Genomic DNA, 288,358 nt, shown 5'->3' with positions numbered 1-288,358 from the left:
AGTCTGTCAGTGTCCCGTTATGGGGACCCTTCACGGAACAGATTCACAAGATCAGAGGTTGATTCAGTTGCCTTTTCCAGGAGGGTTAAGCAGACAGCATGGAGACCCCTCAGCAGGTTTTCCCAACTTATTATCTGCTGCCGGCAACTGCTAGCACCTGTAAAGGACTCACTCCAACAATTTAAGGAATAACACTCTTTATTAATACAAATTGTTACAGGTTAGTAAGATTTGTGGTCATTGGTGACAACATCTGACTGCAAAAATGAGTTTAAAGCAATCTACCAATATATCAAGCAAGCACAAGTTTATGGATGTTGAAAGGAATGAGGTTGCATACACACACAGAAGTCGATTTTGGGATTTCTCCACCGATCTTTTTCAGCATTCCCCTTTTATTCATATTCTCTCATAAATAGCACCTGGTGTTGTCTTTTAGGTTAACCGCAATTCCCAGGATCATCCTAAAACGGTGTTTTGATCCCACACATTCACCTTGCATCATGTGGTGACAGTGTTCAGCCATGAGAGAAAAAACACACGCTATCATGCAGACCTGACAATGGACAAGAATGCACTCAGGCAGCAATTAGGCAGGCAAAGACACAAGGCATCTTTATTTACAATAGGTTTAGATTTATATTCTTTTTCTCTGTCCATGTGCAAGCATATTATATTTCATTGGTCAGGTACTCCTGTTCACGCGCCTAAACTCATCTTTTGATAGGTGGTCGACACTTCTTCGAGTGTTGGCAAATCTCAAAAACAGCACCTGTTATTTACAGCAGTTTTTCTCCTTTTCTGCTTTCTCATCCTGGATTGTTTACATTCCTTACAACTTCACAGCTGCAACTGCTCAAATTCAAGGCCTACCATCCAGTCATTTCCCACAATTCCCCCTTTTTGTTTTTCGGTTACGAAAGTTGAATTTATCATCCCCTGCAGGGCCCTTGCAGAAAGGATAACAAACACGGTAGTAGCAATACAATTATTATAAGCACTAGGAGGCAATAAAGGTCTAGTTTTACTACTTGCTTGATCCAGGCACTAAGACCCCATCCATTCAACCACCCATCAATGCCAAAAAATCCTGTGTCCTGTGTTATCTTTTGAGTTGCCCCCTGCAAGTCTGCTATGCTTTTGTGTGTAGACTCAGAATGGTCTGATAGATTCATACAACACATTCCCTCAAAATCCCAACACCCGCGCCCATGTGCTAAAAGCAAAAAATCAACAGCAACTCTATTTTGAAGTGTAGCATGATGAATACTATCTACATCCATTGCCAATTGATACAAAACTTGAGAAGTTTTGTTTGCTTGTTTGGTGACCCAACAAGCCATTCTGTTTAGTGTTCCTAATACTTTAACTACTGCTACTCCAGGGGCAAGCGCTGAAGAAACTACGATCTCAGCGTGATTCCACAACCATATGTCGTCTTTACGTGCAGGTGTCAATACTAAACTATGCTCATATCGTGCATGTGCATGAAGGTGAGTGTGATTTAATAAAAGTTTCTGAGTTGGTGTCAGCAGTCCCAGGCGACCGGATGGTACAAGGTCCTCCTTTTATTTTTCTGGGAATCCCCAACCAGGCTCTATCTCCACATATGAGGAACAGACCACGAGGCAATTTTCTTGCAACTGCAACTCCTGAAGTGGTCTTTGTTTTATCATGTCCCAGGTGTTGACACCAAGCAGAACTATTTTGGTAAAGATTTATGCTAGGGGAAACATCTTACAGAATTGGGTTTTTTTCTTTTCCTGTGTGTCATGACCATCAATATAGTTAAAGTAAATACAACTTTCAGCTAGTAAACTCCCTAATATATCTATTTCCTGGGGTTCTAAGGTAATTGGAAGGCTATCATCCCAACTGTCCCAATGTTCTGTGCAATTCTTCATTGACTTGCAAACGACCATAGAGGTTCTCTGGGTTTTGGTTACATCTGCAACAATAAGGTTGGCCTCACTGCCATTTAGTGGAGTTCCCACTAAACAGGTATGAAAAGGCTGCTCGGGTTGTGCAAGCAAGGCACAAAAGGTGGTCTGATTTAAGGCCTTCATCAGGGTGACCCAAACATTTTTACTGTTCCACAGGGTCAGCTGCTGGAGGTTCAGATCGTCTCTGATTGGGTTCAGGTAGCTTTTGATAGTCACCACGGCCAGTAGCAGGACGCACACACCTGGCAGGAACCCACCAGGGTCCAGCATCTGTGGAAACACAAGCATACCCACGTCCCCAGGTGATAAACTCCCATGGACCCTCCCATTCTCGTGTCTGAAGGTTGCAGACTAGGACTCTGGTCTTAGGCCGGAATTCATCTCCTGCTACCTGCAACAATAAAAAATGCATTAAGATCACAGGATTTTCTGCATTGGAAGGTACCATGAGGTGGTTTAGGGTGTACACCACTTTCCATATCTGATTCTGTGGTGTTTCACCATGCATTCCCCCTTTTTGTTTTTCAAGCATTCGCTTTAACGTATGATGGGTACTTTCTACAATGGTTTGACCTATAGGGGAATGCGGGATAGCTGTGACATGAGAGATGCCCCATTGGTTAAGAAAGTTAGAAGTTTTGATCGCTGTATAACCTGGGCCATTATCAGTCTTGATAAGGTGGGGAACACCTAAAGCAGCAAAAACTTGACGCCAGTGTGCAATGACATCTCTGTTCTTTTCCCCGGCATGGACAGAGGCCCACAATGCAGTTGAGTGTGTATCGACTGACACGTGAACATATTTGAGGCGACCAAATTCAAGGATATGCGTCACGTCCGTCTGCCAAATTTGCAGACTTTGTAACCCACAGGGATTAACACCTGTTGAGGGCAATGGTATGTGAGGCTGACAGTCTCCACAAGATGCAACAATGTCCCTTGCTTCACCATTTTTAAGGCCAAACTGACTCAGTCAAGCACATACACCTTGATGAAAAAAGGCACAAAAAGATACTGCTTGCTGCCATTTGTCTGGTACCGGAGCAACCCACACAGGAGCTGCCAATGCATCAACCCGCACGTTACCCTCACAAATGAAACCAGGCAGACCAGTGTGGCTACGGACATGCAGAACATAATAGGGTTGTGTCCAGTGCTGTAGCTCATGCCATAGAAGCTTTAGGAAATGAAATAACCGTTGGTGATTTTCTTCTTTTGACACAGCACGATCTAGGCATTGCAGGACTCCTGCTACATAGGCAGAGTCAGTTACCAGATTCAAGGTAACACTAGAAAAGTGTTGGAATGCCATTGCTACAGCACGGAGTTCCACTAATTGAGGGGAACCATCTTCCTGGCCTATTAGTTCATGCCACTGACCTTGTTCTTGCCATGTAACCACCGCTTTCCCTATCTTTCCACACCCATCAGTAAATACTCTAAGTCCCTTAACTGGGACAGGGGATAACAAGGGCCTTTCCATCAGGTGTAATTCCAAATGAAACTGTAAAAATTTGTGAGAAGGCATGTGAAACAAGATCTCACCTGCAAAATGCAACAATGCTAATTGGAGATCAATGCTGTTTGCTAAAGACCAGTCCAGATAATCCTGGTACATGGGTAAAACAATATTCTGGGGATCTCTGCCAGTAAGCTGAAGACAACATTGCTGTCCCTTACAGTTTACCTTGGCAACTAGCTCAACAAGGGTGCTCATAGTTTTGCATGGTTGATGGGGTAAAAAAATCCATTCAATGAAATGCAAGAGGTCTCTCCATTGGGTGTCCCATTGTCCTAACAGACCAATAGGATGATAAACATTAATTTTAGCATATGATGGGTACGTTCTGCAATGGTTTGACCTGTAGGGGAATGCAGGATACCTGTGACATGAGAAATGCCCCATTGGGGCAGAATTTCACCACAGAATCGGATGTGGAAAGCAATGTACATGCTAAACCACCTCACGGTACCTCCCAATGCAGAAAATCCTGTGATCTTAACGCATTTTTTATTGTTGCAGGGAGCAGGAGATGAATTCCGGCCTAAGACCAGAGTCCTAGTCCGCAACCTTCAGACACGAGAATGGGAGGGTCCATGGGAGTTTATCACCTGGGGACGTGGGTATGCTTTTGTTTCCACATACAAATTAAGAGGATGGTCGTCTGCAAGGCGGTATGTTTTTCTGGTCTCTATTGCTCTTTCTACTAAGCACAGTGCAGTTTTTGCTTCTGTAGTTAATCTTCTAGGAGACAGTAAATCACTGTTGCCTTTTAGCAATTGAAACAAAGGGGTCAATTGAGCGTTGGTCAGACTAAGTAAGGGTCGTATCCAATTGACCGGCCCCACAAGTTTTTGTACATCATCCAGTGTTTTAACCTCTTGTGAAATTTGGACAGTTTGTGGTTGAATTGTCTGATCCACAATTTTGACTCCCAAATATTTCCATGGTGCTTGAGATTGCACCTTTTCTGGGGAAATTTGTAGTCCATACGCATCCATCGACTGTTCCACCACTAGCATAACCTGGTGTAATTGCATTTGATTTGGTGCAGCGATAAGAATGTCATCTACACAATGATAACAGTACACCTGCAGAAATTGCCGCCGGACCTTAGACAAAGCTTGAGCTACATACCACTGACAGATGGTGGGGATATTCTTCATCTCCTGAGGCAAAACAGTCCATTGATAATGCTGACAAGGTTCCTGATTGCTAATTGCCGGGACAGAGAAGGTAAACTTCTCAACATCCTCAAAATATAAGGGAATGGTGAAAAAGCAGTCTTTTAAATCAATAATTTGTATGTCCCAACCAATTGGAATCATGGTAGGGGAAGGCATGCCAGGTTGCAATGCTCCCATACTTTTCATAACTCGATTTATTTGCCTCAGATCATGAAGAAGCCTCCACTTTCCCAATTTTTTCTTGATTACAAATACAGGAGTATTCCATAGGCTATGAGAGGGTTCTATATGACCCTGCTGTAATTGTTCTTTTACCAGTTCATGGAGGGGAAGCAATTTTTCCTGTGCCAGGGGCCACTGGTTTACCCACACGGGAGTTGTAGTCAGCCATTGCAGTTTAAGGGTGGGTTGCTTAATGCCCTCACACACAGTGACCCCTAAGAAAAATCCTTTTGATTAATTCCAACAGACACTCCCCACATGCTCAAAACATCCCTTACCCACAGGTTCAGAGGTACCATGACAACAAAAGGCCTTGTTGTTGCTACTTGTCCATCAGGGTTCACAATTTGTACAGGAAACTTACTTTGAAAACTTTGAGTAGTTCTGCCTACTCCAACTATCACATCTCCCGCTGACACCGTAGGCCAGTCTCTCGGCCAGTCTTTATGTGCTATGATAGTAACATCAGCTCCAGTGTCAATCATTCCCTTGATTCGCAAGCTCTTTGAACCTCCCTGTGTTAGTGTGAGCACACAGGTCATAGTTGGCCAATCTAAACTGATGGATGCTGTCCAATAGATTTGTGGAGCACCTGTAGACCCAAAACCCCCTGTATTTCGCACCTGTGAGTCCACTACCGGGACCTTCGCAACAAAAGGTACCAGTTGTGCTATTCTGCTCCCTGTCGGTATAACGAGGGAGTCCACATCATGGCTTGAATTTGTCCCTTATAGTCCATATCAATGACTCACAGGAGAACAAAAAGACCCTGTATTGTGGCACTAGAGCATCCCATTAGTAAAGCACTTAAACCATGGAGTAATGAAATCAGGGTCCTTTGCCAGCAACTTTAACTGCAGTGAGAGAAGTCAGCAGGACTTGGAATGGTCCTCTCCACTTGGTTCGCAGTGGGTCACTGTCCCACCATTTAACATAGACCCAGTCTCCAGGCTGGAATTGATGAACAGAGGTGTCCAATCCTATGGGTCTGGATAACTCAATGAATGTCTGGAGTTTCTGTAAATTAGAACCTAGAGCAATTAAATACTTTTGTAGATCAACTTTCCCCCTCATGTGAATGTCCCCTGAAATATGTGGAGCTTGTTATGGTCTTCCATACAATATTTCATAAGGACTTATGTCATCTCTCCACCTTGGTTGTATATGAATCCTCAGCAGAGCTAGAGACAAAGCCTGAACCCATGACATAGATGTTTCCTGACAAATTTTACCAATTTGAATTTTAAGAGTACCATTCATACGTTCTACTTTGCCACTTGCCTGAGGTCTGTAGGGAGTATGCAGGTCCCAGACAATTCCCAGGACACGACAAACCTCTTTCACTACTGTTGCAATGAAATGTGTCCCTCCATCTGATGACATTCCTAGAGGAACCCCAAACCTTGGAATTATGTGGTTGAGCAAAGTTTTTACTACTTCCCTTGCTGTGTTAGCGCAACAGGGCTAAGACTCAGGTCATCCACTGAAGGTGTCAACCAGTACCAGTATGTACTTGTGTCCCTCCCTGGGTGGTAACTCAGCAAAATCTATTTGCCAGTAATCTCTGGGAAGATTCCCAGCCTTTGTTACCCCTGGCACCACTCTCTTGGTTGTATCAGGATTATTTTGCCTGCAGATTTCACATTTACTTACAATGGATTACACGACTTCAGTCATACCTGTTCCTATTACCACCTTCTTCAAATGTTTTAGAAGATTTTCTGTTCCCCAGTGGGTAGCCTCATGTTCCCGCAGAGCTATCTCCCTAAGGAGTTGGGGTGTGACCACAACCTGTCCTGTAGGTGTAACAGCCCACCCACTTTCTTTGATTTCAGCTTTAAGGGACCTAATTAACTGGTGGTCTTTCTCATCATATTTTGGGGTAAACCCTGTAAAATCGATTTCCTTCTGTGGTATTACTGCTAGGATACCTTTTTCTGCAGCCCCTTTTGCCGCCTGGTCGGCAAAATGATTTCCCAATTTGGGAGTTGTTTTCCCCTTTTGATGAGCTCTGCAACGCATGATGGTGATGCCTATGGATTTGTGGATTTTTAGCTTTTTGTAGATTTTAGAAGTAGCTGTATTATATCTCTCACCCTTTAGCATGGTAGTTTACACATTTACCCAACACTGTTCCCCATTCCATATCACTCCCTCAAAATTCCGTTGATTCCGTTAGCTTGTTTAGACTTCCCTCAAGGTAGGTTTTCATTCTGTTTAAGAACATCTGCACCCTGACCTGGACAACAAGATACCATGCAGGGTCAGCGACCTTCTGTGGTGGTTTGACCCCCACAAAAAATCCAAGTGTCCCCTACCTTCCCACAATTTTACCTCAACACCAAAGAGAAACTTTCAAGCAGGTTCACCTCTATAGGGGGAAGGGAAAATATATACATTTATTCTATACAAATAAATACTGTACAAACTAAAAGCAACTATATATATACAATATTACATACTTCTATCATCCTTCTAAGCCCTTCCCTTAATTCAGTCCAGGAGAAGCCTTCAGGTTGATAGGTAAGCAGTCTTTCTCTCATTGGAGTGTTCAGGGGAAAGGGTTTTCTCTGATCCACCCCCCACCAACCTCTAGCCCTTTACTGAAGTCTTCTTCCTCATGAAGTCCAAGAAGATAGTTCTAAGTCCGTGCTCCTTGGTTCCGTGTCAGTCTCTGCTGTGTGACTCTCTATCTCTGTTCCGTAGCTGCTGTAGTTCAGTTCAGCTTATCACGTGTACGTGTTCTGGGAATCCATTCTTCCTCAATCAGTTTTCGGCTACCTCCCATTTTAATCACTGCAGGGGCAACTCCCGAGTCCTTTGACCCATCTCCAATTTTGCCTGGGGCTTTTCCTTCCATGGTGCTGAGCTACATTCATTAACAGCCGGTCTCCTTTGGCTCAGCTTCAAAATACTAAACCTTGCCTCCACTCCCACTTACAGTGAGAGGGAAAAGCCCTCGCTCAGCGTTTTGCTACAAGCATTCGGTCCAGTTATGAACTGTCCCAAGCTCTGCAGTCTGGCTGGAAAGTGGGGGGGGGGAAGAGGGTCTGGTCTCCTCTCAAGGAGCTTGCCTCTCTCTCTCCCGCTTACCTCCAACTGCTGTGAGTCTCTTACCTCACAACAGACACTCATTCTTACATCCTGCCTTCAACCCTAGCTTGGCCAGGGTTGCGGGGGCACGGACCCCCCCCACCGCGTGGGGAGGGGCCTCTATGCACCCCTCGGCTACTCTCTCTCACACACTCACTCAGACACAGCAGCAGACTGACTCTGCCAACTCACTTCCTGTAGGGGGTGTGTCCCAGGGTCAGAGAAATCAAGGGACATGCGCAGGGACAGACAACCCTATTGGCTAGAAGGTCACATGGTTTTAGGGGATATAAGGAAGCACCGAATTTGAAATAGACCTCTTTGTTTTCCACCTCAGAAGAGCGTGCATCATTCTTTATCCTATAAAGACCCCCCCACGCTACATATGACGGCCGAACAGGGACCTAGAACCTACAATATGTAGATTAAAATATCCTGAATCAGGCGAATTATTCAGTAATTCCGGCTATTGTCTCAATTGTTTGAAGATGGGAATTTTCACCGAAAAAACTCAGACGTCTGTAAATCCGTTGTCTCAGTAGTGTATGAGAAATGGGAGTTAAAATAGTGAGCTCAAAAATATTTAGGGAAAAGTGCACAGAAGAAAGAAGAAAGAAGAAAAGAAGAAACCGAGAGATGGGAGTAGGCAGCTGGAGAGAGCGGAGCGGGTCCAACATCCACCAGAGCAGTGAGTGAGCTGAGAAAGCAGCAATACCACCTAACATCGTGGTCGAGGCTGCTCCCTGGAAGGCGACTCGAAAACCTCAAGCGGCGGAGCACGCCCAACCCTGCCTGGAGCCCTGCCGCTTGCCACGGTTCAACCGTGTGCACAAAAACGGTGCTGCTGCTGCCTGAAACACCCCCAGCCCCACCACGAGACCCCGTAAACCCTGCACCGACTTTCCGCCCAGCGGAAAGTGCTGCAGCTCTGCGCAGCCTGCCGCCCCCACCAGTGTCTGCCAGTCGCCCCGGACGCCCTGGGGACCCTAGGACCCTGTGTGCTGCCCCGTCGCCCTTCCCCCGGACATGCCGCAGTCTGCAAACGCCGAGAAACGTGCCCCTGGTCACCCCCCCTTCCCTTCCCGCTGCCGCGGGAGCTGCTGCAGGGACCCCACACCACGACTACCTCCTTCACTGGCCTCACGCCATGCTTATAAGCTGCGAGGGACCTGCTGAAGCCACGCCGCCACCCCGTTGGCACCTGGAGCCCCCACACTGCCCAGCATACCACAGGAATCCCGGAGTCGCCTTCTACCAGTCCCTGCCTGCCTCTAACAACAGCGCAATGCGTCCAAGCTGCAGAAAGACCCACCAGGAGTGGTGCAGACCACAAAGAAACCTCCACCGCTTCCCGCCGCCACCATCGCCATGGGAGTCACCCCCAGACCCCCCCTACAGCCGTCTGTAGCCATACCACAGCCACTGGAGCCGCCGTCGGAGCAGCCATTGGACACTGCAGGGACGCCGAAGGAGAAAAAAAGCCTCAGAGAAGCAAAGTCCGAGAAATTGAAACTGAAACTCAGCAGTTAGACAAAGAACTCCCCCCACATGCCTGCCGCCCTGGGACTAAGGTAAACATGGGGAGTTTTATCTCCATGGAAACCTCACGAGACATTGAAACATTAACTTTACTGCTAAAATCTTACCACATTCAAACTACAAAGGCAGAGTTGCCAGAATTAATAAGATTTGTTAGGTCTGTACACCCCACACTCCCACTAACAGAAGTGTTACATTTAAACACATGGAAAACACTAGGACACATTCTAAACCAAAGGACCGAGGCAGGCGATTGCAGAGCCTGCAACACAGTACCAGTTTACACAGTGATAATGTCTGCCCTCCACAAGGCACACAAGCGAACGAAAAAATTAACCCACACCCCACCCCTGGTTCACAGTTAGCAGCAGCACAATCCCAAGGCATAGTAACAAACTCACGAGATGTACTGGGGGGAGGGAAAGGAGCTGTTCGTGAATTAAGTTGCCTGTAGGGAGTCGAAAGCCACGGGAACATAGGTTGCTGGGAGGGAACAGAACCTGAAATGCGAGGTCCCAAGCCATGGGATCAGTGCATAGGGCTCTCTTACAGTGATGAGGGGGTAACCCAGACCCTCTGCCCCCCCCCACTGCGAATGAACAGCGACCACGTGTTTCAGAGTGGGCGCAGCCATCTTGACCCCCAAATGGAACGGAAACCGATCCATCTCTTCCGGCCCCAATGCCGCCCCTCCTCGCCCATAGACATGAGGGGAAAAAAAGCCCCTCCCCGCACCGCCTCCACCACTCAGCACCACCCCCCACACAGGAAACCGAGCTCACTGGAACCACAGGGAGGGAGGTAAAGGGGGATGAGGAGGAGGGACCAGGGATGGTTCCACCGGGAGGGAGTGAGGAGGCAAACAGGGGAAGGTCAGCTAACAAGTGGGAGCAATGTCGGGATGAAGCATTTTGAGTGAGAGGTTTGAAGGATATTCAGGCATGCTCAATCGATACTAGCCAACGTCAACCACCCAGCCACCTCAATTTCAGCCTCTGTCATATGAGGCTACAGAGAAATTGAGGCAGTCGGTAAGAGGTGCTGGCATGTCTTTAACCAATACTTTCAAGTATTTGGAGACATTGAGTTCCATCTATTTTTTCACCCCACGTGAAAGAATCTAATGAAATTAGTTCTTAATAACACCCAATATACAGTCTGGTTAGCTGACTTTCGGGAGAATTGTGCTAAGTATGCAACCAACACCCAAGCAGGCATAACAACAAACCAATTAACCGGGGATGGAAATTATAGTTCAATAGATGCACAATCTAAGTACCGTAGAGAGATATACGAGATAATAGCTAAACAGGCCCTGAAAACCATGAAAAACCTTCTCACTACAGACCAAGATAGCATCCTGTCCTCCACAAAAGTGTTACAAGGCTGTACTGAACCAAATTCACAATGCTTAGATCGGCTGCAATCTGCTTTAAACAAGCAAGTTGAGTACAATGAAGCCAGAGAGATGCTGTATAAGCAATTGGCTTTTGAAAAGGCAAACACAGGTTGTGAAAGAGCTTTACAAGCCCTTCCTGAAAGGGAGAGTTATAGCATTGCTGAACTGGTTTGACCCTACCAAAGAGTTAGTTCTGTGGAGCACCAGTCTGCCCCTTTTGCTACAACCCTAAGAGCCCAGCTAGGAGTAAAAGAAGAGGTCACACACAGAGTGAGTTGTGTTAGATGTGGTGACCCTGACCACTTTCAAAGGGATTGCCCTTGGAGACCCTTAGCAGCAACATCCCACAAATACCCAAACGGCAGGGAATGGACTGAGTTGTACCAAGGGTGCCGTGGGCGAGGCAGAGGCCACGCCATGTGCATTGCACTGCTTACTGCCATGTTGCTCGTCATCCTCCTTCTCTTTGCCAACCGCTTTCACGAGCAAGGGAGGAAGCAGCTTGAGGCAAGCCACAGTGTGCCAACAACCAGCCCCAAAAATACCCCTGTATTCTGCACCCCCAAGAAAGGTGAGAGGTAGAGAACACTGCAAATGTTAAAAGCAGTAAAAACATTCATAGAGCCTACGGGAGCATTGCAGCCAGGACTGCCCTCACCCGCTATGCTCCCAACAAATTGGCCACTAGTGGTAATTGATTTAAAGGACTGTTTCTTTACCGTCTTTCTATACCCTGAGGACGCGCCAAGGTTTGCCTTCTCCATCCCGGCTTTGAACAATGCACAGCCCATGCAAAGGTATCACTAGGTTGTCCTTCCTCAGAGGATGAAAAATAGTCCTACAATGTGTCAAACAGTAGTGGCAAACGCTATTCATCCCATCAGAAGGCATTTTCCCTCTGCTATCATCTATCATTACATGGATGATATTTTAATTACCATGGCCACAGAACATGAACTGCAAATTGTTGTTGCTGCTCTAACTGATGTTGTCCAAGATGCAGGGTTACAGGTTGCTCCAGAGAAAATCCAGTGATCACAGCCCTGTACTTACCTTGGATGGAAGATCACGCAGCAGTAAATTTCCCCACAACCACTGCAGCTCAGGGTAAAAAACACTTTAACTTTACACGAATTGCAAAAACTTCTGGGAACCATCAACTGGTTAAGGTCTATTTTAGACATAACCACAGAGGAGTTACACCCTCTATTTGAGCTGCTAAAGGGGGACTCCAGCCTAATGTCTAACATGTCTCTGACAGCAGAGGCAAAGCAGGCGTTAGACATTTGTGCCAAGGCAATAGAGAGCAGACAAGGCAGAAGGAGAAATCCTGAACTGCAAATCTGCCTGGCCCTTGTTCCCAGCAGGTACCAGCCATTTGCAGTTTTGTTTCAGTGGGATCAGACTGAGAAAGACCCACTCCTAATTCTGGAGTGGTTGTTTCTGCCCCACACACCACCTAAAACTGTGTGGACTACTGTTTGCCAAGTTTGTCATTAAAGGCAGAGGACGATTGCAAGAACTAGACAAAAGAGACCCTGCTGTCATCTACATCCCAGCTACAAAGGACAACTTCGACTGGATGCTAGCTGAGGACGCAGAATTCCAGGCTGCCCTGACAGGTTTTGACAGTGACATTTTGTTGAGAGTATCTTAGATGATGCAGGACATAACATACTGCTTCAGACCTGCTTGCACAATCCAGTCTGCGTGCCGGACGGCAGGGACCTGTGTTCTCCAGCAGCAGATGTGTGTCCTTGAGTAGCAGATATCAGAAAGCTGCATAGAGGTAAACAAGGGAAGAGGATGCTATCCAGGGTGTGAGAAACCTGAAGAGGGGAGGACCAGAAAAGGTCGAAGTGCTTGCCTTGGTGAGGAGAGGGAATAAAGTTATAGCTAGAGCGTGTGAACCCTGTAGGACCCTTAATAATGTGTGTATTTTTTGGAATAAAGCGGACCATTGACTGTACCTCCATGAGGATGTCTTTGACTCTGGAGCTCCTTTTTGCATCTTCTCGTTTTAACATTTCAGTCCATCTCCCTAAACACAGATTGTGGGCAGAAATTGGTAGTTTACCTTTAAAAGCCACAACCAGATGCAAATATGAACCAGTGAAAGGTCTCATGGTTTTCACAGATGCATCTGGAAAAACATGAAAAGCTGCAATGACTTGGATAAATCCTGACACAGGACAATGGGAACGAGAGGTACAGACCATGAACCAAGGTTCTGTACAGGTTCTGGAACTGGCTGCTGTTCGTATTGCCTTGGGGAAATTTTCTGATCAACCTATTAATATTGTAACTGACTCCTGTTATGCTGCAGGGCTGGTGTCTCGTCTCGAGAGCTCGTTTCTTCGAGATGTCTCCAACCCTCACCTGTTGTTTGAAATACGTTCTGTTTGGTTTCTTGTGAATCATAGAAGGTTTGATTTCTATATAATGCACACAAGGTCACACACTGACATACCAGGGCCGATAGGTGACGGAAACCAAGAAGCTGACAAAGCAGCTATGTTTAACACCATACCTGGAGTCTTAGAGCAAGTGAAATTGTCTCACTCATTTCTCCATCAGAACGCACGTTCTCTGAAGAGACAATTTCAGATAACACTCAATCAGGCTTGAGACATCATCATGTCATGCCCAGACTGTCAGAAAATCACACCCATGCCATCTCAGGAAGGCATTAACCCCAGAGGGTTAATGGCAAATGAGATCTGGTAAACAGATATCACACACATCTCCGAATTTGGCATGTTAAAATATGTACATGTATCCATAGATACACACTCACAATACATAACCACCACAGCACACACAGGGGAAAAAGCCAAGGATGTAATAAGACACTGACTCAGTTGTTTTGCTACCCTTGGTACCCCAAAACAGATCAAGACCGATAATGGACCAGCTTTCATCTCAGAAAAGGTAAGAAATTTCCTGTCAGAATGGGGAATTTCACATGTCACAGGTATCCCACACTCACCAACTGGACAGGCAATCATGGAAAGGGCACACTGCACACTGAAAGACATGTTGGTTAAACAAAAAAAGGGGGAATCAGTCTATAGCCTGCAAGAACGTCTGTGGAAAGCCACGTATGTTATCAATTTTTTAAATTGTGACAGTGCTGAAAGAAGTCGGTACGAAAAGCAGCACAAACTTCAGGCTCTTGCCTCTCCCAAACCACCAGTCATGGTAAGAAATTTAATTTCAGGTCAGTGGACGGGACCGTTAAGTCTCGTCACTTGGGGATGAGGTTACGCCTGTGTGGTTGCAGGAAAAGAGCTTAAGTGGATTCCTTCCAGGTGTGTTAGACCCTACCTAGGTACACAACCACAGCAGCAAGAACCAGAGTAATGCAGAAGTTATAAAAGAGTTATGTTTATGTTTCAGGTTTACATTAAGGGATGACCAGTGTGGCAAAAAGTAGTCTGTAAAAATCTGTGAATGTGTGTGTGATGAATGGAATGACGACCGTCAGTGAATGAGAGTGTGAATGAATAAGAAAGTTGTTTGACTGGACAAGTGTATTGAAATCAAAACATCTCACAAAATAACACTACCTCCGCCACATGGTCAGTTTAAGAGAATTTAGTTTTGCTAAGCTTACCCTGTTTCTTAAATAAAATTGAACTCCCCAGTTATTTAGACCCTCAGATTAATAAAGATTATAAATTTGCATGGTTGAGCTAGGACCCCTAGATTAATAAAGTTATTTCTCCAAGTTGCACTACCCTTTAGGAATATAAGAAAGTTTTATAAAGTTTACCATAGATGTATAAGAGGCCAAAGCAAGCGATGTGCTGGGTCATTGCAAGCTTTGGTAGTTTACAATGTACTGTTCTGATTGTTTGCATTGTTGTTGTTGCACTGTTTTCGTGACCTTCTTAAATAATAAAGAAGGGGGTAATGTAGGGGGCGTGTCCCAGGGGCAGAGAAATCAAGGGACGTGCACAGGGACAGACAGCCCCATTGGCTAGAAGGTCACATGGTTTTAGGGGATATAAGGAAGCACCGAATTTGAAATAGACCTCTTTGTTTTCCACCTCAGAAGAGTGCGCATCATTCTTTATCATATAAAGACCTCCCACGCTACAACTTCCAGCGGTTGTGATATCTAATTCCACAGGAGCGAAAAAAGAACAGCTGTTATTGGTCCTCCTGGCCGGAATCTCAACTGGAACTAACCATTTCTAACTCAGAACCCCACCCAGGGGGGGTTGTTTAACCCAGGACACCTTCAAACCCAGAACTTTGGAGGAGCTCCAAGGGCTGGACATGCTGTGATGAGGAGGAGGATGAGGAAGAGGGGGTCCCAGAGCCCCCTGCCTCAATTTCCAGAGGGACGTGCTGGGGGGAGGTGCTGGGCGGTGGATAAATCTGGGATTGGATGGGTTAACATCTTAAATTGTAGAACCCTGTGGACACAGGAGGTGCATCATATGTATTCCTGTGGGCCTCAGGTCTGAAATTAAAGGACCTACCCTCTTTATCTTATCTTATACACTAAGTTGGCTCGGAGTCCTGTTTTCTGCAGTCTCTTGAGGCAACAGTTTGGCACTTCCGAAAGGTGGAAAATTGAAATCCAGCACCCTGGAACACCTGGGACTCCAGATCAGGAAATTTCATCCTGCAGGAAATTTTTCTACTGCCAGCATATTTTTGAGAATTCCCTCAGTAATCTTTGAGAAGCCCCAACTCCTAATAATCAAGGGTGAGATAAAAAGAACAGTTCCTTTGGGTAATTTTGCTAGCAATTATAAAGTGGGGTTTTCCCTGGAAATTGGGAATACGGTGGGCTGGGAAGGGAAACTTAGATTTGGACCTATATTGTTGCAAGAGTCGGTGTTTTTCCAGGCTGTGGGAGAAAAGTATTTCGCCTGGATGGGCACTTTGACTTGCCCTGGACACTAAAGGGGGGCGGGTGGAGCCCCCGACACGGCTTCATTAAAGGCAGGGCAGGGTAAACCCAAAACTGTGTATTCTACACCCTCTATGTCATTTCTGATGGACTGTTAATAATGGATCATTTGCAGCAGCTGCCTAGGGCACACCTGACACCTCAGGTTACAAACTGGATGTTAAAGAAACCCTGCGAGGGGTGTTTCTTTGTCTTCACACTAATAACTGTCATAACAGATGTGATAACTCCCTTCCGGGGAGGCATTAGCACCTTCACAACCAGCCTGAGGGATCATGTAGGGATGTAGCGTGTTTTAGGGATGTTGGAAGGAGCATTCTGGGAGATGAAGTCCTGATTGTACTCTGGCACACATGGGCACAGGGGAACACTATGGTGATTGGTTAAGAGAATCATGTGTTGTTTTAAAGTGCATATAAAAGATGCTGTTTCGCTTCCAATAAACAGATTTGGTTGTTTGGACCCCCAATGAAGCGGGTTGTGTGGGTTTATTTATTTATTATATTAATAAAGCCACAGGGTCGTCTCTGCTAATGGACCATACTGGACTGGCATAATAGGCAGTTGCAACCACCTAGACCATCAAAGACTCCAAAATATCCCATGACTCACAGAGTTAAATCACCCATTATGAAACTCCCCGCCCTGGGGGAGGTACTGGACATTCCCACCTGAACCTGAGCATATATAATCTGTGGGTTTGGGGACTTCTGGTACCACTCATTGGATCCAGAGGAGGACCAGAACTTCAACAGGACTGCCACTGCCACTCTCAACAAGACTGCGATCATTACTTCAACAGGACTGCAACCATCACCCAAACCAACAGGTTTTCCTTTCCTCTTACTTTGTACCCAGGGGGTTACAGGGTGCTCAGCACAGGGGCTAACAAACACTGTTCCATTCTTGTCCCAGGGTGCTGGGTTATATATCTGTTTGTTGGGGGTGAAAACCAGTTTTTCTCTCTATCACTGCATTTATTGTAATTTTTTTTTAGTAGTAAATTGTAACTCTGACTTGTAATCTCTCGAGTTGGGTTCATTTTTCCAGCGAGTTTATTTCTAAACCAGCACAATATATAAAAGTACATGATGAATCTGGCAACCATAACAATTTTTGTTAGTTGTTTTATGGGGTTTAAGAAAAATCTCTGATTTTTATTACTCTGTGGTAGTTTAATACTGTTTCCTGCGATGCCTCAGAGCTTTATTTTTAACTTTTATAGATTTTAGAAGTAAATGTGTAGTGAATGTAGATTTTAATGTAGTTGTATTATATCCCTTACCCTGTAGCATAATATTGACACATACCCAACCCTATTATCCCATTTCATATCAATCCCTCTAAAATTCCGTTAGCGTGTTTAGTCGTCTTTTCAAGGTAGAATTGCAGAAAAACACCTTAAGGCCTGGACCAGAAGATATCAGACAGACACAGCGACCTTCAAGTCCAGAACTCTGGAGGAACTCCAAGGACTGTATGTGCTTTGAAGAATATGAAGATGAGGAAGAAGGGGTCCCAAACGCCCCCAGATGCAATTCCCGAAGGGACGTGTCAGAGGACAGAACAGGGCAGAACTGGGGGTGGACAGAACTGGGATTGGATGGACCTTATTATAAAATCATAGAACCACTGTCTGAGGGCACACGTGGTATGTATTCCCTGCACCTTAGGCCTGAGATTAAAGGACCTGCTCTCTTTGTCTTATCCACTAAATTGGTCTGGAGTCTTTTTTCTCTGTGGTCTTTTAGGTAACACCTGTTTAGAAAAAATATAAGCAACTAACTGCCAGATAAAATGAACTCGAATTAATTAAGTTACACCTGCACCAACAATACTCAGGCTGATACTGATTTTGAGCTGATATTTCAAGTGAAATATTATCCAGTTAGATTGCAAGCCTGGTTTGATTATGAAGGCATGTTTATTCACATTAAGGTTTCCTTATTTGTTCGGAAGTGCAGGCATAGTTTTGCTACTCATTTGGATTTATTTTGGGTTTATATTAAACAGATGGAGGAGAGCTTGACTTTTTATGAAAATAATGGAAAGGTAACATAAAATACTTGAAAATATAATGTAAAACTAAAACATCTTAGTAATGCTACCCTTTGGGTCACCATCTCCAGCTGGTTCCTCCTGTCACGCAGCGCAGAACCCACCACACCCTTTGCCGCAGACCGCCCAAAAGCAAGGCACCCACGTGGCTGGTGCCAGCACTGCATACCTGAGTTCTTACAGCTGCAACCGCCCACAGTTCTGACCTGCAGGTTTCCTGCCACCTGCTGACATCGTTGTCACTTCCACATGGCAGTTGCCTCACCACTGGGGCCATGTGACTGCACCAGAACTGCATTGTCAACTCGGCAACACGGGAAGTGAAAAGAGCAGTTTCTGGGTGACATTTTTTCTTTGTTATTTTGTGGGTATTGTCTTTGTTTTTGTTTTGCTTTGCTCTCTGTTTTTTAGTAAAAAATTTTATTGTTTCTACACCTTATTCGTATGTCTCATATTTTCAAATTTACAATAAGTCTGGGAGGGTGGGGTTTCTATTCCATCAGAGGTCCCACCTCCCTGGCAACATTGTCTTTAACCCAAGACAGAGAGGTGCTATGCTGGACCTTTTTCTCACCAACAAAGAGAGACTGGTGGGTAATGTGAAGCTCCAGAGGAGCCTGGGCTGCAGTGACAAGCTCATTACCCTGGACTTCAGGAGAGCTGACTGAGATCCTCTTCAGGGATCTGTTTGTTAGAGTAGCATGTGATAGAGTCCTGGAGGGAAGAGGGGCCTATGAAAGCTGGTTGATATTCAAGGATCACCTCCCCCAAACTCAGGAGCAATGCATTCCAACAAAGAGGAAATTGGGCAAAAATGCAAGGAGACGTGTGAATGAACAAGTAGCTCCTGGACAAACTCAAACACAAAAAAGGAAGCCTACACAGGGTGGAAGTAAGGACAGGAAGCCTGGGAGGAATACAGAGAGATTGTCCAATCAGCCAGGGATCAGGTGGGGAAAGCTAAAGCCCTGACAGAATTAAATATGGCCAGGGGCATCAAGGGCAACAAAAAAAGCTTCTATAGGTACATTGGTGATAAAAAGAAGGCTAGGGAAAATATTGGGCCCTCTCCAGAAGGAAACAGGAGACCTGGTTACCTGGGACATGGAGAAGACTGAAGTATTCAATGATTTTTTTATCTCGGTCTTCACTGGCAAGTGCTCCACCCACACCGTCCAAGTCATAGAATCCAAAGACAGGGACTGGGAGAATGAAAAGACACCCAACATAGAAGATGATCAGATTTGAGACCATTTAAAGAACCTGAGAGTGTGCAAGTCTGGGACCTGATGAGATGTATCCATGGGTCCTGAGTGAACTGGCGGAAGAATTGGGTAACCCAGTATTCCATAGTATTTGAGAAGTTGTGGCAGTTCAGTGAAGTTCCCACTGACTGGAAAGGGGGAAACATAACCCCATTTTTAAAAAGGGAAATAAGGAACACCCAGAGAACTACAGGTTGGTCAGTCTCACCTCAGTGCCTGTCAAGATCATGGAGCATAGTTTCTGGAAACTATGCTAAGCCACATGGAAAGTAAGGAGGTGACTGGGGACAGTAAACATGGCTTCACTAAGGGCAAATCATGACTCACAAATCTGGTGGCCTTCTATGATGGGGTTACAGCGTTGGTGGATGAGGGAAGGGCAACTGGTGTCATCTACCTGGACCTGTGCAAAACATTTGACACTGCCTCATATGACATCCTTGACTCTAAACTGGAGAGATGTGGATTTGATGGATGGAGTACTCAGTGGATAAGGAATCAGTTTGATAGTCACACTCAAAGAGTTGTGGTCAACAACTCGATGTCCAAGTGGAGACCAGTGATGAGTGGCATCCTCAGGGGTCAGTAGTGGGACTGGTGCTGTTTAACATCTTTGTCGGTGACATCTACAGTGGGATTGAATGCACACTCAGCAAGTTTGCCAATGACGCCAAGCTGTGTGGCATGGTCGACACGCTGGAGGGAAGGGATGCTATCCAGAGGGACCCGGACAGACTTGAGAGGTGGCCCTGTGCAAACCTCATGAAGTTCAACAAGGTTAAGTGCAAGATCCTGCACCTGGGTTAGGGCAAGGGCAATCCCAAGCCCAAATAAAGGTTGGGAGGAGAATGGATTGAGAGCAGACCTGGGGAGAAGGACTTGGAGGTTTTGGTTGATAACAAGCTCAATGTGACCCAGAAATGTGCATTTGCAGCAGAGAAAGCCAACCATGTTCTGGGCTGTATCAAAAGCAGTGTGACCAGCAAGTTGAGGGAGGTGATTCTCCCCCTCTACTCTGTCCTCATGAGACCCCCACCTTGAGTACTGCATCCAACTCTGGAACCCCCAACATAGGAAGGATGTGGACCTGCTGGAGTGAGTCCAAAGGAGGGCAATAAAGATGATTAGAGGGCCGGAGTACCTCTGCTATGAAGACAGGTTGAGAGAGTTGGGGTTGTTCAACCTGGAGAAGGCTCTGGAGACACCTTCCAGCAGCCTTCCAGTACCTAAAGGGGCTACAAGAGAACTTTGGACAAGGGCAGGGAGTGATAGGACAAGGGGGAATGGCTTCAAACTGGCAGAGGGTAGGTTTAGATTGAATATTAGGAAGAAATTCTTTACTTTGAGTATGGTTAAACACTGTAACAGGTTGTCCAGAGAAGTTGCGGATGCTCCATCCCTGGAAGTGTTCAAGGTCAGGTTGAATGGGGCTTTGAGCAACCTGGTCTAGTGAACTGTAATGGTTTTGAGTCTTAGGTCTTCCTTCCTGGTAACCACGGAAGTATTCCATTCTATCCCTTTATGTAAACAGAGGTATAAATATGAGGGGAGGAGGGATTGACGCTCTCTTGTCTTCCAGGGAGGTCTGGAGGCAACAGGTTCCCTGCGGCCAACTCTGCTCATGTGGGAGTGAGGCCTAGTCAGGTCTGTTGTTTCTCTTTCCGATCTGGGAAGCGGTCTGGTGGCATGGCGTGATTCTGTTTTCTCAAGGAAAGTGGTGAGATTTCATTTTGCTAGTTCTTTATTTTGCTAGTTCCCGGGTTTTCGATTGTGCATATCTGTTTTGGTTTTGTCCCTTTTTGTCCCTTTTCCCTTCCCCTTCCCCTTTTTGGAAGCTATCTGGGGTTCCCGTGTTTATATGTACATAGTATTTTAATTGTATATATCTGTGATATTTGTAAAATATATATATTTTTGCTATAGTTTTTTTTTCCTTTGGAGGGTTTTCACTGTGGTCTGTTGGGGTTTGGCAGGAGGCCAACTACAACGGAGCCCAGTCCAACCTGGCCTTGAATGTTAGTGTCTACCACCCTCATTGTAAAAAGTTTCTTATATCTAGTCTGAATCTACCCCGTTTCAGTTTAAAACCATTACACCTCATTCTATCGCTACAGGCTGTTACGACCTGTCCCAGAAAAAGGGAGGGGGGTAACCCAGGTTTTTACCAATAATTCCCTTGGGGTGGATTAGAATGAAACGACACTGAATAATCGGTGTCTGAAAACATATACTGGCAAGGTTTATTTTAACAATTCTGTATTAACAAGCATGCTAACAGTTTGGGTGTTGTCATGAAACAATGTAACATAAAGATAACTTTTGGGGGGGCAGAAATTGTTTAGGGGAGAGGAAAGCTAGGATGAGAGTAAGGGAAAAGAGAAGCTGAGAATACAAAAGAAATGGACATAGTCACCACCCACAGGATCCAGCGATGCTTGAGAGCGATGGTCATGATTCGCAGGCAGTGGGGGAGAAGAACTCCCAAATTCTCAAAGTCACCAGTCAGTTTATATACCCTCAGCATGCCTTTGCACCTCCCTGGTATGAGGAGTTGTTTGCCTTTTAGGACTTAGCACTGGAGGGAGGGATGGGCCCGATTGGCCACCTGAGGTATCTTCTTGCCTTTTAGGGCTTAGCCCCTCTGAGGCAACTTCTTGCCTTTTAGGGCTTGGCACTGAGGGGACGGGCCCAACCGTCCATCTGGGGCACCCCCCTGCGTCTCCAGGGCAAAAAGTCAAAGCCCACAAACTCCTGGAGTGCATAAATCATTATTTCAGTCTCTGACACAGGCCCAACTGAAAGGTCTGTCCCCATCTTTCTTATAAGACCCCTTGAAGCACTGAAGGACCACAATAATGTCTCCCTGGAACCTTCTCTTTTCCAGGCTGAACAATTCCAAGTCTCTCAGACTGTCTTCATAGCAGATGTGTTCTAGCCCTCTGATCATTTCTGTGACTCTTCTCTGGACCTGCTCCAACAGGTCCACATCTTTTCTATTCTGATTATCTTTACTACTTATCACTTGCAAATCAATTAACACTTTGAAAATGTTCAATAAAGGCATAGTTTTGTTCTATTATTGGTCAAAGCTTTGTAGGACTGTCTTAGTTTAACAAGGCAAAATGTTTGCTAAGGAGGGAGGAATAGAAAAAAACCCTCCTCCCTCCAAGTTATTATAACTTTTGAAATTAAGAGGTTTCAGGTGAAAAAGTGTGAAAAAGAAACTAACAACTTTTTACTAACAAATATATAACAAGCAACAGCACCATAACCAAAACTTTTAAACACTTAAGTATCTTTGACTTTCAGCTCAGTTCTAATCACAAACAGCAGGGGCTGCTGTTGGGCTCCGGGAGAAGCAAAGGCTGCAGTTACTCACTGTTGATTAGCAGGGGGCGCTGTTGGGCTCTGGGAGGTGCGGGGGTCAGCCAAGGGAGCAGTGGTGACTTCCAGACAAACCCCAAGTGGCAATGGCAGGTCTCGACTGCAGCAGACGGTCTGCAACCCCAGAGTGGGCACCACAGGGACTCTCTCGCCATTTCCCGGGGGGGGGGGGTGGTGGTTTGGAAGCTCCTTCGCAGATGGCACCAGCTTTCCGATGAGTCCAAGGCCAGTCCAGGCAGTGGACAGCACAGGACGTGAGGGGTCGGAGGCAAGCTGAGACCTTTTCAGGGCTGCTGTTAGCCCCAGTAAGGCGGCGGCTGAACACCAAAGCCGATGAGACCAGAAGCAAGTGGACCTGGCCAAGATGAACCCAGGGACTTTCCCCGCACCACTCTCTGAGCCAGGGAAAAAAAAAAAAGTCCAGTCAGGAAAAGAAAAAAAACTTTCCTCCCCTAAGCCTACTGAAGCAATTAGGTTGGTATTTGAGCAATCAGCTACTCCTTTTGTGTGTCTCAGTCACTGGCTATCCCTTCAGGGCAGGGAAAACTAGTGAACCAACCCCCTCCCGCTTCTAGCTGGTCAGTATCTTTCTTTCACAGTGATAAAGGGGAAAAATTCAAGCAGGAATTTTCAAAGAAAACCTATGACAAGGACTAACTGTGAAAGTATAAGCAATATAAAATTATATTTAAAATATCTATTACATGTTTGTTATGGTGTAAATTTTTTTAAATATATGCTTTATAAAAAATCCCAAGTATTTACAGTTTTTCTAAGATAAACTTGTGTCTTAGTTTAACAAGACAAAAGTGTTTGCTAAGGAGGGCGGGATAGGAGAAAAACCAAACTCTTCCCTCTGAGTTATTATAACTTCAAAATTAAGAGGTTTCAGTCAAAAAGGTGTGGAAAAGAAAATAACAGCTCTTTACTAAATATATATATATATATGTAACACAACAGAACAAGCAACAATTCCGTAACCAAAACTTCCACTGAAAACAATTATTTTTCTTTGCCTTACGGTGCAGTTATAACCACAAACAGAAGGGGACACTGGTGCGTCTTAGGACGCAGGGGGTTCCAGTGACTCATTCATGGTCACCAGGTGGCATGGTTGGGCCTCCAGAGAAGCAAAGGCTGCAGTTGCTCACTGGTGGTCAGCAGGTGGTGCTGCTGGGCCTCTGGGAGGTGCAGGGGGGCCAAGGGAGCAGTGCCAACCTCCAGACAAACTCCATGTAGCAAATGGTGGATCTCAGCAGTTGGTCTGAGACCCCACAAGAACTATCTTGCTGTGTCCCAGAGGGGGGGGGGTGGAAGATCCTCCGCAAATGGTGCCGGTTCCAGGCAGGTTGTCTCCAAAAATGTTCGCTCCAGGCAGTCCACACCAGGCCCAGCACCCTCCCCTCTGCTATGGAGGTGCCGGCTGGCAAGGGACAGAGGTGCCGGTCCATCCAGCGAAAACCAGGGAGACCCAAAAAACCCACGAGCCACTGGCAGCCTCTGTGACAACAGGGGTGGTGTGGGACCTGCCGCCCACTCCTGCTTCTCCCTCCCCCCACTTCTTCCTTCAGAAACACATGGCGGCATGGAGAAATTCAACAAGAAAATCTAAACCACAATATTATCCACCCCGAATTTTTTTGATACCACATGCTATATCAGATTTAAACTTTTCAACTATATACATACATGCATTATTCCAGTTATATACACATTTACAAATATATACCTACAGGTACAGTGTCATGGACAGGTTACCCAAAAATTAGGTCCCCTTGAGGTATACATCATGTTTCTGCATCTTTCTGCATCACCCACCAAGTGCAACCGGGTCCTTGGGCAAAAACAATCCCACAAATGGGTTTGCCTTTGCTTGAGGCAGGACTAATCCTAACTGTTTTCGCTAACATACCTCTCAGATGCACTAAGGGGTCTTCATCTACAGTGTGAAGGGACTCTGATTGGGCAGGGTTGGCTTGGTTGACAGGGTCTCTAGTATTGACTAACCACGTAGCCTTTGCTAAATGTTGATCCCAGTGCTTGAAAGTCCCCCCGCCCAATGCCTTCTAAGTAGTTTTCAACAGTCCATTACACATATAGAGGATATGTTATAGTCACTCAATGTCATGTTCTTTAGCCCAGGTGGTAACTAGGTTATTCTTGAAATGAGTCCCATTGTCTGACTCAATTCGTTCTGGGGTACCATGTTGCCACAGGACTTGCTTTTCAAGTCCCAGGATAGTGTTTCTGGCAGTGATGTGTGGCACAGGGTACATTTCTGACCATCTGGTGATTGCTTCTACCATGGTGACCACTTACCTTGGCGAGTTTGCAGCAGTGCGATATAGTCAATCTGCCAAGCATCTCCATATCTATACTTGGTCCATCTCCCACCATACCACAGGGGCTTTACTCTCTTAGCCTGCTTGATTGCAGCACGTCTCACAATCATGGTGATGCCTTAAAAGTCCAGATAGAACCCTCTAACACTCCTTTTTGAGTATTAGAAAGCAAAGCATTCTTTATTTACAGTATGCTGGGTGCATAGGAATCATTTCCAAAGTACACACACTGAGTTACAGAGGTGTTATAGTTTTATACTATAATATCTAACATTATATCATCCATCCCATCAGACCTCCCTCGTCCCGCCTTAGACATGTCGCACAAATTTGAGTTGGGGGTTGCAAAACAACCACCCCTTCGTGATGCCGAAATTCTGCCCCAAAAGGCACAGAGGGACTGCTCAGAGACAAGAGTTTGAGTCTTTAAACAGCGAGGTATTTTATTGTAAAGCAACGTTGGGGAGCTCCCAGCTCGCGCTGGACAAAAAGAGCTCCGAGGCAGGCAGTGAACAGATGGAATATTCATGCAATTCTAGTAAAAGATTACATCATTTTAAATGAATATTCATAGTATTGCAACATCTAGTTATAATATTCATAACAGGCGGAGTTAGGGTGGAGTCAGGGTCTTCATTTTGGGGAGTATCTTGGTGGTACATCCAGTTACTTCGGCCTCAGGGGTCTTGATTCTACTCCTCTTTCTCATGCAAACTTTTGAACTTTCCTTAATTTGACTGACTTCAATATGTATTTGGCAGGGGTTTCTGGACATCTGGCAGGGGTATTGGACTCCAGCCCTTCTTTTTCCCCTTATCTCTTCCTTTATGTCAATTTATGGGTGTGTTAGCATTTTCTATTTCTCTGCGTCCTTACTTTATGTTCTTTGTGTCAGTGTGTTCAGCATTCCTTGATGAGTTATTATCTCCATTGTTCTTGAAACTCAGTTCCCTATGCCTTTGCTCAGAGCATGCATTCTAAGTTAACTCTCTAGGTCTTGTTTTGCTACACTACATTAGCTTGTCAGGTCTTGCTCTGCTTCATTCATCCCTGACCTCCTCTTCATCGTCATCTCTGTCCTTCTTGGAAGGGCTTCAAGGCTTCTGAGTAGTTTTGACTTGGTTATATTAAGCAATGTGCCTGTTATGCCTTTTTTCTGAGTACATTTTCTACAGAAAAAATGTTCTTTACCTTGCTACAATCTTTTTCCATTGCAATTCTTGACAAGAAATATTAAACAACATTTTATGAATCTAATACAAAGGTACTTAGCTAAAAATACTATTCTAAAAGTGCTAAAAAAGCTATACTAAAATCTCTATAATACGTATTTTAAGGCGTCAGTGGATAACTTGGGAGATAGTATCCATGGTTAAATTCACCAGTCTCGTGCCCACTTATAAGTGGCATCCCTACCCTGATGACCTGAGGCATCATGGGCCCATCGAGCTACAAACACCTCTCCCTTGTGCTGCCAGTCTAGATCTACCTGCAACACCTTGACTTGTGCTGCTTGGTCTGCCTGTTGGTTGTTGCAATGTTCCTTGTTAGTTCGAGTTTTGGGCATGTGTGCATCTACATGGTGAACTCTCACAATCAGCTTCTCTACTCGGACGGCAATGTCTTGCCACATATCGGCAGCCCAGATGGGTTTTACTCTGCACTTCCAATTGGCCTTCTTCCATCAGTCTAACCATCCCCACAGAATGTTGGCTATCATCTATGAGTCAGTGTAGAGGTAAAGCCTTGGCCACTTCTGTTCAGCAATGTCCAGGGTCAATTCAACTGCTTTGAGCTCTGCAAATTGACTCGATCTACCTTGTCCTTCAGTCACTTCTGTGACTTGTCATGTGGGACTCCATACGGTTGCTTTCCATTTTTGGTTTGTTCCTACAGTCCAACAGGAACTGTCAGTAAAAGGAGCGTAGCATGTTTCTTGTAGCGGCGGGGTCCTTGTATAACAAGGAATAAGTACGCTCCTCGTGCGGTGGTGTGGACAAAAAGCATTTATTTCAAAATTCCCGGTCCTTATATCCCTACATACCACGTGACTTTCTTAACCAATCAGTTTACTAACTCTGGGGCATGCTCTCTTGGCTCTGTACCTGGGCACATCCTTTGTGTCTTTAGCCACACCTCTACACATCCCCTCTTTTAATTATATTAAGAAGTCACCAAAACAGTATGAACAGAAATGCAAACAACAATTTTAACAGTCAGGACATTATAAACTACCGAGCTTCGCAGTGATCCCACACATTGCTTTGCTCAGTTTCTTAACTCTAATGTAAACCTTTTTAAAACTTTCTTATATTCCTATAGGGTAGTGCAACTTGGATGGAAAACTTTATTAACTTAGGGGTCTTATCTTAACTGTGTATAAACTATAACTTTTCTTAATCTGAGGGTTTTTATAACTGGGGAATCTTAGCAAACTACAATTTCTTAAAAGCGACCTGTGGTTGAGGTAATGTTATTTGTGAGGTGTTTGTTTTTTATTATTTGACTAGTCAAACTATTTTCATTCATTCACACATCTCATTCATCGGTGGCCACCGCACACTTGAACACACACGAACACACACACACACGCACATTTCAGAGACTGCTTTGCACCACGTTGGTCATTTCCTAATGTAAACTTGAAACATAACATAACTCTTTTCAAACTTCTGCGTTGCTCTGGTTCCGGCTGCTGTGGTCACATATTTGAATAGGGTTTTACACACTCGGAAGAAACCTGCTGGAGTTCTTTTTTTCTATATCTGCATAGGCATAGCTTTCTCTCCATGTCATAAATTCTAGGAATCTCGTCCGTTGTCCTGAAATCAAATCTTACTATGATTAGTAGCTTAGGAGAAACAAACGCCTGAGGTGTGTGCTGCTTTTCCGACCTGCTTCTTTCAGCACTGTCACAACTCAAAAATTGATAACATACATAGTTTTTTACAGATGTTCTTGCAGGTTACACCGGTTCTCCCCCTTTTTGTTTAAACTTAGCATGTGTTTCAAAATGTGATTTTACTTTTGCTGCGTTATGGCTTAGTGTGAAATGCTTGTGACATGAGAATTTTCCTATTTGATAGGAAGTAGTTGGTTATTATTAATGTTAATCCATTTCAGTGTATTAAGGTTGCTAAGCAACTAACTTGTGTTTTACACTTTTGTGTTTTGTCTAGTGGATGTAGTGGCAGTTATGTTTTGTGGATGTATATCTATTTGCATGTACATTTCAATATGTCCAATTCAGATATGTATATATCTATTTGCTAAATCTCACTCGCCATTAACCAGCTAGGGTTAGCTTTCTGACACGGCATTAGATGATTTCCTGACAGTGGGGGTATACTTTGATGATATAGTTTTTATTTTGAATGGTCTCTTAGAGAACCTGTATTCTGATGCAATGAATGAGACAACTGCTTGCCTTAAAACTCTGGGTATAGTGTTAAACATTGCTGCTTTAGCAGTTTCTTAGTTACTGTCAGTTATTGTCAGTGGCATGTCAGGATGTGATTTTGTGTGCACTTGTATAGAAATCATACCTTTTGTAACTCACAGGAACCAAACAGAACGCATTTCAAACAACCGGTAAGGGTTAACAATATCTCAAGGAAATTAACTTTCAAGACAGGTTATCAACCTTATAGCAAAATAAACACAATCATAACATCAGAGTATTGTTCAACAATTTTCCAAGGTAATACGAATGACAATCAGTTCCAGAACTATACAGAAGCTTGGTTCATGGCTGTAGTTTTCTTACTGATCAGTGGCAGGATTTATTCAAGTCATTGCAGCATTTTGTGTTTTTCTAGATGCATGTGTGAAGGCCCTGGGGCCTTTCACTGGTTCAGTTTTGCATCTGGTGTGTCTTTTAAAGGTAAATTGCTGATTTCTGCCACAATCTGTGCTTAAGGAGATAAATCAAAATATTACCACTAAAACTTGCCAGGGCATCTTAAGATCCGGCGTCCTCAGCATCATCCTATCCAAATTGTCTTTCAAAGCTGGAATGTTGGTAAAGGCAGGATCTCCTCCGTCTAGTTTTCTCAGTCGTGCTCTGCCCTAAATGACAAGCTTGCAAATCTCTCATTAGCAACTTACACAGATTTAGTTGGTGGTATGACAGAAAAAGCTGTTCTAGAACCAACAGTGGGCTTCTCTCAGTTTGATCCCACTGAAACAAACTGCAATGCTTCATACCTGCTGGAAACAAAAACTAGGCAGATTTGCCTTTCAGAATCTCTGTTGTTCTGTTTGCTTTTTATCACCTTGGTATAATTCTCTAACACTTGGTTTGCCTCTGCAGCTAGCGATTTGTCAGACTTTAAATTGGAGTTCTCCCTTAGCAACACAAAGAGAGGGTATAGGTCCCCTATGGTTATGGTTAAAACAGGTTTTAAGCAATTGGTAGTTCTCTGAGGTTTCTGCAACTCGTGTAAATATAAATGTTTTTTACCTCAAGTTGTGTCACCTGTATAGAGTCTTTTTGCTGTGTTCTCCTATCTCGGGCAAGTCCAGAGTTGTGGTTGTCGGATTCTTCCTGAAACAACCTGAAGATCTATACCTTGGGCAGTTTTGGTTAAAGTAGCAGGAACAAATAGCAGTTCATTTCTTGTGGCCGTGGTTATTAATGTGTCTTCTGCATAATGATGTATTATGGTTGTTTGATACTTTATCAAAGTATTTTGCATCCCCTGAGGAAGGGCAGCCCAGCAGTGACTTTGTATAGACTGTGCACTGTTTAAAACCATGATGGAAAAGAAGGGTTTCTGAGCATCCTCAGGGTGAAGGAGTATGGTAAAGGAATGTTTTTTTGAATCAGTTACCACTCGTGACCAATTTGCTAGAAGCCTTATAGGTAGGGGCAGTCCGATCTGCAAGGCTTCTGCATGTTTTTTGACTGCGTGTTCTGCTGTTAACCCTGGCAGTGTTTTCCACCTGTCACCTTTCTTTGGGGTACAGGGTACACAGGTACTTTGGGGGCTGGTTATTGGCATTTTGTGGCTTGCCTTAATTTGTTTCCTTTCTTGCACATGAAAAGTAGTACCACAAAGGATTACAGCAAGCAGGGTTCCTACAAGCAATATGATGCTTGTAGCACATCTTTTGCCTTGCTTATGGCACCCTTGGTACAATTCAGTCATTTCTCTGTTGCTAGGGTGTTTATGGAATGTTGCTATTAGGGGCTTCCAAGGACAACTTTCCTGAAAGTGACCTATTTCTCCACAACTAAAACAACTGACTGTGTGTCTGACTTCCTTCTGTACTCTTATCTGGGCATCTAAAGCTGCAACTAAAGAGGCAGGTAGCTGCTTCTCAGAGCTAGCTCTTTGGTAGGGCTGTACCAGTTCAATAAAGTCACAGTTCTCCTTTGCAGGAGGGCTCTGTAAAGCTCTTTCACTGCTTGCATTTTCTCTTTCAAAAGCCAAATGCTCGTACAGCATCTCTCTGGCTTCATTGTATTCAATTTGCTTGTTTAAAGCAGACTGCAACTGGTCCAAGCATCTTAAATTTAACTCAGTATAACTTTGCAACCCTTTAATGGGGGACAGATAATTATCTTGATCTGCAGTGAAAATGCTTTCCATAGCTTTTAGGGTTCGCCTGGCTATCTCTCTATGGTACTTTGATTGTAATTCTAAATTGTCATTTGTTTCCCCTTTTAATTGGTGTGCCTTAATGCTCACCTGTGGGTGTTTAATATGAACAGAGCAATATTTCTGAAAATCAGTTAACCAAACTGTCTATTGGGTGTCACTGAGAACTAATTTTACCAGTTCTTCCCAGTCATATGTGGTGAAAGGATAGGTGTAACTCAATGCCTCCAAATATTCGAAAATTTTGGTTAAAGACAGACCAGAACCTCTTATCAATTGCCTCAGGTTCTCTGTGGCCCTATGCAGGGCTTGACTGAGGGGGTTGGCTTTGGCTAATATCATCTGGGCAGGCCTGATTAACATTCAGGCTTTCCATTCGAATTGCCTTGTCTAGACATTGTTCCCACATGTTGGCTAATTGCTCTTTATCTGCCCCTTTGTTCCCTCTCGTTGGAACCATGTTTTGTTCTTTCTCCCCCTCCTTCTCTCTCTCCCCCCATCCCTCCCATTTCTCCCCCTTTGTTGCCCCGGCAAAACCGGTTCCCTGTGGGGAGATGGTGGGTGGTACACGGGGCGAGTAGGGGGCGGGGTTGCCTCCCTCCTCGTGTTTGTGGGTGGGGCGGGGCTGCGCCTGGGCCGGAAGAGAAAGTTCAGGGCTTGGGCCGTGTGGTGGGGAACATGGCTGCGGCCACACGGGGCCACGTGGTCGCTGGTCATCCGCAGTGAAATGGGGTAGGCACGCTGAATTTCCCTCCCAATCGCTGTAACAGAATTGCTTGTTGCGGTTCCATGGGTCAGGAACTTGCATGGCAATTCTGTCCCGTCCCAGCGACTGTGTTCTCCCGGCTCCCGTCCCTCCCCTGGTATGTTTCTTGAGTTTCTGTTACTATGTTGTGTTGTGCTGCTATCAGCAGTGTGTGCAGGGGGGTTGGGGTGTGGGTTTTTTGTTCTTCCCTGTGTGCCTTGTGCAGGCGGAGTTTATCACCGAGTAAACTGCTTTTATGTTGCAAAAACTGGTAAAAGTTTGTGTCTGTGTTTCGTTTCAATGTATAATGAGGTTTCTATGGAAACAAGTGTCTGTGTTTACCTTATCTACTACCGGTTGGGAGCACACGTGTTCTGAGTCTTTTGTAGCAGTTTGGTTTTGTCCTGCAGTCTTTTCTCTGCGGTTTTTTCTCGGCGTCTCTGCGGGAGTCCGGGCTTGATTCGGCTGTGGCGCGGGGGGGGGGAGCGGTGCTGCTCCAACGGCGTGGGGTCCTTATATCCCTACATACCACGTGACTTTCTTAACCAATCAGTTTACTAACTCTGGGGCATGCTCTCTTGGCTCTGTACCTGGGCACATCCTTTGTGCCTTTAGCCACGCCTCTACAGTTTCTTCTTTTGGCAGCTGATTGTATATGGCAAATATGGACACTGAAAGAAAATGAGGCTGCACAGAGTTCGATTTTGGGACTTCTCTGCAGACCTTTCCAGCATTCCCCTTTTATTAGAGTTCCTTTGTAAACAGCACCTGGTGTTTGTCTTTTAGTTAACCAGAATTCACAGGATTGTCCTAAATCAGTGCCTTGATCCCACACATTCACACTCGTATCATGTTTGACTGTTTTCAGCCACAGGAGAAACATGCAGACCATGCAGACCATTAAGGCGTGTTCACTTTGAGAACACAGCACTCTCTTTATCAAAAACAACAGTCAAGGCCAAAATATTCCTTTTTGATCCTAATTAACTGAATGCAGGTGCTGCTGGTTTAACTTGTTCCCATAATTGTATGGTGGAGCTTCCTCAGCCCATACCACCTGCTCTTCTTCATCTGCTAGATCAAATATCCCACCTTCAGGCAAATTTGTGATTATTTCCAAGATCCCAGGGTGATTCAGGTTTCCAAATAGAGGTGCACTGTGGAATCAAGGCAATCCACTTACTCCATGTAGCGTCAGTGGCATGATGCGTGGAGGGAACCTTTCCTTTAAACATCCACCCCAGCACTGGTAGTTGAGGTGCCAGGAGAAGTTGTGTTTCTGTGCCAGTCACCTCTGAGGCAGCTTGAACTCCTTCATAGGCTGCTAGGATCTCCTTCTCTGTTGGGGTGTAGTTGACTTCAGACCCTCTGTAGCTCCAGAATCCAAGGGGTCAGCCTTGAGTCTCCCCAGGCACCTTCTGCCAGAGGCACCAGGAAGGACCATTATTCCCGGCTGCAGAGTAGAGTACATTCTTCACATCTGGTCCTGTCCTGACTGGGCCAAGGGCTACAGTATGAGCAATCTGCTTGATCTGGTCAAAGGCTTGTTGCTGTTTGGGGTCCCCATGGAAATTGTTCTTCTTGCAGGTTACCAGGTAGAGAGGGCTTATTGTTTGACTGTACTCTGGGATGTGCATGCTCCAGAAACCTATGGCACCCAGAAAAGCTTGTGTTTCTTTCTTGCTGGTTGGTGAAGACATTGCCATGATCTTGTCAATTACCTCTGTCGGGATCTGACAACGTCCATCTTACCACTTCACCCCCAGGAACTGGATCTCTCGGGCAGGTCCCTTGACCTTACTCTTTTTTATGGTGAAACTGGCTCTCAGGAGAATCTGGATGATTTTCTTTCCTTTCTCAAAAACTTCCTCTACTGTGTCCCCCCATAAGATGATGTCATCAATGTACTGCAGGTGTTCTGGAGCCTCACCCTTCTCTAGAGTGGCCTGGATCAGTCCGTGGCAGATGGTGGGACTGTGTTTCCACCCCCAGGGCAGTCGGTTCCAAGTGTACTGCACATCCAGGTGAAAGCAAACTGTGGCCTACACTCTACTGCTAAAGGAATGGAGAAAAACACATTAGCAATGTCAATAGTGGCATACCACTTTACTGCCTTGGACCAGTTCATACTGAAGCTCCAGCATGTCTGGCACAGTGGCACTCAGCAGTGGGGTAACTTCATTCAAGCCACAACAGTCCACAGTCAATCTCCATTCTCCATCAGGCTTACGCACAGGCCAAATGGGGCTGTTGAAGGGTGGGTGGGTCTTGCTGACCACTCCTTGGCTCTCCAGCTCATGGATCATCTTATGGATGGGGATTACAGAGTCTTGGTTCGTTCGGTATTGCTGACAATGCACTGTCAAGGTGGCAATTGGCATCTGTTGTTCCTCAACCTTCAGCAGTCCAACAGCAGAAGGATTCTCCAAGAGGCCAGGCAATGCATTCAACTGTTTAATCCTTTCTGTCTCCACAGTAGCTATTCCAAAGGTCCATCTTTGGGGTACCTGTTCCTGAGATAGTCAATGCTCAGGAAACATGGGGTGTCTGGACCAGTCAAGCTCACCTCAACTTCTAGCACTGTCAACTCCTGAGAACCTCCTGTCACCCCAGAAATGGAAGTAGTTTCCGGCCCCACATGTCCCAATGGCATTAAAGTGCATTGTGCTCCAGTGTCAAGCAAAGTCTTATATTCTTGTGGGTCTGACGTGCCAGGCCATCAGATCCACACAGTCCAGTAGACACAGTTGTCCCATGCCTCTACCTGGCTAGAGGTGATAGGAGAAATAGAAACTTTACTCACAGTATCCCAGAATGCCCAAATAAGGAACAATATAACCTTAAAGAAGTCTTCAAGAACTAGATAAGGGATGTAACTCAATGTGATGGTTTGAGATCTCCAAAATCTAATTCCCTAGCTCCATCCCCCCTCTCACATTTCAACTTAGTGTAAGATGTGTTTTGCAGACAATCACACAGACTCAGAATGGGGAAAAGGGAATATATTACAATGACTGTACACATAAATAAATACTACAATACATTATATACAATATTAATTATCTCTACCATGACATAAGTATTTACAATGTTTACAATGGATCAAATCTCTTCTCCCCTCCAAATAAAAGTCCAGGAGGGAAGAAGGAAGAGATCCTTTCTACTCTCAGAAGCAGTAATGTCTCTAAGGCAGCAGGCCTCTCTGTCTCTATGGAGTAGCTGTAAATGGATTGTTGTAGCTGGATCTCTTTTCAATACACACAAGGGGGTCTCCTTTCACCCCTCTTGGCTCTCCTTTGACTCCAAGCGAAGGCCTCACCTGTGGACTGCCAACAGGGACAAAACTAGCTTCACCACAGGCATATCACGAAATGCAGGGGCATCTTCGTGAAAGTCCCTTCCTCAGGGGATTCAAATTCCCCTTTGCAGAGCTCCTGTTCTCTGCCTCAGGCTGCCACCTTGGTAGCAGTGGGGGGGGGGAAGGCCAAGGTCACCCCCCTCTGCATTCCTTCTCCATCCCGGTCCAGCTTTCCAGGACGCTCTGAGCTTCTCAGCTCCTCTCTCTCCAGTGCTGCAGCACTCCAAGACTCCTCTCCTTAATAGGAGTCCATCTCCCTCCTTTCTCGGAGGTCTCAGAGGGGTATGGGGTTTTATTCCAGTTCTTACCCCAGTTTCCTCTCTCCCTGCTGCTCTCTCTCCAGACAACTTTGTATCTTCCTTGGTTGCACGCTGTTTTGCTGCTTCTACATTTCAGTTCTTATCTGTCCTGGCTCTCTGCCACCATTTCTCTGGTCAGTGCTGGCTACCGCTACTCCTGCCGCTGCCCACAGTGGAGAGAAAACTCCCAGCCTTCATAGTTACAGACACATAGTCCAGCTTAACACTGTTCCACATCTCCGTAGCCCCCAGCTGGGGCTGGGGGCGGCCAGAGGCCCCCCAGAGGGCTCCTGCCCTCTCCTCGTGGCTTTTACAACATGGCCACTTCTTCTACAACCAAACTACAACAACCCTTCTCTTCCATTTGGTTGTGATATGTTTATATTTTGCGGAAGCACTCATTGGTTAAAACTTCAAAACTTCAAGGTTTACCACCCCCTGGGGGTTACCACTTTCTTAGTTTCAGGGGGAAAACCTGGTTCAAACCACTACACTCAAACAAACAGGCTGTAAACTAAACTCTGTGTGCCCAGATAAAATAAAGAACAAATGTTACAGTTTTTGGTGGTGAAACACTATGACACTGTGCCTGCTCAAGAACTGAGGTCAAGACGATGAAGAAGACCCAGAAGGACCAAAGAAGGAGTTCCAAGTAAGCGATAATATCTAATGAATATGTAAACTGTATGTGTAATAAAAAGCCCTCTCCATCTGTCATTTGGCATGTTTGATTAGAGGAGCTATCCTCTGAACGTGCAGTGTCCTCAATAAAGAAGAATGCCCTTTTTAACATCTAAAAATTGGTATTAAGAAGTTTGTTTCTGCCACTTTTTGGCAGGGGTCCTCTAACACTGGTCTTGGGAATGGCAATCATAGTTTTTTCCCTGTGAAAACATATGGGAGGTACCTTCTAGTAGGTCAGATCCTTGCCCATGGGAAACTGGCACTGCACTCACTCTCACTGACTTCCCTTTTCCTTTCTCCTTCAGTTCTTGTACTTAAGCTGCTAGAGTACTGGTAGGTTTCCTGTGCCACTGTCTCATGTCTTCTCCATGATCAAGTAGGAAGTACCACAGGTCGGTTCGTGGGGAGTATTTTCTCTCCCTGGCTGGGGGGTTGTCATGGGTTAAAAAGGGGTTTCCCCTGGAGTTGGAAAGTGGATAACTCCAGAGGGTGGTGTTCTTGGTGTTGACCCAATCAACGCCCCTGCAAAATTAAACATATCACAACAGGTTGGAAAAGAAGAGGGATTATGTAGTTGGAGAAGAGGCAGCCATGGTTTGAGACCACGAGGAGAGACGGGCCAGGGAGCCCCGGCGGGGGGTTGCGGAAACTCGGAACAGTGTTAAACTGGACCGAGTACTGTGACCAAGAGCTGGGGGAAGTTTCTTCGCTGTGAGTGGACAACCAGAGACACTGAAACGGCAGTGGAGCAGCACTGAACAGAGAGCTGTGGCTGAAAGCCAAGAAGATAAGAGGGAAGCAGCAAAGATAACCAGCAGCAGCGAGATGGCACAGAACCAAGCTGAGAGACACAGAGTTGTCCAACAGAGAGAGACAGAGAACCAAGCTCAGTAGAGACTGTTTGGGGTGAGACTTGGCTTTATTTCCCCAAACCCTTGAGACCCCTTTTGGAAGGAGGGGGTAGACTTCCATTTGAAGGGAGTCCTGAAATGCAGAGATGTCCTGGAGCTGGACCAGGACGGCCAGAAGGAATGCGGGGAAAGTGGTCTTCCTTCCCCCCCCTTCCCCTTTTGCCACGCTGGCAGTTTGAGACGGAGAAAAAGGAGCTCTGGTAGGACGCTTGGGGCAAAAACTGAACTGAAAGCCCTAAACGTTCTGACTCAGGAGGAACTTTAATCCCCTGAGGAAGGGACTGTCATGGGTGCCTAGTACCCCGTGATATGATCGTGGTAAGGTGAGCCTTTTCCCTGCTTTTGCAATCCATGGGAGAGAGACCTTCGACTGGAGCCGAAGGGTCGAGGGGTGAGAGGAAACCCCTGCATTGTAATGAAGAGAGAGAGAGAGGTTTTCCAGCTACAATGGAGTGAACCTGCTGCTTGGAAGAGAGAAGATTGTGTTGCCTTGAAAGTGATTCTCTTCTTTTCTTTCTGAACTTTTATTTGGAGGGAAAGGAGGGATTTGATCTGTATATATATATATATTGTTTTACCATAGGAGAAATAGTTAGAATTGTTATATATAATGTATTATAGTATTTATTGTTAGTAATAAATTTTAATATAATTTCCCCACACTAGTAGATGTGTTATGTCTGGAAAAACCCTCTCACACTGAAGTAAATTGTGGGAGGGGGGTTTGGAAATTGGATTTTTGGGGGTTTCAAAACGCGACAGGGGTGTTAGGACCCGCCCCAGGAAAAGGGGGGGGGGTAACCCAGATTCTTATCAATAATTCCCTTGGGGTGGATTAGAGTGAAATGACACTGAATAATTGGTGTTTGAAAACATATATAGGTAGGGTTTATTTGAACAATTTTGTTTAAACAGGTATGTTAGCATTTTGGGTGTTATCATCTATATCATCTATAGCAATATGGCATAGAGATAACCTTTAGGGAAAATGCATAAGGGACAGAAAGGAAAGACAGGATAAGGGTAAGGGAGAGTAAGGAAAAATAAAGATGAGAGTGGAAAGATGTATATAGTCACTGCCCACGGGGTCCAGCGATGAAACTCAGTTGTTGCAGCTTCCATGTCTGTCAGTTGAAGTGGTGGTCTTGATCCATTAGGGGTGAAGGAGGGAAGCCCCCACACTCAAAGAAGTTATGAGTTATTATATCCATAGATAGTGTCCCTGCCCATGCCACAAGCCTCCAACATCTCCTGGGTCCGTGCAGAGTTCCTGTGTGGGAGCCTGGTAAAAAGGGTTTTTCCCGCCTTTCAGGATTGATGGGGGGGGGGGGATGGGCTTTGATGGCCCATCAGAGGTATAATGTAACAGTCCTGCAGAAGCCTGCTTTGCAATCCTAGAATGCATAAATCATTAACTGTTTCAGTCTCTGACAGGGGGTGTTTGCTTCTGACCTCGGAGGCTCTGGTTCTCCTTGGTGCCATGTGGAAACTGTTCTCTTTAATCTCCTCCTTGAGTTTTTTCTGTTCATCTTTTACCTCTGTAGTTAGTGCCTTAAGACTCTCAACCAATGTCTCTATAGTAGAGATATGGGCCTGTAGTGGGGCATGGACAATGTTATCATACATCTTGAGTTTACTCATTCTAGAGCTCACTGTCTCTTGGTTTTCCTTAAAATGCATTGATGCCAGGAAACTGGAGTATACGGATGGCCCCTGGCATCTAAGGTTCCACCACATCTGTGATGTGCATCTGACCTTGTCGGGGTCGCTATTGGATTGCCTGTCCCTTCCAAAAAGTACCTCCAACAGTGCCATTTCTCTCAGGCGTAGGATCCCTTCCTCCATAATCTCTCAGGTCGTTTTATGATGGTGCTTCTGCAGGTCATCCCTGTAAACAAACCTCTCTCTTACACTTGTTAGAAACCGTGCCCAGAGAGAAAGGGGTTTTGACTCCCTCACAAATGCCTGCTCGATACTCACATCCTGGACCAGAGATCCCAAAAACCTTGCTTTGGTGCCATCAAGTTGCACACCTTCACCCATAAGGTCCCAAACAAGGATCAACCAGGTCAAAATGGGCTTGCTCAAGCATTGAGTAATGTCTTTCCACAGACTGCAGAGATTGTCAAATGACAGGGATTCTAGTGATTATCTTTGGCTCTGGGTCTGTTGTCTGTGAGGGTGCCATCTCCCCATCGTCATTCACCAAATGAACTGATTTGATCTTATATTTCCTTTTTTGGATAGGGGCAACTTCTATTGGCTCCTGGTTTAGCTACATCCTGAGACAACATGGCATCAGGCATTTTTTCTCTTCCTTTTCCCCCTGGAGGTGCTGCACCATACCAAGCAGCTTTCAAGTAGGCAGTGGACAAAGCCCTGCATGCAACTACAAGATGTCCCTCCATAGATCTACCACGGCATCTCTCCCTCACAGATCTTATTACTTTCATGGGGTCCTGGAGTTGTTCAGGAGTGAACTTCCATGTCATTGGAGCAGAACAATTTTCTAAGAACTTATTTGTGTCTTCCCACAACCCATGCCACTCGAAGTTTTCCTGAAACAGAGCTAGGGTCTGAAGAGTTAACTCTGAATACAGATCCGAGAAGAATGCAAGGCTTAGCTAGAATGTACTGCTTAGTTAGAGATAAAAAACCAGAGTTTAAGGATTAGATGGTACCGTACACTAAAAGAATGCTCACACACCTACATAAATAGAGGCGAAATAGGGGTTGGAGCCCAAAAATCTTGCAAAATTCACCATAAAGTCAGCAAAAAACAAGAAAGTTGAAAAATTCAAACCGAGGTAGAAGAGTAAAATGCGACCCCGTGAGGCTGAAGAAACAGGAATGACCACCAAACATCACCCCAAAAAGATGACTCTGCCCCACACTCCGCCCAGACTCCACCTGTTATGAATATTAAAACTAGATGTTGCAATATTATGAATATTCATGGAAAGTGATGCAACCTCTTAGTAAAAACTGTATAAATAAGCCAACTGTTAACTGCATGCTTGAGAGCAGTTTGTCCAGCGTGAGCTGGCTGCTCTCCAACGTTGTCTGAATAAATACCTCCTGCTTAAAGACTAAAACTTTGTCTCTGAGCAGTCTCTGTGCCTTTTTGGGACAAAATTTTGGCATCATTCCACCCCTGGGGTGGGCTTCCAGACACATTCTAAAAGGATCCTGGCCCTAGCTTCATACATAAGATAGGTCATAATGATGCAAACTTGCAGACAAAGCACTAAGAGTAAGGCATCTCTGGCATCTAGAGGGAATTTAAACTTCCCAAAAGTTGTTGTAGTAGACCTGAATAGGAAATGGATGAAGGATTGGGAAAAAACACTCCCTTATGTTTCTCCCCAAGGATGAGTGACATTATCACTAAACCCCCAGAGGTAACAGCTTAGACTAGGGCAGGAAGACAACCTTGAAAACACATTCCAAATGAGACCTACAGGAATTGAATTTGCAATGTCATTAATCCAGTGTAAAAACTCGACAATAGCCACAGCTATCCTGGTTTTAGGACCCAGGTTAAAAAAACCACCTATGCACACCATATGTTTCTGCCTAAATATGTACCAAAAGAACATGAATAAATCAAATAGCATGATGCTTACAGGGTTCTATATGCAATACACAAATGGGTTACCTAAGAACTGTTATTCTTTTTCCACCTTTCCTTTTGAGTTTCATGTTGGGCACCAATTATTGTCTTGGTTTAAAGACAATGTCTGCCAAGGAAGGTAGGAACCTTCCTGGAATAGAAAGAAGACCCCTCCCTACAAATTATTATAAATTCCAAATTAAGAGGTTTTCAGGCAAAAATGTAGAAAAAGGAAGAACAGTTCTTTACTAAAAATATATAGAACAAAACAGAACAAACAACAACACAATAACAGAAACTTTCACCCAGCTAAATGCTACTTTCCCTTTCAGTGAAGTTATAACCACAGCTAGCAGGAGCCGCTGGCACACTTCGGGAGGCAAAGACTGCAGTGGGCTCGAAGTTGGCAGGGGGCACTGGCGGGCTCCGTCGGCGACACGTGAGGGTGGCAAACAATGGTGGGAGGTGGCAATCAATGGCGGGTGCTGCGGGCGACTCTGGATAAGGTGGCTACCAGGGCTGTGAGAGCCGGCGCTCGGCTAACGGCAGAGGCGGTCTGGGACGAGCTCAGAGCTTCCCCAGGTGGTGCCAGCTGCTGTCGGCATGAGGAGGGGAGGGAGATGCTCTCCCTTTCAGGCAGTTCCTGCGAACTCATGCGGTCGGCAGCCAATCTCAGTGCGGTCGGCAGCCAATCTCAGTGCGGGCAGTTGCCAAGGTCTGAGTGAGCGGTGGGGGGGGCGGCTGGGACCCTCCTGGGGCTGCTGCGAGCCTGAGCAAGGCAGCAACGTCGATGGGACGGGAGGCATGTGGAACTGGCAGAGAACCCAGGGAACCTCTCCACACCATTCTCCGAGTGAGGGAAGTGAGGGTCTTTTATATTATTTCAGGCTGTCGTGCGATTTCTGCTTTAAAGGGATGGGGTGTCCCCTCTGGACTGGCAGCCAGGCCGGGGGAAAAAAATAATACCTCCATTTAAGTCCGAACTCACTGCACTGCTCCCCACACCCTCCTACGGGGCTGGTACCTCAGCCATAGCTGTCATAGGTTTGAAAAGAGATGTTGGAATTTTCTCTCCCCCGCCCCCCGCAGTTTATTCCGGGGAGGGGGTGGGGGCGGAGCAGGACCTCACGTGTGGGGCAGTGCAGGATCGGGGAGAGGGGGAGGTCTCGCGGGAGAGCATGGTGGCCACAGGGATAGCTGAGGAGTGCTTTGTTCGGGGAGCTTCTGGGGTTTTGGTCTGGGACTGGACAGAGCAGGAGCCTGGTTTTTGGCTGCCTCATTCTCTTTTCCTGAGAGGAAGTTTTTCCCCACGGGACACCTCGCGGAGAATGACGGAGAGAGACTGACCCATCTCAGAGCGAGGTATTCTGCTTTCAAGACTGCCCGTGGGAAAAAAGTGAGTCCTTCTTTTCTGAACGTACGTGTTTGCGAGCAGCTATAGAACTGTTGGGACAGTCCTGCATTTCCCCCCCCACCCTTCCCCCCTTGAGTTGTCGCAGGTTTCTCCCCCCCACCTGGGGAACTGGGACTTCGTTTTGTTTGTTCTGAAAGTTTTTGATTGCACCATTTGTTGTTTATCCAGATTTTGTTGATAAAAAACTGTTTCTTTTTCCTTTTCCACACTTCCATCTGAAGTCTCCTAATTTTTAAGTTCTAGTCTTGTTAAACTAAGACAATAGCTAAATGGGGTATGGAGCTTCCCCTACTGGTTTAGGGCATAGGTAGAAGAAACAAAAGAATCTCACTTTTGCAGAGAAAGCTATTAGCTTTTCAATGGGATGACCATTAAGATCCAAGGCAGAAACAATTGATCCTTGATGTTTATGTCCTCTTAGCAGAAGGGCTTGCTCCCCCGTTCTCAAAACTGTGTGGGAAGAATTCACTAAGGGATTTAAACCTATAACAAGCGTAATGAATAAACATGGCAGAACCATCAGCAAGAATATGGTATCTTTAACATCTAGAGGGAATTTAAACTCTTCAAAAACTGTTGGGATGGACCTAAAGGAGAAATGGGTGAAGGTGGATGGATGAGAAGACAGAATGGGAGAGATATGTGGCCTGGAAAAGCATGAATGGAATCTGAATGGACTTTTTACTCACTGAATAATCCACCCAGCAGACTGACAGTTTTTCCCCAGTTTACTGTTGTGTGCTTATGAACTCTTGTACACCCCAGTTTACTGTCAAAACTTATAGATCCTGCTGTACCTCCATATTGTCCCCATTTCTCCCTCAAGCTTCCCCTTTGAAAGTTGTTTATCTCTTCTTCTCCCCTGTTTTCCCATGCCTCTGTTACTGATTAGCTGTAGCTATCACAGTGCAGAGAGAGCTACCATTAGCCAGCTCCCTCAGATACCTGGGAGTTCCACCCATCTTTTCCCTGTCCCCCTACCACATCTTTCCCTGAGCTGTCAATCTCTTGCACCTCCCTAGTTTGGAATCCACCCCTCAAACCGCGGTTTTTTAAACCCTTGTTTCCCTTGAATAAACTGGCATTGCAGCACGAGACCTCAACTTCGTCCGAACCCTAATTGCAGTGCTCAGTCCAATTTCCCCTATCCCAGCGGACCGTGGCAAGTGGCACCCAGAACGTGGGGCACAGTTGAGAGCTTTCATATTGAGAGAACTCCTGTGCCTGCACTTGGGCTCAGACGGTGCCAGGAGAGGCGTTCGTCCCCGTCGGTCCTCTCCAGCAGAACAGGCGGTTGCGGGTTTGTAGAAGCTGCGCGGGTCAACGCACCAGACAGGTGAGCTGCTGGGGGCATTCCCTGCACCCTACCCCATCACCCACACCCCGACTGGACATTGAAAGAGAGGATTTTCTATCCGAGACTGGAATGGGGACCTGCACCATGGGACTCACTCTCTCGACCTCTCAAAAATTTGTATACCGGCATTTGAAAGATTTTCTTATAGAGCATGGTCACCCTCTCGATAAAAAGTCAGCTAAAGCGCTTGCCAGATGGCTTGACCGCAAAAGCTATAAGCTTGCCGAGGACACTGATATCGAGAAGTGGCAAGCTGTGGGATACGACCTCTGGCGGGACAGTGACAAGGGGGACAGTTTAGCCAAAGAAGCTCTTATCGCGTGGCGGTTAATCCTCATGGTGCTATAGCACCAGGTGATGAACAAGGATATCAGCCTCCCAGAAACCGAAACTAAAAGGGCGGAGATGGACACTGGGCAGACAGATACACCATGTGACAGGGAAGGGAAGAAACCATCACGGCGATCTCAAAAGGATATCGAGGAGGAGGGACACGGGGATTCCATGGAGCAAAGGCAGAAAGGGGCAGCGCAGAAAAAACCCGCGCGGAACGGGAGAAGGCGGGCCCCCGTAGCTCTGCCCTTTAGACCGCCCCCGCCTCTGCCCGATCGCGTCAGAGAACCCTCCCCCGGCCTGCCCACGGATACGCCTACCTCCTCCAGTCCCGCCTCTTCCCCGAATCCGTCACCTGACCGAGGCGGCAGGGTAGCGAGAAGCAGGGGCACGGCGAAAGTCAGGGCCTCTTTTCGGAAAGATGGCCGCGCCCATAAGCCTCATAGCACCGGAGCCTGCAGCTATCCTGAACCTGGTTCAGGCACAGAGGCTTAACCCTGCCTGTCAGTACCTGCAACCGGACACTGTGTATGGCCAGTCTTCGCGAACGAAGATTTGGGAAGGGTCTTTACCCTTCGAGCCTGCGCAGTGGATTTTTTTTAGGTGAGACACAGTGTGCGCTGAGCTGAGCCCACCCTTTAATCCTGAGGTTCATCTGCCGGGGCCGAGCAAGCTCGGACGGTGGCAGTGAGGTCCTCAGGACGTAGGTTTGTATAGAGTGACCTTCTCTTAGATGGATGGCCTTACAGGGCTAACGAGCTCCATCTACCCGGGGGACTTTTTCTCTGACCGGGAATCGAACCCGGGCCGCGGCGGTGAAAGCGCCGCATCCTAACCACTAGACCACCAGAGGGCCCCCCAGACTCCCCTGAATGGCAGTCAAAACTCCCGGGCATCTGGAAGGCTTTCAGGGAAGAAGCTGCTTCAGCTAAGGATACCGAATTCCTGAAAGCATTTCCTATTTATGTAGAAGAAGGAAAGACCCCGGAGTGGAGACCAATATCGTACCCCATGCTCAAAGACATTAAAAAAGCGATCGTTGAATATGGGCTGGGAGCACCCTTTACCATTGGGCTGCTGGAATCCTTTTTTCTTGCTTATACATTAATTCCTTATGATATTCGCACAGTAATAGGAGGATTGTTCACCACAGTACAGTCCTCAGTATTTGAGGCTGAATGGAAAAAACTGATTACTATATATGTTAATCAAAAAATGGAAAGGAGAGGAATTCCTATCCAGCAGGCAATAGATATGCTTTATGGGGAAGGGAAATATTCTAGTAGGAAGGACCAAGCTAGAATTGACCCCAAATTTTTAGAAGCAATCAAAGAACTGGCATTAGAAGCTGTGAAGAGGGTAGCTAATGCCTATGCTCAGACACCCTCCTTCACTCTTATTAACCAAGGTCCAAAGGAACCTTTTGTGGAATTTATAACCCGGTTAAGAGAAGCAATCAACCGGCAAGTCCATCAAAAGGAGAGCCAAGAAATTTTGTTTAATAAATTGGTTATTGAAAAGGCTAATGAGGACTGCCAGAAAGCATTAAAAATGTTAAAAAATCCCTCCTTACTAGAAATGATAGAAGCCTGTAAGAACATAGGCTCTAATTCCCATAAGGCACGTCTATTGGCTACTGCTTTTACAGGACCTCAGCATTGTTTTGAGTGTGGGGAGAAAGGACATTTTAAAAAGCACTGTCCTAAATTAAACCCTGAACCAAATTTACCTAAAACCCTATGCTGACGGTGTGGGAAAGGCCGTCATTGGTCCTCTAGTTGTAGGTCCATAACCAACCTCAATGGTGAACCTTTGCCCCCCAGGAGATCCCCAGGGCCAAGGAAAAAAGTCACATTTCAATCCTTGCCTGATCTTCGTCCTTGCTCCTGTGAGCATCAGGGAAACGGGGAGCAGAGCGCCCAGGGGGGCGCGATGACACAAATCACCCCTGCTCTCCGCTCAATCCTACGTCCCACACCTCACCCTGCCACCCTGTAAGCCCAAAGCCTCTGGCAGATCCTATTCCCCTGAATCCAACAGACCCTATTCCTGTTCCGTGTGTTTCCCCTAATTTAGCAGACCCTGATCCAGTTCAAAATCAATGTGTTCCCCTTAACTGGACCATTCTCTCTGTTGTTCACCCCTCAACACACCTAAGCTCCTATGAGCAATTGGTCAGAGTCAGGCCATCTAGCCCAGTAGACCCTGACAAAACATACCTAATGATATCACATCTCTCAGCAGTGGCTAAGGGAATCATTGTTGTACCCACCCTCCTGACAGGACTTACAAATATCAACATTGCTATATGCCTAACTGTGCATCTCCCTCCCGTGCAGCTAGAGGAACGCTTCCCCGTGGCAAAGATGATCTCCACAGATGACCTGCTCTGCGTGAAATCCTCAGACGAGGAGCAGAGGGAGGAAGCACTGAGGGAAGTCCACTGGACTACCTCAGTGAAAACCTCCCGCCCACTTCTAACATGTCTGGTTTATTTTTCACAGCCTAAGCACCCCCAGAAAGTCAAAGTAGAGGGCTTACTTGATACGGGTGCTGATATATCTATATTTGCCTCCAAAGACTGGCCATATGGCTGGCCAACCCAGACTACTAATGTCAGAGACAGTGGGATAGGAGGATCACAGTACCCTGTCAGGAGCAAAGAGGTACTAACAGTCTATGGACCAGAGGGGAGACCAGCATCGCTCCAACCGTATGTACTTAACATCCCAATCACACTATGGGGAAGGGACGCAATGGAGCAGTGGGAACTCACTTTGGGAACCCTGTCTCCAGATGAAAATTTTTAGGAGGGGTCACTGAGCATTTGCAGCTCCCCAAACTGAGCTGGAAGACAGAAACGCCAGTTTGGGTGGATCAGTGGCCCCTGCCCAAACAAAAGCTGCAAATTTTGAATAAATTAGTTGATCAGGAATTGGAAAAAGGGCACTTGGAGTCTTCCACCAGTCCCTGGAACACCCCAGTGTTTGTAATTCAAAAATCCTCAGGCTCCTGGAGATTTCTCCAGGACCTGCGGAAAGTAAACGAGGTCCTGGAACCCATGTGAGCCCTCCAGCAGGGGATGCCATCTCCATCTATGCTCCCTGCTGAATGGTCCCTGGTAATTATCGATATTAAGGACTGCTTTTTTCACATATTCCTAAATCTGGCTGATTCGGTCAAATTTGCGTTCTCTGTCCCTGCCATCAATGCTTGTGAACCTCACCACAGGTTCCAGTGGCGAGTGCTTCCCCAGGGGATGAAAAATTCTCCAACTCTTTGCCAGATGTTTGTGGCTAAAGCGTTAGAACCAATCAGGAAAAAATTTCCGCAGTCAATCATCTTCCACTACATGGATGATGTGTTGATCTGCGCCAAAACACAATTGACTGTAGAAAAAACCCTAAATTCAACCATTTCGGCCCTAAATTCTAAAGGATTAGAGATCTCCCCTGAAAAAGTGCAGAGGGAAGCACCCTGGAAGTATCGTGGGCTCCAAATTACAGAGAAGGCTATTAAGCCTCAGTCAGTGTTAATTGACAAGCGAGTCCAAACTTTGAATGACCTCCAGAAGCTGCTAGGAGCCATTAATTGGATTAGACCTGTGCTGGGGATCACAACCAGTGATCTGCACCCATTATTTGAGCTGCTGAAGGGAGATGCTGGCCTGTCCTCTCCTAGATCATTAACAACAGAAGCTGAGAAATCCCTTGCCATTGTTGAGAGAAAAATATCAGAGAGACAGTCTTTTAGGAGGATGGAGGGACTGCCATCTTCCCTTGTAATAATTAATGAACAGAGACAACCACTGGCCCTGCTGGGTCAGTTTACTACTGATAATAGAGACTTCTGCTTATGGGAGTGGGTATTCCTCCCTCATCAATTCGGCAAAACAATTACAACCCTAGCAGAAATTATTGGCAAGCTGATATTTAAAGGTCGCACCAGGTGTTTAGAGCTCAGTGGGGAAGAGCCAGATTTCATCTACCTTCCACTGACCTCTGAGCACCTGGAAAAACTGATGCAGAGTTCTATTGATTTTCAAATTGCCATCGGAGGCTACCCGGGAGAAATCAAATTCCATCTCCCGGCATGCCCGTTTTTGCAAAGATTGATTCCAATTCCTCTGAAATTAAAAATTGTGCAATCAGATTTACCAAATAAAAATGCAAAAATCCTTTTCACTGATGGCTCAGGGAGAACCGGAAATGCAGTTATTGTTTGGCAGCAAAATGGCAATTGGCACCAGGATATACATAAAGTTCAAGGTTCCCCCCAAATCGTAGAACTCTCAGCAGTTGTTTGCGCCTTTCAAATTTTTAGTGAAGAACCAATTAATATCGTTTCAGATTCAGCCTATGTTGTAGGTGTGGTGAAAAGGATTGAAAATTCCTATCTAAAAAACGTGTCTAACGAAAATCTCTTTAAGTTGTTAACCAAATTGTTGTTTTTAATAGAAAACAGAAAATTCAGCTTCTACATTGTCCACACCAGATCACACACTGCTTTGCCCGGTCCTGTGGCAGAGGGAAACCAAATCGCCGAACATTTGGCAGGTATAGTGGTTACCCCTAACCTTTATCAACAAGCAAAAATTTCACACGAGTTTTTCCATCAGAATGCACGATCGTTACAAAAACAATTCGGACTAAAATTATCCCAAGCCAAAGAAATTTTGAAAGCGTGTCCTGATTGTCAAATGCTTGCACCGATGGTTCCAGAGGGGACCAATCCCAGGGGTTTGACAGTTCAAGAAATTTGGCAGTCAGATGTCACGCACGTGGTAGAATTCGGCAAACTAAAGTATGTACATGTGTCTATTGACACCTTTTCAAAGAGGATTGTAGTCACTGCACATTCTAATGAGAAGAGTCGAGATGTTAAAAGGCATTTTCTGTCTGCTACGGTCCGCTGGGATAGGGGAAATTGGACTGAGCACTGCAATTAGGGTTCGGACGCAGTTGAGGTCTCATGCTGCAATGCCAGTTTATTCAAGGGAAACAAGGGTTTAAAAAACCGCGGTTTGAGGGGTGGATTCCAAACTAGGGAGGTGCAAGAGATTGACAGCTCAGGGAAAGATGTGGTAGGGGGACAGGGGAAAGATGGGTGGAACTCCCGGGTATCTGAGGGAACTGGCTAATGGTAGCTCTCTCTGCACTGTGATAGCTACAGTTAATCAGTAACAGAGGCACGGGAAAACAGGGGAGAAGAAGAGATAAACAGCTTTCAAAGGGGAAGCTTGAGGGAGAAATAGGGACAATATGGAGGTACAGCAGGATCTATAAGTTTCGACAGTAAACTGGGGTGTACAAGAGTTCATAAGCACACAACAGCAAACTGGGGAAAAACTGCCAGTCTGCTGGGTGGATTATTTAGTGAGTAAAAAGTCCATTCAGATTCCATTAATGCTTTTCCAGGCCACATATCTCTCCCATTCTGTCTTTTCATCCATCGCATCTGTCCGCATTTGCAAGGATGGGTGTCCCCAAACAGGTGAAAATGGATAACGGACCCTCTTATGTATCTGCAGACACAAAAAAGTTTTTTGAAGAATGGGGGGTACACCATACCACCGGAATCCCTCACAACCCCACGGGACAAGGCATAGTAGAGCGTGCTCACCAAAACATTAAAAATTTGCTCAAAAAACAAAAGAGGGGGAGTATTGGCCTGCCCCCCCAAGAAAGATTAGAAAAAGTTATGTATGTTTTAAATTTTTTAAATATGATGGAGGAACAAGACACTCACATAAACAGAAGTCCAATAGACAGACATTTCAAATCAGATTTTACTCCATCACAGCAAAAAGTGAAAGTTATGTTTAAAGATCCAATTACAGAGATGTGGACGGGCCCTTTCCCCTTAATCACCTGGGGGAAGGGGTACGCATGTATTTCAGGCAACAACGGACCAAAGTGGGTCCCCGCCAGAAGAGTGAAGATACACCAGGACTGAGACGAAGGATGCACACTCTCCAGGTCTACGCTATCCTGATCTGTCTTCTCAGATTTGTCACCAACGTCACTGCGTCCCCTCTGAGGGATTGGATGAACCAGCCCTCCGAGAACCTCTGGGTAACCCTGGCCAAGGCCACAGGCACTGACACCTTGTGCCTGACCTTGTCCAGTGCTAGTAATCCATTCAAAACCTGCCTTATAGGGATTCCCGTGACTCCAGGCAAAGACTGGGACACATTTGTGGAACAAACCCGGAGTCTAGGATTCTTACAGCTAAATTCAGTCACCCTAGCACAAATGGTATCCAGGCAGGCGTTTACCACTATCCCTCCACAAGAAATAGATTTGCTTGGTTCGCTACCAACTGGCAATTGTGTTATATTCCATCGGCACACAGAGTCCCACCTATTTACCCCCCACAATGTCACCGCCAATAAATTAATTTACAAAGGGGCCACTTCGCCGTGGTGCAACAATTCAATTGCCACCACAGTGCCAACAGAGCACGTTCCTAGGAACATGAAGTTCCCCGAAGGGTTTTTCCTCCTGTGCGGAGATCGGACGTGGTAAGGTATTCCTGCCTACCCAGAAGGGGGTCCCTGTACCGTAGGGAAACTGGTTCTGTATAACCCAGTGAAGTTTCAATTAGCAGATCAATCAATTGTTCCCAAAAATAAAGTCAAAAGGTCCCTCCGTATAAAAAGAGGAAAGTCTCCCAACCCTAAAAAAAATGTGGCCCCAAAGAACCCAATCATTCCTCCCCTTAATGCAGCACCACGTGTGATAGGTACAATCATTACTCCGCCACCACCCGTACCCTTCCCAGCAGACTGCGATTCCAGCATTCACATTTGGTCCCACATGAAAAACTTTTGGGCTTTCTTCCCTATTCCCAGGGTAGGAACTGCCCATGCCCTTTCCTTGCTTTCCCACCTTGGTTGCTGGTTAACTAAAGAAGCGAATGCAACCACGAAAGCAATTGAGGGTCTGCTAGCAGACACTCAAAAGCTGAAAGAAATTAGTCTCCAAAATTGTGCAGCCATTGACTTCTTACTCCTGGCACACGGTCATGGGTGCCAGGATTTTGAAGGAATGTGCTGTATGAATTTTTCAGATCACTCACAATCAATTTATGAAAGCATACATCAATTAAAAAATCTTGTAAAAGATATCCACCAGTCCCGTGATGAAGGATTAGATGGACTTTTCAATTGGATAAAACTCCCCTCTTTACCCAATTGGTCCCGCAAAATCATAATCATGTTAGTGATTTCCCTATTTGCCCTTGTGTTCTTGTGTGCCTGTTTGCCGTGTTTTGTCATTTGTGTTCGCCAGATGGTCATCCGCAGTGTCTCCGTGAATGTCACCACGATTGAAAACAGAAAAGGGGGAGATGCGATGGATGAGAAGACAGAATGGGAGAGATATGTGGCCTGGAAAAGCATTAATGGAATCTGAATGGACTTTTTACTCACTGAATAATCCACCCAGCAGACTGGCAGTTTTTCCCCAGTTTACTGTTGTGTGCTTATGAACCCTTGTACACCCCACTTTACTGTCAAAACTTATAGATCCTGTTGTACCTCCATATTGTCCCCATTTCTCCCTCAAGCTTCCCCTTTGAAAGTTGTTTATCTCTTCTTCTCCCCTGCTTTCCTGTGCCTCTGTTACTGATTAGCTGTAGCTATCACAGTGCAGAGAGAGCTACCATTAGCCAGTTCCCTCAGATCCCCGGGAGTTCCACCCATCTTTCCCCTGTCCCCCTACCACATCTTTCCCTGAGCTGTCAATCTCTTGCATCTCCCTAGTTTGGAATCCACCCCTCAAACCGCGGTTTTTTAAACCCTTGTTTCCCTTGAATAAACTGGCATTGCAGTACGAGACCTCAACTTCGTCTGAACCCTAATTGCAGTGCTCAGTCCAATTTCCCCTATCCCAGCGGACCGTGGCATGAAGGGTTGGGAAAAACTCTCCCCTGCATTTCTCCCCCAAAATGGGTGCCATTATCACTAAACCCCAAAGGATAACAGCTTCGGTTATGACAGTAATACAGCCCTGAGAACACATTCTAAAGGAGACTTATAGGCATTGAATTTACCAGCCCACGGATCCAAGTTATGAACTGAAGAATAGCCACAGTTGCCTTGGTTATAGTGATTCAAAGAAATCCTTAAACAATATGTAAAGTATACTTTTATTACGGTCGGGGATATGCAGAAGGGTTTTCGTCCCCCCATGCATTCCGCCAAGAAAAGAAATACAACAGCTTTTTATACATTTGGAAGAAGCGAGCTTAAAATTATCTATCACACACACTCTTTACGAAGTCTGTCTTATCTAAATAGACATTTGGTTGCCTACCTCCTATTCTTACTACTATAGAGTAGTTACATAAATGTGATAAACTGAGAAAATGATTTGGGCTAATTAAGAGAAAACAGTGTAAGGTCAATATGACCTGGAGAGAGAAAAGAAAAACAAATCGTAAAACTTAACTGGGCCCCTATAAAGAGATAAAACAAGTTACCTCCCTTTTACCTTGTGTAGGATTTATAGTGAGAGAATTTTGTTTAGTTAGCTAGATAATGGTACCATTCTTAAAATTTACAACTTTGTATAGATCATCATGGCTAGGCTTCGCGAACGAAGATTTGGGAAGGCACTATCCACATTTCCTGCAGGCACACTGGTGGCTTATGAGGCCAATACGTGACAGACATATCCGGTTGCAAAAGGCACAGCAAAAAGACTCCTTAAATGGTGTATTTTGCAAGATACGGTTCTTTCTGCATTGCCTTTTTTCCTCGAGAGTGATCCTGCGTGAGTTCTCAAAGGAGACAGCTGCGTTATAGATGGTGTGTCTCCAGGTCTCCCGATTGGAGGCCAGAGTAGACCAGTTATGGTGATCAGTATGGCCAAGGCTGAGATGTTGTTTCAGGGAGTCCTTGAATCTTTTCTTCGGGGCTCCTCTCATGCGGCAGCCAGTGGCAAGTTCACCATAGAGCAGGATCTTAGGGAGGCGGTGGTCCTTCATCCTTGAGACGTGCCCTGCCCATCGCAGCTGCGTTCTCAGTAACATGGTCTCAATACTAGTGACAGCTGCTTGCTCTAGTACAGATGTATTGGTCACATAATCTGACCAGCGGATGTTAAGGATTGTACGGAGGTAGCGCTGATGGAAGCGTTCTAGGAGACGCAGGTGGTGGCGGTAGATGACCCATGATTCGGAGCCGTATAGGAGAGTAGACAACACTATGGCTTTGTAAACACTGATCTTGGTGCTTTTCTTTAAGTGTTTATTACGCCATACTCTTTTGTGGAGTTTTCCAAAAGCATTATATGCCTTAGCTAACCTGTTGTCTATCTCTCCGTCGATCTTACCATCTGAGGAGATGAGGTTACCAAGGTAATTAAACTGTTGGACTGATTTGAGCTCTGATTGGCCAATGGTGATGTGGGGATGATGGGGGACTTCCTGAGGTGCAGGTTGATGGAGGACCTCTGTCTTCTTTAAGCTGACTTCCAGCCCAAAGAGCTCAGCAGCATCTGCAAAGCAGGATGTTAAACGCTGCAGGGCTGCTTCTGTGTGGGCAACAAGGGCAGCGTCATCAGCATAAAGCAGCTCCCGGACAAGATGGTTTAAGGTCTTGGTGTGGGCCTTCAGTCGTCTTAGATCGAATAGACTTCCATCAGTACGGTATCGAATGTAGATACCGTCCTGATCATCAAGGTCTGCCGTGGCCCTTTGGAGCATCATGCTAAAGAAGACGGTGAATAGGGTAGGAGCGAGAACGCAACCTTGTTTCACACCATTCTTAATTAAAAAGGGCTCAGAAAGTGTGTTACCATATCTGACTTGTGTTGATCCTCATGGAGTGAGATGATCATTTTAAGGAACTTGGGGGGACAACCTAAACGTTCCAAAATCTGCCAGAGACCTTTTCTGCTCACAGTATCAAAAGCCTTGGTGAGGTCGACAAAGGTTACATAGAGACCTTTGTTCTGTTCCCTACACTTCTCTTGCAGTTGTCTGAGGACAAATACCATGTCTGTGGTGCTCCTGTTGGCTCTGAAACCACACTGACTTTCAGGTAGAATACCTTCTGCTATAGTGGGTATTAGTCTGTTCAAGAGTATTCTTGCCAGGATTTTGCCAGCAATGGAGAGCAGAGTAATACCACGATAGTTTGAGAGATCTGATTTAGTACCTTTCTTCTTATACAAAGTGATGATGACAGCATCACGAAGGTCTGATGGTAGTTCACCGAGCTCCCAACAGCGCACCACAAACTAGAAACTCCGTGACACTCAGAACAAATGGTGGATCGATCTAGCTGAAAAAACTCAATTATGCGCAGATACAGGTGATCACAAAGGTTTCTATGAGGCCTTGAAAACAGCATACATACCACGTCCAAAGCCCTCTACTCAGTGCTGATGGTCAAACCCTTCTAACAGATAAAACCTCCATTCTGAATCGATGGTCTGAACACTTTCAGACTCTTTTCAGTACCAACCGTGTAGTCCAAGATTCAGCAATTCAGTTCATCACACAACAACCAGTAAAGTATGAATTGGATACTGCCCCCACTTTAGGAGAAACCCTCAAGGCCATACAGCAGGTAAAAATCGGCAAGGCAGCTGGGGTTGATGGAATTCCACCTGAAGTCTGGAAACATGGGGGCCTTGCACTCCACACCAAATTTCACTTTGTATAGATAACAAGCAAACATCTGCTGAATGTCTGATTTAACAATATATTATGGATGCTTATAGATAACATTCTTGTTAAGAAATATCTGTTGAATGTATGACCTAACAATGTGTAATGTTTATACTCATGTACCTAACAATGTGTAATGTTTATACTTATGTATAACAAATATTCATGTAGTAGCTGGAAATAAATGTAGAACAACTGTCTTCTTTGGGTGTGACAGGCGTTGGGAGTTGTTGAACCCCTTCCCTGATCACCCAGCGCTGAATTTGCTTTTATCATATAATAAATTCTGATTGGAAATTGCCCGACTGAGTTTCTATTTCTCACATAAAGTTTTATCATTTTAAACAGCCTAGGTTCCCCCCACCCCTCTTCTGTCTCCCTTACAATGCTACGTGCTAAAAGTCTTCCCCCCCCCGCCCCCCCCCCCCCGCTTTCTTTTGTTTACATAAGCCAGCTTTATCTTAATTGTCCCCTGTTTGGGCAGCACCCATTTTCAAGCAGTTTGCAATTTGAAAAGTGTGGGAAATAAAGAATCGGTTTTATTACAAGCAAATGAATTAAACAAATCACTAATGTAGGAGTTTTTCTTTACTAATCTATAAGGCGTATCGCGGAGTTGTAAGACGCCGGATTCAGCCTGGAACCGGCGTCAGGGAAACATGCGGACGGGAATAGGGAACTGTAAAATGAATATTGGTAAGGAAACCCCTTATGCTACGTGGCTGGTCCTGGAAGCCGCCATGCTGCTGGACACTCCACCTCCCAGCACGACACAGCCAATCAGGGAGAGGGGAACGCCTCTTCTATGAGGTAAACAGGCTTGAATCTCAAGAATGTTTAAAAAGAGGGACTTTTGAATTGGAAGGCGTGTTCCTGGCAATCCTGCATGCCTAGGACACCCAACACGTGTTGTAATTAATTTTTCCTTTTCGTTTTATTCCTTTTGTTTTGCAAACTTTTGCCGTTTTTCTAAATTTAATAAATGAGATTTTTCTCACAATTTGGGGGCTCGTCCGGGATAACTGCCCGCCGACCACAGCTGGGGGTGCCAAGACTCCCTGGAAAGCGCGCTCCGCCCTGATTTTGGCGGTCCAGGAGGCTTTGTACCCTCGCCAGAGTCGGTCGCGGCAAAGACCCGAGATGAACGACTGCAGAAAAAAAGAAAGCGAAAGGAATCCCGGCCGGTATACAAATTAAAACTCTGGAGCCCTTAAAACTCTGTGCACAGAACCCGGTAAGGAACTAACAATCTTTAAATTGTACCGGGCGGGCTGGGTGAAATATGTGTGTGTGTGTATATGTGTGTGAATGTAAATGAAAGTGTCGGCGAGCGGGGTCGGCCCGGGGGGCCGGGAGCGAGTGGCGCTGAGCAGCGGCGCGGGGCCGGAGCGAAGCGGCGCGGCGGGGGGCCGCGCGGCGGGGGGCCAGGGTAGGAGCCAAGCGACACGGCGCGCGGCCACGCCGCGGGGACCGGGGGCCGCGCGGGGGAGAAGGCGTAACCGAGTCGGCCCCGTGGCTAGAGACGGGCTAACCTCGGGCGAGCCGGTCGGGGGCTGAGCGGCGTAGCGGCGGCGGTTGGCACGGCGCTCGCGGGAGCTTTAGAGTCCGATGGCGCGTGCATGGGAGAGGCGACGCCAGCCGGGAGTCCGGCGGTGTGTGCGAATGCGTGAAGTGCCGGCCAAGGGTCCGCCGGTACACTAAAGCGAAAAACGGCGCCGAACAGGGATCCGGCAGCAGCACCAGCCGGGGGGCCGGCGGCGATAGACGGAAACACACGATTCCTGGGGGGCGTTGGTTCCCGCAGCTTAGCTGATCAGGGGCCGCTGCCGAGCGGGCGGCGGCAGTGGGAGCCGCGCCGTGCCGTGCCGGCGGACCGTCTACATGGACCCGCGGAGGCCGGGAGCGAGCGGCGCTGGCTGCGTGCAGTAGAGCCAGGCGGCTGCTGCGAGCGCAGCGGGACTGGAACCGGCAGAGCGGCCGGGGCCGGACCACCGGGAGGGCTGCGGGGGGGGCCCGCAGGCGAGCGGCGCCGGGCGGCGAAGGTGCCCCGGGCAGCGGCGGAGCAGGGCAAAGCGGCGGCCATAGGAGCCGCGAAGCAGTGCCAAGACTGCATAGTACCGGGGCGGAGTGGCACTGAAAATGGCGGCGGCCACGTGGCGCAATGACCCGCGGAGCAGAAAGAGTCTCGGTCTGGGAGCACGGGTGGGGCCAGGTCGGCTCCGTAGCAGGAGGCGGGAGGGACATAGCCCTGCCGGAGCGGTGGGGCAATTCCTGACCGGAAAGGCAGCGGAACCACCGCCGAGCCGGCCCCGCTGGCGTTGGGGGTAGCGGCAGCGGTCGCGGTCGCTTCCGCCGACGCGGCGCGGGCTGCGGGCGGCCCGGAATGCCTGCGGCGCTGGCTGGCCCGAACTGCAAGCGGTGCGGGCTGCGAGCGGGGCAGCTCTGGCAGATCACAGCGGCTCCGCTGACCGCAGCGCACGGGGAGCCAGCGCCGCGGGGGGCGGCGCCAAGGGGCAGCGGAGCGCTTACTGTCTTGGCTTAGGGGGTGTCCACGTGCTCCGGAGGAGCAGAGCGGCGTCGCGCTCAGGCGGCGAGTGGCAGCAGGGCACCGCGTGTGTCCTGGTGCGGCAGGGACAGTGGAGTGATAGCTGTCTTTGTTTAAAGGGGTGCCCGCGTGTTCCGGAGGAGCGGAGCGACAGCGCGCTCGGGCCGGGAACAGTTGTAGCGACACCTTGCTGCTTGACAGAGGCATAGCAGCGGCAGGTCCCGGGAGCGGGGCGGCGGCGCGCTCCGGCGAGGAGCAGCTGCAGCGATCCTTTACTGCTTGGTAGGGGCTAAGCAGTGTGCCCCCGAGGGGCGGGACAAACCACGGCCAGCCTCTGGGCGGGGTTTTCTCGCAGAGGTTTTCCCACGGCCAGCCTCTCGGCGGGGTTTTCTCCCAGAGGTATTCCTACAGCTAGCCTCTGGGTGGGGTCTTCCCGCAGGGGTCTTCCCACAGCAGGGGGCAAAATTTTCCCGTGATTCAATTACTACTCCCAATGCGGGAGTCACAGAAAGATGTGAACTGTGTGAACGGTCCTTTGACGAGGGTTGAAGTAGGAGAACTTGGGAAGGTGATGAGGAAGCTGCTAGAAGATCCATTAAGTATGGAAAAGCAGTTTAAAAAGAGGTCTAGACAGCCTTAGTTGAGAGAGGGGGCTTTAAAGCAGCCTCGACTGAAAGAGATTTTCAGAGAAAACTCCAGCTTAGAAGAAAAGCTTTTGAGTGGTTTTAGTAAAAAGAAAAAGTTTCAGAGCTCTGAAGCAGACTGCACCTAAGAAAAAAGTATTCGGTGACTCCAGTTTCTAAGTAAAAAGGTTTTAAACAGCAACTTAGAGAGAAGGCTTGAAAGCGGAGGACATGAAGCTCATGTGCTGTCTGTTTGAGAGCCTGTGTGCTGTTTAAGACTCTGTGTGTTGATTTCAATTTGTCTAGTGACTTTCCGATGACCTGAAGTGAATTTGTCTGGTGAATTTCAGTGTATCGAGTGATTTTCGGTTTGTCTGCTAATTCGGAGTTTGCGTGCAGTGTGTGGTGTGGGGTGGTGGTGGTGGGAAGTTGGCAGCTGAGCTGGGGATCAAAGGGCAGCAGCAGCAGCAGCAGCTGCTGTGCCTGTGGTCAAAAAACGGCGGAAGCAATGGCTGCACCGGTGCGGGAAGCACCAGTATGCAAAGCAACGCTGGCACCTGGAGCGCACGACAGGTGTCTTGGCTCCAATGGTGAGCAGTGAAGGTGCAGGGGCAGCGGTGGCACAGGGACAGTGGCAGTTGGGGACCTCCTGGGTTCCGTTCCAGAAGCGAGAGAGAGCAAACCTGGACTGCTAACCTTTTTTATTTCCTCCAGTTCCCGCAGGATCCCCACGCCAGGGATCCCGCCCCAGTTCATATGGTACCTTCACCCCAAGGATCCCGTCTCGCCCCATGACGGCCCCCACCCCTCCTTCTCCTTACTCCTTCCTTCAACAATGCATGGTGGCATGGAGAAATTCAACAAGAAAATCTAAACCACAACTATCATGGCTAGACTTCGCAAACGAAGGTTTGGGAAGGGCTCTACCCACGTTTGTTGCAAGCGCGTTGGTGGCTGAAAAGGCCAATACGAGATAGGCATGTCCGGTTGCAAAAGGCACAACAGAAAGACTCCTTAGATGGTATATTCTGCATAGCACGATTCTTTCTGCGTTGCCTTTTCTCCTCAAGGGTGATCCTGCGTTCGTTCTCAAAAGCATCAGCAGCGTTATAGATGGTGTGTCTCCAGGTCTCCCGATTGGAGTCCAGAGTAGACCAGTTATGGTGGTCAATATGACCAAGGTTGAGATGTTGTTTCAGGGAGTCCTTGTATCTTCTCTTTGGGGGTCCTCTCATGCAGCAGCCGGTGGCAAGTTCACCATAAAGCAGGATCTTAGGGAGGTGGTGGTCCTTCATCCTTGAGACGTGCCCTGCCCCGCAGCTGTGTTCTCAGTAACATGACCTCAATACTTGTGACTGCTCCTTGTTCTAGAACAGATGTATTGGTCACATAATCTGACCAGTGGATGTTTAGGATTGAACGGAGACAGCGTTGATGGAAGCGTTCTAGGAGACGCAGGTGGTGGCGGTAGATGACCCATGATTCAGATCTGTATAAGAGAGTAGACAGCACAATGGCTCTGTAAACACTGATCTTTGTACTTTTCTTCAAGTGTTTATTTCGCCAAACTCTTTTATGAAGCTTTCCGAAAGCACTATATGCTTTTGCTAACCTCTTGCCTATCTCCCCGTCAGTCTTACCATCCGAGGAGATGAGGCTACCTAGGTAATTAAACTGCTGGACTGATTTGAGTTCTGATTCGCCAATGGTGATATGGGGATGATGGGGGACTTCCTGTGGTGCAGGTTGATGGAGAACTTTGTCTTCTTTAGACTGACTTCCAACCCAAAGAGCTCAGCAGCGTCTGCAAAGCAGGATGTTAAATGCTGCAGAGCTGCTTCTGTGTGGGCAACAAGGGCGGCGTCATCAACATAAAGCAGCTCCTGGACAAGATGGTTTAAGGTCTTAGTATGGGCCTTCAGTCACCTTAGGTTGAAAAGGCTTCCATCAGTACAGTATCGAATGTAGATACCGTCCTGATCCTCGAGGTCTGCTGTGGCCCTTTGGAGCATCATGCTAAAAAAGACTGTGAATAGGGTAGGAGCGAGAATGCAGCCTTGTTTCACGCCATTCTTTATTAGAAAGGGCTCAGGAAGTGTGTTGCCATATCTGACTTGGCTGTGCTGATCCTCGTGGAGTGATATGATAATTTTGAGGAACTTGGGGGGACAACCTAAACGTTCCAAAATCTGCCACAGACCTCTTCTGCTCACAGTATCAAAAGCCTTGGTGAGGTCGACAAAGGTTACATAGAGACCTTTGTTCTGTTCCCTACGCTTCTCTTGCAGTTGTCTGAGAACAAATACCATGTCTGTGGTACTCCTGATGGCTCTGAAACCACACTGACTTTCAGGTAGAATTCCTTCTGCTATAGCGGGTATTAGTCTGTTCAAGAGTATTCTTGCCAGGATTTTGCCTGCAATGGAGAGCAGAGTAATACTACAGTAATTCGAGGAATCTGATTTAATACCTTTCTTCTTATACAAAGTGATGATGACTGCATCACAAAGGTCTGATGGTAGTTCGCCTAGTTCCCAACAGGGCACCACAAACTCATGAAATTTAGCATGGACTGCATGGACCCCATGTTTCCAGACTTTGGGTGGAATTCCATCAACCCCAGCTGCCATGCCAATTTTCACCTGCTGTATGGGCTTGAGGGTTTCTCCTAAAGTGGGGGCAGTATCCAGTTTGTATTTCACCAGTTGTTGTGTGATGGACTGAATTGCTGAGTTTTGGACTACACGGTTGGTACTGAAAAGAGTCTGAAAGTATTCAGACCATTGATTCAGAATGGAGGTTTTATCTGTCAGAAACGTTTGACCATCAGCGCTGAGTAGAGGGCTTTGTACCTGGTATGTAGGCCCGTATGCTGTTTTCAGGGCCTCATAGAATCCTTTGCGATCACCCGTATCTGCACACAATTGAGTTTTTACAGTTAGATCGATCCACCACTTGCTCTGGATGTCACGGAGTTTCTGTTGGAGCTTGTCACATGCAAGATGAAAGGCAGTGCAAGGTGTGCTTGGTGGGCAGTTCTCTTCTTCCTCAACAAGTCCTGGATTTCTTGATTGTTTTCATCAAACCAGTCCTTGTTCTTCTTGAGGGAGAACCCTAAGGATTCTTCGGAGGATTGCAGGGTGCTGTTTTTAATATGGTGCCAAGTTGATTCAGGGGAGGAATGTGCAGAATCTGTGGAATGGTTTTCGAGCCTAGTTTGATGGTTAGCCTGGAATTTCGCTCTTACTGTGGCTGATTGGAGATTGTTAACTTGGAGTCTTCTTGGGATACTGCACCTTTTGGGTTTGCATGTGAGATTGAAGTTGAGTTTACAGCGCACAAGCTGATGGTCTGTTTGGCATTCTTCGCTGGGCATCACGCGGGTATGGAGGACATCGCAGACATCTCTCCATTGCACCAAGACATAATCAATGAGGTGTCAATGCTTAGATCTGGGGTGCATCCAGGTTGTCTTCAGACTATTTTTCTGCTGGATGATACTATTAATGTCGGTGAGCTGTTACTCTGCACAGAATTCTAGCAGAAGTCGACCATTATTGTTGCAACTTCCAACACCATGCTTGCCTAATATACGTTTCCATACTTCAAAATTCTTTCCTACTCTGGCGTTGAAATCACCAAGGATAATGATCTTATCATCTGCAGGCACCTTTTGGGTAAGGCGGTGCAGGTCAGCGTAAAATTTATCTTTTTCGGCAGGGTCAGCTTGGAGAGTTGGGGCATATATACTAAAGAGGACGACGTGTTGCTTGTTGTTTAGTGGAAGGCGTAGAGAGATAATGCGGTCAGAGTGACCTGTCGGCAGATTTTCGAGTTTGGGAAGAATAGAATTTTTGATCACGTAGTCAACTCCTGAGAGATGCTTTTCGGTTCTGGACTTACCTGACCAAAAGAGTGTGTAACCGGCACCATGTTCTCTGAGGCTTCCTTCCTCATGAAGGCGAACTTCACTGAGAGCAGCAGTGTCAATGTTGAGACGAGCCAGTTCATGGGCAATTAGGGCAGAACGTTGCTCAGGACGTCCGCTATCCGCAGAATCGAGCATGGTTCTGATATTCTAACATGCTAGAGTTAATTTAGGTACACCTTTGGAGGCAGGTGTATGCCTTTGTCTTTTGATCTTTGTGCAACTGCATTGGAAGAAGATGCCTGTTGGTCTGCGGTTAACCAACCGGGTGAAAGTAGAGATGAACTTTGTTTAGACCACCTTTTCTAGGCTCCTCTCCGAGTGGAGCAAGCAGTGCTGTCCTTGAAAAGGTTGCTTGGTCATTCAGGGTGCTGCCCCAAGAGACTGTCATCTCTGGTCAGTCTCAAATGACCAATATCCTGAACCGCCTGCATGCAGGGTTGGGTCTGCGGCTTCCAGTGCACCTTTCACCTGCCGTTTCGACCCTCACTCGTTACTACAGGACTTTTTGCATGTGGGTAAAACCTTCAAGCCTGCGCAATGGATTTTTAGGTGAGATGCAGTATGCGCGGAACTGAACCCACCCTTTAATCCTGAGGTTCATCTGCCAGGGCCGCGCAAGCTTGGACGGTGGCAGCGAGGTCCTCAGGACGTAGGTTTGATTAGAGTGATCTTCTCTTAGATGGATGGCCTTACTAGCAAGCTCCATCTGCCTGGGTTTGGGATTAGAGTTGTCCTTCTCCTAGGATGACTGCCAGAAGGCTAATGAGCTCATCCTGCCCACAGATGTATTGTATCTGACCCTGCTGTTTTGACCTGTCTGGCATGGGCGACCCTACCGAAGGCATGTACCATCGCCAGCATAGCTCGCAACCACATAGGGGCACACAGGTTACTTTCCTGTTAGAACGGTTTGGGCAAGTCTTTCATTTTCTACTTTACTATCACCTATTTATATACAATCATAAGGAGATACCCAGGAAAAACCCTTTGTCCTACCCACCCTTTCAGGACGTAACAGAGCAAAGCAAATATATCCAGAACATGCCAAACCTGGGCTGTAGCCACAGGTGAGCCAAAAACAAACAGAGAAACAAACCGACCAACTGTTCTGACCCCGGTACACATCCAAGGCTGGGGTGCCTTTCAAGACCCCAGCTTGGCTGGGACCCCCATCACTCTAAAGGAACCCCACTATCCACCCTGACCATGTCCTTCCTCCACTGTGTTACCACGTATCTTCAGGCGCACTGCTCACTTCTGACACTTCACATAGGAGTGCCCCGCTCTCCCTCCCACCAATCAGAGGACCCCCATGGCCCACTCGATACCCCTCCCCTCTCTTCCTGCACTCCCATTCCCCTGTACCCTCCCTCCCATCCCCTGTACCCTGCCTCCCCCTTCCCCCCCCCCAAACCTGGAACGGCAAACCTCTGTGTGCTCAGAAGCTGCTCTCTCCTCCTTCGCGGGCGTGCAGCAACTGCTGGCAAGGCTCCCCCACTCTCTCTCTCCCCTGTCCTGTCATGGCCACGCCTGGGGCCTGAACCGGGGGACTCCCAGCCAACCCAGGAACCCACCACACACACGCAGCTAACCCGGGACCCCACCACTCACACATGGCGCGGGGGGGGGACTCCCAGCTACCCGGGACCCCACCACTCACCCGCAACACCGGGGGGAGACTCCTGGGGGACTCCCAGCCAACCCAGGAACCCACCACACACAGGCAGCCAACCCAGGACCCCACCACTCACATGTGACACGGGGGGGGACTCCCAGCAACCTGGGACCCCACCACTTACCCGCGGTGCCGGGGGGGACTCCCGGGGGACTCCCAGACAGCCCAGGAACCCACCACACACACACAACCAGCCTGGGACCCCACCACTCACCCGCGGTGCCGGGGGGACACTCCCAGGTAAAACACAACACACATACTTTTTACATTGTTTTTTAATTTCTTTGCAAAAGTCTTTTATGGCTTCAAAATTGTAACTTGCACCCAATGCAAATATAGGCATAATCACCTAGATGAAAAGTCTTGAAACAGAACTGCTTTATTTAACTAAGAAATGAAAGTAATACTTGACTAAAACAAGCAGTATAGTCTTACATTTTCATTAATAAAATATTGTCACGTTAAACACAATTTGATTGCAAAGAAGATTACGATTAAGATTTTGTAGGAAATTAATAAGACAGTTTTATTACAAGCAGGGGTTTCCATGGTTGCCTCGTGTTGAGATACCTGGAGGTCATTTTATTTGGGGAGTTGGGGAGCCATTTTGTGGCTGAGGACTGGTGGGCTGCTTACTGTTCTGCTTACAGGATTGCTTAGTTACTTACTGTTACTTACAGTTGCGGTGTGAAGGTGGGTCGGAAAGTATGTAAAGCAGTAAGACCAGTCTGGGCTCACTGCCAAGGGACCATGCGACCGGGGTCAGGGAAACAACTTGATAGGTTGGTTAAAACAACCAATGGACTGCAAGAAGATGACTATATCACCTTTTAAGGAAGAAAAGAGTGAGGCTTGGCATGGGAGGAGCGAGGGAGTGGTTATGTAAATCAAAGGGTCTTAAAAGGGCTCTTCCCGCCCATTCGGGGTGTGCTCGGACCTGGTCACAAGTCCGGTGCACTCAGCGCGCTGTTTAAATAAAGTTCTTTGTTTCACTTTATTTGACCGTCTCCGAAATTTTAGAGATATTTCTCACAATTTCAGTAAAAAGACTGTACCATTTTATATGTTAGAAATTTACCATTCAGTAAGGTTTGCAAGTTAAGAGCCAAATATACTCTACCAATCAAATCTACAGTATAGTATGTGCTTAGTGCTAATAATGGAACTCTTATCTGCAAGTGTGTAGTATACATTAAAACTTATGTAACCTCTACACAGCTTAATTTATTGTAAAGTTTCAGCAGTCCAATTCATTATTGGGTTTGCATGTGTGGGAGTAGCAGGGACCCTGCAGAAGAAATGGCGAGGAGGCAAATTGATTTGGAAATTTCTCTTTGCTCGATAAACCTGCTGTGGCTAAAGAAACATGTTGAGACAATATGTGAGAACAACCACCTTTTGTCCTTCCCGTGGAGCTGCTTCTTTGTGAGACTAAACAGGGAACTTTCTTATCTGAGAGGATGCCAAAGAAGCATTCCTTCCCACAAGTGGGGGAAGGGAGATGGAGGGGGAAAAGGTAAATGACTCAGAAAGCAGCACCTCGAATGCCCAAGGGCCCCTTTGATATGCATGGCTGGGAGGCCCTGGGGTGTGTGTGTGTTTTTTGCCACCCAGCTGCTGCAAGTTCATGGAGCTGTAAGCGTCCCCGAATAAACTTCCATTCCTGCTTGAAAGTCCGTGGCTCAGCCTTCTGATTTTACCTGCATGAACATTGGAACTGACACATGAATTAGTTGAAGCAAGTTTTGTTGTTTTAATAGAGGATTTGAAATAGATACTGGTATTCATAATGGTCATATAAAATTCCCACTTGTAGGTTAATGAATTATTTTGCCCCAATACTTTTGATTTCAGCATTAAAAAACCCACTTGATAGTACAAATACATTAAAGATTTTCGAAATTAGTGGCTTCCTTTAAAAAACATTACTTATGTGTCACTTCTCTGTGCTAAGGCTGTGGTGAGCAGATTAAATGCTAAAAATGGTGGGTTTAGATAAAAATTTTAACTAATAGAAATGGCAGTACTTGTCATCCTGCTGCTATAAAATACCCTTCTAAAATGCTATTTCTCCCAAAGTACTATGTTTACATTCACATCACAGAACCCTCAAAGCACTTAAATTCCAAAGGCTTGCAGTCAAAGTGAAAGGAAATGCTGCTTGCTTTTATCATCTGTGATTTTTCAGGATTTTTGTCTTTGGTGACAATAAAGTTACTATCTCAAAGTTTCAAAGTCCTGCATGATCCATCTCTCTTTACTACAGCTGCATTTATTGCAATTATCCCAGGAGGAAGTAAACCAGTATTTTAAACCTCTTTTAAAACAATCTCCAGTTTTGCAAATCTACTTTCTAAATTCCAGTCAAAGGAATTTTTATAAAGTTGTATGTATTATACAAACACTGTGCTTTCTTGATGAAGAGCCAAAATTTGAAAAAGGAATTGAGTCATGCGAATAACAAAGTGTATAGGCACAGGTGTTTTTTTTAAAGGCACTAATGTTATGCAGTTCATATAAAAATAAATTAAATCTACAGCATTGATTTAATGTTTACAGTATAACGTACAATTTCATACTTTCAGTACAACTATTGATTATTACTTTGACTTCGTCTATAAATTTACTAATGATCATTTACAGAAGTGTTAATTTCAGTGCTATTATAAAGTAATAAAAAGTTTGCAAAATGACTTTTAAAAGTGCATATTCTGTTCTGATGGTTAAACCTCAAAGTAGGTCAACATTTAAAAAAAATTAATGCATGTTAAAATAGCATTTGAAAAGTAGAGAGGGCAGAGTGAACTTCTTGCACTCCTTTGATCCACTGACTTTCACATGTTAATCAGCAGTCTGCCATATACCATCCTGAAAAAGAAAGGCAGGGTTTTTGCAGTCAGTAGATAAAACAGATTTTTTCAGTATTTTCCTGCGAGCAGTTTGACTAACTATGGAAAACAAAAAAAGTAAAACAGTTTTCAACCACATTTTTTGAGGAAAAGTAATTATTTATGCATCACTTATTTAACAGTTTTATAATTTATAATTTAGCACTATATAATATATCATATTAATTTGTATATATAAACATGTTGGTATCTTACCAGTGGCAAATCTCTTCTTAAGGAGAGAAAGCCGATAGCCAGTGCTTACTAGCTCTACATCTATTCCTGAAAGGGTGCTTCCTTCACTAATGAATTGCACTGCAAGTGTTGCTGGTTTACTGGGTCCTTCTGAAAGTTCAAATTTTGCTCTGAGTGATCCAGAACCTATAAAAACAACAAAACTGAAAGACTGGTTGTTTCGCAAGACCAAGGCAATCTCCCAAAAATTTTAGTAGTAAGGAGTAGAACTCAAATTGTGATCTTTAAGACCTATTTCTAGTGGCAGTTCTATATAGATTTTCAAAGGACATGAGAGTACTTTTTCCAATACTCTGTTTAAGACAGTGACTAGTGAATAAATTAGAGGGAAGCAATACACATTTCTACAAGATTATACTCATAGAAGAATGTGTATATCCGACAGCCTGGTAGTCTCTTATTACATTAAATACCTGATTGTTTCCTATAACCATCAGTTATGCTTCCTGGTTTATCTTGTATGTAGTACTTTCCATTAGCAGATTTTAAAGTACATCAGAATATTTAAATGTTGTCACAATCTGCCTGGATGAATGCACATGAACAAAACCATCAGAAGAAATGCAGCTGAACAGTAATGTACCAAGAGGAAAGCAATTCTTATTTTGCAAATAAATACAAGGTTTGATTAAATACATTTCCAAAAAAACAGTTGCTTTTTCATAGACAATGGCGAAGTTTACTTCAGTGCCATTATAAAGTAGCAATAGTTCAAAATTACTTTAAGTACACCTTTGTAGTCAATGCAAGACAAAAACCCCCAACATTATTGTTGGTCTCCTTTTCTAGATCCTAAACAAGAATTATTTTGTCCTTACAAAATATACTGGGAAAAAAAATATTTAAACAGTGAATTAATGGAATAGTGAAAGTCAAGTATTGTTATTTATTTAAAACAACTAGTCACTTGGAACTTCTAAGTGAGGAGGAAAGCTAGTAACTGAAATTTTACTAGGGTAAAAGCAGGAGTTGATGAATGAAATTGTTTTATGCAATGGCTTGTTCTTGGCTTAAAGTCCATTTCATTTTTTCAGTAGGTCTGTCACAGTTTGGATAAATCGGAACTTCTTTCCACTGTCAGTATGGAAATTCATATATTCAAGTGCTTCAAAAAAACATTGCATCTGCAAAGGCTGCAAGGGCTGTGACATCAACTGGACCTCAGGGAAAGGCAACTGGACAGAGAACAACTATTGGTACCTTACAGAAAGCTATATAAATTACAGCTCTGAGCAGATGTACATAGATTTTTTTTCCTGGAGTTGTATATGGTCAAAATAAAGAAACCTAAAAATGTTGGTGGAGAATCATCTGTAGTTGAGTCTATCTCAGCACAGGACTCTTGGATTTTTTTTTTTTTTTTGTCCCAGTTCTTCCACTTACCTCTTTCTACTTTATCTCAATTGCCAGTGTATGGAAAATCAGAAAATAGATATTAAATGTATTTCCCTTTTGAGAACTGCTCATTTTCTTGCCCAGTCTAAACTCTGTTTTAGTGGCACTAGCTGCTTTCAAGGACCTTCACTATTTTGCTTTTTATAATCAGCCAATATTTTTATATCTCACTGTTAATGGAATGTCTCAGGAGGAATTTGATAAGAAAGTGAACTGATAAACAGGATATGGCAAGTGTAAACAGGCATGAGGACATAGAGGCTAAAATGATTACCTTTTTACTGTTATCATTTTTCTGTACAAGAAAACAAAACAAAAGACTTCAACTTGCCTCCATTCTCAGACTTCTCTGAAATGCTAGATATTTTCCAATAAACTTTCACCTGATCTGCATTCCTGTAAGAGAATGGAAGGTTAGTTATAAGCACCAACTTTTAGAATTTTTTTCAGAATATTATTTCCCAAGATTTACACTGGTACCTTACAGACCATGCACCTATAACCTACATCTCTCAGTGGAGGTTTATAAAAATATTTCATCATTTTAAGGTGAGCTTGTGGAAAACAATACAAAACAAAAAGGAAAAAAGAAGGGTGCACCTGCATTGCCCCTGAGCTTGCAGCAGACCTCAGACATACATACCACACTTTCATACAGTTAACACTGTTCTATGCCCAGGTTATGGCTGTACTTCACAACTCAAAACCATCTGTGGTCTCAAAAGGTAAGGGCAGGTGTCATAGATTCTAAAAATCCAAGGGGAAATTTTCCTTCCCCTGCCCCACTGTAAGAAGAGAGAGTTTGAACGGGGAGGGAGAAGGGGGCAATTAGCTTTACAAAAGACCTAGCTGGCAGAACTGCATTCCCGACTGATGGCCCATCTGAGACGGGAGTGAGGGGGAAGGAGTTTTGCTCTGTTGCGGCCCTCCTCACAAAGGGGAGAACAGTTTAGGTTTCTCTACAACGGAGACAGGGGAGTCTGTGTGCTTTGGAAAAGCTTTGAGGCTGTTTTTCTTGCTCTTGACCTGGTCATTTCTGACCACTCGCCTCGGTTTGCTTGCGTGCTTCCCCTGCCTCCAACCCAAACCTGCTGCGATTTCATCGGAGAGTTTTGTGCTCATTGGGAGAAAAGGAGGAGCCTTGAAACACCGTCAGTCGAGGACAACAGTGAGTTCCGTGGGGGTGAACTGTCTTTCTTTTCCCCTTCTTCCATTGGGGGAGGGTCCCCATTTTTTCAGCTTCTCCTGTGATCCGAGACCCCCCGCATGGTGACTACCAGAGCCCAATAGTGCCCCCTGCAGGCCACCACAGAGTACTGCAGGCTCTGCACCTCTAGTGATTCAACAGCGCCCCCTGCAGGCCACCACAGAGCACTGCAGGCACTGCACCTCTAGTGATCCAACAACACCCCCAGCCAATCATGATTAGAACTGCGCTAGAGGACAGAGAAGTATTCAGTCTATGTCTTTTTTTTCAAGGGGACTTTTGGGTACAGGGCTATTGTCTAGCTGTTTTTGTGTGCTGTTACTGTCTTTGCCAACATACATATATATTTTAATAAAGGCTTGTTATTTCTTCCTTTTTCCATACTTCCTCAATTGGACCCCCTTAATTTTGGATTTACAATTGCTGAGAGAGCGGAGTTTGGTCTATCTCATAACTCATCCTCCTTAGCAAACGTTCCAGTCTCTTCAAATGGAGACAGCAGGCCAAACATGCTGGAAACAGTTTGAAAGCTGGGTCTTTATACTTCATGATGATGGTATGAGGGGGAGCAATATTGTTTGCTATCCCCTATGTGAGACTTCTGGCTGTGTGAATTTTATTCCATTTCCATTCTAGTAAAACTAGTTGGCAGAAGTGGCTCAGGGCTTAAGTTAACTTCTGATGCTGTGAAGGGCCAGAAAAGCAAAGGGCACCAAGGACCATAGTCTCTAAACTGAAAGGGCATTTTAACTCTGAGCACTTCGCAGCTGTTCCATCAAAGTCAAGTGTCTTGGTTTGAAATTGCCCCCCCCCCGGGGAGCTGCGGGGCCTAGAGGTGATTGGGTCCCAGGGCAGTCTCCCCTGAAGGACCAATCACCACTCGTTTTGTTCGCTCCTGTGAAAAATCAGATATACACTACCACTGGAAGTTGTTGGCAGAGAGAGTCTGTCTGCTGGTGTGTCGGAGTGGTGTGTGTAATTGAGGATCGGAGATACGAGGGGTGGTTGGGGGGCCCTCGAACCAAGGGGGCCCCCGGGCCTCCTCAGCCTTAGTTCGACTAGGGCTGGGGCGGTTTCCTCACCAGTTCTCCCCTTCCACTGTAAAGGCAGCTGGAGTGGACTCAGAGGCCAACCAGGGGAGTTGCAAATATTTACTCCCCTAGCAGGCATGCTCGGTACTGGAGTCGAGTCAAGGGACGGGCAAGCATGCTCGGAGCATGGAGAAGCAGCTGCGACTCTTTGCAGAACTGGAAGAATTCCAAGCGAAATTGGAGATGGGCCAAAGGGCTTGGGAGTTGCCCCTACCCCTGCAGTGATTTAAACGGGGGGCAGCCGAAAAACTGATTGAGGAAAAATGGATTCCTGAAACACGTGCACGTGATGAGCTGAGCTGAACTACAACAGCTACGGAACAGTGAGAGAGAGAGAGAGTGAATCACACAGCAGAGATTGGCACAGAACCAAGAAAGCACCTACTCAAACTATTTTCTTGGACTTCGTAAGGAAGAAAGGACTCCAGTAAACAGCTGGAGGTTAGTGGGGGGAGTGAATCAGAGGAAACCTTTTATCCCTGAACACTCCCATGAGAGAAAGACTGCTTACCTATCAGCCTAAGGACTCCTACTGGACTGAATTAAGGGAGAGACTTAGAAGGATGATAGACGTGTGTAATATTGTATATATATAGTTGCTTTTAGTGTGTACAATATTTATTTATTTAGAATAAATGTACCCGGCAGCCCACGTGCCACGTGCAGCAGAGGGTACGAGGGCCCAGGCCCCCAGGTCCTGAGGACCTCGCTGCCACTGTCCAAGCTTGCTTCGCCCTGACAGATGAACCTCAGGATTAAAGGGTGGGTTCAGTTCCGCGCATACTACATCTCACCTAAAAAATCCATTGCGCAGGCTTGAAGACTTTACCCACATGCAAAAAGCCCTGTAGTGATGGACGAGTGTCGAAACGGCAGGTGAAAGGTGCACTGGAAGCCGCAGACCCAACCCTGCATGTAGGCGGTTCAGGATATTGGTCATTTGAGACTGACTGGAGATGACAGTCTCTTGGGGCAGCATCCTGAATGACCAAGCAGCCTTTTCAAGGACGGCACTGCTTGCTCCACTCGGAGAGGAGCCTAGAAAAGGTGGTCTAAACAAAGCTCATCTCCACCTTCACCCGTTTGGTTAACCTCAGGCCAATGGGCATCTTCTTCCAATGCAGTCGCACAAAGATCAAAAGACAAAGGCATGCACCTGCCTCCAAAGGTGTACCAGATCCAAGCATTGGCACCTCATCGATTATGTCTTGGTGCGACGGAGAGATGTCTGCGATGTCCTCCATACCCGCGTGATGCCCAGTGCAGAATGCCAAACAGACCATCGACTGCTGCGCTGTAAACTTAACCTCAATCTTAAATTCAAACCTAAAAGGGGCAGTATCCCAAGGAGGAGACTCCAAGTTAACAAAGGAGCTGACTTCATGATCAAAAACTCTATTCTTCCTGAACTCGAAAATCTACTGACCACATTATCTCTCTACGCCTTCCACTAAACAACAAGCAACACGTTGTCCTCTTTAGTATATATGCCCCAACTCTCCAAGTTGACCTTGATGAAAAAGATAAATTTTGCACTGACCTGCCCCGCCTTACCCAAAAGGTGCCTGCATATGATAAGATCATTATCCTTGGTGATTTCAATGCCAGAGTAGGAAAGAATTTTGAAGCATGGAAAGGAATATTAGGCAAGCATGGTGTTGGAAGCTGCAATGATAATGGTCAACTTCTGCTAGAATTCTGTGCAGAGCAACAGCTCACCATCGCTTTCAGCAGAAAAATAGTCTGAAGACAACCTGGATGCATCCCAGATCCAAGCATTGGCACCTCATCGATTATGTCTTGGTGCGACGGAGAGATGTCTGCGATGTCCTCCATACCCGCGTGATGCCCAGTGCAGAATGCCAAACAGACCATCGACTGCTGCGCTGTAAACTTAACCTCAATCTTAAATTCAAACCTAAAAGGGGCAGTATCCCAAGGAGGAGACTCCAAGTTAACAATCTCCAATCAGCCACAGTGAGAAACAAATTCCAGGCTAATCTTCAAACTAGGTTCGAAAATCATTCAGTAGATTCTACAGATACCTTCCCTTAAACACTTTGGCTCCATAACAAAAACAGCATCCTGCAGTCCTCTGAAGGAGGCTTCTCCCTCAAGAAGAACAAGGGCTAGTTCAATGAAAACAATCAAGAGATCAAGGAATTGTTGAGGAAGAAGAGAACGACCCACCAAGCACACCTTGCACTGCCATCCTGTCATGCAAGAAAAATAGCCTTTCGTCTTGCATGCAGCAAGCTCCAACAGAAACTCCGTGACATCCAGAACAAGTGGTGGATCGATCTAACTGTAAAAACTCAATTGTGTGCAGATACGGGTGATCACAGAGGATTCTATGAGGCCCTGAAAACATCATACGGGCCTACATAGCAAGTCCAAAGCCCTCTACTCAATGCTGATGATCAAGCGCTTCTAACAGATAAAACCTTCATTCTGAATCGATGGTCTGAACACTTTCAGACTCTTTTCAGTACCAACCGTGAAGTCCAAGACTCAGCAATTCAGTCCATCACACAACAACTGGTGAAATACAAACTGGATACTGCCCCCACTTTAGGAGAAACCCTCAAACCCATACAGCAGGTGAAAATTGGCATGGTAGCTGGGGTTGATGGAATTCCACCCAAAGTCTGGAAACATGGGGTCCATGCAGGCAAAATCCTGGCAAGAATACTCTTGAACAGACTAATACCCACTATAGCAGAAGAAATTCTACCTGAAAGTCAGTGTGGTTTCAGAGCCAACAGGAGTACCACAGACATGGTATTTGTTTTCAGACAGCTGCAAGAGAAGAGTAGGGAACAAAAGAAAGGTCTCTATGTAACCTTTGTTGACCTCACCAAGGCTTTTGATACTGAGAGCAGAAGAGGTCTGTGGAAGATTTTGGAACGTTTAGGTTGTCCCCCCAAGTTCCTTAAAATGATCATCTCACTCCATGAGGATCAACACGGCAAATTCAGATATGGCAATGCACTTTCTGAGCCCTTTCTAATAACTAATGGTGTGAAACAAGGCTGCGTTCTCACACCAACCCTATTCACAGTCTTTTTCAGCATGATACTCCAAAGGGCCATGGCAGACCTCGATGATCAGGACAGCATCTACATCCGATACCATACTGATGGAAACCTATTCAACCTAAGACGACTGAAGGCCCATACTAAGACCTTAAACCATCTTGTCCGGGAGCTGCTTTATGCTGATGACGCTGCCCTTGTTGCCCACACAGAAGCAGCTCTGCAGCATTTAAGACCCTGCTTTGCAGATGCTGCTGAGCTCTTTGGACTGGAAGTCAGCTTAAAGAAGACAGAAGTTCTCTATCAACCAGGACCTCAGGAAGTCTTCCTTCATCCCCATATCACCATTGGCGAATCAGAGCTCAGATCAGTCCAGCAGTTTAATTACCTTGGTAACCTCACCTCCTCGGATGGTAAGATTGACAGGGAGATAGGCAACAGGTTAGCAAAGACATATAGTGCTTTCGGAAAGCTTCATAAAAGACTTTGGCGAAATAAACACCTGAAGAAAAGTACAAAGATCAGTGTTTACAGAGCCATTGTGCTGTCTACTCTCTTATACAGATCTGAATCATGGGTCATCTACCGCCACCACCTGCGTCTCCTAGAACGCTTCCATCAACGCTGTCTCCGTTCAATCCTAAACATCCACTGGTCAGATTATGTGACCAATACATCTGTTCTAGAACAAGTAGCAGTCACAAGTATTGAGGTCATATTACTGAGAACACAGCTGCGTTGGGCAGGGCATGTCTCAAGGATGAAGGACCATCACCTCCCTAAGATTGTGCTTTATGGTGAACTTGTCACTGGCTACCGCAAGAGAGGACCCCCAAAGAGAAGATACAAGGACTCCCTGAAACACCTCAGCCTTGGCCATATTGATCATCATAACTGGTCTACTCTGGCCTCCAATCGCGAGACCTGGAGACACACCATCTATAACGCTGCTGATGCTTTTGAGAAAGCACACAGGATCACCCTTGAGGAGAAAAGGCAACGCCGAAAGAATCATGCCTTGCAGAATATACCATCTAAGGAGTCTTTCTGTTGTGCCTTTTGCAACCAGACATGCCTATGTCGTATTGGCCTTTTTAGTCACCAACGGACTTGCAACAAACGTGGGTAGAACCCTTCCCAAATCTTCGTTCGTGAAGCCTAGCCATGATAGAATAAATGTATATATCTTCCCTTCCCTTTTCCCCTACAGAGGTGTGTTTGCCTGAAAGTTTCTCTTCGGTGTTGAGGTAAAATTGTGGGAAAGGGTGGGGGAAGCCTGGAAATTGGATTTTGAATTTTTGTGGTGGTTCAAACCACCACATCAAGTCAACAACTTAAAGCTATGAGCAGCATGAAGTGCTGATAGGTTTGAAACTGTCTGGCATTGGTGTAGCAGGAATGAAATGCTCACACAAGTAGCATAGATGGTAGTGGTTACTTGCAGGAGATTGAATCAGAAAACATTTATTCTTAAAAAAACCCAACCCGCTAGACCAAGCATATAGCAGGAGACACCTACTAGAGCTACCTGGGACATGACTGTATTTTTTTGTCAGGTTTCAAGGCTCACAATTCTAGCCTTGTGTAGTTGCCTAGGTAAAAGAAAGAATACATGAGGCTCAAGTCCCTTACTCTGATGAATCTGAAATGAAACTGTCTGTAAGTTTTGAGTCTTTCTAGCTAACACTATGTGTTCTGGGTGGACATTCCTGCCCTCACTCAGGTTTCATTACTGAGGGGTTTGTGGAAGAAGCCTGAGCAGGGAGGGGAGAGATTGGCTTCATCAAAAATTCTAGTCAAGTTGTGAAGGCAAGATAATGAACCTGCCCTTGCTCAGAATAAGCTTAAGGAGATTTGGTTAAAAGTATTGTTCCCTTGAAATACCAAGTCAAGAAAGATTCAGTCTTGGAAGGATTTTTTCCACTTAAAATAATACTGTATTACCACTTTGTCCAATTAACACATTTAAATGTACTGTCTCCAGAAACATCAGAACCTTTCTGATAAATACACCAGGCTTATTTTATTTCTGAACCTCGTTTTATAAGGTAAACTGATCTATAAGTAATAAGGTTAACAAAGCCCGACTTCCCACAACTTAGTATTCTTTTCCCCTCTTAACCTTCATGCTAAAAAGACCTTCTTCTTCCTCTTGAAAATAAACAGTCCAGGAATTACATTACAGCTTGGCAAGTACCTACGTACTGCCAAACCATAGGCACAGTGATTGAATTCTGCTCACCTTTTGCTCCAAGGATATTGCACTCTGCCTAACCCTGCTACCCCATGCTTATTTTCACAAACGTGTAGAAACATAATTATCTGAGACACATCTTACTTTCAAGTGCTGCTGTAAATGGTCTGCAGGCTTAGAAGGTGGGGCCAGATAGCTGTGGATCAGATAACAATCAGCATGACACTTGAGAGACAGTGCTACCTGGCTTATGAAGAGCTCCTCAGCTACTGAAGTTTGTTTTAAAACTATTTCAATTATAAGCTAATTTTTGGCAAAAAGAAAGTAAACATTGGAAATTTCAGAAATGCTTATATTCGGAAAGGTTTGTATTATTATACAGTTGGAATGGGTGCATATAATCTCATTTTAGTCAATGTGAATTGGCTGTATATGATCTGCTTTGGACCAGAAAATGTCCTAAACATCTGGTACCATGCATTTTATCAAGAGGAAAAAATTTCACTGTTTCTTCCAGTGACATTTTTCAGGTTGACACTAATGAATACTCTGAAATGAATTTGAAATAATAAAAAGTAAAGTATTACTATTACCATTTTGCAGGTGGAAGTGATTGCATGTTTGTTACTCCTCCATCTACTGGTACAACAACCTGCACATTAGACAGCATACTAGGCACATTCATAGACTCTGGATTATACTTATAATCCACTCTCACATCAGTAGTGCTAGCACTACATTTCCAGTAAGTTGCAAGATTCAAGGGAGTGGACTGGATGCCATTTGAAGAGACCTGTAAAAGAAGAAACCATTGAAAGCATCTGTCATAGGTTTACTTGCTCTAAAAATCCAAGCAGAAATTTTCCTTTCCCCTGTCCCACTGTAAAAGAAGGTGTTGAATGAGGGAGGGGGAAGGGGTAATTGTCTATACAAAAGAACTAGCTGGCAGACCTGCATTCAAGGTTGATAGTTTTCTCTAAGGCTGAGGGGGGGGGGAGGAGTTTTTCTCCCCTCCTCTCTTTGGAAAGAGGCACTTCACTTTCTGCCTTAACGGAGGCAAGGTGTGTGTGTGTTGGAAAAGCTTTGAGGCCGTTTTGCTCTCGACCTGGTCATCTGGCTGCTCTCCAGCCTCAACTTGCCTGAGTGCTGCTCTGTCTCCAACCCGAATCTGCTCAGATTTCATCAGAGAGTTTGTGCTCATCGACGAGCAAGGGCGAGTCCTGACCACAGTCAACTGCAGTTTAGTGGGAAAGAAACCACCCTTCTTTCCCCTTTTCCCCTTCCCCTCCTCGGTGAGGGGGAGATCTCCATTTCGGCATCTCCGGTGAACTGGAACCCCCAGAGCTCAACAGTGCCCCCTGCTGGCCACCACAGAGCAACTGCAGGCTATGCACCTCCAGTGATCCAACAGTGCCCCCTGCCAACTGTGATTAGAATCGCACTAGAGGACAGAGAAGTATCAAACTGGTTCCTTTTTGAAGGGGACTTTTGGGTACAGGATTATTGTTTAGTTGTTTTTGTGTTCTTTTGCTGTTTTTGCCAATATACATATATCCTTTAATAAAGGGTTGTTATTTCTTCTTTTTTTCCATACTTCCTCTATTGGAGCCTCATAATTTCGGATTTGCAATTGCTGAGAGGGAGGAGTTTGGTCTACCTCATAACTCATCCTCCTTAGCAAAACACTTCAGTCTCCTTAAACTGTGACAGCATCTTAATAAAAATATTTCTATTTTGGGCAGAATTAGGGAAAGATGGTAATGAGTATAACTCTAAATACTGACAAATGACCAACAGAACAATTGACCTCTGAACCCTTAATCTCAGAATTCTGAAGACTGTTGTAGCCTAAAGTGATTCCTGGTTTGTTTGAGTTTTTTAATTAAATAATTAAAAAAGGATTTGAAGTCTCTCTGGGCCATGGGGCTCCTTCCTGTTCTGGTTTTCATAAGTCAAAACAGTTTTGTTTTAGTCTTCAACTAGACCTTATGAGGCTGACCATCACCCTCTGGACCTGGCTGTTCAGCCAGTTTTCAATCCCCCTTGCTGTCTGATAATCTAACCTATACTTCATCAGTTTCCCTATGAGGATGAGTGACAAAAGCCCTCCTGAAGTCTAGGTAGACAATATCCACTGCTCTCCCCTGATCTACCAGGCCAGTCATTTCATCATAGAAGTTTATCATATTGGTCAAGCATGACTTTCCCTTGGTGAATCCATGCTGACTACTCCTGATGACCTTCTTGACCTTCATGTGCCTGTAAATGGTTTCCAGGATGAGTTGTTCCTTTATATTGTGAGAGGTGAAAACATTATGCATTCTCATATATTACAGTTGATACATTACAGCATCAAAAAATATGCAATTACAAAATCAAAATAGACATAATTACAAACTCAAACAAACCCCCACCAAACCTCCTAAATTCAAGAAAAACTTAACTTTGTTAACAAACAGTTAAAGTGTTTGAAGCTTGCACACATGGATTGGACTGAAGTGTGAGTAAGCTGAAACAGGTCATGAATGAACATGAAGGCATAACATGAATTCACTCAGTCTTGGCAGTGACATACCCAGAACTGGTTTAGATGAGGGATGACAGTTCATCTGCATGCAAACAGGCAAATAACAATTCTTATAATTTCTGTATAGATATGAAATCTGCCAGAGTTCCTTAAAAAATTCCAAAGGGAAAAAAGTGTTTACCTGATACTTTAAAACATCCACATTATAATAGGATGCAGATGGATTGTGCTCAGATAATTTCTTGAGGTAGACAGTTATGGCTTGCATGTTCACCCAAAAATCCTTACTACTAGAGTCACTTTGTGACTGATCACTACAAAAAAAAAAGAAAGGTAGGAATCAAAAAACAACACTGAGTTTTATTATTTTGTATGTCTAAAAATTGACTAGATTTTCCCCTTCTTCACTATTCCAAGCAAGAATTTGTTCTAATGCTTTATAACACATAATTGTACCTTCCTAAATATTAAGACAAATTAACTGTTTGTTGTAGCTGGTAAAAATTCTCCTTCCAGGTTGTCAAGCAGTGAGTTTCCTCCACTGATCTGCATCCCAAGATGGAGTGAATGCCAAATTTGGATTTTACATTTAATAAAACACAATACAATCAGGTGCCATGAGAATGTGTAGGAGGTGGGAATGAAAGTGATACTTGAAGAGGAATGTTATACAATTCAGAATAAATCCTAGAATCATAATTAACTTTTGTTATGGCACAACTTTGCTAATGCATTGAATTAAGATTTGTGCTGTATGTGTTACCCCACTTTGACATATTTATAAAGAGTGCAAGCTTTCAAAATTTTTTCAGTTAAAAGTGATTTTCAAATTATTATTAAAAACTGTTTCTCAGATACTTATAGTTGCATTTAATCTTAGTAACAATTTATTATATAATTTCTATATGTAGGTAAGAGTGCACGACTACAGAAGCAAAATCCTGGTTGGGAGCTACTGGAGCATGAAAAGGTGTTTTGCAGCTCAAAAATATTTTCAGTCCTAGTGGCATCAAGTTTATTTTTTAATAAGGATGAAGTTTTTAAGAAAACTGATTCAGAAGCAAAATTCAAATAACTTCAGAATCAAAGAGCTCCACAGGTCGTCTGTGGGTACATAGAGGAACTGCATCAATCCCTAAGGAGGCATGCAGAATGTGCATGCAGAATGAAAGCTGAAAAGAAGCATCTGGAACACAGTAAATATAACTGCAATAGGTTGAATGTGCTAGAACAGTGATTTACATACCAGTAGTCTGTCCAATTTACTTAGAATTTGGTTGTTAATACAGTGTTGTCATTCATGCAATTTCCATTTTCAGTAAAATATATAAACACATAACAGAGGGCTTCCAAAATATAAACAAATGAAACCAGCAACAAAATCCTTCTGCTTTCTCCTTCAGAAATTCTGACATCTCCACAAATATCAGTCACATTAAAAAGTTCCATCTCTATAAATACTAAGCAAATGATAATCATTGTAGTGTATGGTGAAAAGTCAAATTATTACCATATGGATTTAACTTCATAAATATCCAGTACATGCATCCTTTCTAATTAGAGGTGAAGCGTTACAGTACTCAGACAAGAATGCTAAACATTTTGACTTTTTTCCAAAATATAATTTTTCAGTATAATTCACTGTTAGATACAACTCTTCTATAATTTCAGTTATAAACTAAAAAGAGAATGACAAATAAAATTAAATACTAAAGAATGGATGTATGTGGTTTGATTGTTTCAAAAATTTTTTCCAATACATGAAATAGAAACTGCCCAGCTGAAACAGGTGTCTGATTTTTTTTTGTTTTTTGGAAAAGATGTACAAATGGTGTGATTTCAACAGTTATTCTACTCAACCAGCAGCTTTTCTTCTTAAGAATTCTCCTAAGCATACTGCTATACACTTGAGAGATAAAGTTATGCAATGGATTTGATCTACCGTAGAAATTATACAGCTTAAAACATACACCAATAACTGACGAAACCATTGTTATTACTGTATAAAGAAATCCATATGACAATGTTTCCTATTTTTGACAATTTTTCTCTGTAGTTATATTAGTTATATTGTTCATATAGTTTGATTAGAATTTTTTTTTGTTTTGTTCTTGTTTTCAAATAGTTTATTAAACCATTTTATTTATAAAATTTTTGTAAAAAACACAGTTACATTTGCAAACTATTTTTTATGGTTGCTGTTATATTCAGCATAAGTTTCAAGTCCAGTAACACTGAAATTTTTAGTGGTAGCAGTGAAAAGAAACTGAGCTAAACAAGATTAATTCAGGAAATTAAGTTATGTATAAACAAATCAACAAGACTGTAGACAATTCTGATTTACATATACAACAATTCACATTTTAAAAATCATATAGTTTGCTATTATATTAAAGAAAAATACAAAACCTGTATACAAGTTGTGCATTTGGAAGAATCTGGTCTAGTTTGCTTGTGTTTTTTACCCTGAAGCAGAGCGCAGCTGGAGATGGGTTACTGGTGAAGACTTTAATAATCCCACTTGGGAACGATAATGTCATATCACCAGTAATCTTCACAATACATCTAGAAGAGAATGAAAACATCAGTTTTATTGCACCTCATTAACTGTAGTTTTAATACTAATTTTAAATCAAACGTACTTTTACAATCTGATGAGCTGATTTCAAAACAGAAAATCGACAGACTCGGCAATGTGCACATGTAGCCCAGAAAGTCAACTGTGTCCGGGACTGCATCAAGAGGTGTGACCAGCAGGTCAAGAGAGGGGATTCTGCCCCTCTACTCCACTCTTGTGAGATCCCACCTGAGTACTGCATCCAGCTCTGGGGTCCCCAATACAAGAAAGATGTAGACTTGTTGGAGTGAGTCCAGAGGAAGTCATGAAGATGCTCTGAGGGCTGGAGCACCTCTGCTATGGAAATAGGCTGGAAGAGTTGGGGTTGTTCAGACTGGAGAAAAGGTGGCTCCAGAGATACCTTCCAGTACCTAAAGGGGACTGGTCATAAGCTTAAGTAGAGTAGGTTTAGATTAGATATTAGGAAGAAATTCTTTACTGTGAGGGTGGTGAAGTACTGGAACTGGTTGTCCAGAGATGTGGACTCCCCATCCCTGGAGGTGTTCAAGGCCAGGCTGTATGGGGCTCTGAGTAACTTGGTCTGGTGGAAGGTGTTGGAACTAGATGATCGGTTTTTTCAAATATATATAATGACAAAAGACAATGTAGAAATAACATTGTCCCATTACAGGATGAGGATGGTCACCTCACAAACAGGGATGGTGACAAGGCAGAGGTGTTTAATGCTTTCTTTGCCTCTTTCGTCAACACAGATGAGGGACCAAGGGGGTCTCAGTGCCCTGAGCTGGAGGACCATGACTGTGAGAATGATCAACTCCCAGTCGACCCTGAACTTGTGAGGGATCTGTTGCTCCAGCTGGATCCCTATAAATCAATCCATGATGGGATTCATCCGAGAATTCTCAAAGAACTGGCTGATGTCATCACAGAGCCTCTCTCAATGATTTTTGAGTGGTCTTGGGAATCTGGAGAGGTCCAGACTGAATGGAAGCTGATGAACCTTGCCCCAATTTTCAAGAATGGTAAGAAGGAGGACCCCAGAAACTACAGGCCTGTCAGTCTGTGGTAGTTTGGTCTAGGCCTTCCTTGGTGACCAGTTTGTAACCAAGGAAGGGTCCAGATTTACCCAGTATTCCCTACGATTTTTACGTAAGCCAGACTATAAGAAGAAAGGAGGGAAGGCCTTCGCTGCCTTTCCTTCTGGCGGCTTGGAGGTGCAGGTTCCCTGCTGTTGAGTCTGTCGTGTTGGGGAGCGAGGCCTGGTAAGGCCATGTCGACCTTGGGAGACGGAGGTTGCCGGCAATCGTTCCAGCATGACTCTCCGTTGTCCCAAGGAGAGTAGTAAGATAGTTTTTTGCCAATTCTTTTAGTTACTAGATATTGGGCTACTAATCAGGATATATATATATATATATTTTATTTTGATTTTGTTCCTTTTCCCTTCCCCCTTCCCTTTCCCTTGTGAAATTGTATATATATTTCAATTGTATATAACTGTAACATAAGTGTAAATATATTTATATATATTACTTTAACTGTCTCTCTCTCGTTTCGGGTTTTCTTGGTTGTTTTTCTCCCTCTTCTCCCTGAGGTTTGGGGGGGGGACAGACTTCTTATGGTAAGGTTTGGAGACTTGGCAGGGAGCCAACTTCAAACCATATCACAGTCTCACTTCAGTGCCCAGTAAAATCATGGAGAATCTGGGAGGTATTGAAAAACACCTGAAAGACCTGGTCACAGCCAGCATGGTTTCAATGACACGAAAGTCCTGCTTGTCAAACCTGGTTTCCTTCTACAACAGGGTAACCCACCTAGTTGATCTAGGAAAGCCAGTAGATAAAATGTTTTCAGACTTCAGTAAAACTTTTGATACTATCTCTCACAGTTTCCTTCTGGACAAAATGTCCAGTACACAGTTGGATAACCATGTTATGTAGTGGGTGAGCAACTGGCTCAGGCAAAAGAGTTATAGTGAATGGGGTAACATCAGGCTGGCGACGGGTCAGTAGTGGGGTTCCACAGGGCTCCACCCTCGACCCAGTTCTCTTCAACATCTTCATTAACAACTTGGATGTAGGACTCAAAGGAATATTAAGTAAGTTTGGCAATGACACTAAATTGGGAGGAGCTGTCAACTCCCTCAAGGGCAGAGAGAACCTGCAGAGAGACCTCAACAAATTAGAGAGATGGGCAATCACCAACTGTATGAAGTTTAACAGGGGAAAGTGCCGGATTCTGCACCTGTGACAGGGCGACCCTGGATGTTCATACAGACTGGGGAATAAGATGCTGGAAAGCAGTGCCTCAGAAAGGCACCTGGGGGGTCCTGGTCTATGGGCAAGTTGAATATGAGTCAACACTGTGCCCTGGCAACCAGGAGGGCCAACCATGTCCTGGGGTGCATCAGGCAAAGCATCGCCAACCAGTCAAAAGAGGTGATTATCCCACTCTACTCTGCACTGGTGTGGCCTCACCTCAAGTACTGTGTGCAGTTTTGGTCACTGCAATATAAGAAAGACATAAAGTTATTAGAGAGCATCCAAAGGAGGGCCACAAGGATGGTGCAGGGTCTGGAGGGGAAGGCACTGAGGAGCGGCTGAGGTCACTTGGTTTGTTTAGCCTGGAGGAGACTGAGGGGAGACCTCATTGCAGTCTTCAACATCCTCATGAGGGGAAGCAGAGGGGCACATACCAATCTCTTCATTTTCGTGACCAGTGACAGGACTCAAGGAAATGGCATGAAGCTGAGTCAGGGGAGGTTTAGGTTGGATATCAGGAAAAGGTTCTTCACTCAGAGGGTGGTTGGGCACTGGAACAGGCTCCCCAGGGAAGTGGTCACAGCACCAAGCCTGTAAGAATTCAAGAAGCATTTGGACGCTTTCAGGCACATGGTGGAATTCTTGGGGTGTCCTGCACAGGGCCAGGATTTGGAGTCAGTGATCCTCATGGGTCCCTTCCCACTCAGTATATTCTATGATTCTATGATCTTTAACATTCCTTCCAACCCTAATAATTCTATGATTCTATGATCTTTAAAATTCCTTCCAACCCTAACAATTCTATGATTCTAAAATCAATTTCAAATGATGGCAATTTTGCACTATGACAACCTATTATCACTTTTAACTTGGAAATCAGAGGAAATAAGAAAAATGTTTAACTGGTTAAGCATACAGTAGTATGGGTGGTTATTTTTCAGACTTTGAAAACATGGCACAACTATGCTTTGCAAAGGCCTAAGTAGCATATCAAACAGTGTGACAGAGGGAATGAGGTACTCTTAAGCTGCCCAAATTTACATATAGCACCTACCTGACTATAATAGAAACCCTTCTCATTTTCAGTGTTCTCACTGAACACATTTTTGTAAAGCAGGGATATATGAACTGCTAGTTAGATGCAGGTCAATGGAGAGTGATAAGTCACTGCTGTCACTTATATCAGAGGAAAAAACCCCATGAATCCGTCTTCTAATGTATATGCATTTTCCTCCAAAATATTAAAAGTACAACCAGTGCATTTTTTTATTGGAACTTATTACATTCAAAACAATTTACTATTTAACTAACTTTGTGGGATCTGCTCCTTTAAAGTAGGCGTTAACAGACTCAGTAAGGGCTACTGCAACAGGCACGGTATCCTGGTTTCCAAGTCTCACAGGGTTGGGACCACGTGAAACACCTAGAATACATACAGTGTATAGGTTTAATTTTCAAAAAGCTTAGCAATAGATTTCATAATGGTTGACTACATCTGTTATTTTTACAAGGGGTTACTACCATCATGATCACAGCAGAGTCTGAAATATTACTTGAAAAGCATGTAGAAAAATATAAACATAGTATAGTACAATCGCACCATCATAACACTGCTTAGCAGCCTAGAAAAACAGAACTATAAATATGACATTTTGTAAATAGACAGACACAAGGAAATACATATGAGACAGAGGAACACTGCATTAAAATGGCTACTGATGAAACTGAAGTCAACAGATCCAAAGAAAAGTACATGTTAACTACAATACTTTAAAAAAAGTCCCTACTGTATACTTATAGTATGGAAAAATGTATGATAAAAATAGTCACAGAAATGCAAAGAATTCAGTTGGGTTACATATGAACATAAATGGAGATACATTAATATTACTCCACATAAGTGAACTGTTGAACATTCTTTTAACTATTTCAGCCAACAAAGATTACAATTCCCAAGTAGAAATTGTTGGAGAAGTATTTTGCAAAGTTTTTCATAGTAAACATTCTGGGAGTACCTTGGAGGTACCTGGAAATACATATCAGTTTACAAGAAAAATAATTACCAGACCTGTGTTCAACCTTCACAGATGTCTGTGCCTACACAACAAAGTTGCAATGCATAGCTATAAAAAATAACTCAGACCTCAGTTAAGACTTTTTGAAATGATTGAAGTATCAATTGCAAATTGACAAAACCAGTTGTCATGGGATTTTACTTTTCAGTAGTGTTTTATATGTGTACTGAATATAAAAGACAATACTTGAAGTTCTATCTTTTAGTGCAATAGTGTAGTGGAGAGCATCTTACTAATTTTTTTGTACCACTGGTAAAACAACCTGTATCACATGCCTACTGCAAGCTCTCAGAAGGACAGGATGTCACAGAGCTGTGCCAAGGCAGACTCATGGTATCTCAGGCTGCAGTCCAACTCACAGGTCCAGTTCTAGGACCTTCAGCAACACCAGCAAAAAAACAAAGTATTTCAAGCAAAAATGCATGTTATAGATGTTAAACAATTTAATAAATAAAAAAACCCATTGCAAATGAAAACAAGGCTAAAGAATAAAAGAAATTCAATTATGCATGTCTACAAGTTCATTTGGAACAAGATAATTATAGTTAACTCTCCATTATTCAGAACAAATGGAGTAAGGGAAACATTGGATTGTGCGAAAGCCAAAAGAGTACAGACAGTAATGCAGAGTATATCCTCATGTCCCAAAATCATTCAGCCATCTGCACTGCCCTTTCCAGCTCTCCAGAACTATTTAATTCATACAATCAGTGCAGGTGAAACTGGTCTTGTTTATTTTTCCTAGGCCAGGTTAATAACCATGTCAAACTCTGGTGTCAGCACACACCTCCTTACCTCCTCCTTCACCTCACAATTTCGCTCTGTCACTGTCTCCAGTAACACACATAGAGCTGAGGCTATTGATGCTGCTGCCACCAGTTTCTAGTTCCTTGACACCACTGCTGAGGCCTGAGGAGGTAAGCCTGGATGGACTCTGGCAACCAAAATATCAGTTATCTTTCTATGATGCTTCTCAGCATTTGAGAAACTGGTGGACACTGAACTGTGCCAGCATTTCAACAGCTAAGGTTAGGCAGACTTTACTAGCTTTGGTCCTGCACAGGGTAGAAACAGCTGCATTACTTTCAATGCAGAACTCCTGATAGAAGCAGTGCAGATGCTCTTCTGAGGTTCTGAGCCTGGGTGAGGAATCCTTGACATCAGTAACATTCATAACTGAGTGTTAATTCAAGAGTCTGATTTAACTCGGGAGTAAAGTGGTAATAGTGTTCAGGAACGCAATACTTCAAATCTACTACAGAAACAAGTTAAAATGTCTTAACCCACCCACAAATAATCCCCCTCTCCCATCCCACAAGTCTCCTTGTATTTTTTCTGAAATTAGTGGTAGCACAGGAAGACTCATTTGCTTTTCATCTTCATCTTTATTGTTTGGTTGGTTGTTTTGCTTTTACTAAACATCTCTGTTTAGCTTATATACTTCACTAACTTGAAGAAAAAGGTGCATTAGTTTCACATTTTTGGAAACTGCAATTACAGGATAACAAACAAAATAAAAATAACATAAAAATAACTCAATTTTGTGAACATTTATATTAGTTCCAATTTATCAGTATCCCAAAATACTTCTGTACATATACAATAATGTCTTCTGAACAAATATATAGCATTGTGCTTGATGAATAGACAGCACACCAAATACAAATTAATGGAATATTTTAATTTTGAAAAATATTTCACTTAAGAACATACCATAATTGGATCTATGGTCTAATCTAGTCAAATCCACTGTCCTGTCTCTCAGGTCATTTAGAAGCAGGTATTGCAAAGAATGCTTGAAGTATCTAGACTGAACTCACATATGGAACAACCAACTACAAGGAATGGTTCTCCTAACAAGTGGAACTCAGTGGCAGAATGTTACCATTTCTAAAATGAATTAAAATGGTTAACTTACCAACTGTAGGTGTGTTTGCTGTACTGAGGGAAACAGAAGAGGATATTGAGGAACTGCTCTCTGCATGTGCCAAGGGAGCTGCAGGTAGTGGACTTGAGTTAGAGGTCAATGGAGGGTTGAATGGCCTAGGCTGAACACAAGAGATCGCAAGAGTATTACAGAGACAGAAAGTGGTTTTAAAAAGATGAAAAAAGACTGTAAATAGTTCTTCATTTCATTCTCAAATCAATTTAATAGTGTTTCTAAACATCTTTCTTTTAATGTTTTATCTATTCTAGCTTTAATGTAAAACAGAGAACCCACATTTTCTATGGGAATCAATCCCATTATTTCAGAGTTTATCATTATTAATTTTTTTTGCCTGGTTCGGTAAGTCTAATGTATTTGATTATGTAACAGTCATGTATATGTGTGCAGCTAATGTGCACTTTCGGAGCTAAAGGAGCGATACTAACAAAATGGAAGTGAGTCCAGCAGAGGGCAACTAAAATAGTTGAGAACTGGAGGATATGAGAGAGAGGGAGAGGCTGAAGGACTTGGGTTTATTCATCCTGGAGAAGCCTAAGAAGAGATCTACTAGCAGTCTTTCACTAGCTACAAAGAAGATGAAGCCAGGTTCTATTCAGAGGTGCAAGAGCTATAAGAAAGGAAATTTCAGCTGAACATAGGGAAGAAATTCCTTCTTGTAACCTTGTGGTTAAGCCCTGGGACAGGTTGCCCAAAGATGTTGAAAGATCTCCTTCTTGGAAGATTTTCAAAACTCAGCATGTCTCTAAGCAACCTGATGCAATTTTGAAGTTAACCCTTCTCTGAGCAGGAGATTGGTCTAGAGGAGATCTTCATAAGTCCCTTCCACCCTAAATCTGTGGATAGTTTTATGACCCATTTAACTGTTAAGGTATTAATTTAAAATAACTAATGAACAATTTGGGATAATCCTATCTAAAAGGTATGGAACTCCTGAAGCATCTGTTTTGGTTGGGTAATTTTTTTTTTTTTGGTTCTATCACACTTGTCACTGAGTATATGACTTTTATATGGATTGTGGGAATTGTAAAAGGAGGCAACATATAATGAAGACAACTCGCAATCTTCCACTTACATCCAGATAATAGCCAATTTCTAAAACATGTAACTTTTCGCAGAATCATACTTTATAGAACAAACATACTTTATAGAATAATACCAGCTAAATTCTTCTCTTTAATTCTGATGATATCAAGAACAGATTTCTTGGTCTAAGAGAAATTACTACAATTTTATATTGGAATGAGAAAATAATCTCCAAATGAACCCTACTCTGACCTTATACCATTACAGAAAAGCAAAGGAGTTAAACAATGTTTCAGTTTTGTTAAAGCATAAGACCAGATTTTTTTTTCCATAATGAGAATACGGTGAAAGTATCTTGCTACTTTGAAAGACAATAAGAGGATCTTACTACAGTAAAATTTTTCCAAGTCAGTAAGTCAAATGAAACCCAAAGAATCATAATATTCATAGAAGACATTAAGCATGGCTTGACCTGATATGCTGTCTGGGTATTTGCATTCTTTGCCACATTCCTTATCAGTATGTGGACCTGCACTGCAAGCAGTGAGCAGAGATGGAAGCAGCAATGCAACCTATCACTGTCCGGATGGGCAGCTGCTGAAATCTGCCACCTCCCTTCTCCACCAACCAGCACCAAGGGCAGGGTGAAGTCATAGAGCTACTTGTATTAAAACATGACTGATAAAGATCTACCTAATAACACTCATTCCCCAAAGCTTTGGTGATATCCCTAAATCAACTGAGTTTTGTTAATTATTTCACTAGTATTTCATATTTTGAAAATTTTAATCCTACACATATGCTAACCTTTAATTTTCAAGATATTGATTTGTTCAATTAGAAACATTCAGTTGATGCAAAATTTATGTTTTGGACCTTTTTAGTTCAGTTAAGAATTATTTTGTTATAGTAACATGTTTATCATGAACAACTTCATGCCTATCCAGCAATAGTGAAAATCTGAGTATGTGATTCCCTGAACATTGTCTAGAAAGTAACTCCACTGTAACAATGTGTAGTGGTTTAACCCCAGTTGGCAACTAAGTATCACATAGCTGTTCCCTCACCCCCCCTGCCCCCAGTGGGGAGGAGAATCAGAAAGGAAAGGTAAGCCTCATGGGTTGAGATAAGATTTTATCAGGTTTGTGTGACAAGGCTTTGGTAGTGGTTTCTGGTGAGAAGCTGCTGAAAGCTTCCCCCATGTCTGACAGAGACAATGTCAGCCAGCTGCAAGACGGACCCACCTCCGACCAAGGTTGAACCAATCAGAGATGGTAGTAACGCCTCTGCGATAACATATTTAAGAAGGGAAAAAGTTATTGCACAGAAGAAAATTGCAACCAGAGAAGAGAGGAGTGAGAATACGTGAGAGAAACAACTCTGCAGACACCAAGGTCAGTGAAGAAAGAGGGGGAGGAGGTGCTCCAGGTACTGGAGCTGAGATTCCCCTGCAGCCTGTGGTGCAGTCCATGGTGGAGCAGAGATCCACCTGCAGCCCACAGAGGACCCCAGGCCAAAGCAGGTAGATGCCAGAAGGAAACTGTGACCCCATGGGAAACTTGCACTGGAGCAGGCTCCTGGCAGGACCTGTGGTCACATGGAGAGAAGGAACCCATGCTGAAGCAGCTTTGCTGGCAGGACTTGTGACACTGTGGAGGACCCATGCTGGAGCAGTCTGTTCCTGAACGACTGCATCCTGTGGAAAGGGACCCATGCTGGAGCAGGGGAAGGAGTCCTCCCCCTGAGGAGGAAGGAGAGGCAGAAACAATATGTAACCTAACAGTAACCCCCATTACCTGTCCCCTTGTGCTGCTGGGGGGGAGGAGTTTGAGATTCGGGAATAAAGTTAAACCTGGGGAGGAGGGAGGAGTGGGGAGGTGGTTTTAATATTTGTTTTACTTATTATCCTGCTCTGATTTGATTGGTAAAACATTCAATTACTTTCCCAAAGTCGAGTCTTTTTTGCCCGTGATGGTAATTGGTGAGTGATCTCTCCCTGTCCCTATCTCAACTCATGAACCTTTCATTATATTTTCTCTCCCCTGTCCAGTTAGGGACGGGAGTGATAGAGTGGCTTTGGTGGGCACCTGGCATCCAGCCAAAGTCAATCCACCGTAAAGAACAATTTAATAATTGAAACAAACAAGCAAAAAGATAAAACCAATATAATAATAATAATGGTAAGACAGGGGAGGAGACAGAGAGAGTAACAGAAACCAAGAGAAACAAGTGATGCACAATACAGTTGCTCACCACCCACTGACTGATGCCCAGACCATCGCCAAGCAGTGATCAGTCCCTACCAACCAACTCCCCCCAGTTTATATACTGGGCATGACATTCTATGGTGTGAAATATCCCTTTGGCCAGTTCAGGTCACCTATCCTGGCTATGCTCCCTCCCAGCTTCTTGTGCAGCTCCTCACTGGAAGAACATAAGACACTGAAAAGCCCTTGACTCAGTGTAAGCAGTGTTCAGCAAAAACCAAAACATCAGTGTGTGTAACAACCAGATAATATAGAAATGCAAAAAATAATGTTTTACCATTGTTTCTGCCTGTCAAAACTTCCTACCAAAAATTCTCTGTCAACTTTCTGCCAGAAGTTCTCACCAGAGTTTCCTGTTGGAGTTTTCCTGCCAAAAAATCCTGCTATTGTTTATAGAATAGGGCTACATGCCAGGAAACCACGTACAAACTCCTTTGAACACTATAAAAGTTGAGGAAAGATTTTGGAAAATCAGGGAGAGGAAAGGGAGAGAACTCTTTACCGTAGCCAAGAATCTCTCCCCAACTCCCCCTCACCTTTTCTCTGCCACCACATGCTGCCTGCCTGTTACCGGAGACTGAAACTCTGCCGGACTGGAGAGAACTGAGACCCACCATGCCACATGCGTGAGTTAAATCTTATCCTTCTACCCTTACCATATTTCTGACGGTTGAAAGGTGCTGCTGAATCGGGACCCTGCACGGCTTGGGACAGGGCTCAACGTGAGCAGTGAAGCCACACATCCTGGCTGCATTCCAGAGGACTAAAGCTGCTAAGACACCCCCCCACCCCCCCCTGCAGCTAAAGAGATAACATCGAAAAGCGACAGAGACAGAGAAAAAAAAAGGCAGAAACTGTTTCTCCCCCCCCACTCCAGCTCGGTGGAAAGGCAGTTTTGGTGGTATCTTTCCTATGCTTCTAGAAGTAATCTTAGCTTTCTCCAACCTTTTCTTATTTTTTCCTCCATCTCTGCATCTCTTAGCAATTAATAAAATCAGTTTTTGGTATCAACAGATAACTTGCATGACTTTTAATTTTACTCAGGGGAATATTCGAATCTGAAGTTCTTTCTGCAACATTTAAGCAGATTGTAACAGTGTATTATCAGCATTATTCTCCTACGGAATCCAAAACACAGCACCGTGCCAGCTACTGAGAAGAAAATTAACTCCGATCCCAGCTGAAACCAGGACACCATGTAAATTATATATCTGAAATTGAGTACAATGGAGAATTAAAAAACCCAACAATCAATACATACTATTTCATTAATTCCACTAAATTTCCCTGTAGACAATTTTGGTGATGAAGTAGGCCTTGGAGCGGGGACAATGGTGCCTACAGAAAGACGATTTGTGGGTCTTGCTGAAAGAAAGCAAATTTAAAATCAATATTAGAAAGATCACATAAATATGTACTCACTTGAACAGAATAACTGGAAATTCTATTAAAAGTTCCTATTTTACAAGCTCCATTTTGTAAAATTTACCATTAATCATAAATGTTTTTAAAATAGGGTCATGTGATACCCTGAAAAAGTGACTCTAAAAATGGCATCATGAGTTTTCTCATTCCTCTTGAATGATTTTAAACCAACTATTCTCAGAGGTTTGAGTGTAAAAAGATGGTTTTACCCAAGTTCCCTTTTGTGTATAGTCTATATGGATTCAGAATACAGGACAGTCTTTCATGTCTAACCACAAATGGATAATTCAGTGGGAAAGGCATATAGTGCTTTTGGAAAACTCCATAAAAGAGTTTGGCAAAATAAACACCTGAAGAAAAGTACAAAGATCAGTGTTTACAGAGTCATTGGGTCATCTACCACCACCACCTGCAACTCTTAGAACACTTCCATCAACGCTGTCTCTGTACAATCCTAAACATCCACTGGTCAGATTATGTGACTAATATGCCTGTTCTAGAACAGGCAGTAGTTACAAGTATTGAGGCCATGTTGCTGAGAACACAGCTGCATTGAGCAGGACACGTCTCAAGGATGAAGGACCACCGCCTCCCTAAGATTGTGCTTTATGGTGAACTTGTCACTGGTTGCCGTAAGAGAGGAACCCCGAAGAGAAGATACAAGGACTCCCTGAAGCAACATCTCAACCTTGGCCATATTGATCAACATAACTGGTCTACTCTGGCCTCCAATCGCAAGGCCTGGAGACACATCATCTATAACGCTGCTGATGCTTTTGAGAAAGCACACAGGATCACCCTCGAGGAGAAAAGACAACACAGAAAGAATCGTATCTTGTCGATACCACCTAAGGAGTCCTTCTGCTGTGCCTTTTGCAACTGGTCTTGTCTATCTCGTATTGGCCTTTTTAGCCACCAGCGCGCTTGTAGCAAATGTGGATAGACCCCTTCCCAAATCTTCATTTGCGAAGCCTAGCCATGATGATGAATTCAGTGGAAAGTCATATTTGGTTCTGGCTGACAATAGCATAACTGTTTACATCAAATTATACCCTCTGAAATCCCACTGACTTCAATAAGTATACACCAGCATAACACATAAATTACTCTGTTGCTTGCAGGAACACAGCAACTCCATATTATCTCTTAACCAAGATATGAGAAGTAAAAAGCAGTTAAAAAATACTGCCCTCGTATCCTTCTAAACCTAACAGACACAACTAACAGATAGTGGCAACGGTACAAAGATGCTACTTTTACATAGTTACTTTTCCAAATTGAACTGTACTTCAAAATAAATGTTAGATGCCAGCCAACGAGTATGACAGATTTAAAATTAACTTCAAAATAGACTGAAACCCTAATATATGACTATGTTGTTGGAGCACATCCTATCATCTCCCTCAGATTATTCTGGATGGTTCTTCTTTAATCAAATCAGTTAATTTTATTTAAAAATATAACTTTTAAGTATGGAATTTTCTCAGGAATTCAGTATAACTCTGCCATAATTCAAGTATTGGAGTTTCGACACTTACTTGGAAAGAAACAAATTAGGCTAATACTGACCACATCCACCTTAAGAGATGCAAACTCAAATGTTCCCAAGTAAATTCACTTCTGAAACATCAGTCATTCCTTTAAAATTCTTCTTATGCCCAGGAAGACAGTGTATGCTAAACATTAAGTAGTCTGCTTCAGTATCACAGGTATTTAGTGAGTTATGGTTCACTTGCCCAAATGCACTTTTCCTTTGCCCTATAAGCATGTAGCATTGCCACAATATCATCCACGCTTCAAAATGCTGGGTGTTAAAAAGGAATAGTTTCAAATCCAAATTATTTAACTTTATTTAATCTGAAAACATCTATACATTCCTATTTCTACAAAAGCAAAACTCTCAACAGTTGAGAAAAAAAATGCTTTTAATTAGTTTGAATTTTTTTTATTTCAAGCAGTATATTTATTTCATTGTCCTTACTTTAAATGAAGTTGGTGCTAACAAGCAGTTTAGTACATTCTAAGTAAGAATCATGGAATCGTTTAGGTTGAAAAAGACCTCCAAGATCATCAAGTCCAACACTAAACCATGTCCCCAAGTGCCACATCTACATGGTTTTTAAATCCCTCCAGGGATGATGACTCCACCACTACCTGGAGCAACCTGTTCCAATGCTTGACAACCCTTTCAGTGAAGAAATTTTTCCTAATATCCAACCTAAACATCCCCTGGTGCAACTTGAGGTCATTTCTTCTTGTCCTGTCACTTGTTACCTGGGAGAAGAGACAAACCCCCTCTATAGAGCCTTCCTACCCTCCAGCAGGTCAACGCTCCTGCCCAACTTGGTGTTGTCTGTGAACTTGCTAAGAGCACACTTGGTCCACTTGTCCAAATCATTGATAAGGATATTAAACAGAACTGGCCCCAATACCAAGCCCTGGGGAACCCCACTTGTGACTGGCCACCAGCTGGATGTAGCACCATTCACCACCAGCAAAGAATGCACCTGTCCAAGACATGGGCTGCAGCTTCTCCAGGAGAATTCTGTGGTAAACACTGTCAAAGGCTTTACTGAAGCCCAGATAGACAACATCCACAGCCTTTCCCTCATGCACTAAGCAGATCACCTTCCCTTAGAAGGAGATCAGGTTAGTCAAGCAGATCCTGCCTTTCCTAAACCCATACTGGTTGGGCCTGATCCCCTGGTTGTCCTGCATGTGCCACATGACGGCATATGATCTGCTCCATAACCTTCCCTGGCACCGAGGTCAGACTGATGGACCTGTAGTTTCCTGGATCCTCCTTCTGGACCCTCTTTAGATGGGCATCACATTTGCTAACTTCCAGTCAACTGGGACCTCCCCAGTTGACCAGAACTGCTCATAAATGTTTGAAAGTAGCTCAGTAAGCTCTTCTGCCAGCTCCCTCTACTCAGATCTCATCTGGTCCCATAGACTTATGTGGGTCTAAGTGGCATAGCAGTTCACTGACCGTATCCCCATGGATTATGGGGACTGTCTCTGTCTTCTAGTTCAGGGCTCTGGGTACCCTGAGAACAACTGGTCTTGTAATTAAATATATATATGTATATATAAAATTTATCCTTAAATATATTACAAATGTGGATCCAGTAGCCATCTTATCTGGATATCTAATTGAGAAGGAGACAATGTAATGAATTCTGTAAGTTAGATTTGTTATAAAACATAACTTTTAAGGAATATGAAGTGGAGGAATAATAAGTTGCACTTAAAACCCTAATGGTTACTTAGCAATGTTGGTTGCTACTAAGAGGACATGACTAAAGCCAAGAAGAATTAGCACTAGTTGAACAAAATTCTCCTATTGATATATGTATTCTTTCTCACTCATCTTCAATTTGTATGAGCAGGTACAGATGAAAACAGAAAGTCATGACTGTGAACAAAAAAGTAAGGTCTATAATAATTTTTGGAAAAGGAATACCCAGCTAAAAGAAACAATAACCACTTCCTTTCTCAGGTGCATGGGAGGAGAAGAGTCTCTGCATTAAGACAGTAGGGGTTGGAAAATAGACATGCAGTAGGCAGACTGAAGAGAACTATGAAACAGAGTATGTTACTGTTACTAAATAGTAGATTCCACCTTAAATCCCCTGAGATAATCAACATAAATAATTTAAGTGAATACTTTTAGTAAGCAGGTCTTAACATAGCACTAATATCTGGTTTTGTTTTGGTATCTCCTTCCTCTTTCTGAACTAGTTTCTCAACATCTCCTGCTCTCAGTCTCTTCAACACAGTTTTAAGATGCTCCAGCGGAGGTTTAGGTTAGAAATTAGGAAGAAGCTCTTTACAGAGAGAATGTATGGCCAGTCTTCGCGAACGAAGATTTGGGAAGGGTCTTTACCCTTCGAGCCTGCGCAGTGGATTTTTTAGGTGAGACACAGTGTGCGCTGAGCTGAGCCCACCCTTTAATCCTAAGGTTCATCTACCGGGGCCGAGCAAGCTTGGACAGTGGCAGTGAGGTCCTCAGGACGTAGGTTTGTTTAGAGTGACCTTCTCTTAGATGGATGGCCTTATAGGGCTGACGAGCTCCATCTGCCCGGGGGAGTGCCCTGACCGGGAATCGAACCCGGGCCGCGGCAGTGAAAGCGCCGCATCCTAACCACTAGACCACCAGGGGACAGAGAGAATGATTTGGCATTGGAATGGGCTGCCCAGGGAGGTGGTGGAGTCACCATCCCTGGAGGTATTTAAGAAGAGACTGGATGTGGCACTTAGTGCCATGGTCTAGTAGACAAGGTGGTGTTAGGTCAAAGGTTGAACTTGATGATCTCAGAGGTCTTTTCCAACCTAGTCGATTCTGTGATTCTGTGAACACACAGAGTCAATTACATGCTATTTTGCCTCCCTCTCCCTTACTGCCTTTTGAATGGAAAAATCAATATTGCCTGTTTCTGTAAACATCCCCCCCCTTCAAGACCAAGTTTCAGGAAAGCCTGTCAGTATCCCGCCCACACTAATATACTCCAAAATCCTGTGCCCAAAATTCACAAACACAGTTTCAACCCCTTCCCCTCCACCTCCCATACTCCTCAGCCCACCCTCTTCCTCCCAATACACCTACTCTCAGGTGGTGCCAGGAATTCCCCCTTAATTCCAGACTCAGTCCTGACATTTTTCTCCCACCCACACATCTAACAGATTCATGGTTTCCTACAGGAAACAAATTCCTCACAGCAAAACTCCACAGTGGCTTTGTGCTGATACCTTAACAGGCTTTCCTAGAAAGAAGAAACCTACCCCTGTTCACAGTGCCAGTTCAGCATCTCTCAGGTACTGTGACAACCTCCACTTAATTTACCAACTTTGTAAAAATAGGATTCTATTCTTCCTCCAGCATAGATGATCATTTTTTGTAATGAGAGAAAAAAAAGACAAAAGCAAGATAGAATTTTCCTAAGGTTTCTAGTGTTCCCTTTTCCCCCTTGCTCCTTAGCTTGAAAGCCTGACATACTGCATTCCAAGTTGTGTATTACTCATAGGATACTGCTTTACAAAATTCTTTCATTTCAATAGTCAAAGCACATCTCCTTGCAATGACTAAAAAAGCAACAACAGAACATCCTGAAGAATACGCAGAAAACATTTTCTACTATGAAATATTTTACCTGAGGAGGATGAGGATACCATGAGGCCTGAAGAGGAAGATTCAAGAGAACTGCTTAAGAGTGGATTCCATGCCAGAAGGTCACTGTTTCCCTTTCTATAGTAAGCAGTACAATTAGAATATTAATGAAAGATGTATATACTCATAAAAATACAATTACAACTTTGGTAAATCATCTTCTGTATTAGTTAGCCTTTGCATTTCAAAATTAATAGTACTTACAAATTGCAGGTCAAGGAACTGATTTACACGTAAGGAAACTATCTGAACTGATAATCAGTGCAAGTTTGTGTGTGGACATATTTCATAATGTCAGTAAATTATTTTCATTTTCAACAAGACATACATCTACAAATCAGTTTGTTTCAGTATATACATATATGAGCAGCGCCCAAATTTGAGACTTTTAATCCTAAACACTTGACAATGGAACACTGTAAATATGATGGAAACCAAATCCCTCTTATTGAAAACCTGACATTTTGATAAAAACTAATATTTTGTAATCCCATAATTATAAATATGAATGAAGCAAACACATTAGAAGGGGAAAACAAGTGAATAAAAATTTCCATTGTTACATAATTACTCATTAACTCTTACAATACAATAAACACCTGATTTAAAATAGCAGTCAACTGATATTTCCAATAAGTCTCAGAGTCTTAGATTAAAATAAGACCAAATTCCCCCAAAACTACACTTGATATAATTTTAAAAGTTGAACTTACTCATTAGCGGGAGTAGAAAGCTTTGATTTTGTTAACTCTTCACCTAAGGAAAAGACACAGTATTATCACCACTAAAATAAAAATCTTTTAGCTTCATTATAAAAAGATAGCAAATGTTAATAGTCACAGTTCAAAACTAATTATGAATTATTAAAATGGAAAAGAGAAAATGGATTATCTCCTATAATATAAATTCAGATGCTCCTGAAATACCTTCTAAAAGGAGAGGACTAAACAGAGCAACACATTTCAGGAGGAAGTGTTGATCACTTGAAATTTCTTCCTTAAATTACACTATTTGCATCAATATTATTCTTCAGGAAACCTGGATTGGTTTCCCACTGAGAAAAACACTAGAGACTAATGCTCTGTCCTCTATCTCCATGGCCATATTTTATGGTTTTGACTATAAAACAGAGAGAGTGCTCTACTGTTTTGTGGGTGATACTCAACTTGTGCAGGTGGAAGGGTTTTAACAACTTACACAAGAGTAATTTCTACAGATATCCCCCCTCCCCCCTCTTTGGTTCTTGGACTTGTTCCTCATCACTGTCACAGACAGACTCATCTGTTTCTTAGAACAGGGAACAGCTGAGTATACAGAAAAAGAAGAGGCCTTTGGGTGGCTTCTACTAGCTACTTCGAAATTTTGACCAAATAACTTATTTTGTCTGTTGAATTTATTGTTAGTAGTTCAAATGCAAATATCATAAACGTACCTAGAATTGACAAGAGAAATACTTTTTCTACTTAAAATAGAAATACTTAATAAGTTTATTTCTTCAACAATCATTAAAAAAATATTTTCATGTCATGTTAAAAAAATTAATGTAAATAGACTAAAAGCTAAATATTCACACTTACTGGATGCATTTTGGTTAGTTTGTGCCTGAAACAGAAAAGAATAAATTCTATTGTCAACTGTCAAATAAAATACTTAATAGTCCCAGAGTTCTTATTTCAGCTTTCCATATGTTATTTTGCTTTGAATGCCAGGCAGACCATTTTGGAGCTTGCAGGAGACCAGAACATGAGCCAGGACAGAGCAACTAGTGCATACCCACAACACCAGTTGGAAAAGGCAGGAATGAAGACTGTAGAGCTGACAAAGGCAACAGTACGACTAAACCCCTTGACAGGCTGGGTCAGTAAAATTAAACAGTTTTTATATCACATAGTATGCTTGAGAGGTAAGAATAGAAACATTCCTAAGTTTTTCCCAATAACTTTCTCACATATTACACTTGGTGTTAATCTAAAAATGTGAATAAAAAGCCATTCTGTACTTACAGAACTCTGTTTCTGCTTTCATAATGTGGGGGGAGGGGAAGAGAAAAATAATCATTATTATTTTAATATGCATAATATTTTCCTTAAAATCAGGGCCATCTATATTGTGATGTGAATAATGTACTAGCATACTTTAACACTAGTTATTTGCAATATCATCCCACAGTATAAAGGATCATTCTGTAGTTTGACAGAATACATACAATAAAGCTACACTGTAAAAGTTATATGTATCCACATTATATGATCTGTTTTTAAGGTTTGTATATTATTGAATACAAATTAGTAAACTATGTTAAAAGCTATGCTCAACTAACTTCATATGTATTCAAATGTCTTGTGGTAGCAATAGCAAAGACAAGGACTAAGCACTCCCAAGACTCAAAGCAAAGTTAAAATCTGAGAGGGGGGAATTGCTTAACATCAAATTGCAATAAAGTGTATCAAAGATGACATAGTGCACAAAAAAAAAAAAAATCCTTGAACTTGAATCTAGAATAAATTCTGAACAGTAAAATATATGTAACACTAAAGATTCCTTACCACTTTTCTTCTATACTCATTAAAAATACAAGGAACAAAAGTACTTACAGATATTGCTGGAGAAAGAGCAATGTTCCCTATAGATACTTTTAATTCATCCAAAGAAGGCATGGTATATTGAGAGTTATCATTTGTTTGGACAGGTTTTATTTCTACATGGAACCTCCTGGGTTCATCATCTTCAGAGTCAGAATCACTGGATGAATAGAAATGGTTCTTTTTGGTATGTTTTTCTTAGTTAAGGTAGAAGTACTTCAAATTCATCTGTCTGTGTTTCACAATTGCTCTCTACAAAATGGTCATATTAAGTAAACACCACAGATAAACAATGCTGCCTAAGCTCTTTGTACACTTATACAGACACTTCTATTATATCCACTGTTCAAAATTCACAACTCATAGTTAAAATTTAGTTTTTATAATCCATTCATCTTCATAATGGTATTCTGTTATCCAAGGCACAATATTATCTAACTGAATGGCTGTATATTTGAAAGTATTAGGATAAATGGTTATACAGTAGCAACACTTCTGTATGTTAAATTTATGATTTGCAAGATTCAATGAAGGATCATAATGCATGTATGAAAAATCCTTTTAAACCAAGTGAGGGGAAGTCCCAACCTTTCTAATTAGCAATGAAATGCTCATGGTACTTGCACCAAGCTTAACAGTAGAGGAAGCAGTATCCACCATTACTTGCTCTTCTTACAGAGGCACTGAAAATTTAGCAGCAAAGGATGCCAGTTACACAGAAGGTTGCACGGTAAACTAAACCCCACCAGTCACTTAAAGCACTGTCATCCTTGGATAAAAAGGAATCACAATGACAACAACCCTCAAAATAAGCAAAAGATACAGATGAATTTAGCCTTGGTCCTTTATATGCACAGCAACTGCACTCAACAAAAGCTCTGAAATGCCTATGCTAAAAGATGCAGCTGTTTTGACAAGAAACAAGTTGAAATTTTTCCTCTGCTGAAACAGAAGTATCTTGCCACCTAGGGGGAACACGCATATTCTATAACTTACTTCTGTTATTTTCACTTGGAAATATGCCAACCATTAGAACAAAATCCCTTCAAAATACTCCCTAACAAAGATTAAACCCCTGAATCCTAAAGACATTCCAAATCCAATTCAACTGAAAGAAACCCTGAGATGTGGTAAGGAAAAAGTCAAATGTCTTCATCTTACAGGCTACCTGTCCCACAAAATGGATCACAACTGGAAAAGTAATTTTTCATTTCACCAAAAGATTTCTTGCCCTGAAAGCTATCACCAAGTTTCAAGATTCATTTCCTACGAATCAGGTAGTTCTTATAAGGTGGCATGAACTGGCCACTGAGGTTTTAAGTCTATTAAACAGTTACTGACAAAGATCAGTTTAGACCTGAATGCCATGAACTGAAAGGTCAGTCAGCAATTTTTAGGATGAGTGTTTTTTCAACACTTAAGACTGGTCTTATTAAGATTGACTGCCATTGTGGTAAAATAATGTCCTTCAACAAATCATCTTAAGAGTTCCCCTCATAAGAATAAATATCCACACTTGGAGGCTGAGAGGAAAAGAGGAAGGAAACTGATGATTTTGTGAATCTGTTCAAGATTTTCAGAAGCTGAAGTACTACCTGGCTGACAGGAATTGCAAACCACTGAGCTTTTTCACTGGATCTATGGCCTTTTCCATTGCTTTGTGACAAAAAGGGTACTAGATACAAGGATGTTCAGGTGAATCACTTAAAAAGCATGAGTGTTACTCACTCCTGGTTCCATTCCATAAAAATATGCAAAACATGAAATAATGTACCCCCCCCCGAACTGGATAAAAGTCTTTTGCTTTTATACCAATGTCATGACCTGCCCTGCCGGGTAGGAGTAACTTTTGTTTTATTAATAAATCTCTTGGGGTGAATTAAAGTAAATCGATACTAGATGATCAGTGTTTACAGATATATACATATATATGGTTTATTTTAGAACAATTTGGTTGCAAAGGAAAACAGGTATGTAACTGTTTTGGTTGTTATTATCTATAGTTACATGGCAATATAAAAGCATAAATGTATTGCAAAGGAAAACAGGTATTTAGCCATTTTGGTTGTAATATAGCAATGTAAAAGCATAAAGATATCACCCAAGAAAATATGTAAGGGAAAAGAGAGAAAGAAAGAGAGAGAAAAGAATAAGAGTTAAAGGGAAAAGAGAGAAGGGAAGAGAGAGAAAAAGTGTTTATAATCACCACTGAAAGGTCTCCGATGAACTTGGTTACTGTTGTTGTCGCTGGTGTCCTGGTCCACCAGTGAGTGGTGGGGGAGAGAAGCCCACGAATCATAAAATTTGGTGGGTTTATATATGCCTCCCCGTGTGTGTGTGGTAGGGGCTGTTTTGATCACACACCCAGAGAGTCGCTGCTGGTCTTCTTTAGATAGGCATCACACACCTAGAGAAGCAACACATCCCAAAGAGTCGCTCTCTGGGCCTTCAAAGTTAACAATTTGTGGGCTATGGCCTCCGCCCCTCAGCCTTTATCTTCACTCTCCTGTCTTCTTTGCACAGCTCGTTATAGTAGCAATGTTTTAAAGCAATTAAAAAAGTCCAGTTCCTCACAACCAATTATGTAAATAAGAGATAACATGAACTATTTTTATCAGTACAGGAACCTTCACTGGGGGCAACAGAGGCATATTTGTCAAAAGTGATGAGAACAGAGAAGCTATGATGACCGGCCCACTTTAAGGTACTCTCAACTGGTTAAAAGTTTTCACAATTTAAAGTAATTGCAAAGTGTAAGTTTAACTTTTATTTTACCTGTAAACCCCTGAAAAATTGGTGCATACATTTCCAAAAATTATCTACCTTACTAACATATTAGACTTGCTCAGATCTTCAACAGTTCTTCCTGGTTCTTAAGTAGAACTTCCCTCTGTTTCTGATGGAAGAAAAAAAAAGAGGAAAAGAATCTTTTCCTTCAAAGGGAGAGCAGAGAAAATAATGAAATCCATTTTAAAAAAAAAGACTCATAACAAAAATCTGTTCAAAACTATCATTAAAAATAGAATAAAAGCTATAAGCACCACTTAGAAACAGCATGATGCTTCATTAATTAACAGAAATTCTATTTCTAGACTGATGTGGCTTCAAATGCTTTTAATAGTGTTATTAAAAAGTGGGAAGGGCACAGACATAGAACAGAAAGCCATTCAGTATGCTTAAAAGAGTTTACAAACTATACTTTATAGAATCATAGAATCAGCTGGGTTGGATCAAGTCCAACCCTTGATCCACTACCTCCGTGGTTACTTGACCATGGCACTAAGTGCCACATCCAGTCTCATCTTAAAAACCTCCGGGACGGTGAATCCACCACTTCCCTGGGCAACCCATTCCAATGCCTGATTACCCTCTCTGTAAAGAATTTCTTCCTAATATCTGACCTAAACCTCCCCTGGCACGGCTTAAGACCATGCCCTTTTGTCTTGCTGATAGTTGCCTGGGAGAAGAGACCAACCCCCACCGGGCTACAACCTCCTTTCAGGTAGTTGTAGAGAGCGATGAGGTCTCTCTTGAGCCTCGTCTTCTCCAGGCTAAACAACCCCAGCTCCCTCAGCCTCTCCTCATAGGACTTGTGCTCGAGTCCCTTCACCAGTCTTGTTGCTCTTCGCTGGACCTACTCCAGCACCTCAATATCCTTCCTGAACTGAGGGGCCCAGAACTGGACACAGTACTCCAAGTGTGGTTTCACCAGTGCTGAGTACGGGGGAAGAATCACTTCCCTGAACCTGTTTGCCACACTGTTCCTGATACAGGTCAGGATGCCATTGGCCTTCTTGGCCACCTGGGCACACTGCTGGCTCATGTTCAGCTTCCTGTCAATCCAAACTCCCAGGTCCTTTTCTGCCTGGCTGCTCTCCAGTCACTCTGTGCCCAGCCTGTAGTGCAGCATGGGGTTGTTGTGACCAAAGTGCAGGATCTGGCACTTGGCCTTGTTGAACCTCATCCCATTGGAATCAGCCCAACTCTCCAGTCTGTCGAGGTCCCTCTGCAGAGCCCTCCTGCCTTCCAGCTGATCGATACTCCTCCCCAACTTAGTGTCATCTATAAATTTGCTGATGGTGGACTCAATCCCCTCATCTAAATCATTGATAAAGATATTAAACAGAACTTGGCCCAACACTGATCCCTGGGGGACACCACTAGTGACTGGTCACCAACTGGATGCAACACCGTTCCCCATCGCTCTCTGGGCCCTGCCCTCCAGCCAGTTCCTAACCCAGCACAGAGTGCACCTGTCCAAGCCGTGGGTTGCCAGTTTTTCCAGGAGTATGCTGTGGGAGATGGTGTCAAAGGCTTTGCTGAAGTCCAGATAGACCACATCCACAGCCTTCCCTTCATCCACCAGGTGAGTCACCTGATCACAAAAGGAGATCAGGTTGGTCAGACAGGAACTGCCCTTCCTAAACCCGTACTGGCTGGGTTTGATCCCCTGTCCATCCTGTAGGTGTTGTGTGATTGCACTTAGGATGATCTGCTCCATAACCTTGCCGGGTACTGAGGTCAGGTTGATGGGCCTGTAGTTTCCCAGGTCCTCCTTCTGGTCCTTTTTGTGGATTGGTGTGACATTTGCCAACTTCCAATCATCTGGGACCTCCCCAGTGAGCCAGGACTGTTGGTAGATGATGGAGAGGCTTGGCGAGCTCTTCCACCAGCTCCCTCATCACCCTAGGATGGATCCCATCTGGTCCCATAGACCTGTGAGGATCCAAGTGGTTCAGCAGGTCACTAACTGTTTCCTCCTGGATTACAGGGGGGCTATTCAGCTTCTTATCTCTGTCTACAAGGTCCAGAAGCCAGTTGTCCTCAGGACAATCTGTCTTACTGTTGAAAACTGAGGTAAAGAAAGTGTTAAATACCTCAGCCTTTTCCTCATCTTTGATAACTATGTTCCCACCCATGTCCAATACAGTATGGCCAGTCTTCGCGAACAAAGATTGGGGAAAGGTCTTTACCCTTCGAGCCTGCGCAGTGGATTTTTTAGGTGAGACACAGTGTGCGCTGAACTGAGCCCACCCTTTAATCCTAAGGTTCATCTGCTGGGGCCGAGCAAGCTTGGACAGTGGCAGTGAGGTCCTCAGGACGTAGGTTTGTTTAGAGTGACCTTCTCTTAGATGGATGGCCTTATAGGGCTGACGAGCTCCATCTGCCCGGGGGACTTCTCTGACCGGGAATCGAACCCGGGCCGCGGCAGTGAAAGCGCCGCATCCTAACCACTAGACCACCAGGGGGCCCCCCACCATGTCCAATAAAGAATGGAGGTTTTCCCTCTCTGCAAGTTTGACATGGAGAAAAATCTGCAGGGTTACCTTGAAGTTTTTGTTCTGGGTTTTTTTTACTGTCAGACAAAAAAACATGCTCCTGAATCTCCTCAGACATCTGATCTAACCTTTAACATTTACACACATAAAATCTAAACTAGACAAAATTTTGTGCACTATGAACATAAGACTACAACATAAGCATGTCATTCATCTTCCTTGACTTAACTCTTTAATGGTTACTTCCCCTCCCCAAATAATTGTAATAACAAGAAATAACTTGGCACAATAATAGTAAAAAGGATATCCTGTGATGCTTCTGGTTTAATGCTGTATCCTTCATCATCTATATCAGGAATGTTCTAAAAAACACCCAACAAAAATGATGGTATTGAGAAATAACTTTAAATATATGCTGTTCTTTCATCAGTCTGAATTTTATATAATTGACAAATTAAAATTTGATTATAACACCTCATGAAAGTCACTGTTATGCATTAATAATTATCTCAAGTTATGCTCTGTAGTTCAGAAGTAGTGTGACATATCTCAGGAACACAATGCAACAAAACAATCTCCAAATTGCCTATGAAAACTGGCAAGTTTTAATGCATCTGCTTTTACTGGAATTCTGTCAAAAAGGTCAGAAATCAACAGAAGCATTTTAAATTTACAAATGAGCACTAAATAAGCCTACAATACTCTTAGCCTTAAATATTTTCCCAATTTCTACTTCTAATTCTTCTAGCTAAACCGCTAAGGTTCTGATGGTGAAGGAATATAATCTTTTCTAAATACTAGTCAGTACTTTAATACGTGAATAAAAGCATCCCAGGTTATACAGGTTGCAACTTCCTCTCTCTCCCTTGAAAAGACAGAAAACCTGTACTGTTGCTTTAGCAAAGAATGTGCACATTAATTTAAAGGTGTGGGTGAAACTTAAAATCAGATTCCAAAGTTATTGTTTACACATCTCCAGCACTGTCCTCGATTTTTAAAGTTAATAAGCATCTGGGAACTTCAAACTAGTTCAGTTTTTCAGTTCTTGCAGGCAATTAAATTTTAACTGAAGAGAATTATGTATAAAATTATTTTGAATTCTTAACTAAGTACTTAGTTTCATTAAAATGCTTTGGGACAGAAAGAAACAAGTCTCTAATATGATCATCTAAATTTAAAAAATGTGCAAAAAGTCACACTTTTGTATATCATACATAAAGGGATATACTTGGATACATAGATAATTTTCCCGTTCAAAACAGAAAAATAAAATCCCACTCATGACTTTGCATGCATAGTTAGTCTACATGAACAGTTGAGATGCTACAGTAAGTTTATTACAAAAAACCCCCAGATGTCTTCAAAATTTCTCTAGTTATAAATTTCTGTCCTGGTTAGAACAGCTGGGACCGATTCATCACTGAATGGGTATAGCCCAAACTGTGTATTCTATAGCCCTCCATGCCATTTCCCAGAAACTGTTGTCAGTAGAGGCCTGCGACGTGGGGGGGGAGGGGAATGTTCCTGAGCACCCTCATACCCTTTTATGGAATGAACACCCTCATACCCTTTTATGGAACTCCCTGCTCTGAGGGAAGGACTAAACACCCTTTTATGGAATTCCCCGCTCTGAGGGGAGGACTGAACATTCCTGCCTGAACTGGAGAGTATATAAACCTGGAGTTTCGGAACCTTTTTACCACTCGTGGGATCCAGAAGAGGACTGCAGTTCAATTACCACTTTTGGTTGGACTGCAGCAGCTCTCCCACCAGCAGGTTTTTCCCCTCTCCCTTTGCTTTGGACTCAAGGGGGGGCCCAGGTAGCACCGCTTTGTTTGTGCCCCGGGGTGCTGGGTTGTACATTCGGGTTTTGTGGGTTAGTGCTTGTTGCTTGTCTGTGTGGTCGTACTTATTGTATTATTTTATTAAATTGTTATTCTGACTTGTAATCTCTCTTTGAGTTGGCTTGGTTTCCTCTGCTGGTTAACTTTCAAACCAGCACAATTTTGGCGCCCACTCGTGGGGCAGAGACAGAGAAGTCAGAATCACAATTTCATTTTAAGCATTTGTCTATTTGGATATAGAAACTCCCTGATCACCATGTTGTTTGATGCATTCACGTGGATGTTGTATCTGAGCATGTTCATATTTCCACAAATGGGGAACTATTTGCCTGTTTTGATGCTCTTTTTAAAACCAGGGAGAGGGATCCAAATTGCTTTATTAGTTTACTATATTTATGTCATTATAACATCAGAAGCAATGAGTTTCATTGTAAATGTGTATTCAGTCCTGTTTGCCTGTCCTGGTTTGGGTTGCTACCTCTGGGGCCTCATTAAAAATCGCACCCAGTCCTTTGGGGAAACAGGGGGGAATGGTTGTTTCCAGCCTCTCACCTCCTTCTTCCCCTTCAGACCTGCTACAACAGTTTTTGAAAATATTGAGTTCTCTTTTGATGTTAAGGACAGCATAATGTTATTGTTAGTGTTGCTTTGTCTGCTCTGTACTGTCTACACCATGTTTAGGGTCAGAACAGGGCCTTCTAGGGAGGTTGTTTGGACGCCTGCCCTGGGAGCAGATAATGCTGAGTGGCACGGGAAGTGGGAGGACATCGACCAGTATTTGGAGAAGTTTTCTCCTCCAATGATCTGGAAATTCACCCCTGAACAACTGCAGGATCCTGTTAGCATGATAAGACTGGTGAAGGGAAAATGCTCTGGCAGCTCCAGAGATGGTCAGCTCACAGTAACCTGCTGGGCCCTGGCCACTGCCTACCGGACACTACTTGACATGGTACAGTGCTGTCAGGGGGAGGAGAGAAGGAGCAGATCCACAGGCACCACGTCCACCCAAACCACAACTGAGTCAGAGGGAGAAAGAAATGAATCAACCGGTACTGTGTCCACACAAACCATCGAGGAGCCAGAAGAACAACCCAAACCAATAGCAGTCGCCCCTGTCCAGAAAAGGAAATCAAAGACTAAATCAGTCCGTATAGCAAATGATGATGAAGAGGCAGGACCTTCACATCCACCGGAGGAGACAGAGCCAGAAATAATCACTCGGTCCCTATCCCTGGGTGAGCTACGTGAGCTCCGGAGAGAGTTCACACGACAGGCGAATGAGTCCATTCTGACCTGGTTGCTCCGAATCTGGGATGCCGCAGTTAACAATACAATTCTAGATGGGAGTGAAGCCAGACAGCTGGGATCCCTGTCATTGATCAGGGGATTGGAAGGAGGCAGGAAACTCTCAGCCTCTGGCAATGACTGTTGTCCAGTGTGAGGGAGAGATACCTTTGTAAGGAGGACCTCCATGTACAGCAAGGACAGTGGAACATGATGGAACAAGGTATCTGGTATTTAAGAGAATTAACTGTACTGGAGATAATCTTTTCAGAGGATGAAAGATTCCCTAAAAGTCCAGATGGTGTACAGTGCACATCCCAGATGTGGTTAAAGTTTGCACGACTCGGGCCAGAAATGTATTCCCGCTACTTAGTAACGCTGCAATGGAGGGAAGGAGAGGACAAGGTGGGCGCATTGGTCAGTAAACTCAGGATTTATGAAGACACTGTCACCGCCCCACTACGAGCCCACGTCTCATCTGTGGAAACCAAACTGGCCGAACATGTCCGAAACCTGGAAGAGAAGATTGAAGAGGGACACCAGAAGCTAAGAGAAGAAATTAAGGAAGGGATCTTCCATATCGCGCCAGGACAAACAAGAGTCTCTGCTATTAGGAGCCAGCGTCCCCCAGCTAAGGAGAGAGAGCACACTCCACGTGGCAATCTATGGTTTTACCTCCGTGAGCACGGAGAAGATATGAGGAAGTGGGATGGGAAACCCACCTCTTCCTTAGCAACCCGGGTACGTGAACTGAAAAGAGGAACAAGTGCCACAAGGAACTCTTCAAGGGTAAATGTTGCTCCAGTCTCTCGTGGGCAAGACTCCAGATGGTACAGGAATGATGATACGTCTGATCCTCTTGAAGGGACCTCCAGGTCATACTCACAAGAAGAGCACAACGAGTACCATGACCGGGACTAGGGGTGCCCTGCCTCTAGCCAGGTAGAGGAGAGGGACAATCGAGTCTATTGGACAGTGTGGATTCGGTGGCCTGGCACACCAGAGCCACAAAGATATAAGGCCTTAGTGGACACTGGCGCACAATGTACTTTAATGCCATCAAGATACGTAGGGGCAGAATCCATCTCTATTTCTGGGGTGACAGGGGGATCCCAACAGCTGACTGTACTGGAAGCTGAAGTGAGCCTGACTGGGAAGGAATGGCACAGACACCCCATCGTGACTGGCCCAGAGGCCCCGTGCATCCTTGGCATAGATTACCTGAGGAGTGGGTATTTCAAAGACCCAAAAGGACTTCGCTGGGCTTTTGGCATAGCTACTGTGGAGACAGAGGAAATTAGACAGTTGAACACCTTGCCTGGTCTCTCAGAGGACCCCTCTGCTGTGGGACTGCTGAAGGTTGAAGAACAATTGGTACCGATAGCCACAGCAACAGTGCACCGTCGGCAATACCGCACCGACCGAGACTCTGTGACCCCTATACATAAGATGATCCGTGACCTGGAGACCCAGGGGGTGGTCAACAAGACTCGTTCACCCTTTAATAGCCCTATATGACCAGTGGGTAAGTCCAGCGGAGAGTGGAGGTTGACAGTGGATTACTGTGGACTCAATGAAGTCACACCACCCCTGAGTGCTGCTGTGCCGGACATGCTGGAGCTCCAGTACGAGCTGGAGTCCAAGGTAGCCAAGTGGTATGCCACCACTGACATTGCCAATGCCTTTTTCTCCATTCCTTTGGCAGCGGAGTGCAGACCACAATTTGCTTTCACTTGGAGAGGTGTGCAGTACACTTGGAATCGACTACCTCAGGGGTGGAAACACAGTCCCAACATTTGCCATGGACTGATCCAGACTGCACTGGAAAAGGGCGAGGCTCCAGAACATCTACAGTGCATTGACGACATCATTGTATGGGGGAACACAGCGGGCGAAGTCTTCGAGAAAGGAGAGAAGATAATCCAGATTCTCCTAAGAGCTGGTTTTGCCATTAAACAGAGTAAGGTCAAGGGACCTGCTCAGGAAATTCAGTTCCTAGGAGTGAAGTGGTAAGATGGACGCCGCCTAATTCCAATGGAGGTGATTAACAAAATAGCAACCATGTCCCCACCAACCAACAAGAAGGAAACACAGGCTTTCCTAGGCGCTGTGGGCTTTTGGAGGATGCATATCCCCGAGTACAGCCAGATTGTAAGCCCTCTCTACCTTGTGACACTGAAGAAAAATGATTTTCAGTGGGGCCCTGAACAACAACAAGCCTTTGAACAAATTAAACAGGAGATTGCCCATGCGGTAGCCCTTGGACCAGTAAGGACAGGACTGGATGTGAAGAACATGCTCTACACTGCAACCGGGAAGAATGGCCCTTCCTGGAGCCTCTGGCAGAAGGTGCCTGGGGAGACCCGCGGACGACCGTTGGGATTCTGGAGTCGGGGATACAAAGGATCTGAAGCCAGCTATACACCAACTGAGAAAGAGATCCTGGTTGCTTATGAAGGAGTTCGAGCTGCCTCAGAAGTGATTGGCACCGAAGTGCAGCTCCTCCTGGCACCCCAACTACCAGTGCTGGGCTGGATGTTCAAGGGAAAAGTTCCTTCTACACATCATGCCACCGATGCCACATGGAGTAAGTGGATCGCTCTGATCACGCAGTGAACCCGGATAGGGAATCCTAAACGCCCTGGGATTCTGGAAATTATCACCAATTGACCCGAAGGTGAGAGTTTCGGACTATCCTCTGAAGAAGAAGAGGAGCAGGTGACACGGGTTGAGGAGGCCCCACCATATGACAAGCTACCAGCAGATGAAAGGCGATATGCGCTCTTCACGGATGGCTCCTGTCGCATGGTAGGGACAAACCGAAAATGGAAGGTAGCCGTGTGGAGTCCCACACGGCGAGTTGCAGAAGCGACTGAAGGACAAGGTGGGTCAAGTCAGTTTGCAGAGTTTAAAGCTGTTCAGTTGGTTTTGGATATAGCTGAACGAGAGAAGTGACCAAGACTCTATCTCTACACTGACTCATGGATGGTGGCCAATGCTCTATGGGGATGGCTGGAGCAATGGAAAAAGGCCAACTGGCAGTGCCAAGGGAAACCCAGTTGGGCGGTAGAGATGTGGCAGGACATCGCTGGCCGGGTAGAGAAGCTGAGTGTGAAGGTCGGTCATGTAGATGCTCATGTAGGCAAGAAACGGGCTACTGAGGAGCATCTTAACAATGAGCAGGCGGACCGAGCTGCCAGGATTAAAGTCTCTCAGGTAGATCTGGATTGGCAACACAAAGGAGAATTATTTCTGGCTCGATGGGTCCATGATGCCTCCGGTCACCAAGAGAGAGATGCAACATACAGATGGGCTCGTGACCGAGGGGTGGACTTAACCAAGGACATTGTCTCACAGGTCATCCATGACTGTGAGACATGTGCTGCCATCAAGCAGATCAAGAGGGTGAAACCTCTATGGTATGGTGGACGGTGGTCGAAGTACAGGTATGGGGAAGCCTGGCAAGTTGACTACATCATACTCCCCAAAACCCGTCAAGGCAAGCACTATGTACTGACCATGGTAGAAGGAAGTACTGGATGGTTGGAGACATACCCTGTGCCTCATGCCACTGCCCGGAATACCATCCTGGGCCTTGAAAAACACGTCCTGTGGCGACACGGCACCCCGGAGAGAATTGAGTCTGATAATGGGACCCATTTCAAGAATGACCTCGTAGACACCTGGGCCAAAGAGCACGGCATTGAGTGGGTGTATCATATCCCCTACCATGTACCAGCGACTGGAAAAGTTGAACGGTGCAACGGACTGCTGAAAACCACCCTGAAGGCACTGTGTGGGAAGATTTTCAAACACTGGGAGCTGCATTTAGCAAAGGCCACCTGTTTGGTCAACACCCGAGGTTCCATCAATCGAGCTGGCCCTGCTCAATCAGAACTTTTGCATACTGTAGATGGAGATAAAGTCCCTGTGGTGCATATGAGAGGAATGTTAGGGAAGACTGTTTGGATTAGTCCCACCTCAAGCAAAGGCAAACCCATCCAAGGGATTGTTTTTGCTCAAGGACCTGGTTCCACCTGGTGGGTAATGCAAAAAGATGGGGAGACATGTTGTGTACCACAAGGGGACCTAATTTTGAGTGAGAATGGTCTGTAATGTTTCATTGTATATATATATATATATATATATGTAAGCGTATATAGTTTTAAGGAGACATAGTTTTTAAGGGGGTTAATTTGGGCATGACATGGACGGCATAGAATAAGGGGTGGATAATGTCCTGGTTAGAACAGCTGGGACCGATTCATCACTGAATGGGTATAGCCCAAACTGTGTATTCTATAGCCCTCCATGCCATTTCCCAGAAACTGTTGTCAGTAGAGGCCTGCGAGGTGTGTGTGGGGGAATGTTCCTGAGCACCCTCATACCCTTTTATGGAACTCCCTGCTCTGAGGGAAGGACTAAACACCCTTTTATGGAATTCCCCGCTCTGAGGGGAGGACTGAACATTCCTGCCTGAACTGGAGAGTATATAAACCTGGAGTTTCGGAACCTTTTTACCACTCGTGGGATCCAGAAGAGGACTGCAGTTCATCGCTCTCAACCCGCAGCTCACCACCACCCTCGGCCGGATTACAATTACCACTTTTGGTTGGACTGCAGCAGCTCTCCCACCAGCAAGTTTTTCCCCTCTCCCTTTGCTTTGGACTCAAGGGGGGGCCCAGGTAGCACCGCTTTGTTTGTGCCCCGGGGTGTTGGGTTGTACATTTGGGCTTTGTGGGTTAGTGCTTGTTACTTGTCTGTGTGGTCGTACTTATTGTATTATTTTATTAAATTGTTATTCTGACTTGTAATCTCTCTTTGAGTTGGCTTTGTTTCCTCTGCTGGTTAACTTTCAAACCAGCACAATTTCTTATAAAAATGGCAAAGGGTAGAAGAGATACTTAATGCACCTTTGTAATGACAACAACAAATTGTGTCACATACAAGCAAAACAGTACTTTAAAATCTTATTTACAGGTTAAGTAGTAATTTCAAAATATTGTTTTCAGTATTTTGAACAGCTGGACAGTTCTGCTTTCTGAAACATTAAAATTTTATTTACTAATCTACATTTTGTATCAGTAGTAGAACACACAGCCCTTCAGGTGATATACATAATCACAAATCTCATGTTAATGAAGGCATTTACATTTACTTGACTAATTCTTACTCCCTTCTTCACACTCCTACAAAGACAGAACTATATGTTATGTGGTGGATCACAGTGCATCTTTTAAGTACCAGGCACACAATACAGACAAGACCTGTTTTGTCTACCATACTGAATAAAGGAAAACCCCACAACCTTTTGAACTTCAACACAGAGGAAGATGAGATGATCTTTGCAAATTTTGGGTTTCTGTAAGAAGTAGTTATTAATATGATTTGGGATGAAGGTCTAACCCCCTACCCAAACATGTTATTTGTAGTATTTGCAGTAAAAATAAGCTCAATGTGGATGTCATTTGAACTCTCTAGAAGTCACTGGAAAGGTGAACTTCCTCCAAAGAAGGTTTCACATTCTCAGACATTCTATCATATAATCATATGACAATAAACTCCACAGTTTTCCCTGTTTGTAGATTCAATACAACACATTATTGATTAAGGTATTATATAGTTTTAAATACCCATAAAATCTGTAGGGTTTATAACTCTGCATTTGCATTTACAAACTTTCGGGGGGGAATAATTTTTAAAAGAAATAAAACATAAAGACATAACAATGAAGTAAAACTACCTATACAAAAAGCATGAGGACTGAGCATTCTATTCCTAAAACTTATTTTTAGAGTTTCACTAAATATTTTGACTCAGTTTCCTTGCTCTGTCCCATCTAACATCCAAAAAGCAATGGAAGAAGCCAAATCACAGTCACGTTATATCAAGACTGAAAAATTAAACAGAATGAAATTCTTAAAGACAAGAAAAATGAAAAACATTTAAACTGGGATCTTCTAGAAGAGGATATAGTAGACTCCCATGATCACGTCTACATTATTTGTTTGCCCCTTGATTCTTACCCAGAGGCTCTCAACTGTGCCATTGCCAACTGTGAGCTCCATACATTCTAACCCTTCTATTACATACAGTGCCACCCCTCTGCCTCTTCTGCCCTGCCTATCCCTCCCAAAGAGCCTGTAATCGTCCAACAGGGCACTCCACTCGCAGGAGTCATCCCACCAGGTTTCACTTATGCCACTGATGTTAAATCTCTTGGACTGGGCCAAAGCTTGTTTGTTCCTCATGCTGCATGCATTAGTGTAGAAACATTTCATGTGTGGTACTTTGTAGCCAACACCTCATGAGGCAGATTGAGGGATCCCATAAGTGCTTGTTTCCTCAAGTTCTGGCACACCATCCCATTGCTCATCACTGTCAAGCCTGGTTTTACCCCTTTCCACCTTCCAATCTAGTTTAAAGCTCTGTCAATGAGCCCTACTAGCTCCTATGCTAGAACTCTTTTTCCCCTCTGAGATAGATGCATCCTGTCATGTATCAGTAGACCAGGTGTTGAATAGATCATCCCATGGTCAAAGAACCCAAAATTTTTTCAATGTCACCAACCTCAGTCATGCACTGACCTGATGGATCTTCCTGTTCCTATCAGTATTATTCCTTGTTACTGGAAGAATCGAGGCAATCACTACCTGTGCTCCTGATCCCTCTACCAATCGTCCCAGGGCCCTGAAGTCACTTTTGATTGCCCTTGGACTTCTTTGTTAATTCATCACTGTAGGGGTAGTTTGCTTTTTGGAAGAATTTGTAATGGGAAAGCTAGGAACTCTGTTTTCACTAGGAAGGTTTTCTGCCTAAATAGTATCTTCCTCAAAGGCAGTTTCAATGCTTTCTCCCCCATCCCGCATAGGAAGAAAAGTTCTCAGACTCTCTCTCTGATATGTGAGACGAGAGAGATAACCCTAACAGACATGTACAGAGGCCTTGGGAAGGCGGGGGAGAAACAGAGAGGATAAAAAGACCCTGAGAGGGTGGGAACTTGCCTTTTTCTCCCTGAGGCCCTGTGCATAAACCGCACTGTTAGGTAATTTGCAAGTTTCTCATGTTCTGGCCTTCTAAATAAACTTTTTGAATTCTTTCCACTGCCTTGGCATTTCTGTGGATACCTACGTATCTTACTTTACAATCGCTGCCAGTCTGAACAACCAATAGCAGATAGTAATCAGAGGGCCTTACTAGACTGGAGAGTTTTCCAGTAATGTCCCTTACTGAAGCCCCTGGGAGACAGCAGACTTCCCTGTGAGTTGGGTCCAGTCTGCATATCAGGCCCTCTGTTCCTCTTAGAAGGGAGTCTCCTATTACAACTACCCTTCCTATCCTGTTAATAGAGGAGGTCTTGATGTGGTGTAGAGGTGGCGTTTTAGGAGGCCCCACTATCCCAGAAGGACCTCTGCCCACCTCATCAGTTGTCTGACCTTCTAGTTCCAGAGCCTCATACATCTTGTAGAAGGTACCAGTCCTACTTGTCAAATTCTGAGAAGGAGGAGGAACCTTCCTCCTGGTACATGCAGTGACCTGCTTCCAACCTTCATCTTTAACAGACCCTTGACTAACTGTCCTTTGACTAATAACCCTGCAAGGTTCTGAGTCCATCTGCTTCTCCACTACAATGGAGGTTCGAGACTCCCAAGAGTCTTGAGACTGTAGGGTCTCTGAAAATAATTGGTCTTGTTCATTCACTCGAATACTATGTAGCCTGTTCACTTCTTCCTGTAGTTACTTCACCTGGTGACACAGGTCTTCAACCACAGCATATCTTCTGCAAAATAACTGTTTGTCTGCCCCAGTCTTACGGAGAGGCATCAGGCACTCCTGGCAACCTGTGCCTGGAGAGCTGCATCTACCATCAGCAGGTCTGGCTGGCTGTAGGCCTCTGACATGGTTGACTCCTACAGTTACATGAGATTAAGCTTTACAGTGTCAACACTATAACTGAGGAAGCTTAAACTAGCATGCTAATAAGACTGGGGATGAAAGGATCTCTTTGCTCTTCCTCACCAGCTACTGAGTCTGTTTGCTGCCTCTGTTGGCTGCTCTCAGATGGTCCGAGAGAAGCCCTTCCTGCTAGCCCTGCCTGCGCAAACTGACATGTCATGCCCCTGTTCGCTGTGCTCTGAGTCGTTCCTACTCCTTGGAGCCATTTAAACCTCCCTTGGTTGCTCCTGGCACAGCCCCTTGCTCGCCTGATTGGCTGCTGAGGACTTCTGTCTCAGGGCTGGCTGCTGCATGGGTTCCTTAACTCAGGAACCCCCCTGTACAGCTGGATCTCACCCTCTGGTTTTCCCTTCAGTCATGGCTGCTTGAGCCTCACCCCTACTATAGCTATAGGGAACTGCAATCTTTGTTACATAATATTCAAGACAACATGCATGTTTATTAAAAAGAAAATGCTCAATTAAGAAAATAAAAAAGCATTAACATATCAATTTCATTTGCAACTGTCACTTATTTGAACTTAATAAATAAAAATCTAAGACATATCAGAGATCAAACTGAGAGCAATGAAAAATAGACCATGAATAAAGTGCACTGAGATACTGCAATTAAAGCCATATTTAAAAATACATATTCCTATACACTATTGCCAACAATCACGCAGAATCCCATTATTATTAGAAGGGTTCTCCAAAGAGAGTTGTAAGCAGAGGAACATGATGATGCAAAACTGGGTCCTCTGAACCTTTTTCTTACTTGAAATTGATTAGTCAAGCAATTTAAACTATTAATTTGCAAAACAAAGAAGTAAATAATTGTAGCAAAAACACCTTGTTTAAAACTTAAGATTGTTAAGAAATATAAATGTATTACTGATGCATATTTGTATATACTGCTAAAGATTATTTTCTGAACAAAATTAACACTTCAACTATGTTATCAAAATATTAAATCCTCTGTCCTGTATATAAGTCAAGTTACATCAGATTGTAGTGCTTGACAATGTTAGCATATGCATTTGTGTTGGAAATAAGTCTACTTACAACTGAGTCTGTATCTGGACACATCCTATTAAAAAAAAACAAACAAACAGAAAACAATTATAAAATGCACAAATTATTTCAGTCATACAGCTCTTGTACTTCCTTTAATATTTTCAATTAATTTGAAACATTGCATTTGCCCCATTTACCTTTCAAACTCTTAAAATTTTTGTTAACATAGAATCATAGAATGGTTTGGGTTAGAAGGGACCTTAAAGACCATCTAGTTCCAACCCCTCTGCCATGGGCAGGGACACCTTCCACTAGATTGGGTTGCTCCAAGTCCCATCCAACCTGGCATTGAACATTTCCAGGAATGGAGCATCCACAGCTTCTCTGGGCAACCTTTGCCAGGGCCTCACCACCTCCACAGTAAAGAATTTCTTCCTAGTATCCAATCTAAACCTACCATCTTTCAGTTTAAATCCATTATCCCTTGTCCTGTCATTATCTGTCCATATAAAAAGTCCCTCTCCCTCCTTTTTATAAGCTCAACCTGAAGCCTTCTCTTCTCCAGGCTTAACAATACCAATTGTCTCAACCTTTCCTCAAAGGATAGGTGTTCCATCCCTCCCTCTGATAATCTTCACAGCCCTCCTCTGGACTTGCTCCTTCCTGTGCTGGGGACTCCAGAGCTGGATGCAGTACTCTAGTTGGGGTCTCACAAGAGTGGAGTAGAGGGGCAGAATCCCTTCCCTTGACCTACTGGCCACACTGCTTTTGATGAAGCCCAGGACATGGTTGGTTTCTGAGCTGCAAGCCCACATTGCCGGCTCATGTCCAACCTCTCATCCACCAGCACCCCCAAGTCCTTCTCAGCAGGGCTGCTATGGATCAATTCATCCCCCAGCCTGTATTGATACCTGGAATTGCCCTGACCCATGCACAGGACCTTGCTCTTGGCTTGTTAATTCTCATGAGGTTCCCACATTCAACTGAATGGCATTTAAATAAAAGAAGCTGAAAGTTTATGCTAAAAACATTGCAGAAGAAAAATTCTTAGTAAATACTGAATACCACAAATCACATCATAGTGAAAAAAAAATAATCAAGGGAAGTTGATAGTATCACACTTCATTCTGGATTAATATACTTTAAGACTCAGGTTTCTATGGATGATGTGCATAATAAATAAAAGTCACCAATCCTAATGAAATAGTCCACACCCAATTGCAAAACACTTTGGACAATAACCAGTTCTTAAAGCAATTAAGACTATTCTTAAAGGGATTCAGAGCTTCTCTCTTCTGGAATTTCATTCTTAGATTGAGTTTGTCAAGCCCATTTGCAGTCAAGCACCAGAAGATGCTGGAAAAAAAATAATAGAATATCCTCTTTGGAAACACTTAAAAAAAATTGTCAGCAGAAAGGCAGTGATTGCAAACACATTCTTCTCAAGTGTTATATTTTTCTGCTATAATTTGAATTTAAGCAATAATATTTTTAAAAATTAATGAAACAATCTCACTGATATATGCAAAAAGCAGAAGCAATTACATTTATAGTATGTCAAAATACTTGAGTAGAATACAGGTCATCTCTAATCTGCATCCTGACAAATAAAGTCATAAGTGACAGTGTAACTGAATGATAGTGTTTTTATACAGTCAAATTGAACATCTTAAATGTGTACTTATTAAAAAAAAAAAAGATAAAGAAAAAATCAAATTTGTGGCTAAGTCATCTTTCCTGAAAGGTTAAATGGATTAAATGTAAAAACTACAGTGTCTTTTGAAACATATATGAAAATTTGCTAACATGGAAGCATTAATATGGAATTCAGTACTGGCTGTTAAGAAATTGACAGCGAGATGAAGGATCTTGTCTCCTCTTGTATTGGGTGTGGCTGAGTTGGAGTTTATTTCCCCACAGTAGCCCTCACAGTGCTGTGCTTTGCATTGGCAGCTAGAAGGGTGTTGATAACACACTGATGTTTTGGCTACCGCTGAGCACAGCACCAACACTGTAACATTCCTTCCTTAGTTGAGGGCAAGATCCTGAGAGGGGACCCAAGTAGACCAGCTGACCCAAACTAACCAAAGGGATATTCCGTAAGATATGACGTCAGCTCAGATATAAAAAGCTGAGGCAAGGAGCAGGAAGGTAGGCATTCATTGTCTCCAATGGTTACCTGCCGAGAAACCGTCATGCATACCCAAACCCTGCTTCTCGGGAGTGGTCGACCATCGCTGCTCATGGGAAGTAGAGAATAAACCCTGCTGTCTTTCGTTTCTGCGCACGCAAGCTTCACTTTACTTTTTGGTTTAAATAAACTGCCTTATCCCAACCCACGAGTTGTTTTTTTCCACCTTACTCTTTCCCCTGTCCCGCTGGGAAGGAGAGTGATAGAGCAGGCACCTGATGTCCAACCAAGGTCAACCCACCACACCTCTGAAAGGCCCCACACAAAAGGGAACAAGTTTGACCAAGTTTCTAATTGATTTACATCTTATCTCCCTCTCCTGGTGTCCTGGTTTCAGCTACCCTTCCCCCCTATCTCAGGTTCGTGGGGGCCCTGAGTTAAAGTTGATTGGTCCCGGGACAGTCTTCCCTCAGGAACCAATCAGCGCTGGTTTTGTTTGCTCCTGTGAAAATTAGATATACACAGTTTGCCGGAAGTGAGTTGGCAGAGTTGGCAGTCAGTCTGCTCTTGTGTCTGAGTGCGTGTGTGAGAGGGCCTAGGGGTGGCAGGGCCCCCTTTCCCCCCTGGGAAGAGGGGCCCTGGGTCCCACAGCTCTGGCCAAGCTAGGGTTGAAGGCAGCATGTAGGAGTGAGTGCGTGTTGTGAGGGAAGAGACTCACAACAGCTGAGGTAAGAGGGAGAGAGGCAGGCCTTCAGCCAAGCCCTCTTTCCCCCTCCCCCCCCCCGACAGACTGTAGAGCTCGGGACAGCTCATAACTGGACCGAGCTGCCTGTAGCTAGCTAGGGGGCTTTCTTTCCCCCACTGTAGGTGGGGGGTGGATTTTAAGGTTCAGTCTTTTAAGTTGAGCCAAGGAGACGGGCTCAAATGAAAGCTCGGTGCCAGGAGAAGAAAAAACTCCAGGCGAAATTGGAGATGGGCCAAGAAGGCTCAAAGGTGCTCTGCATCGGCTTTTGGACATAGACTGCTGAAATTGAGAGCTGCAGCAGCTAGAGAAGAGTGAGAACCAACTAGCAGCAAGCGAGTTCCAGGTAAAGACTCAGAACAGCATCTTACCCTGGGAGGAAACCTCCACGAACCAAGGAGGAAGGACAGAGCTATCTTCTTGGACTTCGTGAGGAAGACAAGACTTCAGCAAAGAACTGGAGGTTGGGGGGGGGGGTGATCAGAGAAATCCTTCTCCCTGATACCCCAACGAGAGAAAGACTGTTTACCTATCAACCTGAGAGCTTCTCCTGAACTGATTGTGGGAGGGGCTCGGAGGGATGATAGAAGTGTGTTAATATTGTATATATATAGTTGTTTTTAGTTTGTACAGAATTTATTTGTATAGGAATAAATGTATATATTTTACCTTCCCCCATACAGAGGTGTGTCTGCCTGAAAATTTCTCTTCGGTGTTGAGGTAAATTGTGGGAAGGTGGGGGAAGCTTGGAGATTGGATTTTTGTGGGGGTAAAACCCCCACAGCTGGCTAAGCTGAATTCACAGTAATAGAAACAGCTATTTTAAAAGTTATTTTACAGAACAAAAAGACAACATATTAGATTTCTCTCAAAAGGTATAACAAACAGATGTTATGATATCTGCTTTTAAAAAGCATCTGTACTCAAACAAGACAGCCTGAAGTCCATAAAAGTTTAGAAATATGAAAGATGAGAGGCAAACTACAATCAAAACAATTCAATTCATAATGAAGATTTTCAAAATTAATGAGCTATTACATCTCAGAAAGTAATGGCAGGTCTAGTATCATTCAGATGACTGACAGCAGCTCACAGGATCTATTCTCAAGATACAAAGCAAATTTCAATAATCTGCAAATGCTAGTGAAGTGGAAAATTATATCAGGTTTTAGATGGAGGTGCTTTTACATCACTAGATACATGATCTTTCTTTTAAGATTAAAATACTAGGTCATGTTTCTATTATAAGGTGGCATATTTCAGCAAATGGGGACTCTGTAAGGGAATTTAAGGGTTGTAGTTAAAAACTAAAACAACCAAATTATGCAAAGCAGTGATTAGAAAAGGAAGTAAAATCCTTGACTGAACCTGTATAGCAATATATAATAGAATACATTGTGTATAGTATTTCCCTGTGTAAAACCATTACTAGATACAGTATCAATATATGTCAACACTTTAAAAACCTGTATTGATAAAGTGAAAAGCCTATAAAAAATGAGAATTTTTCTAGGTGTGGAAAGCCTGCCCTACACAAACTAAACAAGCTTACAGTCTAATTTAACAGGAGATTAAGAAAGGAACTGGAGAACCCCTGGGAGGTGAATCAGCTGACTAGGGAACCGAGCCCACTCATCCACGAGGGATTTAAACAGCTACTGGGAGCACCAGAAACCCGGAGTGGGCAAACAGGGATGTGGCACGACAGTTAGCGAGGCACAACAGTACAACAGCTAGTGAGGCAGTTTGCACAGGCAGGGCAAGCAGGAGGGGCACAGTCACCTCCCAGATCTCTCGGGTGAGCTGGTTGGGTTTTTTTTTCTCTTCTCCTACATCTCAACTAAAGCCAGCAATGGTTTCCAAAAAAGTGAAAACCGTTGCTGTTGCTGTTATCACAAGGAGTGTGTTAACACAGACAGAACCCCCCAGGAAGGACGCAGTTGTTCAGGTCACTGGCTGTGCAGAGTGTTTGAGCCTGGCTTTAGTACCAGAGGACAGTGTGAGTGGCATCTGTGTATGATGTGAGCAAGTGAATGATTTGCTGTGCCCAATGGCAGAACTCAAGGAAGACGTAGAGAGGCTAAGAAGCATTAGGGAAAGGGAAATTGACTGGTGGAGTCATACCCTTTCGACCCCAAAAGAAATCCAGCAGGAGATGGTGAAACCCTGCCCCTCCTGCCATCAGGCAGATGGAGCAAACCAAGTAGATGGGGAGGAATGGAAACGGGTCCCTGACCAGAGAGGTAAAAGAATCCCCTCCCGACCCCCATCACCTCCCTGGGTGCCCTTAAAGAACAGATATGAGGTCCTGGACCCAGAGAATCAGGTAGAGGACAGTCAAGAGGAAGATCTGTCTGGAGGGTCTCCTGGTTGCACCTCATCTACCAGACGGATTACAACCACAACTATAAAGAAAAAAAGAAGGGTAGTTGTAGTTGGTGACTCCCTTCTGTGGGGAACTGAGGGCCCTATATGTCGACCAGACCCATCCCACAGGGAGGTCTGCTGCCTTCCCAGGGCCTGGGCGAGGGATATTGGTAGGAGACTCCCTGAGCTAATTCGACCCTCAGATTATTATCCACTGTTGGTAGTCCAGACTAGCAGTGATGACACTAATGGAAGAAGTACCAGGGCGATTAAAAAGGATTTCAAGGCGCTGGGTCGATTAGTTAATGGGACAGGAGCACAGGTGGTGTTCACCTCAGTTCCTGCAGCAGCAGGGATGAATGAGGAGTACGAAAACCCATCTTATCAATAGGTGGCTAAAGGATTGGTGCCACTGGCGTAATTTTGGTTTTTTTGACCATGGGGCAAATTCCATGGTACCTAGTCTCTTCAAATCATATGGGTTTCATCTATCTAGCAAGGGCAAAAGGACTCTAGCCCATAAGTTGGAGGGGTTGATCAGGAGGGTTTTAAACTAGGTTTGAAGGGGGAAGGGATTGAAACCAGGTTCTCCAGAGAGGAGCCCAAAGCTGGAAAGCCCGAGTTAAGAGTGAAATCAGCAGCTCAGCTGGAGCGCATGTACACCAGTGCACGCAGTATGGGTAACAAACGAGGAACTGGAAGCCATCGTGCATCTAGAAAGCTATGATGTAGTCACCATCACGGAAACGTGACTCGCATGACTGGAGTGCTGCCATAGATGGCTACAAACTCTTCAGAAGGGATATGCAAGGTAGGAGAGGTGGAGGGCTGGTTCTATATGTTAGAGAGTCTCTTGACTCTGTAGAACTTGAAGTCAGTAACAATAAGGTTGAGTGCCTGTGGATCAAAATCGGGGGAAGGTCAACAAGGTTGACATCCCGGTGGTTGTCTGGGCCACAGTGACCATGAAATAATAGAGTTTTCAATACTCAGGGATGCAAGGAGGGCCATCAATAAAACCTCTACACTGGACTTCCACAGGGCAGATTTTGGTCTATTCAGAAGACGGGTTCAGAGGGTACCTTGGGAAACAGCCCTTGAAAACAAAGGGGTCCAGGAGGGATGGACATGCTTCAAGAAGGAAGACTTGAACACACAGGAGCAGGCTGTCCCAGTGTGCTGAAAGGCAAGCTGGCAGGGAAGACGACCCGTCTGGCTGAACAGGGAGATTTTGAAGGAAATTAGGGGGGAAAAGAGAGCTTACTGACCATGGAAAAAAGGGTTGACTACTAAGGAAGAGTTTAGGAATGTAATTAGGTCATGTAGAAAAAAAATTAGAGAGATGAAGGCACAATTTGAACTCAATCTTACCACTTCTGTTAAGGATAACAAAAAGTGTTTCTACAGATACATCAGTAGCAAAATGAGGGGCAAGGAAAACCTCCATTAATTATTGGACATGGGCGGGAATATAGTTATCAAAGATGAGGAAAAGACTGAGGTATTTAACACCTTCTTTACCTCAGTTTTCAACAGTAAGACAGATGGTCCTGAGGACAGCTGGCTTCTGGACCTTGTAGACAGAGATAAGAAGATGAATAGCCCCCCTGTAATCCAGGAGGAAACAGTTAGTGACCTGCTGAGCCACTTGGATCCTCACAGGTCTATGGGACCAGATGGGATCCATCCTAGGGTGAAGAGGGAATTGGTGGAAGAGCTCACCAAGCCGCTCTCCATCATCTACCAATGGTCCTGGCTCACTGGGGAGGTCCCAGATGATTGGAAGTTGGCAAATGTCACACCAATCCACAAAAAGGACCAGAAGGAGGACCTGGGAAACTACAGGCCCATCAACCTGACCTCAGTGCCCAGCAAGGTTATGGAGCAGATCATCCTAATTACACAACACCTACAGGATGGACAGGGGATCAGACCCAGTCAGCATGGGTTTAGGAAGGGCAGGTCCTGTCTGACCAACCTGATCTCCTTTTATGATCAGGTGACCCACCTGGTAGATGAGGGGAAGGCTGTGGATGTGGTCTATCTGGACTTCAGCAAAGCCTTTGACACTGTCTCCCATAGCATACTCCTGAAAAAGCTGGCAACCCATGGCTTAGACAGGTGCACTCTGTGCTGGGTTAGGAACTGGTTGGAGGGCAGGGCCCAGAGAGTGGTGGTGAACGGTGCTGCATCCAGTTGGTGGCCGGTCACTAGCGGTGTCCCCCAGGGATCAGTGTTGGGCCAAGTTCTATTTAATATTTTTATCGGTGATCTGGATGAGGGGATCGAGTGTACCATTAGCAAATTTGCAGATGACACTAAGTTGGGGAGGAGTATCGATCAGCTGGAAGGCAGGAGGACTCTGCAGAGGAACCAGGACAGACTGGAGAGTTGGACTGATTCCAATGGGATGAGGTTCAACAAGGCCAAGTGCCAGATCCTGCACTTTGGTCACAACCCCATGCAGCGCTACAGGCTGGGCACAGAGTGGCTGGAGAGTAACCAGGCAGAAAAGGACCTGGGAGTTTGGATTGACAGGAAGCTGAACATGAGCCAGCAGTGTGCCCAGGTGGCCAAGAAGGCCAATGACATCCTGACCTGTATCAGGAACAGTGTGGCAAACAGGTTCAGGGAAGTGATTCTTCCCCCGTACTCAGCACTGGTGAAACCACACTTGGAGTACTGTGTCCAGTTTTGGACCCCTCAGTTCAGGAAGGATATTGAGGTGCTGGAGCAGGTCCAGCGAAGAGCAGCAAGGCTGGTGAAGGGACTCAAGCACAAGTCCTATGAGGAGAGGCTGAGGGAGCTGGGGTTGTTTAGCCTGGAGAAGACGAGGCTCAGGGGAGACCTCATCACTCTCTAGAACTACCTGAAAGGAGGTTGTAGCCAGGTGGGGGTTGTTCTCTTCTCCCAGGCAACTATCAACAAGACAAGAGGGCATGGTCTTAAGCTGTGCCAGGGGAGGTTTAGGTCAGATATTAGGAAGAAATTCTTTACAGAGAGGGTAATCAGGCATTGGAATGGGCTGCCCAGGGAAGTGGTGGATTCTTCATCCCTGGAGGTTTTTAAGATGAGACTGGATGTGGCACTTAGTGCCATGGTCTAGTAACCACGGCGGTAATGGATCAAGGGTTGGACTTGATGATCTCAGAGGTCCCTTCCAACCCAGCTGATTCTGTGATTCTATGACTCGACGTTTATGTGCAGAGAAGTTTCTGATGATACGGAGTTCTATCATGTATAACCTCTAACCAGATCATCAGCTGAAAATGAGATCAGACAAAATTTAGACTAGTAACAAGATTTTTTTAAGAGGTCATAAATAACTATCATATATTTTACTCAAGCACATAATGGATCCTCTATTTTTTGAAAACCCTACATTAAAATGGGATGTTCTCGTTAAATTAGAAGTTATGGATTAATGCAAGAATCTCTGCAAAAGCCTATGGCATATGTTACATAGAAGGTCAGTATCATGCAGTCATACTTAATTCTTTCTGACCTCAGCATCTGTTCATTTTTTATTGTGTATAAATATAAAAACAAATAATATAATATAAATCAAGTTTCAGTCCAACTTGTTGAAAGCAAATCAAACAGTTTTCCTATTTCAGAGTGGCTGCACTGATTTATATTTTCTGATGACATCATGTCATGGAAAAAAAAAGTTTGTTTTTTTTTCTAGAAAGAGCCATCCATATTATCTTTCAACATTAAATAAAATTTCTTTGGGAAAAAACTGCATCCAGAATAGTATTCAGATCCAATGGACAAGCATACAAAGGTACAAAGTGTTTCACATAGTACAGAAACCAGTTTTCAACCCTCAGTGTCTTCTTCTGTTACAAATCAAAGAAAAACATGATCTCTGAATAATGATACATTGAATGATACACCTAGGAAGAGTCAATTTGGAGCTTTTAGGCCCTTACTGTCTCCAGAAAGCTACTATTAAGAGCCCTGAATCTTTACTGGGGTCAAATTACATTTCACCATCTGCCAAAGAATGGAAGGAGATGCCTGGTTTGCAAGCAGGCTAATAACATGACATCAGATTAGCTTGAGTAATAGTCCATGTGGTAGCAAAATACATTTTTTGTAGAACAAGAAAAACTGAAAGCTATAGAACTCAATCATACAACAGTACTCAATACTATCAAAATCACTACTTTGCATTTAAGTAAATGCAAGAAACAAACAGCAAATGTTCGAACATACTTTTTTTGCAGCTATTTGATACCGTGACAGGTTTTAATCACAAAAAAAGTGTATCAAATAATTTTTAAAAGAGAATGGATTACTTTTAAAAAGGGAATTAAACCTATTTAAAAATGCTAATATAATCAAATATTTATAACATTTTAATTGAAACATGCTAAACTAAATCATTGTAGGAAAAAATAATTCTTTGTAACAGAATAGTAGTCTCAGATTACTGCTCACTAAAATCACACTATATACAACATTTCTCAACATTTACTTCAGCATAATAAAGTACAGAAGAAATGGTGGAGGAAAGATTAAATCATAGAAAGAACAGAAATAGAGAGGAATGACATAAAAAAATAACACCCTAGAGCCTAATGGCATCATGACAGAGAGAAGAAAAAGTATTGCTTAGAAGCATATCACTACTAAAACCAAGTACCAAAAGAAAAATAGTTATAAGGCACTTAGTATGTGCAAATAATTAGCATCTGCAGTTCTTAGATAATTAATTTCAGCACTATATTAAAAACCAAGCCTGGTTTAAAAAAAAATTAACAAAAACTGTATACTGAGGTATACTGACAATATCTCTATATTGCTATTATTTCTGTTAAATTTAAAGCTTTTTTTCTGTTAAATCAAATACTTCTACTGAGAAAACACATTTAAAAATTATGAACAAAATACACTGATGGCCTGGCACATCAGATCCACAGAGGTATAGAGCTTTGGTAGATATGGGTGCACAGTGCACACTAATCCATCGAGGCACAGAAGTGCAGAACCCATCTGGATCTCTGGAGTGACAGGGGGATACCAGGAATTATCAGTGAGTTTAACAGGGGACAAGTGGGAAAAGCATCCCATTGTGACTGGCCCAGAGGCCCCTTGCATCCTTGACATTGATTACCTTAGGAGGGGATACTTCAAAGATCCCAAGGGGTATCGATGGGCTTTTGGTGTAGCTACTGTGGCTACAGAGATCAAACAATTATCTACCCTACCTGTCCTCTCAAAGGATCCTTCCATCATGGGATTGCTGTAAGTCAAAGACCAACAAGTACCCATTTGTAGGGTCGCGGTCTTTACATGATAAAGAATGCTATATGCTAAGGGTCTCCAAGAGCAATCCGTTTGAAAGTGGTCAGGGTCACCACACCTAACACAACTCACTCTATGTCTGGCCTCTTCTTGTACTCCTAACCGGGCGCTTAGGGTTGTAGCTGAAGAGGCAGACTGGTGCTCCACAGAACCAACTCTTTGGTAGGGTCGAACCAACTCAGCAATGCTGTAGCTCTCCCTTTCAGGAAGGGCCTGCAAAGCTTTTTTACAGTCTGTGTTCGCCTTTTCAAAAACCAGTTGCCTATACAGCATCTCTCTGGCTTTATTGTACTCAACTTGCTTGTTTAATGCAGATTGCAGCCGATCTAGGCATCGTGAATTCGGTTCAGTACAGCCTTGTAACACTTTTGTGGGGGACAGGTTGCTATCTTGGTCTGTAGTGGGGAGCTTTCTCATGGCTTTCAGTGCCTGTTTGGCTATTATTTTGTACACCTCCCAGGGATAGGTTGATTGGGCAACTACCATGCTGTAATATCCCTCCCCGGTTAATTGGTTTGTTGTTATGCTTGTTTGGGTGTTGGTTGTATACTTAGCACAATTCTCCTGATAGCCAGCTAACCAGACTGTATATTGGGTGTTATTAAGAACTAATTTCATTAGATTCTTCCAGTCATGTGGGGTGAAAAAATAGATGGAACTCAATGTCTCCAAATACTTGAAAGTATTGGTTAAGGACACGCCAGCATCTCTTACCGACTACCTCAATTTCTTTGTAACCTCATATGGCAGAGGCTGGAATTGAGGGGGCTGACGTTGGCTAAAATCAATTGAGCATGCCTGAATATCCTGCAAGCCTCCCACTCGAAATGCCTCATCCTGACATTGTTCTCACTTGCTAACTGACCTTCTCCCATTTGCCTCCTCCCTCCCTCCCAGTAGAACCATCTCTGGTCCCTCCTCCTCATCTCCCTTTACCTCCCACCCTGTGGCCCCAGGGAACCCGGTTCCCTGTGGAGGGGTGGTGGTGGGTGGTGGTGGCGGTGTGGGGGAGGGACCTTCCTTCCCCTCATGCCTATGGGCAGGGTAGGGCGGCGTTGGGGCCAGAAGAGACGGATCGGCAAGATGGCTGCGCCCACCCCGAAACACACGGTCGCTGGTCATCCGCAGCGTGGGGTGGCAGAGAGGTTGGGTTACCCCCCTCATCACTGCAACGGAGCCCCCTGCACTGATCCCATGGGCGGGGATCTCTCATATAAGGGTCTGTTCCCTCCCAGTGACCTGTGTTTCTGTGGTTTTCGGCTACTGACCCGTAACTTAATTCACTAAAAACTCCTTCCCCTCCCCCCAGTGGACCTCATGCATTTGTGTTCCTACGCCTAGAAGTCGGGCTGCTGCTAGCAGTGTGGGTGGGGGGTGGGTTAATTGTTTCGTTCGCTCGTGTGCCTTGTGGAGGGCAGACATTATCACTGTGTAAACTGGAACTATGTTATATGCTTTTCAATCGCCTGTCTCGGCTTCTAAGTGTGGCGCGGGCTTGGCAGACACGGGTGGTGTTAAGGCAGCGTTGGACTCCGTTTGGCGGGTAGTCTCGGCACGTCCGGCACGGGGTCCCTGCAGTGGCTCCCGCGGCGGCGGGAAGGGAAGGGGGGGCGACCGGCGGCACGTGTGTGGCTTGGCTGTTTCCCCGCACTTGCAAACTGTGGTACGTGCAGGGGGAGGGGCAGCGGGGCAGCACGCGGTGTCCTGGGGTCCCCAGGGCGTCCAGGGGGGCAACACGGGGCGACTTAGTTGCTTCTGCATGGGGTCTTCGTTGTTTTTTAGCTAGGGAGCTCATGGCGGCGGCTCATGAGATAAACATAACAGCTCCGAGTTCCCTCGGGGGGGGTTGGGGGCTGTAGTGTTAGTAACTCACTCAGCTTCACTGTTTCACTGCCTGTCGCTGCCTGCGTGATCCCCGGGACCTCTGTTCGCCGCCCGCCATTCCATTTCTCCTTCTTCTTTTCTTCTTTCTTCCTGTGCACTTTTCCCTAATATTTTTGAGCTCACTATATTAACTTTCCGTTTCTCATATGCGACTGAGACAACGGTTTTACAGATATCTAAGTTTTTTTCGGTTAAAATTCCCGTCTCCACACAATTGAGACGATAAACGGAATTACCGGGTTTTTTTTTTGCCTGATTCAGGATATGCTAAACTCACCTAATGTAGGTTCTCAGTCCAAGTTCGGTGCACCACGTGTAGGGTCGTGGTCTTTATATGATAAAGAATGCTATACGCTCTTCGTGAGGTGGAAATCAAAGAGAATTTATTTGAATCTCATGCCCCCTTTTATCTCCTAAAACCATATGACCTTCTAACCAATGGGGTTATTCATCTAGGCGCATGCTTGTCCCCGGTACATCCCCCGTACCTTAGACACGCCTCCTACACCCATTGCCACCAGAACATATAGTAACCATAATTACTAATACATAGAATGGTACCAATCCATCTAAGACAGAGAGTGTGTAGTTAATATGACAAAGGGTATATCTGGATGTATTGGATTTGCGTAGCAAGGTTTTGGTAGCGAGGGGGGTCCAGAGGTGGCTTCTGTGAGAAGACACAGGAAGCTTCCCTCGTGTCCAACAGAACCAATGCCAGCTGGCTCCAAGACAGACCCACTGCTGACCAAGGTCGAACCCATCAGCAACGGTGGTAGTGCCTCTGGGGTAACATTTTTAAGAACAGGGAAAAAACTGCAAAAGCAACTGTAGTTGGGAAAGAAGAGTGAGAATATGTGAGAGAAGAAACTCTGCATACACCAAGGTCAATGAAGGAGGGAGAGGAGGTGCTCCAGGTACCGAAGAAGAGATTCCCCTGCAGTCCATGGTGCAGCCCATGGTGCAGCCCATGGTGAAGCAGGTTGTCCCCCTGCAGCCCACGGAGGTCCACGGTGGAGCAAAGATCCACTCGCAGCCCATGGAGAAGCCCCACACTAGAGTAGGTGGATGTCTGAAGGAGGTTGTGACTCTATGGAGAGTCCACACTGGAGCAGGTTCCTGGCAGGACCTGTGGTCCCATGGAGAGGTCCATCCTGTGAAACAGGAGGTTAGGCCCAAAAGAGTTAACTAAGAAATTTGGGCCTGCTAACAAGTTACCAACATCCAAAACGATCTGTGCTCGTTCTGTTCCACTTAATGGACCAAAAGCTTAAGAGAATAGTACAAGAACATGTAATAGGCCTAGAGGCAATAAATTAGAAATACAACAGGATCAGGCAGACATTTGAATAGGAGAAACAGGCCTGGAGCCAGGGTTTTTTCCAGGTTTCAGTGAGCGGGTCAAGAACAATGGAAGAGAAGAAGAGTCAGGCTGAGGAAGATGAGTTGAAGCCCCCAGACCCACCAAAATTGAGGACCAAGAGAAGTACCGCCCCAAGCCCCGCCTGAGCTCCACCTATACTCCGCCTATTATTAATATGCATAGATAGATGTTGTAATCACTTGAATATGCATTTAATCACATCTGAAGATTGTATAAAAATGCTGATTTTGTGTGAAGCCTTTGAGTAAGTTTGTCCAGCGCGAGCTGGCTTGCTCCCAACATTGAATAAACAAATACCTTACTGCTTAAAGATAAAAAAGTCTCTGAGCAGTTTCTCGGACCGATTTTTCGGATTCACCTGGAGCAGGTTGTTCCTGAAGGACTGCACCCTATGGAAGGGACTTATGCTGCAGCAGTTCGTGAAGAACTGTAGCCTGTGGGAAGGGCTCACATAGAAGAATTTCATGGAGAACTGTCTCCCATGGGAGGGACCCCATGCCAGAGCAAGAGAAGAGTGTGAGAAGTCCTCCCCTGAGGAGGAAGTAGCGGCAGAAACAACATGTGATGAACTGCCATTAACCGTCACTCACCAAGGAGAACAGGATCGTCCTGCAGTAGTGTAGGGGATTGAAGTGAGCAGGGCATATTTCTAGAGACAGGGGAACCGCAAGAGAGCACCGATACCCACGTGGAGTCGGCAGCTTGCCCTAGAGCAGTTGATTCAGCATGGGTGGCGCCAGCGGTGACTGTTAAGTGACAGTCACAGCAGTGACAACCAGTGGCTGTTCCCACTCTCTCATAAAGTAGCACGTAGGAAGTGCAAGCAACCAGGAGCTCTGTGAACAGGGTGTGCGACAGCAGTTTGTGTGGCAGTTTGTGCAGGCAGAGCAAGCACGTAGGTCTCCTGTCCAACCATCTGGGAGCAGCTAGCAGAGGCAGTGAACAGACCCAGTAGTTGGTGAAGAAAGGCACAATGAGGTCTTTTCGTTCCCAATCTTACTAGCATATGGTCCCTCAGGTATGGTTTCGACATATCACAGGGCTCATTCCCCTGTAGCTGTAGGAGTCACTGCACCAACCATGTCAGAGGCTTCCACCCAGACAGACCTTCTGATGGTAGATGCAGCTCTCCAGGTCTCAGGTTGCTAGGAGTGCCTGATGCATCTCTGTGAGACTGGGACTGATCTTTTGCAGAAGGTGTGTTATTGTTGATGAGTTGTGTCACTGGGTGAAGGAACTACAGGAGGAAGTGAACAGTCTGTGCAGCATTTGAGAGACTGAGTGAGAAATTGATAGAGTATTCTCAGGGATGCTACAATCTCAGGAGTCTCAACCTCCCCTTGCAGTGGAGATGCAGGTGGGCTCAGAACCCTGTCAAGCAGTAATTTAAAGGTATGTTGAACATGAAGACTGGAAGTTGGTCACTGCCTGTACACGGATGAAAACTCCTCCTCTTCCTGAAAACTTGAAGATGACAAGTAGGACTGGCACCTTTTACAACAGGTATGAGGCCCTGGAACTAGGACAGTCAACTGATGAAGTGGATGAATGTCCTTCTGGGTAGAGGGGCCACTTGGGGCAAGACAACCTACCCCCTGCATCATGACTTCATTTGTTCAGAAAAAAAGAAGAGTAGTTATCATAGGTGACTCCCTTCTGAGGGGAGTGGAGGGCCCGATATGCAGGTCAGACCCAACTCACAGGGAAGTCTGTTGCAGAATGATTCAAATTTAGTAGTAGAATGGCTAAGGCTTAGTAGGAGAGTAGGCCTAGAGAGCAGCACTCCAAAGTAGTAGGTTAGCAGCCTTGTTCGTGAGAATGGAATGTACTGAAGAGGTAGGAACAATAATCAAAAGATTTAGCCAAGCATGTATATAACGATTTGTTACTTTAGATACAGTAAGGGTCTGCTGAACAGTTTCTATGGGGTTTCTATGGAGTAAGACAACTTAAACAGATTTATGATTAAAAGTAGATGATTACCAATTGTTATCAGTATGAAATATGAGTTTGTGTTTGTAACTAAGTGTAACTGCTTACAAGTAAGAACTGCACGTAGACATGTTTGTGTAAAGGTATAAAAACTGAACTGAAAATGAGGGTCTTCGGAATCCTGACTTGGGACGCTAGTCCTCAGGTTCCCGGGCCCCGAATAAAGCACCCATAAACCGGCACTCTGTTGGTTTGTGTTTTCGTTACGGGCAACAGTTTTCTGGCGACAACCAGATGGGATTCCGGGGGTAGCTGGGGCGGCTCACGAGCTGATCCACTCCATGCCGGCAACCAGGTGATTTCTGGGGAGACATCGACCCGTGCCCGACCCCGCGCCCGCCGGACAACCATCCAGGTAAGCCCGGAGGTGCTTTATTCTTTCAGGTTTGTTGGTTGGGAGCCTGCCCATAAGACGGGACCGTGAGTTTACCCGCTGGGTTGGGCAAAGGTTTTATTGGGAAGCCTAGGCGCTGGTCGTAAGACGGGGCGAAAGCCGCGCTGAACCAGCACTTGTCACTCGTAGTGAGACTTGACAAGTTTGTATAGGAAGGTATTGGTTTATACTGTTCGTATCGAACTGTTTACTATTTGTATTGTACTGTTTGCTGTTCGTATTGTACTGTTTATTGTGTGAATGTACAGTGTGTGTGACTATGATGCCTTTTAAAACCTTTAAGGCACTATCTTGTGCAGAAAATGATATTCCTAGTGATTCTCCGCTTGGTTGCTTGTTAAAACATTGAAAGGAAGGAAATTTCGGACAAGAGTTAAGCAAGAAACAATTGATTGATTATTGTAATCATGTATGGCCTCAATATGAAACAGAAGGAATGCAGTGGCCTAGGAATGGTACATTAACTTCGGAAATTATAACCCCTTGATGCAAAATTTACGAGAGAATGAGAGGTGGAATGAAATACCGTATTTAGATTTGTTTTATTATTTGGAACGTAAGACTGAATGGCAAAAGGAATGTGGTATGTTGGTGTTAAAAGAATTAGATGATAAATGTATAGGATGTCAAGAACCAGAGGAAGATGTGTTTTTGTTAGTCTCCCCCAGCATAACTCCAAGTGCGCCCCCGGGAGATAGTTTCTCTTCACGTGGGAGGGCACGATCACCCACCATGCCCCCGTTAGAATCGTCCTCGGATAAGGAAGTAACGAGAGGGCGAGAATGTGGTTTTGATAGAACTCCGCTAGCAGAACGGACTCGGAGGGGGCGAAAAGAAAGGGGAAGGAGTAGAGAAAAGAGACGGGGAGGGGGAAGGGAGACAGACGTTTCGCCCTCACCCCCTAGATTGATGACCCCTTTGTGGGAAGCAGTTGGAGCGAAGGGGGGAACAGTAAATGATTTCGTGCTGCAGGAAGACCCCGAGTGGGATCGGAATGTGTCTGGAGATTATAAAAGGTTAAGAATTTACCAGGAATTATTAGTAGAGGGAGAGTTGACAGAATTTAGAATAGATATTGGAGCTAGTTTTTCGGCAATGAATAAATTGATGGGGCCATTAAGTGATTCAACTGCATGGGTAGTAGGAGTTTCAGGACAAATAGAGGAGAAGACGTTTCTAAAACCCCTAGATATCAAATTTAGAGGAAAAGAGATACCGCAGGAAATAGAACAGGCTGTAGTGCCTTGGGTATGGGAAACAGGGGTCCCTGGAAAATCTAAAGCTGCTACTCCAGTTGGAATAGAATTAAAAGAAGGAGCACAACCTGTTAGAGTGCGACAATACCCAATTAGTTTAGAAGCTAGGAAAGGAATAGCCCCAATGATCTCACAGTTTCTAGTTTTAGGGATATTAAAAGAATGTGAGTCAGAGTTTAATACTCCCATTTTTCCAGTAAGAAAGCCTAAAGGTAAGTACAGATTAGTGCAAGACTTGAGAGCAGTAAATCTCATCATAAAAGATATCCACTCGGTTGTAGTTAACCCTTACAACTTGTTAACATCTGTTTCTGAGAGATTTCAGTGGTTTACAGTGATTGATCTAAAGGATGCCTTCTTCTGCATACCACTGGCACAAGAAAGTTGGAAGATTTTTGCCTTTGAATGGGAAAACCCAGAAACTGGACGGAAGCGACAGCTTACTTGGACTCAGTTACCGCAAGGATTTAAATATTCACCTACGATATTTGGTAATCAGTTAGCAAAAGAACTTGAAGAATGGAAGACTACTCAGGTAAAAGAATCTCCTTTTTCACATATAATACCACAAAATGTAGATAACATCTTTTTGGGGGCTACAGAACAAGGATTCTGTCTACCCATTGAGCTGTTAAACATGCTGGGGCAAGCAGGCTACCGGGTTTCAAAAGCAAAAGCTCAACTAGTAAAGCAGAAAGTTATTTATCTGGAGTGTGAAATTTTTCAAATAATCCAGCGTTTGGGTGCAAATCGTATACAAGCAATATGTGCTATCCCAGTACCCCGAAATAATCAAGAATTAAGATCTTTTCTAGGAATGGTCGGATGGTGCAGGCTGTGGATTCCCAACTTTGGGCTGACTGCCAGACCATTATATGAAGCAGTAAAAGAGCCCAAGCTGACCTGGGGGACGAAGCAGGAGAAAGCATTCCAGGAACTGAAAAGAGCCCTCCAGGAAGCACCTGCCCTGGGACTACCAGACCTAACCAAAGAATTCCAGCTTTATGTCTGTGAGAGACAACGAACGGCTTTAGGAGTACTCACTCAGCGGTTGGGATCCTGGAAGAGACCGGTGGGGTATTTCTCCAAACAACTGGACGCAGTAAGTGGGGGATGGCCGGGGTGCCTCAGAGCCGTGGCAGCGACGGTTATTTTAATTCAAGAAGCACGAAAATTGACTTTGGGGAAACACATGGTGGTGTATGTGCCCCACATGGTCATAGCAGTTTTGGAACAAAAAGGGGGGCATTGGTTCTCATCTAGCCGCATGTTACAGTATCAGACTTTGCTAAGAGAGCAAGGTGATATTGAACTGAAAATCACTAACCATCTCAACCCAGCAGAATTCCTTAGGTCTACAAAGGAAGAAGGTGTCCTGGAGCACGACTGTGTAGAGACCATTGAACAAGTCTACGCGAATAGAAGAGACTTGAAAGATGAGCCATTGACAGATCCTGACTGGGAATTGTATACCGACGGATCTAGCTTTGTGGAGAATGGCACCAGGTATGCTGGGTATGCAGTGGTCACTCTACAAGAAGTGATAGAAGCAAATGCACTACCCCCAGGTACGTCTGCACAAAAGGCCGAAATTTGGGCATTGGTGAGAGCTTTAATACTAAGTCAAGGAAGGAGAGTTAATATATGGACTGACTCCAAATATGCCTTTGGAGTAGTTCATGTTCACGGAGCACTCTGGAAAGAGAGAGGACTTCTTACTTCTCAAGGGACATCAATTAAACATCGAGAAGAAATTTTACAATTGCTAGAGGCAATACACAAGCCTTTGGCAGTGGCAATAATGCATGTCAGAGGACATCAAACTGATCCTGGACGAGAATTTCAAGGTAATCGACAGGCTGACCAAGCGGCTAAACAAGCCGCCAGAGAGGTATGGACTCAGATGGCTCTTTTACCCGTTCGGAATAATCCAGCAATAGCATATATGGAAGAAAAACCATATTATTCACAAGAAGATGAGAAATTAGCTCAAATAACAAAAGCAAGGAAAAATATTAAAGGGTGGTACATTACTCCCATAGGACAAGTAATCTTACCTGTCAGAATAATGAAAGCAGTACTCGAGATGGAACATAACAAGTGCCACTGGGGTGCAGAAGCAATGGTAAAATTTCTGAAAAATGAGGTTCTCTCAAACCAGATGTTAACATTAGCAAAAAGGGTAAATGCAATGTGTCCCATGTGTATTAAAAATAACCCAGTGGTCAGAAAACAGGTACAAATGGGAAAGTTACAGATAGGACAGTTACCAGGAGACTATTGGCAAATAGATTTTTCTGAGTTGCCTAAGGCCCAATCCTATAAGTATTTGTTAGTATATGTTTGTACCTTTTCAGGATAGCCAGAAGCCTTTCCATGCAGGACTAATCAAGCAAAGGAAGTAGTTAAGACTCTTCTGAGAGAAATTATTCCGAGATTTGGGGTACCTCTAGGGTTATCATCTGATCGAGGGCCACACTTTACCGCAGGGATAGTGCAAGAAATATCTGCTATATTAGGAATAACATGGAATCTCCATACACCATGGAGACCGCAATCTAGTGGACAAGTAGAGAGGATGAATCAGACATTGAAGGGTCAATTAAAGAAAATTTGTCAAGAAGCAAAAATCCCGTGACCCCAAGCGCTACCTCTTGCCTTGCTGAGAATCAGGATTAAACCCAGGGAGAGAATAGGAGTAAGTCCATACGAAATATTGTATGGCAAGCCCTATCATGCAGCTACCTATCAAGGGGATCCTCATGTGGTGGGGGATCAAGCAGTGTTTGACTATGTGTTATCTTTAAACAAAACTCTCACAGCCCTCAGAGGAGCACTGCAGTGGAATCGGCCTCTGCCGCTAGAGAATCCGGTTCATGACATTTCTCCAGGAGACCAAGTCTATGTGAAAAACTGGTCAGTGGAACCGTTAAAGGAAACATGGGACGGTCCTCGCCAGGTGATAATGACCACTTACACGGCGGTGAAGGTCGAGGGAATCGACAATTGGATCCATTACACCCAAATCAAGAAGGTTCCAGTCTCGTGGTCGGTAGAACCTCTCTCACCTACAAGGATGGTATTTCGAGCCAACCATTGAGGATCGTAGTATTCCTGGGGTTGATGAGTTTAGCAGAGACCACCGTGAGAATTGAGACCCCAGATCCTTATTTATTTGTACCAGAGTACACTGATGTGAATTTAACCTGTCTGTTTTCTGATGACCAGGGAGCTGAATTAAGAGATGTTAAAGTCAAATGGAGATGGAGAGATCAAGATCGAGCCATGACAGAAGGAGTGACGACAGTTTGGGATGCGACACAACAAAAAGGTTATACCGTCCTGCAGGTACCCAAAGTGTCTAAAGCTATGGAAGGAACATATATGTGTGTAGTTTGGATTTGGGAAAGTTTTGATTATGAACATATAGAAATACGGACAATAAACACGACCCAGAAAACGGTGACCAAAGTGCGAGTTATGCCCACTAGGAAACAATTTGACATGTGGGATGGTCCTCCCTTAAAAATCAATTGTGCCTTCCAATTTGATAATTGTCAGAAATCAGTTAAAGTGGTGGAAATTGAATATGACAAATCAATCTTGGGAATCACAAAATCAAGGAGTTAGCTGGTGGTCTAATAGTAAGGAAGGTAAAGGGTGGCTGAATATTTCTGATCCCAGAGTAGGAAAAACAGAGGGTACATTTCTTTGTGTGATCTCATGTGGAAAAGAAAAAGATTACGGGATAAGGACAGCAGTGGCTGTACCACATCAAGGAGTAAGAGTTAGACTAGAATACAGTGTTTACCCGGCCCAGGAAGGAAGCGATCTGACTTTAAGTTGCAAAATTTCAGAAGGACAGTATTCTGAATATGGGTGGTGGTTTAAGGGACAGAACTTGAAAGTCGGGAAGAGACATCAGATTGAAAAGAAGGCAGATGTAATAGTTTTGAAAATCAAAGAAATACGAAGAGGAGAAGATGAGGGCCAATATACTTGCTGGATAAATAGAGATGACTGGTGGGATACTGGAATTACTGTCGTCTACATAAAGACTGAAAGAACAACCCGGCAAGTAAGTAACCTGCAGATTCCAGATCGAGAAGTAGAACAAGAAAACCTAGTCGTAGGCCTAATTCGTGATTTTGGGAAAGTGCAGAATGTCACAAAAATCACTGCATGTCTCCCTATGCCTTATGCTGCAGGAGACCCAATCCCATGGGGAATAATTCCAGTGCCAGAAATTCCTAAAGTGTTTAAGAATACTACATGGAATTGCAGATTTGTAACCAAAACATGGAATGAAATGACAGATGCATGTTTATTAAAAGATAAAATGACCAAAAAACAATGTGAACAGATGCTCGGATTTCTCCGATGGGTAGTAGTTGGGACATGGGTAACAGGCGAAGACATTGGTCAATTAAAGGGATCTTGTTTAGTTACAGATTTGGTAACATACCCCTGTTCTAAAGTTCCAGTTCAAATAAAACGAGAAAAACAAGAAGAAGTATGTCAAAATATTACTAGCTCTACAACTATGGAGGAGTGGCAAACGATTTGGGGACCCAGCCTACTAGAGACTTATAGTTATATTGGAAAAGTACAGTGGTGTATTCACTGGAAAGGGAAAAAGAATCAAACTTATTCTGCAGGTAATAGAGGAAATCATAATTGGAGGACAGAAACACGTACAAAGGAGAATTGGAATTGTATTCGAATATACACATGCGATACCCCAGACGATGAAATAGGCTTGATACCAGTCAAAACACTCTTGCAGTTAGGATGTGAATGTCGAGGATATAATCATACTATTAAAGGATCTGTGAGAAACATTGATTGTCGTACCACCACCGTTAAGAGTCCAGGAAATTTAGTGTGGGTAATGGGGCATGGCCAGTGGACCACCCACATGCCAATAGATGGTCCTGTTGTGCCTGTCACACTAGGGATACCTACTCTCTGTCCATTCTGGAAACAGGATAAGTTAACATCAGTAGAAATACAACCACGGGGAAAAAGAGAAATTAGTAAGGACATTGATGACTTGAGGTTGGGAGATTGGCATGAACCATCAGCAGGAGTTAAATTTGGATGGGTATTAGAATCTTTGTTTGCACCAATCTCAACATACCGAAACAGAGAGATGTTGTTTAAATTAATGGGGCAAACTGAAAGGCTAGCAGCGGTCACTAAGAAAGGATTTAAAGATCTAAATTTACAATTACAAGCCACCACTAGGATGACAGTACAGAATCGAATGGCTTTAGATTTAATCCTATTAAAGGAACACGGAGTCTGTGGATACCTGCATGCAAAGGACGACCATTGTTGCGTGCACATCCCAAATGTCACTCAGGAAGTAGAGAAAGATATTAGTCAATTAGAACAAATTGACGAAAATGTTCATGAATTACAAAAGGAAGCAGAACACAATTGGATAGGAGAATTATTCAGCTCCCTAGGTCTTCATGTGTCAGGATGGATATCTTCTGTTATCCAGTACGGAATATTGATTGTAATAATTATTGTTATAGCCATGATTGTTTATAAGTGTCTTTTAGGAATGATTGTAAAAGAAGGTCAACATACGAGACGCATCATGAAAGCCATAACAAGAAAAGAAGTAATCTCACCGCAAGATGGATCACCTCCTGTTCATCAAGAAACTGCAGCTTGAAGATTGCTACATTTGAGCATCCTTGCAGGAAAAGCCTGAAGAATGCTCAAAAGGGGGGACATGTTGCAGAATGATTCAAATTTAGTAGTAGAATGGCTAAGGCTTAGTAGGAGAGTAGGCCTAGAGAGCAGCACTCCAAAGTAGTAGGTTAGCAGCCTTGTTCGTGAGAATAGAATGTACTGAAGAGGTAGGAACAATAATCAAAAGATTTAGCCAAGCATGTATATAACGATTTGTTACTTTAGATACAGTAAGGGTCTGCTGAACAGTTTCTATGGGGTTTCTATGGAGTAAGACAACTTAAACAGATTTATGATTAAAAGTAGATGATTACCAATTGTTATCAGTATGAAATATGAGTTTGTGTTTGTAACTAAGTGTAACTGCTTACAAGTAAGAACTGCACGTAGACATGTTTGTGTAAAGGTATAAAAACTGAACTGAAAATGAGGGTCTTCGGAATCCTGACTTGGGACGCTAGTCCTCAGGTTCCCGGGCCCCGAATAAAGCACCCATAAACCGGCACTCTGTTGGTTTGTGTTTTCGTTACGGGCAACAGTCTGCTACCTCCCAGGGGCTTGGGTAAGGGACGTTACTAGAGAAGTCTCTAGTGTAGTACGGCCCTCTGATTATTATCCACTATGGGTTCTTCATGTCAGCAATGATGAGATAAAGAAAAGTCCAATCAAAAGAGATTTCAGGGCCTTGGGACGAAGGATCAGGAGCATAGGCAGTTTTTCCTCAATCCTTCCAGTAGCAGGGAAGAATATCAAAAGGAAGAGGCCAACCTATCAGATCAACATGTGGCTCCAAGGTTGGTGTTATTTGAAAGATGTTGGGATTTTTGACCATGGGATAGTCTATAAAACACCAGGTCTACTGACACAGGAGCTAGCAGGGTTCATTGATGGAACTTTAAACTAGATTGAAAGGGGAAAAGGGACAAAACCAGGCTTGCCAGTGATCAGCAATGGGATGGCATGCCAAAATTTGAGGGACTGAGTGCCAGCGAGATCCTTCAATCTGCTCCATGAGGTGTTGGCTAAAATGAACCACACTTGAAATGTTTCTGTACCAATATGCACAGCATAATGAACAAGTAAGAGGAGCTCAAAACCTTGGCCCAGTCCCTGAGATATGGCATCATTGGCATAAGCGAAACCTGGTGGAATGAGTCCTGTGACTGGTATACCATGATGGACAGTTACAGGCTCTGCAGGAGGGATGGGCAGGCAAGGTGAGGGGGTGGTATTGTATGTAATGGAGAGACTGGAATGTATGGAGTTTGCAGTTGGCAATGGTACAGTTGAGAGCCTCTGGGTAAGGATTAAGGGACAAATAAATAATGCAGATGTCATTGTGGGAGTCTACTATAGATCTCCCAGCCAGGATAATGACTCTGAAGAAGTATTCTTCGAGGAACCAAGGGACACCTCTAAATCAACTCCCCTTGTCCTTATGGGAGACTTCAACTTGCCAGATGTTAACTGGGAATATCACACAGCTGGTACAAACAGGTCCAGAAGATTCCTAAAATACCTGGATGAAAACTTCATGGTAGAGATACTAAGGGAGTTGACTAGGAAAGGTGCCCTCCTTGATTTGTTGCTTGTTAACAGAGTGGATCTCATGAGTAAAGTGGTGATTGGTGGACGTCTTGGCCACAGTGACCACAGAGTGAGAGCCGACTTCATGCTGCTCAGGGAATTAGTAAGGTCCCCTAGGAAAATGCTTTTAAAGGTGATGGGATCCATCAATGTTGAGTACCACCTCCTAAGGGCACAGGAGCAGTGTGATGGTTTGAGACCCCTAAAAATCCAATTTTCTAGTCCAAACTCCCCTCCCACAACTCACCCCAGTGTGAGAGGGGTTTTCCAGACACAACACAAGACTCAATATGGGGGGAAGGGAATTATATTGCAATCACTACACAGATAAATATTATAATACATTACATACACAATCTTAACTATCTCTCCTATGATAAAGCAGTATTTACATTGGATCAAATCTCTTCTCCCTCCAATAAAAATCCAGAAGGGAAGAAGGAAAGATCCTTTCCACGTTTAGGGTAGCAGTCTCTCTCTTCTTCCATGCAGCAATCGTAGCTGAAGTTGTAGCTGGATCTCTTTCCATTACACACAAGGGGGGTCTCCTCTCACCCCTCTCGGCCCTTCGACTCCAAGTGAAGGTCTCTCTCCCGTGGACTGCGATTGCCGGGACAAAAGTTCGCTTCACCACGTCATATCATGGGGTGTAAGACCCCCATGAAGGTCCCTTCCTCAGGGGATTCAAACTCCCCTGAGTCAGAACATCTAGGGCAGCTTTCAGTTGAAAGTCTTTGCCTCAAGCATTCTATCAGAACTCCTTTGCTCTGTCTCAAACTGCCAACCTGGCAGAAGCGGGGGGGGCAAGGCCCTCCTCTGCATTCCATCCGGCTGTCCTGGTCCAGCTTCCAGGATGTCTGAGCTTCTTAGTTTCTCTCTCTCTCTGCTGCATGCTGCATTTTAGGACTCCCTGAGAGTTTGGAAGTCCACCCCTCCTCTCTAGGAGGTCTCAGAGGGGTTTTGGGGGGTTTTGATTCAGTTCTTACACCAAAACTGTCTCCGTAGAGCTTAGTCCTCTCTCTCTCTCCATTAGACATCTCTGTGTCTTCCTGCTTGGTTGCATGCCGCCTTTGCTGCTTCTTATCTCTATCTGGCTCTCTGCCATAGTTCTCCATTCACTGCTGTCTCTACCGCTGCTCCTGCTGCCCACTCACAGTGGAGAAAGACTCCCAGCCTTTCAGTCACAGACCTCGGTCCAGTTTAACACTGTTTCCGAGTTTCTGCAACCCCATCTGGGGGGTTGGGGGGCCGTGGCCCCCCAGCGGGGCTCCTGGTCCCCTCTCTCTCTCTCTCCTCGTGGTCTCAGAACATGGCCACTTCTTCAACAACTACCTCATCATCCTTCTTTTCCAGTCTGGTGTGATACGTTTAAATTTTGCAGGGGCACTGATTGGATCAACACTAAGTGACACCACCCCCTCGAGGGTTACCATTTTTTTAACTCCAGGGGGAAAATCACTTTTTTTTCCCCACCACAAGCAGCAATTCCAAAATGTCAGAAGTCAAGTAGGTGAGGCAGAAGGCCGGTTTGGCTGAGCAGGGATCTTCTGGAGCTAAGGCAAAAAAAAGAAAGTGTATGCCCAGTGGAAGCAAGGTCAGGTGATATGGAAGGAATGCTGGGATATGGGAAGCTGCTTGCCACTGTAGGGAGAAAATTTGTGCGGTCAAAGCTCAATTGGAGTTGAAGTTGACCAGTACTGTGGGGGACAATAAAAAGAGGGTTTTTAAAATACGGTAATAGCAAAAGGCAGTGCAGAAATAACATTGACCCATTACAGGATGAGGATGGTCACCTCACAAACAGGGACAAAGTAAAGAGGTTTAATGCTTTCTCTGCTTCTGTCTTCAACATGGATGATGGGTTTGGGGGGGTCCCGGTACCCTGAGCTGGAGGACCATGACTGCAAGAATGATCAACTCCCAGCTGACCCTGAACTTGTGTGGGATCTGCTGCTCCAGCTGGATCCCTATAAGTCTATGGAACCTGGTGGGATTCATCCCAGGCTACCCAAAGAGCTGGTTGATGTCATCATGAGACCTCTCTCAAAGATTTCTAAACTGTCTTGGGAATCTGGAAAGGTCCAAGTGGACTGGAAGCTGGCTAACATCCCTCTTTTCAAGAAGGGCAAGAAGGAGGACCCTGGAAATTACTGACCTGTCAGTCTCACTTCAGTGTCTGGTAAAATTATGGAGAAGATTGTTCTGGAAGCTACTGAAAAACACCTGAAAGATAACACCATCATCGGTCACAGCCAACATGGCTTCATGAAAGTCCTGCTTATCAAATCTGATTTCCTTCTATAACAAGGTAACCCACCTAGTTGATCAAGGCAAGCCAGTTGATGGTAATCTTTTTGGATTTCAGTAAGGCTTTTGATGCTGTCTCTTACAGGATCCTTCTGGACAAAATGTCCAGCACACAGATGGATAAACACATCATGTGGTGGGTGAGCAACTGGCTCACAGGTCAGGCACAAAGGGTTATAGTAAATGGGGTGTCATCAGGCCAGCTGGTCACTAGTGGAGTTCTTCAGGGCTCCATTTTAGGGCCTGTTCTCTTCCACATCCTCATAAATTACTTGCATGCAGGACTCAAAGGTACACTAAGTAAATTTGCTGATGATACTAAATTGGGAGGAGCTGATCACACCCTTGAAAGCAGAGAAGCTCCGCAGAAAGACCTTGAAAAATGAGAGGGCTGGGCAATCACCAACTATATGAAGTTCAACAAGGGAAAGTGCCAGATTCTGTACCTGGGATGGGGCAACCCTGGACATAAGGACAGACTGGGGAATGAGAGGCTAGAGACCAGTGCTGTGGAAAGGGACCTGGGGGTCCTGGTGGACAGTTGAATATGAGTCAGCAGTGTGCCCTGGCAGCCGGGGGGCCAACTGTGTCCTGGGGTGCATCAGGCAAAGCATTGCCAGCCGGTTGAGGGAGGTGATTGTCCTGCTCTACTCTGCACTGGTGATGCCTCACCTTGAATATTGTGTACAGTTTTGGTCACTGCAATACAAGAAAGATATAAAGCTATTAGAGAACATCCAAAGGAGGGCAATGAAGATGGTGATGGGCCTTGAGGGGAAGCCATATGAGGAGTGGCTGAGGTCACTTGGTCTGTTCAGCCTGGAGGAGAGGAGGCTGAGGGAAGACCTCATTGCAGTCTACAACTTCCTCAAGAGGAGAAGTGGAGGGGCAGGCACTGATATCTTCTCTGTGGTGACCAGTGACAGGACCTAAGGAAATGGCTTGAAGCTGTGTCAGGGGAGGTTTAGGTTGGATATTAGGAAAAGGTTCTTTACTTAGAGGGTGGTTGGGCACTGGAACAGGCTCCCCAGGTGTAACAGACAGATAACATAGAAATGCCAAAAAAATAATGTTTCGCCATTGTTTCTGCCTGTCAAAAAACTTCCTACCAAAAATTGTCTGACAGCTTTCTACCAGAAGTTCTCACCAGAGCTTCCTGCTGGAGTTTTCCTGCCAAAAGATCCTGTTATTGTTCATGGTTATCATATCTCTTCAAACATCTGAATAGGGTTATGTGCCAAGAAATCACATACAACCGCCTTTGAACACTATAAAAGTTGAGGAAAAATTTGAAAAAGGTAGGGAAAGAGGAGTGGGAAAGACAATTGGTTACTGCAGTTGAGAGTCTCTCCCCACCTCGCCCTCCCCTTTTCTCCTGCCACCATATGCTACCTGCCTGCCACCAGAGACTGGAACCCTGCCGGCCCGGAGAGGTCCGTATGCTGCCTGTTTGCCACCGAAGAACTGGAAGTCTGCCGGCCCAGAGAGGACTGAGGCCCACCATGCGACACGTCTGAGTTATATCTACCCTTACCATAGTTCTGAGGGCCAAAAGGAGTAATTGAACGGGACCCTGCCACGGCCTGAGATACAGCTCGGTGTGAGCAGCAAAACCCACATCCTGGCTGCATTCCGGAGAGCTAAAGCTGTTAAGACACCCCCCCACACACACACACACACCCCCACACACCCCATACATCCCACAGTTAAAGAGATAACATTGGAAAAAGCAGCAGAGACAGAGAAAAAAAAAGGCAGAAAACAGTTTCTCCCCCCACACACATACAGATCAGCTAGTAGTTTTTGGTGGTATCTTTTCTCTGCTTCTAGAAGTAATCTTAGCATTTTCCACCTTTTCTTATTTTTTCCTCTTTCTTTTTGCATCTCTTAGCAATTAATAAAATCAGTTTTGGTATCAACAGATAACTTGCATGAGTTTTAATTTTGCTCAAGGGAATATTCGAATCTGAAGTTCTTTCTGCAACTTTTAAGCAGACCAGGGAAGTGGTCACACCATCAAGCTTGCAAGAGTTCAAGAAGTGTTTGGACAACTCTCTCGGGCACATTATGTGATTCTTGGGGCTGTCCAGTGCAGGGCCGGGAGTTGGACTTCAATGATCCTTGTGGGTCCCTTCCAATTCAAGATATTCTATGATTCTATGATTCTATGATTCTATGAACTGACTGCAACCCCCATTCTCCATCCCCCTGTGCCGCTGTGGGGAGGAGGTAGAGTGAAGGGAGTGAAGTTGAGTCTAGGAAGAAAGGAGGGGTGAGGGGAAGGTGTTTAAAGATTTGGTTTATCCTCATTATCCTACTTTGATTAGATTAGTAATAAATTCAATAATTTCCCCAGTTGAGTCTGTTTTGTCCGTGATGGTAATCGGTGAGTGATCTCTCCCTGTCCTTATTTCAACATATGAGCCTTTCATTATATTTTCTCTCATCAGTCTAGGTGAGGATGGGAGTGTCAGAGTGGCTTTGGTGGACACCTGGCATCCAACCAGTGTCAACTTGTCATGGTGGGACATCAATCATGAGTTAGAATGATGGTCTTTCAGAAATCAATGTGCACATGATTTACTGAAAAACATTTCAACATTTTTTCTGTCTTTCTATACAGTACACAAAAGTTTTTCTAACAAATAAATGAAGCTTCAATTCTGCGAACACAGACATACAATACTTTTTCCACACACAGAGCTACTACTTTGTTAGGAGTACACATGAGAATCACATTATCTACAATGTTCAAATGTAGAACGAGGGAGATCTACTTACCTCTGCAGAGGAAAGAATTAAACCTGAGTAGATTACTATGAAAACATTTATATTATTTCCTTAAAATTTTTAGTTAGAAACATTTTAAATAGCTGCAATGTTTTAATATTCATGGCACTCCTCTAAACTTCTGTTATAAAACCATTTTTTTGTTACACATCAGTTAGTTTTTATATAAGACAAGGTTTCAAGCTGGGAATATACTTACATAGACTCAATATCTTTTTCTTTTTTCATTATTCCTGAAAAACCAAAAGGCTTCCTCTTTCGTGGTTTTATCCCTGTGAAACAAACACTTTTCATTTAAAGATCAAAGAAATGAGTATATATGTCAGACACTGCTGCATACCAATGCCAATACCTTTTAAATGCCGCCATGACAAGTGATACAAAAATCTAACAGTGGAGGTAGGTATGGAGCTAAACTAAATGAACAGAACAATAAACTAAGGGAACATTATTCCAATATGTTGTTCAGTAACATAATGTGCCACTTTGGGATGGGACAGAGTTATTTTCTTCACAGTAACTTGTATGGGGCTGTGTTTTGGATTTGTGCTGAGAGCAGGGTTGATAAGACAGGGATGTTTTCGTTATTGCTGAGCAGTGCTGGCGCAGAGTTAAGGCCTTTTCTGCTACTCACGCCACTCCACCAGTGAGTAGGTTCGGGGTGCACAAGAATATGGGAGGGGACACAGTGGGGACAGCTGACCCCAACTGATCAAAGAGATATTTCAGACCATATGACATCATGCTCAGTATATAAAGCTGAGGGAAGGAGGAGGTAGGGGGGACGTTAAGAGTGATGGTGTTTGTCTTCTCACTGTTATGCATGATGGGGTCCTGCTTTCCTGGAGATGGCTGAACACTTTCCTGCCCATGGGAAGTGGTAAATTAATTCCTTGTTTTGCTTTGTTTGTGCGCATGGCTTTTGTTTTCCCTATTAAACTATCTTGATCTCAACCCACAAGTTTTCTCACTTTTACCCTTCTGATTCTCTCCCCGATCCCACTGGAGGAGAGACAGCAAGCGGCTGTGTGGGGCTGAGTTGCCTACCAAAAACACATCGGTTTCATTAAAAAAAAAAAAAAGATATGGTTCACACAACACATTAATAACATAAACCTTTATAAAACTCATCTCTGTTTTACATCCAACTCTCCAAGCTGGGTATGCTAGACTGTCACTTATAGAAGATGGGTGCACTGCCAGATTTGAGGAAAGGGACTCCGCTCACAGAAACTCAACAGGAGCTATTGATCCAGCCAATCTTGAATAACCAATGCACTTAGGTCAGAAACTGAACTCAGTTACTGCAGTTCAGTACCCTGTTCTTATTTCCTTGCATGTTCCTGATATCTGCAAGCCCCTGTCTATCCTAAAAAGTAGCATCTTGGTCCTGTAAAAACTAACATCTCTTGGCTTCCCAGCTGATGCTGACTTCATGATTTCCCAGTGCTGTAGCCAGCTCTAATGCTGTCTCCGAGTCTAGAACCACACCTTCTCTTTGTCTTTTCTTCCCTGGTTTTAGCACTGGATATATATAGTTTCAGTAAAGAAAAAAAGTTTGCTTTCATACCCATTTAATGCACTACAATTAAAATACATTTAAATATTCCATCAGACTTACTACCATGTCTGATTCTTTCCCCATTTTTTGCTGAATCAAAGTAGACTGCCAAACTTGAAACAAAATGACCAAGTGCAAGCATCTGATCCAACTAGTCTACAGTTTTATTTTGATGTAAGATACTACCTACAGCAAGACTTTAGGCAAAATGGTGGAAATAATTTGGTTTCTATAATTTAACAACTGACAATTTGAGTACATCATTAAAAAACCCCTCAGTATTCCCATTTACAGAAATACATTACACAGCACATAAGGAATCTCTTTACTTTTAGAAATATTCAGGGTGAAATAAATCAAAACTTCTCACAAATCAGGTAGCTATAAACTCAGTCATATCTTATAGTTTAATAGAGACAGAAATAGTTTCAAAATTATTTTTAAATGCTAGCCTGGGATTTAGTTCCTTTCTGTGCTCCATCCAGACCAAAACAATGACAAATGGAATGTGAGAGTAGTTTCTTAACATCTATCACCTTTGCTTCAGTCAGAAGGCTTATCATAGAATCCCAGAATGGTTTGGGTTGGAAGGGACCTTAAAGATCATCTAGTTCCAACCCTCCTGCCATGGGCAGGGACACCTTCCACTAGACCAGGTTGCACCAAGCCCCATCCAACCTGGCCTTGAACACTTCCAGGGATGGGGCAGCCACAGCTTTCCTGGGCAACCTGTTTCAGTACCTGACCATTCTCACAGTAAAGAAATACTTCCTCATAGCTAATCTAAACCTACCCGCATAAAGTATTTTAGGTCTCATTTCCATAGAAGTTTGTTTCTCAAAAGAAAAACAACTTTTTGGTCTATTGGAATACAGAAATTAAAATGTGAATATTCTTCTCTCCTCAGGTTCAGGTCCTATCCACAGGATTCTTAGGTAAATAACTATGCTACAGCAACTCACCTTCAACTGCATTGGATGTGTTACATTCCTCAAATTCAATAGGGCCTTAAAGAAATAAAAATAAAGATAAACATTAGGTTGAATTTAATCTCAAATGAAGGTTAAACCCTAAGATATTTTAACAACTATTAATATTTTCTGAAAATACTAAACAATATAAATAAAAATTTAGGTGGTAGTTGAAAACCACAATTTCTCTGCCAATGGTCAGACTGCAAAACCATACATGTACAGTGAATCATTAAATATTTTCACTCTTTCATACTGAAAAAATTAAAATACTAGTGCACACTGTCTAAATGCAATTTAATTTCCTATGTTATTATAACCACATGAAAAATTTCTGATTTATTTCCTCTTCTCATTCAAAATTGCATCTATAATATAGTGTAAGGTTTTTAACTTGTCTTCTTTTAATGAACAAGAGTTATGTAAAAAAAATCAAAAAGAAAAAAGCATGACAGAAAGTATGTGGGAGACTGGTTACCCAGGACATGGAGAAGGTTGAGGTACTGAACGACTTTTTTGCCTTGGTCTTCACAAACAAGTGCTCCAGCCACACCGCCCGAGATACAGAAGGTGAAGGGCAGGGATTGGAAAAATGAAGAACTACTAGCTGTAGGAGAAGACCATGTCTGAGACCCACAGTTGGACTTGATGATCTTAAAAGTCTTTTCCAACCTTAACAATTCTGATTCTATGAAAAGCAACGTGGTCAGCAGATTGAGGGAAGTGATTCTTCCCCTCTACTCTACTCTGGTGAGACCCCAACTGGTTTACTGCATCCAGTTCTGGGGTCCCCAACACAAGAAAGATGTAGACCTGTTGGAGCAAGTCCAGAGGAGGTCCAGGATGATCAGAGAACTGGATTACCTCTCCTATGAAGATAGGTTGAGAGAGTTGGGCCTGTTCAACCTGAAGAAGAGAAGGTTCCAGGGAGACCTTAGAGCAGCCTTCCAGTACTTAAAGGAGACCTACAAGAAGGTTGGAGAGGAACTTTTTGCAAGGGCATGTAGTGATAGGACAAGGGGGAATGGCTTTAAACTGAAAGAGGATAAATTTAGATTGGATATTAGGAAGAAATTCTTTACTGTGAGGGTGGAGAGGCACTGGCTGGAACAGGTTGCCCAGAGAAGCTGAGGGAGCCCTGAGCAATCTGGTCTAGTGGAAGGTGTCCCTGCCCATGGCAGGAGGGTTGAAACGGGATGAGCTTTAAGGTTCCTTTCAACCCAAACCATTTTGTGATTATATCATTCTATAACTATAGCCCTAATTTTGAGATTCATGTTTTTTCTGTTTCCTCTTCATAGTCAATTATCTGGACAGCTAAAAATTATGTGCAGAATCTTAAACATAGCAATAAAGAAGATAAAAAGCTTTTAAAAAATCTTTAAGACTACACAGGACAAAAAAGCTGAGAACACTGGTTAAGTGCCCTATCTAAATAAATTTATTATTATGGTTTCCCATTATAGTTGTGTGACAGATGCACTCAACCCCTTAACTGAACTAGGAGTAGTTTGGTGTGAGGGAACACGATTCAGGATGGGAACAGTTCCTGGCATTCCCCTTTTGCCTGTGCCCTATTCTGATTTGCTCCCCCGTTTGTCTGTCTGATACGCCACCCTATGTTCTGCCCCTTTTGTTGCCTGGCGGGACGGATAAGAATCGGGCGCACGCCTGAATAAAGAACTTTGTTTGCACCCTTCCTCGTGTCCTGTCCCCCCTTCAGACCACGACAGTTTGGTACAGGCTCCAAAGGACAGAAAAGTCTGAGCTGTAGACAGGCCAAGAGTTTCTCTAGTTCCAATCCATTCTCTGAAAACCCACAAAGGGGCATCAATGCGCATCAATCCATACAAACTTGGAACACCAATCATGCAATGAACACATGAATAGCAGGTGGTTTTTCCAAGACTCATTTATCAAGGAACAAAGAAAATTGTGTGTACAAGGATACCTTTCCCATTGTATGCAATTTGACTACAAGCCAACCACTTTATTCCATAAATATGACAGGCTAAGTGAACCTTCTTTGAGCTCTCCCTGCTAAGCATCTGGTTGCATGGCAGTGATCTCCCCTTGAGCTGGGATGCCTCTCAAGGTTGCTCCTCAAGGTCAAGAGATCTCTTACCAAGTACAGATCTTTGATAAGTGACTGGTATTGCTTATAACATTATAATATAGAACACTAGGATTTTGTCTTGGTAATTTTGATTCTGCCTTGGTAGTTTTGAATCACTGTTATATCCTTTGTGCAGTACAGTAATAGAGTGAACCTTGCCATCAAACTTTGTCGCACTTTTATAACATCATATTTCAATAAAACTACTTTTGCCAATACTTTAGGTTGTGGTTCTTTAAGTGGTCTAAATTGCCCATTAATGACAAATTGGAGTAGTTAGGAGGATCCTAAATCAGGATTCGTGGCAAGTTGAGACAAGGTAAGTCCGTTGTCATTGCAAAGGGCAATTCTAACCCTCATTAGAACCATAGAATTGTTAAGGTTGGAAAAGACCTTGAAGATCATCAAGTCCTACTGTTAACCCAGCACTGCCAAGCCCATCACTAAACCATGTTCTCAAGTGCCACATCTACATGCTTTTTGAACATTTCCAGGGATGGTGAATCCACCACTGCCCTGGGCAGCCTGTTCCAATGCCTGACCACTCTTTCCATGAAGACATTTTTCCTAATATCCAATCTAAACCTCTCCTGGTGCAACTTGAGGCCATTTCCTCTTGTCCTGTTACTTGTTACCTGGGAGAAGAAACTGCCCCCCACCTGGCTACAACCTCCTTTCAGGTAGTTGTAGAGAGTGATAAGGTGCACCCTCAACCTCCTTTTCTCCACACTAAGCAACCCCAGTTCCCTCAGCCATTCCTCATCAGACTTGTGCTCCATACCCTTTACCAACTTTGTTGCCCTTCTCTGGACACACTCCAGCACCTCAATGTCTTTCTTGTCATGAGGGGCCCAAAACTGAACCCAGGATTTGAAGTTTGGCCTCACCAGTGCCGAGTACAGGGGAACAATCACCACCCTGGTCCTGCTGGCCACACTATTGCTGATACGAGCCAAGTTTAGCATCTTTGCACTGTGACACAGGGGTTATTACTTATCTTTCTGTAATGATTTTTATGGAATATACGCAAGTTTATATATGCATATGTTAAAGATAAGACAGAGGAAAAAACCCACAAAACTGTTCCCAATTCTATACTCTAAGGTAGCCAAACTTCCCTCCCCCACCATTGCACCTTATGCAACTACTTTAGGTGAGACACTGAAATCTCGAAAATTTAATTACAAGCAACTGGAAGTAAATAGATTGTAGAAACCTCAAATACAGAAACTTCTCAAAATACACATGCTAATAAGTACTCTAATTTATTTATCTTTATTATGAAATTACAATTATTCTAGAGCATCCACCATAAAATAAAAGGTGTACTTGCAAGCATTTTCCAGTTTTCACTTGAACTTTTTCAAAGTCAGTCTTAAAATAAGTAGCTGATATAAACAGATTTTAGACACAAACTTCAGATGTATTAAAGTAGTAGAACATAGCAAATCATTGGACGTGCCACAGTGAAATTAAAAAGTAATTTAGCTGTGAATTAACATTGTGAATTGCACAACTGGGAGTAACTGCATGAAATTAAGCACCTCATATGGTTCTATTTGCAATGTAACTCCTAACGTATATTTAACTCTTACAGTGTAAATCTGTGTTTAATTCAGTATAACCACTATATTTTTATAGAATTTCTCAAACTTCAAATGAAAAAAATTATGCTTTTGCCAAAAAAAAATAGAAAGACAACTGAGAATCTGATGATGTAACTTGATGCTCGCTAATGCTAAACAAATTTAATTATTTTAGACATTAGATAAAATCTACCAAATATTTTCTCTAAAAATTTGCAGAGATGTCATAATTTTTTTTTATAAAAAAGGTGTGCTCAAAGTAATTACTTGTATTTATTGTAATTAAGACCGAGTCTGCAAAATTTTCCCTGCCAGTAAAAAAACCTGGGAGTAGAATTCATCAAACATCATAATGTAATTGTTTAGTTTCCAAATGAAGCTCTTGAGGGCAGAATATCAAAAGGCCAATCTCAAAGCAGTCTTAAATGCCATTTAAGTTGCTTTACCCTTCCCAGCTATTAAGACTGATATCCAGACTTTTAAGACTCTCACACTAATTATTAAAATATATAAATATTCCAGGCTCAAGTAAAACCAATCCTTATTTCAGATCTCTATCTTCAATCTTCACTTCTATCAGAAGAAAGATTTTGTTAACAACACAGTTTCTGTATTTTGTCCATTACAGTTGCCTAACATTTGTCTTTGAGAGTGTTTTATTTACAACTTGGTAAGAGACAAATACTCATGCTTAGTACTGAAACACACACAGATATGATGATCAAATTAGTAATTTTAATTTGATTTAATAGAGGTCAGCTTTCCCCCCAAAACTTCACCTTACTCTTGCAACAATGTATTCTTTTCTCAATGAGAAGACTATAAAACACAATCTGAAAAACTCTCAGTTACTGAAGAACTGGCAGAGATAGCAATGAGATGGAAGCCATGCAAAAAAATTCAGTAAGCAGGTCCCACTTTTCTCTACAAAGCCAACTTGGAAATTTTAAATACACTTGTTACGACCTACCCTACCAGGCAGGAGTAACTTTTGATTTATTATTAAATCCCTTGGAGTAAATTAAAGTAAAACAATACTAGATGATCAGTGTTTGCAGATATATATATATATATGATTTATTTTAGAACAATTTGGTTGCAAAGGAAAACAGATATGTAGCCGTTTTGGTTGTTATTATCTACAGTAACATGGCAATATAAAGCATACAGGTATTGTAAAGGAAAACAGGTATTTAGCCATTTAGGTTGCAATATAGACACCTAAGAAAATGTGCAAAGGAAAAGAGAGAAAGAAAGAAAGTTTTATAGAGATTCAAAGGTCTCTGCCAAACTTGGTTGTTGTTGTGAGTGTCTTGGTCCATTGGGGAGTGGTGGAGGAGAGAAGCCCACACAAAATTCAGTGGGTTTATATACGCTGAGAAACCCTCCTGTGTGTGGGGGGGGGTTGCTTTTGCAGAGCCTGGAGGTACCGGTTTTTGCAAAGTCATTTAGGTTTGGGGAGGGGGGGCTGCCCCAGAGGCATCCCTGCTAAAAGTCAGACATTCTCTAGGGCAGTGATGGGTGAGTGCACAAAAGGCTGCTTTTGACACAGCCTGGCTCATAGGAGATAAGCATCACATAGCCAAAGTCTGGTCTCTAGATAAACATCACACACCTAAAAGAAGCATCACACCCAAGACTTCACCCCTAGGGCCTCACAAATCTAAAAGTTTGTGGGCTATGGCCTCCTCCCTTCAGCCTTTTCTTCAATCCCCAGGCAGGAGGCTTGCACAGTTCTCTCCAGTAGCAATGTTTTAAGGCAATTTAAAAAGTCCAGTTCCTCACAGCCACCTCGTGTCTTAAACACATTGATTTCTGTTGCTCACTACAAATCTTCTTTGAGAGTGGTGACTTTCACATAGTAGACAGAAGGAGAAAAGAAAGAGGAAAGGGAAGAGATAGCATGAGTGATCATACAAAGGACAATAACTACACCAATCATTAAAAATATAAAGCAATAAACAATGACATTCCTATTTTTGCTAACCATGCTCCCCATCCCCTGAGTCCCAGAGATACTAAAATGGATTGTAGCCAAGAGCTTGGGTCCATCCATTAAACCAGTCTTTCAGTTGCATTGCTTGTGGAAGAGTTCTCTGCTCTGGTCAGCGATTTCCTTCATCTTCTGTTGTTCTTCTATAGAGGTGGTGGCATTATAAATGGTGATACAGCATTCCCCTTCACTCAAATTTACCATTCCACATACACCGTGTTCTTTTAACAATATATCTAAAGCTAATTGGTTTTGTAATGCCATCTTTGATACCTGTTGTACCTGTGTATTTAATTCCCCAAAGGCACAGAGTCCAATTATTTTAGACGTACTGACCAAGTGATGTTTTCCAAGGTAAATTGGTGCCTCTTAAGGGTAACATATGGGATAAATATGTTTTCTAACATTAGAGACACTTTCATTCCCCATGTGTAGTAGTTAGGTACTTGAACTCCATGCACAGTCCATTCAGGTTGAGTTTGGGGTCCATTATTTTCTCTGTGCTTCTTATTATGTGGTGAGGAAAAATTAAAAACCATCCTAGGACACATGGTAGGAAATCCAATAGTACATCAGAGTCCAGCCATATCATACATGTTCAAGTGAGAGTACATTTTCCCATCTGAACGTGCTCATACAGAGCTGAATATTTGGTTTGTGAACACTGATACAGGTCACCCTCTTTTGGTCAGGGCCATGGGTGACAGAAATACTGCAGGACAGTGCTGTTTCTGAATTTTTATAAGACTCCTGCATCTTGGTTTCAATAGCCATAGTTGGGATAGTCCCAACAGGTATACATGTCCCAAATAAAAGTTCTCAGCTCTGAGAGGTACCAGGTTTCTATGGTTTACCTGCTCCTGTGGTGCAGTTTATTATATGAGAGCATTTAAGAGGGAAGTCTTTAATTCATTTTGGATAACATTTCTACGACTCCTCATTCTCCAGCACATTGTCTCTCCATTAGGTAGTTTCACCAGCCGGTCCTTACAATCTGATTTTTCCACTTCCCTCTATTACCTCTCCTGTGTGGGCCTTGGAGGCCTCTTGTAAGGGAGGTGGGGAGTCAAGGATTTCTTTCAGTGATCAGGCCCACTCATAATTTTTTTCGGTTAATTCAATGAGGGATTCCTGGGTTATTGGGGATTTGTATACACCATCCTGCATCCCAGGGTATATTGTATTTGTGCTCAAAAAAGTTACCCTTGGCTGGAGGATCCCACCATGGTACCAATGTACAGGAAATAGCAGTAGCATTTCATAATGTACTGTTGAATGATTAGTTCCATAAACCGTTCCAGGAAGGTGTTTAACAAGACAGAAATGTTTCATTAGGAGGGTGGGATATGGGAAAAAACAATCTCCTTCCTCTGAGTAATTATAACTTCAAAATCAAGAGGCTCCAGTTGAAAGGTGTGGAAAAGAAAAAAATAACAGCTCTTTATTAAAGAATATATTTACATATATAGGTAACACAACAAAAAAACCCAAGCAACAATCCCATAACCCAACTTCCACCAAAAACAATTAAGTCCTTTTTACCTTTCGGCGCAGTTATAACCACACCCAGCAAGGGGTGCTGTTGGGCCTCCACAGGAGCGGAGGTTGCAGTTGCTCACTGATGGTTGGCAGGTGGCGCTGTTGGGCTCTGGTGGCTGCCGCGTCCGCGGCGGGGGGAGGGGGGCAAGCGTGTGGGAGCGGCTAGGTCAGTCCAAAGCACCCCCCGGAGGGGTGGGGGCAGCTGGGTCGGTCCAAGGCACGTCCCAGGGGGCGCGGGAGGCAGCTGGGTCAGTCCAAAGCACCCCCCAGAGGGGGCACGGGCCACTGCTGGCACGGGAAAGGAAAAGGGGGGAAAGGGTGGTTTACTCCTGTGGACTCACGTCGTCAAAGGCGGGCTCTGGCCAGAACTCTCTTTTTTCGACGATGGGAGGGAGTAGGCTGCTGCCAACACGGGGAAAGAGGAGGGGGAAGGCCAAGTGCCGGCAGGGACTCTCCTCCTGACCTACTTCGCCAGACTAGTAATCCCAAAAAACCCAGCCGAACCCCTCCAGCCTCACCCTGCGCGCCTCCCAAAAAAATGCCAAAAAAGGCAAAACAACCCCCAAAACCCAAGCACCTCCCAGCCAAAAGCTGCCAGCTCCCCCTTCCCTCTCTCACTGCAGCTGCCACTTCGGCCAAAGCCACACAGCAAAAACCTACCTTCCTCCCTTGCCTAGGGGAGAGGAAAATAAGAGTTCTGCTTCTTGCAGAGACAAGTCATTAGCATTTCAGTGGGACAGTCATTAAGGTCTAAGCTGATAAGGTGTGATAAAGTGAGAAAATGATTCGGGCTAATTAAGAGAAAACAGTGTAAGGTCAATATGACCTGGAGAGAGAAAAGAAAAACAAATCGTAAAACTTAATTGGGCCCCTATAAAGAGATAAAACAAGTTACCTCCCTTTTACCTTGTGTAGGATTTATAGTGAGAGAATTTTGTTTAGTTAGCTAGATAATAGCACCTTTCTTAAAATTTATAACTTTGTATAGATAACAAGCAAACATCTGCTGAATGTCTGATTTAACAATATATTATGGATACTAGTTGAATGTATGACCTAATAATGTGTAATGTTTATACTCATGTACCTAACAATGTGTAATGTTTATACTTATGTATAATGAATATTCATGTAGTAGCTGGAAATAAATGTAGAACAACTGTCTTCTTTGGGTGTGACAGGCGTTGGGAGTTGTTGAACCCCTTCCCTGATCACCCAGCGCTGAATTTGCTTTTATCATATAATAAATTCTGATTGGAAATTGCCCGACTGGGCTTTTATTTCTCACATAAGGGATGATCAAAACATAAAGTGATGACGAAGATTGTAGCATTAATTGCTTGCTTAGAGCTAACTTTTAGATCGGATATTGTTAACCTTAGAATAGGACCTTGCTTGCTTATGTCAACTTACAGACAGGATATGGTTAACTTTAGAATAGGATTTTGGCAGAAACAAAGACCTTGGAGAATGATAAGAGGGGCTTTGAGAGAGACCTTGAAGCTTGATAAGAGGGGCTTCAAGAGGAAAAAACGAGCTGAAACCGGTTTTGTGGTGAACAGCCAGTGCCAGCTCAGCAGTTCTTTTCAAAGGTGAAAAGTGCAAAGTGAGGAAGACTTCTTACTTCATCTAAAAGACCCCTCGGTGAAGACCCCCAGGGGGCGTTCCGAGGCGGAGTTATAGGAGTGGTGTATGTTAATTATTTCCCCGAAGTAATTGTAATATCCCCTCCCAATTCTCAGGAATGTGCTGACAAAGCTAATGCATATGTAACACAACTAATGCATATGTAACACTGTATCGCATAAAGGAAACTAAACCGGGGCAATGGATGTGCATGATAGGCAGAATTTATATCCCCCATGCACCCGGCGCTGCAATAAAACATACCTGCTTCACTACTCTTTGTGAGTTGTGGGGTTTGTTCCGCATGTCAAAGCCAGGCAAACACTAAAACCTGAAACTCACTCCACCCCAGACAGGTGGTTGGTGTGGAAAAATTAACCAGAAGCTAATGAAAAAGAAAAAGAAACTATAACAGAAGGGTTGCGTGGGATCAAGTAAAAGGCTTTCTTGTATTCTATCCATGCCCCTTTTGTTTGTCCCTTCTTTTGATTTAGGAAGGGGGACTTCACATCTTTGAATTTTTCTTTTGTTTTGTTAAGATTGTTTAGTTCACTTGTTAATTTTTCTGAAAAATTTAGCCAAATCATCATAAATTTAAAGCCTTCTGAGGCAGAACTGGGAAGGTTGATACATATGCCTTGATTTGTATGATTCCAAATATGCATAAATCCTTGTACCAGCTCCCAGGTTAAATTTGGTTGAGTTTCTTGATTCTCAATTGGTTGAGACAAAATTATATATGCATAAATAACAAAAAAAACCTTTTCCCACATCATTTTTTTCAATAAAAAGGCAAACTTTAGCAAAAATCAAATTAATAATACATAAAATGCTTTGTCTTATATAATCCTGTTTATATTTGGTCTCTTAACAAATCACTTGCAATGAAAACACAAATAAATCACAGAATTAATAAATTGGAAGCACGAATAAGTAAACTGATAATCCGGACAATTACGGGGGTAGTTAAAAGTTTCATCTGATGGTAGGTTTTCTGTAAAGAGAATACCATGAAAGTTAAATAGATCATACAATGATCTATCCGAGAGCTTTCTCATTTAGGGTCTCCTGGCAGGTGCCCCGTTCCGCTTTAGTGGGGGGAAGGAGGGCGGGGTTAGCATTCTTAGAAAGGAAAGAAAAAACCCCACAAACCCCCGGAAAAAGGGGTTTCTCCCTCAAGTTAACCCTCAGTGATTCAAATGGTTTAACTACTTGAATTTTACATTTCTCAGGTGGAATTTCAGTTTTTATTTTATTAAATGTTTGGGGTTTTTTTCTATTTTTTCTTTTTAGGGGAGTCTCCTCTGATTAGCACAGCAGCGGTCCCAGCTCCTTGCTCGCACCCGGCCCGGAAAGGATCAGCTACCGGGGTCGGACACCGCCACTGCCCCTCCCCCCTCTACTCTGCTATGGGAGCGAGGGCTGAGCGTGGAGGGTCGGCTCTGCCCAGGCAGTTAAAAGCGAAGCATTGTTATTTAATTGCTTGTAATATACTGACCGGATAAAAGAGTCAGAAAGGAAGCGTAAAACCACCACGCCACTACCAAAAAACACGTATGTTAGTATTGTGGTTCTTAGGTTTAGTAAAAAGCCAGTATACACCACATCTTGTTTAAAACAATATATTTGCTCATTATTTCCCAATTCCTTCACTGAACAAAAAAGATCTGAGTCACAAGACCATATTTCTGAGAATGTTATGGTTTTACACCCTGCAATTCTTCCCGTAAGATTCTCTCTTTTATGCGCATTTCAAAGCTCTGTTTGAAGTTTTCTAACACTTTGCACAACGAGTCGTTTTTCTGCTTGCATTTTTTTTCCTTTAACTGCTTTTTGTGTGGCTTTAAGAACGTGCCTGAGACGCTACATACATATGACTGTTTTTCCTTTGCCAGTTTTTAATTTACGTTCATTTGATAGGATTGTAATTCGGTCCTGCCACTCCTTACAAGTAGTGCCAATTTTTCTGAGTTTATGCCGAACCGAGGGGAAAATGGATTGCATTATAGCTACTTACATTCATCAAGAGGGGACGATCCCTGTTCAGTTTTTTTTTCTTTTAACTGAACCACTCCATTATCCAAATTTTCTCGTGCCACCTCCACCCCAGGGGTAGGAGAGTGACTGAGAAATTTTCTAAGGACAACAAAATATTTTCTTAACTCAATACACAATATAGCACACAACCTTCTCATAGGAAGGCATGGAAAATTTTCCTATAGAAGGAACTACACAACCCACAGAGGGAATTACACAACTCAATAACACGACCTTCTTAGAAGGAAGGCATGGAAAGTTTTCCAAAAGCTCCTATAGAAGGAACTACACAACCCACTCAAGCCTTATTCTCCTTTTAACCCTTAAAGGTCCAGCTTGACTCTCTACCAGAGAACCTATTCCTCAGGTCTGGGTTACCTAACCAGGTCACACCAAGAGGAGAAAATTATCACCATTGAAAATGTTGGAGACCCTCAAAGCCCCTAATGAGCATGTAATGGGGGACACTAGTAGGCATGTTGGGAAGTCTGTAAACCCGGAGCATCTCAGTCAATTGAGAAATGGGGAGGGACCTGTGTTTCCGGCAGAGGGGATAAAAGAGGCTGTGACCTCTATCGAGTTGAGAGACCTCATTGGGGATTGTCCAATGAACTCTCCCTTTTATTCGAATAAAAGTTTTAGTTAGCTCCTCTGTCTCTTGGCTATTTTTGAGTGTCTTAGTACCAGGATTATTTTTTGGAATAGAAAGAAGGAGAAAGAGCACACAAGGAAATGTGTAAGGGAAAGGAGAGAAAGAAAGAGAGAAAAGAATAAAAGTTATAGTCACCACTCAAAGGTTTCCTTGAACTTGGTGTTTGTTGTAGTTGGTGTCTTGGTCCATCAGGGGGAGGTGAGGGAGAGAAGCCCATGAATCAAAATTTGGTGGGTTTATATACCCTGAGAAACCTTCCTGGTGCCACCTCCTGAGGGGAGGGGGGGGTTGCTTTTGCAGAGGCTGTAAGCCCTGGTTTTTGCAAAGTCATTTAGCCTTGGGGGGGGAGGAAGGGAAGGGGAGGCACTCCTGCTAAAAGCCAGTCATTCTCTAGGGCAGTGATGGGTGTGTGCACAAAAGGCTCCTTTTGACACAGCCTGGCTCATAGGAGATAAGCATCACATCCCAGGACAGTGCCACTGGTCTCCCTTAGATAAACATCACACACCTAAAAGAAGCATCACACACCCAAGACTTTGCCCCTAGGGCCTCACAAATCTAACATCTTGTGGGCTATGACCTCCTCCCTTCAGTCTTATCTTCAATCCCCTGGCAGGAGGTTTGCACAACTTGCTCCAGTAACAATGTTTTAAGGCAATTTAAAAAGTCCAGTTCCTCACAACACTTTCTTTTTAATGATACCTATTAGCTTATTTTATGCTTTACCAAAATGAGTAGAGTTAATAGACAAGTCCCTTCTCACCACACACCCTCTCTCCTTCCCTCGAATCTACTAGCTGCTTTACTGAAAGATAAATAACCATGACAACAGCTCTACATAAAGAAAAAAAGATGGGTCATTATCGAAGGACACTCCCTTCTGAAGGGAACAGAAGACACCATATGCAGATTGGACCGACTCCTTAGGGAAGTCTGCTGCCTCCCTGGGGCCTGGTTCAAGATGTGAAGAGAAAGCTTCCTATCCTGGTACAACCCTCAGATTATTATCCATTGTTGACTTTTAGGTAGGCAGTGATGAAGTCCTGCACCTTAGAGAGTGTTTTGCCTGTCTAGAGCTTGCCAGTGGTGATGAAAGGCTCCAGTGTTTATGGGTATGAATCAGAGGGAAGGTAAATAATGCAGATATCCTGGTGGGAGTTTGTTATAGACCACCCAACCAGGATGAGGAGGCAGATGAAATATTCTATAAGAAGCTGGGAGGTCTCACGATCACTGGCCCTTGTTCTCGGGGGGGGATTTCAACTTGCCAGATATCTGCTGGAAATACAACACAGAAGAAAGGAAACAGTCCAGAAGGTTCCAGGAGTGTGTGTAACATGATAACTTCCTGACACGGTGAGTGAGCCAACTAGGGAAGGTGCCCTGCTGGACCTGTTGTTTGTGAACACAGAAGGACTGGTGGGTGATGTTATGGTTGGAGGCAGTCTTGGGCACAGCAACCACAAAATGAAAGAGATTTCAATTCTTAGAGAAGGAGGGGTACCAGTAGAACTGCTCCTTTGGACTTCCAGAGGGCAGACTTTGGCCTGTTTAGGAGACTGGTTGAGACAGTCCCTTGAGCGGCAGACCTGAAGGGCAAAGGGGTCAAGGAAGGCTGGACACTTTTCAAGAAAGAAATCTTCAGTATTCAGGAACAGGCTGTCCACATGTGCTGAAAGATGAAACAGCAGGGAAGAAGGCCAACCTGGCTGAAAAATGACATTTTCAAAGAATCGGAGCATCACAGAATATGCTTAGTTGGAAGGGACCTACAAGAATCATCGAGTCCAACTCTTAGCCCTGCACAGGACCATCCCCAAGAATCGCACCATCTACCCAAATATTGTTCAAATGATTCTTGAACACCATCAGGCTTGGTGCTGTGACCACTTCTTTGGGGAGCCTGTTCCAGTGCCCAACCACCCTCTAAGTGAAGAACCATTTCCTAATATCCAACCCAAACCTCCCATGACACAGTTTTAGGCCATTCCCTCAGGTCCTGTCACTGGTCACCACAGGGAAGATATCAGTACCTGTACTGCCTCTTCCCCTCATGAGGAAGTTGTAGACTGCAATGAGGTCTTCCCTCAGTCTCCTCCAGGCTGAACAGACCAAGTGACCTCAGTCACTCCTCATACAGCTTCCCCTCAAGGCCCATCACCATCTTCACTGCCCTCCTTTGGATGCTCTCTAATAACTTTATATCTTTCTTATATTGCAGTGACCAAAACTGCACACAATATTCAAGGTAAGGTCACACCAGTGGTAGAGTAGAGCAGGGCAATCACCTCTTTTGACCAACTGGAGATGCTTTGCCTGATGCACCCCAGGACATGGTTGGACCCCCCTGGCTGCCAGGGCACTGCTGACTCATATTCAACTTGCTATCAACCAGGACCCCTGGGTCCCTTTCCTTGGCACTGCTCTCTAGCCTCTCATTCTGCAGTCTGTAAGTACATCCAGGGTCGCCCCATCCCAGGTGCAGAATCTGACACTTTCCCTTGTTGAACTTCATATGGTTGGTGATTGCCTAGTCCTCTAATTTGTTAAGGTCTTTCTGCAGGGCCTCCCTGCCTTTGAGGAAGTCAAAAGCTCCTCCGAGTTTTCTGTCATGTGCAAACTTGCATAGTATCCCTTCCAGTCCTTCATCCAAGTAATTTATGAAGATGTTGAAGAGAACAGAACCTAAGATGGAGCCCTGTGGAACCCCACTAGTGACAGATCACCAGTCTGATGTTACACCACTGTGCTTGACCCGTGAGCCAATTGTTCACCCACCACATGATGTGTTTATCCATCTGTGTGCTGGACATTTTGTCCAGAAGGATCCTGTAAGAGACAGTATCAAAAACCTTACTGAAATTCAAAAAGATTACCATCAACTAACTTGCCTTGATCAACTAGGTGGATTACCTTGTTATAGAAGGAAATCAGGTTTGATAAGCAGGATTTTCCTCTCATGAAGCCATGCTGGCTGTGACCAATGACTGCATTGTCATTCAGGTGTTTTTCAGTACTTCCAAGAATAATCTTCTCCATAACTTTACCAGGTTGATGTCTTTGAATTTTTAGGGTTTTTATCTTTTTGTAGATTTTAATGTAGCTGTATAGTCTGTCACACTTTAGAACAGTAGTTAACACTTACCGAACCCTATTTCCCTATTTCATATCGAATTTTCTGAATTCTTTAGGCTTGTTTAGACTCCTTTGTGTAGTAAACACCTTCTGTTTAAGAACATTTGCACCCCAGGCCTGAACAACAAGATACCATCATAGTCAAAGCAATCTTCAAGCCCGGAACCTTGGAGAAGCTCCAAAGACAGTACGTGCCGTGAAGAAGAGGAAGATGAGGAAGAAAGGGGTTTTAGAACCTCCAACTCAATTTCCAGGGAGGCATGCCTGGGAGGTAGATCTGGGGGTGAGTGGTTCTCGGATCAGACAATAAATTGTGGAACCCCTGGACATGGGGTGTGCGTGCCTTTGTACTCCCCATGCCAGAAGGCCTTCATTAAAGACCTGCTCTATTATCTCTACTGAATTTACCTGGTGAATCTTTTTTTGGCTCCTGATCTTTAGGCAACAGCTGATGCCCAAAAGGTGGAAAACTTGGGACCTGTGACCTCTTCGGATTGGGAAATTTCATCCTGTGAGAAATTCTTCTCCTGGCAAATATTGGAGAATTCCCCACACACCGATCCTGAGAGTGCCAGCTCCTAAGAACCTCTCATAGAGGTAAGCTAAAGAGTAGCTCTTTTTAGTTAATTTTGCTAACAACTGTAAAGTGTTTTTTTCCGGAAATTAGGAGTACTTGGTAGGACTGGGGTGTGACTTTCTTGAGGGATCCCTTGGTGTTGTGACAGTCGGTTGTTTTTCCTAATCTGTGGGTGAAAATGTGACCTGAGAGTGGCTAGGCAGGCCAGCATGGGGGTCTGTTTGGTGGAGAAAGTGGGAAGCTACTCGTGGTTCTGTGAGAAATATCTCTAATTAAAATTTTGGAGACAGCCAAATAAAGTGAAAAAAAGAACTTTATTAACAGTGCACTGGGTGCACCGGACTTGTGACCAGGTCCGAGCACACCCCGAATGGGAGGGAAGAGCCCTTTTAAGACCCTTTGATTTACATAACCACTCCCTCGCTCCTCCTATGCCAAGCCTCACTCTTTTCTTCCTTAAAAGGTGATATAGTCTTCTTCTTGCAGTCCATTGGTTGTTTTAACCAACCTATCAAGTTGTTTCCCTGCCCCCAGCTGCATGGTCCCTTGACAGTGAGCCCAGACTGGTCTTACTGCCTTACATACTTTCCGACCCGCCTTCACATCGCAACTGTAAGTAACAGTAACTTTAAGCAACCCTGTAAGCAGAACAGTAAGCAGAAATAGGTAACTGTAAGCAGAACAGTAAGCAGTCCACCAGTCCTCAACCACAAAATGGCTCCCCAACTCCCCAAATAAAATGGCCTCCAGGTATCTCGGCACCAGGCAACCATGGAAATCCCTGCTTGTAATAAAACCGTCTTATTCATTTCCTACAATTCCCCCCATTTTCTTTTTCTTCATGGTTTTATTAAAAGCTCAACATTAGATGTTCCCATTGTCCTTCCGAGATCGTTCCCATTTAGTTAGCATCTTTAGTGCTTCGGTCTTATTCTTTACTTGCTCAGAGATGGGCCGTAGGACCATGATCCTCTGCATCTCAGGGTTTCTAAGTGTAGCGTCTTTCGGATCCATTGGTATGGTGGTCAGGTGCATTCCTTGAACTACGCTAAGGATTAATCTTATAAAACATGGAATTAAACAGGGTAGAAATAACAACCCAACAAAGGTGCACAAAAGAAGGAAGTCTAGCCATTTCCACCACGTTTTCCCAAATAAATTAGTCCACTACCCCTCATTTAGTATCAATTTCCATTTTTGCATTGGTACATGGGCTATTTTTTGGGTATTGGTCGCTATATTTTTTATTGCTTCTCTATTATCGTCTATTTGCAAACAACATTCTGAAGTATTAAATTTACCACACACCCACCCCTCCTTCCTCTGCCAAGAGGTAGTCTAGCACCAACCGGTGCTGGTATATGGTTACTCTACTCTGGATTTGCTGACAGGCAAGCCCTGTGCAGTTTGATTAGTAATTATCTCAACTACCGCTTGTAATCGTATTATCCAGTTAAGCATGTAAATAGGAGTTCGATAACCCCAGCTCCCATCATATGCCCATGTGGTTGGGCCATATGTTTCTATAATTCTTTGAGGAGGTCATTTATCTTTCCCCCATCTCTGAGTTCCCCCAATTGTCCTCTTTTCCCATTTTAAATTTTCATTAAGTGGAACTCCCAATTCATTTCCCTTCTCTAAAGGCGACAAAAAAAAATTCAGGTCATATTAACTCCAGAGCACAGCATACTGTCCGTTTTCCTGGGAGGAGAGTGTATGCCCTCTTTCCACATATCCAGAAAAACCAGTCCAATGCCTTCCAAAATTTTTCAGAGATATTATCTATGTTTTTCCAGAACTTCGAAATTTCCCTTATCCCTGAGAAAGGGTTCGTTTTTGTTCCTTTGCATTTGTACAATTTCCAACTTTCTATCCATCTACTGTCAGAAGTGTTTTTGCCTGTCCAGTAAGTCCTGGGAGCTCGGGGAACATATTTACTTAAAATTCTTTTATAGGGGGTATCCCCAACTGATTGTGAAAAAGGAGTTCCTATTCTTTGCAAACAATCTATCTCAATTGTTGTAAAACTCAATACCCATCCTTCTTGCTGTTGGGGAAGTTATAATTCCATTTAAGTATTTCTCTTGCACCTAGGGCAGCACCTTTCCAAGACCACTCTTCGGTCATTATGGGTCCCCCACAAACCCAACAACGAGTAAGGTTGAACTCAACTACTATTTTCTCCACTAGATTAATAAATAAATTTTGTCCTACTGAAGGGAATTCCAAGTCTTTGATTAATTTTTGTTTTGGGTCAAGATATAAATTATTCAGCAATGATAGTGGTGTTTTATTTTATCGTACTTTCTGTTTTTCATTGGTAACAATTTCTTCCTTTACTAAATCCTGATCCCCTTCCTCAGACGAAATATCCCAACAAATCCATTCTTCATCCACTGGACAGTCTGACCCTAGTCTGGTTCTTATCGATCTCAAATTTTTTACCACCCAGTATTGCTTATAGCCCTCCATACAACTTTTTGGTCGTCTTTATCATAACATGCCTTGTTCACATATTTCTGTGCCCTAAAGGTCTGTATCACACCTTCTTTATAATAAATATTGTGATAACATTTTGGACAACTGGTCTCAACAGTAATAATCACCAGCTGTAACACTATTATAGTAAGCAGAGGTCCAGCATGGCATGTACCTCCACTCCCCATGCCTATTGGGTTGCAACCAACAGCAGGGTAAAAGATCTTCTTTGTGGCAGGTACAGAGGCCAACTCAGTCTTTCCCTCTATTATATTTTCTTCAGTGATATCAAGGATCCAGTTGGTGTACTAGAAACTGGTAAAAACTATTATATTCGTCCAACAGTAATACTTAGTTCACAATGCTTTGCATAAAGAGGTAATGTACCCACAGTTATTTCACTCTAATTCAACTGTGAGATGTAAGTCCACCTCTTGTGTTTGTATCCTGCCCTTGCAGCTCAACTTGCACCTACTTTAACAATTTTCTCACTGGTGTCACTTTCCATGAACCAGAGATCCCGCTTCGTTCCACAGCAAGAAGATGTCTTTCTGTAATGCTTTTTCTTCTCGAATTTTGCAAGAGATTTATTCCGAGTTATTTTTAACTTGGGGTACTCTCCTTGGCATTCCCATTTAGGGACAGCTGGGGAGGCATTACTGGTCTTTTGATTCTTGCACTATGAGTCCACCCTTTATTGTCCTTACTGCTGTCTCAGTAGTTAATATTAATTGGTAAGGTCCCTCCCACTCTGGTTTTAGTGATTTCTCCTTCTAAATCTTTATTAAAACCTAGTCCCCTGCAGAAATATTATGTGTTTTCATTTCCAATTTTACAATTTGAGACCACAGTCCTCGTTGTCTTAGATCTTCTAGTCTTTTTTTTATCACTGTAATATATTCTTTGAGGTGCTTATCACCCACTTCCAGAGTGGGGGTCTTACTGCTGTCTTTATAACATGTGGGATAAGGTAGCCCAAATAACATTTCATATGGAGATAAATTCAAATCTTTTCTGGGAGTTGTTCTGATTTGAAAAAGGGCTAGAGGTAAGCATTTGGTCCAGGGGAGTCCCATTTCCAATGTTAATTTAGTGATTGTTCACTTCGAGATCTGATTCATATGTTTCACCCTTCCTGAACTCTGTGGATGCCATGGAGTGTGATGCTGCCAATTTATTTGTAAGGCTTCGCATATCAGTCTTAAGAGCTTTGAGGTAAAATGTGGTTCTTTAGCTGTGTTTTGTGCAGTAGTTCTTAGGACTGGGAATGCCTCCACCCAGTGAGTTAGATGGTCTATGACTATGAGCAGATATTTCCATTTTGCACTAGAGGTAATTCTGTGAAATCTACTTAAATCTTTTGGTAAGGTCGACTGGCAAGTTCTTGTCCCTCCCAGGGGGATGGGTCCTTTGTGGTTTTTTTATTAACTTTTTGACAAACCAAACATTGATCTGTTGTTTGTTTTGTGATGGTGTATATATTCCCAAATAACCATAAGTCCTTAAGAATGTCTCTGCTAGAGCCTGGGCACTCCAATGAGTGCTGCTATGCAACTCTTTTAATAGTTCTCATGCAATTGCTTCAGACAATATTTGTCTCAAATTCCTCCCCTGAGATGTCATCATACCTCTTTCATACCCAGGAGTGGGGAGGGATCAGAAAACCAGTAGCCTTCCTATCAAAGTTCTTAGACCCAGTGATCAGGGGATGGCCAACCTGTGTGCAGGCGGTAGCAGCCACAGCAATACTGGTAGAAGAGACTAGGAAACTGACTTTTGGAGCAAAAGTCAGAGTGCACACCCCACATGCAGTGAGAACAATTTTAACCCAGAGATCAGGAAGATGGATGACAGAGTCCCAAATTTTAAAATATGAGACTATATTGATGGAAAGAGATGACCTTACCCTGACTATCAATTAGTGCGTAGATCCTTCCCAGTTTCTATATGGACAAAAAGAAGTAGGATCTCAGGTTGAACACAACTGCTTAGACACCATAAATTACCAAACGAAGGTCAGAGATTTAATGGATAGTCCAATAAAAGGAGGAATGCATCTATTCACTGACGGTTCCTCAAGAGTGGTGGAAGGGAAAAGGAGAAGTGGTTACGTGGTGGTAGATAAGGATAGGTTCACCGTAGTAGAATCAGGAGTCCTTCCAAGTGACTGGTCAGCTCAAGCATGTGAAATATAAGCTGTGATTAGTGCATTACGGATAGTGGGGGAAGGAATAGGGACCATCTATACTGACTCGAGGTATGTCTGGTGAGTAGTGCATGTCTTGGGAAAAATCTGGTATGAAAGAGGTATGAGGACATCTCAGGGGAGGAATTTGAGCCATTGCGAACTTCTGGAAACGTTACTGGAGGAAATTCAGTGACCTCAGGAGATTGCAGTTGTGCATGTTAGAGGACACCAGAAAGGGAAGGATGTAATCTGTCAGGGAAACAGACGAGCTGATCAGGCAGCTCGGGAAGCAGCCTTGATTCATGACATACCTGAGGTTAGTTTAATGGTTCTAATGCCAGTGCCAAAACAAATTTCACAACCGATATTCACTGAAAAGGAAGAACAGAGGTTAATTGAAAGAGGAACCCAAAAGAACGAGGAAGGAAAATGGCTTCTTCCGGATGGGAGACAAACGTTGTCCGAAGCAATTGCATAAGAACTATTAAAATAATTGCATAGCAGCACTCATTGGGGAGCCCAGGCTCTAGCAGAGACATTCTTAAGGACTTATGGTTATTTGGGAATGTATACCATCACAAAACAAACAACAGATCAATGTTTAATTTGTCAAAAGGTTAATAAGAAGGCGCAAAGGACCTGTCCCTCTGGGTGACGAGAACTTGCCAGCTGACCTTTTCAGAAAATCCAGGTAGATTTCACAGAATTATCTCTAGTGCAGAGATGGAAATATCTGTTTGTAATCGCAGATCATCTAACTCACAGGGTGGAAGCATTCCCAGTCTTAAGAGCTACTGCACAAAACACAGCTAAAGTATTATTGGAACAAATAATCCCTAAGTTTGGGATGCCTGAAACCATCGACTCTGATTGGGGCTGACATTTCATCTCAAAGCTCTTAAGACTGATATGGGAAACCTTACAAATAAATTGGCAGCATCACTCCATGGCATCCACAGAGTTCAGGAAGGGTGAAACATATGAATCAGATCTTGAAGTGAACAATCACTAAATTAACATTGGAAATGGGACTCCCCTGGACCAAATGCTTACCTCTAGCCCTTTTTCAAATCAGAACAACTCCCAGAAAAGATTTGAATTTATCTCCATATGAAATGTTATTTGGGCTACCTTATCCCACATGTTATAAAGACAGCAGTAAGACCCCCACTCTGGAAGTGGGTGATAAGCACCTCAAAGAATATATTACAGTGATAAAAAAAAGACTAGAAGATCTAAGACAACGAGGACTGTGGTCTCAAATTGTAAAATTGGAAATGAAAACACATAATATTTCTGCAGGGGACTAAGTTTTAATAAAGATTTAGAAGGAGAAATCACTAAAACCAGAGTGGGAGGGACCTTACCAATTAATATTAACTACTGAGACAGCAGTAAGGACAATAGAGAAAGGGTGGACTCATAGTGCAAGAATCAAAAGACCAGTAATGCCTCCCCAGCTGTCCCTAAATGGGAATGCCAAGGAGAGTACCCCAAGTTAAAAATAACTCGGAATAAATCTCTTGCAAAATTCGAGAAGAAAAAGCATTACAGAAAGACATCTTCTTGCTGTGGAACGAAGCGGGATCTCTGGTTCATGGAAAGTGACACCAGTGAGAAAATTGGTAAAATAGATACAAGCTGAATTGTAAGGGCAAGATATGAACACAGGAGACGGACTTACGTCTTACAGTAGTAAGTCTTACAGCGTAGAACAGTCATATACCAAAAACGGCTGGTGCTAGACTACCTCTTGGCAAAGGAAGGAGAGGTGTGTAGTAAATTTAATACTTCAGACTGTTGTTTACAAATAGATGATAATAGAGAAGCAATAAATAACAAATATAGTGATCAATATCCAAAAAATAACCCATGTACCAATACAAAAATGGAAATCAATACTAAATGAGGGGTAGTGGACTAATTTATTTGGGAAAACGTGGTGGAAATGTCTAGGATTCCTTCTTTTGTGCATCTTTGCTGGATTGTTATTTCTACTCTGTTTAATTCCATGTTTTATAAGATTAATCCTTAGCGTAGTGTTATAGATTAGGAAATCAGGGGAATTTTTCTTCCCCCTGCCCCACTCCAAGGGAAAAAAGGAGGGGGGGGGGAAGGGAGGTCATTAGCGTTACAAAAGATGTAGCCGCCTAGGTTAATGGCCCATTTGGAGAGACGGGAGAGGGAGGCGGGGGGTTGGTTCTGTTCGGAGGGGAGGACGTTTTTGGCTCCCTGGGTGCACACAGGCATTTTTGGCGAGGGGGACCGGAGGTCTAGTTTTCTTTTGGCTGTTCATCCTGGTCAGCTCGACTTCTCATCCTGCTGACTTCGACCTGCCTGACTGTCCCGCTCCCCGGAGCTGCTGTGCCTCCACGGAGAGTTTGCTTGCCCGCGGGAGAGGAGGGGGAGTTTTTCTGAGACACCACCACCTGAGACTGCGGTGAGTCCCCGTCACTTGAGACAGCGGTGAGTTCCCGTGGGAGTGTACTGCCTGCCTTCCTTTTCGTCCCCACGGAGGCGAGGACCCCCCCCATCTCCTCGGTTTCCCCACGCGGTCCGCTCTCTCCAGCCCCTCTTCCCGCGGGTGACTGCCGGAGCCCACAGCGCCCCCTGCCGACCACGACCAGGTACTGCAGGTCCTGCACCTTCCAGCGATCCCACAGCGCCCCCTGCCGACCACGACCAGGTACTGCAGGTCATGCACCTTCCAGTGGTCCAACAGCGCCCCCTGCAGGCCACAACAGGGCGTTGCAGACCCTGCACCTTCCAGCAATCCAACAACATCCCCTACAGGCCACAATTAGGACTGTGCTAAAGGACAGAGAAGTATTCATTTAGACTTGTTGTTGTTATTGTTGTTTCTTGTTACTGTTTTTTGCCAACATACATATATCTTTTAATAAAGGGTTGTTATTTCTTCTGTTTTTCCACATTTTCCTCGAGTAAAACCCCCTTAATTTGACATTACAATTGCAGAGAGAGAGGAGTTTGGTCTACCTCATAACTCATCCTCTTTAACAAACAGTCCAGTCTCACTCAGACTGCGACACGCAGTTCAAGGAATGCACCTGACCACCATACCAATGGATCCGAAAGACGCTACACTTAGAAACCCTGAGATGCAGAGGATCATGGTCCTACGGCCCATCTCTGAGCAAGTAAAGAATAAGACCGAAGCACTAAAGATGCTAACTAAATGGGAACGATCTCGGAAGGACAATGGGAACATCTAATGTTGAGCTTTTAATAAAACCATGAAGAAAAAGAAAATGGGGGGAATTGTAGGAAATGAATAAGACGGTTTTATTACAAGCAGGGATTTCCATGGTTGCCTGGTGCCGAGATACCTGGAGGCCATTTTATTTGGGGAGTTGGGGAGCCATTTTGTGGCTGAGGACTGGTGGACTGCTTACTGTTCTTCTTACAGTTACCTATTTCTGCTTACTGTTCTGCTTACAGGGTTGTTTAAAGTTACTTACTGTTACTTACAGTTGCGGTGTGAAGGCGGGCTGGAAAGTATGTAAGGCAGTAAGACCAGTCTGGGCTCACTGCCAAGGGACCATGTGGCCAGGGTCAGGGAAACAACTTGATAGGTTGGTTAAAACAACCAATGGACTGCAAGAAGAAGACTATATCACCTTTTAAGGAAGAAAAATGTGAGACTTGGCTTGCGAGGAGCGAGGGAGTGGTTATGTAAATCAAAGGGTCTTAAAAAGGCTCTTCCCTCCCATTCGGGGTGTGCTTGGACCTGATCAGGAGTCTGGTGCAACCAGTGCACTGTTAATGAAGTTCTTTGTTTCACTTTATTTGGCTGTCTCCAAAATTTTAATTAGCGATATTTCTCACATTTATGTATATATTCTTTAGTAAAGAACTGTTATTTTTCTTTTCCACACCTTTCGACTGGACCCTCTTAATTTCAATGTTGTAACTACTCAGGGGGAGGAGTTTTATTGTTTTTTCCCATATTCTGCCCTCCTAACAGAACATTTCCTGTCTCTTTAAACTTAGACACATCGTTACTGCACTTTTTGGGAAAAAAGCCCAGTAGTTACTGACTTGGGTTATGACCAGAATGGAAACTTACTGATGACTAAAGCCAATCAGGACAAGATGATGATCAGTTGAAGCTTAGACTTGATGATCTCAGAGGTCTTTTCCAGCCTAAATGAGTCTGTGACCTTATAAACAGCAGTCACGAGTGAGGCCCTTTGAGCTCTTCTGGACTGCAGTGGGTTGAATCAACACCTCCCTCTGAGTGGGGCACCTCTCAGAGCTCACAAACTCTCAAAGGACCATCACTGACGATGAGACCTAGGCTGATATCCCTCCCCCACCATCTCCATGCTCGTCCAGGTGCAACCTTTGCCTGTTGGGAAACGCAAAGGGATTTGACATGAGTATTTCAGTGAACCCGAGGGGAAATTCTCTTAGGTACATTTACACACATAGAAATAGGTGTACACATGGTTTTACCTGTGTGCATGTGAATTGATTATCTTTGCATCCATATCTTTTGCACCCCTACCCCCTTTTGCATTCTTGGCTTCCTTGTAAATCATTCTAAATTACTTCTAGTTTGATCTTCCTTTGTACGTGTAAGAACTGCCTCAAAATACTATCAAAGAAGGAAATTCCCATAAGTCACCACAACAGATAAGCACAGATGGCAAACAGGAAGGCGTTAATTCCAAGGCCTAAATGGAGGTGAAGGTTTGAAATTAGCACACAGGACAGAATTGCACTGTGCAGACTGTGGGAAAGCGCAGACAACAACAACCAGAAGATAGACCTGGTAAAGCAGATCTGGGTAACCTATCAAAAAAATTCCCACCTGCAGACTGTAAGCACATCAGACAAAACTCCCACGATGGCAAACTGTGAGAAATAAAGCAAGTCCTTAAAACCCATGCCAGCCCAAGTTGTGGGAATGGCATCTACCCCCATGAATACCCAGGACTTGGACTGTATAAAAGTGGTACCCCAGAAGCACAACTTCAGGACCCCCACCACCAGGCAGACCAGGCTGAAGATGGACCAGCGGAACACTGCAGGGATCCACATGGTGGTGACATATATTTACTTAATCCCTGTCTCTCTCTCACTCTCTTTCTCCCCCCCATTCCCTTCTCTCTCTACCTCATATTTACTGTTAAATAAAATCCGTACTATCGACTTTGGCATATGGTCTTGTTTGCACCTTAATTCAGGCAGAGGCATCTTTTAATAATCGGATCCTAACACTATGCTTTAATCTGTCCAGTAAGTAATAGAGTGAACCTTGCCAGCAAACTGTAAAGTTGCATTTTCACAAATTCAAATTAAACCCTGCTTTTGCCAATACCTTTGCTGGTGTTTCTTTAAGTGGTCAAACCACTCATTCACGACAATGGGTCTAGAGCACAAGTCTTATGAGGAGCATCTGAGTGAGATGAGGGTATTCAACCTGGAGAAAGAGAGGCTTCAGGGGGACCTTATCTCTGTCTACAACTGCCTGAAAGGAGGTTGTAGCAAGGTGGGGGTCAGTTTCTTCTCCCAAGTAACAAGAGATAGGACAAGAGGAAATGGTTTCAAGTTGCACCAGGGGAGGTTTAGTTGGATATTAGGAAAAAATTTTTCAATAAAAGAATTGTCAAGCATTGCAACAGGATGCTCAGGGCAGTAGTAGAGTCACCATCCCTGGAGGGATTTAAAAGATGTGTAGATGTGACACTTAAGGACATGGTTTAGTGGTGATCTTAGCAATATTAGATTAATGGTTGGACTCAATGATCTTAAACGTCTTTTTCAACCTAAATGATTCCATAATTCTATTATTCAGTTAAAATTCTAAAGTGTGTTTGATCCTAACTTATTTTTTCTACTTAATTCAAATTAAATGTCTTTCATCCTTTGTAATTCAAGAAGTTTAAGTTGCTAGTGGCAACATTTAAAAAAATAAGTTTAACATTTTCCTCGAATTCCCAAAAATGTTTACTGTTTTTTTTAAAAAATTGTATTTAACCTACCTCCACCAATACATGTTGCGCTATATATTTCTAGCAAAGGCAAACAAAGGAAAATGTGTGTTTTTGTCAGTAGAATGGCCAACCTGGTAAGACAAGCTTCAAACCAGGAAAGATGGAGGAAGGGGACAACTATAGTAACCACCCAAGGAGGAAAAGGAGGCTTAAGAGGGAATACCTCGAACAAGTACAAGCAACCTAAGACATAACCACTAGACAGGAATATGGGGCAACCCCTTGCACCCCCATTGGGATATTGACACACTCAAATACCTTTATAAAGTGCCTATACACCAATGCACACAGTATGGAGAAAAAACAGGAGGAACTAGAGATCTGTGTGCAATCACAGGGCTTTGATCTCATTGTGATTACAGTGGTGATTATATGGTGGGATAGCTCACAACTGGAATGTTGTCATGACTTGACAAGGGCTACACACTGTTTAGGAGAGACAGACCAGGAAGGCGCAGTGGTGGAATTGCCCTCTATGTGAGGCTACACTTGGAATGTATCGAGCTCTGTCTTGGGGTGGATGACTGTCATAGGTTTGAAAAGAGATGTTGGAATTTTCTTTTTCTTTCCTATGAAGCAGAACAAGACCTGAAAAGCAAATGTGATATAGCAAAACAAGAATTAGAGAGTTAATTTAGAATGCATGTTCTAAGCAAAAGCATAGAGAACTAAGTCTTAGGAACAGCAGAGATAATAACTCATTAAGGAATGCAGGACACATTGACACAAAGAACATAACGTAAGTACACAGGAAACAGAGAACTAAAAATGCTAACATATACACAAAATAGGCATATGGAGGGGAGACAGAGCAGTTTTGAGGAGTTCTTCAGTGCCTTTTGGAGCAAATTCAGCATCACCTAGGGTCACGTCCCTGTGTCCCTCCCCATCTGTTTCTTCCAGGATGGAGGGAGTAGGGGGAGGGGGTGGGGGCGGAGTGGAGCTGCAAGTGCAGGGCAGTGCAGGAGCGGAGAGAGGAGGAGATCTAGCAGAAAAGTACAGTGGTCGCAGGGACAACTGGAGGAGTCCTTGGTTTGGAGGCTTTTGGGGGTTTGGTCCGGGACTGGACACAGCAGGTTTTTGGCTACCTCGTTCTCTTTTCCTGAGAGGCAATTTTTTCCACATGGGACACCTTGCAGAGGACAACTGAGAGAGAGAGACCGATCCATCTCAGACTGAGGTATTCTGCTTTCAAGACTGCCTGTGGGAAAAGGACTTTTTTTTTCATTGCTGGTTGCAAAGGACATGTGGCTGTGAGCAGCTTTTGAACTGCTGTAACAGTCCTGCATTCCCCCCCCGGGTTGCTGTAGGTTTCTTCCCCCTCACCTGGGGATTTGGGATGTTGTTTTGTTTCTTCTGAAAGTTTTTGATTGCACCATTTCTTGTTTATTCAGATTTTGTTAATAAAAAACTGTTTCTTTTCCACACTTCCACCTGAAGTCTCTTAAGCTGTAATCTTGTTAAACTAAGACAATGATGAGCGAGTCAAGAGCTTATGGGTTAGGATAAAAGGGCAGACGAGTAAGGGTGACACCGTTGTCGGTGTTTGCTACAGGCCAACTGATCGGGAGGAGGAAGTGGATGAGGCCTTCTACAGACATCTTGAAGCAGCCTCACAGTCTCAGGTCCTGGTTCTTGTGGAGGACTTTAACTACCCTGACATCTGCTGGAGAAGCAACACAGCAAAGCTCAAACAGTCCAGGAGGTTCCTGAAAAGCATTGATTACAACTTCCTGTCTGTGGTGGGGGGAAACAGTTTTCCCCCTGAAGTTATAAAATGGTAAAACCCCAGGGGGTGGTGACCCTTGAGGTTTTACCCAATGAGCACTTTTGCAAAATATAAACATATCACAAGCAGACCGGAAGAGAAAGAAGTTGTTGTAGTTGTTGTTCAAGTAACCATGTTGTAGAGCCACGAGGAGAAAGGGCAGGAGCCCCCCTGGGGGGCTCTGATCCCCCCAGCCCCCGGCAGGAGTGTTACAGGGACTTGGAACAGTGTTAAACTGGGCCAGGTTCTGTAGCTGAGAGCTGAAGGAGTTTCTCTACTGTAAGAAGCAGCAGGAGCAGCGTACGGAGGGCAGAGAGCCAAGAGATAAGCAGCAGAGGCATTGCAGCAGAGCAAGAGAGACACAGAGTTGTCTGAGAGATGAGAACCAGTAGCAGAGAGAGAAACCTAAGCTCGACAGAGACAGAGACAGAGTTTGGGGTAAGAACTGAAACCAAAACCCCCAAACCCCTCTGAGACCTCCGAGATAGAGGAGGATGATGGACTCTTACTTGAAAGAGTCTTGGAGTGCTACAGCACTGCAGAAAGGAGTTGAAAAGCTCAGAAGGAATGCGGAGGGGGTGACCTTGGCCCCCCCCGCTGCTTGAGACAGAACACGGAGCTCTGCAAAGGGGAACTTGAATCCCCTGAAGATACAGACCGCCACGAAGACCCCTGAACTTCGTTGATATGACCGTGGTGAGGCGACCTTGTCTGGGTGAATGCAACCCATGGAAGAGAAGACCCTTGTTTGGAGACGAGTGACCGAGAAGGCTTGGATACCCCCTCATGTGTACTGGCAGAGATCCAACTACAGCTGCTGCATGGAAGAGAGAGACAGAGAACCTGCTGCCTTAGAGACATTGCTACTCTGAGAGTGGAAAGGTGTCGGGGTGGACAGCGGGTCTGTCAGTACCTTGCACATACTGATGAAGCAATCGATGTTGACCAGATCAAAGTATACCCCTAAGATGGACTGAAAGACAGGACTGAGAATGGAGGTCCTGATCCCGACAACATACTGATGCATCCTGAGGAAGCTGTCCGGTGGGAACAGAGAACACTGTCTCATGAGAACAGGAACATTATCTCATGAGAACAGAGACCTGTTTTGAACGAGAGTGGTCGGGAAAAACATCAGCATCAGAGAAAAATAAGAGCAGGTGCTCGGGACTGTTGTGGGAAAGAACTGGGCTGTTTTGAGAAAGAGTAAAGTTGTTGCGAGAAAGTAGAGTTTAGAAAATGCACCTATTAGATGTAAGAATTCTGGTGTGAAAGTTTGAACTGTCCTATCCGTGTGGATTACGTGTGTGCAAAAACTGTACTTAAGGGGTTGCGAAAGCAACCCCGGCGTTCCACTTTTTCCTGGAAATAAACTTTGTTGGAACCTTTTTTCGTGTCATACGACCGTTCCTACAGCGACATCTGGTGACGCCAACGTGATTGCAACGTTGAAGAAGGATTTATCTCCAACTGCGGAGCTGCCGTGACTTCTCTCCTAGAGGGGGAAAGAGTAGAAGATTTTCTCTCCTAGAGAGAGATTGGACCTGTGGGGTGAGGCACAGGGGGAACGGAGCCCGGTGTAGCTGGAGAGCTGGGTTAGTTCCTGCCAAATGGTCTGGACCTGAACTTTTTTGAACCCTCATTAGGTAAGTTAACGGGGGTACCACCGGGGACTATATTTTAACAATGGGACAGCATATAATGAAGGAGGAAAGTGTGACTCTGTCCACATGGAAATCCCTCCTTAATCGAAAGAATGTCAAGGTTACTGATTTTGTTTTGCGACGCGTGTTGTTGTGGTGCAGGAAGCAGGGCTTTGAGGTCACATCTAGTACCATGTTTAGTGTATCTGCATGACAAAAGGTCGGTGATAAGCTATGGGATGAAATATCTAAGGGATCGAAAGACGCAAATGATCTAGCAGTCACCTGGCATTTGGTGTTTGATACTCTGAAAGAGTGGCAGGTAGAACAGCAGACAGGAGAAAATGAAACTAAGTCAGCTACAGTACAGAATGCTCCAAATTCCAAGGAAGGGAGCTCAGTTGATACTATAAAAGTACAGTCAGAGTCCTTGAAAAGTTCAGAGGGAGACAGCTGGCAACAATCCAAACCATTTGCAGGCTTCGCAGTGCTCAGAAGGAGGCTTAATTAATAGTGAAACTGACACTAAGCCAAGTCGTAAATATCCTACACCTAACGAGCAACTAGTTGACAGCAAACATGAGTCTAAGCCAAGTCGTAAATATCCTACACCTAATGAGCAACTAAAAATGCCTCAGCATTGGACGTCCCCGACAGATATCGCCCCATCTCTCTATAGGACCCCTGCGCAGCAGCTAACAGAGTTTGAAGCTCAGGACAAATGCCTGGAACCCTCTGCTTCTCATAGTGCTCAGGATGATCCACTTCATACTGCATTGCCTAGTAGTGATGAGGATGAGGAGGCCGTAGTTAGTCATCCTGTCACTGATAACACGGAGAGAGCTGCCTGCCAGTCCTCTAGCACTGATTGGAAGAAAGGAGCTGCTTCTTGACCCCTTCGGAAAGCAACAGAGCCGTGGACTCTGCCCCCTGTAACCGTTACTGTGCTGCCTAGACATCCAGCCAAATTTTGGAATCAGGTAAAACAAAGGGCAGCAGAAATAGGGGACTGGAATCTGCTGGACAGGATTGGTTATCCCTCTGAGACGTGTGATGCAGTTGCATCTACAGGTCTTGAGGTTTTCCCAGTTTTCAAGGCAGTACCAGGCTCCGGAAGACAGGATGAACACACTCCATTTGCTTGGAATGTGGTGCAAGATTTGCAGATGTGTGCCTCTAAATACGGGATAAATTCTGCAGAGGTGATGAGACTGATAAGGGTGATAAATACAGATCTATTAGCACCCTATGATATTTCACATCTTGCACAAATTCTGTTTCAACCGATTCAGTATCAAGTATTTCTAGCAAATTGGAGAAAGCTCGCTGAGAGAGCAGCACTAGATAACATGCAACTGCCTCAAGGAGACCCGAGAAGAGGGGCTGGTGTTGATGCATTGATGGGAACTGGTCCAGTTTTTTCAAACCCTCAAGTTCAAACTCAGTGGCCCCCTGCATTGCTAGAGCAATGCCAGCGTATGGGAATGTCAGTACTCATACAAACAATGGAACTAGCAACTCCAAAGCCTAAGTACACCACAGTGAAACAGGGGGTTAAGGAACCGTTCCTGCAATTTGTAGAACGCATAACCACCTCACTGGAAAAACAGGTAGATGATGAAGATCTCAGACAAAGGCTCTACCTGGAGTTAGCTAAAGAATGCTAACGAGGATTGCCAAAGAATAATCGAGGCAATGCCTGGGAATCCATCTATCCCTGAAATGGTGGCAACATGCTCTAAGGTGGGATCAGTGGCTCATAAAATGACTGCATTAGCTGCTGTCCTTCGACCTAATCCCAAATGCCATGGGTGTGGAAAGCAAGGACATTTTAAGACTGAGTGCCCAGTCAAGCAAAAGGGGAACAAGCAGAAAAATAAGACAAGAGAGACAGAAGTTACTTGAACCGATGTGGAAAGGCAGGGTACTTTTCTAAAGTGTGTTGATCAAAATATCATACCAATGGACAGTTGCTGCAGGGAAACTGGAAAAAGAGCGCGATGAGGCGCGCGGGGACACAAGTACCTCATCCACCGAATCCGTACATGGAAACAGCCCCGATGGCTTACCCCTCTGTGACCGCCTCACCGGAAAAACCCGTGGATCAGCAGGCATGGATGTATCCACAGCCGACACAATAACTTTAACAACAAGAGATGTTGTCACTAGACGTTCATGGTCCAATAGGAAAAGGGTTTAGTGCACTGTTAATTGGACGATCTAGCAGTATCATAGCTGGGTTAGATGTTCATGTGGGTGTCATTGATGCTGACTACACAGGGCAGATTTCTGCAATGGTGTCTACTTCTTATCCTCCAGTGACTATACCAAAAGGGACTCGCATTGTTCAGCTTGTGCCTTTTGTGAGTTGCGTTCCTAGAACAGAGCAACGAGAGCGGCAGTCTGGAGGATTCGGATAGACGGAACGACCTCAAATCTTCTGATCCCAAACTGTTTCTGCACAACGACCGCAGATGACTTGCACCATCTCCAACGAGACCTGCAGGTCATCCTCAATAAAGGTTACGGGTTTATTGGACACCAGAGCGGATGTTACCATCATCTCTCAGCGTTCCTGGTCCCTGTCCTGGCCACTTGTAAACACGGGGATGGGGGTGGTTGGATTGGGAGGGACTACTCAAAGCCATGTGTCTCAGTCGCCTCTGGCAATCGTCAACTCCGAAGGGCAGAGAGCCACTGTAAAACCTTATGTCACTACAGCGTCTCTGACTCTTTGGGGGAGAGATTGCTTGGAGCAATGGGGGGTGAAAATTACAACAGATTTTTAACAGGGGTCACTACACTTGCTTTAACTTGACTGACATGTTCTCCAGTGTGGGTTCCTCAGTGGCCCCTGTCAATAGAAAAATTGCAGACCCTGCAACAGTTAGTGGCAGAACAGCTTGCTACTGACCACATTGAACCCTCCCACAGTCCATGGAATACCCCTGTCTTTGTAATAAAAAAGAAATCTGGTAAATGCTGTAATGGCAACAATGGGAGCCTTACAACCAGGCCTTCCGGCACCATCAATGATTCCTATGGATTGGAACATTGTAGTCATAGATCTAAAAGATTGTTTTTTCACTATTCCATTGACACCATCTGACAAAGAGAAATTTGCCTTTACTGTTCCATCAATCAATCATGCCGAACCATCCAAAAGATACCAGTGGAAGGTGTTGCCCCAGGGCATGAAAAATTTGCCCACAATTTGCCAGTGGTTTGTAGCCCAAACATTGTCACCTGTACATGAACATTTCCCAGAATGCTATTGTTTTCATTACATGGATGACATATTGCTTGCAGCCAGCAAGGAGGAGCAACTGAGTGAATTAGAAACATTGACTAGACAGTCTCTACAGCAGTTTGGATTGGTCATTTCACCTGAGAAGGTGCAGAGAATGGAGCCTTGGAAGTATTTGGGCCTCACAGTCACTGCTCGTAGAGTGATGCCACAACCCGTCAAACTTAAGGGGCTACGAAAGCAACCCCGGCGTTCCACTTTTTCCTGGAAATAAACTTTGCTGGAACCTTTTTTCGTGTCGCACGGTCGTTCCTACAGCGACAGAAAGGATCTTTCCAGCTTCCCTCCTGGACTTTTATTTCGAGGGGAGAAGAGATTTGATCCATTGTAAATACTTTTATGTCATGGTAGAGATAATTAAGATTGTATATAATGTATTGTAGTATTTATTTTGTACAGTCATTGTAATATATATTCCCTTTCCCCCATTTTGAGTCTCGTGTGGTGTCTGGAAAAACCATCTCACACTGGGTTGAGATGTGGGAGGGGGTTTGGACTAGGGAATTGGATTTTGAGGCTCTCAAACCATGACACTGTCACAGGTAGTGGAGAATGGTGTGCTGCTTGACCTCATACTAACAAAACAGGGAAGACCTTGTTGGAGATGTGAAGGTTGGGAGCAGCCTTGGCTGCAGTGACCATGAGAATGTGGAGTTCAGTATCAGGTGAGGAGAAAGCAGGGCAGCAAGTAAGATTGTAACCATGGACTTCAGGAGATCTAACTTTAACCTCCTTAGGGATCTTCCTGGAAGAATCCCATGGGAACAGTCCCTTCAGGGAAGAGGGTACCAAGAGAGGTGGTCAATATTCAAGGATCTTCCTCCAGGGTCAAGAATGGTGCATCCCGATGAGCAAGAAATTGGGCAAAGGGGGCAAGAGAGCTGTGCGGATAAACAAGGAACTCCTGTCATTACTCAAGTGCAAGCAGGAAATAAATGAAGGTGGGGCCCTGGTAACAGAGGACACAGAGAAGGCAGAGATACTGAACACCGTCTTCGCATTGGTCTTCACTGACAAGACCAGCCCTCAGGGATCTCTGACCCAGGAGACCAGGGTAAAGGAATGGTGGAAGGATGAGTTTCCCTTGGTCAAGGAAGATTAGGTTAGAGAACACCTAGGCAAACTTGACATCCACAAGTCTATGGGCCCTGATGGGATGCATCCACATGTGAGGTGAGGGCTGGCAGACACCATAGCGAGGCCATTCACGATCATCTTTGAAAGGCTGTGGTGATAAGGAGAGGACTGGGAGAAAGCAAATGTCACTCCATTATTCAAAAAGGGCAAGAAGGAGGACTCAGGGAACCACCGGTCAGTCAGCCTCACCTCAATCCCTGGAAAGGTAATAGAGTGTCTTATTCTGGAGACAATCTCCATCCACATGGAGGACAAGAAGATGATCAGGAGTAGTCAGTACGGATTCACTAAAGGGAAATCATGTTTGACCAGTCTGATTGCCTTCTAAGATGAGACAATGCGGTGGATGAAAAGACAGAATGGGAGAGATATGTGGCCTGGAGAAGCATTAATGGAATCTGAATGGACTTTTAACTCACTGAATAATCCACCCAGCAGACTGACAGCTTTTCCCCAGTTTGCTGTTGTGTGCTTATGAACCCTTGTACACCCCGGTTCATTGTCAAAATTTATAGATCCTGCTGTTCCTCCATATTGTCCCCATTTCTCCCTCAAGCCTCCCCTTTGAAAGTTGTTTATCTCTTCTTCTCCCCTGTTTTCCCATGCCTCTGTTACTGATTAGCTGTAGCTATCACAGTGCAGAGAGAACTACCATTAGCCAGCTCCCTCTGATACCCGGGAGTTCCACCCATCTTTCCCTTGTCCCCCTACCACATCTTTCCCTAAGTTGTCAATCTCTTGCACCTCCCTAGTTTAGCATCCACCCCTCAAACCGCGGTTTTTTAAACCCTTGTTTCCCTTGAATAAACTGGCATTGCAGCATGAGACCTCAACTACGTCTGAACCCTAATTGCAGCACTCGGTCCAATTTCCCCTATCCCAGCGGACCGTGACAAGACAACTCCCTGGATGGATGAGGGGAGAGCAGTGGATATTGTCTACCTTGACTTCAACAAGGTTTTTGCCACTGTCTCTCACCACATCCTCATAGACAAACTCAGGAAGTGTGGACTGGATGAGTGGACAGTGAGGTGGATTGAGAACTGGATGAACAGCAGATCACAGAGGATCATGATCAGTGGCACAGGGTCTAGTTGGAGGCCTGTGTCCTAGTTAGAGCAGCCAGGACCAGTTCATCACTGTGTGGGTGTAACCCAAACTGTGTATTCTGCATCCTCTATGTCATTTACCAGGAACTGTTAACTACAGACCATTTGCAGCAGCTGCCCAGAGCACACCTGACCCGCTCAGGCTATAAGCTGGGTGTTAAGAAGCCTGGGAGATAGGAGAATGTTCCTATCCTCACACCAATTACTCAGGTGTGATAACTCCCTTCCAGGGAGTCATTAGCACCTCCACACCCAACCTGAGGGGTCATGTCTCCTAATGGGCCATCAAGGATTCCAAAAATATCTCATGACTCACAATCACCCATTGTGGAACTCCCCGCCCTGGGGGAGGTACTGGGCATTCCCACTCGAACCTGAGTGTATATAATCTTGGGGTTTTGGGACTTCTGGGCCCACTCATCAGATCCAGAGAAGGACCAGAACCTTGACCAGACTGCAACCACCACTCTCGACCAGACTGCGATCACCACTCTCGCCAACAGGTCTTCCTTTCCTTTTACTTTGGACTCAGGGGGACCACATGGGGCTCAGCATGGGGGTCAACGAACACCATTCTGTTCGTGCCCCAGGGTGCTGGGTTATACATCTGGGTTTTGTGGGTTAAAACCAATTGTTTGTCCGTATTATTGTATTTATTGTATTATTTTTATTAAATTGTAACTCTGACTTATAATCTCTTTTGAGTTGAGTTCATTTCTCCTGCCGATTTACCTTTAAACCAGCACAGCCTGTCACTAGTGGTGCCCCCCAAGGTTCAATACTGGACCCAGTATTGTTTAAATTATTCATCGATGACTTGGATGAAGGAACAGAGTGCCTCCTCAGCAAGTTTGCTGATGACACAAAGCTGGGAGGAATGGCCAATACCCCAGAGCCCTTTAGAAGGACCTCAACAGGTTGGAGAGATGGGCATAGAGGAACTGCCTGAAGTTCAACAAAGGCAAATGCAGGGTCCTGCACCTGGGGAGGAGTAACCCCATGCACCAGTACAGGTTGGGGGTGACCTGCTGGAAGGCAGCTCTGCAGAGAAGGACCAGAGGGTCCTGGAGGACAGCAAGCCATCCATGAGCCAGCAGTGTGTCCTTGTGGCCAAGAAGGCCAATGGTATCCTGGGTTGCATTGGGAAGAGCATTGCCAGCAACTTGAGGGAGGTGATCCTGCCCCTCTACACAGCCATGGTGAGGCCACATCTGGAGTGCTGTGTCCAGTTCTGTGCTTCTCAGTACAGGACAGACATGGAGCTCCTAGAGTGGGTCCAATGGAGGGCAACAAAGATAATTAAGGGACTGGAGCATCTCTTTTATGAGGAAAGGTTGAGGGAACTGGGCCTGTTTAACCTCAAGAAGAGACAACTGAGAGGGGACTTTGTCGAGGACCAGGAATCGGAATGGGAACGATTCCGGAGATGGAAAAATATGTACAGCGATTGAATGGACTTTACACATTGTGTGTTACCTCCCTGCACCTCTGTCCCCTCTGCCGACTGACTGGAGAAGCTGCGGCAGGAGACAACCCCCATTCGCCCTCTCCTCCCCTGGTCCCTCCTGCGCTTTCCCCCCCCCCCCTTTTTTACCCACGGCTCAATCCCGGTTTGTCCCCTGGCCTGTCTGTCTCCTGCTCCACCCTATGTTCTGGCCCTTTCCCTCCGGATAAAAACCCCGTGTGCACGCTGGATTAAAGATTCTACCTGCACCCCACCTTTGTGTCTGGGATCCGTGCCGTGTCGCGGCCCCATTCCCCTCCCCCGTTCGGACCTCGGCATATGGCTCCCAACGTGTGGCGAAGGTAGAGGTTTTTATCTTAAAAAGCCTCCCATATGCCATGAGGGCTCAGACGACGCGGAGAGAGGCGTTTTCGTCCCGCTGGTCCTTCCCGGCTGAACTCCAGAATCACGGTAAGGCTGCCACCTCACCGAGAAAACGTGAGCACCGGGAAAACCCCTAATTCCATCTCCCACCCTCACAAACTTTAAAAAAAAAAAACAAAAAAAACCAAAAAAAAAACCCCACCCAAAGCCAAAAACGAACTGCAGACTAACAGAAGCCTAAGTAACTCCAAAAATATGGGCCTCTCGCTATCTACCTCTCAAAAATTCGTGTACCGTAAGCTTAAAGACTTTATTTTGGAAAATGGACATCCTTTAGACAAAAAATCTGCTAAAGCCCTCGCTAAATGGCTTGAAAAGGAAGGGGAGACGGTCTCCAACAGCATGTCCCTAAAAGACTGGGAGAAAATTGGATACAATATCTGGAGAGCGAAAGAGAGGGGAGACAAAATTGCTACTGAGGCATTAATAGCCTGGAGATTGATTCTGATGATGATACAGCATCAGTTGATGAGTTCCTATGAAAATCTCCAAGAATCACCACGAAAATATAAAAATTCCAATTCAAAATCCCCGACAAAAGACAAGCCCCGGAAAAACGAGCACGACGGGAGGGAAAAAAGCGACGCAGGGAACACGCGGTCTTGGCAACATGGTGACGGGGGGGGAAGGGCGCTTGCACGAGCACGGGGCCGAAGCGCCCGGGGGAAGATATCGGGAACGCATGCCGCGTGGTAGCACGGCGCGCAAACTTTTCGCCCGCGCTCCGTCGGTCCCGTCCCCTAGCCCTCCCGCGCAGACTCCGTCGGCACCACCCCCAGCCCGCCTTCGCGCCCGCCCCCCTACGCTCCCGGCACGCCCACAGACCCTCCCAGCAGAACGCCCTCTCCCTCCAACGCCGCCTCTACCCCCACGTCATCACCCTCCCGGGGTAGATGGAAACTAAGGGGCAGGGCCAGACCCTCTTCCGACGATAACATCCGGAAAGATGGCCGCGCCCATGAAGCCTTTGTTACCGAGGCTCCCGGCAGTTGCAGGATGGCAAATGCCTCTCTTCCATGCAACGATATTTGGAAAGCTTTCCGGACAGAAGCCACACAGGTTAACGACGCCGAGTTTTTAAAAGCTTTTCCAATTTACCTAGAGGAAAGTCGTGCCCCTGAGTGGCGTCCGGTGTCTTATCCTGTGTTAAAGGACATCAAAAAAGCGATTGTACAGTACGGTTTGGGGTCACCTTATACTGTTGGACTTTTTGAATCGTTTTTTCTCGCCTGCCATTTAATACCTTATGATATCAAAGCGGTAATTAATGGACTATTATCGACTGTGCAGGCATCCGTTTTTGAAGCGGAATGGAAATGTCTTATAGTTAAATATGTCAATGAAAAGATGGAGAGGCGTAGTATTCCTGTAAACAATGCTATTGATATGCTGTATGGAGACGGCAACTACGCGAGTCGACGAAACCAGGCTCTTGTGGATTTAAAATACCTAGATATTACAAAAGATCTGGCAATGGAGGCCTTTGAAAAGGTTGCTGATGCATATGTCCAAACACCCTCCTTCACCCTAATTCATCAGGGCTCAACAGAACCTTTTGTGGACTTTATAACCCGGCTAAGGAAAGCTATAGCACGGCAAGTACAGCAAAAGGAAAACCAAGACATTCTGTTTAATAAACTTGTGATTGAAAAGGCTAACGAGGATTGCCAACAAACCTTAAAAATGCTAAAGGATCCTACACTCCTGGAGATGATAGAGGCCTGTAAGAATGTGGGGTCTGATTCTCACAAAGTGAGGTTAATAGCTGACGCTTTGGCCGGGTCACAAACCTGTTTTCACTGTGGTGAGACAGGACATATTAAAAAGAACTGCCCACAATTAACTACAAAGACTGAGCTTCCAAAGACGCTGTGCAAGCGGTGCGGAAAACGTAGACACTGGACAAAAGATTGCAGGTCTCTTACTAACATCTATGGAGAACTACTGCCTCCTAAAAAGTCACCAGACTCAAAGAGAAAAGTGACTTTTAATTCAATGCCAGATCTTAGACAGTGCGACTGTGAGCTGTCGAGAAACGGGGAGACCAGTGCCCGGGGTGGCGCTATGACACCAACACCCCCACAGCTGCGCTCCATCCTTCGCACCTGTCCTTTCAGCAAGTGCCAGCAAACCACAGCAGTTAGAGTGGATCATATTAGCCCTACCCTTCCCTACAACCCGTCCAAAGCTCGGAAGTGGTTACCATTCACGGGTCGGAGGACAGATGTGCAACTCTCCGACCGTTCATACTGAACGTGCCGGTAACGTTATGGGGACGAGATGCCATGGAACAGTGGCATATCGGACTGCAAACAAATTTTTAGGGAGGGTCACTGAGCGATTGCAGCTACCCAAACTGACGCTACACCTGTGCCTGCCTCTTCATCATCCTCCTCGACCTAGGAACCAAGCAAAGGACATCGAGAATCGCAGCTGCGCTTACCTAATTGGCTTAAGCAAATCCTGTTAGCCTGTTTTGAAATTTTGCTTCTCCTGTTTGTGTTGTTATTAACCATCTCCTGTGTCACAGCATGCTGCAGGAAGACCATCACAAAAAATATCTTTTTAGCCGTGCCTGATTTAAACAACAGAGGGCGAGATGTCGAGGACCAGGAATTGGAATGGGAACGATTCCGGAGATGGAAAAATATGTACAGCGATTGAATGGACTTTACACATTGTGTGTTACCTCCCTGCACCTCTGTCCCCTCTGCCGACTGACTGGAGAAGCTGCGGCAGGAGACAACCCCCATTCGCCCTCTCCTCCCCTGGTCCCTCCTGTGCTTCCCCCCCCCTTTTTTGCCCACGGCTCAATCCCGGTTTGTCCCCTGGCCTGTCTGTCTCCTGCTCCACCCTATGTTCTGGCCCTTTCCCTCCGGATAAAAACCCCGTGTGCACGCTGGATTAAAGATTCTACCTGCACCCCACCTTTGTGTCTGGGATCCGTGCCGTGTTGCGACCCCATTCCCCTCCCCCGTTCGGACCGCGGCAGGACTTCATCCATGTCTATAAGTATCTGAAGGGAGGATGCCAAGAGGATGGAGTCAGGCTCTTTTCAGTGGTGCCAAGCAATAGGACAAGAGGCAATGGGCAGAAACTGATGCACAGGAAGTTCCACCTCAATATGAGGAAGAACTTCTTTACTGTGCAGGTGATCAAGCAGTGGAACAGGTTGCCCAGAGAGGTTGTGGAGTCTCCCTCACTGGAGATATTCAAGAACCCTATGTATGCAATCCCATGCAATGTGCTCTAGGATGACCCTGCTTGAGCATGGAGGTTGGACCAGATGACCTCATTGTGGCCCCTTCCAACCTGAGCCATTCTGTGATTCCATAATTCTGTGAAAACTCATAAATTTTTCCCTTTTGAGCAAAATGGAATGAAATTTGCAGTAGTTCTTAATTTTTCTCAGAGTTTTGTTCTGTAACTTCAGATCTCCCAACAGTTCTGTTTCTTATGTGCCTGCTGTAGAGAGTATCACAGTTTGTCCAGGGAGTAGTATTTTTAAACAAAAAAAAATAAATTCCGAAATATGCATTTTCTGTGGTGCTCTATGTTGAACCAATTTAGATAACAGGATAGCTGTGATGAACTTTTGGTAGCCCACATAATAGCTGGAGTCTCCTGATGACCGATGGCTTTATGCCCAAAGGGATAACAATACTGTAGCACAGCCATAAGTGTGTCCTGTGATCACATTGTCTCCCACTAGAATCAACTGCAGTCTCCTAACCAGCTAAAAGGCTTTTGGTACACATTGTTATGGAAGTATACCATCAATAAGGAATTTGAATGCTTTCTAAAGAAGTTCCCCCTCACTGTCCACTGTTCTTGTGCATCGGTAAACAAAAATATCTACACTATCATTGCAAAAAAACCCCTCAAACAAAAAAAAAAACCCACAACTCAAAAAACCACCTTCTCTGAACCACCAATATAGTCTATCTTTCTGCTTCCTTAATCATTAGATGATTCAGTCAAAAACTCCCGGTGGGCTGGCATTATTGGAGATTGCCAAACAGATGCAAATCAAACCATGGAAACTCATGTGCTGGTATCACAATAACTTTCATAACAACTACACAGAGATTTTACTGTAGGTGCACTACCTCTTCACTATGAGGCAGAAAAGTTTTCTTAACAGACATGCTCAATGATTGAATTATAGGCAAAGGGTTAACTCCAACAGGGATTTCAACTCAAAATTTGGAAGATTAACTTAATTGAACTGATACTTTTATTTACAGAACCTCATACTACATAGTCTAACCACCAAGATTTCTGAAGCAAGTGCACAGATTCACTGTGAGTTGCAACATCCAAAGAAAGGAAAGCAGTTGTTTCACATTTAAGAGATACTGATGATGATGGGGACTAAAGTCATTCCCTGAAGTAGTCTCTAGAGTCCCTGCTGCATCATAGTCCATAGCACCGAAAAGGACAATCTAGATATTGCCATGCTGCAATAATAATAATAATTGTCAACATCATCTGCAGTACTACAGTCAAAGCATTGAGATTGCCTTTGTTCTTTTTCTCATAAAAGACAAGAAAACAATGTGAATTGAGAAGGAAGCCTTTTCTCAAGCTTCCATATGAAGGCAAAATAAAAGCAAATGTTGGAACTGAAGTAGGACTGTGAAAATAAAAAATACTTATACTGCTGTCTTAAAATATAAAAAATAATAGCTGACATCTAGTCCAACCTTTACAAAAGTCTCTGAATTAATGTTCTGTTGTTTTAAGCATGGAAAGTTTCAGGTTCAAGAAAATGTATTTACAGTCTGGTCTGCCTGTTGTTACATTGAGCTATAGAATGGCAACTCTATGGCTTAAATATCTTAAATATCTGACTTGAAAGAAGTATTTGATACTGTACACACAAAGGATAAAAAAATAATGTAGTATGTAAATGAAGGTTAGCTTTTATAACAGAAAGAGACATGAATATCTAGTGGGATTTCAGTCACTTAAGGATACATATCTAGCAATCAGGATGCTAATGAGAGTTTAGTATTCTACAAAGGAAGGGGGCCTCAAAAATTTAGTGAGCTCATCTAATTGTATGCAAACATTCCCACCAAGCATCATCCTAAAACACTTTCCAAGGCAAGTTGCTGCAGCTCACAGCATTCCACCAGTCAGGACAGATAAGGACATGAAGAAAAGGCAAAAGGATGAAGGTTTTATAGGCACATCTATCAGGAGGAAGGGGCCCAGAATGGAAGATTTGGTGAGGAGAAGAGAGTTGGATTTTTTTTACAGTTGTTTTGCTCGAGAGATCTTCACAGCAGGAAAGGCCAGACCTGGGAAGCAATCTGTGGGAAGATTCCATTTCTTACATCTACATGTTTATTCTCTGCCTGCCCTGAAGAGCAGAATTCCTATGTAGAGATAACACTGTTCTCACACACATACTGTGAGGCCCCTGCTGGGAGAAAGCTTTTGAAGTTATGTGCATGTGAAAGATGTTGATATAAAAGCACCCAGGGTACAGGTCTCTTCGGGGCCTCGCTTTCCATCTGCTGTGACTTTTGCAGTGTATTTTAGGGTTTTCAGCTTTGGAATAAACTTTTCCTTATTACCTTAACTGTGGTTTGGTCCTCTGAGTACCTGCGTGCATATCAATTCATACATCAAAGCAGACAGCTGCTATTTGACAAGAGACTGAAGCAAATAAATCAGAGGTGGGGTAGTTGTTAGGCTTTTGAAAATGAGGAAACTTTGGTTTGCCAGAAGATGGGAAACATAATTTGAATAAATGGACAATTTTTATTTCATTTAATCTAACAACATACAATAAGTGACACTGGCATAAACTAAGCAACAGTGAGTCTGCAGCTCAGGATGCATCTCGGACTCTGAGAAAGCATATGTACTGTTTTTCTTGTTACGAGAGGCAAGTATGTGGACTTTCACGACACTAAAAGGTAAAGTGAATGACTAGCAATGAGGAGATACTGATCTTATACAAAGATGAAGAAAATGTAATTACATGGTTACAATTGCACTGTTAATTCTAATACAATACCCTACTACATATTTAGTCCACATCTATGGGAACAGTATTTTCAGATATACACAAGGCAACTATAGAAGAGGGTTTATAAATAAAAACCTTACACCCCCTACTTAATTTATGTACAAAGTGACACTAATTGTCTTTAAGACAGTTAGTTCTTTGTCAACTACCTTGAAAACAGTTACAAAACCTATCTCTAGTATATTGTGAGGGAGTCATTTGGAAGATAAAGGTTTTGCTAAGGTCAAAAGAATAAAATAATTTGCACTTTCCTCAATAGAGGGAAAAAAGGTTTAATGTTTGGTTTCTTAAACAAACAAGGCAAATACAAAAGCCAACTACTATTGCTAAGAAGAAAAACATAATATTATGTCATACCCTGAAAAAGAGCCCACAGTAAGTATATCAATGAACTGGAAAAATCCTGCCCAGCTAAAAAGGTAAACAAAGCAAAAAGTCAACAAATTACCTAAAAACTGTTTTACATTTGTATCTGCTTTTGGAAACTGTCTCCCTTCTAGTTTAATGGGGAGTATGCGTGACAGGAACAAATGTTATCTCATTCAAGCATATATTTCTATTAACTACATTTAATTTTCGATAACTGGAAGCACTCAGGCACTCAAAAACATCTGCCCTTCATCCCCATCCCAAGGGATCAATTTACACACATGCATGCATACATATAAATATTAACATATCTGTTTCAAACAAAAGCTTTTGAAAAAACTCCGCAAATATGTACTTGTAATTACAAATACAACAACAAATCATATTCTTGCTTTTGTAAAAACCAAAAGTTTGTCTGTCAGTGCAAATCATGCATGAAAGGAGGGCAATTTTTTCTTAAAATTATATATGCTTCACATGCGGCTTCAAATGGCAAAGCTTTGCATGTCTGGCTTAGTGTCAGATGACAACTCAGCTGGATATCAATGCACATTCTGACCTCCCCCTTGCAGTGTGTCACTTCTAAGTTTATTCAACCTTTCTCTCAAATTCTGTGGACCAACCATCATTCTGCTATTTATTCATAGCAGAACAGGTCACTTTTTCTGACAGCACAAAGGCCAGACAGCAATTCCTAATGAGCAACTTGATACAAGTGGAATTTTGACTGTTTTAACCTCAGTTAATTCTGTTGTCAAAACAAATGACTGTTTTAGTGTTCAGATATTAAACTGCATCACAAAGGTCAATTTTGTGAGTACAGAAACATCTAAGCAATTTTTTTCTTGCTATCATCTGAACCTGTTTATGTTTATCAACAATTTTTAAGCTTTCAAATTTAGAAACCAGGAAACCAAAATATGTTTTCTTAACATTACTCTTTCTAACACCATCTAACACCAACTCCCCATTTCTGTCTGTTCAAAAAGATAAGGAAAATTTAATTTTCCCCTGAAAAATGACTTTTTATATTCTATAATTAAAAAATAAGAAAATTCAAGTATAGCTTATTTGTAGGAATGCAGAATAAAGATGAATGGCTGTTTTACCATTTCTAAGGTAAATAATATGTTTATGGTATATTTAGCATGCTAGTACCAGATTGCCTCAAGGAAATGTTAGTTCATGGATTTGGTCACCAAAAAGTTGATGAGGGACAGAAAATTTAACAACTGGTCTGTTAACAGGTCATTTTGGGGGAAAAACATTGAAGTAATACTGTATCCTTAAATCTAATTCTACAAGTACACAGTTCCACAACAAGAATTACTGAATTTCTGACTACTTTTTGTTACATTCTCAGTCTAGCTCATATATAGCCTCTGGAGATGCTTAAGACCTGACCAAATCCACCCATTTTTTAAACTCGAGTTGAAAAAAACCCCACATAGCATGGTGATAGTACTCCTTTCAAAAAAGGAGAAACTATAGTGGCAGCATAAATAACTAAAATTGTGAGTAGCAACTGATGGTCATGTAGAGAGAAAATTAGAAAGGTGAAAGTTCAACCAGAACTCAATCTGGCTACTGCTGTGAAAGATAAAAAATGTTTTTATAAATACATCAACAACGAAAGGAGGGTCAAGGAAAATCTCCTTCCTTTATTGGATGGGGGGGACACGACATGGTCACCAAGAGTGAGGAAAAGGTTGAGGTACTTAATGCATTCTTTGCCTCAGTCTTTAACAGAAAAACCACTTATCCTCAGGGCAACCAGCTTCCTGAGCTGGTAGACAGTGACAGGGAGCAGAATAGACCCCCTGCAATCCAGGAGGAAGCAGTTAGTGACCTGCTGAGCCACTTAGAAACAAATCACTGCAACATGTTGGGTCCTGGTCCAGACCTATTGAACCATGTTCAACATTGTTCAGTACCCTCCAGAGGAAAAGAAGGTCTCCAAATCTGAGTATGAGATGACAACAGGCCCTGCAGCTGCTCCAACCACCGTGACAGACACTGTGGCAGCTTAAACCCCAGAGAGAGGCACTGCCACCGAAACAGAGAATCAGCATGTGATGGTGTCAATTGCCCCTGTACAGAAGCAGAAGAAATGTACAAAAAGGTCACCCAGTAAAAAACCTGCAGCAAAGACAGCCAAGGAGAACAAGGAGGTCAGAGAAGGTGGAGAGGATGAAGAAGCAGGGTCAGAAGCAAAATGAAGAATGCAGTCAAGTTTGGGTTTTTTGTTTTACAAAATTTTTTACTTGATATCAGAAACAGTTCTTGATTTTTTTGAGTACTTCAGGAAAAGTGGATGAATTAGATGGGCTCTTCCTTCTGAAATAGAATGAGTCCAAACAATTTTTCACACACTAGGAAAACATCACCAAACTTTCAAGTTCAGGTATGGACTTGTGTGTGTGTGTATATGTATATGCATGTGGCAAGAACTTCCTTTACAACACTATATATTCGAGGATACCGCAGCAAGAGTAACTTTAGTTTTCAGTATGATTTTCTTGATATTGCTTAAAACACAATTACTCTAAAAAAAAGAGCTTAATTGGCTTCCTCAGACTATCACATTTGTAGCCTTGCCTGCCAAATAATGTTAAATTCCCAGTTGGTTGGTATATTCAGATAATATTGGCAGTGCAATGCTACCAGTCTTCCACTTGCATTAAGAGACTTTTGGAGCAAAACCTGTACAGTTAAAACTCTCCAGACATTTAATAAGAAATAAATTGTAAAATAAAACAAGTTTGCAATTTAGGTATATGTAATTATTAAAAATCTATGCTAGTAGACAAGACTTCAAAAAATCTACACCAACTTTGGTAGCTTTGTTGTCTATGAATAGACCCAATTTTTGCAGGCAAAATCGAATGGAGATCTGGGATAGGAATAAATACACATTTGTTGGTACAACCCTTGAGCTTGTACCTCCTCTTTGAAAATAGAACTCTACAGCACAGCACCCTTAAATATGTAGAAAAAAATTGCCTTAAGCCCAATTTTCTATAGAAATCCTTAAAGATATTCACATTTAATTTCTCCCATTAGCTTTTGAAATATAGCAGTGGACTGTCTTCCTTACAAAGAATACTTTTATGAATCCCTTCGGTACTGTCAGCATCAATAAACTAAACTCATTCCTCAGTCAACCTTCTGTGTAAAATCATGTGTGGGCACAGACTTAGAGAACTGAAACACTTCTGGATATTTATACATATCACAAGTGTTGGCCACATTAAAATATTCATAATATTTACATAAAATATGAAGAAAATAATTTATAAAAACATAAAATAGCTACTTACTGTGATACTTCCTTGTGGAAAAGGAGTTCAACGATGTCATGCAGAACTTAAAAATTAGTATTAACCATTTTTAGTGTTTATTGTAATCTACTTTGTTGCCATTTAGCTTACTAGAAAAGCATTTTTATAAACTCTATAAACTGCTATGTTATCAAACAAACCCATGGAAAAAAGAAATGACACATGCAGCACTGTCAAGTCTTCCTCTCAAAGCAGTTTATTGTTAAAGGTAGTAGCTTTAATCAAAGCAAGTATCAATATTACATGGTCCTTGCTTTGCCTCTCAATCTCTGGGAAAAGACTAACTTGTTTCCAAAATTTCTTAAGAGGAATGCAGTCATCTACTTTTTCATCTACTTTATCTTGTTCATCTTGTACATTGTTTCATTAGATAGATGTGGTTTAACACAACACACTAACTTAAATAGGAATATTAATAAGGAGTGAGCACAATTGTGCATTTACAGTATGCTAGTTACTTTGCACTAGCTTCCTAGTCGTGGTGCAGTTCACTACAATGCTCTTGCATTCACTTTGGGGAAACAAAACCAAAAATACATTAGCAGTGCTCCATAAGCATTTAGGAAAAAATGCCAGGTAAGCAATTAGAAAAGACCTCATAGCATATAAAATTCATACTGAACTTTGCAGTAACACCCCCCCCCCCCCCACGAACCAGTCCTATAAAATATTATTCAAATCAAATGAACAATGGTTCGGCTGAGTACACTAAAACAGAAGTAATTAAAGTATAGGTACAATTTGTTTTTTAAAATGTTTACTAACTTGAAGTACTGATGCTTTATGGTTCTGTTAACAGGCAATGCTGGCAGCATTAATGCGGGTTGAAATATTGTTGGCAGCAATAATTCATATTAAACTGGTTTGATTGCCATCCAAATAGTAAACATAATGATTTATCAACAGTTTTGCATCCTGTGAAAACTTCACATTGCTTTCAACAGGAACACCATACCCAAATAAACCATTATTTTTTAATACTTCAAAATATAAACTGTGTTAGCACTCCAGAAACAGAGCTCCTATGTTGACAAGGATGCCAGGATTTATTTTTCTAATATGCGCTACCTTGTGAGGCAGTGAAGATCCTGACACTATAGCTGTGCTAAGTCACTGACAAATTTATCAATTCTAGATTACTCAATAGCCTTCCCAGAAAGAAGAATTTAAAAATTATTAAAAAAAATAACCCTGAACTAATGTCTCCATTTGACATCCATGACCCTAAACTTTCTCATGATCGGAGTTACCAGGAACCTTGTGACAATTTTTTCTGCATGGGCAAATAAAGCAAAATAGGTTTCAGCAACTCCAAAAAAGCAACAGACCAAACTTTTTTTTAACCATCATTACTGATCAGTTACTGACGTAATTGCCAATTTCTGTCTTTGGTGGAGGGAGAAAAAGGATTAGAGGCAATATAACCGCCCTTTTCTGAATCTTGTTAACTGAGGAAGGAACATTTGATTAAAAGGACATACTATTATTCTTAATACCTAAATGGACAAAAGTCAAATGCTTTACTATATGTGCAAGAGCCAGTAACAGCTGATCAAGAGCAATCATGGGCAATAAGCATTGTCAACTACTTCCATTGTTATTTAATCCAAACAATTGCAGGCACTAATTTTACAATGTTTTAACAAATGCAAATTACTTCTAACCCCTCCATAAAGTTCATTGGATGGTTAGCTAAATGAAACAAGAAATATTTTTATGGGTTTGTGTTTTTTACAACCCAAATTCTACATGCTTTTACTGGTACACTTAGAAGACAACTTGTGACTACTCCTCTTTGCCAGATTTTCTCTGCCTACTTGTGTGGTCAAGAAGGCAGGATTGCATTGTAAATCACAATCTGACCAATTCCAAATGTGAATAATAGAAAATCAATTAAGAAATATTTACTATAGTTAAAAGATGACCCAGCACCCCTCTCACACTGAGTAATGGCATAACACGTAATAATTGCCATCTACTGTTTTATTGGGGATTTAGGAGACAGCAAGAATTTTTACTTGCCCATTGTTATTTGTACTACAATAAAAAATTCTGTTTTCGTCTTTATTAATTTTTTAAGAAAAATGTCAAAATAAGAGGAACAACTTATAAATTACCAACAACGACTAACAATGACATAAGAACAAAATGATAAAAATAAATAATCTAAATTTGGCTTTTGTTCATGTTTTTGTTTTTAAATGCAGTACAACTGAGTCTTCTCAGTTGGCCTTCAAAGATACCTTCTGGGTAAACTGTGTAGTGGGTAAAAACTAATACAGGGACAAACACACACACAGTTCCCCACATATGAGATAAGGGCACAGAAATTCAGTAGCTTAAAATGGAAAATCATTCATGACCAACTACAGCTATATAGATATTCACAAGTATCTTTAAACATATTATATATTATCCTGCCAATTTCAGACATAAGATCTTAGAAGAACATGAGTTCATACTTCCTAGCGGTTTCTACTTCATGCAGCATCAACTTTTTATACTGGAAGAAACCAAATTTTTTTGGTGAGCATTATTAGGTTAATTAAATAAAGCTAGAAGTCACTGATGTGTAAATAAACTGGAATACACATTATCTCCGCTATTAATTTAACATATACTTGGAATGAAAGAAAAGCAGACATTTTCTGCTACATTATTGATTTGTGCTGAAAACAGTGTTGATAACATTGAGATGTTTTTGTTATTGCTGAGCAGAGCTTGCACAGAGCCAAGACCTTTTCTGCTTTTCATACCATCCCTCCAGCAAGGAGGCTGGGGGTTCAGAAAGACTGGAGGGGACACAGTTGGGACAGCTGACTCAAACCAATCAAAGGGATATTCCAGACCATATAATGTGATGCTCAGTATATAAAGGTGGGGGAAGAAGGAGGAAGGGGGAACATTCAGAGTGATGGCATTTGCCTTCCCAAGTGACCATTAGGTGTGATGGAGCCCTGCTTCCATGGAGATGGTTGAACATCTGCCTGCCCATGGGAAGGAGTGAATGAATTCCTTGTTTTGCTTTGCTTGTGTGCACAGCTTTAGTTTTCCCTATGAAATTGTCTTTATCTCAACCCATGTGTTTTCTCACTTTTACCCTTCTGATTCTCTCCCAGTTCCACTGGTGGGGGAGTGAGCGAGGGGCTGCGTGGGGTTGAGTTGCTGGCTGGGGTTAAACCACAGCAATATTAAACATTAAAAAAACTATTTAAAGTAAATTCTGTAAGAATTGGGTCATAAAACTGACTAGATAAGTTATTTAGGTTGCAGTGAAAAAAAGCCTTTGTAAAGAGGCCGTTAGCCCAACTGAAGTGCATCTACGACAAAGCACACAGCATGGGCAGTAAACAGAAGGAGATGGAAACCATGGTGTAACTGAAAAACTATGATATAGTTGCAATGACAGAAACATGATGGGATGAATCACACAACTGGAAGGTTGCGATGGATAGCTATAAACTCTTCAGAAGGGATAGGCAAGGAAGGAGAGGCGGTGGGGTAGCCCTGTATGTTAGGGAGTGCTTCGATTGTCTAGAGTTTGCTGGTGGCGATGAAAGGGTCAAGTGTTTATGGGTAAGAATCAAGGGGAAGGCCAATAATGCAGATATCCTGGTGGGAGTCTGTTACAGACCACCCAACCAGAATGAGGAGGCGGATGGAATACTGTATAAGCAGCTGGGAGAAGTCTCACAATCGCTGACCCTTGTTCTCGTGGGGGCCTTCAACTTACCAGATGTCAGCTGGAAATACAACACAGCAGAGAGTAAACACTCCAGGAGGTTCCAGGAGTGAGTGGAAGAGAACTTCCTGGCACAGATGGTGAGTGAGTCAAACAGGGAAGGTGCCCTGCTGGACCTGCTGTTTGTGAACAAAGGACTGGTGGGTTGGAGGCAGTCTTGGGCACAGAGATCATTAAATGATAGTCTTCAATTCTGAGAGAAGTAAGGAGGGGTGTCAGTAGAACTGCTCCTTTGGATTTCTGGAGGGTGGACTTTGACCTATTTAGGAGACTGGTTGAGACAGCCCCTTGGGCAGCAGTCTTGAAGGGCAAAGGAGTCCAGGAAGGTTGGACATGCTTTAAGAGGGACATCTTAAAGATACAGGAACAGACAGTCCCCATGTGCTGAGAGATGAGCCGGTGGGGAAGAAGACCAGCCTGGCTGAACAGAGAGCTTTGGCTGGAACTCAGGGAGAAAAAAGAGAGTTTATCACCTCTGGAAAAAGGGGCAGGCAACTTAGGAGGACTACAAGGATGTTGTGAGGTCATGAAGGGAGAACATTAGAAGTGCAAAAGCCCAGTTAAAACTTAATCTGGTCACTGCTGTAAAAGACACCAAAAAGGGTTTCTACAAATGCATCAGAAACAAAAGGAGGCCCAAGGAGAATCTCCATCCTTTGTTGTAGGGGGGGAACACAGTAACAAAAGATGAGGAAAAGGTTAAGGTACTTAATGCCTTCTTTGCCTCAGTCTTAAATAGCAAGACCAGTTGTCCTCAAGGTACCCAGTCCCCTGAGCTGGAAGACATAAGGAGGGAGCAAAACGAAACCCCCATAATCCAGGAGGGAATGGTCAGTGACCTGCTATGCCACTTAGACACCCACAAGTCCATGGAGCCAGATGGGATCCACTCAAGGGTACTGAGGGAGCTGGTGGAAGAGCTCACCAAGACACTTTCAATCATTTAGTCAATCATTCAGTCCTGGTCAACCAGGGAGGTCCCAGGTGACTGGAAATTGGCAAATGTGATGTTCATCTATAAGAAGGTTTGGAAGGAGGATCCAAGGAAGTACAGGCCTGTCACCCTGACCTCAGTGCTGGGGAAGATCATGGAGCTGATCATCTGGAGTGCCATCACACAGTATGTGCAGAACAACCATGGGATGAGGCCCAGCAAGCATGGGTTTATAAAAGGCAGGTCCTGCTTGACCAACCCGATCTCTTTCTATGACAAGGTGACCCACCTAGTGGATGAGGGAAAGGCTGTCTACCTGGACTTCAGTAAAGTCTTTGACACCATTTCCCACAGCAGTCTCCTGGAGAAATTGTCTGCTTGTGTTGTGGATGAGTGTACTCTCAGCTGGGTTAAAAACACTCTCTGGGCCCAGATGGCCTGGCCCAGAGAGTGGTGGTGAGTGGGGTTTCATCCAGCTGGTGGCTGATCACGAGTGGTGTTCCCCATGGCTCAGTATTGGGGCCAGCCCTGTTGAATATCTTCATTGATGGGTCCCTGCACTTGGGTCACAACAACCCCCTGCATCGCTACAGGCTTGGGGAAGAGTAGTTGGAAAGCTGCTCAGCAGAAAAAGACCTGAGGGTGCTGGTTGACACCAGCTGAACATGAGACAGCAGTGTGCCCAGGTGACCAAGAAGGACAATGGCATCCTGCCAATAGCATGGTCAACAGGACCAAGGAAATGGTTGTCCCCCTGTGTTGGGCACTGGTAAGGCCGCACCTCGAATCCTGGGTTCAGTTTTGGGCTCCTCACTACAAGAAAGACATTGAGGTGCTGAAGCATGTCCAGAGAAGGTAACAGAGCTGGTGAAGGATCTGGAGCACAAGTCTGATGAGGAGCGGCTGAGGGAGCTTGGGGGGCTGTTTAGCCTGGAGAAAAGGAGGTTGAGGGGTAACCTTATCCCCCTCTACAACTACCTGAAAGGGGGTTGTAGCCAGGTGGGGATCAACCTCCTCCCCTAGGTAACAAGTGACAGGATGAGAGGAAACGGTCTCAAGTTTCACCAAGGGAGGTTTAGATTCAATATTAGCTAAAATTTCTTCATGGAAAGAGTTGTCAGGCATTGAAACAGACTGGTCAGGGAAGTGATAGAGTCACCATCCCTGGAAGTGTCCCAAAAACATGTGGATATGGCATTTGAGGACACGGTTTAGTGGTGAACATGGTGATGGTGCTGGGTTGCCAGTTAGACTTTATGATCTTAGAGGTCTTTTCTAATATTAACAATTCTGTGATTCTATGAAATCAAGTTAAATACGCAAAGAATTATTGTTTGAAAGAAATGTTATTTGTACTAGAAAAACACTGTCTGTTAAGCATGAAAAACCTCTGTATATTAAGACTTCAGGACAGAAATTAGCCACCAGAGGGACCCGTATAATCTGGTATAAAGGACAGTGCAAAGACAAATTCCAGATACGCAAATGAGAGTTTAAGTAATTGCTTATATATAGAAACCTTTATTGTAAATTATTTATAATCTATGAAATAAACCAGTCTTCCTCATTACTTCATATTCATTCTTATTTTTACAGATATAAATAAAAGTAAGTAAATTGTTATAAAGTACTATAACTATAGTTAGAATGGGGGGTTGGGGTCGGCTCCGAGGCCGGGTCGGAGAACATGCTGCGTGCCGGATAGGTAGAGGGGTTGGGGGGGACGGGTTGGGGGCTGGGGTCGGCTCCGAGGCCGGGTCGGAGAGCATGGTACGTGGCGGATAGGTAGAGGGGTTGGGGGGGACGGGTTGGGGGCTGGGGTCGGCTCCGAGGCCGGGTCGGAGAGCATGGTACGTGGCGGATAGGTAGAGGGGTTGGGGGGGATGGGTTGGGGGCTGTGGTCGGCGCTTCGCGCACGCGGTTTAGTCTCAAGGTGCAGTCTCAGCACGAGAGGGGAGAGAGAAAGTGGGGGAGCCTTGCCAGCAGTTGCTACACACCTATGGAGGAGGTTAGAGCAACTTCGGAGCACACAGAGGTTTGCTGTTTCAGGTCTAGGGGAAGGGGGAGGGGGGGTTCAGGGGAAGGGAGTGGGGAAGAGAGGGGAGGGGTATCGAGCGGGCCATGGGGGGCTTCTAATTGACGGGGGGGGGAAGCAGGGCACTCCTGTATGAAATGTCACAGATGTGCAGTGCACCTGCAGATATCTGGTAACACAGTGGAGGAAGGACATGGTCAGGGAGTATAGTGGGGTTCCTTCAGAGTGATGGGGGTCCCAGCCAAGCTGGGGACTTGAAAAGCACCTCAGCTTTGGATGGGTACAAGGGCCAGAACACCTGGTCAGTTTGTTTTTCTGTTGGTTTTTGGCTCATCTACTGCTACTGCATGTTTAAGTTTGCTCTGCCCTGTTATGTCCTGTAAAGGGTGGGCAGGACAAAGGGCTATTCCTGGGTATCTCCTTATGACTGTATATAAATAGGTGATAGTAAAGCAGAAAATTAAAGACTTGCACCAACCATTCTAACAGGAACGTAGCCTGTATGTCCCTGCGTGGTTATGGGCTATGCTGGCGATGGTACATGCCTTCAGTAGGGCCACCCATACCAGACAGGTCAAAAAAGCAGGGTCGGACACAATAAATCTATGGGCAGGATGAGCTCGTTAGCCTCCTGGCAGTCATCCTAGGAGAAGGACAACTCTAATCTCAAAACCGGGCAGATGGAGCTCACTTAGCCCTGTAAGGCCATCCATCTAAGAGAAGGTCACTCTAACCAAACCTACGTCCTGAGGATCTCGCTGCCACCGTCCAAACTCGCTCGGCCCTGGCAGATGAACCTCAGGATTAAAGGGTGGGTTCAGTTCCGCGCATACTGCATCTCACCTAAAAAACCACTGCGCAGGCTTGAAGGTTTTACCCACATGCAAAAAGTCCTGTAGCGACGGACGAGGGTTGAAACGGCAGGTGAAAGGCGCACTGGGAGCCGCAGACCCAACCCTGCATGCAGGCGGTTCAGGATATTGGTCATTTGAGACTGACCGGAGATGACAGTCTCTTGGGGCAGCACCCTGAATGACCAAGCAGCCTTTTCAAGGACAGCACTGCTTGCTCCACTCGGAGAGGGGCCTAGAAAAGGTGGCCTAAACAAAGCTCATCTCCACTTTCACCCGGTTGGTTAACCGCAGACCAACGGGCATCTTCTCCCAATGCGGTCGCACAAAGAGCAAAAGTCAAAGGCATGCACCTGCCTCCAAAGGTGTACCTAAATTAACTATAGCATGTTGGAACATCAGAACCATGCTTGATTCTGCGGATAGTGGACGTCCTGAGCGGCGTTCTGCCCTAATTGCCCATGAGTTGGCTCGTCTCAGCATCGACATAGCTGTCCTCAGTGAAGTTCACCTTCACGAGGAAGGAAGCCTCAGAAAACATGGTGCTGGTTACACACTCTTTTGGTCAGGTAAGCCCAGAACCGAAAAACATCTCTCAGGTGTCGGCTTCATGATCAAAAACTCTCTTCTTCCCAAACTCGAAAATCTGCCAACAGGTCACTCTGACTGCATTATCTCCCTTCGCCTTCCACTCCACAACAACCAACACGTTGTCCTCTTTAGTATATATGCCCCAACTCTCCAAGCTGACCCTGCCGAAAAGGACAAATTTTACGCTGACCTGCGCCACCTCACCCAAAAAGTGCCCGCAGATGATAAAATCATTATCCTTGGTGATTTCAACGCCAGAGTAGGTAAGAATTTTGATGCCTGGAAAGGAATATTAGGCAAACATGGTGTTGGTAACTGCAACGATAATGGTCGACTCCTACTAGAATTCTGTGCAGAGCAAAAGCTCACCATCACTAATACTATCTTTCAGCAGAAAGATAGTCTGAAGACAACCTGGATGCACCCCAGATCTAAGCATTGGCATCTCATCGATTATATCCTGGTGCGACGGAGAGATGTTCGCGATGTCCTCCATACCCGTGTGATGCCCAGTGCAGAATGCCAGACAGACCATCGACTTGTGCGCTGCAAACTCAGTTTCAATGTTAAATTCAAACCTAAAATGGGCAACATCCCAAGGAGAAGACTCCAAGTTAACAATCTCCAATCAGCCACAGTAAGAGACAGATTCCAGGCAAACCTTCAAACTAGGCTTGAAAACCGTTCCACAGATTCTGCTGATTCCTCTCCTGAAACAATTTGGCACCATATTAAAAACAGCATTCTGCAATCCTCCCAAGAATCCTTAGGGTTCTCCCTCCAGAAGAACAAGGACTGGTTTGACGAAAACAATCAAGAAATCCAGGACTTGTTGAGGAAGAAGAGAACCGCCCACCAAGCACACCTTGCACTGCCATCCTGTCACGCAAGAAAAACAGCCTTTCGTCTCGCATGCAGCAGGCTCCAACAGAAACTCCGTGACATCCAGAACAAGTGGTGGATCGATCTAGCTGAAAAAACTCAATTATGCGCAGATAGGGGTGATCACAACGGTTTCTATGAAGCCTTGAAGACAGCATACGGGCCTACATACCAGGTACAAAGCCCCCTACTCAGCACTGATGGTCAAACACTTCTAACAGATAAAACCTCCATTCTGAATCGATGGTCTGAACACTTTCAGACTCTTTTCAGTACCAACCGTGAAGTCCAAGACTCAGCAATTCAGTCCATCACACAACAACCAGTAAAGTATGAATTGGATACTGCCCCCACTTTAGGAGAAACCCTCAAGACCATACAGCAGGTGAAAATTGGCAAGGCAGCGGGGGTTGATGGAATTCCACCCGAAGTCTGGAAACATGGGGGCCTTGCACTCCACACCAAATTTCACGAGTTTGTGGTGCGCTGTTGGGAGCACGGTGAACTACCATCAGACCTTCATGATGCAGTCATCATCACTATGTATAAGAAGAAAGGTACTAAATCAGATTGCTCAAACTATCGTGGTATTACTCTGCTCTCCATTGCTGGCAAAATCCTGGCAAGAATACTCTTGAACAGACTAATACCCACTATAGCAGAAGGGATCCTACCTGAAAGTCAGTGTGGTTTCAGAGCCAACAGAAGCACCATAGACATGGTATTTGTTCTCAGACAACTGCAAGAGAAATGTAGGGAACAGAACAAAGGTCTTTATGTAACCTTTGTCGACCTCACCAAGGCTTTTGATACTGTGAGCAGAAAAGGTCTGTGGCAGATTTTGGAACGTTTAGGTTGTCCCCCCAAGTTCCTTAAAATGATCATCTCACTCCATGAGGATCAGCTCGGCCAAATCAGGTACGGCAACACACTTTCTGAGCCCTTTTTAATTAGGAATGGTGTGAAACAAGGCTGCGTTCTCGCTCCTACCTTATTCACAATCTTTTTTAGCATGATGCTCCAAAGGGCCACAGCAGACCTCGATGATCAGGACGGTATCGACATTCAATATCGTACTGATGGAAACCTGTTCAATCTAAGGCGTCTGAAGGCCCACACCAAGACCCTAAACCATCTTGTCCGGGAGCTGCTCTATGCTGATGATGCCGCCCTTGTTGCCCACACAGAAGCAGCTCTGCAGCGTTTAACATCCTGCATTGCAGATGCTGCTGAGCTCTTTGGGTTGGAAGTCAGCTTAAAGAAGACAGAAGTTCTCCATCAACCTGCACCTCCGGAAGTCTTCCATCATCCCCATATCACCATTGGCGAATCAGAGCTCAAATCAGTCCAACAGTTTAATTACCTAGGTAGCCTCATCTCCTCGGATGGTAAGATTGACGGGGAGATAGACAACAGGTTGGCAAAGGCATACAGTGCTTTCGGAAAACTCCACAAAAGAGTATGGCGTAATAAACATTTAAAGAAAAGCACCAAGATCAGTGTTCACAGAGCCATAGTACTGTCTACTCTTTTATATGGTTCCGAATCATGGGTCATCTACCGCCACCACCTGCGTCTCCTAGAACGCTTCCATCAGCGCTGCCTCCGTACAATCTTAAACATCCACTGGTCAGATTATATGACCAATACATCTGTTCTTGAGCAAGTAGCAGTCACAAGTGTAGAGGCCATACTGATGAGAACACAGCTGCGATGGGCAGGGCACGTCTCAAGGATGAAGGACCACCGCCTCCCTAAGATCTTACTCTATGGTGAACTTGCCACTGGCTGTCGCAAGAGAGGAGCCCCGAAGAAAAGATTCAAGGACTCCCTGAAACAGCATCTCAGCCTTGGCCATATTGATCACCATAATTGGTCCACTCTGGCCTCAAATCGGGAGGCCTGGAGACACAGCATCTATAACGCTGCGGATGCCTTTGAGAACACACGCAGGATCACTCTGGAGGAGAAAAGGCAACGCAGGAAGAACCGTGTCCTGCGGAATACACCATCTAAGGAGTCTTTCTGTTGTGCCTTTTGCAATCGGATATGTCTGTCAGGTATTGGCCTCATAAGTCACCAACGTGCCTGTAACAAATGTGGATAAAGCCTTCCCAAATCTTCGTTCGCAAAGCTCAGCCATGATGACTGACATAGTTAGAATATACTGAAATAATGTATAATACTTTGTTATACATTATCCTTTTAGTTTTTTTTGATCTCAGAATTCAGTATTTCAGAATGTAGCCCACCAGCTAATTCAGTATACTAGCCCACAAATAACACATAAGGGACAAGACCTATATAGCCCTGGGGATTTTTAAAGTATTTCCTTCAAATAGACTGGAATCTTAAGAAACAGTGACAACCGTAAGACATTCTTTGTACATTTGTCCTGTATGCTAAGTCGGTATCATTTTTATATGCTGAATACTTAGATTTACCTGAAAAGCCTTTTCCTTCTGTGGTCTCATTAGTAAATTCACACCACAGATAAACTTCTAATATTTGCGCATGAATTAAAGACATTTCTATTCAGAACAGTTCTCAATAGTAGAAAAGTATTTTTCCCTCTCACACTGGATATTTTCATTTCATTCTTAGAAGACTGATACCTCACTTTGCCTTCCAAATCTTTGTAATTGTCAAAGCTATATGATTTTAAATAATCGATATAACAGAAGCAGTAACAATCATTAAGATCACTAGTAGTCCGTTTCTAGTCTCCTATTTTTGACACTTCAGAATTTGTTGCTGAATTTGTCTATGCTTTCCTCTGCACCATGACTGGTTTACAAAGTTGATATCAATACAATAATTTCACTTCGTAAAAGAAAATTCAAGGTACATACATTTCCACACTAAAAATATAATCTTTCCTTAAAATATTTTGCTGTTAAAATAGTTGCACATTTGAAGAAATTAAATTTACTATAGCAAAAATTTTTATTTGACCCCATGAAATACAATTAGGATTTGAAGAACTCTATAAAGCAGCAAATAAGCACACAGTGTGTATAACTTCTGCCACTAAATTAGAAAGTGTGATTTTATAATTACCATGTTGTCTAGCAAAAAACCCACACTAATAATGCGGATGACCTGAAGTGCACAGTACTCTAGGATACATTAGCAAGGGTCTTTGTAACCCAGGGAGTCAGGATCCTAGATGCAACATGGAGATCCTTAGCCATGACATCTCGGCAGTAGCTAATCAAAGAAGTCCGAACACTGAATTTTCATATGTCTTTACCCTGACTTCAGATCAACTGAACTCGAATCCCTGAAATTCATACTTTTTCTTTCTTACTCTTTATTGAAAAACTGTAAAATATACAAGAAACATTTGAAAATTATTCCCCGTACAATCTTAACTCAACCCACTCTTGTATGGGCATTAGTGGATCACAGACAATATGAAACAATGTTATATTAAAAACACCTTACAGAGGCATTGTATGACACCTAGTAACCATATTTAACAATTTAATATAAATTCTCAAGATCTACTCTGTCATGTACATCCTTGCTCTGAAGAAAACTTTGTACTTCTTTACTAGAAGGTAAAGATGCTAGACAGAACTCTCATTACTCAAAGAAAAATGGTACTGCTGAATTCCTATACTCATACCCCAATGACCATGTACTCATGCCCAAATATTAAAATGAACTTTATATTTTTCCTATAATGTTAAATACACAGTACTGTGAGACTGTCTTTTTATGTCAGCCCAGCAACATCTTATACACCACACCCAACAAGCAGCAATTTCAGAAAGTACTATTGAATTTGCTGCTTATTAAGGGAAACAATCTACATGAATTTTGATGAGGACAAGTACAAGGTCCTGCACCTGGGTGGGTGCAATCCCAAGAACAAGTACAGGCTGGATGGAGAATGGATTGAGAGCAGTCCTGGGGAGAAGGACTTGGGGGTGTTGCTTGAGGAAAAGTTTGACATGACCCAGCAATGTGCACTCGCAGCCCAGAAACCAACTGTGTCCTGGGCTGCTGCATTGAAAGCAGTGTGGTCAGTAGGTTGAGAGAGGGGGAACTAAATGATCTTTAAGGTCCCTTCCAACTCAAGCCATTTTAAGGATTCTATGAAATTGTGTTGTTAAAATTGCATTAATCATTTAATATCAAAGCTAATTAATTTTAAGAATTTGAAATTGTAAGTACATTACCACTGTAAAACATTAACAAATAGGTTTTGACCTTTCATTAGGAGTGGAAATCTACATTTTTTATATTAACATTTCCTACACACTTATTTTTTCTCTCTCTCTGCAGAACCTGGGCCCCCCTCCGGAAGCCCTCGTGGTTCCGTGGGGCCTCCCCCCCGTCGGGTCCCCGGGCCCGTGGGGGGCTACCCTGCCCCCAGGCCCCTCACCCCCAGTGGGGAATGGGTAGAGGGAACTTCGCCGACGTGGCTTTGTGCCCTCGTGAGAAAGGAGAGAGGAGAGTGGAAACCTCGGAGCACACAGAGGTTTGCCAGTCTGGTTTGGGGGGGGGAGGGGGCGGGGGAGGGAAAGGGTACCGGGCGGGTTGTGGTTGTCCTCGGACTGGAGGTTGGGCAGGTAAGTGGTACGTGGGAAGATATGTGGTAACACGGTGGGGGGAGGATAAGGTCAGGGTGGATAATGGTTTCCTCTGGGGGTTGAGGATCTCATCCGGGCTTGGATCTGGAGAGGTACTCGAGCCCTGGGTGGGTACGGTGGTCAGAACAGTTTTGTTCATTTGTTTATGGTTCACCTGCGGCTACTGCCCAGGTTCGATATGTTCTGGATATATTTGTTACATCCTGAAAGGGTGGTCAGGACAAAGGGTGTTTCCCTGGGTGTTTCCCTGGATGTTTCCCTGGGATTGAATATAGACAGGTGGCAGAAAAGTAGGAAGTGTAAGACTTGCCCTAATCTTTTTAACAATAGGAGCATAGCCTGTGTAATCCTGTGCGGTTGCGAGCTATGCTGGCGATGGTACATGCCTTCGGTAGGGTCACCCATGCCAGACAGGTCGAAACCGTAGGGCCAGATACATTACATCCTTGGGCAGAATGAGTTTGTTAGCCTTCTGGCAATCATCCTAGGAGAAGGTCAACTCTAATCCCAAACCCAGGCAGATGGAGCTCGCTTAGACCTGTAAGGTCATCCATCTAAGAGAAGGTTACTCTAATTAAACCTATGTCCTGAGGACTTCACTGCCACTGTCCAAGCTCGCTCGGCCCTGGCAGATGAACCTTAGGATTAAAGGGTGGGTTCAGTTCCGCGCATACTGCATCTCACCTAAAAATCCATTGTGCAAGCTTGAAGGCTTTACCCACAAGCAAAAAACCCTGTAGCGATGGGCAAGGGTCGAAACAGCAGGTGAAAGGTGCACTGAAAGCTGCAGACCCAACCTTGCATGCAGACGGTTCAGGATATTGGTCACTTGAGACTGACCGGAGATGACAGTCTCTTGGGGCAGCACCCTGAATGACCAAGCAGCCTTTTCAAGGACAGCACTGCTTGCTCCACTCGGAGAGGGGTCTAGAAAAGGTGACCTAAACAAAACTCATCTCCACCTTCACCTGGTTGATTAACCGCAGGCCAATGGGCATCTTCTTCCAATGCGGTCACACAAAGATCAAAAGACAAAGGCATGCACCTGCCTCCAAAGGTGTACCTAAATTAACTCTAGCATGCTGGAATATCAGAACCATACTCGATTCTGTGGATAGCGGACGTCCTGAGCGATGTTCTGCCCTAATTGCCCATGAACTGACTCGTCTTAACATCGACATTGCTGTTCTCAGTGAAGTTCACCTTCACAAGGAAGGCAACCTCAGAGAACATGGTGCTGGTTACACACTCTTTTGGTCAGGTAAGCCCAGAACCGAAAAACATCTCTCAGGAGTTGGTTTCATGATCAAAAACTCTATTGTTCCAAAACTCGAAAATCTGTCGACAGGTCGCTCTGACTGCATTATCTCCCTACGTCTTCCACTACACAACAAGCAACACGTTGTCGTCTTTAGTATATATGCCCCAACTCTCCAAGTTGACCCTACGGAAAAAGATAAATTTTACGCTGACCTGTGCCGCCTTACCCAAAAGGTGCCTGCAGATGATAAGATCATTATCCTTGGTGATTTCAATGCCAGAGTAGGTAAAAATTTTGAAACCTGGAAAGGAATAATAGACAAGCGTGGTGTTGGAAGTTGCAACGATAATGGTCAACTTCTGCTAGAATTCTGTGCAGAGTAACAGCTCACCATCACTAATACTATCTTTCAGCAGAAAGATAGTCTGAAAACAACCTGGATGCACCCCAGATCTAAGCATTGGCACCTCATTGATTATGTCCTGGTGCGACAGAGAGATGTTCGCGATGTCCACCATACCCGTGTGATGCCCAGTGCAGAATGCCAAACAGACCACTGAATTGTGCCCTGTAAACTCAACTTCAATCTCAAATTCAAACCTAAAAGGGGCAATATCCCAAGGAGAAGACTCCAAGTTAACAATCTCCAATCAGCCACAGTAAGAGACAGATTCCAGGTAAACCTTCAAACTAGGCTTGAAAACCATTCCACAGTTTCTGCAGATTCCTCTCCTGAAACAATTTGGCACCATATTAAAAACAGCATTCTGCAATCCTCCCAAGAATCCTTAGGGTTCTCCCTCAATAAGAACAAGGACTGGTATGACGAAAACAATCAAGAAATCCAGGAATTGTTGAGGAAGAAGAGAACCACCCACCAAGCACACCTTGCACTGCCATCCTATCATGCAAGAAACACAGCCTTTCGTCTCGCATGCAGCAGGCTCCAACAGAAACTCTGTGACATCCAGAACAAGTGGTGGATCGATTTTGCTGAAAAAACTCAATTATGCGCAGATACAGGTGATCACAAAGGTTTCTATGAGGCCTTGAAAACAGCATACAGGTCTACATACCAGGTACAAAGCCCCCTACTCAGCACTGATGGTCAAACACTTCTAACAGATAAAACCTCCATTCTGAATCGATGGTCTGAACACTTTCAGACTCTTTTCAGTACCAACCGTGAAGTCCAAGACTCAGCAATTCAGTCCATCACACAACAACCAGTAAAGTATGAATTGGATACTGCCCCCACTTTAGGAGAAACTCTCAAGGTCATACAGCAGGTGAAAATAGGCAAGGCAGCGGGGGTTGATGGAATTCCACCCGAAGTCTGGAAACATGGGGGCCTTGCACTCCACACCAAATTTCACGAGTTTGTGGTGCACTGTTGGGAACTCGGCGAACTACCATCAGACCTTCATGATGCAGTCATCATCACTATGTATAAGAAGAAAGGAATTAAATCAGAGTGCTCAAACTGCCGTGGTATTACTCTGCTCTCCATTGCTGGCAAAATCCTGGCAAGAATACTCTTGAACAGACTAATACCCACTATAGCAGAAGGAATCCTACCTGAAAGTCAGTGTGGTTTCAGAGCCAACAGGAGTACCACAGACACGTTATTTGTCCTCAGACAACTGCAAGAGAAGTGTAGGGAACAGAACAAAGGTCTTTATGTAACCTTTGTCGACCTCACCAAGGCTTTTGATACTGTGAGCAGAAAAGGTCTGTGGCAGATTTTGGAACGTTTAGGTTGTCCCCCCAAGTTCCTTAAAATGATCATCTCACTTCATGAGGATCAGCACGGCCAAGTCAGATATGGCAACACACTTTCTGAGCCCTTTTTAATTAAGAATGGTGTGAAACAAGGCTGCGTTCTCGCTCCTTCCCTATTCACCGTCTTCTTTAGCATGATACTCCAAAGGGCCACAGCAGACCTCGATGATCAGGACGGTATCTACATTCGATATCGTACTGATGGAAGTCTATTCAATCTAAGGCGTCTGAAGGCCCACACTAAGACCTTAAACCATCTTGTCCGGGAGCTGCTTTATGCTGATGACGCCGTCCTTGTTACCCACACAGAAGCAGCCCTGCAGCGTTTAGCATCCTGCTTTGCAGATGTTGTTGAACTCTTTGGGCTTGAAGTCAGCTTAAAGAAGACAGAGGTCCTCCATTAACCGGTACCTCAGGAAGTCCCCCATCATCCCCACATCACCATTGGTCAATCAGAGTTCAAATCAGTCCAGCAGTTTACTTACCTAGGTAACCTCATCTCCTCGGATGGTAAGATTGACGGAGAGATAGACAACAGGTTAGCAAAGGCATATAGTACTTTTAGAAAACTCCACAAAAGAGTATGGCGTAACAAACACTTGAAGAAAAGTTTACAGAGCCATAGTGTTGTCTACTCGCCACCACCTGCGTCTCCTAGAACGCTTCCATCAACGCTGCCTCCGTACAATCCTAAACATCCACTGGTCAGATTTTGTGACCAATACATCTGTTCTAGAGTAAGCAGCAGTCACAAGTATTGAGGTCATGTTGCTGAAAACACAGCTACGCTGGGCAGGGCACATCTCAAGGATGAAGGACCACCACCTCCCTAAGATCATGCTTTATGGCGAACTTGCCACTGCCTGCCACATGAGAGGAGCCCCAAAGAGAAGATACAAGGACTCCCTGAAACAACATTTCAGCCTTGGTCAGACTGATCACCATAACTGGTCTACTCTGGCCTCCAGTCGGGAGGCCTGGAGACACGTCATCTATAACGCAGTTGTCTCCTTTGAGAACACACGCAGGATCACTCTCGAGGAGAAAAGGCAACGCAGAAAGAACCATATCTTGCAAAATACACCATCTAAGGAGTCTTTCTGGTGTGCCTTTTGCAATCGGGTATGTCTGTCACGTATTGGCCTCATAAGCCACCAGCATGCCTGTAACAAATGTGGATAGTGCCTTCCCAAATCTTCGGTCGAGAAGCCTAGCCATGATTTTTTCTCTCTTACCAGGTCTTTCCTTGCCAGTTCCTTTTGACTCAGCAAATTTCTGTATTAAACTCTTAACCGTAGTATTTGTCATGTTATCAATAAACTCTTCATACACCTGCAACAAAAAAATAAAAAAGACAACACACCACACAAAAGGAATTTTAAAAGCAGTAATTGAAAGAATGTAATTAACTTTAAAAAGTGGTTTTCTCTAGAGTTAGGGTTCAAAATACTTGCCTCTAAAATATATTACAGGGCTTCCAAAAATCTACAGGTAATCACTTCTTTGCTTTAGTGTGTAAGATGCAAATGTGTGTAAGATACAGGTACAAATGAGGAACGAAAGAATACAGTTTGATGATGGGTCTAAGATTTACTTCCATTTCTTCTATCTAAACCACTTTTGTAGCCCATAATTTTCTGAATTTGTCAGCAACATCCCACCACAATGTCAGGAAGACGAGTAGTCTCTTAAGCCAGCGTCACTTAAGAGTGTAAACTATTACCCCCGTGTTCTCACAATTCCCACCTGCTTGAGTAAAAACATTACTGTTGTAATGTATTTTAGTCTGACAAATGAACAACCACATGTTGTTAATAAGGTTTTCCAACAAGGCAGTATGTATATGCTTTAGAAATAAATAGTATGACCTTTCCGACCACCTTTCATTAGCAGAAAACCTCAAAACCGAGGAAAACAGTGACTGAAATTAAGAATATACAAATAAAACTACATTTCAGAACATAAATTAAGGACTACTTATAAGGATTATTAATTAAACCAACTTGCATCTAGAGAAAAGACAGTATAAAAGTTTTTTTTGGTACTGTTACTGAAGGTCTTTTGCTCATTAAAACCAAAGTATATAAAAAATTTGGAAGTTGTCAGACTGATATAATTTCAAGTTTTAGTCAAAGAAAAACACAAGTATCCTGAAATGTGTGAAATAGGTGCTAATTAATATCTAGGGAACAGAATTCCAAATTGTCAAAATATAGTTTTTTTGTTAACACAAAATGTAATGATTATTCAACCTTATTCTGTAAAATTTGTGATATTGAACTTATAAATACATCAGGAAGCAATAAAAGATTCAGGTTATGTTGAATTTAGATATAAAAAGAATTGCAATACAATGAACAAAATTAGAGGATAAAAAATTTCAGAGAAGCTTGAATAACAAAAGAGAAAACATATATAGAAACATCACAAAAGACCAAAGCAGCAATTTAATAGATGTTTAAATCTCCTTCAAGCATCTCATAAACAAGTTCAATACTCGCATAATGTTTGATATCTGTGATAAAAAGAACCATATCTGCTTGAAAGTCTTTTGAATTCTGTAGATCATTTTTGTTTATCTCCTTATACTAGTCTTAAAATCTACCATCATTTGAAAGATGTGATCCTGTGATTACCACAAACACAGTAAGAAATGTTTCATTTAATAGTTAAGAAAAACATGTAGCATGGTCCAAACAAATGATAATATAAAAATTACCTCTCCTATTTGCAAATGAATTTCTTTTATGGTATTTGACAATGATTCTATAATCTCTTTCATATGAAGAAGGTGTGTTTCTTCAATGTCTTGAAATTTCTGTAAACCAATACAAACAATTATTCATAATGAAAAGAATTCTTGAAATGCTAAACCTTAAATTTTAAGAAATATACTAAACAGAAAAACACATTTTTTTTCAGATTTTGATTGTGGTAATTACAGTACTTAAGAAAGGAAGGTGTAGAATTCACAGTTATGAAGAAATAATGTACTTTATAATAACCTTTTAGAAGCATTATTTATTTTTTTATTTACTCTTTAAACTTGCACCTATTTCGATTTTTTTTAAAGTCTGACCTATTTCTATCAAAATAAAATAGGATTGAAGGATGTTTAAGAAAATAAAACCAACACAACTTTTTTTACGTAACTGAAGAATTTCAGTTTCTCATCTAACCCCAGAAATTTCTGGATCTGTTTTGCAACTCCTCCTTATCATCCTCTTTTCCTGCTCACAATATACACATGCTTTATGTTTCTTCAGTTAAATCTATATCCTTTGCTTCTTTAAATGCAATTAATTTGTTTGATCTTTAAACTCATTGTATAAAAGCTTTGCAGTTTGTCTGGAATTTGCCCTCCTGTTCAGTCTTACTCAGGCTTACACCTGCACCCATTTTAAAACCATTTCCGATGTCTCTAATAACCCCTTCCTAGCTAAAGATCAGACCTAAAAATGTCATCTTTCCCAACAGTCAAACATAATCATCTTGAAATCCATGTTTACTCCTGCTCTGTCCTAGTTCTCTTCCTACTTCTGTAACTGTCCAAACTTTGAAGCACCACTTAATCTTTGTTCCAACATTTTTTCCTCAAGTGGTCATCCTCTGTAGCCTATTCTGTGATGGTCCACCTCTATAATATCTGCTCTCAATCACTATCAGGGTGTCAACATCTGTACACAATGTGATCTTCCAACTGATTTTCACTACCGTCCTGATTTTGTCTGGGATAGAGTTCATTTTCTTCTCAGTAACTGGTACAGTGCTGTGTTTTGGATTCAGTATGAGAATAATGCTGATAACACACTGATGTTTTGTTTGTTGCTGAGCAGTGCAGCTGCACAAGAAGCCATCAGGGAGCACAAGTCGGGACAACTGACCCAAACTGGTCAAAGGGATATAACAATAATAATAATATGGTATGGAATATTTTACTTTTTTCAATTATTAAACTGTTCTTATGTCAACCCAGGTTTTACCTTTTTCTGTTTCTCCTCCACATCCCACTGGGGTGGGAGGAGTGAATGAGCGACTGCACGGTACTTAGTTGCTGGCTGGAGTAAAACCACAGCAACTAATTTTTACCTAAACTCAAAGTCAAATTCTGAGATTTTGTCAATGCCACTTCCTTCGTGTTTGGTTTGAGTTCCACATAAAACTCTGCAAAATATTCTCCTTTAAACTCTTCACTATAGTGTATATCAAAACAGTCAACCATTCAGAGATTTAAATTTTTTGGTCTCTTATGTCAGTGGATGGTAACCCCCTCTTCTCAAGTGTTTCCTTATTTACTGTTTATTGTTTTATACTTAAGATTTTAAGTCTTTGAAGTAGAAGCCATCTTGGCCTTGCACAATACATAACACAAAGGGGTCTGATCAAAGACTAAAGCTATCTAGGTACTATAATACAACCAGCTATAATCATTAACCAAATTGTTTACTTTCACTTTTGAAAGATCAGTCCATTTTGAATAGATGTACTGAAATGAATCTGTAATGTTACTGACCCAATAAATCCAAGTCAATTCTTAGCATTTTAAGCTACAATAAAAATGAAAAAACATCAACAGGATCTTTATCTATTCAACTCAGCATACACCGTGTAAGTAAGCATTATTCCTTTTTATAAACATGTACATTTTCCTTTAAGTTTTAAAATGTGAAGAATTATTACTCATTCTTGAACTTTATTTATATAAAAACTACTCAACAGCAAAGTTATCCAGTCAACTGCACTCAGTTCTAGTTAAGATAGGACTTTTAATGAATAACTTAGCACTTTCAGCTATTTGATTCATTCCAATAACTGACTGCGCTATGTGATTATAAAAAAGCTTCTAAAAAGGTGAAATAACTGACAAATGAGATGTTTTCTTAACAAGTGCATAGCAATTGTACAACACAACTGTAGTTTTATTCAGAAAATCTTTCAACATGAAGAATTTCTGTCAAATCCAATATCTGAACAAGAAAGTGAATTATTTTCCTATGTCTTTAATCATAAAAATCCTTCCATGATTATTGCAGAAAAAACCACATAACTTGCAATTTAATATTAGGAAGATCATGTTTTTAATTTCAACCTCTCAAAATAATATATCACAAGTTATGTCGCTTTGATAATAGCAGGTAATATAATAGGTTGGAAAAAAGGAAAAATATGTAAAATTTATATAACAGTATTGGTGGAGTTTAAGAAAAGAGGACAGTTCAATGAGGACATTGCTACGTGATTACCTAGAATATAGTCCCAAAAATTCAAGGTGTTTGCATCCTCAGAAAAATTTTATCTGAATGGTCTAAGACAGATTTAAGTTAAGTCAACTGGTTTTGCACTGAAACAACTGAGAATGCTCACACTGCTCTGCGATGGATGAAAAGACAGAATGGGAGAGATATGTGGCCTGGAGAAGCATGAATGGAATCTGAATGGACTTTTTACTCACTAGATAATCCACCCAGCAGACTGGCAGTTTTTCCCCAGTTTACTGTTGTGTGCTTATGAATCCTTGTGCACCCCGGTTTACTGTCAAAATTTATGAATCCTGCTGTACCTCCATATTGTCCCTATTTCTCCCTCAGGTTCCCCCTTTGAAAGTTATCTGTCTCTTCTTCTCCCCTGTTTTCCCGCACCTCGGTTACTGATTAGCTGTAGCTATCACAGTGCAGAGAGAGCTACCATTAGCCAGTTCCCTCAGATACCCGGGAGTTCCACCCATCTTTCCCCTGTCCCCCTACCACATCTTTCCCTGAGTTGTCAATCTCTTGCACCTCCCTGGTTTGGAATCCACCCCTCAAACCGTGGTTTTTTAAACCCTTGTATCTCTTGAATAAACTGGCATTGCAACACGAGACCTCAACTGCGTCCAAACCCTAATTGCAGTGCCCAGTTCCATTTCCCCTATCCCTGCGGACCGTGGCACTGCTCATTTATTTTGTGTTCAGAATTAGTATACTTTAAGTGAAATGTACTGTAAATTAAGATAATCTAGGGTGTGATTGATTGGGACAGGTTGCTAGTGAGGGTCCTCTGCCGCTGACTTCTGAGATGTGCTGGTCACACTGGAGCACACTTGAAGTCTTATGGAGACAAGTCAGGGACTCCTGAGGTAACAGAAGCCAACAGGGAAATACCAGGGAAATATCTCAAAGGAATTAAGGTATGTTCCTCTAGGAAGGCGACACAGCTGACAGCCCAGCTGAGGTGCCTTTGCACCAATGCACACGGCATGAGCAACAAACAGGAGGAGTTGGAAGCCATGTGCTGTTAGAAAGATATGACCTTGTTGCCATTACTGAAACTTGTTGGGACAAATCCCATGACTGGAGTGTGATGATGGATGGCTACAGGTTGTCCAGGAGAGACGGGGGAGGAAGGAGAGGTGGAGAGGTTGCCCTCTACATCAAGAGGTGGATTGAGTGTGATGAGTTGGTCTGACGAACAGTCACGAGCAGGTGGAAAGCCTGTGGGTAAGAGTGTCCTAGTTACAGGGGCCAGGACCAGTTTATTACTATGTGGGTATAACCAAAACTGTGCATTCTACACCCTCTATGTCATTTCTGATGGACTGTTAATAATGGATCATTTGCAGCAGCTGCCCAGGGCACACCTAATGACTCAGCTGTGATAACTCCCCTCTGGGGAGGAATTAGCACCTTCACACCCAGCCTGAGGGGTCATCTCTGCTAATGGGCCATACTGGACTGGCATAATAGGCAGCTGCAACACCCATACCATCAAAGACTCCAAAAATATCCAATGACTCACAGAGTTAAATCACCCATTGTGAAACTCCCTGCCCTGGGGGAGGTACTGGACATTCCCACCTGAATTTGAGCATATATAATCTGTGGGTTTGGGGACTTCTGGTACCACTCATTGGATTGAGAGGAGGACATGAACTCCAACAGGACTGCCACTGCCACTCTTGACAAGACTGCGATCATTACCTCAACAGAACTGCAACCATCACCCAGAACAACAGGTTTTCCTTTCCTCTTACTTTGCACCCAGGGGGGCCACGTGGTGCTCAGCACAGGGGCCAACGAACGCTGTTCTGTTCTTGTCCCAGGGGGATGGGTTATACAACTGTTTTTGTGGGTTAAAACCAGTTTTTCTCTGTATCATTGCATCTATTGTAATTTATTTTTAGTAAATTGTAACTCTGACTTATAATCTCTCTAGAGTTGTGTTCATTTCTCCCACTGGTTTACTTTTAAACCAGCACAAAGAGTCAGAGACTGAGGCAACAAAGGGAACCTTGTGACTGGTGTCTACTACGGGCCACCTGACTAAGGGGAGGGAGCCTATTGACAAAGCCTTCTTGCTCCAGATACATGAGGCATTCTGCTCACAGGCTTTTTTCCTGCTGGGGGACTTCAGCCACCCCATCTGCTGGGAAAGTAGCGTGGTGAGCTGTAGGCAATTCAGGAGACTCCTGGAATGCATGGAGGATAACTTCTTGAGCCAGGTAATAAGACAACTCTACCAGAGGGGATGAGATACTGGATCTGATGGTCAACAACATACGCAAGTTAATCAGGTGCATCAAGATTGGATCCAAAGCTGGAACTGAACCTGGAAAGGGAGGCAAAGGAAGGGCTTCTACAGCTATGTCAACCAGAAAAAGAAGGTCAAAGAAGGAGTACCTCCCCCATCAACAATGATGGTAAACTGGTAACAACAGATGAGGAGAAGGCTGAGGTACTCAACAACTTTTTTGCCTCAGTCTTCAATGGCAACCTTTCTTCCCACACCTCTTGAGAGGATGGACAGAAGGATGGGGACTGGTGGAGCAAAGTCCCTCCCATTGTAAGTGAAGATCAGGTTCATGACCACCTGAAGATTCTGAATGTACATAAGTCTATGGGACCCGATGAGATGCATCCCAGAGTCCTGAGGGACATGGCTGATGTAGTTGCCAAGCCACTCTCCATGATATTTGAAAAGTCATGGCAGTCAGAAGTCATCCATGGAGACTGGAAAAAGGGAGACATTGTACCCATATTAAAAAAGGGTAGAAAGGAAGACCCTGGGAAATACTGACCTGTCAGCCTCACCTCTGTGCCTGGTAAGATCCTTGAACAGATCCCCCTAGAAGTTACGCTAAGGCACTTGGAGGACAAGGGGGTGGTTCAAGACAGCCAGCACAGCTTCACCAAGGACAACTCTTGCCTGACCCACCTGTGACCTTCTACAACAGCATGATTACATCAGTGGACAAGGGAAAGGCTACAGATGTCATTTATCTGGACTTCTGTAAGATTTTTGATACCGTCCCTCACAACATCCTTCTCTCTAAATTGGAGAGATAGATTTGATGGGTGAACTGTTAGATGGATAAGAAAGCAGTTGGATGGTCACATCCAGGGAGTAGTGGTCAACGACTCAGTCCCAGTGGACATCATTGACAAATGGTGTCCCTCAGGGGTCCGTACTGGGACTGGTGTTATTTAATATCTTCATTAATGACATAGATGAAGGGATCGAGTGCACCCTCAACAAGTTTGCAGATGACACCAATCTGAGTGGTGCAGTTGACACACCTGAATGGCGGGATAACATCCAGAAGGACCTGGACAAGCACAAGAAATGGGCCCATGGGAATCTCATTGGGTTCAACAAGGCCAAGTACAAGGTACTGCACCTGGGTCAGAACAACACCCAATATCAATACAGGCTAGGGGATGAATGGTCAAGGGCAGCCCTGCCGAGAAGGACTTGGAGTTGTTGTGGTTGAGAGGCTGGACATGAGCCAGCAGTGTGCAATCGCAGCCCAGAAAGCCAGTCGCTTCCTGGGCTGCATCAAAAGCAGTGTGGCCAGCAGGTTGAGGGAGGTGATTCTGCCCCTCTACTCTGCTCTGGTGAGACCCCACCTTAAGTATTGTGTCCACCACTGGGGACCCCAGCACAGGAAGGACATCAACCTGTTGAAGTGAGTCCAGAGGAGGCCACCAAGTTGATTAGAGGGATGGAGCACTTCTATTAGGAAAGGCTGAGAGAGAGGGGTTCGTTCAGCCTGGAGAAGAGAAGGCTTCAGGGTGACCTAATTGAGGCCTTCCAGTACCTGAAGGGAGCCTACAAGAAAGATGGTAAAAGACTTTTTACAAGAGCGTGCAGTGACAGAACAAGGGGGAAATGGTTTCAAACTGAAAGACGGTAGGTTTAGGTAAGATATTAGGAAAAAATTCTTGACTGTGAGGGTGATGAGACACCAGCACAGGTTGCTCAGAGAAGTTGTGGATGCCCCATCCCTGGAAGTGTTTAAGACCAGGTTGAATGGGACTCTGAGCAACCTGGTCTAATGGAAGGTGTTTCTGTCCATGGCAGGGGGGTTGGAACTAGATGATCTTTAAGGTCCCTTCCAACCCAGACCATTCTATGATTCTATGATATTCACAAGTGTTATTTTTCTTACCACATTATCTTTAAAGTAACGCCCCTGCAACAAAACTGTAGATGCAGCTACACCATTATACTTAAAGTTCACAGATAGGACTTATATTGGTAGAATTCCAATTTTCATTTCCAATATGGATAGCTGTGGAAGGTATTAAGAGTTTCCAGGTGTCCATTATCACATTAAGTGAAAATTTAAATTTTGAGTAAAAGGGGTTGTTGCAGTTAATGAAATAAGATTATTTACGCAGGTGTGATTTGCAGTGAGACATAATTTGTATCATTTTTGTATTGCAAAATAAAACAAATAGCCCAAAAGCAGGGTCACAGTTTCCCAGCTGTAAGATGTGGTATAGTAAAAAGATTTCTTTTCTCTACATCTCAACCTCTTTGAAATAACTCATGCCTACCTAATAACACAAATCATCATGGCTGGGCTTCGCGAACGAAGATTTGGGAAGGGCTCTACCCACGTTTGTTACAAGCACCCTGGTGGCTAAAAAGGCCAATAGGAGACAGGCATGTCCAGTTGCAAAAGGCACAGCAGAAAGACTCCTTAGGTGGTATATTCTGCAAGGCACGAATCTTTCTGCATTGTCTTTTCTCCTCGAGAGTGATCCTGCATACTTTCTTGAAAGCATCAGCAGCGTTATAGATAGTGTGTCTCCAGACCTCCCGATTGGAGGTCAGAGTAGACCAGTTATGTTGATCAGTCTGGCCAAGGCTGAGATGTTGTTTCAGGGAGTCCTTGTATCTTCTCTTCGGGGCTCCTCTCTTGTGACAGCCAGTGGTAAGTTCACCATAAAGCAAGATCTTAGGGAGGCGGTGGTCCTTCATCCTTGAGACGTACCCTGCCCAGCGTAGCTGTGTTTTCAGCAACATGGCCTCAATACTTGTGACTGTTCCTTGTTCTAGAACAGATGTATTGGTTACATAATCTGACCAGTGGATGTTTAGGATTCTATGGAGGCAGCGTTGATGGAACAACGCTAGGAGTCACAGGTGGTGACGGTAGATGACCCATGATTCAGATCCATATAAGAGAATAGACAGCACAATGACTCTGTAAACACTGATCTTGGTACTTTTCTTCAGGTGTTTATTTCACCAAACTCTTTTATGAAGCTTTCTGAAGGCACTATATGCCTTTGCTAACCTGTTGTCTATCTCTCCGTCAATCTTACCATCCGAGGAGATGAGGCTACCTAGGTAATTAAACTGCTGGACTGATCTGAACTCTGATTCGCCAATGGTGATATGGGGATGATGGAAGGCTTCCTGAGGTGCCAGTTGATAGAGAACTTCTGTCTTCTTTAAGCTGACTTCCAACCCAAAGAGCTCAGCAGTGTCTGCGAAGCAGGATATTAAATGCTGCTGAGCTGTTTCTGTGTGGGCGACAAGGGTGGCGCCATCAGCATAAAGCAACTCCTGGACAAGATGGTTTAAGGTCTTAGTGTGGACCTTCAGTCGCTGTCAGAGACTGAAATGGTTAATGATTTATGCATTCTAGGAGACTTTTGCAGGCTTTTGACTTGCATTATACCTCTGATGAGCAATCGAGTCCCTCCTTCCCTCCAGTGCTGAAGGCGTGAAACCCTGAAAAGACAAGAGGCGGAGCTCCAGGCTTTGGACTGTTGTTATCTCTGATAAGGCATCGGACCCCTCCCTCCCTTCAGTGCTGCAGGTGTGAAGCCCTGAAAAGGCAAGAAGAAAATAACTCCTCGCCTCAGGGAAGGTGTAAAAGCATGCTGAGGGTATATAAACTGACTAGTGACTTTGGGGTTTTGGGTTTTTCCTTCTCCCCATCTGCACATCGAGGCATGGCCCGTGATACTGACCATGGATATAATAACTCATAACTTCTTGGAGTGTGGGGGCTTCCCTCCTTCACCCCCAGCAGATCAAGACCACCACTTCAACTGACAGACATGGAAGCTGCAACTACTAAGTTTCATCGCTGGACCCCATGAGTGGTGACTATATACATCTGTCCACTCTCAGTTTTTCTTTCCCTTACTCTCCCTTACTCTTATCCTTCCTTTATCTCTCCTATGCGTTTTCTTTCCCCCCCACCAAAGGTTATCTTTATGTCACATTGTTATATGACAGCACCCAAAATTCTAGCATACCTGTTGATGAAAAATTGTCCCCTATGCATTTTCTCCCCCCCCAAAGGTTATCTCTATGCCACATTGTTATATGACAACACCCAAACTGCTAACATGCCTGTTGATACAGAATTGTTAAAATAAACCTTGCCAGTATATGTTTTCAGACACCGATTATTCAGTGTCATTTCACTCTAATCCACCCCAAGGGAATTATTGATAAAAACCCCATTTTCTGGGGCTGGTCGTAACAGTTGCCATAGGTTGAAAAGGCTTCCATCAGTACGATATCGAATGTAGATACCGTCCTGATCCTCAAGGTCTGCCGTGGCCCTTTGGAGCATCATGCTGAAAAAGACTGTGAATAGGGTTGGTGCGAGAACTCAACCTTGTTTCACACCATTAGTTATTAGAAAGGGCTCAGAAAGTGCATTGCCATATCTGACTTGGCCGCGTTGATCCTCATGGAGTGAGATGATCATTTTAAGGAACTTGGGGGGACAACCTAAACGTTCCAAAATCTGCCACAGACCTTTTCTACTCACAGTATCAAAAGCCTTGGTGAGGTCAACAAAGGTTACATAGAGACCTTTGTTGTGTTCCCTACAATTCTCTTGCAGTTGTCTGAGAACAAACACCATATCTGTGGTACTTCTGTTGGCTCTGAAACCACATTGGCTTTCAGGTAGGATTCCTTCTGCTATAGTGGGTATTAGTCTGTTCAAGAGTATTCTTGCTAGGATTTTACCAGCAATGGAGAGCAGAGTGATACCACGGTAATTTGAACAGTCTGATTTAATTCCTTTCTTCTTATACAAGGTGATGATGACTGCATCATGAAGGTCTGATGGTAGTGCGCCTAGTTCCCAACAGCGCAGTACAAACTTGTGAAATTTAGGATGGAGTGCTTGGCCCCCATGTTTCCAGACTTCAGGTGGAATTCCATCAACCCCAGTTGCCTTGCCGATTTTCACCTGCTATATGGCCTTAAGGGTTTCTCCTAAACTGGGGGCAGTATCCAATTCATACTTCACTGGTTGTTGTGTGATGGACTGAATTGCTGAGTCTTGGACTACACAACTAGTACTGAAAAGAGTCTGAAAGTGTTCAGGCCATCGATTCAGAATGGAGGTTTTATCTGTCAGAAGCGTTTGACCATCAGTGCTGAGTAGAGGACTTTGGGCTTGGTATGTAGGCCTGTATGCTGTTTTCAGGGCTTCATAGAATCCTCTGTGATCACCCGTGTCTGCCCATAATTGTGTTTTTTCAGCTAGATTGATCCACCACTTGTTCTGGATGTCACAGAGTTTCTGTTGGAGCCTGCTGCATGCAAGGCGAAAGGCTGCTTTTCTCATGTGACAGGATGACAGTGCAAGGTGTGCTTGGTGGGTGGTTCTCTTCTTCCTCAACAATTCCTGGATCTGTTGATTGTTTTCATTGAACCAGTCCTTGTTCTTCTTGAGGGAGAACTCTAAGGATTCTTCATAGGACTACAGGATGCTGTTTTTGATATGGTGCCAAAGTGTTTTAGGGGAGGTATCTGTAGAATCTACGGAATGATTTTCGAACCTAGTTTGAAGATTAGCCTGGAATTTGTTTCTCACTGTGGCTGATTGGAGATTGTTAACTTGGAGTCTCCTCCTTGGGATACTGTCCCTTTTAGGTTTGAATTTAAGATTGAGGTTAAGTTTACAGGGCACAATTCAATGGTCTGTTTGGCATTCTGCACTGGACATCACGCGGGTGTGGTAGACATCGCGGACATCTCTCCATCGCACCAAGACATACTCAATGAGGTGCCAATGCTTGGATCTGGGATGCATCCAGGTTGTCTTCAGACTATTTTTCTGCTGTGATACAGGAGGTTAGACCCAAAAGAGTTAACTAAGAAATTTGGGCCTGCAAACAAGTTACCAACATCTAAAACGATCTGTACCCGTTCTGTTCTACTTACTGGACCAAAAGCTTAAGAGAATAGTACAAGAACATGTAATAGGTCTAGAGGCAATAAATTAGAAATACAGCAGGATCAGGTAGACATTTGAATAGGAGAAATAGGCCTGGAGCCAGGGCCTTTTCCGAGCTTCAGTGAGCGGGTCAAGAACAATGGAAAGGAAGAAGGGTCAAGCTGAGGAAGATGAGTTAAAGCCCCCTGTCCCATGGAGGAAGATGGGAACGACCCCTCGAAATGGGGTGCCAAGAGAAGCAACCGCCCCAAGCTCCGCCTATACTCCGCCTATTTTTAATATGTATTGATAGATGTTGTAATCATTTGAATATGCATTTAATCACATCTAAAATTGTATAAAAGTGCTGATTTTCTGAAGAGCCGGTGAACAAGTTTGTCCAACGCGAGTTGGCATGCTCCCAGCGCTGCTAATAAATACCTTTGCTGCTCAAAAGATCAAAGTCTCTGAGCAGTTTTCTTAGACCGATTTTTTGGATTCATTTGACGCCCACGGAAGCACAACTTCTCCACCCAGCTGCGGAGACCCTCGGAGGACGGGACCCCCTGGGCGCCCTTGGGTAAGTCTTTCTACCCGAAGGGGCTCCCTCCTTCAGTGATCTCTTGCGGGGGCTGGACAAGAACACTGCCTATTGATAAAAGGTATTTATATCTGGTTTCTGGTTTTGTTTATTCTGGTTCTGGTTATTGGATACCTGTAAGTCGAAAACGGGACGCCGTCTCTCGCGGGGAATACGGGAGAGGACGCTCTTCCTGGGGAATAACCCCTCTGGGCTGGTATGTTCTGGTTTTGTCTGTACTTGACCTAATAGTGTTTACATCGAGGAAAACAAAGCACCTACGTTTCCTTTGGTTATTCTTTTGTCTATGTTTTAGAGTTATCTATTATGTACTCTTGGAAAATAGGAATTGTTATAGCAGTTTGTGTGTGCTATAGAGTTCTGCTAATTTTCTGTTTTCTTGCTTTGTGTTGTCCGCAATTTTGAACTCCTGAAATCTCTGTTCACCCTAAACCAATCATAGAAACATCCTGTTAAATCTGTATGGGGAGGGGATCTGAGAAATTGACTGTGAATCTACCACACAGCTTAAAACCCAGAATTAAGATCTGTCCATTTTGCAATTGTTCATTGTATGTGCGTACTCTATGTAACAACTGTTTTAAGTATATTCTAGGACCCAGATCCTCCCAAGAAATAAGGTTAGGTTGGGCTTTAAATTTGTATTGTGTTAGATGTGGAAATAATCAAACTATAGAGGAAACTAGGTGTGTCCAGTATTATTGTTGTAGGATTCATAGGCCAGTGTCTCTTTCAATACGCCCAGAATTTTAACATCTGGTTTGGATTTTGTGTTTTGAGTATATGGATTTGTTATAAAAGTGGGCGTTCGGTGGTTCACAGCAGTATCTTGTGGATTTATGTGAATATATAGGCTCATTGTGAGAGCCAGGTGTATTTGTGGTCTAAGGGTGACATCTTGTGGATTTTTGAATTAGTGCAAGTTCGTTACAAGAACTAGTGATTTTAAAAGCTGGTTATAAAGCTGATAATTCTAGGAAATCTTTGTTGAAAACAAATATTAGGGTTTGGTGGTTGAATATTGTGTAGGATATAGTAGTTGTGGTTGTTAGCACATTTCAGATCTAATTCCCTGCTTTCATAAAAGGAATCGGTGGAAGTAAGGAGATAAATTCTAAGACTCCTGTAGGATGTATATTGAGTCATTGGAAGGAATTAGGAGGAACTCCTGGGGGTAATCTGAGTAAAAAGACCTTTTTAAAATATTACCAGAATTGGTGGCCTTTGTATACTTTAGATGATGGCAAAAAATGGCCTCCACAGGGGAACCTTAATTACAATACCATTTTGCAGCTTATGTTATTTCTCCGTAGGGAGCAAAAGTGGGATGAAGTGATGTATGCCGACATGTTTTTTACGTTAAGGAATAAACCAGAGTGGTAGAAAAGTTGTGGAATTAATGTAGCCCCCCAGGCCCCTCTTGTGCTAGCATTAGAAAGAAATCAGAAAAATACTAAGCCGAAAAAGCATTACTGTGATGCCTGTAGCATAGGTCAGAGGTGTCTTAAGCTGGGAAGGAGAGAGAGTGATGGAGATAGTATCTTGGACCCTCAGGAATTGCAGTCAGCTTGTTTTAGAGGACAGGAACTAGCTAGGCAAGGACCAGGTAGCCCGCAGGAATCGGAATTAGGAGCAGATGATTCTAGGAGTATAGCTGAGAGTGTAGATGACCCCGAGGAAGGGATAAGTAGCACTCATCGTGGTCAGGCTTCGGTACAGGGTGGTCGAAGAAGGAGCGGGGTCAGGACAAGGGCTCAAACAGCAGAGACTGGTCATATGTTAGTGCCTCTGCGTCAGGTAATAGCACCGACAGGCACGCAGGCAAAAGTGAAAGTACCTTTTTCGGCTAGTGATCTGAACAGCTGGAGAGAAGAAGCTAAGTGCTTCAGAGAAAATCCTGAAAAAGTGGCTAAGAGATTTGAATTGATTGCAAAGAATCAAGAAATAGACTGGACTGATATTGACTTGATGTTATCAGAATTGACAGAAACAGAGAAAGACCTGGTAATAAAAACAGCTAGACGAGAGGTGATGAGCCAGATTGCCACGGTAGTTTTAACAGGGGATGTAGATCAAATTTTTCCATTGCAACAACCTAACTGGGATCCAAACAATTCAGAACATTATAGAATGCTGATGAAATATAGAGACTTGATTAAGGTGGGATTACAAAATGCTATCCCTAAAGCAGTAAATTGGGCAGCCTTGTATGAAACCCCCACAGAGTTTTTGGATAGACTGAGGGTCGCTATGAGAAAATATACCACCTTAGATCCATCATCAGAGGAAGGTAAACTACATTTAGTGGGGTTATTGATGGGACAAAGTAATCCTGATATTAGAAAAAGATTGCAGAAAATAGATCACACTGCCAATAAAGATTTAGAGGTTTTGATGAATGAAGTCTGGAAAATGTATAACAACAGGGAAAAGAGGGAAGACAGAAGGCTTACAAGAGCAATGATTGCAGTTTTAACACAGAACCCGGTAACAGCTGGACGATATTACAGAGGTCGTGACCGGGGACAAGCAACACGGGGAAAGGGAGGTTCACCCTTTAGGCAAACAGAGATAAGTCAAAATCAGTGTGCTTATTGTAAAAAGGAGGGACACTGGAAAAGAGAGTGTCCCACTCGGGCAAATAGAAATTCGGGGGGGGCTGTCATAGCCCATCAAGATAGTGATTGACCGGGACCAGCTGGTTTTTCCCTGGCAGACCCGCTGGTTACAATTCGACTAGGGGAAGAAGAAAAACTGGATTTTTTGATCGACACTGGAGCAACATTTTCGATTTTAAATCAGGAATTGATACCTAAAACTGATGATTATGTACAAGTTATTGGTGCCACTGGCCAATCAGAAAAAGCTTTCTTTTTAAAACCTCTAAAGTTTAAAATCGGGAAACAAATGGGATTGCATCAGTTTCTGTATTTACCAAGTTCACCTAAGCCCTTATTGGGTAGAGATTTATTAGAAAATTTGGGAACTGTAATAAAATTTAAGCAAGGTAAAATTGAATTCAAGGTAAAAGAAGAACAATTGCTGGCAGTTCTGAGTTTAGCTATGAGCTGCATGGAACCGAAGCCAAACAACCAAGATATTGATCAAATCAAGTGTACCCTCTGGTATGGGCCACTGACACCCCGGGTAAGTCAAAATGGGCAACTCCTATTCAGATAGAACTACAACCAGGAGCTAAGCCAGTAGCAAAGAAACAATATCCACTGAGGCTGAAGCCAGGTAAAACCTGGAAAGCGAATTTAGTCGAGCAATGTAAGGATTAGAGAGAGTTAAACACAAAGGCTTTAAGCAAGGCATAGAGAACTTAGTATTAAGAAATAGCGGAGGCAATAAATTCACTAGAATACAGGACACTCTGACATAAGAGAACACAAGTATGAACAGAAAGAACTAAAATGCTAGCACACACAAAAAAGGACATATGGAAGAAAAACAAAAGGAGATAAGGAAAGAGACAAGCCAAGTAATCAGGTACTATTGCCAGATACTGAAAACCCCTGCCAAATGCACAAGGAAACTACCCAAATTAGGGAAGGTTCAAAAGTTTATGAAGATGATGATGACGAGGACACGAGTTCATGATGAAGGACAACAGGAACTCCCACCAAAGTTCTCCCCAAATTAGAGACCACGCCTCAAACTCCGCCTCGACTCCGCCTGTTATGAATATTAAAAGTAGATGTTGCAAGATAATGAATATTCATAATATGTGATGTAATTGCTTGGCAAAAAGTGTATAAAAAGCTCAACTGTAAGTTTCTTGAGCGGAGCAGTTTGCCCAGGGCGACCTGGCTGCTCCCCGGCCGCTCCCCGGTCGTAAAATAAATACCTCCTGCTTATAGACTGAAAATTCTGTCTCTGAGCAGTTCCTCAGCGCCTTTTGGGGCATAAAATTGGCATCAAGGCTAGAGGACAGAAAAGGAATTGAGCCAATAATTGAAAACTTTTTGAAATTAGGACTGCTGATAGAGTGTGAATCAGACTTTAACACTCCAATTCTTCCAGTGAAGAAACCGAATGGAACCTACAGGTTAGTACAAGATCTGAGAGCAGTAAATCAAATAACCAAAACTATATATCCTGTTGTAGCAAACCCTTATACACTTTTGACTAAATTAAGGGACAATTTGATTTGGTTTACAGTGTTGGATCTAAAAGATGGCTTTTTCTGTCTACCCCTAGCACAGGAAAGTCAAAAGATTTTTGCCTTCGAATGGGAGTCTGTTAACAAAGGGAGAAAGATGCAAATCACATGGACGGTCTTGCCTCAAGGTTTTAAGAACAGCCCCACACTTTTTGGTAATGAACTAGTCAGAGAGCTAGAATTATGGCAACAGCCACCAGGAGAGGGCGTACTACTGCAATATGTGGATGATCTCCTGATAGCAACAGAAACAAAAGAGGACTGTATTCAGTGGACAATATCTCAAACTTTTTGGGTTTAAGTGGTTATTGAGTCTCTCAACAGAAAGCCCAGCTGGTCCAGGAGAAAGTCATGTACCTGGGATATGAAGTATCGGGAGGACAATGATCCCTGGGGACAGCGAGGAAAGAAACCATCTGCCAGACACCCAGACCAGAAACAGTGAGGAACCTCCGAGCCTTTCTGGGAATGACAGGTTGGTGTCGCTTGAGGATATATCAGTATGGGATAATTGCAAAACCTTTGTATGATCTGCTGAAAGTGAACAAAGATCACATAACCTGGACCCCTGAAGCAGATAAAGCCTTCAAGAGACTGAAGCGAGAACTCATGAGGGCTCCGGCGTTGGGTTTACCCGATGTGACCAAGCCCTTCTGGTTGTTCTCGCACGAACGTCAAGGAATGGCTTTAGGGGTCTTGGCTCAACAACTGGGACCACACAAAAGAGCAGTGGCCTACTTCTCCAAACAATTGGATGAGGTAAGCAAAGGATGACCTACCTGTCTAAGAGCAGTTGCAGCAGTGGTTATAAACATAGAAGAAGCCAGAAAGCTTACTATGGGACAGAAAATGACTGTGTTAGTATCCCATACAGTATCAACAGTGCTAGAACAAAAGGGGAACCATTGACTGTCACCTTCTCGGTTCCTGAAGTATCAGGCAATCCTAGCTGAATCAGATGATGTGACCATTCAGGTGACTAACATTGTCAACCCAGCTTCATTCCTAGAAGGAAAAGCCCCAGCAGAACCTGTTGTACACGACTGCTTGGAGACCATCGAAGCAGTATACTCCAGTCGCCCAGACCTCAAAGAAGAACCCCTCCAGGATGCAGACGACTGGTTCTCGGATGGTAGCAGTTTCGTGAAACAAGGCACAAGGATGGCTGGTTATGCAGTAACTACAACAGAACAGGTAATCGAATCCAACCCCTTACCTGCAGGAACCTCAACTCAGAAAGTAGAACTGATAGCTCTTACCCGAGCTCTTGAACTAGCAAAGGGAAAGAGAATCAACATTTGGACTGACTCTAAATATGCCTTTGCTGTTGTACGTGCCCACGGAGTGATCTGGAAGGAAAGAGGACTATTGACCACACAAGGAAAAGCTGTAAAACATGCTGAGGAGATCCTGCGATTACTAGAGGCCGTCCAACTCCCATTACAGGTGGCTATAATGCATTGCAGGGGACACCTGAAAGGCAACACCGTTCCAGAGATAGGAAACAGAAAAGCCGATGCAGAAGCCAAACTAGCTGCTACAAGAGGTACTGAACAACCAATAACAACTCTAGTCCCAGAAGGATTAGATACAGATCAACAGGTAGAGTATATAAACCATCTACACGGATTGATTGGTCACCCAAAACTGAGGTTACTGTACGAGACACAGTACGAGAAAAACTCATCTACCCGTATGATTTTGGAAGTGCAATTAGTGGACATACATGTGATTCTGATCAGTGTTGGCACACTTTCATTCTAAACAAATCAGTTTCTGGATTATGTATGTGGTTACTTGATGAAGGAAATATAACCAGGAGATTTATAATTAATGCTTCGTCAAGTATCCCGACTACTAAACCCCCTACCACTACTACTACCATCACCACTACAACCACCACCACCACGACTCCTCCTCCAACCTGTAGTAACATCCACAATTTAACTTTTGCTGGACCGTATGTAATTAGGTACTCAAATGAGCAAAAGCTGTTGTTAGATCCCACATACTCACCGAAAAGAGTTCGAATAAATCTTCAAGTAAACATATCAAGTATACAAAAGGATTGTCAACCCTATATACAACTAGCCCTTAAAGGTTGGCATGCATGGATGGAGGCCAGATCCCCTCATATCAGGATTCGGAGGGATGTAACTGGATGGTTTGGTACAGGATTAGGTGTATTAAACACCATAGATCAAGAAGTACTGGTGAATAAACTGAGTGCTGTCACATCAGATCTAGGAAAAATCAAAGTCCCTTTAAGATCATCTTTGCTCACTTTGGCAGAAACACAATCATTAGCAGTTAAATTGTTAACATTAGTAGCTAATCACACAGCAAAGGATTTCACTAAAATCGTTGACTATGCTGGTGCCATCCATAAAAGATTTGCACTTGCAATACAATGTCTCCAAACTCAACAGTGGGTACAGTCTGTAGCTGCAGGAATATTAAGAGAAGGAACTTCAGGAATATTACCACAAGAAGTAAGAGAAGTAATAGCTGGGAATAGTTCCACTATACAATTTGAGAAAGATTACCAAGCGTGGTGGCAATTAGTGAATTTCACTTACAACCCTCAACATGAACAAATTGAAGCTTATGTACTCACTATCAGTGCAACTAAAGAAAAGACCATCTTTCCTATCCTGACATTAGGAACCATACACCAGAATGTAATTGTCAGACCAATAGACCATAATGTCTGGGCAAGCTACAATCACACCAAGAAAAAGTGGCAATCAGTCAGTACTGAGGCATGTACTCCTAAAGGACAATTGGGGTATATCTGTGAAAATACTGTAGTAGAAAATGAAGATTTATGCTTAGATACTGAGAATAGTTTGTGTACCTTTGAGATGCTTCCCCATGCTAAAGCCCAGTCACAAGTCTATTACGTAGGAAACGGATGTGCATGTGTTAGGACCCTTTGTGTTAATTTTACTATAGATGCTTGTCATGAAATCACGAATGGTACTAATTTTTGTGTATGTAATTTTACTCGAATTACAGGTTGTAATTTTGTTTATACTGTTCCAGTGACTACTAGACAATTGATTGAAGCTGATTATATAATGTATCATGATGTGCCAAAATTACAGATAGGAATGAATATTAATCTTTTCAAAGCAATGCTTAAACATCCTGATATAGAAAAACTGGTCCAAGAAGTGAACAGAACGACTAAACGAATGCTCTGGCAAGTGGAACACGACACTGAGAACATAAAAACTGTTTTAACCAAAGTGGAAAAAGTGGGAAAACACCACTGGTGGGACATCTTCACTGGATACTCCCCTACGGCATCACAAGTGTTCCACTATTTGATACATCCAATATTGGTATTAGGAGCTGGCATGATTATACTGCTGATCCTAACTGTTTGGTTATGGTACAAATCAAGCATCACGGTCAGAAGGATAGAGATAATGTGGGCTGTGATGAATACCTACCAAAATCAATTAGAACTTGATGAAAGAATTCGTAAATTCTAAACAAAAAGGGGGGAATGATACAGGAGGTTAGACCCAAAAGAGTTAACTAAGAAATTTGGGCCTGCAAACAAGTTACCAACATCTAAAACGATCTGTACCCGTTCTGTTCTACTTACTGGACCAAAAGCTTAAGAGAATAGTACAAGAACATGTAATAGGTCTAGAGGCAATAAATTAGAAATACAGCAGGATCAGGTAGACATTTGAATAGGAGAAATAGGCCTGGAGCCAGGGCCTTTTCCGAGCTTCAGTGAGCGGGTCAAGAACAATGGAAAGGAAGAAGGGTCAAGCTGAGGAAGATGAGTTAAAGCCCCCTGTCCCATGGAGGAAGATGGGAACGACCCCTCGAAATGGGGTGCCAAGAGAAGCAACCGTCCCAAGCTCCGCCTATACTCCGCCTATTTTTAATATGTATTGATAGATGTTGTAATCATTTGAATATGCATTTAATCACATCTAAAATTGTATAAAAGTGCTGATTTTCTGAAGAGCCGGTGAACAAGTTTGTCCAGCGCGAGTTGGCATGCTCCCAGCGCTGCTAATAAATACCTTTGCTGCTCAAAAGATCAAAGTCTCTGAGCAGTTTTCTTAGACTGATTTTTTGGATTCAACTGAAAGATAGTATTAGTGATGGTGAGCTGTTACTCTGCACAGAATTCTAGTAGAAGTTTACCATTATCGTTGCAACTTCCAACACCACGCTTGCCTAATATTCCTTTCCAGGTTTCAAAATTCTTTCCTACTCTGACATTGAAATCACCAAGGATAATGATCTTATCATCTGCAGGGACCTTTTGGGTAAGGCGGCGCAGGTCGGTGTAGAATTTATCTTTTTCAGCAGGGTCAACTTGGAGAGTTGGGGCATATATACTAAAGACGACAACGTGTTGCTCGTTGTGTAGTGGAAGGCGTAGGGAGATAATGCGGTCAGAGCGACCTGTCGGCAGATTTTCGAGTTTAGGAACAAGAGAGTTTTTAATCATGAAACCGACCCCTGAGAGATGCTTTTCGGTTCTGGGTTTACCTGACCAAAAGAGTGTGTAATCGGCACCACGTTCTCTAAGGCTGCCTTCCTCATGAAGGCGAACTTCACTGAGAGCAGCAATGTCGATGTTGAGACGTGACAGTTCATGGGCTATTAGGGCAGACCGATGCTCAGGACGTCCGCTATCCGCAGAATCGAGTATGGTTCTGATGTTCCAGCTTGCTAGAGTTAATTTGGGTACACCTTTGGAGGCAGGTGTATACGCCTTTGTCTTGATCTTTGTGTGACTGCATTTGTAGAAGATGTCGCTACAGGGCTTTGCAAATGTGGTTAAGGCCTTCGGGTCTGGGCAATGGATTTTTTAGGTGCGACGCAGTGTGCGCGGAACTAAACTCACCCTTTAATCCTAAGGTTCATCTGCCAGGGTGTAACAGACAGATAACATACAAATGCCAAAAATTATGTTTCACCATTGTTTCTGCCTGTCAAAAACTTCCTACCAAAACTTCTGTGTCAGTTTTCCACCAGAAGTTCTCACCAAGATTTTCCCACTGGAGTTTCCCTGCCAAAAGATCCCGGTATTGTTCATAGTTATCATATCTCTGCAGACATCTGAATAGGGCTACGTGCCAAGAAACCACACACAACCTCCTTTGAACACTATAAAAGATGAGGAAAAGTTTGGGAAGAGCAGGGAAAGAGAAATGGAAGAGAGAGTTAGCTATAACAGCTAACTCGCTCTCGCCCTCCGCCTCGCCCTCACCTTTCCTTCTGCCACCTGGAAGCTGCCTGTCCGAGACTGGACCTCTGCCGTCTTGGAGTGGACTGAGACCCACCGTGCTACCCGCGTGAGTTTTTCCACCCTGACCATATTTCTGAGGGCTGAGAAGTGCATACCGAGACCTCCGCACGGCCTGGGGCTGCCCTGTGTGGTGTGAGTGGCGTGACCTGCCAAGAGGTCCACATCCTGGCTGCATTCCAGAGAACTAAGACCCCCTGCAGCTAAAGAGATAACATCACATTGAAAGCAGCAGAGACCAGAGGAAAAAAAAAAGGCAAAAACTGCTTCTCTCTCTCTCCTCCCCCCCACTCCACAGAACAGCTCGGCCGAAAAGGTAATTTTTTTGGTGGTAATCTTTTCTCTGCTCCTAAAAGTAATCTTAGCAATTTCTAACCTTTTCTTATTTTTTCCTCTTTCTCTTTGCATCTCTTAGCAATTAATAAAAACAGTTTTGGTATCAACAGATAACTTGTATGAGTTTTAATTTTGCTCAAGGGAATATTCGAATATAAAAATTCTTTCTGCAATATTTAAGCAGATCGCAACATTTGGACGGTGGCAGTGGGGTCCTCAGGACGTAGGTTTAATTAGAGTGACCTTCTCTTAGATGGATGACCTTACAGGGCTAATCGAGCTCCATCTGCCCAGGTTTAGAGTTGTCCTTCTCTGTGTGCTCCAAGGCTCCCCCTCTCATCTCCCATGAGGGCACAGTCCATGCCAGCGAAGTTCCTCCTCTCTCTCTCTCCTTTCTGTGCCCGGGGCCGGCCCGAGCGCCCAGGACCAGGCCTCACCGCGCGCCCGTGCCCAGGTCAGGCCGGGGTCACACTTCGCACAATAACACAAATAAAGCCGAACAAAAAGCATCTTCAAATTCGGTCTCTAGATACAAAATAAAATGTTACTTTTTTCATTCTTTTGTTGTTCAAATGAATCTTTTTAAAGATATTATGAAAAACCCAGTTAATTTTCTTGCTGAAAACCCCTAAATTTTCCTTCACTGACAATAAAATCCATTTCAAATACTCTTCATGTTTATCTTCTGTCAGTTCTAAACAAAAACTCTTGTTCATTACTCAGCTTTCTTGCTTGTTAGAGACAAGTTTGCAGTGCAATTTTAGCAAGGCCAGTCTATTTGTTAATTGTTTTCTTATTGTTTCAGAGACCAGTAAGTCAACTGCTATAAACACAGTCTATTGTAAGGTAAGGAATAGATAGCAGACAGCTTTTGTGAGACTAAATAAAGTTTTAAATCAACCTGACTGAATTTGCTCTGAAGTGAATCAGAAGCATTCACAGAATCTATTTCAGCGGGGGTTCAGTAACTCCCAGAGCAAGGTAAATAACAAAATCAACAAATTTGAAAAAGAAACTTTAAAACATAATAAGCAGTAGAATATACAATCATACAGAGAACTTGATATCCTCTGAAATACAGATTAAAACAGCTTTAAACAACCAAACCAAAACAAAAATTTGAATAGATGTAGGGGCTTTTGACCACCTCAGATAAACCCTGGAAAGTCACTTTCACAAGCTGTTACTGAAGTGTTTTGACAGAATGATAATGAAAACAACATGATAGATCTCAGTTTTAAAACTCCTATGAATGAGTTCTATCTCTCCAGCAATTCACAAGATTTCCCACATGATCACAATGTATCTACAATACTTCTGAAAGTTTTCTTCCTAAAAAAGTCTTTCAGAGTGCTAGTGTTGAACTGTGTCATTCAAGGACACTGCCATCACAACATACATGGTCAATGTTCGCCCTTCAAACATATTACTTTTGACATTATTGTTCATATCAATTTCCAATGGAGATAATTCTATCTTGAACCAATTTTTAAAAACTTTGATTTCAAATATCAGAGAGGTAAAATCGAACACATAAATTTATTTTAAAGTGATTTAATATAACACTTACCTGTGCAGTTTCTGTCATCTTCTGTTCAAAAGCAGATTTAACTGCAGCATATTTCTCCACATACAATTTATAGGTATCTGTAGCTTTTTTCAATTTAACTGCTGCCTATAGATTAGTATGAAAAAAAAGTGTTAAATGTCACACATCCAATCTGATCCAAGGCTTTTCAAAGTCACTATTAACAGAAAGCCTAGGATGACCTATAAATATATTCAGGCCCATGTCAAAACAGTGAAGTATCATAACAAAATTTCACCACCAAATAATGGATCCAAGCCATTAGAGATTTCTATTTAAAGCTATACATTAACCACCTAAAAAGGTAACAAAGTAATTACCTCATTTAAATACCTTCCTCTTATCAGCAATGACTGTTATACTTATTTTGAAATAAATATTCAAAAATTTGTATTGCCAAACTTAACTAAATAGCTCATGTCAAATATTTAAATCTGCAACAGAAAAACAGAAAGAGAGCAGGGCTGGAATACAGATTAAACAGTTATTAGTGAAATTCTGAAAGAGTCAGTGGTAAAAAATACAAGGCTGCACAGTTGTCTTAGAAGTGAATGAAGAAATATAAAGGAAAAGATATTCAGAAGTACAGGGGTTATGCCAATGGAAATTTTAAGATTAAGAGATATTTGAAAGTGAAGTTAATGCAGAACAAACTGATGGCCAAATTTATGCAACTCAGAGTTGTTTAAAATAGTTCTTTTGGGCTTTATAATTTTTTTATTTGTTTCACTATTTCTTGCTAATAAACCAAAGTGTTCTTTTTGTGGACTTAATATTCTTAAAAGACAAAAAGAAATACAGGAGAATACCAATATTACATGGACAACAAAACTGAATGAAGGGATTGGTTTTGGTAGAGAAAAGTGATTTTCAAAGTCTACAGCATAGTGAACGAGATAAAGTTTTTCAAAACTTTGATAATCTTGCTATTTACGCATTAAAAGCAAATTAAAATAAAAACTATTTGACTGGAACATCAGCCTTTTTGTAACTTCCGTGTTCGCATGCCTACTTTATTTATCTTATCAAAAATTCCCATCAGTTGTAACTCAAAAATATTTCTGAATTTTTAATGAAATCAATAATATTTGTTCTAGTTCTGAATAGCTTTCCTTGCTGTTGAGGATTAAAATAAGTTTACTTCTAGAATATTATAAATTAATTGTGTAGGTTTAAGTAGTGATTTGCAATCACCAACCATATGAAGTTTAACAAGGGCAAGTGCTGGATTCTGCACCTGGTACGGGGCAACCCTGGTTGTGTGTATAGACTGAGGAATGAGATGCTGGAAAGCAGTGCTGTGGAAAGGGACCTGGGGGTCCTGGTCGATGGCAAGTTGAATATGAGTCAGCAGTGCCCTGGCAGTCAAAAGGGCCAACCGTGTCCTGGGGGGCATCAGGCAAAGCATCACCAGCCAGTCAAAAGAGGTGATTGTCCCACTCTATTCTGTGCTTGTGCAGCTTCGCCTTGAGTACTGTGTGCAGTTTTGGTCACCGCAAGATAAGAAAGACATTAAGCTATTAGAGAGCATCCAAAGGAGGGTCACAAGGATGGTGCAGGGTCTGGAGGGGAAGCCTTATGAGGAGTGGCTGAGGTCACTTGGTTTGTTCAGCCTGGAGGAGACTGAGGGGAGACCTCATTGCGGTTTCAACTTCCTCGTGAGGGGAAGCAGAGGGTCAAGTACCAATCTCTTCACTTTCGTGACCAGTGACAGACTCGAGGAAATGGCATTAAGCTGAGTCAGGGGAGGTTTAGGTTGGATATCAGGAAAAGATTTTTCACCCAGAGGGTGGTTAAGCACTGGAACAGGCTCCCCGAGGAAGTGGCCACAGCACCAAGCATTTGGACAACACTCTCAGGCACATGGTAGAATTCTTGGGGTGTCCTGCATAAGCCCAGGAGTTGGACTCAATGATCCTGATGTGTCCCTTCCCACTCAGCATATTCTATGATTCTGTGATTCTATGCTTTAATTGTAATTTGTTTACAGCTTAGTATGAATGGACTCTGCTCAAAGCTTGGCATAGGTGAACTCTGAATGAAGTGTTTGTTAGTACGAATGGTTAAGCAGGGGCGGAAACAGAGAAAGACTGGATACCTTCAGATAAGAATTGAGACCCTGGAGGGTCCCAAGGTTGGACCAAGCTGGAAGATAAGAGCAGTTAATGTCCTGCCTGTGTGGACATGTAGAAAGAATCCAATGAAGTGTTAGAAGATCCCAGACCATGAAACGCCATTGGACAAAGAGGAGCGTGAAAAGTGTGTGAAGATCATGTGCACAGACTGTGAGGGTATAAAGGCCCAGGGATTTCTTTGTTGGGAGTACCTCTCTGGAGGTTCCAGTTCGAGCTGAAATAAACTGATTCTGCGGCAGAATGTAGGGTCTGAACTATTCTTAAATGCTTACCTCTTTAAAATGAATTTAATGTGTCCCACAGGAAAATGGAAACTATTTCTCACTTTCAATTACTTGTGAAGCTGATCACTATATATAACTTTCAAATGAATTGAAATAAAAAGTAATCAGGAAAGATATGCTGCAATTTCCAAGAGAAAAATAACTGAAAATCATGATTAACAGTAGAGTGTTATCACTTGTTCACATGGGGAAACATCAACCAAGAAATGAAGAGGAATCAAAGAGTTTTCAATTCTGAGAGAAGTAAGGAGGGGTGTCAGCAGAACTGCTCCTTTGGATTTCTGGAGGGTGGACTTTGACCTATTTAGGAGACTGGTTGAGACAGCCCCTTGGGCAGCAGTCTTGAAGGGCAAAGGAGTCCAGGAAGGTTGGACATGCTTTAAGAGGGACATCTTAAAGATACAGGAACAGACAGTCCCCATGTGCTGGGAGATGAGCCGGTGGGGAAGAAGACCAGCCTGGCTGAACAGAGAGCTTTGGTTGGAACTCAGGGAGAAAAAAGAGAGTTTATCACCTCTGGAAAAAGGGGTAGGCAACTTAGGAGGACTACAAGGATGTTGTGAGGTCATGAAGGGAGAACATTAGAAGTGCAAAAGCCCAGTTAAAACTTAATCTGGTCACTGCTGTAAAAGACACCAAAAAGGGTTTCTACAAATGCATCAGAAACAAAAGGAGGCCCAAGGAGAATCTCCATCCTTTGTTGTAGGGGGGGAACACAGTAACAAAAGAGGAGGAAAAGGCTGAGGTACTTAATGCCTTCTTTGCCTCAGTCTTAAATAGCAAGACCAGTTGTCCTCAAGGTACCCAGTCCCCTGAGCTGGAAGACATGAGGGAGCAAAACGAAACCCCCATAATCCAGGAGGGAATGGTCAGTGACCTGCTATGCCACTTAGACACCCACAAGTCCATGGAGCCAGATGGGATCCACTCAAGGGTACTGAGGGAGCTGGCGGAAGAGCTCACCAAGACACTTTCAATCATTTAGTCAATCATTCAGTCCTGGTCAACCAGGGAGGTCCCAGGTGACTGGAAATTGGCAAATGTGATGTTCATCTATAAGAAGGTTTGGAAGGAGAATCCAAGGAAGTACAGGCCTGTCACCCTGACCTCAGTGCTGGGGAAGATCATGGAGCTGATCATCTGGAGTGCCATCACACAGTATGTGCAGAACAACCATGGGATGAGGTCCAGCAAGCATGGGTTTATAAAAGGTAGGTCCTGCTTGACCAACCCGATCTCTCTCCACTAGGTGACCCACCTAGTGGATGAGGGAAAGGCTGTGGATGTTGTCTACCTGGACTTCAGTAAAGCCTTTGACACCATTTCCCACAACAGTCTCCTGGAGAAATTGTCTGCTCGTGTGTACTCTCAGCTGGGTTAAAAACACTCTCTGGGCCCAGATGGCCTGGCCCAGAGAGTGGTGGTGAACTGTGCTACATGCAGCTGGTGACCGATCACGAGTGGTGTTCCCCATGGCTCAGTATTTGGGGCCAACCCTGTTTAATATCTTCATCGACAACCTGGATGAGGTGATCAAGTGCACCCTCACCAAGTTCACAGATGACATCAAGTTGGGCAGGAGTGTTAATCTGCTGGAGGGGAAAAAGGCTCTGCAGAGGGATCTGGACAGGTTGGATTGATGGACCGAGACCAATTGTATGAGTTTCAACAAGGCCAAGTACTGGGTGCAACCCCCTTCAGTGCTACAGGCTTGGGGAAGAGTGGATGGAAAGCTGCTCAGCAGAAAAGGACTTGGGGGTGCTGGTCAACAGCTGCTAAACATGAGCCAGCAGTGTGCCCAGGTGGGCAAGAAGGCCAATGGTATCCTGGTTCTATCAGCAATAATGTGGCCAGCAGGACCAGGGAAGTGATTGCCCCCCTATACTCGGCACTGGTGAGGCTGCACCTCAAATTCTGGATTCAGTTTTGGGCCCCTCACTACAAGAAAGACAGTGAAGTGTTGGAGCATGTCAAGAGAAGGTAACAGAGCTGGTGAAGGGTCTGGAACACAAGTCTGATGAGGAGCAGCTGAGGGAGCTTGGGGGGGCTACACCAAGAGAAAAGGAGTCTGAGGACCTTACCAGTCTCTACAACTACCTGAAAAGAGGTTGTAGTCAGGTGGGGGTCACTCTCTTCTCCCAGGTAACAAGTGACAGGATGAGAGGAAACTGCCTCAAGTTGCACCAGTGGAGGTTTAGATTGGATATTAGGAAAAATTTCTTCACTGAAATGGTTGTAAAGCATTAGAAATGGCTGCCCAGGGAAATGGTAGTTACCATCCCTGGAAGTGTTCAAAAAACGTGTGGATATGACATGAGGACATGGTGAACATGGCAATTGTGCTAGGTTGATGGTTGGACTTGATGATCTTAAAGGTCTTTTCCAACCTTAATGATTCTACGAAAAAGAGAAGACATCATTAGAGACAGGGAAAGATAACCTCTTTCCTCTACTACTTTCTTTCCTGAAAACTGGAAAAAGTTACAAGTTGCCACCAGGTCTATGGAGGCAAGGGCACACCTGGGTCCTGTGTCCAGTTCTGGGCTCCCCAATACAGTAGAATAGAATAGTTCAGTTGGAAGGGACCTAAAACATTCATCTAGTCCAACTGCCTGACAGCTTCAGGGCTGACCAAAAGTTAAAGCATGTTATTAAGGGCATTGACCTAATGCCTTTTAAACACTGACAGGCTTGGGGCATCGACTGCCTCTTTAGGAAGCTCATTCCAGTGTTTGACCACTCTCTCGGTAAAGAAATGCTTCCTCGGGTCTAGTCTGAACCTCCCCTGGTGCAGCTTTGAACCATTCCCACGTCTTGTCACTGGATACAAGGGAGAAGAGTTCAGCACCTCCCTCTCCACTTCCCCTTCTCAAGAAGCTGCAGAGAGCCATGAGGTCACCCCTCAGCCTCCTTTTCTCCAAACTAGACAAACCCAGAGTCCTCAGCTATTCCTCACAGGGCATGCCTTCCAGCCCTTTCACCAGCCTTGTTGCCCTTCTCTGGACACATTCAAAGACTTTCACATCCTTCTTAAATGGTGGGCCCAGAACTGCACACAACACTCAAGGTGAGGCTGCACCAATGCTAAATACAGTGGGATTATCACCTCTTGACTGGCTGGTTCTACTGTGTTTGATGCCCCCCAGGATGTGGTTTGCCCTCTTGGCTGCCAGGGCCCACTGCTGACTCATACTGAGCCTGCTGCCGACCAGCACCCCCAGATCTCTTTCTGCAGGGCTACTTTCCAGCCACTCCTCTCCCAATTTATACTTGTACCTGGTGTTACTCCATCCCAGGTGGAGAATCATTTGTTCTTGTTAAATTTCTTGCCATTAATGATTGCCCAATGCTCCAATCTATCTAATTCCCTCTGCAAGGCTTCTTGTCCCTCAAGAGAGTCAACAGCACCTCCCAGTTTGGTATCATCAGCAAACCTGCTAATGGTGCATTCAACTCCTGCCTGCAGATCTTTGATAAATATATTGAACAGAACTGGTTCTAGAATTAACCCCTGAGGAACACTGCTGGTGACTGGTCACCAGCCAGATGTAGACTCATTCGCTACAACCCTTTGAGCCCTGCCAACCAGACGGTCCTTCACACAGTGCACCGTGAACCCACTCATCCCACAGTTGGACAACTTTTCCAGAAGGATGCTGCAAGGGAGTATTGGGTTTGCATGGCAAGGTTTTGATAGTGAGGGATCTACAGGGGTGGCTTCTTTAAGAAGCTGCTAGAAGCTTCCCCCATGTCCGACAGAGCCAATGCCAGCTGGCTCTAAGACCCATTGCTGGCCAAGGCCAAGCTGATCAGCGATGAAAGTAACATTTCTGGGGTGTTTTTAAGAAGGAAAAAACATTATGGCACAGAAGTAATTGCAACCAGAGAAGAGAAGAGTGAGAATGTGTGAGAGAAACAATTCTGCAGACACCAAGGTCAGTGGAGAAGGAGAGGGAGGAGGTGCTCCAGGCACCAGAACTGAGATTCTCCTGCAGGACATGGTGAAAACCATGGTGAGGCAGGCTGTGCCCCTGCAGCCCATGGAGGTCCATGGTGGAGAAGAGATCCACCTGCATCCTGTGAAGCAGCCCCACACCGGAGCAGGTGGATGGATGTCTGAAGGTGGCCTTGTGTTAAGCCCACACTGGCTTCTGGCAGGACCTGTGACCCCATGGGGAATTCAAACTGGAGCAGCCTGTTCCTGAAGGACTGCACCCCATGGAAAGTGACCTATGCTGGAGCAGTTCATGAAGAACTGCAGTCTGTGGGAAGGACTCACATTGGAGAAGTTCTTGGATGACTGTCTCCTGTGGGAGGGATCCTACACTGGAGCAAGGAATCCTCTCCCTGAGGAGGAAGCAGTGGCAGAAACAACATGTGATGAACTGACCATAACTCCCATTCCCCATCCCCCTGTGCTGCTGGCAGGAAGGATGGAGAGAATCGAGAATAAAGTTAAACCCAGTGGAGGAAAAGTGTTTTTAGAATTCGTTTTACTTCTGATTATGCTACTCTGATTTGACTGGCAATTAATTCAATTAATTTCCCCAAGTTGAGTCTATTTTGCCTGTGACTGTAATTGGTGAGCAATCTCTCCCTGTCCTTATCTTGACCTACAAACTTTTGCTATATTTTCTTCCCCACCCCTCTCCCCCAGCTGAGGAGGGGAGAAAGAGCAGCTTGCTGGGCACCTGGTATCCAGCCAAGGTTAAACCACCACAGTCCTTTTTGGCACCCAATTTGGGGCAAGACAAAGGTACTTATATATATATATATATATATATATATATATATAGCATGTTATAGTAATAACAGCTATCAAATAACAAGCTCCTGTGTGGGACATGGAGTTTTTCAGTTGCACTGCTTCTCTCTTTATCTTGCTGAGTTTGAGAACATGTTAATAGAAACAATGGCTCTGTGCTTTGCCCTGGCATCGATGTCCTTGCTGTGCTGGGGGAGCTATCTTCGGGGGATGATGAGGGAATACATCTCCCTCTCCCTACCTGGAAGTGATGTGGATGGTTTTATTATGCAGGCTCCCGAGGTCCTTGTTCACCCTTACATGAACTGTTTAATACTACTAATAAACACTGTTGGCATATTATGATGTTTGTGGAATCTGGTGTTGCCCCGGTGTAAGAGAAGATAACTTTTTGGTGAGGCAATATGGAAATGTGCCCTGAAGCAGCCAGTTCCTGGGTGGCAGGGTGTGTGGAAGGATTTGGGCAGGTTCCTAGGGCGGTTAACACCTCCCATTACCTGGGACTTTACACCTGAACAGCCAATAAACCCAGTAAACTGACGCGTCACCTGATAGAAGGGTGCCTTGCCTACCCCAGTGAAAACCAGCAGCTTCTCACCCTGTACTGGGGCCTGGCCTGTGCCTATCAAGCCACAGTTCAATACTCTCAGAGGACTGTAGTGGAGGCAGGGACACAAACTGCAGTGGAGGACACTATGGCTGAGATAGGGACTCAAATCACAACTGCAGTAATTGCCCCAGTAGTGAAAAAGAAAAGGTGGACAAGGAGAGGTCCATATCATTGATTAGAAAGGGGGAGGAGGAAGAGGAGGAAGAGGAGGAAGAGGAGGAGGAAGAGGAGGAGGAAGAGGAAGAAAAGGAGAAGGAGAAGAATCAGGAAAGGAAGGGTCTGATCACAAAACCAGTTCTTTGACAAAAAAATTGAAGAAAGGAGTGAGACAATTCAAACAGGAAACCAAAGTTACCCTGCCCCTGACCTCATCAGAAATTTGAGACTTGAGAAAAGATTACAGCCACCAGCCAGGTGAGCAGATTTCTGCCTGGCTGCTTCGATGCTGGGATAATGGGGCTGATGGCCAGCAATTGGAAGGTCACAAAGCCCAACAGCTGGGATGTCTTGCTAGAAATTGGGAAATTGAGAGAAGAATTGGAAAGGAGGCAGCAATTTGCAGTCTCTCGAGATGGCTCCTCTCAAATGTGAGAGCAAGATATCCATTTAAGGAAGATTTGTGAACTCCCCAGGAAAGTGGACCACTGCAGATGAAGGTATCCAGGACTTGAGAGAATTAGCAGTGCTGGAAGTCATCTGTAGTGATCTAATAAATAATAAGGTCTCTAAAGATCCAGAGGATGTCCCTTGCACAATGACTGTGTGGAGGAAGGTGATTCAAAGTGCCCCAGTCATATTCTAACATCTTGACAGCAATGTATTACCCGGAAATGGATACACCAACTGTAGAGAGTCTTCCTGACTCCAAAACTTTGAAAAAATCTCTGTCCCTCATCCCCATGGGCCAACACCTCAGCTCTCAGGGGTGCCCCAAGAAATCGGTCCTCTCCTGCCCTGGTCAGAGGGAAAGGGAGCCCCAGGCACAGACCACATGGTGCACTCTTGTTCTTCCTGCGTGACCAGGGGGAAGACATTAAGTGGCATGGTGAACCCACCATTAAACTGGAAGCCCATGTACATGAATTGAGAGAGAAGAGAGCTGTTAAGAAGGGGTCACCCAAGAAGGCTGCCAGAGTAGTTGTAGACACAAGAAGGCAATCAGGGATCTCCCAGATGTAAAAGGACTGAAATCACCTTCCTTGATCCTGGCGAGGGGACTTCTGGTCTGATACTGCAAGGGTCAGACAGTGAATACTCTGACAAGGAACAGAAATAGAGGGTCCCTGCCTTCGACCAGGAGGAGGAAGGGGATGACCGGGCATACTGGACTGTGTTGATTCGATGGCCTGGCACATCAGATCCACAGAAGTACAAAGCTTTAGTAGATACTGGTGCACACTGCACACCGATGCCATCAGAGTACAGGGGCACAAAACCCATCTGGATCTCTGGAGTGACAGGGGGATGCCAAGAATTCTCTATATTGGAGGCTGAGGGGAGCTTAAGAGGGAATAAATGAGAAAAACTCCCCATTGTGATTGGCCCAGAGGCCCCTTGTATCCTTGGCATCGACTACCTCAGGAGGGGGTACTTCAAAGACCCAAAGGGGTACAGATGGGGTTTTTGTGTAGCTACCATGAGCACAGAGAAGATCAAGCAGCTATCTACCCTGCCTGGCCTCTCAGAAGATCCCTTCATTGTGGGATTACTGCAAGCGGAAGAACAGCAGGTGCCAACTGTTACTAAGCTGGTGCAATATTGCACCAACTGAGACTCCCTAGCTCCCATCCATGAGCTGATCCATCAATTGGAGAGCCAAGGAGTGCTCAGGAACTCTCACTTGCCCTTTAACAGCCCCATATGGCCAGTGCAAAAGTCTAACGGAGAATGGAGAGTAAAAATAAACTATCATGATCTGAACAAAGTCACGTCGCCTCTGAGTGCTGCTGTACCAGACATGCTGGAACTTCAATACGAGCTGGAGTCAAAGGCAGCCCAGTGGTGCCACAACTGATATCGCTAATGTGTTTTTCTCAATCCCTTTGGCAACACAGTGCAGGTCACAGTTTGCTTTCACGTGGAGGGTTGTCCAGTGCATCTGGAATTGACTGCTCCGGGGGTGGAAACAAAACTCAAACCATGGGCTGCCTGGTCCTCTATCAGTATTACTAATGACTGAAGAGGAAAAAAAAAAAGCATTGAATGCCTTCTCTTTTTCTTCATCCCTATTAGTCAGACAACCATCTTCAACAAGTATTGGTCCAATGTTTTCTTTAGACCTCCTCTTGCTATTAACATACTTAAAGAAAGATCAAGGGACTGCAGCATCTCTCCTATGAGGAAAATCTGAGAGAGCTGGGACTGTTCAGCCTGGGGCTCTGAAGACATCTTGTCAATGCATGTCATACCTGAAGGGAGGGTGCAAAGAAGAGACCCAGGCTCTTTTCAGTGGTGCTCAGTGACAGAACCAGAGGCAATGGGCACAGACTGAGACACAGGAGGTTCCACTTGAACATCAGGAAACACTTTTTTTACTGTAAGGGGGACTGAGCACTGGATCAGTTTGTCCAGGGAGATTATGGAACCTGCATCCTTGGAGATCTTCAAAAGCCATCTTCAAAAGCCATCTGTCCAGGGCAGCTGGCTCTAGGTGATCCTGCCTGAGCAGGGGGGTTGGACAAGATGACCTCCAGAGGTCATAGAGTCATAGAACAATTTGGGTTGGAAGGGACCTTAAAGATGATCCAGTTTTAACCCTCCTGCCATGGTCAGGGACACATTCCACTAGACCAGGTTGTTCAGAGTCCCATCCAACTTGGCCTCGAACACTTCTGGGGTGGGGAATCCACAACTTCTCTAAGGTCCCTTCCAACCTTAATCATGCTGTGATTCTATAAATGGATCAAGCTCCTCCATGACCCAAGGAGAGTACTAAATGCAGTCCCTTGGAGTTTTGGTCCATGTTATTGGAACCTCTTAAATTATTGTTAAAAGTAATGTTAACTTGCTTTTCTTCTCAATGAAACAGACTTCAAATACTCCTATAATTAGCTGCTTTGTCTCACTTGAGGGGACAACACAAAACTTCCTACTCCTTAATTCATTAATAAAGGCATTGAATGTTTGCATATTTACTTAACAAAATGCATCCGAAAACAAAATAGAAGCTGAAACATATATAGTTTCTGTAAAAGCCACTGAAGAAAATTATCATATGATGTAGGTAATTACAAAATAAAGAATTAGAACTGCAGTGCAGTTAGAACCATTAAGGAAGAGTAAACAAAGCATAACAAGGCATTCAAAGCATCATGCACATTATGAAATAGCCACAACTACTTTTAGCCCTTTTTGAGTATTTCACTAGTACAAGGTGAATGTTACAGATTGAGAACACAATGAATTTAAGATGTCACAGAACTACCTTATCAACTTCTCTCTGTGTTGCTCCTTCCTTTTTCAAACGTTCTTGTTCAACACACTTTGCATTGTAGTTTTCCTTTGATTTTTGTAAGGCCTGAGTGATACTTTGAATATTTTGCACTGCTTCTAATGTTCCTGAAACATCTTCTTTAGTCTGTCAAATATCACATAGTTGTCAAAAACAAACAATTTTTATTTTAACATTAACAAGTCATTGGACATGCATAAGTAAAAAATTAATAACCTTTTTATAAGTTTTGATTTGTTCATCTCCATACTTATGAACTTCTTTTATTAGCTCTTGTAATCTCCGCATGAGGTCCAAGTGACAGCTTGCCAGTTTTTCTGTTGAGGTTTTGAAAACATCCCAAACTGGTGCAAATGTCCTAGATTGAGGGGACAAAAAATAATAAAAAATTTAATGCTCATCTGGATTTGTACTAACATCTGGACTTCTACTAACTAACCAGGAGGGACTGGTTGAAGATGCGAAGGTTGGGGGCAGCCTTGGCTGTAGTGACCATGAGATGGTAGAACTCAGGATGCTGCGTGGAGGAAGCAAAGCAGTAAGCAGAACTAGAACCCTAAACTTTCGGAGAGTTAACTTTGACCTCTTCAAAGACCTACTTAGAGGAATCCCATGGAATGGGCTCTAGAAGAGTAGGGAGTCCAAGAGAGCTGGTCAATATTCAAGTATCACTTCCTCCAAGCTCAAGACCAGTGTATCCCCATGATCAAGAAATCAGGTAAAGGGGGCAGAAGACCTTTGTGGATGAGCAGGGAGCTTCTAGTAAATCTCAAACAAAAGAAAGAAATTTATGGGATGTGGAAAAAGAAACAGGCCACATGGGAGGACCATAGGAACATCATCAGAGTATGCAGGGATGTGATGACGAAGGCCAAGGCCCACTTGGAATTGAATCTGGCAAGGGATATTAAGGACAACAACAAGGGTTTCTACAAGAACATCAGTAGAAAAAGGAAGACTAGGGAAAATGTGGGGTTGCTGCAGAATCAGATGGGTATCCTGGTGACAGAAGACAGAGAAGGTGGAATTACTGAATGCCTTCTTTGCCTCAGTCTTTCCTGCTGAACATGGCCCTCAGGTATCCCGGAGGTAAAAGAAGGCTAGAGAAAGGAAGACTTCCCCTTGGTTGTTCAGTGTTGGGTTAGAGATCAGCTAGAAAGACTTAACACCCATAAATCCATGGGCCCTGATGGCATGCACCCATGTGTGCTGAGGGAGCTGGCAGATGTTGCTCTGCCTCTGCCTCTCTCCATCATCTTTGAAAAATCATGGAGAATGAGAGAGTTGCCCAATGACTGAAGGAAGTCCAATGTTACTCTCATATTCAAAAAGGGCAAGAAGGAGGACCTGGGAAACTACTGGTCAGTCAGCCTCACCTCTATCCCTGGAAAGGTGATGGAACAGGTCCTTCTGGAGGTCATCACCAAGCATGTAAAAGAAAAGAAGTTCATCAGGAGTAGTCAGCATGGATTCACCAAGGAGAAATCATGCTTAACCGATCTGACAGTCTTCTATGATGACATGGTACGATGGGTGGACGAGGGGAAAGCAGTGGATGTTGTCTACCTTGGCTTCAGCAAGGCTTTTGACACTGTCTACCATAACATCCTCTTAGATAAAGCTCAGGAAATGTGGGTTAGATTAATGGACAGTGAGGTGGATCAAGAATTGGTTGAATGGCTGAGCTCAGAGGGTTGTGATCAGGGGAGTAGAATCCAGTTGGAGGCCTGTAGTCAGTGGCATTCTCCAAGGATCAATACTGGGTCCAGTCTTATTCAACTTGTTTCTCAGTGACCTGGATGAAGGGATAGAATGTACCCTCAGCAAGTTTGCTGATAATACAAAACTGGGGGGAGTGGCTGATACACCTGAAGACTGTGCTGCCATTCAGTGGGACCTTGATAGGCTGGAGAGTTGGGCAGAGAGAAACCTAATGAGGTTCAACAAGGGCAAGTGTAGGCTACTGCACCTGGGGAGGAATAACCCCAAGTACCAGTACAGGTTGGGGGTTGACCTACCAGAGAGCAGTTCTGCAGAGGAGGACCTGGGAGTCTTGGTGGGTGACAAGCTGATTATGAGCCGGCAGTGTGCCCTTGCAGCCAGGAGGGCCAATGGTATCCTGGGGTGCATCAGGAAGAGTGTGACCAGCAAGTTGAGGGAGGTGATCCTGCCCCTCTACTCGGCCCTAGTGAGGCCACATCCGTTCAATTCTGGTCTCCACAGTACAAAAAAGACAAGGAGCTACTGGAGAGGGTCCAGCAGAGGCCACAGAGATGATTAGGGGCCTGGAGCATCTGTCTTATGAGGAGAGATGGCAGGAGTTGGGCCTGTTTAGTCTAGAGAAGACTGAGAGGGGATCTCATTAACGCATATAAATATCTCAGACAGGTGTCTTGGTTTAAAGACAATATATTTGGGAGGCAGGAACTCCAATAAGATAAAACCCCTCCCCTTTTATTCCCCTTCCCTAATAGAGCAAAAAACCAAAAATGTGAGTGAAAGTGAAAAAATAACTATTTACTAAAAGGAAATAGCAATAACTACCAAAAAATACAGAGGGGAAAAAAATGGTTTACGCACAAAAGGAAGGACCCACCAAAAACAAGTGGCACCCCACCCCTTGGGAACAAAAAGGGGAAAACCAAAATGGCAAAGGGTCTTTCCTGTCAAGCCACCACCTGTCCGCCCAACCAAACAAAAGAAAACAATGGGAGAACATGGGCTCCAGATGACATAATGGTATGAATATTCATCACTAAATCTTCCTCCAAAATCTGTAACTATAACAGCGTGTGTCAAGAGGATGGTGCCAGACTCTTTTCAGTGGTGCCCAGTGACAGACTGAGGAGCAATGGCCATAAACCAAAACACAAAGAAGTTCTATCTGAACACGAGGAACCCTCTCCATTGAGGGTGGCAGAGCACTGCAACAGGTTGCCCAGGGAGGTCGTAGAGTCTCCCTGTCTGGAGACATTCAAAATCGCTCTGGATGAGTTCCTGTGTAACCCACTCTAGGTGATTCTGCATTGGCAGTGGGGTTGGACTGTGTGATCTCCAGAGGTCCCTTCCAACCCTAAAGATTCTGGGTTTTTTTCTTTGTTGGTTACATTTTTTTTAAAATAGTGGTAAAGTGTAACTGATATGCCTACAGAATTTCAGCTCTGATCCTAAAACTGAAGCAAACAAAAAACACAACAAACTGCTATAAATGCTATTTAATGTTTCAAACGTACTTGACATCTTACTAAACTTTTCAGTGTTCTATGTTTTACCTGTGTTGACCCTATTGAGTAAAACACAGCAAAATTAACTTATTCTTCTCCATCATCAACAGAACAATGACAAATGGTATTCCTAAAGATGATGAAAGAGCAGTTCAAAAAAATTTAACATGTACAGGTATTTTTATGTGCATACCTAAATAGTGAAAAGAAAACAAAAGTTACTTGGCTAGTTGTTGTGCTGAATTTCCCATGCCACCATGAGGCACGGGGGGGAGGGTCGCATGTGCTGGGGTCCTGGTCGTGAACGGGCAGAGGGGGAGATGGGATTTCTGAAGCAGGGGAATGGGAGTTCCCATGGGAAGTGCTGCAGAAGTTTGGAGGGTATAAGAATGGCTGGCAGGATGGGAGTCCCCTCTCTTTTTTCCGTCACTACAGTCAAGGAACAGCTGCATCTCTTTGTCCTGGGACTGTTGTTCACAGGGAGCCGCCGGTAGCTGGTGGAGAACCTGTTTTGCACTTCTGCTTTGCGCATCCCATGCCACTCCGGAACCGTGCTCACTGGACCCCTGCCGTCCTTTGCCTGCTTGTGATAGTTTTCACCCTAGGCCTTCCTGGAGACCAGCTTGTAACCAGGAAGGAACTAGGGAAGTGACTAAGGAAGTATTCCATGCTATTCCTTTACGTAACCTGAGGTATAAATAAAGTTGACCGGAGAGACCTCACTCTCTTCCAATGAGGTTTGGGAACGGTAGGTCCCTGTCTCGGCCTTGCTTATCTGGAACTGAGGCCTACAGTGACTGTTGTTGTCTACCACGCATGAGGGGAGAGTGCTGGGCCACGTCCAGCCGTCCTGCTTTTCTCAAGGGAAGTGGTGAGATTTTAATAGGTTTTTTTTTTATTTTGTTAGCTACTGGGTTTCTCGATTGTGCATGCCTGTTTTGGTTTTGTCCCTTTTTGCCCCTTTTTCCCCATTTTTCCCTTCCCCTCTCCCCATTAATTGGGAGTTATACATAATATCCTTACTGTATATAACTGTATATATGTAAAAATACACATATATTTTGGTATAATTCAGTTGGGTTCTATTCCTTTCAGTTTCTATAATTTTTTTTCCCTTTCCTTTCTTTGCCGAAAAAGGGGAGGGAGGGGAGGAGCTTTTGCTGAGCATTGGAGATTTTGGCAGGAAGTCAGCTCAAACTTGCTCACTGCTGCTGGCTCCAGAGTAGTAGCCATTTCCACTGATCGATACCCTGGCACCCACCCGCACCGTGGCATCTAGAGCTGGTAAGCTCCACCGCCCGCACGGACATTGCCTGCCCCACCCGGGTGCCACCCAGGGACCAAGTTACTAGTGCCTGAGCCACAGCGTCCCTGGAGTCCACCTTGTGCCAGCTTGCTGCCTTTCGATCTGCTGCAACCGCCCGCAGCTCCAACCTGCCAGCTTCCTGCTGCTCGCCACTCCGACCTGCCAGGTTCCCACTGCCCGGTGGGGCACCAACATGCTGCAGGCAGAGCCAGAGTCACTTGCCCATCCCTGCCCCCCGCTGACATTGTGGTCACTTCTATGTGGTAGACACTGCTGTCAGGATCACGTGACTGCGCCAGGACTGCGTCAGTGTGGAAGTGAGTCATTTTTGGGTGGCATCTTCTCTGTTATTGTGTAGTTGTTGTTTTGTTCTGCTTTGTTCTGTTTTTAGTAAACTGTTATTTGTTTCTACACTTTTGCTCAAAAGTCTCTTATATTCAAATTTGCATAATTTTAGGGGGAGGGGTATCTATTCCATCAGAGGTCCTGCCTCCCTGGCATACATTGTCTTTAAAACAAGACACTAGTTAAGTTTTCAGTTGTCTTTCATCATTACAGCCACAGGATTAACCATATGGTAAAGGAAGGTGAGGAACAGATCATTCCTTAGATTCAGATTTTTATACTGCATGGACTTCTCCAGCTATTCTAAAGATACACTCCTACCTCAGTTTCCAGGTCAATGCTGCTGAAAAATAAATACCATGCATAGCCTTTAAAGCACTGATGTTCAAACTAACATGGAGATACAAAACCTTTGAAGAGCAGCAACAACTGGTATCAAATTATCCACTGATGAAAGCTCTCCACATATCTAGATGTGATTACTACAAATAAAATTAATCTTTAGCCTCTTCTAAGAAGTCTGAGCTGTTGGCATAATCTTTCTAATGAAAACAACATTCATTAATCATTCAATTTTTAAAAAAAACATCCTGTGTAAAAATTTTTAATTAAACTATGGAATAAATCTATTGAAAAGTCTCATTCTTAACATGTCCAAGGACAGAGATAACACTTGAAAAAGTAGAAATAATAAAAATAAATAAATTCACCGCTCCATTTGCAGACCATATGTTTTTTCTTCAAATTAATAACCATAGGCTAGGGAGCACAGAATAGAAAGTCACATTCTTTTTTATGTCTGAAAAAACCTCAACTGTAAACACAGAGGAACAGGTAATTCCTCCATGGTGTTGGGTTTTTTGCTTTGTTTTTTTTTTAACTGTTAATAAAGAACTGTACAGTCTTGTTTTTCATAGCTGCATGATATTTTGCATAGCTTCACAGTAACTGAAGAACTAACAATCATTAAAGGTAGCAAAATTATGCTACCTTGAACATCATCAATAAAATAGAATCAAACGATGCTTAACATGCTTAAGTGTTTCTCTCTTCTACACACTTACCCAAGTTGTGTGTAATTGCTCGCTGATTTGGCTAGTTTTGTCATTGACCTTGAATATGCCTCCTCTATCGCAGCCCTGTCAAAGAAAGCAATCAAAAGCATAATTTAAATTTTGAAGATATTTGAAGACAAATGAATATGCACTCTGAAGGCGCAAAGCACAAGAATTTTTACTGTAGCTGAAAATTACTCCATTTTAATAGCCACTCAAAAAGTATATGCAAAACCACAGAAGTAAATTTAAAAAAAAAATAATCTAAGAACACTTGACAGAATGTTGTAGGGAACAGAAACAAATAAAACCTAAGGGCTCAGGACTTGAAAAAGACTTCCAGAATTTCTTCCTTCCTATACTCTGCTGTTCCCTTTTGCCTTTAACATTCTTTAGTAAGAGTCTGAACACAGTGACATAACAATCATCCACCTAACACCGTCTAAATACCAGGGATTTACAGAGCAACAAAATGAAATATATAATGAAAACATTAAAAAACCAAAATGAATGCTTACTGAGCAATCATGGGACAAGAGAAAATAGCCTCAAGTTGTGCCAGGAGAGGTTCAGGTTGATAATCAGGAAGAACTTCTTCACTGAATGGTTGGTCAGGCATTGGAACAGAGTGCCCAGGGAGGTGGTGGAGTCACCATCCCTGGAAGTGTTCAAAAAACAACTGGATGTGGCACTTAGTGCTATGGTTTAGTTGACATGGTGGTGCTCAGTCAAAGGGTGGACTCAATGATCTTGGAGTTCTTTTCCAACCTTAATGATTCTATGATTCCATGTGATACCTTAAGCCCCTAATGGTTTTTATTTTTCTAATACTTGTAAGTTTTATAAGTAGTGGAAGTAGACTCTAAAAGCAGCATCCCTTGCATCCCTTTCCCTGTAGCACCCTTGTTTACACATTCCTTAACCCTCTTACCCCATTCTATGCTCCCTATATCACTCCTACCCCTGAATACAGCAGAAATGTTTAGTCTTTTGTCAAGGCAAGGCCTAGATTGTTGGCAGAACAGCATATCAGGGCCTAAACCACAGAACACGGTCAAAAACTGTCTAACTATGTACCCTTTGTGCTCTGATGATGGTGAAGATGGGATGAACAGAGGGTCCCAAAATACACCCCAGACCCATTTTCAGGGGGTGGACCTGGGGCGGTCCAAAGGCCACAGGGTGGACACATTTGGGATTGGATGGATGGTATTATAAAATGTAACATCTCAGGCACGGCCTGCACGTGTCGTGTAACATCTACTGCCTTGGCAAAATAAACCCTTTCTTATCTCACCCCTAATTAACTGCTCCAGGAGATTTTTTTTCAGCACCATAAATCCCACGGCAACACATGTGTAGCACTTCCAAGGAAAGTATTTTTTTAGATGAAGAAATTAACACACAAAGAGAGCATCCACTAAACAAGCAATCAATTCTAACCCTGATTCTGTTGCTAGGCTTCCGGTTCTGTGCTCAGTTCACTAGGTCAAAGGAAACATCATTCATCTGAGGCTGTTCAGGTATTGTGGGCAGAAGCTCTGTGAATACAGCCAAGTACACTACTCTCAAGGGGCAGTATTCCCCTGTAACTTAGGGAAAAACAAAGAAGAAAAGGATCATAAGCAGAGTAGTTTAAAAATAATTATTATCAATTCAGATGTTTATCAGGAGCAAGAAGAGAGCAGATTATTTTCTCTAAACTAAAAAGGTGGAAAAAATCAGTTACAAAGAAAATAATTTTCATTGCTCAGATAACACAAGAATTTTCAACAAGAGACATTAAACACATAACCAAGGCAAAGTTTAGAGATCCGACAAGCCTGCAACACCTGAATATGACAACAAACACTGGACATTTCAGTCTGTCATAAGTTTGAAAAGAGATGTTGGAATTTTTTCCCAGTGTCACGCCCCCCCCAATCTGTTTCTTCCGGGATGGGGGTGGGGGCGGAGCGAAGAAGCACACACGGGGCAGCGCGGGGAGGGCTGGGAGTCCTTTGTTCGGGAGGCTTTTGGGGTTTTGGTCCTGGATCGGACAGAGCAGGAGCCTGGTTTTTGGCCGCCTCGTTCTCTTTTCCTGAGAGGAAGTTTTTTCCCCACGGGACACCTTGCAGAGGACGACCAAGAGAGAGAGAGACCAACCCATCTCAGAGCGAGGTATTCTGCTTTCAAGACTACCTGTGGGAAAAAGGACTTGTTTTTTTTCATTGCTGGCTGCGAGCAGCTTTTGAACTGCCGGGACAGTCCTGCATTCCCCCCCCCCCCTTCCCCAGGTTGCAGCAGGTTTCTCCCCCCCCACCTGGGGATTTGGGACTTTGTTTTGTTTCTTCTGAAAGTTTTTGATTGCACCATTTGTTGTTTATTCAGATTTTGTTAATAAAAAGCTGTTTCTTTTCCTTTTCCACACTTCCACCTGAAGTCTCTTAATTTTTAAGTTGTAATCTTGTTAAACTAAGACACAGTCATAATTTATGAAAGCATGAGGTTTGTGAACAGCAAAATTAACATCAGCTAGGACACCAAACTACAGAATGCTACGTTCACTCCCAGACCCTTTTTCACTTCATCCCATATTTCCTTTCTGGCCGGATAAACAACGACATGAGATGTACCTGGTTTTGAACTGTCCACAGGCTAGGTGGCTGGCCAACATACACACAAACTCAGTAGCCTGCTGTCTCTCGAAATGAGTAACATATAATTACAACTGCCTTTCCCTTAAATGGCACAACTAATTTGGGTTCTTATTCTCTACCTATATCCTCATTTTTTAAAAAATCTTTGCTACTTTTGACCCAATTTGATGGAAAAGCAGAGGTTGCAAAGTTTTGTGAAAGCTATATGGGTGGATAGAGAACAAGTAGTAAGAAACAGCAGGACTACATAAACCTAGCCTATAAATATAAGTATCTGCAACAAATGGATCTACCTGACTGCACAGTGTGTGATTCATCTGCCAAAGGCAGAACATTCAGGTATGCAGTGATGAAAGAAATGCACAGAGGCATTCAAGTAGTTTTCTTCTTAAAGAAGTCAGCTAAGATTTCAAAACACTAGACACTGAAAATACATTAATTATCCCCTTCATATTTAAAGACAGCTTCAAAGAATCACATCTATTTAACAGTCACATATTGTCCCTATACAGCAAGAGGGGTATGGTTTTTTACTCAAGTCCTGAATTTAAACCCATGAAGTCTTTGGAGATCAAGACCTTTAATGAGACTTGTTTCCTAATAAGAAAAAAAGAGGATAATATATTTTCTTGTTTTGTAGTGTATGAGTTTCTATACACGTACCACAAATAGCCAAAAAAAAAATCAATGTGAAATTCTTCCTGATGTGTTTTTTCTGCAGCTCATGAGGAGTACATAAGACACTTCTTGGGAGGGAGAGGGGAGGGAAGTCGAACTCACAGAAATAACAATGAAAGAAATATTAAGAATTACCACAAAATCTCCCTTCTCTCCATTTAGGGTCAAAAGAGCTACTTTGAGTCCAAGGCAGTATAGGTTGAACCCTGAAAAATGTCTCACCCTTTAAAGACACAAAATATGCAGTCCAACTTTAGCTTTCTATGTTTGCTTTCTCTAGTTTAAAACCCACATATTTCCTCCAAAAGCTTGTTACAAAATTCAAGCTGTTGCTCTTCTTTAACACTGCAGTCTAAGAATGAACTACAGTACAGATGTTTATAAACAGGTTTCCAAATCTTTCAGGATTTCAGAAAGTTTCATTCTTTTGGTAAGCTTTATCTTCTGAAAGAAAAATCACAAACCCACTTATTCCTTCCAATTTTGTTAAGTATGCTTCCTGTGAAAATTTCATGTTTGAGAAGGCCTTTAGGCAACATTTATTCTGTCCAAACAATGTTTTCTATCTTAAAAGTATGTCTCCACAAATAAAAAAAAAACATAAAAAACCTCCTTTCCCTCAATATTAATTCCATATAAAGTTATACTATTTTATATAAATAAACTACAGGTCTTATTTATTGTATTAGCATAAAACATGTCTCAGGATGTTATTTGTATTCTCAGGTGTTTAAAAGCTCTTCATCCACAATTTTATTATCATAGTAGTACCCATCCTGCATACTACTACATTTTCTGATGACTATTGATTAAAATCTTTTTCCTACTTAAGTGGCTGAAATGAACATTTCTTTGCTCCCACAGCCCGGAAGAATTATTTTCCTGAAGCTGCAACTGCTTCTTTTTGTTTGTAAGCAGAAAAATTCAAGAGAACACAACAGTACTTCGAGTTCAAAAATCACTCAAACTCCAGCTTTTGCCCTGTTGCATCTACAAATGTTGTCTAAGGATTTTTTATTGATTTTATTTTTCTTCATTCCTCCCCTTCTCTCACTTGCTGCTGAAAATATTTATATTCTACTTCAGTGTTTTAGCTAGCTCTGTGGAAGAGATCATACCGATATACTACAGATTCATAACAAAGTCCAAAAAAAGGTAACTGTATGTTTCCAGAAGGTGTGGCAAAAGCATTCTTAAACATTATGTTGATGTGACCTTGTCCTGGTTTCAGCTGGGATAGAGTTAATTTTTTCTCAGTAGCTGGTACAGTGCTGTGTTTTGTATTCAGTAGAGAATAATGTTGATAACACACTGATGTTTTGGTGGTTGCTAAGTTGTGTTTATCCTAAGTCAAGGCAACAAAATCAAATATGTTTGTAATGAAAACATTAAAAAAGCCAAACTGAATGCTTACTGAGCAATCACATTTGTTATGATCCGATTATTAAAAGATGCCTCTGTCTGAATTAAGGTGCAAATGAGACCATATGCCAAAGTCAATAGTACAGATTTTAATTACAGTAAATGTGAGGTAGAGAGATAGAAAGAAATAGGAAAGGGGAGGGAGACAGAGATCAAGCAGAGATATTCACCACCCGGGGATCTAGATTGCATCCCATTGGTCCTTCTTCTTCTGGTCTTCTCAGTGGTTGGGGTCTTGGAGTCGTTCTTCTGGGGTGTCACCTTTATATAGCCCAAGTTCCAGGTATCCACAGGGCATAGATGCTGTTCCCATAACTTGGGATGGCACGTATATAAGCAGTTGCTTCCTTTCCCACAGTTTGCCACAGTGGGAATTTTTGTCTGGATGCATTAACTAGGGTGAGCTAACCAGACTTCACCTCCAATAGACCTGGAATTAGTGCCTTTCTGTTACAAGTTCCTCTCTTCTGTGCTTATCTCAAGTTCCTGCTGTGGTGGCTTATGTTATGGCAAGTTCCTTCTGTGGCCTTGACAATGTTTAGGGCAATTGTCATCTTTAAGTGTCTTACACCACCTTGTGGCTTAAACACTGTCTTCCAGGGACTTTTACTCAGTTCATGGGTTGTCCATGGGGGTGATGCATACATAGAAAAGACAGAGGAGAAAAGACAGGAACAGCAGAAGAAATTACACAAGTAATCATACAGTGTACAATAGCTATCCCAATCATTAAAAATACAAATCCAATTGCAATCATCAATCCAATTCTCACTAGCCACTGCCCCCACCCCATGAGTCCCGAGGATCAAAATACAGACATCAGCCAGGAACTGGGGTTTACTCCTTGAGGCCAATCTTTGGGTTGGAGTGATTGGAAAAGTTCCGATGTTTGATCAGCGATTTCTTTCATTTTAGCTTTGGCTTCTTCAGTTGATAATGTTGCATTGTGAATGGTAATATTACAGTAAGATTTTACATTCCACATACCCATTGTTCCTTTAATAATAACATATCTAACACCAACCAGTTTTGTAAAGCCATTTTCGACACTTGATGGACTTGCAAGTTAAGCTCTCTGAATGCATACCTGGTCCAATTATGTACCTGCCATGTAATATTTTCCAAGGCCCATTGGTGTTGTGTGCTAACTATAGAAGGCATAAAAATTATTTTAAACCCCAAAGCTTTTTTTTGCCCCACCGTATAATAATCACATATATTATTGATCCATTCTCGGCTTTGTTCAGGAGAACTTAGATTCCGATGTATCCTTCCCGCTAATGAATAATGAAAGACGCAATTTGGGCAAATGGATGGGAGTACTATCCCGCACCTTAGTGAGTTAGGAACATCCCCAAGTGGTGCAGTATAGCTGCTCGTCTTGCAGGTCCAGGTGTCCATTAAGTACATTTGGGGCTTGAAATTAGCCATAGAATTATACCATGAAAAATTAACTTTTAGTACATATGGTGCTTTGCTACCTTAATAGGTGATTGACAAGGAGCCCTATTAGTTAGGGATTTTGGAATTCAATACATCCCTGGTAATAGTATCTTCAACTAGGCTATCTATGCATACAAGGTTCTTATACAAAATACAAAAAGTTCTCATAAAGAAGGTTCTTATGCAAACACATCCTTATATCAGGCCCATACTCTATTCTCCAGGAGACAGAGTACAGCTATGTTGTGATTTAATTGTGACACAAAACAATAACTGTGGCTTTACTGTTGGTGGGGTCATAAATGAAAATTCCCTTTCAAATTTAGTTGTATTATCCCAGGTTGCTTTTTTCCTTCTTTTTTTAAATTTCAGTAGGCAAATTGCCCTAATCATATTCCTTTACAGTTGCTGCCACAGTAAATTGCACCCACAACTGAGAAGTATGTGTGGTGTGATATCTGAGTTTTGACATGTAACAAGAACTAATAGTTTTTGCAGCGGAATGTACCATAGAAACTACATATAGCTGAGCCAAGTGATTTAAAGGAACTAACCAAGCAAAGAAACAATGAAGAAGGTAACTGAGGCAGCTAGCCAAGCAACATCAAGTTACTCTATAACCAGGTGTATTGTCTTAAAGAAGTTCATAGGCAGTCACTTAAAACTTTGGGGGGCTCCAGACACAGATGACCACTAGAGATCCTCAGTGAAGCCTTTCAGAGACCTTATAAGGATATGTATATATGCTAATAGGTGTTGGGAAATGTCATGAATATGTAACAGGAACGTGGGGAATGAAAAACGAATAATCATGTAATGTTGACATATAAGCTGTAGTGAAAATCCCCCTGCATGCACTTTGGCAAACTGATTACCAGGGCACCCGGCGTGCTGTGATCATGCAGCGTGTCGTAATAAAGAATGCCTGCCTCCTAAAACTCACAAATTGAGACTCAGAGGTTTCTTTTAAGAGCTGATTTTAGGCAACAGGTGTAGAATGTAGTTACCATATTGATTAGAATAGACAAAAGAAGTGAGGTAAAGTTAAAATACTCTCTTAGGACACGTGGTAGAAAACCCAATAGCTCATCAGACGTTCAAGTGGGAATACAAGTCTCTAAATTAATTTGGAATGTCTAATGATTGATGACATATTTGGTTACAGGTGGAGTTGCTTAAGAGTTGGTAAAAGGCTTTTCTGTATTTTATCCATGTCCCACTGCAATCAATGGCTGTCCCTCCTTCTGGTTTAGGAAGGGGGACTCAACCATTTCCCATGTAGCCTTTTGTTTTGTTAAGATTATTTAAAAATTTAGCCAAATCATAATAAGTCTAAAACCTTCTGAAGCAGAACTAGGAAGGTTAATACATATTTGTATGATTCCAAATATGAAAAAAATTCTTGTACCAATTCTCAGGCTAAACTTGATTGAATTTTCTAATTCTCAATTGGTTGAAACAAAATTATACATCCATAAGACAAAAGTAAAAGTTTTTCCCATGCCATTCTTTTTTTTCTAGTAAAAAGACAAAATGAACTCAGCAAAAATCAAACTAACAATACATAAAATGGTCTGTCTTATATAACCCTACTAATATTTTTGTCTCCTAACAAGTCGCTCTTGATGACAACACAAACAAATCATAAACATTAATAAATTGATAATACAAGCAATTATGGGGGCAGTTAAAAGTTCCATTGGTTCCACGCAGCTCGATCTCACCTGTTGGCAGGTGAAAATTCAGCCTACTACAGACCAATTATTAAAAAGAAGGAACAATCCATCTCTGTTGATTCAGTTCCTGTGTCTACCACAAAAGTAACCAAAAAGTTAAAAGGGCCTGAGGGAAAAATGATTATTACATCTTTTGGCTGTTTTATGTGAGCTTTCTCATGTAAATCCACTGGCAGTTACCCCACTCAACTGGTTCCTTTGATCTTCCCTGGGGGAGTACTAGCATCTTTCCTAGACGTAGTGGTTTGAGACCCCCAAAATCCAATTCCCGAGTCCAAGCCCCCCTCCCACAACTCACCCCAGTGTGAGAGGGGTTTTCCAGACAAAGCACAAGACTCAATATGGGAGAAAGGGAATTATATTACAATCATTACATATATACAATCCTAATTATCTTTCCTATGATAAAGCAATATTTACAATGGATCAAATCTCTTCTCCCTCCAATAAAAGTCCAGGAGGGAAGAAGGAAAAGACACTTTCCACGTTCAAGGCAGCAGTCTCTCCTCCTCAATGCAGCAGCTGTAGCTGGATCTCTTTCCAATACACACAAGGGGGTCTCCTCTCGCCCCTCTCAGCCCTTCGACTCCAAGTGAAGATTTCTCTTTCGTGGACTGCGGTTGCAGGTACAGGCTCACTTCACCACGTCATATCACGAAGTGCAGGGGTCTTCGTGACAGTCCCTTTCCTCAGGGGGTTCACCCCTGAGTCAGAACGTCTCAGGCAGCTTTCAGTTGAAAGCCTTTGCCTCAGGAGTTCTACCAGAGCTCCTGTGCTCTGTCTCAGGCTGCCAGCTTGGCAACAGCAGCGGGGGGGGGGGCGGCAAGGTCACTTCCCCTGCATTCCATCTGGCCATCCCGGTCCAGCTTCCAGGACATCTTGAGTTTCTCAGCTCCTCTCTCCAGTACTGCTGCATTCCAAGACTCCCCTCATGTGGGAGTCCACCACCCCTCCTCTCTAGGAGGTGTCTCAAAAGAGGTTTTGGGGGTTTTTGGTTCAGTTCTTACCCCAAAACTCTGTCTGTAGAGCTTAGTTCTCTCTCTCTCTCTCCATTAGAGATCTCTGTCTCTCTGCTTAGTTGCATGTTCTTTCTGCTGCTTCTTCTTATCTCTTGGCTTTCTGCCACAGTTCTTTGCTCACTGCTGCTCCTGCCGCCGCTCCTGTTGCCCACTCACAGTGGAGAAAAACTCCCAGCTTCTCAGTTACAGACCTCGGTCCAGTTTAACACTGTTTCCGAGTTTCTGCAACTGCCAGCCGGGGGCTGGGGGGCTGTGGCCCCCCAGTGGGGCTCCTGCCCCTTCCTCGTGGCTTCACAACATGGCCACTCTCCTCTTCAACCACCTCATCACCCTTCTTTTCCGATCTGCTGTGATATGTTTAAATTTTGCAGGAGCGCTGATTGGGTCAACACCAAGAGAGACACCACCCCCTCGGGGGTTACCATTTTTTTAACTCCAGGGGGAAAACCACTTTTTTTTCCCCACCACACTAGAAAAAGAAAACAACACAAGCTCCAAAAGGAATTTCTCTGGACAAGTTACCCCTTAGTGGTTCAAATTGTTTAACAGCTTGGACTTGATATTTCTCAGGTGGAACCTCAACTTCTATTTCATCAAATGCTTGCGGCACTGCTTTTGTTGCTTCCCCCATCTTTTCAGGAGGGGTCTCCTCTGGTTAGCACAGTGTGGGTTAAAGGCGCATTCAATTGCCTCTCAATAACGTGAGAGGACGAGGAAGTCCAGTGTGTGCCTCAAGGGGATTTGATTTTGGGTGAGAATAGCCAATGAATTAAATTGTATGATGTTAATAACTATCTAACACCGTGTATTACGACCTCTATGGTGGTTACGTGTGTGTCACCTCCCTGAGCACCTCACAGCATCGATCTTAACCACAAGCATTCTGGGGATCTGAGCCTGACTTCCCTCTGATCGTTGCACTTCCACCAATGACAAATGAACTTTGATAAAACTGAACAAGCAGCAGTATGTATGTATGGCCAGTCTTCGCGAACGAAGATTTGGGAAGGGTCTTTGCCCTTCGAGCCTGCGCAGTGGATTTTTTTAGGTGAGACACAGTGTGCGCTGAGCTGAGCCCACCCTTTAATCCTAAGGTTCATCTGCCGGGGCCGAGCAAGCTTGGACGGTGGCAGTGAGGTCCTCAGGACGTAGGTTTGTTTAGAGTGACCTTCTCTTAGATGGATGGCCTTACAGGGCTAACGAGCTCCATCTACCCGGGGGACTCCTCTGACCGGGACCCGAACCCGGGCCGCGGCGGTGAAAGCGCCGCATCCTAACCACTAGACCACCAGCAGTACTGGAATCAGAACTGACTCAAATGTACAGCATGCAACAATCCAACACCTCACACCATCTTTCCTGCTTGAAAGACTGTTATCAAGGATGGAGGACAAAGTCATGGACTAAATGAATTCAATAAACATTTTTGTGGACATTTTATGAACATTTGACAGAGGTGTTCCATAGACTGAGGGAATGATGTCTGCATGTATATCAAAATAGATACATAGAGAAGGTGATGGGGCACTGGGAAGTGTGAGACCTGGCATGACGTAAATGGCATGGAATAAGGGGTAGATATTGTCCTAGTTTCAGATGGGATAGAGTTCATTTCTTCTCAGTAGCTGGTACAGTGCTGTGTTTGGAATGGGAAAAATGTTGTTAATCCACTGATGTTTTGATTATTGCTAAATCATAGTTAGCCTAAATCAAGGAATTTTATTTTTTTTTTGTGTCTCATGCTCTGCCAATCAGGAGGTGCACAAAAGAAAAACTGGGAAGGAGAATAGCCAGGACAGGAGATCTGAAATGGGCAAAAGGATATTCCACACCATAGAACATCATGCTCAGTATATAAACTGGGGGGAGTTACCCAGAATGGGGGTTGATCTGGGTTTGGTAACGGGGTCTAGCATCTGTCCACAGGTGGTGAGCAATTATATTGTGCATAATTTGGTTTTTTTCCTTTCCCTTTTATCATAATTATCATTGGTTACTATAATTATATTTTACTTTGTTTCCCCTTATTAAACTGTTCTTATCTCAACCTACAAGTTTTACTTTTGATTCTCCTCCCCATTCCACTGGGGGGGAGGGGTTGAGTGAGCAGCTGCATGGTGCTTAGTGGCCATTGGGCTTAAACTACAACAACTGAGAAAACTTTTTTTAATTACTATGATGAGCAATATATTTTGATTAATTATCAGCAGTTTCTATCAATTTTTTTGTAGATTTGAGAACTCAATGCTTTTTTTTTTTACACAAGATTTTTGACCAAAATCCACACCTTTCTTTGTAGCAATCTCCACAAAACTGGAGTTCCCTAACTTACTACATATTATCCTCATACAACAATTCAAAAGACTAACAAGCAAAACACACGCTTGCTGACCAGTCTGGCATGTATATCTACATTTGTTTTATCAACTGACTTCCCAGAGCATTCTGATGTACTGGTAACACAGTATGAACATCTGAGTAAATTAATTTTCACTGATTTGAAAATCTGTATTTGGAATCTGTTAAGCATTTAAATTGAAATGAATATGTGCATTGCTAATTTCTTCTGATCAAGGACTTTCTTTTTTATGATGCTTATAAACAACTGGTGCAAAAAAATGTTTGAAAGACTTCTGCACAAAAGCCAACAATACCTATTCAGTTCCTAGTTGAGCACAGTGGTTTCTTACACATAAACATTTTAGGTGCTAAATGCACACAAGACAGTTTACCTACAAAATCTTCCAAGTATTTAAAGAAAAAAAACAACAACAAGAACAAAAAAACACTGCAAGGGAATCCCAGTCTTCTTATATGTTAACTCCTTTTAACTCCTAAAACATAATTTCTACATGCTTTATCAAGAATAGAACAAAGATACCTATATTTTAGTAGACAGATATTCTGCCCCAACATTGAGCAGATTGCCTGTCACAAAATTCACTCTTTCAGGAGGCATATCTGAACCTCCTAGAAAGCAATAAATACTGACTAAGTCTTTCCCAATTACGGTAGCAGAATATCTGGACAAAAGGCACTAAAGAACTATAGATCCAAATGTTCCTCAGTTCTTTTAGTACTAGACTACTAACAAACACTCAAAAATGAAAAAGTGAAACACCACAGTTAAAAACTGAATTGGTATTGATTAACTGAACACAGCCAAAGGGGAAACCTGCTCCTTCTAGGGATATCCAGGAGGTTTTTTTCAGATTTCATACAGACATGTCCTTTGTGCCCTAAGCAGTCTGTACATCCAAATATACTCAACTATCTTTCCTCTCTTGCATGCCACTCCTTTAAAATAAAGCAAATATTTTGGTTATTCTTCTGGAGACTTCAGCAATGCTGACTGACCAGCTGACAACTGTATATACTGTTTGACAGTACTCCAATGTTTTGTAAGTATAATCACTAACTCAGATGTGTCTTCTTTACTCAGCAAGCAATTTTCAGTTTACACTCTCCTCTATCTCCATATCTGAATAAAACTGGCCAATATGTTCAGAAGGAATGGAAGGGCAGATATGAAGAAATTGCAAATATACGCAAGTTTAGTTTTCATAGAGAAGAGCTCAGAAAATGAGGTTTAAGTAGTGCATAAAAACACTAGATCTAGGAGATTCCTCATTGCTCACCCACTTACATATTTCTAGCAGAAAAGAATACTGTACAATAATATTCAGACTACAGGAGGGGAACAGATAACTGTGAGCAATATCTCTTCATTTCTTTGCAATAAACAAAAATGCAAAACAATACAGTCAAGACAATCAGACTGTTGCAAAACACTGTTCAAGCACTGCCCAATACAAACTCTTTGAGATCAAGAATTTGACCCACATGAATAAATGTGTGCTACTGAACCATATTTATTTTCTGGGAAATAAGACTGACATACTGCAATAACCTCACAATGGTAGTGGAAGGATGTCACTGCCTAGATATGGGCACCAAATATTAAAATTCCATCTATTTCTTTGAAACTACAAACTATATGCCACAAGGTACCACTAGCTTAGACAGATTGATCAGCAATGAAACCTTAACTTGAAAAGAAGCATCTATTTGCCATTCAAAATTTTTTTTTTATGGCAGCCTGGCATACCTAGATGGATGAAGCAGAGCTGAAGACACAACAGAACAGATCAGATATCATGTTTAATATCTGATGGAGAGAAGCTCACTGGAAAGGACTGAACTTATTGCTGCGGGTCTGCATCACAGAGATATTTTCCAATTCCAGGGTAAGTTGTTCTTAAGGAAGTATACTGAAGCCTTGTCAAATAAATTAAAATTTAGTGCTAAAATTCTAGTGAATCTCAGTGTGTTAACTAGAACTAAAATTTTTCATATATTTGACAAAAAATGCTGTAGATAAGATGGCTGATGGCTGGCTAAACATCTCTGGCATGTCCTGATCTATTCACAAGAAGAAAAACTACATTTCTTGATCTCTCAGAAGCTTCAGTTAAAACACTTTTAATATGTGGAGAAAGGTCCACATATCTATTGATTGTAAAGGCACATCTCATTTAAAATTTCATTTGAAGAAACTGATGGAATGAAAAATAAACTAGAATGCCACATTCTTTTTGCTAGTAATTTTGCATAGAATGAACTGTCAAGTTTTATTTATGTCATGATAATAAAACAGAATCCAAGACAGATATAGAATCAAGTTATTTTTACCCATTTACATAAGACCTTTAACCTCAGGATCAGTATTAATAAAATGGAGCATGCCCAAAGAATACAATGTAACAGAGATAAGAAGAAGAGTGAACAAGCAAACTTCTGATCTAAATATGGAGATAAATCAAAACACAATGGATATAAAACTAATAAAATTACATGTGTCCAGGTGATGTACAGCTTAAGTCTATGACTTATTACTATATACATATATTTAAAAAAAAGACTGATTCCAAGAATTAAAGCAGGTTTTAAAGGAAAGATCCAGGCATACACAAAGATAACACAAGGCAAAGTTTTTTAACAGTCAATATTAAAAGCAGTTTAAAAAAATATACCATTTTTAGCAGCCTGTGAAGCCCTAAACATTTCATACTAAGCATCAAGAGCATAATGCCCCTCAACTAAATCCGAACACCTGTCTGGTTTCATAATGTGTTCTCTGGAATCATGATGCCTCAGAGCTTTTTGGATTTTTTAACTTTTGTAGATTTCAGTAGTAGTTGTGTAGTAAATGTACATTTTAATGTAGCTGTATTGTATCCCTTACCCTTAACATAGCAGTTTACACATACCCAACCCTGTTACCCCATTTCATATCAATCCCTCTAAATTCCCTTAGTGCGTTTAGTCTTCTTTTCAAGGTAGAATTGCAGAAAAACACGTCTGTTTAAGAACATCGCACCCTAGGCCTGGACCAGGAGTTATCACACAGACGCAGCAACCTTCAAGCCCAGAACTTTGGAGGAACTCCAAGGACTGTACGTGCTTTGAAGAAGATGAAGATGTGGAAGAAGGGGTCCCACACGCCCCCAGACACAGGGGCGTATCGGGGGGCAGAAGCGGGGGGTGGATAGATCTGGGATTGGATGGACCTTATTATAAAATCATAGAACCACTGTCTGGGTGCGCGTGCGTCGTGTGTATTCCCCTGGGTCTGAGGCCTGATTAAAGAACCCGTTTTTTTTATCTTGTCTTATACACTAAATTGACCTGGATTCTTTTTCTCCGTGGTCTCTTTAGGCAACACAGGGATTCTTGAAACAACATTCCTTGGTTTGTGTTGTTCTTCCAATAGGAGACTGCCCATCACATATGGCCTCTGGAATTCACCTATTTCACTTAGTGGAAAGATTTTTGTCATTGTCTCCATTTCAACTCAGAAACTATGCAAATGTCAGTGTCACTGAGTACCTGCCAGACCCATGATAGTTACATTTTGTGGAAATTTTTTTAAAAAATTCTTCATCGAGGTCTATTTTGGGCTAAAACTGAAATTTTGATGAAAAATTTCAGAAAACAAAAGTTGGTTATTTTGACAGCTTTTACTGCAAGAAACATTCATTGAAACAGGTCCTCAATTAGCCTCTTGCAAGTTTTTTCCATCCATCATCTGGTATCAGTAACTAAATAAGACAAAATTCTGAAGTGGACGTATCATTAATTTCATCCAGAACAGAAATTCTTATGTTCAAAGTAGCAGCAGCAGTCATCTTCTATAAAGAACATCTGTTTAGGAAGTTGTCACATTTGCAGATTTCAGTTGTCCTTTCCATACCATAAAGAACAACCTGGGTTATTTTTTGCAAATTATTTTCTTGTCCATAGATATCATTCCCTTTTCTTTAACCAACCTAGTTTCTCAATACCTTAATCAAGAAGGATAATTTTTAAGATCATATTAGAACTTGTTAATACCCTAATTCTATATCTGTGGTCAAATTTTTTCTACTTAACTTATTGTTTTTCTTCCAAACACAATGAAAAATTGCGATTAATTTAAATAAACTGTGACATTTCTGGCTTTTTACTCTTGTTTTTTAATTCAAACCTAAAAATTAGAAGCTTGTTATTAGAAATCACTGTTCAGTGACTTAGAAATCACTATTCAGTTCTCAGCGAATGGAATAAACCTAAATGTTCTCATAGGACATGAGATTTTAAAATGCTTGCCAATTTTTGTTTTGCATGTTACTGTAATACATAATGATAAACTTAAATAAAAACCACAAAAGGTATATTAAAGAACCAGGATTAGCAAGGATGAATACTTACCTTTCTCTTATAAATTCTGCCAAGTCTTTTGTTGACAAGTGTCCATGTTTCATGTTGTGATAGAGGACATCAAAGCCATTGTTCCTTTCCCCCTAAAGATTAATAACAAAAAGAAAGCAGAACTATGAAACATAACATGTTAAAACAATTACAGAATATAGAACCTATGCATTTTAATAACTGATCAAGTTTCATGAAGTAAATGATTTCTAATGCTTCGGCTTTTTTACCAATTGCTATTAGTTCTCTTCAATCTCTTATATGTAAAACAAACTACCCTTTGAATGACAACTCTTTGATCACATATTTCTAGACTATATTTAAAGCCATTTATTCTCTAGATTTCTATGGGTGTTCTTTCACTTCTCATCTTATTTAATGCATACTTAATACTGTATTCCCTCTTCATTCCCTCATATTTTTCATTATTTCCCATGAAGTAAAATTCGCACCTCTTCGATTCTTCATATATCAGGGATATTTCTCTTGGTTTTGTAAAACTGGTAAAAATCACTAACTTCTTCCTTCTCATAGGTAACTCCCCTTTGTCTATTCTTTACTTTTAAAGTTTAAAACACTTTCCAATCAGTAAGGCATATTTCACAATTAAAACTGAGACACTGCCCTAAAAACTGATTAATAAACTCAGCCAGCTTATCATCTCTGGCACCATGGTGACCTTCCCCCCCAAACAGAAGAAAGCAACAATAAATGAAAGGAAGGCGAGGCAAGCCACGGCATAACAACATTGCTACCATAAGAATTTTCCTGTCAAACTATCCATTGCTCTCCTGCCCATCTCTTCCCCAATGACCTGAGGCATCATGGGCCCACTGAGCCAGAAATAATTCACCCTTATGTTGCCAGTCCAGATCCACCTGAGACACTTTAATCTTGGCAGCTCGATCCGCCTGTCCATTGTTGCCATGTTTGTCAGTAACCCCACTCTTGGATACGTGTGCATCTACATGACGTACTTTTACAGCCAACTTCTCTACCTGGGCAGCGATGTCTTGCCACAATTCAGCAATATTGATGGTGGCACCACTTTGCAGTTTTGGACTCCAGTTCGTACTGAAGTTCCAGCATGTCCAGCACGGCAGCACTTAGTGGTGGTGTGACTTTGTTCAGGCCATGATAATCTACCATCAGTCTCCACTCTCCATTGGACTTGCGCACTGCTCATATAGGACTATTAGAGTCTTGCTGACCACTCCCTGGCTCTCCAGTTCACAAATTATCTCATGGATGGGGGTCACAGAGTCCTAGTTGGTGCGGTATTGTTGATGGTGCACTGTGGTGGTAGCTGTTGTTCTTTGACCCTCAGCAGAGGTGTCTTTTGAGAGGCCAGGCAAGGTATTCAACAGTCTAATTTCCTCTGTCTCCACAGCAGCTATCTCAAAAGCCTAACAATGGCCTTTTGGGTCCTTGAAATACCCTCTCCTGAGGTAATCTATGCCAAAGATACACAAGGCCTCTGGGTTGATCACAAAGGGGTGTTTTTGCCATTCATTCCCAGTCAGGCTCGCTTCAGCTTCCAGTACAGTCAGTTGTTGGGATCCCCCTGTCACCCCAGAAATAGAGATGGATTCTGCCCCTACATATCTTGATGGCATCAGGGTACATTGTGCGCCGGTGTCAACTAAAGCCTTATACTCTTGTGGGTCTGATGTGCCAGGCCATTGGATCCACACAGTCCAATAGATCCGACTGTCCCTTTCCTCCATCTGTCTGGAGGCAGGGCCCCTCTAGTTCTGGTCATAGTACTCGTTGCTCACTTCTCGTAAATATGAATTGGAACTCCCTTCAAGAGGATCAAAAGGAACATCAGCCCTCCTATTCTGTCTGAGGACTTGCCCACTGGAAACTGGAGTGGCATTTATCCTTGAAGAATTTCCTGTTGTGGTTCTTCCTTTCAACTCACATACCCGTGTTGCTAGGGCAGAGGTGGGTTTTCCATCCCACTTCCTCATGTCCTCTCTGTGGTCATGCAGGTAAAAACAGTGGTTAGCTTGTGGTGTGTACCCTCTCTCTCGAGCAGAGGAGCATTTGCTCCCAATAGCAGAGACTCTGGTCCATACTGACAGGGCATGGGACATTTCCTCTCTAGCTTGCTCGAGCCTTTTGAATCTGTCTGCAGTCTTGGACAGTCTTTCCACAGCCGAGGCCCAGATCAATAGGGAGGAAAAAAAGATGATCTTCATATCGCCAGAATCAGGTACCTGAAGCACTGTTTGTTCTTCTTTCATTGACAGCAATGCCAATGAGTTGACATACAATGATGGCATACTCCATACAAACTCCCACCACATGGATTGTGTACACTGAACCTCATCTGGATCTACAGGGGACTGCTCATTATTTGAATCCCTATAGATTATCTCCAGCACAGCTATTTCTCTCACGTACTGGATACCTTTCTCCATGGTGTTCGACCTGCCTGGACGCACTGCTAGGTCATCCTTGAGAGAATGCTTTTCCCTCACACTTGACAGGAGCTGCCTCCAGAGGCTGACTTTGTCCTCTTCCCAATCCCCTTGCCAATGCCCACATCCTGGGACAGGGATCGCAGTTGCTTGGCTTCACTACCATCTAGTTTCATATCGTGGGCCACGATATCCCAGCATCAGAGTAGCCAGATGTTATGATCTGGTTATTAAAATTATTAGAAATGCCTCTGCCCGAATTAAGGTGCAAACGAGACCAAATGCCAAAGTCAATAATATGGATTTTATTTAACAGTAAATGTGAGGTAGAGAAAGAGAGATAGAAAGAAATAGGAAAAGGAGGGGGGAAAGAAAGAGAGTGACAAAGAGATTAAAATAGAAAATGTATCACCATTCTATGGAACTCAGTGGCATCCTGTGGGGTTCTGTTCAGCTGGTCTTCTTGGTGGTGAGGGTCTCACAAAACATAGAGTCCAATGGATTAATATACATTCAGGAGATGCCCAGGAACCTCCCTGGGGGGGAAGGGGGGAGTAAGCTTTGCAGTCTCTAGTGACAGATTCCGGATTTGTTGCATAACTTGGATCACGTGCAGTCCTCTGGTGGTGGAAGGTCTCAGGAATTCGGGGGAGGAGAGAGGGGGAGCATTTTGGGGGTCTTTGATGGTTTATGACCCCTTCTCAGCTGCCTCTCACGTGAATGTCCCGTGTGTACGTGGTCTTCCCAGAGCAGGGGGGTTTACTCCTTTGGTTTGGTGTGGAGAGATTTCACCATCATACATCCAAAACCCTTCACCTCCACCACCCCATGACCCTTGTTCACTTCTCCTCAGACCTGAGATAATTTGACAATAGTCTTATCTCAAGTTCCCAGTCCCGGTCCAAATTCCAGTCAGGAGGCATCTTCATCTTCGGGAGGTGGGGGTGCTTCAGTGGTCCCAGAGAGGCAGCTGGTTCTTTGCAGTTTGACAAAAAGTCTTTCTATGATTTTGACAATGTTTAAGACATTCAGTCTATCACACCAGGTCACCAGGGGCTCACCCAGATGACAGCTGAAATCTTTTTGCATATCTCGAAGTTCACCTGGAGATCAGGTGATTATCTCTGGCCCTGCCTCTTCCTCCTGTTGTGAGGGCCCTGCTTCCTTTTCATCCCTCATTATGCAAACTGATTTGGTCTTGGATTTCTTCTTCTGTATAGGGGTGAGTGCTACTGGCGAGTTGTTCCTCTGGTTCAGCTGCAGTTTGAGTGGCCAAGGTGCCTGTTGGTCTGCTTTCCTCCTCCTCCCCCTGAGGGTGCTGTCTAGTGATGAGCAGTGTCCAATAAATAGTAGCCAGGGCCCAGCATGTTGCATAACTTTATGCCTCTCTGGAGCTGCCACAGCATTTTTCTCCCACATATTTTATCACTTTAACAGGGTCCTGTAGTTGTTCAGGGGTGAACTTCCAAACCATTGGAGCAGAGAATTTCGCCAAAAACTGGCCCACGTCCTCCCACATTCCATGCCACTCATAACTATCCTCCCTCAGAGCAGATCTCTGAAAGGCCTTTCTAGAAATCTCTTTCGCAACTCTAAACATGGTGTGGACTGCACTGAGGAGACCTGGCAGACATAGCAATAAGAACATGCTTTCCTTAACATCCAAAGGGAATTCGAAATTCTCAAAAGCTGTTGTAACAGGCCTGAAGGAGGAAAAGGGGGTGAAAAGCTGGGGAAAAACATCTTCCCCTGTTCCCCCCACAGGCTGGGTACTATTATTAATGGACTCCCAAAGGTCACGCCTGAGGTAAGGGTAGGAGAACAACACTGAATACACATCCCAAATGACCCTCACTGCCCTTTGATGTTATCATGTCATAAGCTGATATCACACAGTACAGCAACAAAGCAATCCTGATTCCCCTCCCTGCTCTGAAAAAGAACATTGGGAGGAGCACATGTGGGAACATATACAGGGTTAGGTACCATACCCAGATGAACAGACCAAGCAACATTGTGACCAGTGGCTTTGTACCTAATACAGCAAATGCTTAGATCAAATTTGTTTCCAACCTGCTCTGGGCAGATCTGTTGTTATCTCAACCCTTCATGCCACACATTGGGTGCCAAATAAGGCTGTTGTGGTTTAGGAATGGTACTCCCCAATTCAGTGCTCCCAATGAGACTCTCCAAACCACGCTGTTGCTAGCTCGTGACCCCTCTTCACCCTGCAGTGGGAGAAGAGAACTGGAGGCACAAAAGGCAAAGATCACAGGTTGAGATAAGAACAATTTACTGAAAACAGCAATGAGATAAGAAAACAAACAGTAGCAGCAACAATATTAATAACAGAAGTGTACAAAAGAGACAGAGTTATTCACACACAATGCTCACTGCAGAGCCCTACCAGACCAGTCATGCTACCCCGACCAGGAGAGACCCCTTCTCCCTGGAAGAGACTCCCTTCTCCCACCCCCAGCAATGACGTGAGGTGGTATAGAATAACCTCTGTGTCCCACCCATGCCCCCTCCTGGTTACTGCAAAAATTAATCCAGTCCTGGCCAGAACCAAGACATAAGTGCAGTCAACCTTACCAATATCAGGCTCCACCTATGAGTATAAGCACCTGGATTTCAAAATTGTTCAGTTATTTACAAGTTATAAGATCAGGAGTACTGATGATTAACCTGATGACAGTTCTATAAATTACATTAACTTCTGCTTGTATTTGAAAACATATACATACCTACGTCAAAGTATGGTATCTCAGTGCAGAGAGCATACATTTTTCTGCCATATGGACTATCCACAACTACATTATTTAGTAGTTAATTTCATGAAGAGTAGTTCAAACAATTCATACACTGAGCAGCAGTTAAGACTATTTAGGATAAAGACAGAGATGCATGCTGCAGTTGAGAGGAAAAAAGGTAATTTAAGTTACAAAAAACAAGTTATGTATAATCTACATGAACATCAGCCATCACCACTCTGTGTTTTTTTAACCTCAAGACTGCTCCTCCTGATATACATTGTATGAAACTGTACATGCAAATTGTATGTCTAGTTAACTTTTCTTCATTATTTGTTTTTACCTGCTCCTTCCTTATGGCAACAGTAATAGCTGGGATCACAAAAAGCCCAATACCAGCCTAGTTAAAAATAAAAACCATTAGGAAAAATATCCCTAACTATTGTACCAATTAGTCTTTATAGTATGAAATTGTATGAACTTAAGATACATATAGTTTATGTTGTATACCGCATAGTCAGGGTTAAGTAAGCATGACTAAAGGACACCAGCTCATTGCAAGGAGGAGGATGACAGCCCAAAGAATAAAGGGTAAAATGCCATATGTTGAGGATGATCTCATCATTACTCAACAGAAAACAACTGTAAAACTGTGTGTGAAAATGCAAAATGTAAGCAGTTCCCTCCCCATATAAGTTCCATTTAATTACTTTGAAGTTCATTAGCAGTTTTCTCCTTTTTCCCTAGAGCTAACAAAAGAGCTCTTCTGTTCTTGTTGAGGTTTCCCCTTTTACACTGCTGTAAGAGAGTTCTTCCGTACATATAGTAGAGACATCTCCTGACAGCAAATCATAAGAGGAAACAAGATTTCAAATACAAGTAAACACTTCACTTGCATAAACCTACAATGAAGCATTACTGACCAACTTTGCAGACAAAATAAATTGTAATGGAAAGAGAGGGCAGACAGTCCTTCCATTTTCCTTCATTGAGAACTAACTGTAATAATTTTCTCATGGAAATTAAAGTAACCCTGTCAGCAACTGTGAAATCAGAGTTCAGCATTTCCACGACTTCTGCGTAACAGGAAAGAGATTACAGAAACTGTTTTACTAAACTACTTAAAAGATTTTGGAAAATTTTAAGAATAAGTTTGTGTTGCATATAAAAGATGATTCTGAATTTAAAACTTATATTTGGTAAAATAGCCTGGAATTTCCAGGCAATCTGTAGCAGTATTTATTCTCCATGTTTCTAATTATATAAGTGAAAGCTCAGTGTACCTTAGACCAAAACCATTCAAGATTAACATCTATTCATGTAAAAAGTTAATACTCTCTATTATAGCAACCTCATTTTACCCAAGGTAAACAAGTGTTTCTCAACTATTAAGATGATTCTAAATTTCCCATGAATCGTTAGATGCATACTACTTCTTGAGCTAGTGTGAGAAGGCAGACAGCTGCAAATACTGATTGCACAGAAAAACAGAGTAGATAAAACAATAAAAGGAACATGCAATTCTCCAATACATTCTGATTTTCATAGAATCCTAGAAAGGTTTGGGTTGGAAGGGACCTTGAAGACCATCTAGTTCCAACTCCCTGCCACATGCAGGGACACCTTCCACTATACCAGGTTGCTCAGAGCCCCATCCAGCCTGGCCTTGAACACTTCCAGGGATGGGGCATCCACAGCTTCTCTGGGCAATCTGTTCCAATGCCTCACCACTCTCACAGTAAAGAATTTCTTCCTAACATCTAATCTAACCCTGCCTTCTGTCAGTGTGAAGCCATTATTCCCCTTTGTCCTGTCACTCCAGACCCTTGTGAAGAGTCCCTCTCCAGCTCTCCTGGAGCCCCTTTAGGCACTAGAAGATGCTTCTCTTCTCCAGGCTGAACAACCCCAACTCTCTCAGTCTGTCTCCACAGCAGAGGTGCTCCAGCCCTCTGATCAGCTTCATGGTCCTTGGTCTTTGGTCAGACTGCAAAACTTTAATGAGAGAAGTTCAGGCAGTTTGGTGTTTCCCCCCCAAGTTCAGCAAGTAAAGAAAAATTTGACAATAAGTGAATTACCATCATTTCAACCTATGCTTTTATAATGTGAGTTAGCACTGGTTAAGCATTCACAATCATCCTTCACCCCATTCAACCCTTTAATCAGCATGTTACACTGAAGAAATCAGACTGAAAAATAATTTATAATCAAGTATAGGTTTTAAGTCATAACCTGCTTATTCCTCTTTTTAAAATAGCCTACCAAGCCCACAACTTATTCTCCAGGAAACAGGTAGACAAACATTCCAACTGCAATGTTTGGAAGTGGTAAGAATCATAAAAAGTTTAGGTTCCTAATTTACTTCAAAGTGTCATAAAATGAAAACTGGATGATCTCCAAATTAACTTTCCAAATCCTAGTTCAACCTTACAGCTGCCTACAGCAAGCATGATATATCAATAAAATGTGACCAGAAAAGCCAGTCCCTCTTGTTAAATGAACACTAAATAGGAAATGTCTAGAAAAGAATTAATGTGAGAAATAGTTACTTGCTTCAGTTTCTGGGGTGAGAAGTGAAAAATTTGTATCATTTAACCCTTGTTTTGGTCAGCTCCAGAGAAGCTGTCCTACAGCTAGATTTACACTTAAAAATACTACCCAAACTATTCTGTCAGATATGAAAAAACCACACACAGTCCTGGCCAACAGATCATGCATGCAAGAATACTAATACAGATAAATGATAATGGCATAAAAGTCCTTTTGGTAGAAAAAGTGTCTGTATCAAGAAAATTTTAGAGTTGTTCCAGAGTTGCACCAATATGCACAACTCCCTCATAAAGGTAAAATAAAGTATTTGCTGCAACTAGGTACAACTTTTTAACAACTACAAGATTTGATTTACGCTGCTTAAAAGATACCCTATTTATTAATTATTTACAAATTTTAGTGCAACAATAGAAACTGGGTGTACATTGCTGTAATTCTAAAATGAAAGTTTCAAATATTAACCAAAACCAATCTTCTCTTTACCCACAAACTTAGAAAGACATATACCAGTCATTATTGTTTGTTCATTTGTATTGTCGACCTGGCAATTTCAGTTTTCTTCTTCCAGCTTCAATAAATTAAATATCATCTCCAGAGAAGCTCTATGCATATGAAGGAAAACAGACATTTTATCTATACCTAGATAATTAAAAATATTTTTTGAACAAAAAGATGAAAAATTGCCAACTCCTGCTAAATACACACAAAGGGAAGAGACTGAGCAAATATTGCGCAACAGCTCTCTTGAAACAGAGCATCCAACTGTATGCCAAGCAGAAGAGTAGCACTGTATAAACACATGAATGGAACTCCAGGTGGAAACATGACAAGTTTCATTATCACTCATATCACATAAGTGCATATGAGAATGTGTCTTATGCTTGTTAGAGTGAGCTTGTTCACAAAGCTAAAGTAATTAACTCTGGACACAGACACGTGTTACAAAAGAACTTGAAAAGAAAAGAATCTTCCTCACAACCATTTCTCAAAAATCTACAGGTAATACCAGCAATTAAAAAGACAAAATAAAAACCAATTTAAACACATATTTTTATATCCCAGAACTTCCAGACTTACCATGCACAGCATTACACAGAGACCAGTATCAGCTATATATAGAACTTCCAACAGTTGAACCAAATTAATCTACAGCAATTATACTGACTGGCTTAGAAGTGGTTTAAAAGACTCACAATTAACAAGAGTATGCCTGCACCAGTCAGCTTTAAAAAAAAAAAAAAAAAAAAAAAAATCAAACTTATGTCAAAGCTTATGCAACACTTCCCAAATAGTGCTAAGAAAACAGTAAGTCAAAGATAATGAATACTTTTTAATGTACTGTACCAGTATGAGTGTACTCAAAGTGACAAAACCTAGCTATGTATAATGGAAATAACTAACAAGAACCCTTACTTTAATATTTCAGACAAACTACAGTCACAACGAAAACAAGTTCCATTTCATGCAAGGATCAATAATCCAAATCCAGATTTTAGGTTTTTCCTCCATGTATAATCTAAGTAAAAATATAAATATTTGCACAGAAATGACTGACGACTTATGTTTCTAAAATAGACTGGAAAGTCTGTAGTTTCTTTAGCTGTCTGCTGTTCAGGCTGTACCTTCTGTCATGCAGATAGAACTGAGTTGTCGGTACAGAAGTATAAAGCTCCGAGACGCAGTTTTGCTTCGACATGATATAACTGTAAATTGTTACAGTTAGTGTGGCGTTTCCCCAAACAACTGCATTGTATGGGAGGCTTAAGAGAGATCAGACTGCAGTAGAAGCTCTATCTACACACCACAGTGGCTTCAAGTGTAAGACCCCCTACTGAATGGTGTCCCGCTCATATCGGCACATCCCTTGGGCCAGCAAACCCTCTCCGACATCGTTTCTCCCTAATGGGCGCTTCCCCCACGGCCCAGCCTGGCCGAGGAGGGGCTAGGTGCGGCAGGCGCAGGAGGCCACCGAAGGAGTCACAGAGTGCCGCGGAGTGAACAGCGGCCACCGTCCCTCCGCCACACTCCCCGCTGCAAGGCCCAAACCCAGTCCCCAAGGTGACGCAAGAGTCGAGGTTGCTCCTGCGGAAAGTACGCCGGCTGCGCTGCACTGCGCCCTGCCCGTCCCACTCGTGACACGGAGGAACCGGCCCGCGACACTTCCTTACCCAGAAGCTCTCCGCGAAGTATGCCATTGTCACGCCGCCTCCACGGCCCTGAGCGAGCCTAGCCTCGGCCGCCGAGAACAAACAGGCACCGCCACGGCGCACCACCCTTCCCGTTACGATGGAACCGCCTCCTTCCACACAACTTCACCACCCCCAACCCCGCGCATGTGCTCAACTGCCGTCGGGCGCTGTGGCTCTTGCGCAGGCACGTCGCATTCCCCCCCTCCCCCTCGGTGGAGGAGCGGCGCGCGCATACCCAGAGAGTACCTGCCCCACCTCAGCTTAGAAGTGCTATCTCAGAAGTGAAGAAACCCTGAACTCTATAGAAATATGAATATACTTGCAGAAGGCAGACACAGAAATTTTGAGCAAACAATCCCTCTAAAATATTCTAAGAAAGGCTAGAATGCATATGAATTATTTGACACCCAGGAGAATAGATTCATGCTGTTTGAAGTGGCTTCATAACCAAGCATCTTTCCATCAACATATGATCTTTCAAGGCATCTGATGACTACTAGGCACAAAGTGTAGCTTACCCTCTCCAGTACCTCCTCTTACAGGATTTTACAGTTTCAGTGACAGGCTCCTAAAAACTATACACTTCATCTAAAGTCAAAGAGTCTGAAGAAACTATTTATTTCAAACCTTTATCATAGAATCAACAAAACAGGTTGGAAAAGACCTCTGAGATCAAGTCTGACCCTTGATCCAACACTGCCGTGGTTACTAGACCATGGCACTAAGTGCCACATTCACTCTCACCTTAAAAACCTCTAGGGATGGTGAATCCACCACTTCCCTGGGCAGCCCATTCCAATGTCTGATTACTCTCTCCATAAAAAATTTCTTCCTAATATCCAACCTAAACTTACCCTGGCAGAGCTTAAGATTGTGCCCTCTTGTCCTACTGCTGGTTGCCTGGGAGAAGAGACCGATGCCCACTTGGCTACAACCTCCTTTCAGGTAGTTTCTTTCTAGCAACATTCTCCCAAAGTTTCAGTATATGCAAAGTTTGCTTAGTTGCCAGTGCCAAGACAGAGAAAATTTCTGGACTCCTTTCATAGTTAAAACTTCTTTAAAAGTCTCAAGACTGTTAGATCTGGATCTCTCTCTTTTGATAATAGGAGTAGGCATGTGTGCTTTAATTTTAAACACTAACATGTTATAGGACTACATTTAAGAAAAACTATTTATGTACCCATTTACTTGACATAAGTAAGAAGCCTGCATTATAATTATCTTAGCCTAATGGAAGATATGACTATACTACTTTTTGCAGTGTGTGTTGCTATCTGTAAGGATATATACCAGGGCAACGAGACAAAAGCTCCATGATCAGAGCTGAATCTTTGGAATTTTTTTCCATAGAAAATATAAAAATAACTTTCACATGGATGGATACTATGCTATGAAGGAAGAAGAGTCAGGTTCACTTCTACATTTAAGAGGAAGTTCCCATCTTCCACATTTTCAAAAGTATATAGTAATCCTTTATCTAATGCTACACCAAGATGTGAAGCAACTGCTCCAGTGCTGCAACAATCTACCATCACGCAAGTATCAAACCCGTTCTCAGGTTTTCAACAACAGCTTTACACAAAAATCAGAGTGAAATGCAAAATCTTAGACTTGAACTTTAGGGCATTCTCCAGTATATATACAGTTACCTAGAAAACTACTTTGATAAAGGATGAAGATCAGGATCAGTAGTTATGTTCTTGTCACAATGGAATTGCCCACAAAAAATTAATTTCTGAGTTGGAAGGGACTCACAAGGCTCATCAAGTCCAACTCCTGGCCCTGCACAGGATCATCCCCAAGAGTCACACCATGTGCCTGAAAGCACTGTCCAAACATTTCTTGAGCTCTGTCAGGCTTGGTGCTGTGACCACTGCCCTGGGGAGCCTGTTCCAGTGCCCAACCACCCTCTGGGTGAAGAACCTTTCTCTTATATCCAACCTAAACCTCCCCTGACACAGCTTCAGGCCATTCCCTTGAGTTCTGTCACTGGTCACCACAGAGAAGAGATCGGTGCCTGCCCCTCCGTTTACCCTCATGAGGAAGCTATAGACTGAAATGAGGTCTCCCCTCAGTCTCCTCCAGGCTGAACAGACCAAGTGACCTCAGCTGCTCCTCATACAACTTCCCTTCAAGGCCTTTCACCATCTTTTTTGCCCTCCTTTGGACTTTCTCTAATAGCTTAATATCTTTCTTATATTGTGGAGCCCAAAACTGCACACAATATTCAAGGTGAAGCTGCACCAGTACAGAGTAGAACAGGACAATCTCCTCCCTTGACCTGCTGGAGATGGTTTGCCTGATGCACCCCAGGACAAGGTTGGCCCTTTTGGCTGCCAGGGCACACTGTTGACCCCCCAGGTCCTTTTCTGCGGCACTGCTTTCCAGCATCTCATTCCCCAGTACATCCAGGGTTGCCCCATCCCAGGTGCAGAATCTGGCACTTTCCCTTGTTAAACTTCATACAACTGGTGATTGCCAAGGCCTCTATTTTAATAATGAGCTCTACCAGCAACAAAGAGCTGCTCTTAAACTTTACCGCCCTATATTCTGTATGCAGATCTTGAAGTAGCACATAGTGAAAAATCCTTACTAAGGACAGTCCTATTATGCACACTATTCCTTGGAGGTTAAGAAAGTCCTAGATTACTGATTGCCTTGCTTAAAGTGCTTCTGGATATAAAAAGAGGGATATAATACATATATATAAAATATATAAAGAGGGAAAGCAACTTTTTACACAGGCAGATAGTGATAGGACAAGGGAGAATGGTTTTAAACTAAAAGAGGAGAGATTTAGATGTTAGGAAGAAATTCTTTACTCAGAGGGTGGTGAGGCACTGGTACAGGTTGCCCAGAGAAGCTGTGGATACCCCATCCTGGGAAGTGTTCAAGGCCAGGCTGGATGGGGCTTGGAGCAACCTAGTCTAGTAGAAGATGTCCCTGCCCACAGCAGGGGGATTGGAACTAGATGATCTTTAAGGTCCCTTCCAACACAAGCCATTCTATCATTCTATAACATTCTTTTCATTTATTTAAGATGCTAGTACTTACTCTATTCATCTTGTTTGTATGTAGTAGTAATTAATCTCAGACTCAAATTTAGAAGTCATAGCTTAAGATCATGCTCTGAGTCAAGAGTCAGATATTTTGTTCAAGTCCCCCCTCGACAGCAACATGCTCTATCACAAGTACCCTGCAACAGAATAGGAGTGGGGAGGGCTACTTGAATGAAGACAAAACCAAAACTACACCCCACCTTCCCAGTCACTGGTGTATTCATGTCTTATAGCCAACAGGAACTGATCTCTTTTTTAATCAACTTGGTCTCTACACACCTACACTGCTGTCAACAGCTATTCCATGGCTGCCTCCTCTTTCTGAAGGCAGAAATCTAAGTCCTTAGTTAAGCAGGCTTTCAGCCAAGTATGCAGCAATTAATTTCTACTATACATTTTATTATGAATTTACTTAGTAGTTATATCATAATAATGTATTTTATTGAATTTGTTACTATACAGAAGCTCCCTGTGCTAGACATATGTAATTGTCTAGATTGTTTATATGTTATTGACCAACTGCAAATATTGGAAGTGAACATAAAACTGTCAAATCAACATGGGTAGATTTGGTACAGAGAGCTACTACTGTTAGTTTCATACTTTCATTTTAGAGACTCCTGTATCAGGAAGTTATATAAGTTTAAGAACAGACCTTTAAACAGTTTGCATTACCACCCCATAAAAGCTAGATAAAATTAGACTAAGACCATTGCAAGATTTGGTTCAAGGTCTTGAATCATTTTCATTTATTTTTAGTTTACTCCAATTTTTATTCAGATTATTGATAAACACGAGTAATGAGAATGACACCACAAGGCTCCAGCTAGAAGTGAGAACAAGACGACACCATACATCTACCAAACAAGTGAACAGTAGAGGAGGATGGCATCATAAATCACCAAACAAGGAGATAATGCAGGAACAAACAAGGATTTGGCTTGGACTTCTGTGCTAACCTTAGTCAGATAACCAGCATAGTGAAATTCACACCCATAGGCGGTAGAAGCCCCTTACTCACCTAAACTCCTTCCCCATAGAGCATGCATGGTAAAATAAATGGGTACCGTGTCAGATTTAGCTAGCTAGCATCAGCTGTTTCAAACAAAAATAACAGTCAATGTAACGTTTCTCAGTAGTAGAGCAGTATCACCCCACAAACATTAATTTCAGTTCAGGTAAACTTCCTATGTCTACATTTATTGGCCCCCAAGCAGCATAAAACATTTAAACTGATTTGACTTTAACTTATCCAAAGATCATTTTCATTCACAAAAAAATGAAAATCCTCTTTATTCAAGAGACTCCAGAACTTACATGTGTGAACCAGAAAAGTATCCTACTGAGTCAGACAAAACACAAACTGAACATGACATTGTAATTTTTCATTAAAAATTGGAATGCAACATCTATCTTTTAACAACTTTATTAATATAGTCAAGCAGTGATTAGAATCCACATCTATTATGTCACATCATACAAACGTAGATACAAAATTACTACAGTACAATATATATTCTCTGCATGATCCAAAATATTTGGTGGCCCCAAAAACTCTAAAATTCAACATCTTATCAAAAATTAAAACAATATTCTATTTAAAATGAAGTTCTGTTAGCAAATAGGCAGACTTCAAGAAATATCACTCAATTTAGTACAGTTTGAGAGGTTGCAGGAGGATATGTTTGAAGAATACATTCCAACATTGTGTCAGATACAGAAATATCAGTTTTAATCTTTCAAGCAAAACTCATACAACCTAAGTTGTCAGCAGAAAGATCAGTCATCTTTAATTTTAAATAATTTTCTATACTGCATCCAATTAAAAATTTTAGAACTGTTTAGTATTAGTAAATCAGACATATATAGCTACCTATCTCTTCCCATGAAAAAGGAAAGCATTACACTGGAGGTTTCAACAGCCAAAGAAACCTGCTTATACCCATCTTTTTTTTCTAATCACTGCACTGTCCCCACAAAAATCACCCAGGCCTTCTCAGTTTTGTTGTTCATGCAAAGTAAGGAATTAATTACCTAAGGTGAAAGTAGCACAATAGAACCAGCTTATAGAAAAGTTACATTATACTATAAGCACTGAATTCTTTGAGATGTGGACTTGACTGACTTAAAAAGTATACTGTAACACCAGACAGACCTTTTATAGAGATATTTTAGCTTCCCTCACAAATATATTCAAGTAGGTATCCTTATTATTTTAGGAGAATATACTCTACAAGGCAAGCAACAAGAGTATTCACCTCAGACTTTTCCATTTAAACTAACTACCTAAAACTGGCTTGCTCCAACCATTATGTGCAAAGAGCAAGCATCAGCAGCAGACAAAAAAAAAGTAGACTGATGGATGTGAGTCATTCTGGTGAACACATAGGTGAGTGAAATACACAGCTACTGATCAAGCTTTATTTACTCAAGATGAGGTACTGGAAATACGTAATATATAACAAATATGTATACAGTTGTTTGAATATGGATGCATTCTCCTCAAGGGAAGAATGTTTTTGCACCTTTATCTGTTAATACATTCTATATGAATAAAATAGATGAAGCAAAAGTTATTATTGTTCAACAGTAGAAGGTTAATTTAGAGTAAGTTTAAGACAGAGGAGCTGCATAATATGAAATACATAAACTGATATAATTAAGACATATTTGTGTTCTGAACAAAAAGGGTACAAGAGTATTCACCTGAGATAAAGCTAGTATTTGAATATTTCTAAGTAGCAATGAGTTTCACTTGAGGAAAACTACTTGAAGCTTTAAAATATACATTTTACTATTATACAATATATGCAGTATAAGTAATTAAAATTGATGTTTACATAAAAGTCCTAAAAAAACCCCCACCAAATCCACAGTGTATCAATAATTTTAGTTACAAAACTTATGCTGCTTCATAACTTTTAAAAATTATAATTATTATGAATTTTAAACTCATTCTTCCAAAACTGATCTTTCTAGTACAATCTTTAAGAAGCAATAAACTAAAGCGTAAGAATTAGCTTATTACAATTTAAATATATACATATTCACCAATTTAGAAAATAATCAAGCTTTGGAAAAAAATTTACAAAATTGATTATATTTGCTCTCACTGCTTAGAATAATGAACTATTCTAATCAGTTTTTCCTAAATGAAAAGAGTTGCTTCCTGAATGTATAAAGAAAAAAAATTAGTATTGAACTTCTAATTTAATAGCAATTTAGAACTGCCAAAAAAGATGCATTTTATAAGGATTTTAAATACCCTTTCTGTTATCAACTTAGGTTGATCAGCATCTTTTCTTCACTCTGAATCCTTCAAAAAGGGAAACTTAAAACAGGAAAAAGGCATATATAAAAACAGTAAACACTGACCTCCTGAGGCTCCTACAACAAAAGTATTCAAGTAGAAAATCTATACCGTTACTTAGCAGCGGCTATTTTTGTAGTTTAGCACACTAACAGCACTTTATTCAGTGTGTAAGGAGCAAATGAAGCTGTGCTTTTAGCATGCCAAGAGGCAGAAACACTGGAATGTAACAAACTCACAATTCTACCAATATAAACATTCAGTCAACATTCAAGAACTGTCAAGACTATACCACAAGAATTAAAATGCTTTTTATATATCCCATGATGCAATAATTGAATTATAACTGTTAATGTTGATTCAGAACTTTTCTTGCCTCAGATTAAACCCTAAATGGCTTCTGCAAATCTCTGCACTATATTATGCATTAGGAATATGGTTTATTTGCTTTAAAATATACCACAAGAGAACTTACTGATACAACAGACAATTTTGTCAGTACTGTTTATTTCTGCCGTATTTTACTTGCTGTTATACCAGATCAGTTCACATCTGTACAAATACCTATTAAAATACTATGCATAAAAGTGGCATCCTAAGCTAATCTGAGGTGAAGTGGTTTTATTTGGTTAAAGGGTCTTTCTGAAATTTAAAAAGTTTAGTTAAACCCAGATTCTAGCTGTAATGCTACAGTATTATTTGGGTAGGTTTTCTATTCTACAATTTCTTTTAGTGTCATTTCTCTGAAACTGTTCCCTAATGTTTAAACACACTCAAAATTATAGCCAATTTGTGTCTAAAATAATATCCTACTCATTTTTTTCTTCTTCCAGAATTTGGTTTCAAAGTGGTTTTAGTGACTAAAACCATTACTAATTTTCTTCAGTGCTATTAGTTAAGAAAAAATTTTGTATTTGCTACCAAAGAAATGTAATTTGAAAGGAAGTTATCACATGCAATTTTGACCAAATTGAATAAATACTATATTATTAGCATTACTGAATGTATTTTATACAGTACATGTTCAAACTATTCTTCAGGCATAATCCATTCATATTTGCAAAGCCACAAAAACCAAAAAAGGATGGGATGAAGAATGGGACACATTTAAAATGTGCATGCATAAAAAAACCCCCAAAATTCTTTAAACAGCATTTATAAGTCCACACTCATACAGCTCAAACTTCAATGCAATGGCTAAATCATTTAACACTCAAAGAACAGAATCATGCAAAGAGCAGCAAGTTCTTAAAAGACAAAAACCACACAAAAACTGCACAGACAAAACCCCAAAACCCCCACAAACAAACCACATAACACCAAAAAACCCATCCCAAACTGTTTTCCAATATCCAATTTTGCAATGTAAAGGTGTGAAAAGAAATCTATAAAAAGGGTGTTATGGCTTAGTTTTGTTTTGCAGGTTAATTATGCAGCACTTGAAAAATGGAAAGGTGCGGTTTCACCTCTGACCAGCACAGTTAAGTCTCTCCATTTTCCTTTATCATCATGGGATATTCTTTAAGCAATCTAAATTAATAAAGGCTTGCCATTTTCAGATGAACACAAGATCAAGTGTACCAGTTAGGATTTCACATTTACAGTGCATAAGAAAATACACATGGAAAGAAAAGTAAAGGATTAACTTAACAAAGATTTATTCACAGGAATACATGTAAGTAGAGAGAAAAAAAAGAAAAAAAACATCACCAGAAAAGCTAAACAAATGAAATGAAGAGGATCCAAACCAACTTTCACTCTTTAGCTTTAAACTTGCACCCTTGTGCATTTAATTACATCACAAAGGGCCACCAACATGTGCCAATACATTGTAGATGCCCTGCATTACATCCACTAACTTAAACATCTCTAAGATCATGCTGTGAACAAAAATAAAGCATAAAAGGTAATACATTGAGTGGGAATAAAAGCAAATATAGTAATTGTCAACAACTTCTACAATTGTCTTTACGTGCCAACTAACATTTATGCAGCCTTTAACGGGTCTTACCATGTAACTCATTTTTAGAGATTCTGCTAAAAATCACTAGCATATAACCATGCAGAAAGCACATCACACTGACAGCACAGAGGCTAATATTTTGCACAGTTATATCAGCTTTTCACATTGTGCAGGTTACACACAATATGATATGAATATTAATCTTAAGAGATCCTAAAAAGGTATTTCAAGGCCTAATTTTGAACTACAGAACTTTATATTCTTAAAAAAAAAGATCCACAAAATCTCAGCAA

The 288,358-nt window shown here is 43.3% G+C and overlaps 1 protein-coding gene across 1 annotated transcript; it reads right to left on the bottom strand.

Moving 5' to 3' along the window:
* Positions 1 to 65,476: 65,476 nt before the first annotated feature.
* Positions 65,477 to 279,745, bottom strand: LOC116779979 (F-BAR domain only protein 2-like). The gene is made up of 26 exons (XM_032674481.1): positions 279,713 to 279,745; positions 269,819 to 269,910; positions 254,141 to 254,215; positions 248,418 to 248,559; positions 248,175 to 248,327; positions 236,939 to 237,043; positions 214,243 to 214,341; positions 212,759 to 212,855; positions 148,284 to 148,328; positions 145,960 to 146,032; positions 115,956 to 115,980; positions 104,136 to 104,190; positions 98,562 to 98,740; positions 97,971 to 97,985; positions 97,545 to 97,569; positions 96,681 to 96,723; positions 95,951 to 96,045; positions 90,634 to 90,737; positions 86,053 to 86,182; positions 83,371 to 83,482; positions 79,633 to 79,788; positions 77,405 to 77,537; positions 75,290 to 75,489; positions 67,501 to 67,565; positions 65,736 to 65,900; positions 65,477 to 65,499 (listed from the first exon to the last, which is right to left on the bottom strand). Exons 1-26 carry the CDS (start codon positions 279,737 to 279,739, stop codon positions 65,477 to 65,479), a joined length of 2,433 nt encoding a protein of 810 aa, XP_032530372.1. The 5' UTR covers positions 279,740 to 279,745.
* Between the last annotated feature and the right edge of the window lie 8,613 nt (positions 279,746 to 288,358).

This window comes from Chiroxiphia lanceolata, chromosome W (assembly GCF_009829145.1).
Source record: "Chiroxiphia lanceolata isolate bChiLan1 chromosome W, bChiLan1.pri, whole genome shotgun sequence".
NCBI classification, from domain to species: Eukaryota; Metazoa; Chordata; class Aves; order Passeriformes; family Pipridae; genus Chiroxiphia; species Chiroxiphia lanceolata.
The sequence above is the reverse complement of the archived record's forward strand: the minus strand, read 5'-3'. Positions and strand labels throughout refer to the sequence as shown.

Bases quoted from the DNA above. Each gene is read 5' to 3' on its own strand.
- LOC116779979 (XM_032674481.1), bottom strand. From the start codon at position 279,739: ATGGCATACTTCGCGGAGAGCTTCTGG. The intron at 214,342-236,938 runs GTAAGTGTTATA...ATTGGTTTACAG, and splicing joins AGATGACAGAAACTGCACAG to AAATTTCAAGACATTGAAGA. The intron at 98,741-104,135 runs ATATCCTTTTTA...ACTAAGAAAAAC, and splicing joins TAAACCAGAAGCATCACAGG to ATACCAAAAAGAACCATTTC.